General features: G+C 41.4%; 4 protein-coding genes across 14 annotated transcripts; 2 read left to right on the top strand and 2 right to left on the bottom strand.

The window, feature by feature from the left end:
• The first annotated feature begins 15,966 nt into the window (after positions 1 to 15,966).
• Positions 15,967 to 40,795, top strand: MCM6 (minichromosome maintenance complex component 6). The gene is made up of 17 exons (XM_074966802.1): positions 15,967 to 16,988; positions 18,348 to 18,494; positions 19,293 to 19,403; positions 20,099 to 20,348; positions 21,864 to 22,029; positions 22,113 to 22,258; positions 23,769 to 23,919; positions 24,607 to 24,748; positions 26,134 to 26,275; positions 26,442 to 26,549; positions 27,041 to 27,196; positions 28,053 to 28,181; positions 28,762 to 28,923; positions 30,537 to 30,672; positions 30,947 to 31,114; positions 34,393 to 34,532; positions 40,313 to 40,795. Exons 1-17 carry the CDS (start codon positions 16,891 to 16,893, stop codon positions 40,424 to 40,426), a joined length of 2,466 nt encoding a protein of 821 aa, XP_074822903.1. The 5' UTR covers positions 15,967 to 16,890; the 3' UTR covers positions 40,427 to 40,795.
• An 8,668-nt stretch (positions 40,796 to 49,463) lies between these two features.
• On the top strand, positions 49,464 to 79,208 carry LCT (lactase). Its single transcript, XM_074966801.1, has 17 exons — positions 49,464 to 50,186; positions 51,467 to 51,546; positions 52,891 to 52,974; positions 56,098 to 56,200; positions 57,327 to 57,405; positions 58,154 to 58,853; positions 59,637 to 60,282; positions 63,536 to 65,098; positions 66,018 to 66,286; positions 66,485 to 66,775; positions 68,164 to 68,362; positions 69,306 to 69,508; positions 70,005 to 70,114; positions 72,045 to 72,179; positions 75,624 to 75,847; positions 77,849 to 78,085; positions 78,926 to 79,208. The coding sequence occupies exons 1-17, from the start codon at positions 49,526 to 49,528 to the stop codon at positions 79,135 to 79,137; spliced, it is 5,796 nt and encodes a 1,931-aa protein (XP_074822902.1). The 5' UTR covers positions 49,464 to 49,525; the 3' UTR covers positions 79,138 to 79,208.
• A 1,334-nt stretch (positions 79,209 to 80,542) lies between these two features.
• On the bottom strand, positions 80,543 to 107,514 carry UBXN4 (UBX domain protein 4). 3 transcript variants are annotated; one of them, XM_074967283.1, is made up of 13 exons: positions 107,338 to 107,514; positions 96,449 to 96,551; positions 95,107 to 95,135; positions 93,895 to 94,013; positions 92,508 to 92,658; positions 91,931 to 92,039; positions 88,903 to 88,957; positions 88,523 to 88,687; positions 86,620 to 86,747; positions 84,304 to 84,406; positions 83,611 to 83,742; positions 82,484 to 82,692; positions 80,543 to 81,084 (listed from the first exon to the last, which is right to left on the bottom strand). In XM_074967283.1, exons 1-13 carry the CDS (start codon positions 107,417 to 107,419, stop codon positions 80,946 to 80,948), a joined length of 1,524 nt encoding a protein of 507 aa, XP_074823384.1. In that variant the 5' UTR covers positions 107,420 to 107,514; the 3' UTR covers positions 80,543 to 80,945. The 3 variants fall into 3 exon arrangements, with proteins under 3 accessions (XP_074823384.1, XP_074823382.1, XP_074823383.1); XM_074967282.1 differs by having other exon boundaries at positions 80,545 to 81,084; positions 96,502 to 96,551; positions 107,338 to 107,477; XM_074967281.1 differs by lacking the exon at positions 83,611 to 83,742 and having other exon boundaries at positions 107,338 to 107,496.
• A 2,701-nt stretch (positions 107,515 to 110,215) lies between these two features.
• On the bottom strand, positions 110,216 to 214,130 carry R3HDM1 (R3H domain containing 1). 9 transcript variants are annotated; one of them, XM_074967271.1, is made up of 26 exons: positions 213,995 to 214,130; positions 212,818 to 213,028; positions 202,948 to 202,989; positions 202,388 to 202,477; positions 189,955 to 190,069; positions 187,070 to 187,148; positions 183,114 to 183,173; positions 182,894 to 183,034; positions 178,762 to 178,870; positions 178,554 to 178,649; positions 175,057 to 175,094; positions 174,924 to 174,974; positions 174,584 to 174,810; positions 171,880 to 172,134; positions 167,918 to 168,057; positions 166,274 to 166,375; positions 156,311 to 156,574; positions 155,607 to 155,730; positions 137,992 to 138,146; positions 130,199 to 130,347; positions 125,478 to 125,581; positions 118,317 to 118,486; positions 117,937 to 118,087; positions 116,301 to 116,383; positions 115,437 to 115,521; positions 110,216 to 113,236 (listed from the first exon to the last, which is right to left on the bottom strand). In XM_074967271.1, the coding sequence occupies exons 2-26, from the start codon at positions 212,986 to 212,988 to the stop codon at positions 112,872 to 112,874; spliced, it is 3,366 nt and encodes a 1,121-aa protein (XP_074823372.1). In that variant the 5' UTR covers positions 212,989 to 213,028; positions 213,995 to 214,130; the 3' UTR covers positions 110,216 to 112,871. The 9 variants fall into 9 exon arrangements, with proteins under 9 accessions (XP_074823372.1, XP_074823374.1, XP_074823373.1 ...); XM_074967273.1 differs by having other exon boundaries at positions 166,277 to 166,375; XM_074967272.1 differs by having other exon boundaries at positions 202,948 to 202,986.
• Positions 214,131 to 231,121: the final 16,991 nt, after the last annotated feature.

Genomic DNA, 231,121 nt, shown 5'->3' with positions numbered 1-231,121 from the left:
TTTTTTTTTATTCATTTTTTAAACTTGTAAATTATTTCCCCAACACAGTGTTACCGCCTGAAAGCTCTTGTATTAACTAGTCTTTACTTTTAAACAACCCATGTAGATATAGGGAAAAAAATTCAAATTAGGATTGATTATAGCCCACCAGCATCAGTTTGTGGAGCAATTTAGTCATATTCTTCCTTATTTCTAACACTGATCAGTTTAAAAAAAACAAAACCAATTTGCTTGAGATTGGTTTTTTCCATCTCTCAATAGTTTATTGGTTTTTTTAAGCCTACCAAGGTCAGTTGTTCCTTCTCAGAATGATGCATTGCCTTCTATAATGAAATAAATTAAAATTATTAATCTTTGTATATATGAAATGTCTACTCACAAAATCTTCAGAATGAGCATTTTGTTTTGTTAGAAACATAACTCAGTGAGGCTATTATCTGAAGTAGCCTCACTCACAAGGTAAAATGGATGAGGCAGGGGGCAAGAAGCGCGGGGAGGTGGATGGGAGCAGGGGCCGGCCCTCCATACAATTTTGGAAACCCAATATGGCCCTCATGCCAAAAAGTTTGCCCGCCCCTGTTATAAAATGTTGGCCTTAACATTTAACATGTTTAGAGAGCCTTCTATAGGAGGAACTTTAAAATCAAGATGGCAACAACACTTAGCATCTATAAAGTGCCTCGGGAAGCAGATACTGGTTATAATACAAGGATCAAATTATGTGCAGCTGTGGAGCATTTTTCAAAAAGGCTAATCAGTTTTTGCAATTGCCATCTAACAAGGCTTTAACCTTGAATGTTTTGTGATGGAGTTCTCTAATAAAAACATTATCAGTTTAGGATGCCAAAAGCTTTGATAGAAGTCATGCAATTCAGAGAATACACTGCACAGCTTTGCTGTTGTGGTGATTTACTATGGAACTTTCCCAGAATTATTAATTTATGTTTAAAATCTGTTACAGTGTCCCAGTTGTATTTAACAAAGCTACATGGATTATAAATACAGCTGATTATTACAGATTTATTACTAGCTTCAAAAGAATTGTTTATTCAGCTAATCCAATGGGAATTAATCAAATTCAATTAACTTTTCTCATAGAGAGCTGGTAATGTGTCTGGGTGACAGGTTTTTTTGGAAGCCCCATTTGTGATAACAATCACTGCCTCATGTTTTGTGCCAAAAACAAATTGAGGAAAGATTATGTTTCAGAAAGAATTAAATGCAGGTTGCCTTTTTTTCCTTTAGCCATGTGAGTATGCAGCATGTTTGGTGCATACATACCATGTAATCACTGTGGGTACTCTCTGGCAATGTGCTGTATCTGTTTTTCCATAGGAGCTGTCCTAGCTCATGTTTCAGTTCAGTTTATTCACACTTGCTACACTAGGGCCATATTTAGGATGTGAGGCTGGACTCCTCTATATGCATAATCCTTTACGTGCAATTTCCTCTTGGCTGCCTAAAAAATAATTCACAAGAACAAATACTTTCTATATTAAGATTTATATTCTGCTCTGGTGGTGGGGTTTTTTTTTAATGTGGGGGTAAGTTTGGGTGTAAAACACTTTATTATAACATACAGTTAAAACTTTACAAATAGTTCTCCTACAATTGTATGGATGCTGTCTTGATAAATATTTAATCTCCTATAGCAGATTTAGAAAAACTAATTGTGTGTAATCCTTAATTTCCACCAATTTTGGGGAAAGATCCCAAAATGTTAAACATTGATCTGCATGACTGCTTCCTTTATTCCAATCCAGACTTCTATTTTTTGTATTCTTAAATATATATAAGGACATCAAAGTCTCATGTGTAACTAGTCAAACATTCCAGAATCAGAAAGGATATTAGAGAGAAATAGCCACAGAGCCTCTGTAAAACTTGCTTTGCTTCTAAAATATTAATACAAAGTAAACCTAGGGGCTAGTTCTCTTATGAGAACACATCTGTATTCTTCATAAGAAAGTTCTCTGTCACGCTGGGCAGATTCAAAGGCAATTCAAAGCTGACAATCAGCGAGCCCAGGCTCTGCAAATCATCCCCTGGCTGCATAGAAACAGTGTCCTGCCTTTGCCAGCAGGAAGTCAGGCAGAAGCAAACTTTATTAATATTTCCATTCCTTTATTCAACTTTAGCAGTCAGAAGCATGAAGTTATGGGGTGGACCTACAGAGCAGTGGGCTTCCTGATTGACAGCTCTGAATTGCCTTTGAATCTGCCCAGCAGAAGGACAGTCCACTTAGGAGTATTGCCAGGCATACTATCCTGTAGACCAGTGGTCTCCAAAGTTTTTGGATCACGCACCCCCACGGTGGCACTGAAGAAAGCAGAGGGGAAGACCTACTGCAGGCGTGCCGCCGGAGGGGAAGACCTGCTGCAGGCATGCAGAGCTGCCGCCGAAGAAAAACAACAGCGGAGTGCCGTCCGGCAATGCTCCTCCTGCCGCGCACCCCCTGGGATCCTCTGGCGCACCCCACTTTGGAGACCACTGCTGTAGACAATAAATTAGCAGAGAAACCAGTCTCATATTAGGAAGCAAAAACCAGTTCACAGTGCTATTGAAAGTTGCTCTGAACATTAAGAGCAAGAGAAGTTGGTGCATTTTATTAAGAGGGCAGCTGGCTTTGATATCCCTATTCCTTTTTCCCCTCTGGCTGCCCCATTCATGCTTGCACTGGTCCTGCCTAATTACAGCTACCTGGCTTGAGTTTTGTTTTCTTAACCGTTTTACTCAGTCCTATCTCCAGCCAGGTGTCAGATGAGGCAGAGAAATAGAATACTTCGCTCCAAAAATCACAGTTAAAAGAAGAAATGTATTTAGATTAGCTTCCTTTAAATGCACTATTATACACCTGGGAATGTTAGTCCTTTTATTTAACTTCTGTTTTCCTTTCCCATCTAGCCTGTTTTCTGTTCATTTGTAGTCTCTTCATCTGCAAGTATTTGTTCTCCTGCTTGTGAGAATCTCTTGGTCTTAGTGGTCACCTTTTTTTTTCTAAATTAACTTCACAGTGCACTTCTGTTTTTTCTGAACATCTGTCCACTATTAGAATCTGGTCAAGGGTTCAGTTTGTAATGACAGTGCATGGGTGGTGTGAGGAGGGTTTGGGAAGCAGTACACAGCTTCCATTAACTTGCATATGTTTTTTTTTAAAAGACTTAAAGCCCTTCTACATATGAGAACCAAAAGTTGGAGAGTTGGATATTAGTATGAGTAATGTCCACATAACATGAGTATTCACATTATAAAGTTATATGTGGATGACTTTTACAAGAGTAGTAACCATTAACAGGCCAAATAAGTCTCAACTAATTTATGCATTTTCTGCTAATTTCTAATGTCATGGCTTTTCTTTAACTTCACATTGACACACAGGGTCAGTGTTTACATTGCTTACAAAATAAACATCGTCCACGGTGGGGAATGTATATGCTCCTTCTACCAATCTAGTGTATTGAGGTCAGAAGTGGAAACCGATGGAAATTACTCATCTTAAGTGACAATCCCCTTCCTGAATTCTGAAATAAAATATGGTGGAGAAGAGGGGACAGACTAGGTTCCACTAATGTTCCAAATAATGGCAGAGTGCCATGATACCTTTGTTCTGTTGCTGTCTCATGTTACTGAAACATTAACTTCCACAGCATCAAGGGATGGCCTTTAAAGAATGACTGAGATCATACAGAATACAAACATAAACTTTTCAGTGCGAGAGAAATGTACTGCCTAAATTTTATACCAAAGATCAGTGTAGCTGGATAAGGTAGATAATGTTAATGGCATACAGATAAAAAGCAAACAGTTTGCATAGTTGCTTATGTTTTTTGTCAGATCAAAAACTTTTATTTATTACTTATCATGCTAGTGCCTTGAGCAGCAGGCAGTCCCTGCCTTGAACAGCTCACAATCTAATTCAGGCGTGGGAAAACTTTTTGGCCCGAAGGCCACATCTGCGTGGGGAAATTGCATTCAGGGCCATGAATGTAGGGCAAGGGGGTGGGGTGTGGGAGGGGGTGTGGTGTGCAGGAAGGGGCTCAGGGCAAGGGCTTAGGGTGCAGAAGGGATGCGGGGTGCAGCAGAGGGCTCAGGGCAGGGGGTTAGGGTGCAGAAGGAGTGCAGAGTGTTGGAGGGGGTTGGGGTGCAGGGAGCGGTACGGTGTGCAGGAGGGGGCTCAGGGCAGGGGCTTGGGGTGCAGGAGTGGTTTGGGGTGTGGGCTCCAGCCCGCTACCACATACCTTGAGCAGCTCTGGGATGGCAGTGGCACTAAGGCAGGCTCCCTGCCTGCCCTGGCCATATGTTGTTCCTGGAAGTGGCCAGTATGTCTGGCAGTGGTTCCTGGGGGTGGGGCAGGGCAGGCAGCTCTGCTGCAAGCTGCCCTCACCTGTGGGTACTACCCCCAAAGCTCCCGTTGGCCACGGTTCCCCATTCCTAGCCAATGGGAGCTGCGGGGGGTGGTGCCTGCAGGCAAGGGCAGCGCACAGAGTCCTCTGCCCCTCCTCCCCCCCAGGGGCTGCAGGGACATAGTGCTGGCCACTTATGGGAGAGGTGTGGGGTCAGGGCAGACAGGGATCCTGCCTTAGCCCCGCTGCACCATGGTGCTGGCAATCCCGTGGGCCAGACTGAAAGCCCTGACGGTCCGGATCCAGCCCACGGGCCATAGTTTGCCCTCCCCTGATCTAATTAGACACAGCAGACCCAAGATGGGGGAAGGAGTGTAACACACACACACTGAACAATGTGATGGTTTGTTTATTTTGGGGAGAGGTGGGATAGTTATTGCTAACTTTGTAATACTTAAAAACTGGACACTTCCATGGGAGTGCTGAAACCTGCCCTGCCTCACCTCTTTCTGCCCGAGGCCTTGCTGCCCTCCCCCCCCCGCCCACTTTGCTCCTCTTTCCCCCTTCCCCATCACTCAGTGCTCCCCCACCCCTCCAAGGTTTGGTGGGACTCGCCTGCGGAGCTGGAGCTGGGAGCTGCAGCGGTTAGACGCAGGTAGGAGACGGCCCCAGCTGAGAAAGGACTGGTGCAGGTGATGACCTGGCACCTCCCATGCCCTCAGTAACCTGAATTTTGGTGTCCGGCCAGTAGATCTGACCAGATGCTGCCAGGTCCCCTTTTTGACCGGACTTTGCAAACGTGTATGTTACTATAAAAGGCACTCTTAGAACATACAACCTAATATTTCACCAGATGCACTGATTCATATTACTACCTGTTCATATTGGCTGCTTGTGTTAAAGGACCTGGATGTTGGCTTAAGGATGAACTAAACAGCATAGAGTCCAGTCACCCACTCTGAACACACAAGGATTTACTGACAGACTGGCCAGTTTCCATTTTTCTTGGTTACAAGCAACAGCAGCCCCAAAATCCAGCTATCTATTAAAAAAAAAGAAAAAAAAAAAGCTCTAAATACTGTTACTCATGGCAGTTATTGACGAAAAGTGTACAGCCAACTAATTGACTATACTTGCAATTCGATATTAAGAACATTCAAGACACTAAATAACCAAGCTCAGTCAAATGTACTGTCTACAGACAATACAGTATAGAACAGGATAAAGAGTTAATACATTGCCAATCCTTCCCAGGAAGTGAAATCTCACAATGTGTTTAGTTCATCTTACACAGAAGATGTGCATTCTAAATTCCCCCTTAAACTAGCCATTTTTCATAGGATGGTTGTATACAAGTTACAGAATCCTGTTCACATCAATTACAGTTGAACTAGCTAGCTTGTGCCAGCTTTGTCTTTGGTGCTTCCTGTACTTTCCTATTTTTCTACTGAATATTAAATTCCAAACATGAAGGGGCATGTAGATACTCCCCAATACAAAGCATTCATACATCTTACATTATTTCCTTGAAACTCCCTGTACCTTTGTTTCTAGATATTACATTTTAGAACATAATGCTCAACTATTTAGCTTTTGACAGTTTTTGTATTTGCATAAGCCAAGTGCTGAGCTATACTTGTCCTGGAGCATTGTGGGATATATGCCTTAGCATAAGTAGGCAAGAATAAGTATAATATAATGTATCATGATTGCCCAACACACATTAGAGCAATTGCCCATTCAATGTGGAACTGGCATGAAAGGAGTTAAAACATTCCTGTAAAACCTTTAATACCTCCTGTGTTCACCTTACAGGTATTTAATCTTATCAACTCTTTCAAAAACTCCCATGTGCATTTACTGTAACACTTAATTATGTTCATATTTGGTTTATCTCCAGCAAAACTGATAATCCTACAGGTAGCTCTACTGGGGTTTATGATGGGTTAGTGGTGTTTTTTGTTTGTTTGATTTTCCTACTCTGGACTCATGTTCATCGTGGTAACTGATAGGTACATTTTATCTGCTCTTTTGATAAAATTATAAAGTACTGCAATTGTTCACATCACATGGTGTTTGTGTGACTGATTCCCGTTAACTTTGCACTCTGATCCTGTACTTCTCAAACTTTGCTTAGAACTGGTGATAAAAAGTGGGGTTACTTAGGGCTTGTTGAAATGTGCGTGGCAAGGTGAAGTCTAAAACTACAATGCAGTAGCCTGCTGTGCACTAACTCAGAGTGAAACACCAGCAAATCAAAGCACACTACAGAACTTTAATGCATTGTAGCAGGAACCACACATCCAGTTAGCATGTGGCAAGATAGTGCACTATCGATTTACAACCCAGTCTGCTGTGCACTGACTGTCTGTATAGACAAGCCCTAACAAATCTTCCCAGGAACATCCTTGAAGAGAAATCCTTCCTACTTGAAGATGCTAGGCTTTGCTTCATGAGTTTTGGTTTCTGTCAAGGTTCCTTCCCCACTCTGAACTCTAGGGTACAGATGTGGGGACCTGCATGAAAACCTCCTAAACTTACTTTTATCAGCTTAGGTTAAAACTTCCCCAAGGTACAAACTATTTTACCTTTTGCCCTTGGACTTTATCGCTGCCACCACCAAACATCTAACAGGTATATAACTAGGAAAGAGTCCATTTGGAAAGGTCTTTCCCCCCAAAATCCTCCCAAACCTTACACCCCCTTTCCTGGGGAAGGTTTGATAAAAATCCTCACCAATTTACATAGGTGAACACAGACCCAAACCCTTGGATCTTAAGAACAATGAAAAAGCAATCAGATTCTTAAAAGAAGAATTTTAATAGAAGAAAAAGTAAAAAGAATCACCTCTGTAAAATCAGAATGGTAAATACCTTACAGGGTAATTAGATTCAAAACATAGAGAATCCCTCTAGGCAAAACCTTAAGTTACAAAAAGACACAAAAACAGGAATCTACATTCCATTCAGCACAGCTTATTTTATCAGCCATTTAAAGAAATCAGAATCTAACGCATATCTAGCTAGATTATTTACTAAGTTCTAAGACTCCATTCCTGTTCTGTCCCCGGCAAAAAAAATCACCCAGACAGAGAGAGCCTTTGTTTCTCCCCCCATCCAGCTTTTGAAAGTATCTTGTCTCCTCATTGGTCATTTTGGTCAGGTGCCAGCGAGGTTATCCTAGCTTCTTAACCCTTTACAGGTGAAAGGGTTTTTCCTCTGGCCAGGAGGGATTTTAAAGGTGTTTACCCTTCCCTTTATATTTATGACACGCCCCCCAAATCTCAGCTAGGGTGAAACGCTGGCTGGAATTTCTTCCTGGAGCTCTAGGAAAAAACAGAGTTAATAAGACACATGCCCCTCTAAATACACTACCAAGTATATAAAGACTAACAATATTTTCCACATCTCAAGGACAATTTTAACCAGTTGATTCTGGGAAACTTTCACGGGAGAGTGCATCAGCCACTTTGTTAGAAGCTCCTGACGTGTTGGATGTCAAAAATCAAAATCTTGGAGAGCTAAACTCCACCGAATAAGTTTTCTGTTATTTCCCGTGGCGGTATGAAGCCACTGTAGCGCAGCATGGTCGGTTTGCAGGTGAAAATGCGTCCCCAAACATATGGGCGTAGCTTTTCCAGAGCGTAGACAATGGCGTAATATTCTTTTTCACTGACTGACCAGTTGCTTTCCCTCTCAGACAGCTTCTTGCTGAGAAACACTACAGGGTGGGATTCTTGATCCGGTCCTTCCTGCATTAAAACTGCTCCCACACCACGCTCGGACGCATCTGTGGTTACTAGGAACAGTTTGTCAAAGTCTGGGGCCCTTAGTACAGGGTCAGACATGAATCATAGAATCATCGAATATCAGGGTTGGAAGGGACCTCAGGAGGTCATCTAGTCCAACCCCCTGCTCAAAGCAGGACCAATCCCCAACTAAATCATTCCAGTCAGGGCTTTGTCAAGCCTGACCTTAAAAACTGCTAAGGAAGGAGATTCCACCACCTCCCTAGGTAACGCATTCCAATGTTTCACCACCCTCCTAGCGAAAAAGTTTTTCCTAATATCCAACCTAAACCTCCCCCACTGCAACTTGAGACCATTACTCCTTGTTCTGTTATCTGCTACCACTGAGAACAGTCTAGATCTATCCTCTTTGGAACCCCCTTTCAGGTTGTTGAAAGCAGCTATCAAATCCCCCCTCATTCTTCTCTTCCGCAGACTAAACAATCCCAGTTCCCTCAGCCTCTCCTCATAAGTCATGTGTTCCAGTCCCCTAATCATTTTTGTTGCCCTCCGCTGGACTCTTTCCAATTTTTCCACATCCTTCTTGTAGTGTGGGGCCCAAAATTGGACACAGTACTCCAGATGAGGCCTCACAAATGTCGAATAGAGAGGAACCATCATGTCCCTCGATCTGCTGGCAATGCCCCTACTTATATATCCCAAAATGCCACTGGCCTTCTTGGCAACAAGGGCACACTGTTGACTCATATCCAGCTTCTCGTCCACTGTAACCCCTAGGTCCTTTTCTGCAGAACTGCTGCCGAGCCATTCGGTCCTAGTCTGTAGCGGTGCATGGGATTCTTCCGTCCTAAGTGCAGGACTCTGCACTTGTCCTTGTTGAACCTCATCAGATTTCTTTTGGCCCAATCCTCTAATTTGTCTAGGGCCCTCTGTATCCTATCCCTACCCTCCAGTGTATTTACCTCTCCTCCCAGTTTAGTGTCATCTGCAAACTTGCTGAGGGTGCAATCCACACCATCCTCCAGATCATTCATGAAGATATTGAACAAAACCAGCCCGAGAACCGACCCTTGGGGCACTCCACTTGATACCAGCTGCCAACTAGACATGAAGCCACTGATCACTAGCCGTTGAGCCCGACAATCTAGCCAACTTTCTATCCACCTTATAGTCCATTCATCCAGCCCATATTTCTTTAAGTTGCTTGCAAGAATACTGTGGGAGACCATGTCAAAAGCTTTGCTAAAGTCAAGGAACAACACGTCCACTGCTTTCCCCTCATCCACAGAGCCAGTTATCTCGTCATAGAAGCTAATTAGATTAGTCAGGCATGACTTGCCCTTGGTGAATCCATGCCGACTGTTCCTGATCACTTTCCTCTCCTCTTAGTGCTTCAGAATTGATTCCTTGAGGACCTGGCTCCATGATTTTTCCAGGGACTGAGGTGAGGCTGACTGGCCTGTAGTTCCCAGGATCCTCCTTCTTCCCTTTTTTAAAGATGGGAACTACATTAGCCTTTTTCCAGTCGTCCAGGACTTCCCCCCGATCGCCATGAGTTTTCAAAGATAATGGCCAATGGCTCTGCAATCACATCCGCTAACTCCTTTAGCACTCTCGGATGCAGCGCATCCGGCCCCATGGGCTTGTGCTCGTCCAGCTTTTCTAAACAGTCCCGAACCACTTCTTTCTCCACAGAGGGCTGGTCACCTCCTCCCCATGCTGTGCTGCCCAGTGCAGTAGTCTGGGAGCTGACCTTGTTCATGAAGACAGAGGCAAAAAAAGCATTGAGTACATTAGCTTCTTCCACATCCTCTGTCACTAGGTTGTCTCCCTCATTCAGTAAGGGGCCCACACTTTCCTTGACTTTCTTCTTGTTGCTAACATACCTGAAGAAACCCTTCTTGTTACTCTTAACATCTCTTGCTAGCTGCAACTCCAGGTGTGATTTGGCCTTCCTGATTTCACTCCTGCATGCCCGAGCAATATTTTTATACTCTTCCCTGGTCATTTGTCCAATCTTCCACTTCTTGTAAGCTTTTTTGTGTTTAAGATCAGCAAGGATTTCACTGTTAAGCCAAGCTGGTCGCCTACCATATTTACTATTCTTTCTACACATCGGGATGGTTTGTCCCTGTAACCTCAATAAGGATTCTTTAAAATACAGCCAGCTCTCCTGGACTCCTTTACCCCTCATGTTATTCTCCCAGGGGATCCTGCCCATTAGTTCCCTGAGGGAATCAAAGTCTGCCCTTCTGAAGTCCAGGGTCCGTATTCTGCTGCTCTCCTTTCTTCCTTGTGTCAGGATCCTGAATTCGACCATCTCATGGTCACTGCCTCCCAGGTTCCCACCCACTTTTGCTTCCCCTACTAATTCTTCCCGGTTTGTGAGCAGCAGGTCAAGAAGAGCTCTGCCCCTAGTTGGTTCCTCCAGCACTTGCACCAGGAAATTGTCCCCTACACTTTCCAAAAACTTCCTGGATTGTCTGTGCACCGCTGTATTGCTCTCCCAGCAGATATCAGGGTGATGGAAGTCTCCCATGAGAACCAGGGCCTGCGTTCTAATAACTTCCGTGAGTTGCCAGAAGAAAGCCTCGTCCACCTCATCCCCCTGGTCCGGTGGTCTATAGCAGACTCCCACCACGACATCACCCTTGTTGCTCACGCTTCTAAACTTAATCCAGAGACACTCAGGTTTTTCTGCAGTTTCATACTTGAGCTCTCAGCAGTCATACTGCTCCCTTACATAAAATGCAACTCCCCCACCTTTTCTGCCCTGCCTGTCCTTCCTGAACAGTTTATATCCATCCATGACAGTACTCCAGTCATGTGAGTTATCCCACCAAGTCTCTGTTTTTCCAATCACATCATAATTCCTTGACTGTGCCAGGACTTCCAGTTCTCCCTGCTGGTTTCCCAGGCTTCTTGCATTTGTGTATAGGCACTTGAGATAACTCGCTGATCGTCCCTCTTTCTCAGTATGAGGCAGGAGCCCTGCCCTCTCACACGCTCCTGCTCGTGCTTCCTCCCGGTATCCCACTTCCCCACTTACCTCAGGGCTTTGGTCTCCTTCCCCCGGCGAACCTAGTTTAAAGCCCTCCTCACTAGGTTAGCCAGCCTGCTTGAGAAGATGCTCTTCCCTCTCTTCGTTAGGTGGAGCCTGTCTCTGCCTAGCGCTCCTCCTTCTTGGAACACCATCCCATGATCAAAGAATCCAAAGCCTTCTCTCCGACACCACCTGTGTAGCCATTCGTTGACTTCCACGATTCGACGCTCTCTACCCAGGCCTTTTCCTTCCACGGGGAGGATGGACGAGAAGACCACTTGCACCTCAAACTCCTTTATCCTTCTTCCCAGAGCCACGTAGTCTGCAGTGATCTGCTCAAGGTCATTCTTGGCAGTATCATTGGTGCCCATGTGGAGAAGCAGAAAGGGGTAGCGATCCGAGGGCTTGATGAGTCTCGGCAGTCTCTCCATCACATCGTGAATCCTAGCTCCTGGCAAGCAGCAGACTTCTCGGTTTTCCCAGTCAGGGCGGCAGATAGATGACTCAGTCCCCCTGAGAAGAGAGTCCCCGACCACCACCACCCACCTCCAAGTGTCGCTTTAAGCTGGTTAAAGGACTTCTGACACTCTTCGGTCCACTGAATGGCATTTGGCTGTTTCTTTTTGCTTAGGTCTGTCAGTGGGGCGGCGATTTGGCTGTATTGCGGTACAAATCGTCTGTAATAACCGGCAAAGCCTAAGAAGGATTGAACCTGTTTCTTTGACTTTGGGACAGGCCACTTTTGGATAGCATCCACTTTGGCCTGTAGGGGGCTGATAGTTCCTTGACCCACCTGGTGTCCAAGGTAAGTCACTCTGTTTAGGCCTATTTGACACTTTTTAGCCTTCACAGTTTGTCCTGCCTCCCTTATGCGCTCAAAGACTTTTTGTAGATGTTCCAGGTGTTCTGCCCAGGAATCCAAAAATATGGCCACATCGTCAAGGTAGGCGACTGCATATTCTCCTAATCCCGCTAGGAGACCATCTACAAGTCTTTGGAAGGTGGTGGGTGCATTCCGCAGCCCGAAAGGGAGTACATTAAATTCATACAGCCCGAGATGTGTGGTGAAGGCTGACCTTTCCTTGGCGGATTCATCTAGCGGTACCTGCCAGTACCCCTTGGTTAAGTCCAAGGTAGAGATGAACTGGGCCCGTCCCAGTTTCTCTAATAGTTCATCTGTGCGTGGCATTGGATAGTTGTCAGGGCGAGTTACAGCATTTAGCTTGTGGCACCTTAGAGACTAACCAATTTATTTGAGCATAAGCTTTCGTGAGCTACAGCTCAAGCTTATGCTCAAATAAATTGGTTAGTCTCTAAGGTGCCACAAGTACTCCTTTTCTTTTTGCGAATACAGACTAACACGGCTGTTACTCTGAAACCTAGCATTTAGCTTACAGCAGTCCACGGAAAAACGTATCTCCCCATCTGGTTCGGGAACTAGAACCACTGGAGATGCCCATGCACTGCCAGAGGGGCGGATTACACCCATCTATAACATATCCTGGATCTCCTGTTCTATAGCAGTTTTAGCTTGAGGAGACACCCAGTAAGGTTGGACTTTAATTGGTGAGCATTACCTGTGTCAATGGAGTGGTATGCCCATTCAGTCAGTCCTGGGGTGGCTGAGAACGTCGGCGCGTAGCTGGTGCACAGCTCCTGGATCTGCTGTCGCTGCATACGCCCAAGGGTCATGGAGAGGTTCACCTCTTCCACACCACCAGCACTTTTCCCTTTGTAGTAGACACCTTCAGGCCACTCAGCGTCGTCTCCTCCCTGGGCTGTAAACTGACAAAGCTTTTAATTCTCTGGAATAAAAGGGCTTTAGAGAATTAATATGGTATACCTTAGGCTTTCGGTTGGAGGTGGGGAATGCTATGAGATAATTAACAGCTCCCAGGCGCTCCTGGACCGTGAATGGCCCTTCCCATGACACTTCCATTTTATGGGCCTGGAGCGCCTTTAAGACCATGACCTGGTCTCCTACTTTGAAGGAACGCTTTCTGGAATGTTTATCATACCAGGCTTTTTGCTCTTTTTGAGCATCCTGTAGGTTTTCTTTAGCAAGGGCTAGAGAGGTTCGGAGGGTGTTTTGTAGGTTGGTTACAGAATGTTAGTTCCTGGAGAAGGTGTAAATCCCTCCCATTGCTGCTTCACCAACTATAATGGCCCCTTAACCTCGCGACCATATACAAGTTCAAATGGGGAAAACCCTAAACTGGGATGTGGTACAGCTCTGTAGGGAAAAGAGCAACTGCCGCAACACCAGGTCCCAATCATTGGAGTGCTCATTTACGAATTTATGTATCATGTCCCCCAAAGTTCCATTAAACTTCTCCACCATGCCATTTGTTTGATGGTGGTAAGGAGTGGCAATCAAGTAATTTACCCCATGAGCTTCCCAAAGGCTTTCTATAGTTCCTGCCAGGAAATTAGTTTCTGCATCTGTGAGGATGTCGGAGGGCCAACCTACCCTGGCAAAAATGTCTGCTAGTGCCTGGCACACACTTTTAGCCCTGGTGTTGCTTAGAGCTACTGCTTCCGGCCAAAGGGTGGCAAAATCCATGAAAGTCAGTATGTGCTGCTTTCCTCTGGGTGTCTTTTTCTGAAAAGGACCCAGAATATCCACAGCTACTCGCTGAAATGGAACTTCAATGATGGGGAGTGGCTGGAGAGGGGCTTTGACCTGGTCTTGGGGTTTTCCCACTCTTTGGCATACCTCACAAGACCGGACATAGGTAGAAACATCCTTGCCCATTCCCTCCCAGTGGAATGACCTCCCCAAACGGTCTTTGGTCCTGTTCACCCCAGCATGGCCACTAGGATGATCGTGGGCTAAGCTCAAGAGCTTGACCCAGTACTTAGTTGGAACTACCAACTGTCTCTGAGGATGCCAGTCTTCCTGGTGTCCACCAGAAAGAGTTTCCTTGTATAAAAGTCCTCTTTCTACAACAAACCTGGATCGATTAGAAAAGCTGAGAGGCGGTGGTTGCTTTTGAAAGTATCTTGTCCCCTCATTGGTCATTTTGGTCAGGTGCCAGCAAGGTTATCCTAGCTTCTTAACCCTTTACAGGTGAAAGGGTTTTTCCTCTGGCCAGGAGGGATTTTAAAGGTGTTTACCCTTCCCTTTATATTTATGACAGTTTCCTAATACAGCTCTTAGAATATTTTGCTTTGGGTTCTATGTAACTGTTAGCCTTTATGTTCTCTCCCCAACCCACTTCATTTGTCTGTGACTGCAAGAATGGGGAAGCAGGTATCTGGATTCTATTTCTGACTGTGCCACTTAGCCTCTGTGCCTCAGTTTCTACATATGTCATATGGGGTCATGACAACTTCCTGCATTACAGACACGTGTTGAGGCTAAGTTGCTGTTTGTAAAATGTCTTGGGTAGAAGGCACCACAGCAGTTTCTGCAAAAGTACTTTGTATTGATTCAATCTGTAAAACAATAGTATAGAGTAGACCACAGCACAGTGCTAGTTGAATGGGTACATGACTTCTAGCGAAGTTGATCCATGCGCAACGGAATGCAGACAGTAACCTAGACAGAACACTTAAGCAGTGACCACTGGACTTAGGGACAGTGCTTGGAGGAATATTTGAATTACCTGTATTAAGCTCTATCCATGTTGGTACTTGAGCTGAACTTTACCCAGGTATTAATCCTGCTGAAGTGTAAGTTATAGTCTGGTTGTGGTACATGCATGTGGATGTGACAACCCCCTAAAACAGCAGATTTAGCGTAGACAAGACCAAAACCGTAGAGCAGAAGTTTGTTGATGTTGAGGGTGGTTTTAGTGCTGTCAAGTGATTAAAAAATTAATTGAGGTTAATCACAAAATTTAAAAAAAAGTCACCACTAAACAGTTTTAATCACAGTGTTGAACCATGATAGAATACCATTTATTTAAATATTTTTGGATGTTGCTGGAGCACTGTCTTCTTCAGCAAAGCATTCAGGACCCTGAAGGCTTTTTTTCAGCCACCAGCAGCTGCTGACGGGCTCCCTCTATTTCCCAACCCCAGCTCAGCTGCAACAAGGTACACGGGCGGGGGGAGGGGGACACTCGGCCAACCAGCAATGTTGTCAGGGTACAATACCATAAAACAGTTTAGGAGAGAGTTCTACTTAAAATTCGTCTTTAAATAAGTCATACATATGCTGAAATGGCTCCTCACCCAACTCCTATATTCCATATAAGCAGACTGAATACTACATATCTGGGGGGGAGTGAGTAGTTAAGCACGTTGATGTTTGTATATACAAAAGGGGATGTTAAAGGGGATGGGGAAAGTGTGGGGGCCCCTGGTGGGGAGGAGTCACATGGAGAGTCATGTGGGGCAGTCAGGTGCCCCACCCTTGTGTCCCTCCCATGAGTGCAGTACTGGCAAGAAATGATTTCTACCTGCACCATTGGGGGGAAGGAGGTGGTAGCAGCAGCGGGGCAGGAAGGACCACTTGTGCCCTGAAGGCACGCAGCATTGCCCCCCTGAGCACCGTGCCCTGGTATGCAATTCATGTTCGTTTAAAAAAAAAAAAAGGCACGGAAGGGGCTCCTGTCCGGGAGCATGCGAGCCGCTTGCACGCACTAGCCCAGGATGGCCAACCTGTGGCTCTGGAGCCATGTGCAGCTCTTGAGAAGTTAATAAGCGGCTCCTTGGCTAGGCGCAGACTCCCGGGCTGGAGCTACGGGCGCCAACTTTCCAACGTGCCGGGGCAGGGTGGTGCTCGCCGCTCAACCCCCGGCTCTGCCACAGGCCCTGCCCTCACGTCACCGCCCCCGCCCCTCAGCCTGCCGTGCCCCCGCTCCTCTCTCCCGCCCCCGCCCCCCCGGAAACAGCTGATGGGCTGCGGGTGGGCAGGAGGCGCTGATGGGGGGCTGCTGAGGTATCGCTGTGGCTCCCTGACCCAACACGCAGCTCCGCGGACGCTGGTTTACACCCCGGGATATCCCCACTCACGGGTATCCCGGCTGGGCTCGGGCAGGGAAGCTGCATAGCTTCCCCTGGAGGAAGAGCGAGGCCCTTGGCGAGCGGGCTCCGCCGCTCCCCCTAGAGCCTGTTCCAGAGGCGCCGTCCCTGGCAGTGGCGCCCGCAGCCAGGCACACGTTTGCCGCGGGGTTTACGGCTGGCAGGGGCAGGGGAAGCAACGCGAAGATCCAGCGCCACCCACTGAGATTTGGCCCGGCGGCGCCGCCGCCGTCACGACGGAGGGGCAGCTGGGACAAACGTGAGCGGTTCTCGTTTAAGTTGAAGGGAGGGTGGTTCTGCGGGGCACATAGTGTGAAAACTGCTGCCGGCAGGTGCCGCTGGTCGCCGGCTCAGCTCACAAGCCTGGAATCACAGAAACATCAGACTGGAAAGGACCTCGGGTCTGTTCAAACGATTAGCAACCGAAGAAAGGGACCGCCAACACTGCGCATGCGCAGCCGCTGCTGCCTGCGGTGCTGAGACATTTCGCAGCAGAGGCTGAGCTTTTGTTTCACGCTCTCTTCATTTGGCGTCCGCCGACTCGCAACCTTCCCCTTTAATTGCCACCTCCCCTTTTACATGGCCGCCTTCTATCTGTTGGCCCTGTCGGCTTTGGCGCGAAAATTTTGCCGGGGAACATTTGGAAGAGGCGGGGCACGGGGAGAGGCGGCCGCTGATTGGTCCATGGCGCTGCCCGCTGGCCACGTGGGGCTCCATCCGTGGCGCGCGAGTTGCTCCTCTAGCCCTTCTTGGACCGGTGGAGGTGGGAAGGCTGAGCTCGAGCCATGGACCTCGCGGCCGGGGATGCGGGGGCCGCGCACCAGCAGCTCCGCGATGAGGTGGCGGAGAAGTGCCAGAAGCTGTTCCAGGACTTCCTGGAGGAGTAAGTGCCCCCGCGCAACTGCTGCGGTGCCCCCCCGGGCGGAGACGTTCCCTGCAGGAGCCGCGAGGAATTGGCGGGGGACGGGGCGGTGCACAGGCGGCCTTGCGGCTGCTCTGAGGTGCACGACCCGGCTGTGACCCGGCGTCGGGAGAGGCGCCTTCCTCCTCAGCCCTGTCTCCCCACAGCGCGCCCGGAGGCCTCCCCAGCGCCCGTAACTCGGTCTGTTGAAGCCACGGACGCTGCGGGGTGGAACGTCCTGGCTCGTCGGGGTCCGGGCGGACGAGAGCGGGGTCATTGCGACTGCTTGACGGGGGCTGAAGTCTCTCGGCATCTCGCTGCACTGATGCTGCCTCTCCTCGTTAAAACCATACACACCTGAGCTTGTTTTGTAAGCTCTCTTTTCGCAACTGGTTGGTGTCCATTATGTTTGACCTGAGGGGGGAGAGTGTCTTCCCTCTTGGTTGACTTCTGTTTGAGCATTCCCTTGTTAAAGCACAGTATAATCCCAGAGGGTTTACAAATTAATAAATTCTTAGATTCTATATGAGATTTCCTTGTACCTTACTCACTTGTGCTTTGCTCTGTGCGTTTGGATAGCTGTGCACAGACGATGCTAACGCTTGACAGAAGTCAGCCTTTATTTTGTACCCTCTGTTTCCTGTACGATCATGCACATGTGACACACAAAGGTTACTGTTAGCAAGACTGCCAAAATCATTTTGGCCTAGATTTGAGCTGCATTTAAATTTGGTGCTCCATAATATCTCATTGTCCTGAATAGTGAGTCTCTTCTAAGGCTTGTGAGAGAGAATGTGGGTCTCCCTTGGGTTATTTTAAGTTTCCTAGAGACTGCTTTTTTTCCAAGTCATTATCAGGAATATTTGTTCAATAGCTGTTAATGAAGCTTTGTACAGTGTGGTCGAAGATTCCTTCATCTCTTGGTTGCTTAAGTTTCATTTTTCACATTCGAGGTTCAGATTAGTTGTCCAAGGGGTCTTCAATCAAAAACAAAGGCTGTCACATGGTGCTATTCCTCATATAATCTGTAACAATCATAAGGAAAGAAAACACATTTTACCTGTGCAGGTCATTGTTAAACTGTAAATAAAATGCTGTCTGGGGAACCAGGTATGTGAAATACAGATCCAGTTGTATGTATTCATGTTGAAATCCCCATTTGTGGATCAGTGGACAAAGGGGCAGGAGGAAACTTATATTTGGCAGTGACATTTGCAAGTGCTAGTGGTATATGGCCTTTTTCTCCTACCCCCTTTACACAGGGCACTGAAGAACTGTATTCAGTTGCTGTTTGGTATACAGTACTGCAAAACTTTTCTCCTGAAATGCTGTCCCTTTCAGATTCCAGAACAGTGATGGGGAAGTCAAATACTTGCATGATGCTGAAGAGCTAATCCGCCCAGAGAGGAACACGTTAATTGTGAGCTTTGTGGATTTGGAGCAGTTCAATCAGCAGCTCTCTACAACTGTCCAGGAGGAGTTCTACAGGTAAGGTTCACCTGAGAACTGGACAACTATGACCTGGATATTACAGTGAACTCCCCCCCCCCCCCCCCCCATTACATCAGAACTTTCTGCTGACTGGCCCCATTACTAGTTCTGCCCACTTCAGGTGCTGTGTTCAGAACTATCACCAAACATGGGGCAAATAGGCAATTGCGTTTGTGCTGTGGGGAAAACTAGATGTACAATATGGAAATACTAAATGAATCCACCCATCATAGTACTCGCTACTTTGAAAATACTTTATTGAGCTAGTTGCTGGTTTCTGGTCTCAACATTTGATTCAGGCTAAGCTTGACCCTAAGGCTAAGAAGACTTAGGGCTTGTCTACACTGGCATTTTACAGTGCTGCAACTTTCTTGCTCGGGGGTGTGAAAAAACACCCCTCTGAGCACTGCAAGTTCAGCGCTGTAAAGTGCCACTGTAGAGAGTGCATCAGCGCTGGAAGCTATTGCCCTCATGGAGGTGGCTTTTTTAATAGCACTGGGAGAGCTCTCTCCCAGCACTATGCTGCAACTATACAAGCCACGTTAAAGACGTGAAGTGAAGACGTGCCCTTTAGTAGTGAAATAAGCTTTACCCAAACATCTTTTTTAGAATGAAGAGCAAAATTGTGGTGTATCACAATATTTCATATTTGGCATATTTATACTTGCTTACATGTGTCCTGGCATGCTGTAAGCCAAAACTTACACATATATGAGGGAGACATTTGACTGGTTGTAAAGGGGAAAGGAGTTTATGTAATTTCTGTAAAATGTGAAATTCTTTCCTGTATTTCAGAGTTTATCCTTATCTGTGTCGAGCAGTGAAGACTTTTGCCAGAGACCATGGAAATGTTCCTCCAAACAAAGACTTTTATGTTGCATTCCAAGATCTACCTACCAGACATAAGTAGGATATATTTTTTTTCATAGTTGAAACACATCGAGCTGGACTAAGGAGATGTAGTATAAAGAAGGTTTGACAACAATAAACACAGGATGGAGCAATAAAAATTTGAATAAATTAATAGATTCCTAAACCAGAAAGGGACCATTGTGATCATCTAGTCTGACGTCCTGTGTAACACAGGCCAGATAACTTCCCCAAAATAATTCCTAGAGCATATCTTTTAGAAAAACATCCTAGTCTTCCACAGAAATATTTTCCAAGCCGTCCGTCGCTTGTAAATAGACGAGCGTTCTGTGACTTGTCTATTTTTAAATCAGTTTAAAACATGTTTTTTTTCAAAACACAGCTCTCATACATTTGTAATGCTGACTTAAACTTTAGAAATCATCCAGATTATGTTCTTTATCACAGATAATTTTAGAAACACAGAGTAAATGTGCACCGTGCATTAATGCTAAGCATGATATCGGCAGTAACGTGTCTGTTCTAGAATTACATTGGTGTGTTACTGAATGCTCTTAACGACCCCAGTTAAGTAAAGCACTTAAGCATGTGTTTAGATTCCATTGTATTATTTAGAACATAAGCACATATTTATCTTAACCGCTTAAGTACTTTGCTGAAATGGGGTATAAAACTGCGGAATGCCAAGTCACCTAGGAATTGAATGGCTATTAATCTGATATTTTTAACAGAATTCGAGAGTTGACATCAGCCAGAATTGGCTCATTGATGCGTATTAGTGGACAGGTGGTACGTACCCATCCAGTTCATCCAGAGCTTGTAAGTGGAACCTTCCTGTGTCTAGACTGTCAGACAGTGATAAAAGATGTGGAGCAGCAATTTAAATATACACAGCCAAACATCTGCAGAAACCCAGTCTGTGCCAATAGAAGGAGATTCCTGCTGGACACAAACAAATCGAGATTTGTTGACTTTCAAAAGGTATTTCCATGGCTTCCCTAGAACTCTGAGTGTATGAGTTAATGCTTTCTGCATATTTAGAAGGTGCTACTGCCACTAGTCCACATTTAATCTTGATTACATGGAGTAAGATATTTTGCAGTCCTAACATAAGGCACTGGAACTTATAGGTGGCTGCTTTCTATCTTCAGAAGATGTATTTTTAAAAGTGTCTGAAGATACTGGTGGGACTAAAGCAATTTTTGGACTTGAGATGCTTTATTCTTCTATAAATAAAAAACAAATTTTAAGGCAGGAGAGCTTCAGTGTCAGTTTCCCATAATAAGCAAGGTAAAATATACAAATATACTGTTGGCTTTTTTCTATCCAGCTACAACAGAGTTTAACAGTTATTAACTTTGGTTATGATTGAGTTATATTTAATATGGACTGGTTCAGATGAGCAAAGCCAACCCATTTTATCAGGCTTTTAAAAAACAATAGCCTTTGTCTCTTTCTATGCTGAAATACTTATTTTTTAAAACTTGGTTCAATGAGAGTGATATTTTGAACTTAATTTTTTTTTGTTTTGTTCCTAGGGTGCATAAAAATTGGTCATTTTTGGAAAATAAAATGTATTTTTAAAAATTGAAATGATTTTTTTTTAATTTTGTTTAAATTTTTTCTTTTAAAAAGTAAACCTATTTATAATCAGAATTTAATACAAAACATGTTAAGCCCTACACTTGTATAGTCTCTCAAAATATTTTAAATGAAAAATAAATATGCTGTTTTGTGTTTGATTACATTCCAGCTACTGTCCTAATACAGTTTGACACAAATCATGAACAAAAAATTATCTAATAAATAAGCAATATATCATTCACCATTTTCTAACATACTAAAAATGCACATTAATAAGAATCTGAAAATATTAAAGCTATATAATTGCTTAAATCAATGTATATTGTTATAATGTACCCTCCTAGGAAGCAAAAGATGTACTAAATCTAGTGTAAAGGCTCTATTTAGTTGTAAATCAACATGATTTTCTAATGATTATATTAACCAATGTGAATATTTTCTTTCTTTAGAAAATAACTGAAGTACAAATGGAAAAGTTGATTAAAATCTACCTAAATTGAGGCTTTCTACTTGGCGTTTTAAATTGCCTTGATTTTTAAATCAATACACCCTCCTTTTTTACAATGTTTACTGTTTAGATCGGGCCTAAATTAACTTATGCACTCTTTTTGAGGAAGGAAAAGATTGATCTCTCTGTCTGTCACTGCAAGGCATTTTCCCCAGCCCTCAAATAATTTTTGTGACTCTCTTTTGCACCCTATCCAATTTTTCCAGCATCCTTAATCCTCTGTTCCAGTAGGACATTTTTAAATAGTAACCTTTCTTTTAGTTAAAAGGAAGTGGCATGATTTTGTTATGAATGAAGCTTCCAGAGGGCAAATGCCATTTCCCCACATATTAGATCTCGGAAGTTTAGAAATTAAAGTAACTTGTCAGTTTCGGCAGAGCATTTAATATTCTCTTCTTCTTCAGGTTCGCATTCAGGAAACGCAGGCTGAACTGCCGCGAGGAAGCATTCCTCGCAGCGTAGAAGTTATCCTGCGTGCTGAAGCGGTAGAATCAGCCCAGGCTGGTGACAAGTGTGATTTCACAGGATCGCTGATTGTTGTGCCTGATGTAGCTCAGCTATCCACCCCAGGTACACTGCTGACTGTAAATGGTGACTTAAGCTGTCCTGTGTACGTACTTGAAACAAAATTAAGACTCTTGTTCATATGGCAGGTGTGCGTGCAGAAACTGGTTCTCGTGTCAGTGGTACAGAGGGTTATGAAACTGAAGGAATCAGAGGACTTCGTGCTCTGGGCGTCAGAGATTTGTCCTATAAACTAGTCTTCCTAGCATGTTACGTTGCTCCAACAAATCCACGGGTAAGTATTGAAAGAAAATAGACTTAAAGATCTGGCTTGAAGAGAGTTGTGGGTTTTTTGCCTCTCCTAGAGCGTGAGGCTTCAGTTTATATCTGTTTATGATTTTTGCCCTGGATCTGATGTGTTGCAACTGTTCTGTTCCTCTTCCATCTTGGTTTATGTAGCAAAGTCTCTCTTCCCATGTCTTACTTTGACAGGGTCTGTCTGACCTTTTCTGCCCCCTGCTAGAGACATCAATGTCCTGACACTCCCTGCACAAGGAAAATCCACTCAGTTTAAGCAAACCAACAAGATAGTCCTCCAGAGGCCTAGAACAGCCAAAAGGAAATACTGACCATTCAAAAACCAGCAGGCCGTTTAAGAAGGTGTGCCTGATTTTGCTCAGGGGCAGAGCTGGGTGAGACTGGGACAGAGGAGGAACTCCTCAGGGATAACCCAGAACTCAGGTTCACATCAGGACCTTGCCCTAACCACTGCAACTAAGCACATACATTTTAAGGTTGCATTTTTTCCTCTTTGTCTAAAGGTACAGACAGCTGAAACCTGAGTTGCTGTTTTTTTACTTACTGTTTAGAGACTGACACCAAGTTTACAGCACAGACTGCCCTGTTCCAAGCAGGCAGCCAAGCCTTGCAGACTCTGGCAGGGAGCACCTGCAGTACCATACTTGAGCCTGAAGGGGTTACTAGAGAGCAGTCCCGCCTCCTGCACTTATACTTCAGAGGTGTAACTATCTGGCCCACTGTCGAGTTTTAAAATAAGAAGGTAGTAAATGATCCATCTCCTTCTATCCAGTTATACATCTTGGCCCGTCTCTCCCAACATCTCCTCCTGGGTGTCTTAAGGTCATCTTAAATGTGACATGAACAAAACCAAGCTCCTGATCTTGAAATTGTGGATCTTTGGGTGCTCCCACGTACAAATGAACTAAAAACAATTTAAAAAACTATCTGTGGCTAAGTTTTAGCATCACATGAGTTATGATGCATAATTCCACCAGCAACTTGACATCTTCATAGGCACAAAGACCATTTGAATCCTTCCTAAATCTGCTGGAAGCAGAAGTATCCTTCCTCTAGTATTAGTGATATGCTTTCCATTTGTAATTAATTTCAATAGAGAATTAAAAGGACAGTTTTAGCACAGACTCCTAAACCCCTTTCACCACTGAATTCTCTTTTTGCTATGTGCAAAATGCTGCATGTGGCTCCATTGCTTTGGGAGTGAAGGGGTTCGGTGGTATTACTAGAAAAGAAAAGGATGTTCCAAATGTATTTTCTCCATGGAAATAAAAAAACAAAACTTAAATTCCTCAATTTTTGATTTCCCCTGTTAAACAAGCCCCCATGGAACAAAAACCTTGTTTCTCTTCTCGGTGCTAAGCTTGTGTGATTTCAAGCCTATAGTTTTTCTTTTCTTTTCTTTTCTTTTTTTTTTTTCTTCTCCAGTAGCTGCTATACTTTGCATTTGTATCAAGTTACCTCACTATCACTTTCTAATTTGTGTTTAGTTTGGTGGGAAAGAGCTCCGAGATGAGGAACAGACTGCAGAGAGCATTAAAAACCAGATGTCTGTAAAGGAATGGGAAAAGGTGTTTGAAATGAGCCAGGATAAAAACCTTTACCACAATCTCTGTACCAGCCTCTTCCCTACTGTACATGGTAAGAGTCCAGCTGTTATGGCAGGGTGAGCAGATTGTATTCTTGACAGTATCTGCTACTGCTATTCAGTCATGTGTTGGGATAGGTCGAAGACATGTAACTAATATCTCAAATCCTCCTGTCTAGTTTTTATGGTGCTCTGTAAGAGGATGTTTTTTTATTTAATATTTCTGAATGAAATTCAATCAGAACAGTAATCTCCATCACAGGGTGACCTCTTTTTATTTCTAGTTGTTCAGTAAACCCTACAGCCTAGCAGTTGGATACAAACTTTGCCTGATATAGACACTCTTAAGAACATCCAAGGGATAGGACTTCACATATCTCTCTTCTGAATGTAGTGTGTGAAATACTGTTCAGATAATAGCTGCAATTTGATAGTAAGCCATTTTGACACTGGCTCAGAATAATTGCTTGTGAATTCACTTAGGTTCCCCTGTCTTTCCGAAAAAGTTGATCAGCTGAATTTCTGTCCAAAGATTTGGGGCCACTATAGCACCAAGGAAATCATCTTCCTTGTGATTTGCTCTACGGTGAAATTGCATCAAGCATATAAATGCTGTTTCCAGTGCATGTTCAAAGACATGAGATTTTAAAATTCCATTGGGCAGAATTTTTATCTACACAAAGTGTAACATCCCAAAGCTCCATTATGGGCCTTCACTAGAACTTCTCTTTATGAGGCAGGTAATGATGAAGTGAAACGAGGGATTCTACTGATGCTCTTTGGAGGAGTTCCGAAGACAACTGCAGAAGGCACTTCATTGCGTGGGGACATCAACGTTTGCATTGTTGGGGATCCAAGTACAGCCAAGAGTCAGTTTCTCAAGTAAGCATCTCTTTAAAATCCAGCACTTAAATGTTGCCAGTTGTAACCAGAGCTAGGAGTGTATGTTGGGAGAAAGTTGTAAAGCACTTAATGCATATGGGAAGGCAATGCATTTGCCTCCTAAGCTAGTACTTTGATATGTATAGTCAAGAACTTTAAGGAGCACTGGCAAGTAGTTGAGTTAATCTTGTAAGGCTTAAATATTTCTCCTCCTTCAAGTTTTACTGTATCCCAGAGAGTAAAAAAAAATAAATCTTTGAGTCAAGCCATACTTGAGGCATATCTGTGCAGCATATTTGTTCAGCCTTAAGTCAGGTAGAGAGGAATAAGTTATTTGAGCATCTGTTTCCAGAACCATGCAAACATCACTGAATATTTTTGACATACAGAAGTAAACAATAAACTCTGTTGGCTACACCATATGAACAATGTGGTGGTGATGACATTAGATACCAAAAATGAACTGGTGCTTGACAAATCTGGTAACAAGTGTTGCTTTTGAGAGAATTTGAGTAATAAATGCAGTATATTTTTATTTCTCTTTACAGCAGAAATAATAGTTCATACTACCCATTTTTAGAAAATAAACAAGTAAATTTATTGTTTAATATTTGGTAAATTAAAACATCAGATATGCCATGATGCATTATTTTTATGGGGTTTCCACTCACAGCATAGTTTAGAGGAATGAGCATAGATTTTGGAATAGGAAGAATTAAATTCTAATTCCAGCTCTACACTGACTTGCAGTGAGGCCTTTGACAATTGTTAAACACACCTGTGTTTTTTCCTCCACCTGTAAGATTTGTATACTTTACTTCTGAGGTCCAGTAGGTATTTTTAGAGGCATAGCACTCGGAACACGTCGGGGAAAGTAACTATGTGGATTGTGTTTAGTAAGGAACAGCCTGTTGTAAATTCTCAATTACTGAGGGATAATCTACACTCACTGCTGTATTTGTTTTCCGCAAGCTACTCTTAGTATAACATTTGAGAGATGTACCTAAATATTTGGATGCTAATATCTAAACTGTATTGTTAAATTTATTAACCTAAATTTGGGATATTGCAGATTATGTACTATATGCATTTTATGACTTTTAAACCAAACTTTATACTTTGATATATAGACACTCTTTCTTGATCCTGTGTATTAGATAACTTTAACATTAGCTTTAATAAAAACTTTTAGTGAGACTACATTTACTTGGATTTATTAGTTTTATCTTCTTGTTTTTAAAGAACAGAATAGGTACTGTTTTGGCCTGATAGAGAGGTAGAAGGCATCACTGTGTAAAAGTTCTTGTATCTGCACCTCTTGCAACATTTCTAACAAAAGTGGATAGTTAGTGCAGACTAATCACTTATTGGTACCTCTCCAACAGACATGTAGAGGAGTTCAGTCCCCGTGCTGTGTACACCAGCGGGAAAGCCTCCAGTGCTGCTGGTCTAACAGCCGCTGTAGTGAAAGATGAGGAGTCTCATGAATTTGTCATCGAAGCAGGAGCCCTGATGTTGGCAGATAATGTAAGTCCACTAATTAAAATCTGAAGTGGCATTTAAGAATAGTAGGATTCCAGTAATTCCCTGTGTTGTTTTGATTCACTTTTTATACAATTTTGCAAAAGTTTTGTCTTTTCTGGTCTAGCTGCTGTAGAAGTTGGATGATCTTATTTCTATACTCTTGTTTTAGGGGGTTTGTTGCATTGATGAATTTGACAAAATGGATATACGAGATCAAGTTGCCATTCATGAAGCAATGGAGCAACAGACTATATCTATAACAAAAGCAGGAGTTAAGGTAACTTGCACCATTCCTTGCAGAGTGTGCATGCATATTTGTGTATTTGTAACATATATGTTTAATTAAAGGTTACTTAGGGGAAAGTGAGGCTCAGGAAGGCTATCTGTAAAACTAAGAAACCTATCCTGAATGCGTTGAGCCTTATATAATAATTAAAAAGTGCCTGCTGCAATATTTCAGATACTACTATCTTAACTGTTAAAATGATTACCTTTAATGTGAACTATATATCAGGGAAAAGTACTAGTTAGCCAAAACTCTTTTGTGGCATCATTTCCTCTGTTTTTGTTGTGCTTCTGCTGTCAGTAGAGGTTCCCTCTAAATCAATGGGGATATTGCAAAGTATGTGGCTGCATTAGCAGACAGATGGCTAAATTCTATACCTACCAGTTCGAAGAGAAGCCATAACTTGTTGCGTTCCTTTAGCAAGTGACACTGACATGTCACACATTAAAGCTTTGGTAATTTTTTTCTTCTTTCATTGTCAGGCTACTCTGAATGCCAGGACCTCCATTTTGGCTGCAGCAAACCCAGTTGGTGGGCGTTATGACAGATCAAAATCTCTGAAACAGAACATAAATCTGTCAGCTCCCATCATGTCCAGATTTGATCTCTTCTTCATTCTTGTGGATGAATGTAATGAGGTAAGTGCAGGGGCAGTAGCTGTCAGTAGCCTTTTCTTCGGACTCTCTCTCTCTGCATTCTACAGAATTACAAGGCTGGAAATACAAATCTACTGTACAAATTATGCTCATTAAGATGTTGACCTTTAAAATGTCTAGTAGTTTGATTTAACTTGTGCTTTGGCTGGTCACTGAAGCTGTGACTGCTGCCTATAGTCCACATGGTATTTGCCTTGGTGTGGTGACACTACAGCTTACCATATTATCTGTTTCCTTGTACTCCCCTGTCAGTCTGTCTATCCATCTTTTATGTTATCTTAGACAGCCTTATACCCCATAGAATTTGCAGTCTTTTTGCTTTTTGTACCCTGTCTAGCACAATGGTTTTCCTATCAGTGACAGTGGGTCTTAGCCTCTATGATAATACAAATAATAAGAAAATGAGATGTAGAAAGCGATTGCCTTTCTTTGTACCCTTCCCTAAGATTGACACTCTAATCAGAATTGAGTTGATCGAATACACAAAAAGTAGTCTGAGATGAAGGGAAAAGAGAATTTAGAATTCCCACACTGCCAAGTTCCTGAGTCTACCACTGGTTTGGCTAAGACATTATTCATAAAGTAAAGTTCCAAAAAGTCATGGCCAGTCTCATATATGGGTTTTTTACTATCTCTTCCATCTCTTTAAAACTGTTAATGTTTCCAGTGGTGTGCTATGGCATAGAGTTTTGATAGTTTAGCTTCTGGAAAAAGTAGCTGTCATCAAGGGCACGAATGGGGGAGCAGGAACTGAAGGAACCGTGTCCCTGTTGTGTATTAAGTTGGTGATGGCTTCACTGCTATGTGAGAATGATCTAACAAAGCAATGACTTCGTAGGTTACGGATTATGCCATTGCCAGGCGCATAGTGGATCTGCATTCCAGAATAGAAGAATCCGTTGATCGTATCTACTCATTAGATGATATCAGAAGGTACCTGCTATTTGCAAGACAGTTTAAACCGAAGGTAACTTTACTTTTTATATATTATCTTAGAATACAGAAAGGTCTAAGGAACTGAAGTTACTCTACTTAATGCTTTCTTTGTGCAGATAGGGAGTAAATCAATGAACTGATCCCACAGTATAGCAGTTAATTAAGGTGTGGTGTGGAAGCTTGGAATATTTTGGATCCACTTGCTCTCCTTATAAATGCCAGAGCCCCAGACAGCACAGCTGAGATTGGGTTTAAAAACTTGAGATGAGTGTCTGTCAGTACCAAAAGCAAATGAAGAGCTTCATTGTGTTTAATTCATATTTCTGGGTGTGGGAGAATAATCATTGCCTCAACAGTATCTGGTAATTTGGAGTTTAGCAACTCGTTGCTTAAGCAACTGGGTTGAACAACTCTTTTGTTTTGAAAGATTACTGCACATAGAAAAATGTAAATTTGAACATAACTGAAGCAAATTCTTTGTTGTTTATTCAAATTTCAACTTTAAAGTGGCTTCTAGAATTATGCAGTGGAACTTTCGGAAGTTCCACTAATGGAAGCAGTATACTTATGCCAGTTCATTATGAACAAATGTACCATCTTATTTCAATCAGATTTCTAAAGAGTCAGAGGACTTCATAGTTGAGCAGTATAAACGATTACGTCAACGGGATGGCTCTGGAGTTATAAAGTCATCCTGGAGAATCACAGTACGACAACTGGAAAGCATGATTCGACTGTCTGAAGCTATGGCCCGAATGCACTGTTGTGATGAGGTAACACGTAGCTTTAAAAAAAATTTTTAAACAGCTGCATAAAGGCAATTAGCATTTTGGTCTTGAAACTTGACAGTGATACTCTGAATTTACTTTTTCCTGGCCATTTTCTTCCCCAGCTTAAAATAAGGTCTCTGATTCAGCCCAGTACTCAGTTGTATGGCATGTCGGCTCCTCTTTCATGCTGCTGCCTTGTTCTCCCATATATAAAAAAATCTCTAGATGATGTGGGGTATGTGTGTGTAGAGGTACACTGTGGCTCACATTTTCAAAGTTAACTGAGATGTATGTGATCTGCCTGATTGGATATTAATTCATATGCTTGGCAATATTAATATAAATATTCACTGCTCATCAAAACATGTAAGGAAGGAGAAGGACAATGTTGTGAAGATCTACACAATATACTGAGGTACAGCTCCATTGGCTTTGTGATTGAGTGGGCGTGGGAGATGTTGCCACTCTCTTCTACCCCCAATCAAGAAGGAGCCACCCGGCAGTGCATCTAAGCCTCGCTGACGGATTGCCAAGTATAAGGAGCCCAGCAGAGCCTGTGTGTGTATTTGAACTCAGTGAGGGGGAGCCAAGGCTAGGGAACCCAAAGAACATGCATGATAATATTTATGCAATTGTTCAGATCTACTGAATGTGGTTTCTTATATGGATGGGATTTGGAAAACTTCACTACATTTTTTTTTTTTCCATAATCTAATCCCAGTTTAAAAACCCATCTGTTTCAGTGTGAATATAGGATTAACACGATTTTACCGATTACTGTTTGAATTTGATGCATTTTGTTCTAAACTGATATGATATCCAAAACCTGTCTGCTAGTTACGTTCTAAAGATAAATTTAGTTTTTAAAAACAAACCTTGCAGCCTATAGTCGGGCCAATGAAGATGATTCTAGTTAACTTCTTTCTGGTTCCAAGGGGAACACACTTCAATTATAAACATTCTTGAATACCGTTGCCAGTCAAACATCACAGGATTGTGTTGGTTTATTAGAAACCTGAAAGTGAAACAAGCGAGTTTACATTTTTATTTTTCAAGTAGTGTGCAAAAAAACCCACTAGTGAATAGTGAAAGTGTCACTTTCTAAGAAAAGGTTAGGATTATCTGTAATTTAGGTAATGTTGCTTGTCGTGTTAAGGGTCGATGTCCCATCAAAAGTCATTAAGTGACCTTATAAAAATGTCATTGTGGGACTCCATGTCCATTGTCTCGATGTTCTCTATGTGGGCTCAGTTTGAACAAAAACTTTTCTAATTGCCAGCCCTGAAAACTCACCATCAGCAGGCTATTTATTCCTCAGTAATCCTATGCAAATTTTCTGAAAGTCACAAGCTGTCAGAGGCATAGTTTGGCCTTCAGAATCCTTATAGTTTATGGCAATTGCATGAGAGAGAGAGAACCCACCTTGGTTGTCAGCTGAGAGTGAGTTTCTGGGGCTGGCAAAAAAAAACAAAACTCCTTTTGATGTAGGATTAGTGAGATGTGGCTATGGAGACCTCTGCAATGCCATTTTTAGTCACTTCTCAGGGTAGAATCGCAATCTGAAATACAGTTCTTAGGTTCTGAACACGTGAATATGTTTCGCAAATCTCTCCCAGGTTCATCCAAAACATGTGAAGGAAGCATTCAGGTTATTAAACAAATCTATCATCAGAGTTGAGACTCCAGATGTCAATTTAGACCAAGATGACGAACAGCAAATGGAGGATCAGGAGGCTGAAGATGGAGTCAATGGTAAGTCACCTGCTGACAGTTTCTGGCTTTGCTTGTGAATGGGAGGATGGACCTTCCAATGTTTAGTGCTTAATTGTTTGACACAGTGCATCTGTTCTTTTGTTTCCTGCTTCACCCTCTGTCCCTACTTTCTCATGCTCTAGTGGCTTGAGTAGGGGATTGTACTTAATTCTGCCACTGTCTTGCTGTGATCTTGGGAAAGTCACACTGCTTCAGCTTCTAGATCAGCGTAATGATGCTAATTAAACTTTATTCATAAAAATTGTTGATGCAGATGGTGCAGATGCTCCAACAGGTGGCAACGGCCTTGTGAATGGGATCAGTGACCACTCTGAGGATGCAAACAAAGATGCAGCCCCAAAGGCTTCCATGAAACTTGGCTTCTCTGAATACCGCCGAATCTCTAACCTCATTGTGCTGCACCTCAGGAAAGCAGAAGAAGGTAAGAACTAATTTCAAAACTGTAAAGTGAATGGGCTACATCATCACAGATGCTCTTTGGTTATATTGTAGTGCAGGGCTACAACTCTGATCTGGCATTTGTCAGTAACAACATAGCTGGTTCATGTAACAAACTTAGTTTGGGTCCGATTCCACATTCGCAGCATTGGCCCACTGCCATTCAGGTCAATGAAGCCATAATGCCAAATTCAGTATCATTCCAGCATGACTTTAATTTTAAGACAGCAGAATGAAAGGGCTTCCCCAGTGACCTCAACACTCTTTATTAGAAAGATTGAACCAATACTAGAAAATTACAAACAGTTTGTCAATCCAGTATGTATTGTATCGAAGCATACTTCATGAGACTGCAGAACAAATTATTTGCCAGGACTAACATCTGAGTTATCGGACCGGTACACAAAATAAAAGCAGAAGTTCAAAGAAGACCCATTCACTGAGGATATCATTGCAACTGGCAAAGAACTGGTCTCTGCACTAAAAGGAAAAACAGCAGTAAAGGCAGACTCTCACTGAGAGTATGGACATGACCCACGGCAGGAAGAAAGCATAACCACCCAAGGAAGGCAAAGCAACATCTCCTAGAAAATGGTAGGGCACTGAACAAACAACCTAAGATGCAGCTTAAGTGGCAAGAAGAGCAGGAGACTTTTGTATACTGAATTAACCTTTGGAATTAACGCCCTTAATAATGGCAAAGCTGCTGGCCTAGTCAGCGTTCATACTGAACAAATCAAATGCTTTGGACGAGCAATAAAGAACGGGTTAATTAGGTTGCTCAGACACATACAAAGTATCCAAGATCTGGCAACAAGCATGTGTTTGTGGCACTCCTGAAGCTGGGGAAGGGTACTGTGGAGCTGAAGAACTTCGGATCTATATCACTACTATGTCATCTCCGCAAACTGTAAGAGCATCTCATCCTACACCGCCTGTCACAACTTGTTGAAAAGGATCTAATCCTAGAGCAAGCTAGATTCCGCCCAGGCAAGTCATGCACCTGTCAAATGCTGAACATCACTCGATACATTGAAGATGGTTTTGAAAATGGTATGGTAACAGGGTCAACAAACATAGCACCAACCAGCAGCATATGACGCAGTAAATCACTGAAGTCTCCTCACTAAAATATACAACATGATGAAAGGTCACCAACTTGTACAACTGATGATGTTTACTAGAGAACTGATGTTTTTACATCAAACAACACGGCAAGTGGAGCCTATGGTGGCAACAGAAAAACTGCCTACCAAAAGGGAGCATACTCTCCTCAATACTTCTCAGCATCTATGTGAATGATCAACTCAGAGCTGGTGCTAGGCATAAGCAGACCGAGCAGTTGCTTAGGGCCCGAGCAGCTCAAGGGCTATTAGTTTTTTATTATGCATTGTGGGGGGCAAAAATGCATCTGCTTAAGGCTCCCAATAGGCTAGCACTACCTCTGGATCAATTGGCAAGAGCAATTTTTATCTTGCCAACGACCTAGGTGTCTCTGCCCAAGCCATGGCTCTTGCCCAGATCAAAGCTATGCAAACATCAGCACTATCTGGGCTCTGTCTGTTACACCGAGAATCAAGTGCACGCCAGCACAGCCAAAATGTAAGTCCTTCTCTTCAATTTTTGGAATCGTGAGGCCAGTAGACAACTCGGCATCATCAGGAATGGGATATCACTTGCCCACTGTTGGAATCCTGTCTACTGTGGAGTGATGCTAGGCCGCATTTTCTCATTCAAGGCACAGGTGGAGAAGGCAAAATTAGTGCCCAGAAAGATTGCTAATTGTGGGGATGGTTCCCCATTTTGAATCCAAGTGCCACTGCACTTACACCTCACTATTTGAGGGCCAAATACACGAGTCTGATGTGGAAAAGATCGGCTCATGCAAAGCAGCTGGATCCTGTACTGAATGACAGCTGTCGCTACATCACAAGGTGTCTAAAACCAACAAACATGAACAGCCTTTATGTGCTTGCTGGAGTTGCTGCACCGGATATCAGGAGAGTGGTCACAAGCAAAATTGAATGATTATGACAGGTTGAAGATACCAGACATCTGCTACATTTTGATACATGGCCTCCCTAGCAGCAACAGAACTGCTTAAAAAATCAGCAGCTACGTGACTGGAAATGTAGCGCACACAGCTCAAAATACTCAACAAGGATGTCAAAATGCACATTGAGGTTGCCGAACACCTTCCCTCAGATACAGAGAGAGATTGATAGACCAGGATATGTTTAACTAGCTTCCAAACAAGAGCTGGAAGGTCAGAAGTGGGGCTATGCTAATGATCCAGACACATGTGATTCCAGTGAAACACACACCATTTGTTGGTCTGCCAGCTTTTGGAGGAACTGTGCATCATGGAAGATCTCACCAGGGCTACAGACCAAGCCATATTATGTGCCCAACGCTGGAGAAACCTATGATTGTGGTAAAAGGACACAAGAAGAATATCCTGACAGACAGTACAACCTATTCAGAAACCAAGTTCACACAAATCCCATGAGGAAACTTCTCTTAGGTTAGACTTTGGGTTCATTAATACCCAGTCATCTAAACCAAAGAGTGTTGATTTGAAAGTTGGGAGAAAGGCTGCATGGTTTGTCTTAATGAATTGGGTGGGAGGCCCTTTTTCACAGCACTGTGGATCACAATATGTCAGCTGAAATGAGGTCACTGCAGGGGTGAAACATGGCAGCTGTTTGACAATAATATAGCAATCCTACAGAAGAAATTAAGATTGGAAATGAAGACTGCAATATCCAGTTAAAGCTGCAAAAGCACTATAGGTAGACAGAATGTGCAGTTATTACAGTAGACACTAGTTTCTTCCTTTTTGGGCAGAACAGTAATGCTTTCATTTCGTTGGCTTTACTTTGAGGAAACTGGACAGCGCTGCTTGCCACTGCTTCTTACCTTTTGAATCTTCAAGCTGATGTTTTTTGCCAGACAGCTTATTTAGTTTGTGAGCTGCATGGATGGGTAGAAATGAGAGCTTCAATTCTCAGTCTAAATGTGACTCCAATGTGATTCTGACATGTAATGTGTCATCAGACACCTCTCATTTCCTGGAAAATCAAAACTCCTTGATACAAATAATCTGAGAGGTTATTTTGGGTTTCTCTTATCAACATTGTAAATGTTATACTAAGCCTTCTCTTTGACAGTTTGATTAGTATCCTCCTGCTGCTGTATGTTTATGCAATCTGGGGATTGGCATTGTAACTAGAATAATCTAGGTTTCTTTTTTCCTTGCAGAAGAGGATGATTCCTCATTAAAGAAGAGTGATCTTATTAATTGGTACTTAAAGGAAATTGAATCAGAAATAGAGTCTGAAGAAGAGCTTATAAATAGAAAGAAGATCATAGAGAGAATCATTCATCGACTTATACACTATGTATGTATGCAGTTGCATGGATATTTTAAAGGGTTTTTAGCTTATAAATGTTTTTTTTGTTGGTATGTTTGACAAGTTAGGAACGTACAGTATCTCTGTGTGCAGGCACCAATAATTGGTGCTGTATAAATACCTAGATATCTTTGTTAAAACTCCGGTCATGGAAGGAATGTCAGAATTACAGGCTAAGGACCTAGAAAAGGGGTGAGTGGGTGTGAGTAAGCTTCAGGTATTACATTCTTTCCTTTTCCATGTATTAGTAGATTTCCTTTGTCCTGCTGAATTGCAAACAAGAAAGGGTTAATAGCAGGCAGTGATACTCCCTGAAGCTTTTCATGGACTGCAGTTTCTAGGGCCGCTATTTTTCTTGTAGCGTCTTTGAGGCATTCAGTAAATAATGTGAGCCTCCCAAGGAATGGAACTTTCCCCTTCCCTTTGCCCATGTAGCTGAAATATTATTGTGATTTAGGGTTCCAGGGCAGGCCACGCTGAGATTGCTCAGTTAGAGCAAACTGCAAAGAATGGGACAGACAGTTCCCCAGACTGGTGGTTATTCTGATACTTAGATTCACCAGCCAGCAACAAAATAGCTTCACCAATACCTTACTGGTTTACCCAGAAGCCAGAAATACAGTTTTCTTAAAGCAACCTAGCCTTGAGCTCTTACCCAGACAGCCAAGTCAAATACAATGAGGATTACTGAAAATCTTATTCATCATATAACTTATTCATCATATTACCCACCAGGTCAATGAATATTTCAGATCTTACCCAAAGACACGTTTACAGCCAATTCTTGTTAACTAAACTAAAGTTTATTAAAAAAAGGAGAGAGTGAGGATTGGTTAAAAGATCATTACACATACAGACATAAATAGGGTTCTTAGGTTAGTTTCATAGTAAAGATGGTGAGCTTTAGAGATGCAAAGAGTTCTTTTAGAATTAGTTCCATAGGTCAGAGTCCAATGTCCAATATTAGGGTGACCCAGTCTGGAGCTGGGGACCTCAGTCTTGCGACTCAAACTTCCCCTTATGAAGCTTAAGCAAATCTGAGATAACGGGATCAGGGCCCAAGAGCTCTTTTTATAGTTCTCTGGCAGGCCATCAGTAGCCTCTTGACAGCAGGCATTCCTTGGGGGAAGAACAGTGGCTTTAAAGTAACCTATTTCCTATGTATACACAGGTAACTAGTTGCGTTCATCAGCATAAGGTAATTATCGATTAAGCAGTTGAGAAACAGTTTACTACAGACTTCAAAGAGAAATATAGTCAATAATGTTCTTACACCCAAGTTCTATCTAAATGTTAATATTCCCTTTTGATCTCTGAATCAATAGATATAGTAACAGACAGGAACAGTCTCTTTACATGGTTAACATCTAACAAGATATAAGTAAACACAATCAGTTTTACCTCTAATTCTCTAACAACATGGGTTTGCAGTTCAAAGCTCTAATCTATGTGGCTATGTTAGCTATTTATAAGGAATAGCCCTAGTTGCCATTTATATACTTTTCTAATATGTGTTTAAAGATTGAATTTAGGTCATTTAGCTTGCTAGTTGCTTAACCCTATCTGGCTCAGTGTCACAGTCCTCACTCCTGAGTTTCTCTGCCATGGTGGCGTAACTCGCTCTCTGGAAATTAGACTTTCTATATCTCTTTTCTCTCTGTATTAAAACGACAGCTGCCAGAGGGATGCTGAGAAGTCAGTTTTAATCAAAAGCCTAACTAGAAAGTACTGCTTGGTCTATACTTGGCAAGAAATGCTGCTTCTCACTATGGCAATGTTTGGGGCAGGCAAGTCTACTACTTAAAACAGTGTAAAAATGTTGCTAAATTGGCTTGCTATGTAAATTCTACAGGGCCAAGAGTTACTGTTTTTAGGATTTATCTACCTTGGGAGGGCAACGATTCCTGACTAAATAGATTGTTAATTTGGAATAAGGCACTCTTATTCTGAAATAGTCCTCCTCAAGGCAAATCCTAAAGGGACGTAACCTCCTTGCAGATCAAATGCCATCCAGATTGATCTCCAGCAAGAAATGGGTTGGCTGTTCAGTCTCTGTGTCATTGGCAATCTTATTGTGCCGACAGAAGTTTTTGGTGACTATGTGATTGCCAACCATGTATGGGCATTCCATGGTAAATGGACTTTTTAATTCGTTAGTCTTCCATGCTAATAATATATCCATACCAAGAAAGCTGTCAAAACTGAACCAGTGCTGATGAAGGTAGTTGCTGGGTTTGGCTATGAATATCCTCATTGCTGATTTTGTCCTGCCACTTGATATGGAGCAAATGACCAAGACTATGAGAAAAGACCACATTGATCCAGTGCTCTTCAGCCTTCCTTAGTGCCCATTCCTAATTTCACTGTCATACAAAAGAGTTGGTGTAACTGTAGGCCTGTAGATACACAGCTTTGTAGAAACTTTGTTGTCACAATTTCTCCATAGAGGCCGTTTAAGGGCCTGGAATATGGCAGCAACTGCTGCTGATATGAGCATCCGCATCTTGTGAATATCTTCCATGTGGTCTGTAATGCTTCCTGAGTATTTGACAGTTGCCACCTACTCCAATATTGTGACGAGGCAGTTTAATACTGAGCTAGTTGTAGTCAGATGCTGGAGGCTGATAATGGCCAGGGACTTGGTTTTTTCCATATTAATAACGAGGCCAGTGCATGTTGCTTTGTGCCCAACCAGATCAGCCATCATCTGCAGCGATTCACCAAACCGACCCAACAAAGCAGTGTCATCAGCATATTCAGGGTTTTGAAAACAAAATGGTATTTATCTTAATGCCACCAATAGCTGCCACTTCATGAGATGAACATGCCTGGAGCGTGTTTATACAGCAGCTGACCACGTACAACAATCTGGTGTATTATCCTTGTAGCTGAAATGGCTAAGAGCTTGTCCCAGCTGCTGAGGCAAAAGTGACCAATGAAACCTTGTGAAAAGGCAAACCCAGTATTCTGGAATAAGTGTGTCCACAAATGGAGTTAATCAAGAATAGTTAATTTGCTTCATGATTCCAGATTAACAAGATTGGATTTAGATCCCTATAGCTGGTTTCAATGCTGAGACTTGTAGAGGGGTGAAGTAGTGCTGTGTTTATACAGTAAATGGACACTTGTAATGGTGGCAGGTAGTATACAAATTTCAGGCCTGATTTTCACTTACACTACTCTGGTAGTGTAAAAGAGGCCTCTTAAAGTGGATAAATTTGCCCACTTCAAGGCAATTTTACAGTGTCAGAATAGTGTAAAGTGTCTTAGGGCATGTCTGCACTGCAACTGAAAGGGTGATTCGGGTTGGAAGAGCCCTGAGGAGGTCATCTAGTTCAACCCCCTGCTCAAAGCAGGATCAGCCCCAACTAAATCATCCCAGCCAGGGCTTTGTCAAGCTGGGCCTTAACCTCTAAGGATGGAGATTCCACCACCTCCCTAGGTAACCCATTCCAGTGCTTCACCACCCGCCGAGTGAAATAGTTTTTCCTAATATCTTACCTATACCTCCCCCACTGCAACTTGAGACCATTCCTCCTTGTTCATCTGCCACCACTGAGAACAGCCTAGCTCCATCCTCTTTGGAACCCTCCCGTCAGGTAGTTGAAGGCTGCTATCAAATCTCCCCTCAGTCTTCTCTTCTGCAGACTAAATTAGCCCAGTTCCCTCAGCCTCTCCTCATAAGTCGTATGCCCCAGCCCCGTAATCATTTTTGTTGCCCTCAGCTGGACTCCTTCCAATTTGTCCACATCCTTTCTGTAGTGGGGGACCCCAAAACTGGACACACTACTCCAGTTTAGGTAAGCCTATCTATATTGGCTTTAATCTAGATATCGCATCTTAAAAATAGCAGTGAAGATGTGGCTGAACAGGCTTCAATGTCTTATTGACACCCAAGAGGTTCATCAGCAGAGTTGGAACCATTAGTTTTTCCACCCTGACCTCAGCCATTTCAGCTAATGGAATAACTGGTAACAAGAGTAGGTTGTCATCCTCTGTGTGGACCAGCATTAGAGAGGGATGAGATACATGCTTTTCCAGTGGCTTTCTCAGGGATTTCCCAGCATCAAACAAATCGTGAGACTCTGGAATCTTGGGTTCCATTCCAGCCTCTGGAGAGAAGTGAGCTCTAGTCAGCACAGACTCCTGCCCCATCCCCTCCAACTTGTCCAGTATATTCCTCACACCTGACTCCTTGTACCAGTTCTGTTCTCCACATTTACCCAGTCTCAGTCTGTCTCTCTCAGGTCTCTCATTCCAGGCCTAGTCTCTCTTGCCCAACCAGTCCCAGTTCTCCTCTGACTAATCAGATCTGTCTCCCCTAACTCCAGGTTCCCCACGGATACCAGGTCAGTTTTTCTCTCGCCTTACCTGCTAGCCCGCCCCTGGTCCCACTAGGCTCCTTGTCATGATTTGCCCCTTTCCCTGTTCCTGGTCTGGCTCTTGTCTCCTCTGCATTTGAGTCAATTGACTTTCTCCTCCATACTGCCTAAGTACCAGGAAGGGGGGCATTGAATTTACAGGAAAGGCAGGATCCTTGCCCTCAGTTCCACTGCCTGGCTCCACCTCCACTTGGAGCAGCCATTACAGGGAAAGTTCTGTTTTGACCCTGTAGCCCCCGACCGAATGGAGCATGCTCAGTTGCTCTGTGAGGATGGCGCACGTGCAGTCCAGGCACGTGTATGAGCTGTCCTCAGAAGATGAAAAGTTTGGAGATTTTAGCTGCTAAAATCAAAGTCTTTACTGAGCATGTAGGAACTGTGAATTTATCTCTTCCCCCCCGCCCCCCCCCCCCCAAAATGTATAACTTGGTCAAATTTGGGCAGATTTTCCTAGGGATAGCAAAGCACAAATCCCTAGCACCTAAATTTCAAGTCCCTACTCCAAATTATGAGGCACAAGAACTGTTCAAAGAAAAGGTCACCAAAATGTTTTACATGGATAAACCAAAAAATTTTTCCCCCCCAGTCTCATTTTTGGGAGTAGCTGAACCATTTTGGCTGAAATTTTCAAAATAAAAATTCATCTGAGACATACCCGGCATGGAAAATTTCAGCTTAGATGGCTAAGGCTTGGTAATGTTATAAACAATTTAAAACATTCTTATAAAGGAAAGTATTGAGCAACTTTTAATAATAGGTGGTGCTACCTGCCCTGCCTATAAGAAGGGTCAGCTGCTCTAAGAGGCGAAAAACTACCAGAAGAGAGCCTGTGGAATTTGTTTCTCTGCAGGGGAGAATTGAAGCAGACAGTGTGTACAATGGAAGAGTGGGGAGAGAAGGGGACAATGGAGTCTGGGTAGCATGAGGACTAGGTGAAATAAGGAAGGGTATGCAGGATTAAAGGGGTAAAAGTAGTAGTGAACCACTTCCTTGGGAGGAAGGCTGATCCAGTTATTAGAGCACTAGGCTATGGGAGACCTGGATTTAATTCCCTGCTCCACCACAATCATCTTCTGACTGTTGGCAAGTTGCCTAGACCCAGATCCCCAAAAGTATTTAGGCATCAGACTCCTGTTGAAATCTGTGTCTCAGTTACTGCATCTGCACTTGGATATCATAGCAATGGGGGTACCATATAAGTTCTCAAGATAGAAACGTGTAGAAGGGAGGTGAGGGAAAAGATGAAATGAAGTGCAAAAGGGAGTTGACTTTTTCTTTAAAAAAGAACAAACACTTACTGCATTAGAATTATCTTTGAAAAATAACTGTGTTCAATATTAAGGCTTTAAGCCTTTGTGTGAGTAACGATTTTTGTGTCTGTTTCAGGACCACATTCTAATAGAACTCACCCACACTGGGCTAAAAGGCTCCGCAGAAGGAGAGAGCTTTGATGAAGACCCGTACCTGGTAGTTAACCCCAACTATCAGCTGGAAGACTAGGGGTTGTAACATACCATAGTAGGACTTAATTTGTTAATTGAATGTTGGAAATGCATTCTTTGTACATTGTTGCAATACTTGCTGTATAGCTAAATTCTTAAATTTGTATGAACACTTTATTGTGGTGTGGAGCAGTACTCTTAGTAATACATGATTCTTCATAGATATTCAGCATTTCTGAAACGTGGTTTTATATAAGTGACACATTATATAATGTTTCTGTGGGTTGTTTTGTTTTTTTTGTTTTGTTTTTTAATGATCTTCTTCCAAACAAGGCAAGGTAAGGCAACATGAGATCTCTTCGGCATGGAGCTATCCAGATGCTTTTTTAACAGTGGGGAAATTTGCACCATTCTTCTCTAGTATCTGTTAGTGAGATTTTATGATGTAGATTTTTACAATTCTGTTTTTCCTATTAAATAAATAAAAATTTGTTAAATGTCTGTGGGTGTCTTGGGGGATGGCTTTGTTCTGAGACTGGGTGCTGTTTCACTTACGAACTTTCCTCTTACTCTGCTCTGCAAGCTGAAAATAGTATAAACACTTGTATTTCAGACAAGTTTTACCTTCACTGTCTAGCTGATGCTATTTGTAGAAGGTTTTCCAATATCAGGTAATTAGAAAATCTGACTTTCAATTTATTTTAAGATATACTTTGTTGCATGTTTAAAGTAAAACAGTCAAAACAGAGACAGGTCCAAAATATGATGTTGCCTGATTAGGGCAGATAGTCTTGTCTTTGGTATACTCCCTGGTTTGTGAACTGGCAGAAAATTACAGCCACAGGACGAATGTGGATTCTTATGGTGTGGACTTTTGTGAATTAGTAACTAGATTTTTAACCTTCAGTCCTTCAATCAAATCTCATGCTATTTTGCTCAGGTGAAGTTGTGCAATGAGAACCTCCTGACATATGCTAAAAAAGGCAAAGAAAATCGCAAATGTGAGCAACTGGTAATTTTTCTCTTCTTGTTTAGCTTTGTCTTCAAAAGAAGTAAAGACAGTCACAATGAGCCAGGCAGTGTAGGGACCTGAAGATCTCTTGTGGCTGATGGAAAATACTAAACAAATATTTTTTTGAGTGATTGTCCACACAGATTCCACTGTTGGTGTGTGGGGGGCCGACTTGTGAATGGGGCCCACACTGTGTGTGAAATTGTGTTCTTTTGAATAGCAGTGGCCATTGGGGCTGTGCTTATGTCCTAGGCCTATGGTCCTCAACCTTTCCAGACTGCTGTACCTCTTGTAGGAGTCTGATTTGTCTTGCGTACCCCCAAATTCATCTCACTTAAAAACTACTTGCTTCTAAAATCAGACATAAAAATACAAAAGTGTCACAGCACACTATTACTGAAAAAATGCTTATTTTCTCATTTTTTCCATATAATTATAAAATAAATCAATTGGCATATAACTATTGTACTTACATTTCAGTGTCTAGTATATAGAGCAGTATAAACAAATCATTGTATGAAATTTTAGTTTGTACTGACTTCGCTAGTGCTTTTTATGTAGTCTGTTTTTAAAACTAGGCAAATATCTAGATGAGCGGATGTACCCCCTGGAAGACCTCTTAGTACTCCCAGAGGTAAACGAACCACTGTCCTAGACCCTCGCAACCACCAAAGTTGAGGGCATAAGGTTAGGGGGGCCTCAACTGCCTTTCTTGCCACCCCATGGCTGTGAGGCAGAATTCTGCGGTGTCCACGTGTCTTCACCTGCAGAGAGACTTAGTTAGACCTATTGTTGGGGTGATTTTTTTTAGTTATATAGACAAGTTTAATTTACACATTTGTGTAAAAAATAAAAAAGCAAAGTAAAAATAAAACTAAGTTTTAGAGAGATTCAGGGCATTGATTGGATTCTTGCCCCCTGCATTAGGGCCAGACCTCCCGCCTACACCATAGAATCATAGAATCATAGAATATCAGGGTTGGAAGGGACCCCAGAAGGTCATCTAGTCCAACCCCCTGCTCGAAGCAGGACCAATTCCCAGTTAAATCATCCCAGCCAGGGCTTTGTCAAGCCTGACCTTAAAAACCTCTAAGGAAGGAGATTCTACCACCTCCCTAGGTAACGCATTCCAGTGTTTCACCACCCTCTTAGTGAAAAAGTTTTTCCTAATATCCAATCTAAACCTCCCCCATTGCAACTTGAGACCATTACTCCTCGTTCTGTCATCTGCTACCATTGAGAACAGTCTAGAGCCATCCTCTTTGGAACCCCCTTTCAGGTAGTTGAAAGCAGCTATCAAATCCCCCCTCATTCTTCTCTTCTGCAGACTAAACAATCCCAGCTCCCTCAGCCTCTCCTCATAAGTCATGTGCTCTAGACCCCTAATCATTTTTGTTGCCCTTCGCTGGACTCTCTCCAATTTATCCACATCCTTCTTGTAGTGTGGGGCCCAAAACTGGACACAGTACTCCAGATGAGGCCTCACCAGTGTCGAATAGAGGGGAACGATCACATCCCTCGATCTGCTGGCTATGCCCCTACTTATACATCCCAAAATGCCATTGGCCTTCTTGGCAACAAGGGCACACTGTTGACTCATATCCAGCTTCTCGTCCACTGTCACCCCTAAGTCCTTTTCCGCAGAACTGCTGCCTAGCCATTCGGTCCCATACATAGTCCTAAAGTGACTGAAGGCAAATCTCCAGGATTTAAGATCTACCTTTCTTGCGATTCAGTAGGGCCCATCAACGATAGCCACTTGAGGTGCTTCCTGTGCTTAGGAGAGGGGCACATGTCCGAACACTGGTCGGTGCACAAGACATTTTCAAAGCCTACACTAGAGGCTTGAGAAGGCAGATTGAAGCTACATCTTCTGGAGATATCTCTGCAGACATTTACAGATTCTGGCAAGCAACTAGAAAGACCACCTTTTCTTGGACACTCTCACTTCTATAGTACCATTCCGCCTCCAACCCAGGAGAGGGGCCACAGGGAGCACAGCACCAAAGATCAAAGGTGCAGCTCCCCCTCCAGTCCCAAGACAAAAATCATATCCTAAGATTGAGCCTAACCCAAGCACTAAGGTGAAATATGCACAGAGGGTTGCTTCACACAGCACTGCACTGCTACTGGTATTGCTCAGGAAGCAGGACCTTCTCTGGCACTGTGCATTCACCAGATTATTCTGATAGCAGTGATACCAAGGAAAAGTGCTGGGCTAATCAGTACCAACCACTGGGGCCTTGGTGACACACACAGCACCGATGGACTCATCTGTATAGAAAATCTTGCTGGCATAGAGGCAATTCTTGGCAACAACTGACTTGGCCAGGTACCAGATTCCCCGGTCCTGGACAGACTTTAAGAGCTCGTTCCTTTCATCACATGTTCGAACTGGCCACAGGCCTCGCTCGGCTGTGGGATGCTGGACTGGCATGCCCCCTCTAGGGATGAGGAGTTAGCTTTCTCATCCTCTTCAGGGGAATGTAGAAGACTATTCTTGTTGGAATGTGACCCTTCCCCACCATGGATAACCCAGTGGGATGGGAACAGGCAGTCGAGGGAGGAATCCTTTAGAGGCACCCATAAATCTGGATCCAGAAGGGAACCACTGAGCTGGTACCCTCCTGTGTGCCCTCCTTCACTTCAGTAACTTTACCAACCTTGGGCCTGTAGCCTTTATTCTATTTAATGTTAATTGTACTCCTGTGGGTTCTGCTCTGGCAGCTAGTTTCAAGTTCAACAGAATTATCTCTGTTCTGGATCTAGAGCCCATAGGAACACATGAAACCATAGGCAGATAACACATACAGTTACAAGAGCATCTATCTTTTAGTACTTTTATTAAAGTTACCAATAAAGTTATAAATGTCACAGCATATACAATTCCTAAAGATAAGTACAGTGTATCAATTATACCTACAGACATACTCACATCCTCCTAGATGGTGTTAGTCTGTTGGCCCTCTCATGGATTAACCATCAATACAGGAGTTGTTCCTGCTGGAGTTTCCCATAGGAACCTCAATTTGCTTATTCTGGGCACCCTTTTTTATACTGTGAGTCTGTCTATACCTACATTCTACCTATGGACATGAAAGTGTCAACCCTCTCTTTCTTATTGGACTGTGTCCCTTAGAAACACAAGGGACCCCAAATTCTATAGGCTATGTAGGTTCTTGTTGTTGACATACCACCTTTATCTTGTAGTTAAGGCACATGCTGGATACAATATTTGTTGTTACAACATTTTATAATTTAAATTTAATCTTCGCAGCTATACTTTTGTAATATTACCAGTTGGTACCTCTTTTTTTTCCCATAATCTTTTGGGTTATTTCTCGGTGTAGCAGGGTGGTCACCCACTCCAGCCTTAAAGGGTTTAAAACAGCCCAGGAGAGGGCTGTGGCTGGGAGCAAGCAGTTCCCAGGCTGATTGGGGGAAGCAGGCTCAGCTGTGGCCACGCCTCAGTCAGGGCTCAGCTGACCCTTATAAAAGGGCAGTGGGCCAAGAGCAGACAGCGTCTCCTCTAGCTGTGGAGGGAGATGGGCCTGGCTGCTGGTGAGCTTGAAACGGTACCTGGAGTGGAGCAGGGCTGGGGAAAGCCAGAGGAGCTGGGAGGCTCCAGACTGGAAAAGCGCCAGGCTGCAGGCCTGGCAGATGGCCTAAGATAGGTACTGGAGTTGCAGGGGACAGCCCATGGGTAGGCAGAGGCAGCAGGTCCAAACCCCCCTTGCCTGTGATGATTGGCTTATACACTGCAGTCTGCCCAAGTGTGCAGGGGCTTAATGGTGACTGGCAGTAGCCAAGACTGAGACGAGGTGGGGATAGTGGGTGGGGATTCTCCGGGGAGGGGAGACCTAGAGACTGTGGGGGTACTGCCAGGGGGCAGCACCCTGGGTAAAAGGGGCACCGGGGTCTGGGAGGGACCTGGGGGCTAGCAGCAGTGAGACACTGGCCTGTAGAGGGCACTCTGGAGGCTGGAAGAACTAATTCCCTGAGAGACCAGCAGGAGGCGCCGCAGGGGTGAGTCTCACCCTGTGACACTCGGTCATTGACTTATGCCATCATTTTTTGTCTCCAGGGCCTGAAATAGCTAAGCTAAAGTCTTGCAGGCATCAACCCACAGTTTCTTGCATTTCAGCTTGTCCTACTCATGTCCTACTCATAGTTCTTCTAAATACTGATCAGTCTTATACTTTTATAATCCTACAAATCAACTCTGATTAATCAATGCTATATTACATATGTTCATTGTATGTTAATCAAAACATCACACACTGAATGAATACTAAACTAAAATGATTGGCTACTGGCTCTAAGGGGTCTCCTGGGAGTTATCAGTCCATACATTAGGAAAATGGCTTCCTCAGCAGACTGCAAGATAACCTTCCTCAAAGCAACTAAGACAGCTGGCTCCAGTACCAGTTCTGGTAACAAGTGTTGGAGGAGGAACAAGAGCTTGGCAGAGAAGACCTCCAACCACTGGCTATTTCTTCCTTGTCCCCTGACAAGACGATTAAGCTTCCCTCTATAGCCCCATTGGATGAACTAAAAGTTTTTTGGGATCTGATGGGGATGTTTGCAGATGCTCTATATATCCCTCAGAAAAGCAGCATAAATTACTGGACATCCTCTAGCCATAATTGTTGGGTAGAATGGCCTTATCAATCAAGAGGGGATTTTAGAACAGGCAAAGCTTATATGATCTACTCCTGCACGTGTCCCTGTGATCTCCAAGTGTGCAGACAGAAGATACCAGGTTCTGATGGATATAAATACTTTTTTTTTTTTTTTTTCAGCATTCCATCCCAGCGTGTCTGGTTGTCCATGCTATCCAAGAGAGATCAAAGCAACAGACCAGATCTAACTTCTGTGCAAGTGGTTCTTTCTGGTTGAAAGCATCCATGGTGATGCTTCAACTATGAGTTGCCAATCATCAAGCATTTCTTGCAAAGTATGATTCCTGACTCAAAGTTCAGTCAACACCTTCTCCACTCACTATGCCGTGATGCAAGTCTTCAGATCAGATGGAAGGTTCAGTGGGACTGTCCTTCAGCTGGCATTTTAAATAGCACTCCTCTTGTTATGCTTGTAAGAAGCACACAAGATCTTTTTCAGGGGAAAAGGCAATACACTACATTTATTGAAGATACAACAGTTAGCATATGCTCACTCACTCTCCTGCCAGTCGATTGTTATAGTTACCAGTCCACAGTCTAGTGGTCAGCTAGGTTGATCACGGGTAGGTAGGAGCCGGGTTCTGTTGTTCGTAACACGATGCTCTGGGGAAGTCTTGGCAGGACGAACCCTAAGTTTCATGGCAAGGCACCCTGTTTATATAGTGATTTTCCTTCATGAGACCAATGAGTTTTGCACCGTCATGCTGTAATCAATCGTTGTTTGACGAGTGCTTGTTTTCTTAAATTGTCCTTTTCATTCTTTATCTTGTTTGTTTTTTTTTCATTAAGTCTCTCAGGGAGGTACTCCATGCTGGTTTTGATCACAGCTATCTTGTCCCCATTGATAGGTGCCTGTCTCATCTTTAGAGTTGTCAATCTGCCCTCTTCTGACATTTCAATGGGGCGTGTTGTAATCTTCTGGCGCCCTTACATCTGTCCTCAGTTCCTCCCTAGAATATCTGGTCTGGTGATGGCCTTCACACTTATCTTCTAACACACACACTCCTCATTCACACACACAACAGAATATATTTACACAGACCATTTGAACAGGAACATCAAATTGCAATGCAAGAGGAAAAACAATCATTGCATTCTTTTGCTTATTTTAAAATGCTAAACGTACAACAAAGTGGTGACCCTACCAGGTCTGTTACTGCCTTGCAATCAGCCCAGAGACAGATTTGGGCCTATGCACCTCTACCAATGGCCCATTAGGCCATTCCTTTCTGCTATTCAAAAAGGGTGCCTGGCAGGATATGGTCAAATCATACATCAGTACATTTAATACATGCTATATTATTATTCTTTATCCTTCATTCTAAATTATACAAACATAAAATCCTACTACTACACTCCTACCCACCTCCAGGATGGGATATTGCTTGCTAGCCATCAAGAGTGGAATCTTTGTGACAATCGCTCTGAGAGAATGGATACTTACCCCCACACTAAATGTGGTTCTTCAAGATGTATTGTCCACACACATTCCACAATCTACCTTCCATCCCCATTAATTCAGAGTCCTGACACATGGGATTCTTTATTGGCAAAGGAACTGAGAGGTGGTTGAGGTTTCCCCACCCTCTATATCAGGAGTGGCCAAACTTACTGACCCCCTGAGCCGCATACAACAATCTTCAGAATTTCGAGAGCCAGGGCACACCTGCAGAGGCTCGGGGTTTCAGCCCTGCAGGAGCTGCCCAACAGGGCTCAGGGCTTCTACCCTGCTCCTGCTGAAGTCCTGAGTCCCAGCAGGTGTGCCCTGGCTGAAGCCCCAAGACCCCCTTCCCCACTGGGCAGAAGTCCCTACCCCACCACCCTGCTGCAAGGCAAAGGTCCCAAGCTCCCGCCATCCCCCCCCACCCCCAGTATAGTAGGTGGGCAATGTGGGGGGGGGCTCCATGAGCCACACTTTAACGGTAAAAGAACTGCATATGGCTTACGAGCCAATTTGGCCACCCCTGCTCTATATCCTCAGACACAGTGCTCACAAGGCTCCAGGGGCACCGGTGCAGCCCCAACAGATGCTGCTGTTCAAAGGATTCTTATCTAAGCAGCGGAGTCTCCCTCGGTGTGTCGGAGGTTGGTCCTGGCAGAAACCACCAGAGTCGGAGACCTCCTGGTCTACAACAGGGGGGATTGGGTGGAGCCCCGCGCGCTCGGACGACCCATGGGGCTTTCCACCCTTCCGACCCCTAGACGCATACTCCAGGAGGTGAAGGCCGCTTTGTCACCTGATTCTCTTGTTTTCCTGCGGCCAGCCCTGCGAGAGGGCATTCCCTGGCCCTCCGGACATTTTTCTTGGGCCCCTGTTCCGCGAGCCCCTCTGGCCTCCCCGCTCCCACACTCCGAGCCGGTTCCATACCCTGCAGCCGGTCAGGTTTCAAACTGCGCCCAGAAACCATCTGTACATGCTCATGCTCCATACATTGCATTTCCTCACCCTCGTGTCCCGCCCCGATACCAAATGGCGGGACTATCTTCCACCTAGAGAGGGTGAGGAGCCCCGGTGGGCCAGCCTTTATTCCACCTTGGTCCCACAGCCCGCCGGGGACATTAATTGGCGGCTCCTTCATGGAGCCGTGAGCACAGGCGTGCACCTGGAGCGGTTCACCCATACACCTGAGGCCTGCCCCTTTTGCGGCGTGAGGGAGAACCTGGCGCATGCCTATCTTGAATGCGCCAGGTTGCAGCCCCTATTCCGGCTCCTCCAGAACCTCTTGTTGAGGTTCTGGCTTCACTTTTCCCCACACTTCTTCCTTTTTGCACACCCTATCCGTGGCCCCACGAAGTCGCAAGACCTCCTCGTCAACCTCCTCCTGGCTCTGGCCAAAGTCTCCATCTATAATACCAAGAGGAGGATGTTAGACGAGGGGCTCTGTGACTGCGGGCCCTATTTCTGTTCCTCCCTAGTTTCACATATCCGGGCAGAGTTCCACTGGGCAGCATCCGCTGGCTCCCTCGACAGCTTTGAGGAGCAGTGGGCGCTGTCCGGGGTTCTCTGCTCGGTGTCCCCATCCGGTATCCTCATTTTGAACCTCTGACCTTCACTCCGATCCCTGTTTTTCATTAGTTGTCTCCCATAATCAGTTGGTACCTGGGTCCAGTGGTCCCTCCCGCTAGGCTGGGGGAGGGGCCTTTAGCAGTGGGTGGGCTTGCGCCCGCCCACTTCCCGGATTTGTCCAATAAGACCAGGAGTGGCGTGAGGGGTGTTATCCATACAGAAAGAACCACCTTCCTTGCTGTAAGATAAGTAACCATATTTTTGTTTGTATAACCTATGCCCGTCTAAGTGGGGCAACGGTGAAGTGTTTTTAAAAACATCTTTATCATCCTTGTGCTAGCTGCTCATGGGCATGTTATCTGCACAGTAGATAATGCAAGCTAAAGGTTAATTTTATTATCTCTGCTCTACCATAAATAGCATAAAGCAACTGTTCTCTGAAGCAGGTTAGCAAAGATGGATCTAGGTTGTAAGGTAGTCTTAATTTTTCTTTTCTTTTCTCCTTGTTGTGGGGTAGATTGGAAACTAGCTCAGGGTTTTATTGCCATTGCTGGTCCCCTAAACAACGAGTCAGTAAGGAATTTAAATATTCAAAACAAGCTCTTAGGCAAAAAGGCTCTTAATATTGTAGTGGATGAAGGACATAATTGTTTGTGCCACCAGCCTTTTTTGGCTTCTTTGCCACAGTACTTCTCCTACCTTCATGCAAGTGGTGTGACGCATTATAAAATCTTTATGCCATGGATGCACATCCTTCCAGAGGGGAATGCCAAGAATCCGGAAGAAGCTACAGTTCAGTGCTACAGACAACTTCTTAAGTCTCTTACTGCTGCTAACCTTAAGCCAGTGATAATTTTGCATCATAAGCATTTGCCTGGGGTTGTGATCACACAGTCCACATTTGGGAAGCACAGGACCTTTGCTGACCTCTTTGTAGAATATGCTGAGTTTAACTTCCGTTCTTTTGGTGATATGGTTGACATGTGGCTCACCTTTAGCGACTTGCCTGAGATCACTGAGAGTCTGCCGTATGATGATCCACAGACCTCTCTCCAAATTCTAGCTGCTGTGCATGAAAAAGCTTATAAAATCTACCATGAAAAATATTCTTCAAAAGGTAAAGAGAAAATGGGAATGGAATTCTGTTTGACTTTCCTAAACAGTGTGTGAAATGGTTAAACTGTTGATGGCTGGCTCTGTGTGTGTGTGTGTGTGTGTGTGTGTGTGTGTGTGTGTGTTTCAGGACAGTAGAAAAAATGTCTATAGAAACATTTTGAATTATCAGTTTCTCTGAAATCTCTGCATTTTAAAATAAAGAAGTATTGCCCAGTTGAGTTCACGCCATAGAAAAATAGCTAAATTACCTTCTATTTTCTTTACCAGCTTATGAGTATCTTGGAGTTTTTTTAAAGGAGTGAAAATTATGCACTAAAGGCTATGGTTTACATTAGAATGTGCATAACCTAGGGCTTAATTCAAATCTTTGCACTCACCCCTCAAAGACCTGCTGGCTTTTTTCTATTTTCTTATGTTAAGTTAAACTCATAGACACAAAATAAATTAGTAGGAAGCTTCAATGGGAAATCTCCCTGGCTTCCGGCTATCTTCCCTGGCCAAACTCCTTGGTGGTCTGTGTGGTGGATTTAAGGGAAGCCAGGAAGACTTGGGAGTCTGGGCTCCAAGGTTTGTGGATCTAGAGCCACCCACCAGGCAGAGTGCTCTGGAGCTCTGGCTCCCGGAACTGGGTAGAGAATGGTAATTCCCTGTTGTGGAGAACTTTGAAATTTTTGGTTTTCATTCCTAATCAGAATGAAATGAAATTTATAAATTCTCTGTGAAACTGAATTACTGTTCTCCATCCAGTTCTAGCAGCAACCACCACTTGGGAGAGGCTAAACTTTTTTTCTCCTTTAGTCCATATTTTGTGGGCTTTCTTTTTGTTGGCTTTTGTTAAGATTCTTTTAATGCTAGTTCATAGGTTTTGGGTAGAAGCTTGCCGTCCTGAAATTGTTCAACTTTTAGAGACTTTTTAAGTAGATCATTTAGATTCCAAGCCCAGAACAGTTTAAAAATAAAAATGCTTTGTGTAAGAGAACCACCAAGGTCCTGAAAAGTAAAGGTCTTGCTTAATGACCCATCAGACCTAGAACTCTTTCCCTGAACTCCTGCTTTCCACTAGTGCTGTGTGTGATCAGCAGCTGGCGTTGAGCAGTCTAGGTCAGGATACTTGCTGGACTCCTACTCCCCCCTCACCCCCCACTAGGTGGACATCTTTTAAATAATGTAATCTAGAAAAATTGGTTTCTAATATATGTACTGTGAATCTGCATCTTTTGTTCTTTTCCCTCCTTCCCCCAAGTAAATGATATAATAGGCACTTCTTTATGTATTTTTCAGATGGAAGACTGTCCATTGCACTGGAAATTGATCATGTCTTTGGGAGTGCACCTTTGGAATCTTTTTTAGCCTCTCTTAGGGTGATACTTTATTTTCTTGGAACTCTTGTCTATTACCTTGCACTTGATTAGCAATTTTTTTTATTTATCGAAATAAAAATAACTTACTGCAATTGTAATTTGATCTACCGGATTTAGTAATGTCTGTTTATTTCAGTAGTTTAATCATGTGAAGCTGAACTAATTTTAAACAAGGACCAAATTGTCCTTTTTAGTAAGCATTACTTAAAAAGCACAGACACTGTATTCCTTAGTTAAATCTTCATCTGAAAATTTAAGCAAATGAGTAACTTCATTTTCATGAGTAGTCCCACTGAAGTTACACAGGTGCATAATTACTTTTGGGTCAAAGCCTTTGAGAGATTTGATGGTGAATTTCATTCACAATTTGCAGCTGTAATTATGTGCATGTTCTGCATGTATTATAAGGTTACTGCAGAGAGATGCCACACTGTCGCTTTCCATTAATAATAAGAGTTCACATTTTAAATACTGACTAGTAAAAATCCACTTTGCCTATTTTATTTCCTATTTAACTGTTGTCTCTAAGTTTTGTTTTTCTAAAAGCCTTGTAGGAGCTGTGAGGATTCTAGTGGCTCCAACCTGAGCTATTCATGCTCTGGTGACCAGGTACCTGTGGCTGGCACAGTCTGGAGAGAAGCCCTTCAGACTAGTTGTCAAGCTAGGGCTCAGTTGAAGTGGTAGGTTGCAAATTTAGACTTCATCTGACTGGAAATAACAGCTTTTCTGTACTGTGGTGAGTTCTCTGAAAAGATCAAACGCTACCTATTAGTCTGCTGGGTCCAGAAGATGTTAAGATTGAAATCGGTGAACAAATAATTCTTAGACATGGCATTCATCTGCTTTTCAAGTGAAATAATGAGACAATATGTGCGGGTCTGGCACTACCAAAGGCTTTTAAAAATGTACTTTCTGCAGGTGCATATTGGTAAACTGTTCTGAACTCTGCCGCAAAACTCTATCTGCATGGCCAAGACTAATCATTAATTTTCTGAGTCTTGATAGTTTAATAACTAATTGCAGATGATAAATGTTAAATACACAAAGTACTCTGTTTGTATCATTTGATCAGCTTCCATATCGTTGTAGTCCTGAGAAACAACCTTATGGCTATAAACTAAATGACACTTTGATTCAACCTGTTGTCCATTGGGACTGATGAGAATTATACCATTTCCTGGTTCCCCTATTTCTGTAGGACTTCTGAATCCTAAAACTACAGGCACTGGTAATCTTAGCTGCCAGTTCAGGGGAAACATTAAGAAATATGATTTTTTTTTTCTGAGCAATTTTTAATTGCAAAAATTATTTCTGGAGTAGTGATTTGACTTTTCTTCTTTCCAGGACTCTGTAGATTTTCTCTCTTTCAGCCTGCAATACAACTGTAGAAATGATGTAGACTTAAAAAGGAAGTTGAACAAGATACAGGTAATTTTGAGCAATGTTTCAAAGTGAAAACGGTACTATAGAGATTTCTAGACTGCTTTGGACTTTTAGGGATCCAATCTGCTTTCAGTTACGCAAGTGTAAATCCTGTACCAGTGCTATTTTGTGCCTGTATAACTGAGGGAAGAAATATGCTCTTAATGTTTTAAATTACTATGTAGAGATCTTCACCAAAGGGAAAATGTTCTAAATATATTGTGCATGTGGGGAAATGCATTCTTTTTCACAGCTACTTTTCAAGTGTCCTCAAAGGAAATGGAAAGGATTATTATTTGGGTTAACATTAATATTAGATAACATATCAGTGGTAGAGTGGAGTAGATGGGTTTAAGACCATTTCCTGTGTACTGTAATTCTGTTGAACTGCTGAAACCATCTATCATATCACTAGCTGTGGTTATGTGTAATGTCTTTAAAAAGACTAAGCAATTAGAAACAGTTCATTTTACAGCTAATGCCACTTCCATATGAGGAACTCAAAGTAATTTACAGTGTATTTGCACTCTTAAATCCTCTGTGAGCTAGCTGCATGTTGTCACAATTGAGGAAAACTGCATCTATATTTAGTGGTCCGGCAAGGGCACCACTGTCAGGCTTCCGGCCCAGTAGCTGTTGCGTTGCTTGGATGGGGACCGGTGTGTTTCTCTCCCTCCTGACTGGGATGTTTCCAGTCTGCATAGCTCCCTGATTGTACTGTGACTTCACTAGCAAAAGACAAGCTGCTTAAGCAGACCTGCTTTGCTTCTTCCCTCAGAGACGACACACACTGTAATTGCCAACAGTTGTAAGAGGCCTGCATAAGAAGTGCTGCAAATTTTATTCTTAAGGTAAAAGCACTACAAATAAAACATATTAAAGCAGTAAAAGAACCTGCATACATGCTAATAAGACTGCCAGAAATCACTCTGGGCTCTGACAGGTGATAAGTCTTTCAAACCCCTCAAAGGGGTCACAAGTTCATAATAGCCTCAGCTCAAAACTAATGCCCAGTCTTATGGGGCCTCAGTAAACCCAGTCCTTCTAACCCTTCCTGAAGGATTGGAGACCTCCATGGACCTCCTTTCTTTGTCTGTTGGTCCCTGTAGAATCCAATTTGAACCAGCCTATATGTACTTCTCCAGAGGGTGGCTTCAAAGAGCAGATAACTGGAAAAATGTCATTAGCACCCTCCTCCTCCTATCGGAGCTGTATACAATCACCAACACATAAACAAGTGCATTTTTAATATAATGAACTCCAAAGATGTTAAGATAAACATAATTGATTTACGTTTAATTCCACCGAGTTTGTCCAGGATATTGTCAGTCTGTCACACGTTATTCCCGTTTTTTTGCTGTTGTGGGCACAGAAGTTGTGTGTCTTGTTCAAGGTCTCATAACAGGTAAGCAGCAGAGCAAGGGAGACACCTCAAGCCTCCTAGTTCCTCCCAATCCTGTGCTTTAAACACATGACAGTTGTTCTTCACTGAGCACCCAGATGTTACAGTGATGGCTGCTTTAGAAATAGAGAGAGAGAGAGAGGGGAAGCTGCATATGCATCGTCTATGCAAAACACAAAACAGGTTTAAAAGATGCCCATTGTTTTGAGAAATCCACAGACATTGACTGTACAAGCCACACAAAGCTGGGGAAATCCACACTCTCACTGAAGCATAGCTAAATGGTTCTGTTTTGTCACCACAGATCAGACAACAGCCAGGCCAGGAAACAGCTGGTTTTGTGTTGCTCGTTGGCGTGTCGCTACTGCTTTTCTGTCTTACAACAGGTGTCTGAAAGCACTGAAAATGCACAGTTTGGGCAGTGATCACTGAGCAACTGAAATTACATACCTCCCTTTTATCCAATGCTTTTAAAACTCTTCACAAATTTTTGCAGCATCCCTGTTAGGTAGGCAAGGAGTTTTGCCTCAATTTTACATACAGAGGCACTGTTTTATTCTATCTCTGGCCTTACAACTGCCGTAGCAAGCTTTGTATGTGTAATTGTTCACTTGTGATAGCAATGATGGAAACATTAGCAAGGAGAGGTCTCACGATAGGGTTAGATGACACAGTGATAAAAGTACCAAAGGTCTCTCTCTATTAGTGCACCTATCAATTCTGCCGCAAGTAGTGAATTACACCAGTAAATGCGGTAGCTGTATGTGTTTCCAGCAAATGAGTTACAAGAGCCAAGAACAGAAGACAGGATTCCGTAGTCCCCTGGCCACTTGACACTTCCTCCAGTTAACCCTTGCAGCTAGACCGATCAAATGTTGTTGTTGTTGTTTATTGAAACAATTTCTCAGCTAAGAGCTTTTTTTGTTTTTTTTTTTAATGAAAAATCACACCCGCACCCCAAAACTTTAGTGTTTTTGAAAATAAAAGGTTGGTTTTTTTTTCCTTTTCTTTTTTTCAGTTAGCCCTTTTTGACCAGTCCTCCTCAAAAGCAGGGATGGAGACTGCTGCCAAATATCTCACCTCTCAATCCCTTCCCTTGTCCCACATGCCTTCCCTCAATCCCACGAGCCTTTCACCTCCACTCTCCCAGGCCCTAAGAGGTTTCCGCCCCCCAAGCAGGCAAATGAGCCTTATATTCCCTGACTAGTGACCTCTTGAGCACTGAGCCACTTTTGTCTCTGCCAGGTCTGCCTTGGCCCTAGACACTACTGCTGCTCTGAGCATCTTGCTTTACTGCCACCTCTACTGCTTAGCATGAAGCTGAATGCAGAGCCCAGCAGCAACAGGAAACTGGGCAAGTCTCAGTGGTTTGGCAGAAATGCCCTGATCCCCTCATTCCTTTGGCTATATATGTTCTCCCCACAGTACCACCTGGAGACCTTCCAGGAAACAAGCCAGTTCTCAAAGTGAATACCCAAGGGTTAATATTGAATAGGCTGCGTGTGTGTGTGTGTGTACGTACATGTTTTTTGCGGTACAAGCAAAGCAAATTATTTTCACCCCCCTCTTGATTATGTGTTAATCTGCCTTTAAACATTCTTATCCCTGACATGCAATTTTGTAGGAATTCTATCAGGTTTTATATCCCATGTTGAAAATAATAAATGCCAAGCTTGAACCTTTGCTTATCTCCTTCATACAGCTTGATGCCATTTTTTGTTTTACAGACTATCAAGGAGAATACAAACATTTTACTCTTTGGTCTAAAACTTCATGAATGTAACTCCATGAAAGAGAATCCATTTATACCAGTAGCTAGCATTTTCCAGGGTAAGTGACATGTTCAGAAGGAAGGATTCAGTTTCCAACTCTGCCAGAAACTTCCTATAAGATGTAGGGCAAGTTGCTTAATTGTAATGCCTCAGTTCCCCATTTGTCAAATGCAACTTAACATTTCCTTCTTCCCATCTTTTATCTGTTTTGTCTGCCTAAATTGTCTTACTGTTTGTACAACATCTTGTACAATGGGGCCCTGATTTTGGTTGGTTCTTTTAGTCTCCACTAAACAAGAAGTAATAATAATGGCCACATTTTGGTTGAGCATCCGATCTAAACAATAAAGTTAATGTTTCGGGGACTCTGAATATAATCTTCCCAAGCAGGTAGTATTGGGAGATGCAGTTTTTAAAAGACTGGATTTCAAACCATGAGCTTATGTATATCATTTCTCCTGATGAAATGTGTGGTCATTTTCTTTAAATCCCTTTGACACATCCCTCATTCGCTACTTGCACAAATCTCCCAGCACAACACACGCTCCCGCAAGTCATTGGTTTAAGGTTTCTTAGAGCTGCCTGGAAAATGGAGCAGCTTGGTAAGCTGCCTTCCGGTGGAATCTAGAACCTTCCACACACACCACTTCCCTGATTAACTGCCAGCCTGTGTCCCTTCGCAGACAGAGCATTACTCCTCCAGAACGTCTCCCACATACCTGACTAACTGTCAGCCTTGAGGGCTATGCCAACAGTCATTTGGCTGAGTTGCACATACATCATCTCGAGTTTCATTAAAATTGCCAAGGTGCGGGAGGAGGGGGGACTCAGAGGGACTCATGTAACTGCTGTTGTTTTACCAAACTGTACAAAACAAAGATCACTATTCTCACTCTCCCAAAGCAATCCTGAAATTGCCTGCCTGAAAGTGTTCTCCTTACCATAAACTTGAGTGCTTACCATAAAGCCAGAGGTAATCACTAGTTTTATTGTTTAGGTAAAAGGTGAGGATAAAAGACGGTGCAAAAAATGAGAATGGGATAACAATACAAAGTAGCTAGGGGAGAGGCTTTTATTGTAGCTAGTTAGCATTTAGACAAATCTATACGTACACAAGCGTTTATCAGGTACATATCAGAAGTCTCGTTTTCTTGCAACTGAGTTGTGTTTTTCTCGTCTTTCAGCCATTAATCAAGACAAGGCATTGGCAATGGGATATGATGTTAATGAATTCTTAAACTACTCATCAGTTCATAAAATTAGGTACACAGTTTTTGTTCCTTAAGCGAAGTCTTGTAAACTCTCACGTCCTGTAGAAGACAGTGTACTAGACAGATGGTGTCCTAAAGCCTTTAATAAACATAGCCATATCAAATCATTTTTAAATGCAGTTTCTTTTTAACTAGAAATGCTCTGAATTTCTTTCTTCCTCATCCATCAAGATTGCATCAGGACCAACGGAGTATCTTGTAATCCTGTAGAACCTGACCTCATCGCTACATCTTACAATAAAACATCTTCAAAAAGGCATTGCCATTCATGTGAGGCTAGTTGGATTATACACAAGTGTATATAGTAGCTGGCTCTGTACAGGGGGCCTTTGAGAACTGCAGTAGCATCATTCATTACTGTAAGTGCCTCACATTACAAATTTTGCCCTTGTGGGTTTCATGATCTACATAGTTTAGTGAGTGCAGTGCTCATGGAGTTAATATGCGCCACAAGGGTTTTGTCTTCATCTTTGACTCAGGTGTAGTCAGACAAGCCATACACACTCAAAATGCTGGCTTAGAAATGTCTCCTGTACGAGTCTGCAGAGTTAGTCAATTATACACCAGAAGTGGCAGACAATTGACCATTGGATTGATTGGAGCATTAAGATACCACAATGTAGATAGTATGTTTGACCTGAAAAAGAAATGAATGACTATTTATTAGCCTTATAGTCAGTAATAATGCCACCAATCATGACTATTTTAACTTTTTTTTTTTTTTTTTTTTAAATCCCTAGACCCCATGTAGCTATCCAAAAAAGACTACAAGAGGGCCAGGCTGCTGCTGTTGCTCCTCTCTCCTCTTATCAAACAGTTTGGGAAACTTTTGCTAACCAGTCCGAATTGGAGAGAGACACTTTTTTGCATGATGTTTTCCCAAGTGGTTTCCTCTGGGGCACATCCACTGGTTCCTTTAATGTTGAAGGAGGCTGGGCCGAGGATGGAAAAGGAGAGAGTATTTGGGACTGGTTTGGGCACCAAGGTCATGTCCACATGAATCAGACCGCAAATGTGGCATGTGACAGTTACCACAAAACTGACTATGATGTTTATCTGCTCAGGGGTCTTCAGTCGAAGCTGTACAAGTTTTCTATATCCTGGCCTAGGATTTTTCCCACTGGCATTAGAAACAGCTTCAGCCTCCAAGGTGTAAATTACTACAACAAATTGATAAACAGCTTACTGGACTCTAATATTGAGCCCATGGTGACTTTGTTCCACTGGGACCTCCCACAAGCACTGCAAGATCTCGGTGGATGGCAGAATGAGAGCATTATTGATACTTTTGCAGACTATGCAGACTTCTGCTTTGCCACCTTTGGGGATCGGGTTAAATTTTGGGTTACCTTCCATGAACCTTGGGTCATTAGTTACGCTGGCTATGGCACTGGACAGCATCCCCCGGGAATCACTGATCCAGGAGTAGCATCTTATAAGGTACCCACAAAGAGGAGCTTGCATTCTTGGGGCTATTGTCGTTGTGCTTTTTCTTTGATTACATTCTGGTTTGTGTTGATTCTGTGACCTGGTGGTGGGTAAATCTCAAACGATCTGTATGTAAGGCCAGTGCTTGCTCATCAAGACATATCCGTCATGCAACATTTATAAGAAATCCGCTAATTAGCAAGGCTAGATCGATGGGAAAATAAAGGGTTAATACTTAATTGTAGCAAAACTAAGAGAATGAATGTATTTGATTCTATCCCTCTCCTCCCAAAGCCCTTCTTGTCACATCATTTTAGGCTGGGATTTTCAAAGAGGCCAAAGGAAGTTGGATTTCAATGGGAGTCCAATTTGAAAAACCCAACCTTAGATTGCGAGACCTTCAGGACAGGTACTATATCCTGCCATGTGTTTGTGCAATGGCCTATACATACAGAGAAGACTCCACTTGCAACTGAATTGAAGGTGTATCTGGGTTGGAATGTGGCAGCTTCTTAACATTGCTTGTCACACCTATGAAATAGATTGACTGAACTTCTTCAAACCTCAAAGCTTGAATCTGCATTTGGGGCTAAGGTGGCAGGAGAGGTTTCTTTCCTCATTTGATTCAAATTAGTTTTATGTAGCACTTTCTATGAACTTAACTGGGGTTTTGTGTTGGGTAGGAATGTTTAATTTTTATATATATTTAATCTTCATGTTTAAAAGTTCTTAAACTGCTGGCTACAAACCCGTGTGCAGTGCTGTGACACACTTCCCTTCTTCTTTTCTCCCAAGGTGGCTCACTCCATTATTAAGGCGCATGCAAAAGCCTGGCACTTATATGATGACCGATATCGTTCCCAACAGCATGGTAAGGTGGGAATAGTGCTGAATTCAGATTGGGCTGAACCCAAGACCCCAACAAGTTCTGAGGATGTGAAGGCAGCTGAGCGCTACATGCATTTCATGCTAGGCTGGTTTGCTCACCCTATATTTGTTAATGGAGACTACCCAGATATCCTGAAGTCCCAGATCCAACAGAAGAACCAGCAGTGCTCTATCCCAGTTGCCATCCTCCCTTCATTTAGTGAGGAAGAGAAGTCCATAGTGCAAGGAACTGCAGATTTCTTTGGTCTTTCTCATTACACTTCCAGACTGATCAGTACTGCGGCTAATGACACTTGTCTTCCAGACTATGAGAATATTGTGAACTTTTCCCAACATGTTGATCCTTCTTGGCCACAGACTGCTTCATCTTGGATCAGAGTGGTCCCTTGGGGGCTGAGAAGGCTGTTGAAGTTTGTTTCCCAGGAATATACAGGGACTAGGATCCCAATTTACATAGCAGGGAATGGTGTGCCCACAGAAGATGGAGGGGATGTTATTAATGACACAAAGAGAATGGATTATTTCAGGCTGTACATCAACGAGGCTCTGAAAGGTATGCAGTATTTGTTTTTAAATGGTTAAATCAGAGGTGGGCAAACTACGGTGGCCCGTGGGACCCTCCTGCCCGGCCCCTGAGCTTCTGGCCCAGGAGGCTCACCCCAGCCCCTCCCCCACTACCCCGTCCCTCTCCCGCAGCCTCAGTGTGCCGCACTGCTGACACAACACTCTGGGCGGCCGGGCAGCGCAGTTGCAGAGCCACGGCCTGACCCGGTGCTCTGGGCGGCATGGCTGTAGCGCCGCCAGCCACCGGCGCTCCAGGCAGTGCGGTAAGGGGGTAGGGAGCGGGGGGGTTGGATAGAGGGCAGGGGAGTTGGGGGTTGTGGTCAGGGCGCAGGGGTGTGGATGGGGTCGGGGTGGTTAGGGGCAGGGATCCCCGGGGGGGGCAGTCAAGAAGGAGAGATGGGGTTGGATGGGATGGCAGGGGGCAGTTGGGACAGGGAGCAGGGGGTGGTGGAGGGGGTAGGAGTCCTGGGGGGGCTGTCAGGGGACTAGAAGTGTGTGGAGGGGTCAGATAGGAGGCGGGGGCCTGGCTGTTTGGGGAGACCCAGCCTCCCCTAACCAGCCCTCCATACAATTTTGGAAACTTAATGTGGCCTTCAGGCCAAAAAGTTTGCCTGCCTCTGGGTGAAAAGTTCTTTAATTGGGTCAGTGTTTTCACTTTAACTTGTGACAACCTGTGAACATTCCCATTTGTGTGGTACCATTAAAGCTACATCCTCTTTCAACTGCAGCCACTAGATATGACTTGATCCCATAGACCATGTCTGAATAGGTTTCTCAGACCTGAAGAAGAGCTCTGTATAAACTCAAAAACTTCTTTCACCAACAGAAGTTGGTCTAATAATAGATATTACCTCACCCACCTTATCTCTCTATGTGCATACTATGTAAGGTTGAAAACCTTGGGCCCAAACCTGCACTGAGCTCTGTGGGAAAACCCTTGTCCCCATACAAAGCTGTACTGAAGTTAATGTGGTACCAGGCAAGTGTCTGAATCCACCAGACTGGATCTCCTTGCAGGATCAGGGCCTAAGTGCAGAAGACTGGCATATCCCTGCCTAGAGTATGAAAACATCACTCACAGAAGTGTGTGTTTCAGAGTAGCAGCCGTGTTAGTCTGTATTCGCAAAAAGAAAAGGAGTACTTGTGGCACCTTAGAGACTAACCAATTTATTTGAGCATAAGCTTTCGTGAGCTACAGCTCACTTCATCAGATGCATTCAGCGGAAAATACAGTGGGGAGATTGTATTTTCCACTGAATGCATCCGACGAAGTGAGCTGCAGCCCACGAAAGCCCACGCTCAAACAAATCTGCTAGTCTCTAAGGTGCCACAAGTACTCCCTTTCTTTTTGCGAATACAGACTAACATGGCTGCTACTCTGAAACCTGTCATTTACAGAAGGGTTTTCCAGTGTCCGGCTGGGGTTTGGTAGGCTGACATTAGGCTCTTTAATTGACCCCAGGATATTCGAGGTACTGCTTCTCTCTGCCACACTGGCTACTGGGGAGCTGAAGAAGGATTTTCTTTGGTCTAGGGATGAGACTGGCCCAGGCTGCTACTTCCTCCACAAATCTTGGGATTTCCTGCCATATTGGGCAGGTTTTCCTCTCATGAATGACCGTGTCGCTGGGGCAGACTCTCATGGCTAAGGAAGGTGAACTCTTCCATTAGTTATCAGAAGGCTGCATAGAAGCATGGTCTTAAAACCTACTATATGTTAGGAAGGGCAGGGCAGAAATCTTGAAACATAGAGTTTAAGGGGCATGGTGGGCTAATCTGTGTTAGGGCCCAATAGGGAAATAGAAAAGGAGTACTTGCGGCACGTGTGTGTGTAAAGTGCTTTACAAAGCAGCTCAGTATCATTATCCCCAGTTTACAATAATGACTGAAAGTTGTCCTTTGATAACTGTGATGGTGACCTACATAAAATGTTAGTCCAGTTACCAGTATGTAGGTGTCATGATAACCACCTGCATGATTTACAGTATTTAGTGTCCCTGTTGGTAATCTCCATAGAAAGGTTGAGGACTGAATGCACAAGGCAAGTGAACTACCCTCTGATCTGAGCAGAGATTCCCTTCTGGTTGTAGGTGGATGCACCTTGGTAGGGCAAGGTGAGGAAGCTGGCACTGCTGCCCCTACTATACATGTTCTATGGGCTAATTAGAGGACTTCTTTCTCCAGGAAAGTCCAGTCAGCATTGAATTTACATAACAGTTCTGTCTAAATATAGTAGTAGGTCCATGAGAGAGCTGTACACTTGCCATGGTTAGACACCTGACCTTCAAAATATAAGCATGTTGGCTTAGGAAGCAAGAGGCCAGAAGAAGGAATCAAAAGTGAGGGTTTGAAAGGAACAAATAGTCCTCAGGGACTTCTTTCCCATTGACTTGTGAAGGGAGTTAGGCACCAAAGAGCCACTTGTGCCTTTGAAAATTTCCCACATGGTAGCACAGCTCACCGTGACTAGGTTGTTGGGCCAGCTTATAGCTGAGTTTTGAAACTATCTAAATCTATGCACATAGAAAACTAATTTGAATTTTCTCCCTCCCACCTCTTGTGAGTACAACAAATTTTGCCTTACCAATCATCGTTTTCAGTGATAAACAAGTTATAGATTACAGCCCTGGAAACACTCAGCCAGGGAGACTTGAGTTTTTTTTCCTTAAATAAACAAGGAAAAGACCTAGGGGAAACATATTCACAATATTAACATAGTTCCTTTTCTTTGAGCAAGTGCATCTCAAATTAAAAAAAAATCAAAACAAAATATTTTTTTAAACCTTAATATTTTTAATTTCTAAGAACAACTTATGAAAAAATCATCATGCTCTAGGTGTAATAAAAATACAGGATAGTGATACATTTATCACTGCCTGCTAGTGGTTGGTTTATAGAGAAAAGAAGTCCTGTTACTAACAGAATAGAACTGAACTGCCAGGTGGCACATGGGCCAGGTTTTTTAGAGTCAAAAGATCCTAGATTCTGTCCTCCGTGCAATATATGTTGACATAGATGACAACACTGATATATATCTGCACAGTACAGAGATTAATTACAATGTGTTATGGTTACTGGTGGTCTCAGATACATGAGATGTTTTGGTCTTTAGCCTCATGATGCATCCTTGGGTGTGTCACTGTTATCCTTGTTTGTTCCTTTGTGTAATATTGCTCATTGTCCAGAAAAATATTCAAAGTCTAACGTATTTCTCTTATATTATTTTATTTTTATTTTAACAGCTGTAAGGCTAGATGCAGTTGATGTTCAGACATATATCGCCCGATCCCTGATTGATGGCTTTGAAGGCCCAATGGGTTACAGTCAACTATTTGGACTACATCACGTGAATTTTGAAGATGGCAACAGACAAAGGACACCAAAGGAGTCCGCATATTTCTTCTCCAGTGTTACTGAAAAGAATGGTTTCCCCAAAGAAGTCATGGACAGATCTCTTCAGTCACTGAGATGTGATTCACCCCCACCACCAAGGTTACTTAGTTTACCAGCATCTGACGTACCTTCAAAGGCAAAGGTTGTTTGGGAAAAATTCTCACCCCAAATTAAGTTTGAAAGGGACATGTACTTCTATGGAACCTTCCCAGATGACTTTACATGGGGTGTGTCCTCCTCTGCCTACCAGATTGAAGGAGGTTGGGATGAGGATGGCAAAGGGCCTAGCATTTGGGATAACTTCACCCACATCCCAGGGAACATAAAAAATAATGAGACTGGAGATATAGCTTGTGATAGCTACAACAAACTAGCTGCAGATCTTTACATGCTGACAGCTTTAAGGGTAAAGAGCTATAGATTCTCTCTGTCTTGGCCTCGCATTTTTCCTAGTGGAAGAAATGATTCCATAAATAGCCATGGGGTTGATTATTACAACCGACTTATCAATGGTTTGACTGCAAGAAATATCACTCCTCTGGTCACTCTGCACCACTGGGATCTGCCTCAGGCTCTCCAGGACATTGGTGGCTGGGAGAACGATTTATTGATTGAACTTTTTGATAGTTTCGCAGACTTCTGTTTCCAGACTTTTGGAGACAGAGTGAAATTTTGGATGACCTTTAACGAACCCTTCGTCATTGCATGGGCTGGATATGGGTTAGGAGAGCTTCCACCAAATGTGAAGGATAATCCAGGTTACGCTCCCTATAAGATTACACACACATTACTAAAAGCTCATGCCAGGGTTTACCATACATATGACCGTAAATACAGAGTCAGTCAGAAAGGGGTTATTTCTTTGAGCCTCAGTACTGAGTGGGTTGAACCAAAGACACTGGCTGATCCCAGAGATGTGGAAGCAGCAGATCGCTATCTGCAGTTTAATCTAGGGTGGTTTGCACACCCAATTTTCAAAAATGGGGACTACCCAGAGGCCATGAAATGGACAGTAGGGAACAGGAGTGAGCTACAGAACTTGCCATCCTCGCGTCTGCCAGCTTTCACAGCAGAGGAGAGAGAATACATCAGGGGCACAGCTGACGTCTTCTGTTTCAACACCTATACCTCCAAAATTATAAAGCATAAGACCACCAGGCTTGAACCATTCTCTTATGAGGATGACCAGGAGCGATTGGAGGAGGTTGATTCATCCTGGCCTACCTCAGCAACTACAGGAATGAGAGCTGTAGCCTGGGGTCTCAGGAGGCTGCTAAATTGGATTAAAGAGGAGTACGGCAATCCCCCAATTTATATAACTGAAAATGGGGTGGGAATACAGACCAAATCTGACGCTGACGACACTAACCGGATATTTTACTACAAAACCTACATCGATGAAGCTCTGAAAGGTATTGGGGTTATTTACAGTAGTGCTAGCATGATGATGAAAGATTTCCACCATCATGGGTTCCAGGTCTGCTTTTTCTCCCAGTGAGGAGTGTCTTTTGAAAGATAAGCATCCCTTGTCTTCCCTAACACATGAGGAACTGAAGGTGCTTAAAGTGAGATGTGCAGCTTGCCAAGTCTAAATTGGAGGTCACCCTTGAAATAGTTTTACAAAACAAAAATCGAGCTTTCTTAGCTCCTCTATGCTCACCTTCCCTTCTTTTCCTTCTCTTATGCCATGCTGGCTGATGCTTCTTGGATGGATATATTGAGTCAGGCTCGAATAGCTAGCAATTACCATCCAATGGTGGTTCTGAATTAGGAAGCTTTCACTGCTGTTGTCCATTCCATCAGCTGCAAAGATGGCTTAAACAGCATGTTGGGGATTCCCATGGTTTGGGGGAATCTCCAGGTGTGAAAGAGCCAGCCTGTACCTCCGCAGACCCCATGGCGTAAGTGTGTCAGAGGAGAAGGGGAATTGTCTAAAAAATGCTGAACTGCTGCAGCGAGGCATCATTTAGTGCAGCCTTGCGGATCTGGGGCATGGAGCCTTGATTTTTCTACGCACAGGCCTTAATGGGGAAAAGGGGAGTTGATGATGATTTTAACTGAGGTAACTAAACTAGAGATGACCCTGCGCCATGACTCTCAGCTCTGGACTTTGAGAGAAAGTTTAGGGGTGCTCAGATTCAGGGTTTGGTCTTTTTTTCCTCCCATCCCTAAACTAGAACAAACAGAAAAGAGACTGGAACCTTCATTATCTTCTGATAATGCCAATTGGTAAACAGGCTGTAGTGTACTGACTTTGTATATGTGATACTGCCCTCTAGGTACTGGCCCACTCAAATAGTTGTGGGGTTTTTTTTGTTTAAATCTTTTCAGCCTACAAGTTGGACGGCGTTAATCTTCGAGGATACGTTGCTTGGTCTCTCATGGACAACTTTGAATGGTTGCATGGTTACAGTGTCAGGTTTGGACTGCACCAGGTTGATTTTGAAAATCCAAACAGGCCCAGGACCCCCAAACGCTCTGCTGTGTACTATGCTGAAGTCATACGTAACAACGGGATCCCATTACCAAAAGAGGATGAATTTTTATATGGGGAATTTCCAAAGAATTTTTCATGGAGCGTAGCAACTGCAGCATATCAGGTTAGGAGATCATAATGCCATCTGTGTATTATCAGTGAACAATTGATTGTTTTCAGAGGACACTCAAAGCTTTCATAAAATTGGGATATAGTAAAATTGGAGGAGCTTATAATAGCTAATATCAGACGCGGGGAATGCAAAGACACTTAAGAATAAGTATGTCCTAAAGTGGGGATTTAACTTTTTATATAATTATAGATTGAAGGAGCCTGGAGAGCAGATGGGAAAGGACTTAGCATTTGGGACCAGTTTGCTCATACTCCCTTGAAGATTAGCAATGATGAAAATGCAGATGTAGCTTGTGACAGCTACCACAAACTCGAGAAGGACTTGGCTTGTCTGAAAGCTCTCCAAGTGTCTCACTATCGCTTTTCAATCTCCTGGCCCCGTGTTCTCCCAGATGGAACTACAAAGCATGTTAACGAAGCTGGATTAAACTACTATGAGAGGCTTATTAATGCTCTCCTTGCATCTAATATTAAACCTCAGGTAAACATCTATATATAATAAGATTTCAGGATTGTCACTGTGTGTGTCCTTCTGAAGCCTAGAATGTCTGTTGTCAGTGTGAAGCAATGGACACAGCTATGAGCATGGTTGAGAGGTCTTTTTTTTTTTTAGGATATTACCAGGTTCAGTCATCATTGGTATTTGCAGTCTGTTACCATCCAATTTTTCAGTTTTTCAGCCATATTGGGCTTTTTTATGCATATGACTTTACACCTGTATGACGGTACAGACTTTCCAGCCCTACATTTTTATGATTCTATTAGCTGAAGTCACCTCAAGAGGTCATTTTGTCCAGCCCCCCACACTGAGGCAGGATTAAGTACTTAGGCCACCATGACAGCTGTTTGTCTCACCTTTTCTTAAAAACCTGGAGTGTGGGAGATTCCCTAGGTTACCTATTCCAGTTCTTAATTACCCTTTTAGTTAGAAAATTGTACCTAATACCTAACTTCAGTCTTCACTGCAGCAAATAATGATGCTTGGACTGTGAATCCCAAAAAAGCTGTTAATAACAGTTTGATACCAAAAATAAAATTTTTCATTCTCTCAAATTGCCATGAGCAATCGTCCCTGAGTCCCAGTCCTAAGAGTTGCTGAACTCTCTCAATTTTTATGGACTTCAGGGGGAGTTGAGGTTGTTCAGAAGTCTTGCAGGATTGGCCCCATCTTTCTAAATAACAGAATCAAAGTTTATTTTCCCCTTCAAACGTTAAGCACGTGAATGTCTCAGCCTAGCAAAAAACAGGAATTTTCTTTAAAAGGGTAAAGAGAAACCATATATTGTGGTTTTTCCAGCTGCAGTCCTTGTGGTGTGAAAAGTGGGGCTGAGAAGAGATGCTTGATGCTCAGGGAATCTTGGATGTCTTTTTTTAAATCCCTAAATTTTATAGGGCTATCAATTCACTGTCTTGTATTGGGTGGGTGCGGGGAGGGAGGTACCAGATTCTAATCTTAGCTTGTTTTGACAACAATTCCAAAACTGGTGTAGTCATCCACTTGGGTCCATCACTGGGCAATTGTGACTATTAATTACATTAGGGATCAAATCCAAATCTGGCACAAATAAGTGCAGCTCCATGGCTGGATGTTTCCCAGTGTCTGAAAAGACTGTAGAAGAAATGAGTAGTAGTATTTGTTGTATTAGTGACCACTGTGGTGAGCTGCGCACAATACAGGCTTTGGGAGTCTCCCTTTATGATACAAATCAATTAATGTAACTGCCTGTCAGTCAGCGATAGTCATGTGATGATAAATGCAGGCTTTTGTAAGTAAAGGCATGTCCTTTGTCCATTTCTTCATGAATGAGAGTGAATCAGTGATTATCTCAGAAATTAGCTAGTGATGTTTGTAACTCTCTCTCTACATAGGTAACTATTTACCACTGGGACCTCCCACAGGCCCTGCAGAATGTTGGCGGGTGGGAGAATGAAACCATAGTTCAGAGATTTAAAGAATATGCTGAGTTACTTTTCCAGAGGCTGGGAGATAAAGTGAAATTTTGGTTAACCCTCAATGAACCCTATATAATCGCAAATCTTGGCTATGGCTATGGCACATCTGCTCCAGGTATGGCTACTGTCTTTAAGCTGTGTTCTCCGGTGTGAGTGAGAAGGAAGTTCATGGTTATTCAGGAGACAAAGGATGATCTTATGGTTAAGGCACTGGATTGGGACTCAAAAGATCTGAGTTCAATTCCTGGGTCTGCCACAGAATTTCTTTGTGACCTTGGGCAAGTCAGTTTTATGTGTCTCTGCTTCAGTTCCTTAGCTGTAAAATTGAGGTAGTTTATATTGGGAGTTTCCAAAGAACTTTTCATGAAATATTGCTTCTGCAACGTGTCAGGTTGGGAAATGACCATGTGAATTACGAGTGGACAATCACATGTGTATGCAGAAAACACACAGGTTTTATAAAATTGGGGTTTGTAAAGTTTTGCTTAATAGGGGCATTGCAAGGATAAAATCTGTTCTTGTGAGGTGCTGAGTACTAGATAGGGTGATCAGATAGCAAGTGTGAAAAATTGAGATGGAGGTGGGAGGTAACAGGTGCCTATATAAGACACAGCCTTGAATATCAGGACTGTCCCTATAAAATTGGGACATCTGGTCACCCTAATACTAGAGTACTGAGTGCCCATATAATTATCCAGAGAGACAGGACCATACAGTACCTCCTGTGGAGACACCTGCATGTGAGGTATGGAACCTCTGCAGTGCATATGCATCACATCCTTGAAATCATCCCCTCGTGGGAGAGTGAGACCTGCAGCTTCCCCACATCATGGATCTCCAGGAAGGGAAGAGTTTCCCTCAATCCTGTGGAAAGAGATTCTCTGTGTGTGTTGTTCTGGACCCCTCTGCCCTGCAGTTTGGCCCCTGCGGTGCCGGATGAGATGGCGTTTCTTCTTTTACTGGCAGTTCTAGTTGTTCTTTATGTGTTACTCTGCTGGAAATGAAGGCTTGGTTGTGGGAGCAGCCCTGTCTTACCTCATGAATTGCTCTCTCTTCAGGAATCTTTTCTAGACCAGGTAAAGCTCCTTACATAGTTGGGCATAACTTAATAAAGGCGCATGCTGAAGTCTGGCATCTGTACAATGAAACCTACCGTCCTAAACAAGGAGGATTAATCTCCATTACCATTAACTCTGACTGGGCTGAGCCAAGAAACCCTGACAAGCAGGAAGATATTGACGCTGCGAGGCGATATGTGCAGGTACACAGGAGATCTCACCAATACACCCTTTACTCTTTCTCACTCCCATATTCCTAATCCCATAGTTACTATGATACAGAGATGCCTTGACCTGGATCACTGCCTTACCATTTTCTAGCAGATTGTTGCAGTGAACCAAGCCTAACACTGAGGCTCTCAATATCTTTTTCATGTACCAATAGTTTTAATTGTGTAGAACCTCCTTAAGATTTTTTTGTCTCCCAGGGACACCCATCCTCTCCTTGATAACCCTGTAGCAGAGCAGTTATACAGTAAGCAGCAGAGAAGAGCCAAAATAGAAATACAGCACCACAGCCTTGTGAGGCACTTCCCTGCGTCTCTGTTTGCTCATTCATTTTAAGTTGCCGGTAAATGGTATGGCACAAATTTTGCCATTGGCTAATAGAATATTAGTTCATGGCATTCTTGCATGGCATTCAGTTGGCGATGCGTTATTTAACCCTCGCCCATCCTCTTTCTTATTTACTTGGCTTAGTTTTATGGTGGTTGGTTTGCTCATCCCATTTTCAAAAACGGTGATTACAATGAAGTGATGAAAACGAGAATACGGGAGCGCAGCCTGGCCCAAGGCCTGAGCGAATCACGGTAAGCGCCTGGTAATGTATTTACTCATGTCTTGTTAACTTCCACCTTGCAAAATTCCACTGTCCTGGTAAGGATGTGTGGGCTGGTAAATATTCATGATTATTTTAAAGCTGGGTGAAGTAGTTACAGTAAATTTGCAGTGACTCTTACTCCTGAGGTATTATGTTACAGTGGTTAAAACAGTGGCTTCACTGTAACTGATCCTTGAGTTCGATTCTAAACTAGTGACTGGTGCCTCCACCTAAAAACTTCCAAGTGACAAACAATATCTAAGGCAGGTGCAGTGCCAGTAAAACTCAGTAGGCAAACTACCTTCAGAGTGTCATATTTATTATGAAAGGATGGGGAGGATAAAGAATTGGGATTTAGGGTTATGATGATAAATCGTATGAACCATTTTCCCTTTAAAATAAACCTGGCTAAGATAAGGAACATTCGGTAGCCTGCTTAGGTCTACAGTGGTGGGATCCCAGCAGTGCCTTCTAATCTGTAGTGACTCACATCTTCTCTACTATACAGTCTAGCTGTTACCTAGCAGTGGTTTAAAACCTGAACTCTAGCAATAACATTTTCATTTGTTTGCTGTCCAAGATGTGAAGAATGCCCCTAACACTCTGTAACCTCTCTCTTTGTCATATGACTACAGTGGTGTTAACTGGCCACTCCGTCTGGAATGGTCCCTTAGAATATGTGCTAGCTACTTACGCTAAACAATCTGCTCTACCGTGCATTTAGCTGCGGTGCTCCAAATACCTTTCCCAGACCCGAAGAAGAGCTCTTTGTGGCTTGAAAGCTTATGCCTCTCACCAAAAGATATTAATGTACCCATCTTGTCTCCTTTAAGAAGGATAGCTTTGTCAGGGTCAATCCCTTCCCACTTGCACCAATTCATTGGTGTAGCTCAATCCATTATTCAGGAACACCAAATAAACTTGTATAAAAAAGTGCTCACCATCTGTACACAGGATTAAGTCTGACCTGTTTTGTGTTGAGTATTTTACCTACTTGATTTCTGGCCTATGTAAATGCAATCTGTTAATTCTGTAAATGAGCGAATGGAGAAGATATGGGATAAACTAATTTATTATCTTAATTAAATACATCTATAGGAGTTGCTGTATTCCCCTAGAAAGTTCTCTTTTGCTTTTGGCTTTAATGTTAAAACTATTTCCGCACATCTCATTTGCAAATAAAACAAACTTCTGGAAAATCACTTTCTTCAAGAGCTTCTTTGGGGTAACGACACAAACAGGCAGCTCAAAATTGTACATATGATGCCCTGCAGGGGAAGACGTAATGCTCCTATTCAGATGCATTGAGTGTTGCTTTCAACTGCTCTTAAAAATGATATGTTATATTGATCAGCTGTGAAAAATTGAAGCCTGGTGACTCAAGAAACTTAGTTCAAAGGCACCAGTCTGGCCAGATGGTCCATGATTCCATTGTGCTATCACAGCTTTATCCTGAGATGTTGGGAGGAACATCAAACTTCTGTGCTGCAGATCACCTTCCCTTTTCCAGAGTCTGGCTACACCCTGGCCAACATGTGAATCTCTTCACTTTCACAGCATGGTATAGCGAAACTGGCAGAGGTTGCACTTGAGCTGTGCAGTATTTCTGATCATTTACCTCTGAAAAGGTAAAGGAATGTTTGCTGATAAAATCTGGTCTTGAAGAATTGCTTAGCATGCTCTGGAAAAGGTGTGATTTGGTGTCTGTAGTGCGTTAATGCTTGAGTTCTGTTCCCAGCTCGGGAAGGAGTGTGGCCTAGTGGTTGGAGCAGATTCTTGTGTTCAAGTTCCATTTCTGCCACTGTCTCACTTTGGGCAAGTCTCTCAGTATTCCAGTCAATAAAATTGGTATTATGATGCTTACATCAGAGGCTTTTAAGTTGAATTTTAATCTTCCTTGTTTTTCCCTTTTAATGCAGACTCCCAGAATTTACCGAAAGTGAAAAGCAGAGAATTAAAGGCACATTTGATTTCTTTGGTTTCAATCATTATACCACAATATTGGCATACAACTTAAACTATACTTCTACCATCGCATCCTATGATGCTGATAGGTAAGACATAAGCATAAAGTTATAGTCAAATAACACACACACTTCTGGAGCCTGTACCAATATGATCAATGTTAAACATTAAAAATTAACTTGACAAGCTTTTGGACTTTTAGACCCCCAGGACTTGGGCTAGTAAAATATTCACTGGCTCAGAAGTTTGGGTACTGCCCAAAATTCAGGGAATAAATGTGATACTTGCTGCCCTTGCTCCATCGTCACAAGCTTATGACACTGAATTTTTAGCAAACACAGTTAAGAACAGAACCACTAATAAAGGAAAATGTGTTAGTCTACTCACATTTTTATATCAACTTCTGACCATCTTGAAAATGGTATCTTCATAGACTCTGGCTTTTGAGATGGCAGACTATACTGGTTTCTAGATGTCTTTTAAATGTGTAAAAAGAAAAGGAGTACTTGTGGCACCTTAGAGACTAACCAATTTATTTGAGCATGAGCTTTCGTGAGCTACAGCTCACTTAGCTGTAGCTCACGAAAGCTTATGCTCAAATAAATTGGTTAGTCTCTAAGGTGCCACAAGTACTCCTTTTCTTTTTGCGAATACAGACTAACACGGCTGTTGCTCTGAAACCTTTTAAATGTGTGTTTGTCATAATGGAATTCGTGTACCAACTACAGTATGATGCTTTAAGGGTGAAACAACTTAAATACTAAACATATATAAAGCTTCTTCTTTTAATATTAAAATAACCACCTGGCCTAGTTTTATATTTAATAGATTAGCAAATACGGGCTGCTTTTAACAACTTTTTTGCTGTATAGGAGGGGGAAGTACTGATAATTTTCCTCTCCACGTATAGTCCCACATAAATAGCTGCTTTGTTATCAATGTATGGAGAGAGTTTTGGAAATAATTCCCAGAGAGTTGGGTATAAACCCCCCTTGATGACAGAGGGAAACTGAGATCAGAGGACCACATTCTCTGATCAAGGAGGTTTTACACCTAGGGTGACGCAAGAGTAAAATATCAGCACACATGGGTGGGGTGGGGCAGCCACAGGTGCACAGCCCTGACCGGAGCCATGGGGGAGGGAGGCATACAGGCCTAGGAAGCTGCAAGGGGGGTGTATGGCCCCTGCTGCAGCCCTCAAAACAAGCCATGGGGCAGGGGCTCATGGCCCCGGCTCCAGACCCCAGCTGAAGCCACAGGGCAGAGGCGCATGATCCCAGTTCCAACCCCGGCCGTGCTGCTAGATCAGCCCAACTGACAGTCACCTCACCTCCCAGCAGGGCTGGTGAGTGCAGCCATGGGATGGGACAGGGCATAGGCGAGTGAGTGTCAGGGAGGTCTGAGGGGGGGTGCTGGGCTGTGAGGGGGCAGAGGGCACTGGGGGCGGTTTGTGTGTTTTGGAGTCCTGGGTAGTGGGGGAGATCTCTGTGTGTCAGGGCGCTGGGCAGTGTGGGGCACTGTGTAGTTGTGGTGGGGGGGCTGTGGAGAAGGACACTGGGGAGGGGGAAATCTGTGTGTGTGTTGGAGAACTAGGGTGTGTGGGGTGGTTGGCAGTTGTGGGGCACACTGGCAGCACAGGGCCAGGCAGACCAATGTGCATCTGGCCATGCCATGCCATGCATGCCCCATTGCCCCTGGCTGGACCTCCCCTTGCCCACCTCTAGAGGGCTGGGGCAGGGGGAGGAGATGCAGGGGTGGGGTCCGGGTGGTGCTTACCTGGTGCGGCTTCTGGGAAGCGGTCGACAGGTCCCTCTGGCTCCGAGGGGCAGGGGCGACCAGGGGGCTCTATGCACTGCTCGTGCCTGCAGGCCCTGCCCCCGCAGCTCCCATTGGCCGCGGTTCCTGGCCAATGAGAGCTGCGAAGCCGGCGCTCATGGTGGGCGCAGCACACAGAGACTTCCCTGGCCACCCCTCCACCTAGGGGCTGCAGGGTCCTGCCAGCCACTTCCTGGGAACTGCACGGAGCCAGGAAGGGAGCCTTCCCACTAGGTGACCAGTCCAACCCCGTGCCAAATATCTGGACACCTGTAGGGATGTGGGACAAACAGCTAAATATCGGGACAGTCCTGATTTTTATCAGAATGTCTGGTCACCCCAATTCCCATTAGAGTTAGGGGAATTATCTACATATATGGAGAGGAAAATAAATTACCAGTATCACTCCTGCTATCTGTGAAAAGTTAACCACTGCCTTAAACTACATCAAACTGGACTTGGAAAGAGCTCTCAACAAGCAAGCATGACGATGGGAGCACATCGATGGGAGGGATCTTTAGAGCTCACAAGCATCCTCCACCAATGATTTAAAAGACTGCAGAAAAACCCTGTCAAATTTGGTACTCTCTGTATTTTGTCTATTTTTTGCTTTTATGAGTTTTAATCGGTTGTACATAGAAACTCCCCTGAACTCAGTAGCTCTCTGAAGCCTGCCCATATCTTTGAAGCTTGAACGCTTCTGTAATTTTAACCAAAACCTATATACACTATGGATTCAGTCCTGCATTGTTTATGTCCCCAAAATTGCCATTGACGTACAAGGAATGCAGGATTGAACGCACGCTCTCTTGGAGGTTCTAAAGTATTTAGCTATACGTGTTAGAACCTCCAAGAGAACACTAAAACTAGATTGGATTATTTTAGGGTTAGCATTTGACATAGCTTAAGCCAGTGGCTCTCAGTCTCTTTCAAGGTGGACCACATCTTAATAGACTAGTGAGGTTCACCTCCCCACTCCCAATCAGATCACACTTCATTCTCAAGGCCACCCCAGCAACTGCTTACCTGGGGAAAAGTAATGCTAGAGGAAAGTTATTGTGTTACTGTCTTTAATTTGTTCTTTGTCCCACCTTTTGCAAACCAATTCTCTTTTAGGTTTTTATTTCACCCCCCATATCATGGGTCGTGCCCCCCCACCCCCCAAATTAAAATAAAAATCAATTGCTCTGTTCCTCTCTCCCCTCAGGCTCCTTTCCTTCCCTTCCACCTGGTGGTTCTCTCAACCTTCAAATGCTACCCAGTTCCCTGCTTCCCGTCATTTCTGCTGTCTTGCCAATGCTACCTAGGTCTCTTATTGTGCTGCCTGACTTCCCGGCTTCCCTGAACATTCTCCTCTCCCGGGGACAGGTCTTCATCATGACTGCCAGCTTCAGTCCTATTGCTGCTTCTGTTATTTCAGTCCCGAAGACCCAGAAGTTGAAGGATAGAATTTGTCTGACAGCCATTCATGTGATTGTTAATATTTCTTGTTCATAAAGTGCTCATCCCAAGCACTTCTATAGAGCATATACTGTTGAATCTGAGACAGTAAGCTCTTCAGGGCCTGTACAGGGCCTAGCACAAAGCCCTGACTGGAACCTTTAGGTTCTGCTGTAATACAAATAAATAATAATGCACAATTTGATCCTTGGCCTAAGCTGTTGGTGTTGGCAGAATAAGGTGTTTTATTATTGTTACATTCTGATTCTCATCCACAGAGGGGTAGCTTCAGTAACGGACCGGAGCTGGCTGGGCTCTGGTTCCTTCTGGTTAAAGGTGACCCCCTTTGGCTTCAGAAAGATCCTGAGGTGGATAAAGGAAGAGTATGATAACCCTCCAATTTACGTTACTGAGAACGGGATTTCTGAACGTGGAGACCTAGGCCTCAATGACACTTGGCGAATACACTACTACAAGAGCTACATTAATGAAGCGTTAAAAGGTACAGGTTCCTTCACCCCAATCCGATGAGAGCAGTACTTCTGATCAGAACTATGCTTTCACATTTTAACAGGAAACTTATAACGTAGTGCTCGTTCTTAGTTCAAGCAACATTGGCATCATCAAGGTTCTTGGGTCTTGTCTCTCAGCAGTCCCAATCTCCTGTGCCCATTGTTGGCAGAGGCCAAATACTAGGGGCTCTAACCCTCCACAAGCAATTGACTCAATACAGAATTAAGACCAAACACTTGCTACCTAATTCTGGACTTTTGTTCTTTGCCCCTATATATTGCATCATACTTTGTTTGCATATGATGTAACTAATCACAACTGCGGAGAGACAGTTTCTCTTTTCTTCAGGTTTCCCTGATGGAGCACTAAGCATTGCTGTGTATAAGACTGGCACCACCAACTACACCATGTATGTGCATTACTACTGCAGTGTACTTAGCCTCCAGTGGTCCTCAGTGAGCTAGGCCCTTGTTCAGACTCCCATCTATTGTGCCAGTTTGCTTTGCCATTCAGAACTCTTGTTCACAGTAGCTTGTGGTTTAATTGTCTGCCCAAAGGATGGTTTGAAGAGAGTTAAGATCAGTTGTCATGTTGCTATTTAATACCTCATCTGTGTAAACACATACTAGCCTATAGTCAGTACTACCTGCTGTTGTTTAATGTTAATTATAGCCATGGGCAACTGGAATGGTGGTGGTGGTGGTGGAGTGGTATTCTTCCAAGCTGTACCCACTGCAGCATTGCTAACCTCAAGAGATCATAAATCCTGAGATTTTAAAAGACCATATTGTGTTTTTTCATGTTTTGATTTGTTAAACTCCCCCTGCCCCTCCCCGGTATGTGTTTGATAACTAAATCTATTGGGCAAGATGATTTTGGCCCCTGCTTCAGAATTTCTCACCCCAACATCTGCCTGTCCCCTGCCCAGCAATTAATTCTGTCCCCAGTTTTCTTCTTTCGGGGGTTCTTCATTCCCTTCTCTCAGGATTGGGAAGTTGTAGCAGGAAGGAGGGAGAGGGATAGAGGCACTATCCTGTCCAATTGCTCACAGGAGGGAGCAAAACCATGCTAGGCTCTTTGTTCCCTCTTCCCTTCCTGTGAGAACAGCGAGCAGGGGGGGAGGAACTCTGCTGGCTTCCACCAGGGTTAATTGTGCAAGGGGGGCAAGAGCTCATCACTTGTGAAAATAGTGAGAGAGCTGGCACTATTTGACATGCCCAGATGAGAGTTCTGATGGAAGATCATGCAGCTGTTCAAAATACGATCATATCCCCTCTTTATTGGGGGAGGTCACAGCAGCGGTTTATACACTGTTTACAATGTGAAGGCTTTCTTCACAGTCTGAAAGAGCTTCACTTTTTTTTAAATGACAGCTTAGATTCTGGAGCACAAGATACCAGCCATCAAAGAGTACTGGTTCAATCCGTAAATTACACATCAAAGATAAAGTGAATGAAATAAGGATTTCCCTTTAACTGCTAGTTCTGAACTAAAATTAAGGATGGGATGAGGTATGAAATCTGGGGATATAAGGTAACTAATTCCTCCAGTACTATGACTAGACATGGTGATAAAACCCGTGGGAGAAAAAAAAACATAGAAATTGGGCTTGTAGCTTTTTTTTTTTTTTAAATTGGCTCCCAGCAAGCCGGGGCAAAATGGGGAGAGTGTCAGGGGTGCACAGCGGGCCCACCACAGTCCCAGATGGCACACGGGGGGGGATCTAGTCACAGAGTGTTGGGGTTCTTAGGGATTGGCTTATTTTGGCCTTGTTTTGAAATGGGATTAGCTTGATTTTTGTCTTATTGTGAAAGTCAGGGTACTTATTTACCATGTGAAAGTTGGCAACTGTGCTATGCATGTCACTTTGGTAGCATACTGAATTGCCTTCTATATTGACAGATGCCAAGATAAACATATTGGATAAAAAGCCCTAAAATAAGTTAAATACCTACATGATCATGCTTTCACATTTGGTGCATCTCAACAGCTGTTCTACTTGATGGTGTTGATCTCCGAGGCTACACTGCATGGTCTCTGATGGACAACTTAGAATGGGCAACAGGCTTTGCTGAAAAATTTGGTTTGCATTACATCAACTTTACCGATCCCAATCTGCCCAGGATTCCCAGAGAATCTTCAAAATATTATTCATCAATCATACAATGTAATGGCTTCCCAGACCCAGCAAATGGACCACATTTGTGTCTCCAGCCACAGCCTGAAGGTAACTAACTAGAAAGAGAACAGAGGGATTAATATTAATGGCTAAGAGCATCCTAATGATTTCTACATTTATACAATGAAGTAAGTTACTTTGTAGAATTCCCTACAGCCCCAGCATAATCCATATTTGGGATTCAGTTACAGTAGTTGCTAACTGAGCTATTATTGGTGAATACGCTGGGAACTGATTATGTTGAACTACACGGGGCTGCTGTATATACCTTCAAATATTACTTTACATTTTTATGAATGGAGAAACACACTTTTTTGCTGCAGATTGAGAATATTGTCAAAACTAGGAATTTCAGTCCACAGAGGAGTTAGGTCCAAAACACCTAGAACCAGCTGAGCTAATTTATACAGTATGTAATACTTGTACGACACCCTTGGCATACGTGAAGCTGTTCAAAACATAGGGATCTAGCACTCTTTGGAGAATGTGACTCTTTAAATGAAACACTTTCCTATCCCATAGAAAATGATCTCTACCTAAGCATGGCGGAAAATGAAGGTGAGACTGTAACAAAATAACTTTTGAAAATACCAGAAAAAATATTCAGAAGTGGTTTCTGAGTTAGGTAAACAAAGGCTGTATAATCTAAGGATTGGTGCCAGATTAATATTACTTTTTTTTTTGTGAGTGGTAGATCTCCTTTTGAATGGTCTTAAATGTCCAAATTAAAATGACCAATTACTAACCTATCTTCCCCCACCTGTTGTAAGACAGTATATTGATTAGCTGCCCCCAAAGAACCCCAAACAAGTGAGGAGAAATCAAATAGCTGTGTACATGACGTAGTTCGTAAGAGGTGTTGATGCCATTCAATTCTTGTCTTCCCAGGTACTACTACACCGACTGCCAGCACAATGGGGTCTGTGCACAATGCCTCCAGTGGGAAAGTACAATTTCTGGGATTAGGTTTAACTTCACTGAATGCAGAAATAGGACTGTATGTGCTATTTGCTTTTGCTCTGATTGGTGTGTTAGGACTTGCTCTTTTTTCATACAAATATGGCAAGTTATCTAAAAGAGTGAGTAAACCATCAGGATAGAGTTAAGTAAAATGTACACTTTTGAAGTGTGTGCATGCAATGTAAGATGTTCCCTTCTTTAAAGTCTTGAGGGCCGGACACACAATACCACCTGTAGTTGTTAGCTACTGTTAAGAGGTTCTTTCACCTGTTGTCCCTAGCTTATAGTATAACTATTTAATTAAGTTAATGTAAGTGCTAGTTGGTTAGTTTTGATTTTTAAAATGTATACATAAAAAAAGCTAAGCTTTGGCAAGCTCAAATTATTACAAAATTGGAATGCATGCATCAAAATTGTCCTCAAATTTCAAACAAAGCTTTCCAAAAAGTTGATTAGACTGATGTAGTTTACATCTTACTGTGCTTATCTTTCCCATTAATATCAGTAGGAGTCAGGTTAATATTTTAAAACTTCTAATGACAATTGAAAAAATTAATTTTAGATAAAATGAATTGAGGCCTTGCTGAGTTTTTTTGTACTAGCACCTATCACTTGTTGTATTAAGCACTTACACAGATCTAAAAAAATGTGTTTGCTATACTTACATACATTTACCACACCAAACTTCAAGTTTTGTATGTTTGCTTCTGTCACTCACCCTATTCATTCAAAGTTGGTTTCCTCCTTGTTAAACATTCTTTCATTTATAGCTGGAGTCCCTTTGTTTTTATTAGAAAAATTAAGCTGTCTAATAATCTTTCAGCCTGGCTACTAACAGTTCTTGGGCAACAATGTTTTCATCTCTGTCCAAAGTAAAATAGAAGGTAATGCAAATGAACTTGTTTAAGCACAAAAGTTAAATATTAAGAGTTTGTACATAGAAGTTGCTCTAGTTAAACTAAAGGCATTATGATAAACTGATGAAACTTGGGGAGACACTTATCACACCTTTAATTAAACCAGTGCAACCCTGACCTTTAGCAGTTCTTAGGTGTAGACAAAGCTTCTCTTGCATGTAGCTGTTAAGAACTCCCCTTTGTTCTTGGTGAGTTTGAAGGAAAGCTACTCTATGGGAGCTATTGTAAATGCTCTGGGCAAAGGATATCTCTTCATGGTACTAAGCAATAATAATGTAACAGTCCCTTAGATGTTCCACTTTACCTCGGGAAAAACGGTGTGCAGGTAGGTGGTAGACAGATCTAGTATCCCACAGCTTGTTCCCTTGAACCAACTTAGCACTATCCTGGAGTTACTTGCAGTTGCTAGAAGCAGAGTAAGTCTTGAAATTGTAGATGGTTAAAGCAGCTCCACAGCAAGTCATTGGGAAATAAGGGATATACTTCATACAATCCAATGGATTAAGGGTAGTTTTCTTTGTGTTAAGTGTACATAAAAGGAATACTCTATAAAACACTATCCCACAGAGAAATTATATACAAAATTGTTAGTTTTTTGAAAAACAGTTTATTGAGTGCTTGGGGATTAAAAACTACAAGATTTTGCTGGCAGTTGCAGAAGCAAGAGAAAATTAAACATATCTGATCTGCTACCTAATGCTTCTGACACACTCAACTTACTCACTCACTGGCCTACCAAGAACTTCATATTAATGCTGGGTCTTAGACTGCTGTAACAGAATAGTCCTAGATTAAAAAATGCCTTCCAAGATGGCAGTAGGGCTAGTAAATGCTGATAGAAGTTTCAAATGCTTTAAACTTTTACCGTATTAAATAGCATAGCACTTCAGTTTTGTATTTCAGTCATGGGATATGAAATAAAGTATTATATAGTTCAGGCAGTGTAACCCATAAGCCCCACTATCCAGCAGAACTTTTAGTTTCATTAAATCAAATAAGAAAAACAATGATTATTGCCCAGTTACTCAAAATTACATTTGTTGGGTGGAATTTCCATTCCAAGTATTATTTTCGTCTTCTCCATCATCTTGAGTCCTCAATCTGTAAATTTTTCCTTCTTTTTTAAAGTCCTCCCCACGCTTTTCCAGTACTCGTTTCCTGACTGCTTGCCTAGACAAAGAAAATTCAATTTAGGAACAGTTTCCATAAATGCAATTGCATTTATATTATGTTTTTCTATGCCTCTTATTTTGAAGTTTGCTCTGACTGGAACAAAGTTGCAATCTATTGCTTTCCTGCAGACCACAGAGCTCAATTTAGCTGAAAATATTTGTGACTTTAGGAGCCATGCAGATCCTCCATCTGTAATAAATGTCTGCTATGGAAGTGACCAACAAACCAGCCTTAAGTAGTTGATCTGATAGTGATAGAAAGCCTTTGCAGCTGCTGGGGGTAAGGAGCAGGTGAAGCAAATGAGAATTTCTTCAACTTTCACATAAGGTAACTTTCCTGTACAACCACAGTTTGAGAAGAGTTGAGGGCAGTATGGAAAAATGGAGGAGAGAACAGACTAGGAGACAGTGCTGCAGTGCCAGACTATCAGATAACTAACTCTCCCAGCCATTTTATTCTTTAAAGCAGCATTTCTCAAATGCAGCCACCAGGGGCTTTTCTTGTGGCCACAGCCTTCTGGGCTGTGATGGGGGTGGAGGAAAGCAGTTGTCACGCCCTGGTGTTGGTTGCTGGGGCTTCCAGTTGGGCCCTGCTTCCCCGCTCCCCTCTGGAGACACCTGGGGCACAATGCTGGAGGAACAGGCAGCTGGTGAGTTCCCCACCTTCCCAGGGTTGGCATGGAAGACCGGCTCCAGCCCCAGCTGCCTGGCTTTGGGTTCTGGCCCCTGGCCCCTCCCCGATCCAGGGCTGAGTGAGTCTACTGTAAAAGCAATACTTATAGGTTTGTTAATATCACTTTTCATAGCAGACTTACTAGCTAGTAATAAATAAATTACAATGTTTTGGATGTGTATTTGTGCATATTTATTTGTTTTTCCTAAAGGTAATTAAGTATTTTAGGAAAAAGCGTGGAGTAGCCACCAGCAAGAGTTGGTGGCTGCACGCTGAGGCCACCAAATAATTTGGCCTGAGAATCCTTGCTTTAAAGCTACTGATTATGCAATAACTCTCAAACATCCTTAATGCAAGACTAACTAGCTCAACAGGGCACAGGTTCCAAGGTATAATCAAGAGCCTGATAGATGGCTGGGTTTGAGTCATGAATTCCCCTGTTACTTCTAAGACTGCCTGCCGAAAGCTTATGGCCAATTAAATGTTAGTCTTTAAGGTGCCACTGGACTCAAGACAGATTAAGAGACTTGGCTTAGCCACCCATTTCCTATGTGATCTTGGGCAAGAACTGAACCCATGTCTCCAAGTTCCAGTCCAGTAGCTGATGCACTAGACTAGACCATCCTTCCTACCTCACTGTGGGCCAGCAGCAAGGATGTTTAAAAAAAAAAAAAAAGGATATATGCAGTTTTAGCCCTATGGGACACGAGTCAGATCTGCTTACCTGCTTGGCTCCATAGTGGTAGATGGTGAAGGATTTGAATGTTCTTGTTGATGTCCTGCTCTTACTGTAGGTTGCGAGGGGGGAGGGCTGGTAAATAAGAAGTTGCTAATAAATCTCCAGCCAGCTATGAGTGGATACAGTATTATGCCCAAGAATTTCCAAAGATCTCCACCTGATGCCTGTACTACTGAAGTAGCAGGTCTTCCCGCCTATTCAAGAACAAAGGAAGTTAAGACATTTTAAAGAGCAACAGATTTAGACAGTATATTTGACATACCACTGGTTGAAAAGTAGCTAAATGCATATATGTAGTTGCTCAAAATATTTCGGTTTGTCCCACATCTCCAATTTTACCACAATGACATAATATGTGCTGGAAGTGAGTTCTGGGCACTGATTATACAAATGGGCAGCTGTCAGCTTAATAACTTAGAGTTGAATAAACTATTTGTGAATATTTTTCAAAACATTCTGCACCAGGTCTCCCAGATCAGGGCTCCCAGTGACTGAGGAGTGCTACTGTAAAGGGTTGGCTGAGTGACTATGGGAGCACAGCAGGGAAGCAAGAAGGCAGTCTGGTCACTGGAGCCAGTATAGGCAGCAACATGCTCATGCTTTAGCATTTAACTACCAGTGCTGTTTGGTGGTGATTTTGTGAGAGGCATTTTCATTGCTCATCCATGGAGTTTAAGAATAATGCCGATTTATTTTTAAATGCTAGCCTGTGTTTAGGGCTCCATGAACATTAACTTAATTGCATTACAAGATGGCTAAGTGTGCTAGGGGAAGAGAAAGAAAAGGCAAGGGTGCAAGTCTAAATTCTAAACGAGTCTGTTTTAGTTTCTAACTGTTAAACATATTTACTTTCAAGTTTCCTAAATCCTGAGAGATTTAAATCTCCATTACAAGCACAAATCTCTATACAATCTTAACTATGGAGTTGTAACTGATGCCACTAATCAACAGCACACCATGAGGAGAGTCATCTTTCCAAACAGACAAAAAAATCTTGACAAAAATGTATTAAAGAATTACACTAATTGCCTAGGTAAGGTAAAATAGACATTTAAGTCTAAACTGTACCTGTAATGAAAGATACAATATTGTACTTATTTGTGAATACTTGCCGGCAACAATACTATTGAAGCACTTGGTGCAAGCTCTAGCTCCAATAATTTCTTTCCATAATCTTCTTTGGTAAACTCCCTTCTGGGAAACATTGTAGCCAATGAAAAATTACCGTAAGTGTTGCCAACAGTCTATAAGAATGCAACAAGTTAACATTTTTATATGGGTTATAACTTACATTCAAAGTATGAAGAGATTTGCCTCTTCCAATATGCTTTCCTGTAACAACCCCACGGTTCTATTTCAAAATATGGGAAACCTTCACATAGGAAAAGTGCATGAGTTTTACATATTTGATTTCCTCTCTCGTCACTCACATTCTTCATTGGGTAGAATGGGTCTTCTCCCAAAAAAGAATTAATGCTGCTCTATTAAATAGACAGTAGGTGGTACTGAAAAGGTTGCAATCAGAGCCCTCACTGTAAACAGGAAGGGAAAATGGAGTCCCTAGACTGGTGGTCAGACAAGCAGACAACTATGTGCCAGCTGTGAACCTGTTTACATTCAACATTCAGCAGCCTTTAAAGTCCATCTCAGCAGTAAGAGGGAGTATAGTACACAACTTTGAGCTCAATATTAAAAAAATTCAATTTCTAAAAACAGTGGTGAGTGTGTCAGTTGTTATGGATAAATTTAAGTGTTCTGGGATTACCTCTTCTGTAACTTAAAAATAAAGAAGACGTTAAATTTACCTGTGCGGCAAACTGCCTAGCTTCTTCCAAGGGGGCTTCAGAAGGAAACTGATTAGTGAAAGAAGATCCATCTGGGAGGCGGAACTGAATTCTCGCTATAGCACTGTGGGAGACATTTCACTTTTAGTCAGTGCACACAAGAATTTCAGTCAAGTGTCCTTTAGTATTCAAATATAGAAAAGAATGGTTACACTTCCCTAAGTTATTAAAGTCAGTCAGGACAGAGCCACAAATTTGGGGAGCACAGGAATGAAGGCTGGAATGCTCTGGAAAATAGTAGCCAATGTATCACACATACACTCCTCAGAAATGAGCTTTAGGCGCAAGGTTGTACGAAAGGCCAAGCGTTCCAACCCTCCCCCCACTCACTTTCTTCTACTTAAGTCATTTGATTCCAAAATAGGGATGGAGGTTAGATCTGTGTGAACAATCGACTCAAAGAGAAGGGTACTTACAGTGCAGTGTTGTCCACATGCATTCTATTGTTGGTACATGTGCCAGAGATCAGATTCTTTTGGGCAGCGCGTTTGCTGAGGTAGCGCCTGCACCCTAGATGTCTTTGTGCTTCAGACCCAAGGACATGAAGAGCAGGATAGGCCCAACCATCCCTCACCATCCTTTGCCAATACAGAATCCCAGGGGAGCAGGATTCTATCATAGCGGGGAAAGAGGAGGGGTCTTGGAATCCATGTGGACAATACATCTCGAAGAACCTGCAGGGTTCTTTCATTCTTTGAGTGAGTGTCTATGTGGATCGTTGACTAACAAGCAGTTGTCTGTTTGCTTGGAGGTGAATAGTAGAAGTCCTTCTTAAAGCATGACTAAGACGACAACTCTACCAAAGCAGGCATCCAATCTGGAAGCCTCTACCAAAGAATAGATGTGTGAACTGAGCTCCATGTAGCTGCCCTAGATTTGAAAACTAGGGACACTCTTCAAACAGTAACAGAAGCTGCCTGAGCTGTAATGTAGCTAGATGTATCTAACCTGGCCAACTCGTAACACATCTTTATACAGTTAGATACCCATTTAGATAATATGAAAATATTGCCTGACCTCTACAAAGCAATAGATTAAATGTACCTCTAAATGATTTTGTCCTAATCAACATAAAAGGACAACGAGCTTCCCTCAAGGTTGAGTGGGGCTTATGGAAGAAAACTGGGAGATGAATGAACTAGTTTACATGGAACAACTGTGGACAAGAACTTGAGATGAGGTCTGAGAATGACCCTGTCCTTATGAAACACTATGTAGGGGGGACCTGCCCTGAGGGCCTGAATCTGCCATACTCTGTGAGCAGATGAAATGACCACTAAAAAAAAAGGCAGTCTGCATAGATAAGTGATAACAGAACAGGTTGCTAAGGGGAGATCCATCAACACTGCTAATAATTTAATATTAGCAAGTATAATACTGAGGGAGTGGGCTCTGGAAGTGGTGGAAAAACACGAACAAGGTTCCTCCTTAAGGAACATTACTACTGTAAACTGGAGGGAACAAGTGATAGCAGGGTGATGTACTAGATGGCCCTATTATAGAGCTGATTGAAAGTCCAGATTGCTTCAGAGCTAGAAGACAGTCCAATATTGCTGAAATGACTGTTGTCAAGGTAGAGCTTCTATCCCTTCGAGCTAAATCAGCACTACAAAGGTGGAAAATACTAGTGTAGATGCAAAAGATACTGCTGGGCTTCTAATTCATATAAATAAATATAACAGATATTTTACAAAATTCTAGTAAGTCCTCTGCACTTTTACATACTGATGAGAAAGACTGATAGATAAGCACAGTCAAGCTGCATGACAAAATCCTCTCTTTTTAACCTGAATCTATGATCTTACTGCCTATCATAGAGCCTAGGGCCCTAACCAGCACAAACTAGATGTCCACAGAAATAACGCATAAGTGAAAATAGGTGATGTAAGAAAACAAACCTGCTCCTGATAATAAAAGAAAGCCACATATCTGTACGTACATCAAGTTGAAAAAATGAAAAACGGACAATAAGCTTCTCTAACTTAATGCACAGGGGGAGAAAGTTGTTAATTCTGAATAAGATTTCTGTTTATTCCTGATCATATTATTTATCAGTCTGAGAGCCTCCATGAATAATGTGCTTCAAGCAGATAACTAGAAAATACACATATTTCTTGAAAGAATCAAGAAGCTTACCTTACATCAACAATGTTTAATCATTCCAGCATTCTAGTAGATTAGGCTCCGGTAAAGAAGTGTCTACTTTAGAGCTAAGGCTAGTAGTTTGCTCACCTCCCTCCCCAAAAATACACATTTGTATACTGGCACACTGTTCACCTTCTTTCCTTCTGAGAGGCTTCTCTCCTAGCTTCCACTTCAGCCTGCTTAGCTTGTTGAGCTGCAGCTTTTGCAGCTTCTACTTCTTCCTTTGTCTTTGCAAAACGAGCTGCTCTTTCAGCACGATCCTTTAATGCGACAAACACAAATCTGTTAACTTGTGCTGTAAAATGTGTGTTAATACCTGTTCAGACAGAGTAACTGATGCAATCTGCAATTAAAAATTTGCTCTTGACAAGAGCCAAGGAAGGGAGAAAAAGAGGCCAAGCCAGTCATGTTGCAGACACTGCAGGAGAGAAATACCTCCCCTCGCCTAACTGTTCAAGCTGTATTTTGTTATTTGATAAGTTATTCATTCTACTGAATACTGGAATTCAAGCTTGTTCGAATTTTTCTAAAACAAACTTTGGTATAACACTAATGCAAGCCCTAATTTCTAATCACAGGAAGTTATAATGATGAAGTTCTGAGAATCATCTAGAACAGTGGTTTTCAAACTTTTTTTCTGGGGACCCAGTTGAAGAAAATTGTGGACACCCATGACTCAACAGAGCTGGGGATGAGGGGTTTGGAGTGTGGGAGGGGCTCAAGGCTGGGGGTGCATGCTCTGGGGTGGAGCCAGGTATGAGGGCTTTGGAGTGCAGGAAGGGGTTCCAGGTTTGGGGGAGGTTCAGTGCTGGGGCAGGGAGTCAGGGCTCTGGGGTGGGGCTGGGGAGGAGGGGTTTGGGGTGCAGGAATGCGGGGTTGGGGCGCGGACTTACCTCCAGCAGCTCCCGGTCAGCGGTGCAGCCAGGGTGCAGAGGCAGGCCCTGGAAGCGGCCAGCAGCAGGTCTGGAGGCGCGCAAGCGGTTCCGTGCAACTCTTGCCCGCAAGCATCGCCCCTCCCCAGTCCTGGGAACCGGCCAATGGGAGTGCGGAGCTGGTGCTCAGGGCGGCGGCAGCGGGGCAGAGCCCAGTGGCCCCCCACCTAGGAGCTAGTCCCGCTGCTGGCCGCTTCCAGGGCGCAGCACGGTGTCAGAACAGGTAGGCACTAGCCTGCCTTAGCTCAGCAGCACCACCGACGGGACTTTTAATGTCCCTGACCAGAGCGAGGCGACCCAGTAGTGAGTCGCAACCCACAATTTGAAAAACACTGATCTAGAAGGAGGCATTTCTATTGGTTGAGATGTGACTATTCAACAAGAAATGTTTTTAATTTTGAAGGCAACTGCAAAGATGTGGGGTTCAAGGTGATTTCACACCATCTCTGTCTGCATTTCTAAACCACATTTAACAGTATGTAGCCACTCTTGTGCCCAACAATGCCTCTCATGATAGTCTCCATATTGCTCACATGATATTCAGAGCAGCTCTGGTATCATTACATTCGCTCAGAGACAGAATGAGAAGAGACACATCACTAGACTTTTTTTAAACATATAAAGTTATTGTTAGGGAACTAAATGCACAAAGTACTAGTAACCAATTCAAAAAATAGTACATCTCTCTCATGCCCCATTGAACTTGTTCTGGTCTCTGCCATATGCTGAGCTAATTGCTGCTTGGTATGTGAGAAAAAGGAACCTTTTGCTTTTGTTTGTGTGCACAATCCATTTTCAATGGATTTTTGTATAAAGAAAACCAAATTCTTGATTGCAAACTGAAAAATTGGATTCGTGTAAAAATCTATAGCCTACAGAAGCTCTGACAGCAGTAACCATTAACTGAAAGCACAGCTTCCAACAGCAAAAAAAAAAAGGGGGGGGGGGCAGGATGAGATTCAAACACTTTTACAATAGGTGTACAATCTGTTATTTTAGTCTTCCAGTAGTCTGAGAGGGTGGGAGGGAGCGGCCTTGCAATGAGTTACTAAATCCCAAGTAATCTGATCAATTTATCTATATTTAAAAAATAAAAACTTTACCATTGCAATCTGCTGTTTTATACGCTCCCTAGCTGCTTTTTCTTCTGCCTTTTCTCTGCTCCTTTCTTCTAACATTCGCTTCGTCAATTCTTCTTCGTGTCGTCTTCTGTAGTCCAATATTTCTTTCCCCGTTTTTCTTCGATCCATTTCTTTCTTAATTTCCTTCTGAAGGAAGATGACACACATTACAGAATTCAAACAACAAAATATTTCTTTTGAACAAGGGCAAAGCTTGATTTAACTGAACTGGAGCCTGCACTGAAGATTAGATTAGATTTTAAGTCTAGTTTTTATATGAGTGTTATTTAAAGAAAGATCTCAGAGACTGAAAGCAAACCAAATAAGAATACCACTGATAGTAATAAATTGTTACATTTTACCTGTTCCTCCTCTTTCCTCTTCTCTTCTCGTTTTTCTTCAAGTTTTTTTGTTATTCTAAATAAAAACCACCAAGATTAAAAGAGAACTTACAACTGTGGTTTGAAATGTTATCCTTTTAAAAGCCAAAATGAAAATGTTAAGACAAAATTCAATTCTGTCAAAAATTATTAATAAGAGGAAAAACATGAAGATGACTATGAATTTATGAGAGTAATCCTATTTCATGGAGCTATTCTATATTAACCAATAGGGTTTGCCTTATGTGGAAAATTGGGTGCTGATTCACCAACCAGTTTCTAGTCTGCAATAATTTGATGTTAACTGTTTTAATATATGCCTTCTATCATTTATCATTAACTGACTGTGTAAAAATATCACATTTTTATGGTTGAATTTTTCACTCTATAAATGGAAAAAGAAAATGCCATAACCAAGATTTCAAATTCAGTACCAATGGGAAGATCAGGAGCACTGCATGTCCCTTCCCACACATCTATCCATAAGTAGAGTTTAGTAGCTCCAGAAGGTCCTTGCCTCCCCTTGCAACTGAGTAGGTTCCCCAGGGCCACATTGTTTCTTCATCCATTTGAATTCGCCCTCTCAACAATGGTAATAGCTTTAGTCCTTCTGGAACTGAACCAGGAAATGGCTGGAGATTTATCAGATACGTAAGTGATAAATTCTTCAGGCTGGTGTATTTATTCAGCAGGAAGATGATGTATTGAGAGCAAAGAGACTAGACTAAAGCAGTTGTATAGCCTCTCACTCTGCACATGGCTAAGTATCTGGAGAATTACCTCTAAATCATAGGACCTGAGCAGTTCCAAGAATGAGTCATGATCATCAAATTTGAGCACTAACCCATGCACTGAGAATTCAAATCCAAACCAGGGCACATTGCTCCAGTTACACATTGCAAACAAGTCAAACAAAGCACAACCATCATGCCCATTCCAGTGGAAAGGCAACTGAACTGGGACTATTCTTAGCTCTGCCACTGGGTGACTTGGGGCAAGTCACTTCAACCTCTGTGCACCTCAGTTTCCCATCTGTCAAATGGGGATAATAATGTAAGGTTCTTTGAGATCTAAGCACTATATAAAAGTTAGGTGTTGATTATTACCTAGCTCAGTAGCATATCACCTGCAACCCTAGGTGAGGAGTACAGCTGTCTAAATGAACACTAACACATACTTATTCTGTTTAAAACACTAGGAAATTAAATGGCAAAAAAAACTTTGTTAACATAGAGTTACAGTTCCCTGGCGATAGCTTGTGTCCCTCTAAAATGTTGAGTTCACAAAATTTAAACTTCTGAAAACCAGGCAATACAGAATTAAGGTAAATGCCCATACAACCTTAACTCAGTTCTTTGAGTGATGTCCCAATATGCCTATAAAACATTACACACTCCCCCACTCTGCTTTTTCATGGTGATGGACAGATGCTACTCCGTCACTCAAACACTAAGCCTACTTACTCAACAGAATAACACACTTGCAAAAATTAACAACCACTTCATACCCTTTTATAGGCCCTTCACACTTACACACAAGATACCACCTAAATCTATACCTCCCACTACTCATCACTAAATCCACAGACTACTCTCATATCCCACCGCACTAGAGACAATACACGTGTCAGGAAGACCCCAGTGCCCTGCTACAGACACAAGCAACACAAATATGTATTGAAATGATGCAGACTGGAAAGTCAAGGTATATATATACCTCCTTCCTTTGATAACACACATGGGGGAACAGGACTCGGATCCAGATCTCCACATATTGCTATCATAGCTCTTCCAAGCTGCTCCAACTGCTCCTCTATCATTCAATACAGCTACAGCTAACACACTGAATGCTGGAGTGCATGCAGATAATTCCCAATGGCTATTGCCAGCTCCACGGGTGGCAGAGTTAAGGTTGTACAGTTATTTAACTTAACTCTGTATTTCCTGGTTTTCAAAGGTTTGAGTTTTGTGAACTCGACATTCTGGAATGGTCCGGGCTATCCCCAGGCAACCTTAACTCTGTGGGTTTCCCGGCTCCCCGCTCTTCCATTTAAGCCATATTGCAGAGTAAAAGGAATCTTTTTACCCTTATGTTAGCCATATAACCATAGGTCTAATTCACTGAAAGCACAGGCATCTTTAATTGCTTTAGGGAAACCTTTTACTTCACTTAAACACTTCTCAGCCAGGAGTTACGAAGGAGCTAGATCTCAGTTTTAGGTGTTTTTAGGACATTCACTAAACAATCTTTGTTCACTGGCAGTACTCACTCCATTGAGCTATTTAGAGGACTCAACCCACCTCTACCCAAGTTTAATATCAAAATCTTTCTTGGACAGTGAACAGTATCAAGTTCTGCTTTGCATTTCCAAATAGTTTCACTCAAATCTGTAGAAAAATATGAACATGTCTATTCAACAACCCACTCCCAGCCTCTCCATTAATCCCTATTATTAAGATCTAACTTGCTTTGCTTATAGGATATCTTGAAGGAAAATAAGATCTGCTTCCATTTGATAAAAAACATTCCCTGACTGTTTTGAGAGTTCGATTTAACAGCAAAAAGGCTGAATAACTGAGTCCAGATCTACCAAAACGCATGCTTAACATGCCAAACTTATCACAGTCAAAATGAGAGAAAGGAGGCTTTCCATGTTCATCTAGTTACCATGTCAAGCAACAAAGTCAGTTAATGAGGGACAAAGGGCCACTTCAAATTAAGAGAATTAGAATGTTACAGATTTGGCTCCGACTGGTAGATCAGCACCTGGCACTCAGATTGTTACAAGGCGAAATCCATTAGCTCTAGCGTCTGAGAAATTTGATGCTTAAGATTAAAATAGTCACTAGTTTTAGCTATTTTCTAAAGAACATTAAAACTTCATTTAGAACAAGAAATATGTTAATCATGCAGCTTTGGTTCTTACCATTGTTTTCACCTAAGGAAATGTAATAATTAATCACAGTACTTTAGAATAGATAGAAAGTCTACAAAAAAACCAAAGACAAACCTTTCCACTTTGGTCGTAAGGTCATTCACAGGCTGTGGCTCAGTCACTCTCTCATCTGAAGAATTATTTGATTCCTGAAACTGATTTGCCTGGACTGAATTTGCTCTATCTTCAAGTGTTTTAGGAAGTTGTACAGAGGAGGAAAAAAGGCATATTTGTAATTTGTTACTACTTTTGCTAACGATTGCCCTCTTAAAAAACATACTGGGCTGTGGTGTAGAACCACTGTTCACAAAATACTAATTCCTCTGAAAATAGTGCTTTGCTAATAAGGTCAATAACCTAAGGAGGAACAGATATTTAGAACTGAGTTTAATTTTAAGAACACTGTAGTTAATTAGTTTATTACTTACTGTCTTACAAGAGAGCTTAACTTTCTACTCACTACAACAATGTGAGATGACAGGATTTGTGGCTTTTTCAGTGGACTTTCTGCAAGATGTGCTCTGAGAAAATACTGTCATCCCAACAAGGACACAAATGTTTTACCACCATTCATGTTAATTTTAAGAAGATGACAATCATACTGTTAGGATCTGAAGAGCAAACTAGTATATGTAGAGTTGTTGTTAATTACCGTCAGAAGTGCTTATTGTCTCAAGTTGTGTTTCACAAAGCTCAACCGTTCTGGACTGAGCATTTTCGGAAGTGGTCTTAGCCTGGAAGGAGGGACTCGGAGCAGACAACTCACTCCCATTCTCTAATGCTTCATTTTTTACTGCATGCATCTTAGAAAGAAAAAAAGCAGTGATAGACAAGACCACAAACTTTCGATTGTGCTCTCAGGCTTGAAGCTTAAGCCTTATGAACCATTTTTTCTTTGGTGGGTGAAGACAAGCCTTGTAAGCCCTGTCCAAAATACAAAAATAAATATTCAATAAGTTATCAAATATATTGTGTTCCAACTGTATTAAAACTTTTTTCTTAGCCTGTATGCACTGAAAACTTGTGAACACTATATTAAGAAACTTATGCTTCTACCAGGTTTATCTCACAGTTCCCATACATGTTATTGGCCAAAGTTTAGAAAATGTTCATTAGGTGTATCTGGCGCTTACACTCCCTCTCTAAAATCCCTTGCAAAACTCACATGAGCTAGTGAACAGGAGCAGCAACTCTGGTCACTTACAAGCTGGCTTTTAAAACCCCCATTTTCCCTGAGTTAGTCCCGTCCCCCCTTGTCCAGGGATCTAAAGGGATTAGATCGGATCAAAAGATGGTAGGCTAGAGCCTTGTTAGGAAGCACAATAAGAAGTTAAAGTCCACAAACTCACACCAAAGTCATGTAGTTGCTCCTCCTTCACCTGGATAACTCCCTTGCAAAACTCCCATTTGCTACTCCTGTTGCTACCTCTGGATTTAACAGTATTTAGCTTTGATGATGTATTTAGCTGTGATACTCTGAATACCTGTCCTAGACCTGAAGAAGAGCTATGTGATAAGCTATAAAGCATGTCTCTTTCAACAACAGAAGCTGGTCCAATAAAAGATTACCTCACCCACCTTGTCTCTCGAATATCCTGTGACCAACACAGCTATAACACTGCAAACATAAATGTAGATAGTTTTGTTTTGTTTGAGTCAACACTACAGACCATGTTATCGTCACATTATTAAACCACATCCAAGCCCTGCTAGAAGAATAGCTCTGAAAGGAGCAATGATTAAGAATTGTTTAGTACACCTATTCTTTTTGTGTCAGTATAGTGTAGGTGCTCTTAACCTCCTGTGACAATTGGTTTACTTAACATGGACAAACAGTTTTCAAAATTAGTTCAGCTTTGCATAATTGGACAGGGAAGTAACTTTGCTGCCGGTGAGAGCATACCAATCCAGTAGTGCTTGCTTCCTCTGGTCACACACTTGGGCCCAATGATGTTTGCTGTCTTGAAGAGGTGAAGGCCACAAGCCCTTGTGACAGTATTTCATTCTAGTGAAAAAGCTGGTGTGTAAGCATTTGTTACCTGTTTGACTTTGTGGATTCTGGTAATAAGCTCCTCTGCAGAGACACTGCCAGCAATTACTTCCAAGGGGATTCCATTGTCTCCTATAAAGAAGCTGGATGGAATACACACTACAGGATCTGCACAGTAATAGTAAAGGCCAATAAATGGATGTAGTTAAAGCAGCAAGATTAAAAAAAAAACTAACGAGTAAGCTACTAGAAAAGGAAAATGCACCACATAAATCTGAAATCCTCCACTTCAAAAACAGAGCAGAAAGACTAGTTTAAGTTAAAGCACTTCTCTCCAATACAAGGCTTAAAAGAAAATTATGCATGTATCTGAAATCAATATTCTTTGTGAAAGATTTCATAAACATCCCAGAGGACTGTATCATGTATAACGGTATTACGGATAATCCAATTATGCTTTAGAATAAGCATATTATGTTTTAGTGTTAAGCAGAATATGAAATAATAGTAAGAAATCCATTAAAATCAGTGCACATCTGAGTGTCATATCAATGGCACTCACATTCTGGTTGTACTTCAATCAACTCTAGCTATTGAAAGAACAAAATAAAAAGGAAATATTGAAAGTTATCTTCAACATCAAAGGATGTTCTTACAAAGTATGGAATTTGCTCTCTCTTCCTCTTTGTCCCCACCACCACAGAGAATTGTAGGAATTTTAAGTAGAGGGCTATTTATTATGCATAATGGAGTTACTCTTGATTTACATCTGCATAACTGAAAGTGGAATCCAGCCCTTGGAGTCAGACATTTTATTCCTCTTCCTCCATCCCAACTCCAATTAGTAGTATAGTATCTCAATTATTTATTTTTTGTAATTCTAAATATTAACACCAGTACATATCACTAGTTATGGTCTTTCAAGTCTCCAATAACTGGGTTATTCCTATTATGTGGAAAATAGGATTGTCTTCAATTTAGAGGATATTACGTGATCAATTATTGAACTCGCTCTAATTACATATCTTTATCCAAATAACTGAAGAATAGTAGCTGGACATAATGGCTTTTAACTGCATTTTAAATATATGTATTTATATGTACTCCTACATATAATCTTCTACATATACTCCTATGCCTTATGAAACAGTTTCAACAGTGTCTCTTATTGGGAATCTTAATCCTAGGGACAGGGCCTGTAGTTGTAAAGAACAAATATCTCAAACAAAATGCAACATTTGAACTGATTTTAAAAGGATACAGATTTGTGAGAACTGTAGACATGCTTCACTGTATAAAGCAAAAGATATGTTTAGCAGATCATCCTAATCACTTTACATCAATCATAGATTACGAAGAGTTAGTCTCATCACATCACAACCTATAAGTGACACACACTCATTGTACATGGGACTGTTCAAAGACTCGCAAGATTATGGAAAATGAGCTTCTGCAAATTTTCTCATTAATACATTGGAAATAGTCAACATTCGTGGCTATTGCAACAGGCTGTAAAAGTCCACACTAGATTATTTTAGTGAAACTACATGGCAAAATAACACCACCATTTTGGATCACTGGTAGTACAATACCTGATTCTCTGACAACAAGCAGTATAACGAAATTTACAAAAATTCTCCTTTGAGTGCTTCAAGATAATGGGATTCTTGTAAATTTCAACATACTGGCTGCCTATGGAATGGAGAAGATGGGAACAGCCAGGGTTAGTGCTACAATTATGAGTAACTCAGTGAGGGATGTTGGTGTTTTTTTACTGTGTACACAGCAATGACCCCCAAGTCAACCCACTTCCTAGGTTTGTTTCTGTTGGGACATCCAGGCCTGCAAGATTTTTCAATTTTTGTGACTCATGGAAATTTCTGAACTAGCTTAAATCTTAACTTGACAAATTCAAAAGTCCTTTTAGAAAACTCACATTTGTCTGATTTTATAACACTTCATTATTGTGGTTCTTCACTTTCAGAAAGGACAAGGATCAACCAGACCATGATTTGGCTGTTAACTGCAATACTGCAACAAGGATGTAACTAAAATACTTTCAAAGCTGGAGTAAATCATATGCATCATCTGCTAATTTTTTAGCCTCCAGCTGCACCAAGACTATTGAATGTACTTCAGATGCGAGGCCCTAGAGCAGTGGTTCCCAAACTCGTTCTGCCGCTTATGCAGGGCAGGCCCCTGGCGGGCCTGGGCCAGTTTGTTTACCTGCCGCGTCTGCAGGTTCGGCCGATTGCTCCCACTAGCTGCGGTTCGCTGCTCCAGGCCAATGGGAGCTGGGGGAAGCGGCGGCCAGTACGTCCCTCGGCCCGTACCACTTCCAGCAGCTCCCATCGGCCTGGAGCAGCAAACCGCAGCCACTGGGAGCTGCGACTGGCTGAACCTGCGGATGCGGCAGGTAAACAAACCGGCCCGGCCTGCCAGGGGCTTTCCCTGCACAAGCGGCGGAACAAGTTTGGGAACCACTGCCCTAGAGCAAACAGGAGATGTCAGGGAGATGTCTTAAAAAGCTAGGTATTATTATTATTATTAACCCAAACTGAAAAAGGCTGTACAACACGAAAAGTGTTAGAATGTGACCAAACCTTTTGATATCAATTTTAATAGCAACAAAATCATCTGAGGCTGCTTCAGTCACCTTCTGATCCTCCCAACTTGCAGCCATCTGTGTGGATTGTTCATCATCACCTGCAAGAGATATGCCTTCTTATCACTAACATGAAGCTAAACACATCACAAACGGCAAGTTCTGGTCTGATACTGGCCTTACTAAACTTGCAGGAATTTGACTTCAAAAGTGATTGAAAACTTCATAAAATACAGGGTTTTTAAAATGTATTTATTGTTTTTAAGTTATTTTGTTCTCAATTGCAAGTAGTAGTTTTCTTTGAGACTTACTCAAGAAAAGGAGGGTTAAAACAAAATGTAAATGCTTCAAGAACATCCAAGAAAGCCTAGAATTTAAGATAATAAATTAGTTAATGGGGGCAAAGACAAGCCAATTATCCCAAAGGCTGTTATTTTCTTTGAAAATGAACAGAAAACAGTTTTCTGTGATTTGAACAGTGGAACACATTTTACATGTGGTAATCAACATTCACATCAAATAGTTCTTGAACATTTTGAACTAGGAATAGTCTGTATTAATTTGCTAAAGGCTAGTAATGGTATTTGCCAGTGAATTCTAGCAGCTTGCTAAAATGTTCATGAAAACCGGTCTTCACGATTTTTTTTATTTTAAAAATGTGTTTTTTGGGACAGGCCATTTAACAGTTTCTCTCTCGCTACAAAGTAGCTCTGTAAAACGCTTATGATTATTACTGTGTATTTGCTAGTATAAATGTGCCTGAAGCCTTGTGTGTGAAACTACTATAAGACCAAACAAATGAATTGTAGCTAATGTACCAAAATGTCAAGTCTTTCAACAAACATATATGGCAAATAGCGTAATATAGTGAATTAGAAGAAACTTTCATTCTAAACCTCTGTTTACTATAATGTTCCAGTCCCAAAAGTTACATTTTGAAAGTTCTCATGCTTGGCAGACCATTTAACTACTTTTGGAAAATCTAGAGAAAATCCATTCAGGCATCTTTTAGTTATCAATAAATATTGTTCAAACACTTTTTTTCTGGTTTGACTTAGATTTAAAACTTTTATGCAGGCATGAACATAAACCATATATCCTACTATATTTGAAAGATTAAATTGTGAAAGTGCATGCTATTTTCCTTGTAATATGCAGTTTCAGAAAAAAGGTTTGATAGCTAATGGGAGAGCATCAGCCCCTAAGTTCAACGTAATGAACTGAAGTCACTCTCTTACTCAGTGGAGCCCCATCCAGACATCAGGGTAAGCATGGCTCTCTCTTGCTATACTGTTTCAGCAGTCTCCCTATGAATGTGTCCACATTAGGAAAACTGGTGCTTTCTTACCATACAGTTAAATCCTAGTGAACACATGGCCAGTCTGTAGTTTTGTCACATTAGCAGATTAAGGTAAACCCTAGGCTCCCCACTAGTGTTTATCTTTACTTACTAACGTGTGAAAACTACAAACTGTCTAGTTTTCACTAGGATTTTACCACATATTAGTTTCTACATAAACTAACATAGTAGAGAACACAACTTTTTTCCTAGAAAAGACAAGGCCTATAAGCCAGTTTTATTCTGAACAGATGAAACAGAATATTGATGCACAGCTACACATACGATATTGAAAACGTGTCTGGAGAGGATTAAATATTAGTCAATCTTAATCAGATTTATTCACTTGTAATAAGCAGTCATCCAGAAAGAACTAATCCACAGTAATTTGTCTTATTTAGAGCTGTAGAGACTCTTAATTGTTTAGAACCCACTATTTTGTTTTCATTTGTAATAAGGATTGTTTATGCAAGTCTGGCTATTTCATAACACTGTTAGTTGGCTCTCCATTATATAAATATATTATCCAATGACCACAAGAAAACTCTCACATAGTATTCTATTAAGTAGTTATTACTATTTCTTTTTTAATGACAGCGGGGACACCCATTCCTTTAGTCAGGCATTGCACTTCAAGCAGACCATTTGGCCTTCCTGCTTCTTGGAGGAGGGTTGTTTCAAACCAGCTGTGCTGACAAGTGCTTGCCAACCACATGGAGGAGTTCTTCCTTGCATGTTTTGTACTCCAGGAATTTGGGACCATTTGATTACTATATTATTTCTTTCTATTACTATTGGAAAGACCCCTATAATTCCATTTAATAAACTTTGAACAAAAAAAAAAAAACACCTGTAAAATTATTTGATCTGGGAATCCTTTGGATTGACCCATTTGTCTTTTACTCTTCTTTAACATCAGTGGTTCCCAAGGTGCCATCTACAGACCACTGCTGTCTTGGTGCTGGCTGCTCCTCCTTGCTTCCAACTGCTTAGAGGCAGGCAGGTACTTTACTGCATGCTTTTTTCAAAGGATACACTATTATCCTATTAGATAGCTAAAAATACCTAAATCCTTGCTTAATATTAGCTTTTCCATGTAAGCAATTGCTGCAGTTTCCACAACGTTGTTGTGAGATCACAAATGTGAGAAGTTATCCACAGTATAATCTCTATAACATGTGACCCAAAACATGAAAAAGTTGATAACCTATATTACATAAACCATGCCTCACGTCATTTAGTTTAAAACCTATAACCATCAGTGGAGGTGAATTTCTATCTTGTGTCAATTTTTGTTTATGTAATCTGTTCCTCTTTCATGGTTAAAGTTCATCTAATGTTTCCTACTGTTCTGAAATACAAAAGTTAATACAATGATTAAGAATCCAAATGCTTATAATGAGCCGCAGAAGATCTAACACATTAAGTTAAAAGGGAGTTCTGAATGTTGTACGCTATTTAGTAGAATTACCAACTGGCAGAACTATTTTGGGACTAACTCCTCAAGCTGTCAGAGAGCTCATAGGTTTCTAAGATGGGAAAAGTATCACTTTAGTACTTCTAGCAGATGATATACACTGTTTATATAGTCTCAATAGAGAGCACTGACCTTTTCAGCTTGATGGGTAAATACAGTTATCTACAATGAAAAAAGATGGGTGTATTTTTCCCATTATGCAATGACTGTAGAAAACTGAAACATTCCAGACAACAGACAGTGACAGTCTTTATCTTTGTGTCTTGTACAACACCAAACACACAGTTGGCACTAAATAAGCTTTTCCATAATTAGCATCAGCTGTCAAAGGGCTCGGATCTTTTCATTCTCAAATCCTTTATAACCATACACAAAACACGGGGGTTTCAGTGGGTCTTAAGGATTAAGCGGTTAATTGGGTCCTAACACAAAATTTCTGTGTTTTTCTTCTGGTATTCAGCAGGTCTTTGCTAATGAGCATGGCAAAGTCCAGTTCTAAAATGCGTTGAAGATTATGTGTTTGTTGACGTATAAGAAATAAGCTAAGAAATCATATGAAATACCACCTGTAACTAAAGTTGCGATTTTATGAAAATCAAGAAATTCACAGTTTACTGGACACCCTTCCATAATTGAAAGTGCTATTAGTGCATTTTAAGTTATGGAAAAATATGCAATTTAAACAGAGTACACAATTTACTAAGTCTACTTGGTGGAAGTACAGCTTCCAGTCTCAGAACGGTCAACTCCGCCCTTCATCTTTAAGTAAACTGAATTCCATTCCAGTTGCCTCCGTTTGTGTCTTGCTCTCCCTCTACCTTTTGGATGAGAAAAGGTCCTATTGACTTTTTAAGGTTAAAAATTCCATGGCAATTTTATATAATAAGGATTTATTGTGATGTCCAAATTTCCCCTCCCACTACGGTTGTAAAGTGTGCTACTGAACTGTTGGCCTCCATTCCATTAATGGCACTGTACTGTGACAAAGTTCCTGCTCTACCTTGGTGGGTCTTGCACTTATTTGCGGATTTGCTCGCCTTGGAGCTTCACGGCAGCCCTCAGCTTGGCTGTTTTTCTGAATTCACAGTCCAGGTCGACGACTCCTGTGTCTGACCAGGAGTTGGGAGGATTTGGGGGGAACCCGGGCCCGCTCTCTACTCCGGGTTCCAGCCCAGGGCCCTGTGGAATGCAGCTGTCTAGAGTGCCTCCTGGAACAGCTGTGTGACAGCTACAACTCCCTGGGCTACTTCCCCATGGCCTCCTCCCAACATCTTCTTTATCCTCACCATAGGACCTTCCTCCTGGTGTCTGATAATGCTTGTACACCTCAGTCCTCCAACAGTCCGCGTTCTCACTCTCAGCTCCTAGTGCCTCTTGCTCCCAGCTCCTCACACGCTCACCACAAACTGAAGTGACCTCCTTTTTAAAACCCAGGTGCCCTGATTAGCCTGCCTTAATTGATTCTTGCAGCTTCTTGATTGGCTGCAGGTGTTCTAATCAGCCTGTCTTAATTGTCTCCAGAAGGTTCCTGATTGTCCTGTTACCTTACCCAGGGAAATGGGACCTACTTAGCCTGGGGCTAATATATCTGTCTTCTATTACTCTCCTCTAGCCATCTGGCCCGACCTTGTCACAGTACATATATAATTTGAAAAATGCTTTGGAATCCCTTGGAATGAAAGTTATTTGTCAGAGAGCAATTCAGTTATTCGTTATACCTTACTTCAAAACCATGTAATGAAAAAGCCATGCAGAAATGCACACATATGTTAGGGTTAAGGTTATTATAAGAACCTGAATTCCAAATTTCCTGAATTGTTCAATTACAATCTTAACATTGTAATCATATTTTGTTTTTAATTTATTTTTATTTAAAAAAAGAAAAGCAGTTCAGTAGGTATTTTCTAAAAGGCACCTAACATTTATTTTGATGAACAAACCTTACAACCAGCCAAATAGATTTTCTTCAGCTTTCCCCTCCCCTCCTAAAAAAAATCACATCCAAGGCAGGGGAAAAAAAAAAAGTGAAGTTTCAGTTTAAGTGGCATTGTTTCCAAAAAAAACCAGCCTTTAAAAATACAGGCTTTTAAATGAAAGTGCCATCTCAACCATAGACAAATAAGTATAGTCTGGCAAGAACACTGTAAAGCCTAATGTGGACAGTACAGAATACAGAAATTTATCTGAGTGGGTTTTGCATCAAATGAACGATTTGCTTAATTTTTTATTAAGCAAATTAATTCCAGCAAAAAGTGAAACAGAAAGCTTTGTATCTCTGCAAGTTAGCTACCTATGAAATACTGGAGAATCAGCTTTTAGTATTAGTTATACTGCATCTTCTGTACAGCAGCTGTTATTTGAGGCCACTAACTAACCTTTTGGTTCCCCAAAGGTACATGTTCCCTAGGCTGTATTTTGTGTGTGCAAATCTGTATTCCAATTCCCAACTTTATTTAAAGTTTCAAACCAGTTTATATTAGGTGGAGGCATATCAGCACTCCCTGCTCTGTAAAACCAGCAGCCTCTGTCCCTTTTTTTGCAACTTCATGTGAATTCCTCAATTTACTTACATAATACGTCTTTACACTCCTGTCATATTTGAGCTATACCATTAAGCTTTATAAACTGTGAATACAAGTATTATTTAGGGTTATTATGGCAAGAAATTGGTGCTGAGTAAGGCTAACGTTAAATGACTGAAATTCTTATATAAACTTGTTTTATGAGACCAAGATAATCAGTCTGAAAGATACATAAACCCAAACAGCCTCTTTCCAGACCATAAAATATTTTAAAATCACTGGGAAGAATAATCCAGTCCTTTATTTTCTTTTGCCTGTTCAGTTACAATGTTGACCCTAAAATTAAGCAATTCAATTCTTCTTCATTATCTTTCTCCGTCTGGATCTGTTGGATCATATTAAAGAAGTTCTGTATTAAAATCACAAATGAGTTTGATTCCCCATAGTTTAAATTCCAGGGTATTACTAATTAAGAGGTCTCTTGGTCTTTGGTCTCTTGTTTTTATTGTTTCTCTCCCTCTCTGTGTGAAACTTGCAAGCTGCTAAGACAGAGTCTGTTCTCAAAACAATACTTTGTAACAACAATACTCACACAGAGAGAGACTCAAAGCAATACTTTGTAACAACAGAAACAGCAGACAGAGACTCCCTGGCCTTTTGTTGTATTTATCTTGCTTTGTTAACAATTGTGATTAAAATAGAGATAGAGGATGTATGTGGATGGATGCTTGGTGTGGATAATAACGGAATGATCAGGGAGGTGCCAGCCTAAGAATCCAGTGTCCATCGGCCGAAGAAGGCATCAAGTGGAAACAACCAGAGGACCCCCGGAGGGCAGACTGGAATCCACCCAACAGCCTCAAGGATGGGAAACCGAAGAACAACATGGAGCCGTCAGGAATGTGCCATCTGCTGATTGATTCAGCAACAGCATGATGAAGCAATTCCCATAGACTGGCATAGGAATAAATTCCTATAGAAATGGACTCTAGAAACTGAGAACTTTGGGGTCTGATTATGCAAACCAACTTCCAGGAGCATCAGATATGCAGAGCCTGACAAGGCCCTGCTCCCTCCTCGTGTCCAGACCACCTGGCCAGTGGCTTGGCACGAGCAACTCTAAAGCTGGTAACTATGATGATAACCTTGCAGAACCTCTGTGTGTGTGTATGAATGAATGAATGTGTGACACCATCATAGGACCTAATCATATTAGCCACACCATCAGAGGCTCATTCACCTGCACATCTACCAATGTGATATATGCCATCATGTGCCAGCAATGCCCCTCTGCACATTGGCCAAACTGGACAGTTCCTATGGAAAAGAATAAATGGACACAAATCTGACAGCAGGAATCATAACATTCAAAAACCAGTAGGAGAACACTTCAACTTCTCTGGCCACTAAGTAAAAGATTTAAGGGTGGCAATTTTGCAACAGAAAAGCTTCAAAAACAGACTCCAACAAGAAACCTCTGAGCTTGAATACTATATGTTCCATTCTATGCATCCAATGAAGTGGGCTGTAGCCCACGAAAGCTTATGCTCTAATAAATTTGTTAGTCTCTAAGGTGCCACAAGTACTCCTGTTCTTTTTGCAGATACAGACTAACACAGCTTCTACTCTGAAACCTGAATAAATATGAAATTGAATGGAATGTTATAGCTATAACTAACTGCTTACTATGATTCTTTCTGCATTCACAATAAAAGTGGCATTTTGCCTTATTCCCTTTAATAAGATCCTGCTGGTTTTTATTTTACTGGTATAACAGATCCATACAAATTATTGATGAATCTGTGGAAGTAATATGCATGTTTAAAAACGTTTTCTTGCTGATAGCACAGTTCTAGAATGGTTTCACTGACTAGCGTGGACAGATACTTTTATTAGAGAACTGTTCTAGACAAACTACAAGCCTACATCATGGCTCTACTAACAACAGAAAAACTGTCACTTATGGGAGCAATATAAAAACCTATCACTGTAGTATCCAAGGATCTTAAACAACGCTGTTGCAAAGCCGGGGTTCAAGTGTAGTATGAACAAGATGTGGGTGTGTCCCTATGCCTGTCCATCCCCTTTGCCCATAGTGCCAGACTGAAACCGCTTCTTGGTCAACTAAGCTACAAAATAATTGTTCTGTGAATAGACGGCTTCCAGGATGGCTCAGCAGGAATGAGCAGAACTCTATCAGTTGCCCACATGGAGTCAACTGCAGGATGAGGTCCCAAATATGAAAAATTTCATCCCAAAAGACAATGTATAAACAGGACTTTCAACTTGAACAAAAATGTTTCAATTAGGTAAATGTTAAACTACAGACCTAAATTAAGTTAAGCAACCCTCACCCCAAAGTTTATTCATGCACTTTTTTAACGAATTTCACCTATTGTGTAGAATAAACAAATTAATTTCTGTTTATCTGAACTTTACTTTACCTAATCTCAACAAAATTAGCCAATAGGTGGGATTTGGCCTAGTTATGGCCATTATTATTCACATTTGGCTCTTCATTTTAGAATTTAGAACATAAATGGGGAAAGAGACCAAAGAGCAGCAGAACTGAACTGGAAACCTAAATAAGTGGTAAGTGATATCCTGTTACCCTTGACAGGATTACATTAAAAATACAAGTTAATACATTTAATACTATCAAGAAACGCCTTGAAAGGGCTGAAATGTCCATGAAGTTAAATGAAACTTCTTAGCCACTAGCAGGAAAATAAAAATCAGTCTTCATCCAAGTCACAACAGTAGGTCTCACAGGTAAACTGTCAAAAGTTGCAGAATGTGTATGTCAGGAGGTTTCCTGTTGTTTACTAATTATCTTTCCATTTGATCTTACAAAACAGACTCTATGATAACTGCATCCCTAACTATAGATCCAAGGGAGGAATCACTTGCTCTGTATATAAATCTGTAAAACATTTTGGGATCTTTGCAACAAAAGAAACTTCATTAAAAAGATGTCTTGTCAATAGAACACTGAATTCCACAGACAGCTCCCTCACTGCTTAGAAGCAATATCACATCCCACTCTATAACTTGAGGTGTATAAAATAGCTGGACTGAGCCAATCCCACTTTTTAGCCACCACATTCATTATCCATAGCTACCTCCCAGTGGGGAATGCAGAATAAAGAACGCTATGCCAGCCAAGAGCTAAAAATTGTTACTTCCTATTTAAATTGTCTTTTGTGACTTTATTTGTGGAAAGTAGGTGAATCCCATGTTTTGATATTCTTTTTAAAAAAAGTTACTTGACATTAGTAGTAGGATTTGTTCTGGGCAGTGGCGGTTGGTTAGTTAGTTTTTGCTAATTTTTTGTATGAGATGCTCAGAGGCCTTCAAGCCAAGTATCTAAACTGTTAGTCATCAAAATAAAAAGATCATTCATAAACAAACACAATGGAGACAAAGTAAAAAATAAGAACCTAACCACCTCCTCCCATAGGAACAGTATAAAAAGTTATAGATGTGATGAAGAGTGTATGCAGAATTACACAGGGGACTACGGTAGGAGAGAGGGACCGTATAAAGCTTGAAGTACCTATAGGGGAAGCCTGGAAGTGAGCAGAGCATGGAGAACCACCATATACAGGGAATTCTGGCATGACAGCACAGAGAGAATTGTATGTGCTGAGACTGGGGACACTAGCACTCCAAAGGAGGTTATAAAATGGGGCAATAGAGACCGCTGTATAAAGGGGCAAGCAATTGTAAACGAGCTATTGATGGCATTGCAAAAACAGAACCAGGAGACTGCACTGGGGGGTACAGAGAGCTGCAGGCTGGTATAGTTAAATAGTACAGACAGCTGTATAGGGGCCCAGGGACTCCATGAAGCAATACAGGGGTGTAGAGTCCGCACTGTGCACTAGAGAGAATGTAAGGTGACATGTAAAGGAAACCTAGAAACTGCATGAGGCAGCACAGAGGAGTATATAAAAGCAGTATAGGACACTTTATGAACAGGGGGCGGTATAGGCGCCAATAGGATCAGGCTGCAGCGTAGGAGGCTTGGAGCCTGCCTGGGACAGCACAGAGCGTGGTACAGAGGACTAGAGGGTCAGGTGACAGTATGGGGGCTTGGGGCTACCTAGGGCAGCATAGGAGGTGGTATAGGGGACTACAGGATCAAGTGATGGTACAGAGGGCTTGGGACCTACCAGGGGCCACAGAGAGAGTAGTATAGAAGACTGCCAGGTCAGGCAACAATATAGTAGGCATGAGGTCTGCCTGGGTCAGCACAGGAAGCGGTATACGGCAGTGGTTTTCAACCTTTTTTCATTTGCTGACCCCAAAAGCATTTCAAATGGAGATGTCGACTCCTTTCGAAATCTCAGACATAGTTTGTGGACACCCAGGCGTCTGCAGGCCAGAGGTTGAAAACCACTGTTCTATGGTAACGACAGCCTTTTGTGGACCCTTTAAACAGAGTCTGTAGACCCCCAGGGGTCCACGGATCACAGATTGAGAACCACTGGTATAGTGGACTATGGAGTCAGGCAATAGTATAGCGGGGACGGGGCCTGCCTGGGGCTGCACGGAGTGACCCAGGGGACTAGAGGGTCAGGAGACGGTATATGGGGCTTGGGGCCTGCCTGGGGCAGCACGGAGCGGCATGGGACTACAGGGTGAGGAGATGGTATACGGGGCTTGGGGCCTGCCTGGGGCATCATGGAGCGGCACAGGGGACTACAGGGCAGGAGACGGTATATGGGGCTTGGGGCCTGCCTGGGGCTGCACGGAGCGGCACAGGGGACTACAGGATGAGGAAACGGTATATGGGGCTTGGGGCCTGCCTGGGGCTGCATGGAGTGACCCAGGGGACTACAGGAGCAGGAGACGGTATACAGGGTTTGGGGCCTGCCTAGGGCAGCACGGAGTGACCCAGGGGACTACAGGATGAGGAGACGGTATACGGGGCTTGGGGCCTGCCTGGGGCAGCATGGAGTGACCCAGGGGATTACAGGGTGAGGAGACGGTATACGGGGCTTGGGGCCTGCCTGGGGCAGCACGGAGTGACCCAGGGGATTACAGGGTGAGGAGACGGTATACGGGGCTTGGGGCCTGCCTGGGGCAGCACGGAGTGACCCAGGGGATTACAGGGTGAGGAGATGGTATACGGGGCTTGGGGCCTGCCTGGGGCAGCACGGAGTGACCCAGGGGATTACAGGGTGAGGAGATGGTATACGGGGTTTGGGGCCTGCCTGGGGCAGCACGGAGTGACCCAGGGGACTACAGGATGAGAAGACGGTATATGGGGCTTGGGGCCTGCCTGGGGCTGCCCGGAGTGACCCAGAGAACTATAGGGTGAGGAGACGGTATAGGGGGCTTGGGGCCTGCACGGAGCGGCACAGGGGACTGCAGGGGCCGGACACGGTACACGGGGCTTGGGGGCTGCACAGGCGGTTCTTCAGGGGTGCTATAGGGAGCTCTCCGGGACAACAGGTGCTGTCAGCACAGGGCTGCCCCGGGGAGTATATCCGGCGGCCAGGGACGGCACGGCCCCGCTCCCCCAGGCCCGCTGCCGGTCGTACCTGACACGAACACCACGAAGACCGAGCTCTGTTCCTTGGCAGCAGCGATGGCGGCCGGGATAGTGCCGCGGAACCACAGCATGGTACCCCCTAGGACCCCGCGACCTGGACCTGGACCTGGACCTGGACCCCCAGCGGCCCACCCTCGCGATGCGCATGCGCCACAAAACCTGCAGCCTCGTTCTGAAACGGTGACTAACCGCTCCCAACTACGCCAGGGCGCGTGCGCTGCCTGCTGCGCCAGGCGGTGGTAGGGTAAACGTGGCTGTGATTCCCCCCTGCACATTCCTCTATTCTCCTCCCGGTTGCGAGTGCCACATAGCGCAGCGCGGGTAGGCCCGCGGCAGATTCACCACGTTGGGGAAGGAGCCGCCCGGGCGCCGGCGAAAACTCCTGGGAACTTGGGAAGGGGAGGGAGGCGGGAGAGGCCAGCGCGGCTGGAGTGCTGGGCTCGGGGCCCAGCGCGGCGCGAGGGAAGAACGGCGGGCGGGCCAGGGCCTAGCCAGGCTTTGGGTGGGCTCCGCGCTTACAGGGGGCGGAACGGCCCTGTCCGGCCGCGCGGGGGCGACACACACACGGTGCCGGGCCTGGCCTTTCTCTGCAGCCTGCGCCGCCCCCCGCGCCGCCCTCTCCATCGCCCCGTTCAGGGGAGGGGGTTCATTGAGGCTGCTGGCCAGCTCGAGGCGGGGCCGGCTCCAGGGCTCTGCCCCGCGCGCAGCCCTCCCCGGCCTGGCGCAGCGGCCAGGAGAGAAAACGGCAGGTGGCTCCGGCCACAGTCGCGAGGGGCCGGTGTTGGGTCATGAGGAGATCGTCAGCGTCCCAGCCCCCCCACACGCCCCAGCAGTGGCCCCAGCGTGGGGCAAGCTGTCTGTACCGCACAGGGTCACACGGAAAGTTTCACGTCTCCTCTTTGGAACGTTTTCGCTACGAACGGGGCTGGGAGCAAGAGGTGCTGACGCTGTTCACGGGGGTATCTGTGTAATTCAGATTCTAAGTCCCCTGCACTCGGGGAACTTTTACCGTCGGTCTGTAAAATTCTGCATACCCCAACTGCAGACTCTCGGGGGTTTTTCCATCTTTTTTTTCCATTTGCAGACCCCCTAAAATTTTTCAAATAGAGGTACAGACCCCTTTGAAAATCGTAGACAGTCTGCAGCTGCTGAGGGTGAGCGGGCCACAGGTTGAAAACCATTACGCCATACAATTAAAAATAAACTGACATGAAGCATGATATGCACCTTTCTTTGACTGAGAATACTTTTAGACAACTTTAGACCAATTTTAGAGCACATATTACTATCAGCAACCTACAGCTTTTCCTATATAGCTCTCAGGGTTGCAGCACTGGTGTCATCTGACATTCAACCTCTCTTCAGAACTACAGAAATGCTTTGTTACTGTTGCATATGATGCGGGGGGGGGAGGGGGAAACAAGGTTCAAGCGTGGAAGACCGCATTAAGATAACTGCTTTTAAAGGAAGAAATCAACTAAAATGAGTGTCTTCTGGGACCAAACTGAGCACTTCCATGCTTTTTGGATATTTCTTGCAGCAAAACAAGATCAGATCCCCAACCCAAGGAGCTTTAATAATAATCAAATAAGACCAGAAAAATCAAGGAGTTACAAGGAGGATCAAAATAAGCCTTTAATTAATGAGAGACTATCACCCCTCCATAATAAACCACAAATCTACAGAGCTAAGACCTAGAACTCAACTCCTACAGCTCCACACACTTAGCTCTACTGCTTGAACTAAAAGGTGGTCCCTGTTAACTACAGAAGAACCATTATAACCATTCTAGTTTTCACTCAGCTAGCAGAGGGTAAAATTCACACAAACATATAGATCAAAATTTTAAAAACTAACTAGCAATTTTGGGTATCTGAGAACTTAAAACAGCTTGATTTTCAGAAAGTGATGAAAATCAGACCCTTTAAAAAGGCTTCAAGAGCTGGGCAGTCAAAAATCAAGGCCATCAAAAATCACTAGTCACTTTGAAAATCTTGCAAAAAGAAAATCTTGGTGATAATGCCTGATCTTACTCTACTGAAATCAATGGCAAAAACCTCCCATTGATGTCAGAGGAATTGGGCCAATGTTGGAATTACAATTATTTGTGCAGAGTATTACCACAACACTAATCTAACTTTTGTTCAATCCCAGTGCTGAATGGTATGGATACAATTGCTCTAAACATGTCTAAAAAACCTAAATAAGTAATTTACTACATCCAAATAGTAACAAAACTTTTATAAGCATTTTATCAAGATGCTTACAAACTGGCTAAACCCAGGGGAGTTTAGACCCATAGTGTTTGGCTCCAACATGGTCAGGCAGGTATTAGCAATGAATCCTTTAAGAGTTTACATGGTTATACCTCTTAACAAACAAGTGGTGTCATTGCTAATTATCAGACCTTAGGTAAGGCTAAGATGAATCAGTTCCTTATATTTACTGTACCTTGTACCCAATTAACCATGTTTTATTTCTATTACTTCAGCCCGAACTTTAAATAAGATAACACTGGTAATTTGAAGGGTCACTACAATTTAATCAGCTCTTCTCTTTCTCATGATCTCATTTTTATTGGTCACATGCTTTGGGCCTATTGCGCATGCAAAACCATAGTTCATCCAATCTAATGTGGGTCTATAATCCTACAGCCCACAACTGCACTGAAAGCAATGACAGCAGGACTAGGTCCATAACTATCCAGAACAAAAACATTTTTTGCTTAATTGTGAAGGATTTCCTTCAGATATAACCAGCACATCAGCTTTCCAGGAGATTTAACTGTGGAAACGTTGACAAGGTTGGCACAAGAAATGAAGGAGACTTAAGAAATAGACTAAAATGAAAATTTCAGATCAGGGTGATTTTTAATTACATGTAATGGAAAAGTGATTTGACCAATTTCCTTCAAACTTTATGTAAACTCCTCCTTGGTTTTAGGACGAAATGCAACTCTTTCCAGGCCAAACCGATTTTCTAAGCAAATATTATATTACAGCTAGCACTGGACTTTATAATGGAAATTAGTTGCAGTCTTAATTATGAAGAGAGACTATCTCCTGTGCATAAGTCCACAAGACATATGGAGAACAAATCAAGCCTACAATCAAACACGTTCCCACAAGATTAATTATAGCAAACAGCAGAATGCTCAAAACAATTTACATAGTAAATGTGACATTTTAAGGAATAACTGAGTACAGAAACATAAAAGCTAACAATTCATTATTCCAGCTTGGGTACAGATGTTTGGTTTATAGATTGGGTGAATAAGCATCCCATTTTATACCTCAAGCTCAATTAATGCTTCTCTCAGTTTGACAGAATTAACTTCCCATGTGCACACCAATGCCTGATCCATGCTTTGAAACTTAATTTGCAGGCCTCCATGTTGTAGAAGCCAAGTGACACTGCTGAATGTCCTAAAGACCTGCAGAATGCTACATCCTGCAGCATCCGGGAGAGTAGGGTGTTGACCATCCTCATTTGTGGAGCCTAGGCACAAATCACTAAGCAGGTCAGCTGCTCTTCCTATGCCTTACTTCTCTTTTCAATCTCTCTTCACAGTGGAAGTAAGTGGGGTTTGGATATCAAGACCACTTGGGCTCTCTCAGGTAATGTCAAGAAAACACACTTTCAGGGAAACAGGTTAGATACAAGTTAAATTTTATCTGGTCCTATTCTAAAGGCCAATTTTTATTGCAATGTGGGAAAACCTGCATATCCAGTTTGGTAAATACTTGGAGGCCATAAGCAGAATCTTCGAATATGCGGGCATGATCTTCCATCTAAATGAATCTGACCTCTTGTGGATAGTCACAGTATTAGCATGCAAGGGGTGGGATTTAAATTCTATTTGCTATTTTTTGGCGTGTATCTTGACTTGACACTATCAGTTTATGTTTTAATTTCTGATATAAAATCTATGTGGAAATGCTGCGAGGCTTTGTCCGGCACATTTATTCATTAGAAAAATACTGCGGAGAAACGGTAGCTTTTTTTTTTTTTTTTAAATAGACAAGGCTGTAACCAGCTTTTTATTTACTCAGCCACCTCTGTCCCCTGGCACCATCTCCCAGAGTCATAAAAGAAGTTCCTGTCTACATCATATTCATAAACCCATCATCATAGCCTCATTTAAATTCCCACTCAAAGCCTTCCTCTTCTATGATTACTTGTGATAGAAGCACATACCTATATCCAAAGACGAAAAGAACAGTGATTACATATAAAGTATGTGCAATGCTGCAAGATTTGCTTTCTAAAGTATGCACCAAGTCTTAACAATTAAGCATATCATAGACAGGAGAGTAGATCTGGACAAAAGGTAATTTTTTTTGGTCTGGCTCTCATTAGGCAAGTTGTAAGCTAAGTTCTGTTAAACTCTGTTCCCTAAATATGAGGAAAACTTGCAAAATGGCATAATATGGATTCACTTAGGTTTCAAGCAGTCCTATAATTTAAACAAATGCACTGGAAAAAGTTTTTGTAAACATTTATTTTCTTGAACTGAAAAAAGGCTTGCATCAGCACACATTGTACAGCCTTGCAAATTACACAGAAATTGAAAAAAGATTTTGTTTGTATGTGCAATGAAACTTCTGATGTCCAGTGATCCTCTGCAAATGATGAAAACATATTTAAATGACTTAAGAAGGGTCCAGCACTTATTTAACACAATTATCCTAGAGTGCAAAGAAAGAAAAAGATTTATACCAGTGGAAACAAAGTGCAAACATTTTGTCATTTGGGGGAGATACCTTTTAGTGTCTTCACCCTTTTACTACAAACAAATTGGCTTCAATGAACATTCTTTGTAGTTTAGACATATTCATATTCCACTTTAATACTTATGCTAACCTGTTTGATTAGAAATGAGTTCAAGAATATAATTTATTTGTAATTATCTTTCACACTGAGTGAATCTTGAAAGGACTGTGTACGGAGTTTAGAAGTTACTGAAATTGCTTTATTTGAAAAAGAAACGGGAAGAGAAATATGTTAACTGGAGACTTGTGTGTAGTTGGCTAGAAAACAGTGTAAATTTCTTAATTATTCTCCCTTCCCTTACCCCATTCCACCCCAAGCCCTCTGCCCTAAAATGGATAGCTGTGTGCTGGCTGTGAAAAGGGATTACAAAATATAGATCTGAATATGGGTATTCATTATGAACAAAAGTTTGCTGTACAATAGAGATTTGGATCTGATACAAGAATTCAGAAATATAAAACAAAACTATTATAAAAGTAAGGGACATTTTAACAGCATTCCTCATAGAAAGCTGCCTCTCTATATCTTGTCAGAATGGATTCTTACAGTTGTGTGGGATTAACTTTATATCTATTTTTCTTCTTCTTCTTGCTGGATCACTGGGTTATTCTTCCAAGGCTATAATGTCATATGAGAACACATTCCAGGAGTCTCTATGAAGATAAAAGAAACCCTGTAACATCAAGCCAATCAAGTAGAGAAGAGAAGGACATGGAACTACTAAAGGCTGAATGTCCAACAATGTAGCTGCTACTGAGAACTAGCCCTTTCCAGAATATGAAACTCATAGTGCTTCTTGCTTGTTCTCAGCCTAAACTTGTTAGCTGAGTTACTTTGTTTCTTCAGTGCATTTTGGGCTGCTGACATTGTAGGGAACGTAGCTAGAACTGTATATGTGGAGGCCAAGTCACTAGGTTTGGAGGGTTCAGTGTTCACATTACTATCTCCACTGCCACAATAACGATGTTGGTGTTGCTGTTGTGTCTGTAGACACTGGGGATTCCTTAGCCACCGAATCTTGGCACCAACTTTAAAAAGTTCTCCAAATAGTTTTTCAGCTTCCATACGAGTTATTCCTTCTGGCAGTTCAGTAATTTCTAAGACTTTTCCAACAACTGAAACAAGAAATATGTAGAATTAAAACTGGTCATTACATTTAACAAGGATTCAATCTTACATAAAATAGTGAAGTTACAGTAGATGTGAAATTAACTCTGTCAAACAAACATACATTCTGCTTTTACTATTTTTAAAAAGTCTTTATGGCACTGAACATCAAAACTATTAAAGTTCCAAGTGCATTCAACTGGAGTTAAGCATGCAGGCTAAAAGGTAGTACCAGGCGCTAAATAATTAATAGTTTATCTTATATGAACATTTAGTTTGCAGCAAGCTGGGGTGAGAGTCTATTCCACCCTGCTGCCCATAGGGACCCTGCTGATGCATACCTTACCGTTTCATAGTACGGTAGATCAAAGTGCAGTAACTGTGTGCGTCAGCAGGCTCCCTAAGAACAGTTAGTCTTAAATCCTCAGTTCTGACTTAAGGGCTTATCTGCATGAACTTGTAGTTAGCAGCAAGTTGGGGTGTGAATGCATCCTGCACTAACACTTGGATGATCTATTAATGGGATAAAAATACGGTTGCAATAAAAATGTGGGACAGTGAGAACCGTAACTTGCTTCACTCACAGCAATGTAAAACTTACAGGAAAACACAGCTTTGGCTATCTGCTCTCATGGCAGAGACTACCTAAGGAAAGCAGCCCAGCTCCCTTCTGTATTCACTGATCCACAAAGAGAGTTGGTGGTAATACACAAAACAATTCTTTGCCATCACAAAAAAATCATTTATCTGAGGATTTCAAAATGATTTACAAAAATTAAACCTCACAGTACCCATTTCACATATAGATAAACTGAGGAACTTAAATGATTTGTTCAAGGTGTCACAGACAGAACTAAGTTCTATATATGTTGTCAAAGAGCAAATAATGCCAGCTGGGGGCAGGAGGATGTTAGTTTCCCCCTTGTGCACCTGATCTTGTCCAGTCAAAATGAACTCTCCCCCAAATCTCCTTTCAGGGCCTAACTAACAACCCAACAGAGAAATAGATTTTGAACAGTCAATGGAACACAGTCCTAGCATTCTGGCCATGCCCTGCCTCATTTATTGGGTAGCACTTGTTGCCTGTGGTCTGCACAATGGAGAGAGGTTGTACCTTTGTTCCACCCATCATATTTATTGGCAACAAATGCAGTGTTCTGATTTGTCAGGAAAAAAAATATGTAAATCAGGAATTAATTTAGTTGATGTATTACATTCATAGTTCTGGTAAGCTAAGGGCAGTTATGGAAGAATTTTGTATTATATTAAACATGTAACTTACAAATATTTTGGTATTAACTTTTATATTAAATAATTTTACTTACTGTGTCTCCCTTGGTTTTCTTTTCCCTTCTCTTTTCTATGTTTTTCTCTATCTACTGTTTACTCTGCTACTCTCTTCCTCTCTATTTTCTTTTGAACAACAGTTTCTTCTTTCCCTCCATTCCCACCTTTTCCTCTGTTTACTGTCTCCCTCTTTGCCCAGTTACTGTTTATTCTTACCTTCCTTTGATTCACACTTCACCTTCCTTCCCTTTTATACTCTTCATCCCTCCCTCTCCTACTTTATCTCACTCATTAATTGTACCAACTTTCATGCTTTGGAGCTCCGTTTCCCTTTGGCACTTCTGCAGCTGCCCCAGACACTCCCATTCTGCTGCAAGTCTCACATACACACAATGCCATCACACAGACATCCATTTTTCTGCAAACTCTTCAGACAACCCCCTATGCTTCCAAACAGATATCCATTGACATTGCTGTACCCCCTACAAGCACCTTCCATACTGCTACACCTTCAAGAGATCCCATGTAATCAACTCCTACAGACGCTCCCCCTCTCAACATCCATGCACACTATTTTGCTGCACTCTACATGCAGATATTTTCCAGACATTACACCCTTATAGACAGCCTTTGTCACTATTGAAATCCCTATGACCCCAGACTACCTCCTCTCTGCTGGGACTCCCCCGACTTTAACTACACAGATACACAACACCAACATAGGCAACTCCTACTCTCATGCATCCCATTAATATCCAGTCCTCTCTGTCACGTATCCAATTCTGCATCAGATGTCACAGTCCCATTCCCCTACACAGGTTTGAATAATACAATAAATAAATTAGAATAATGCTTTCTCACTGCTTCAGTTTTTGATTCAACATTTCTCTCAGACTGCAGCATCACCCAACAATTACATACCTGGTTCCCCTGCACCAAGATCTGCTGAAGCGGCCTTCTTAGCTGGTTTCCTTCCTCTGCTTCCATGTCTGTGTCCAGGTTGACACTGAGCTCAGATAAACATCATAGTTAGAATGATTACATTTGTAATATTAAAAGTTACATTTGAGTTACAAGTAACAAGGGTTACAAGTTATGAACGATTGTCCCCGAGCGCTGTAGTTAGTGTGCTACACTATGATAGTACAGAAGAGGGCCAGATTTCTGGGTCCAGTGTCATTCCTGTAGCCTAGCACTATTGCACAAAAGCATGTTCAGTCCCTGGTATGAGAGCAAATAGGAGGAAAAGGTGAAAGTAGCATGTTAGCCAATACATATATATTAGGTGTAATATACACCATGATAACAGGTATTATTTGCATGGTTTTAATACAGTATGACGACAGTGGCAGATTAGCCACTGGGCCAATGGGGCCAGGGCTCAGGGGCCCTGAAAATATGGGCACCCCCACGCCCCAACCTGCCTGACCTCCCGGCTGGAGCACCAGGCAGGCGGGCAGAGCAAGCCCCCGCATCCCCACCTCACTCCCCAGCTGGAGCGCGGGGTGGGAGAAGCAAGCCTCCACACCTCCACCTTGCTCCCTGGCTGGAGCGCCGGTCTGGCAGAGCAAGCCCCGGCGCCCTGACCCCATTTCCCCCGCAGCCCACAGGTTGAAAACTACTGTTCTATGGTAATGACAACCTTTTGCGGACCCCTTAGACATAGTCTGTGTATCCCCAGGGTCCACGGACCACAGGTTGAAAACCACTGCACTAGAATTTACAGCCCAAGTGGTACAGACTAACATGGTGTATACATGCCCAGGAGTTGGCACTTGTTCATACCTGTTGGCCTGTTACATGTCCATGTAATAAAGGTGGAGGGTTATATTGCAGTGGCTGGCCGAGCAATGGGTATCTGGCATCTCCTGAACATGAGAAAAATAGTCTTAATGCTTTTTCTTGGTTTAATATAAAACCTCTCTCTAAATGCTCTTAACAGTCTACACCTCACAAATATGGTATACAAAGTAGAATGAATGTATACAAGGAAATAATTGTAATATGATTATTACCAGAAAAAATACAAGAGTTGGCATCTTAAGAAAGAAAAAGCACTTTAAGAATTCACCAGACAATGGTAAACTTGTGGGGAAATAATCGACTGAGCACAAACTATCAAGTTCAGAAGTCGCAGACTCAGGGCTCCTTATATTTAAAAAAAAATGTATTTTTAAAGGTTATAGGAAGCACTTATGTTCCCTGGTTTCTCTGCCATAGTCTCATCTAGATTCAAATCTCCTCAAAGAGTTTTAAGAAGATTAAAACTCGTTGCAGTGTTTCAAATAGCATGTGCACAGCTCCACCCTGGCCCAATGCTACTCACATCTTGAAATTCCCATCCACTTGAGGGGTCTGTAAGGTGACTGAATAGAAATCTTTAAAGATTATGAAAAGGGACTAAGGAAGTTATTCTAGAATTCCAGAGCTGCATCTACCCTTCAGTTTCTGACAGGTAGCAGCAACTAATCAAATAAACTTTTTAGCTACCTAATCAATTGTTATGTGCTATTCGCTGGCTCACTAATCTGGACTTGGTTATTTGAACACTGTGAATCAGCTGTCTTGCCATGAGACAGAAGAATAGTCATGTCTCTAATCAGTGAAAACACCATACTCATTGCTCTTCCATTAAAATGATGGCAGCAGGTTCTGCTCATGGTCTTTTATAAGGAGTTTCTCTGAGAAAATATTAATTGTGTGAGCATGGCAGGACCAAAGGATAGAGATGGCAGGACTCTCTACTTTCTGGTCCATTGATGATAATGATGGGAGGTCACTACCTAACAGCTCTATATCAATTAGTAGTAACATTACTGTGGTCATGTCTAGAGGGTCCTGTCTCACTGTTCTGGGCAGTGTACAAAACATAACTCTTTGATCTAAAAAGTAGTGGCTCAATCAGTGGATTAATCAATGGATTGAGGATAAAGAACGAACAGTCTGGTGAAAAGGCAGTTTATCTTATCCTACATTTCTACTTCTCCTTCCCATGTATCATGTCATGCCCACCTAGTGCAATGGGTAAGCATATAGGACTGACCAATCTTTTCTATCCCTAAAAATAACATCTGTTGTGACAGTATATTAAGGTTTGTGGTTTCAATATAAAACTTTAAGCAAATATATCCCAAATTTACAATTCCTCAGTGCTGAAAGTTATTTATGAAGAAGGAGCTGCATGGTTCTAAACCCCCTCATTACTAGCATGAAGTTCATGGCTTTTTTATTTTATTTGGGACAAAGGAGGATATGGAAGCATAAAGTTATTTTAATATAATTCAAGGAATACATTTTTTGAACACACTGGCAAAAACATTAAAAAATCAATCACAATTCGCCCTCAAAACTGATAAAAATTGAAAAAACCTGGAATATTCATGTATTTTTTACATATATTTCAGTTAGCTAAGAATCTTACCTTGTCCAGGGACAAAAGATCTAGAAAATTGGGACACAATAGAAAGAGGTGTTAACGTGGGACGGAGGTTTTTCATGTTTGATAGTTGAACTGGTGCTGGTGATTGGGCTGGTGAGGTGGCAGGACTATTTAGTTGAGGACTGTGCTGTAACTAGAGTAAACATGACACAAAGATATTGGTCCCTGAGAAGTCCGTGATTTTAAAATTTATTTACTTGACTATATCACATATTTACAATATTAAAATCCTGGACACAACAACATTAATATTACTATTTGACAAGCACTGGATTTATTTTGTTCCTCTCCAGAAATGAATTCTCTTTTTAAATATAAGATTCATAATACAAATGATCTCAGCGAAAAAAACCAAATCATACCTGTGTAGCACCGTCTAAAGTGCTAAACTCTGTGGATTTCTGTCCTCTTTGATGGTCACAATAATATTTATTTTGTTTCCATTGAGGAGGTGAATGGGTTCGAGGCTGAGGATTGCTGGGTATATTCAGCTGCATCATTACTACTCCTCCACCTGGTGGTGGAGCTACCGCTACAAAACAAAAAGTGGGAGGCTATTGTTAGAAATTAGTTCATTATGCAACTCGTGCTTTATTTACTGAAAATTAGGAAAGTGACAAAAACAGCTAGTGAGATAATAGGTTGCTGGTTTTTGAAAATATAGGGATTTGTCTTCTGTAGAATATTTTATTTCCGCTACCAAATAAAATCCTTATAGATCACTTAAAAGGGAGATAGCAGGATTTGTAAAGATGAGTTGAGCTACTGAAACTTTTAATATCATTATTCAAAAACATTTTCTAAGCAAATTGTTCTATCAAGCAGTAGTTGAAAATGCTCTAAATTTACCATGGTTTTATTTTCTGAACAATCATTAGAGCAATCGTTACTTGAAGACAGGTGACTATGTAAATCAAAAAATCAAATTATTAAAAATTAAAGTCTAAGCCAGTGTCAAGGAATGCTGTACATTAGGCAAAAGTAGCTGGATAAAAATAAAAACTGTCCATTATGCTTCATGGCAATTAGCAACAATATGCTCAGCGACTTCTTTTTAAGAAAAGTCACCAGTAAAAAAACAAGCATAATATTTAACTCTTATATAGTGCTTTGCATCAGAGGAAGCTGGATTAATCCCTAACACTCAAGTGAGGCTAACATCCTCATTTACAGATAGGCTGGTGAAAATGAGCGAGTGAGTGAGGGTGGGGGAGAGGAAGCGACAAAGAGGGGGGAATGGAGGGACCTCAGGGAAGGGGCAAGGTGGCCGGTTTTGTGCGATTAGAAAGTTGGCAACCCTAGAATAAGGCAAATGGTTTCATGTAAGAATTTATTTTAATTGTCCATCTTTATAAAGAGCCATAGAGACCACAATCCACAAATTTTACCACAAACTGCTTTTATTTGACTGGTGTTACTGTATATTTTGGAAGATGCATTTTTAAATTGGGAAGCTACTAAAAAAAGTTGCTTATTGTTTCCACTTCACTACGCAACAGAGCAGTTAACTCTCACAAAATGCCGAATGGTTTGGCCACATTTCTAAACAAATAATTAATTGCAGGGTTTTATGGTGAGGTCTCATATTACTACGACTACATTATTTTTACAAAATATACTATGCTATGAAATGTTTACTAGTACTCTACATGAAGTTCTATAAATGATTAACACTAAACATCAAAATAAATGAAGTAAAAATAATATTTTGCACATCTAAATTTTCTTGCTATAGCCCACTTCATCAGATGCATAGAATGGAACATATAGTAAGAAGAGATATATATATACACACATACAGAGAAGGTGGAAGTTGCCATACAAACTGTAAGAGGCTAATTAAGCCTCTAAGGTGCCACAAGTACTCCTGTTCTTTTTGCAGATACAGACTAACATGGTTGCTACTCTGAAACCTATATGATGGGACTGTATAAAGATTTTATTGGACATGGTTGTCATGGAAGCATAATTTTGAAGTGGCAAAGGCATAAATGAAGACTGCATTTCATCCTGAAAGTTTGCCAATTAAACCTCTGAATTACAGATCATGACATATGCAGTGTCTATATGTCACATATTTTACTGGGATTATTTTTGTAACTCTCCATCTGTTCAGACAGACTCCCTTAGCACTAGGAGTCCAACTGCTGAGACTCAGACTGAGAAAAAATATTTTTTTTTATAAAACCTCTAAAAGTTACCTAACACAGCTTCTCTAAACATAAAAGTTTCACTACCTAAAAATGCTTCTCTAACACAAGAAGTGACTCTGTGCTCCCTGTAAGTACTCAGTCCCATTTTCTGACAAAAACAAAATCAAAAGCATTTGTTTCTTTCTACTCCTGTCAATCCTGTAGAGCCTATACAGTCAAGAGAAGAAGAGCTGATTTCTATTACACTAAGCTTAATATTAGAAAGGGGTATAAAAATTATCCAACAAGCTTCTCATATGAAACAGTTTATAGGGCAATGGCTCTCAAAGAGAGGAGTGTGAACAACTGGTCTGTTCATAGGACTGATATTTATATGAGATATTTCTAATCTCAGTTCTAAACTTGTCTACAATAGAACCTCAGAGTTATGAACACTAGAGTTACCAAATGACTGGTCAACCACGCACTCATTTGGAGCTGGAAGTACACAATCAGACAGCAGCAGAACCACCCTACAACTATAATACAGTACTGTGTTAAATGTAAACTACTCAAAAAAAAAATAAAGCAAAACTTTAAAAAAGATTTGATAAGGTAAGGAAACTGTGTTTCATTTAAATTAAGATGGTTTAAAGCAGCATTTTTCTTCTGCACAGTAAAGTTTCAAAGCTATATTAAGTCAACGTTCAATTGTAAACTTTAACTCAAAACAATTATCAAAAAAACCCTATGACAGCTATCCAACGCAAAATCAAGAAGTTAAAGCTTCTACAGCACGCCATAACCCACTGAACACCTTTGGAAGAAACCGGAGTACCAGGACCACCATATGGATACTAAACAACACTCCAATATCATCAATTTATCATCAAGACTACCCCTAACTGGATCTGAATTATCTGTACTCTCCATGGCACTGAACTTCTGCACCTATCACAAAACCTGATACCATACTAACTTATGAAGAACTAGAAAAGACTTCTTTCACTGTCTCTACCTCAACAAATTATTTTGCAACAATCATGACACAACCCACAACTAACAGCCCCTACCAATTCATAGGAAAAATGAATCATCTGACTGGACACCCCAAAACCGACGAAACCACACATTTGATCATTACATCAACAGCTTCAGGAAAAAAATTGTCTGCGAAATCCTTAAACATATCACAATCTCTCCACCGCTAAGAGGACAGCTATACAGTCCTTGAAATCCAACCACCAGATAGTGATCAAACCAACAGAAAAGGTGGTGCCATCATCATCCTCAACTGTGATGACTACGTTAATAAGGCCAACCAAAAACTCTGACACCACTATAAAGATGACTCCACAGCACAATTCACCAAAGAATTTAAGAATAACCTCTAATCCTTCCCCAAACACCTCAAAAAGAAACTCTGCATCCTCATCCCCCATGAACCCACCCCAGAGACCATCTACATGCTTCCCAAGATACACAAACAAGGGAACCCAGGTAGACCTATCCCATCTGGCCATGGCACTCTTACTGAAGGCATATCAGGATTCATCACCACACAAAGGACCAGGTTCCTCCAGGACAAAACCTACTTCCTCCAGAAACTCTGCTACATCAACAATCTCCCTCAGAACACCATCCTTGATGTCACCCCCTCACCCCGATACACCAACAACACTCACATATCTACCCCAAATACACTGCTTCAATACAGAGGAAAAAAAACCTTTCTGACAGCACACCCTTAGTTGTCACACTGGACACCATATGGGGTATCATCAAACAATTACAACTCCATACTTGATGGTGACCACATCCTCAAAGAAATCTTTCCTGAACTCCATCTTCTGGTCTTTGTACCCACCAAGCTCATCAGAAGCAAGCTCTTCACAGACTGAGACACACCAATTCAAAGCTGCACCAGACTCTGCCAGAAAAACAGATGCAAAACCTGCAGACATATCTCCACTACTGTGATCATAAATACCCCCATAACACACCTTTCAAAACTCATGGGTCCCACTAGGCCCACCCCAACATGTGGTGTACCTTATCCAGTGCATTATATACCCAAAAAACTAAGTAGGTGACACCAGGCAATCACACAGAGACATTATAAAAAGACAAACACGCCATATCACCATGAGTAAGGCCTTACTTCAATAGCGGGATGATTGTCAAAAAAAAGTTGTGGCGGAGTTGCAGACAAGCCATGGAAAATCGCAGGGAAGTAATAATCGACATTATTATTCGCAGTAATAAGGTCCATTATTACTTTTCCGTGATTTTCTGCTGTTGGCTGTCCAGGGTGGAGAGCAGGAGCCTGGGGATGACAGCAGGGGCTCCCGCTGTTGGCCACCTGGAGCTGAGAGCAGGAGCCCAGGGCTGACAGCAGACGTCCGGGGCTGACAGTGGGGGTCCCGCTGTTGGCTGCCTGCGTCTAAGAGCAGGGGCTCCTGCTGTCAAAATTGCGGTGGAAGCAGAATATTGCGGGATCTGCAATTTCTGCAACATTGCAAACTAAGCAGGGCCTTACCCATGAGTGAACATGTTTCACAAAACGATCACTCCATACATGATCTCTCACCTTCAAAGGAAATCCGTACAACACCTTCAAAAGACAAGCCAACAGCTTAAAATCATACCTCAAACTAGGCAATAAAAATCATGGACTTAATGAAGACAGTGGATTTATGGCTTATTACAACAATCTGCAACCCACTAGCCCCCCTTTTTTTGTCCTATGACTGGCCACTTAACCTTGAATGGTCTCTTACAACATGTGTTAACTACTTATGCTAAACAATCTGTTCCAACTTGTATTCATCTGTGACACTCTGAGTACCTTTCCCAGACCTGAAGAAGTGCTCTGTATAAGATTAAAAGCCCATCTTTTTCATCAACAAAAATTGGTCTAATAAAAAAAAAAAAAATATCCTCACCCACCTTGTCTCTAATATTCTGGGGACCAACATGGCTACAACAACGCAAACTACGGTTTGTAAAACACTTTGTATGTGAAAAGCTCCATACGACTGCTACTATTATTATTATAATAATCAATCAGATTTATTTATTTATTTCAGTACATGCACAAACACACCATTTTATTCTGAAATGTGGTTTAAGCTAGCTAGGTGATTCTGCCAAATCATGTTCTCATCTGGAGAAACTTGCCCCCAATAAAGCCACTGAAATTAGCCATTGTTTTGTCTGGATTTTCATTTTTTAAAGTTTATAATTATACCAGTGGAGAGAAGGTCAGTGGGGGATAAAGGAAACAATGAGTATACTTCATACAGACACAATTAAAGCAACAGCTGATAACCTGACTAACTATTACAATTTGATAACTTACTATACTTCTTTGGACAGAATGGTTGTTATAAACTAGGAAAGTAAAAACAGTGAATAAGCCTACCATATACAAATCTGGGAGGAGTTAGTTCCCCGTGACCTCTAGTTGAACAAATTACTGTCCCCCTGCCCATAGCTTGAAGAATGCCTACTATTTCCACACCTCTCCCCCAGCATGACTTCTCCATTGTTGTTCCTGGTTCAACTAATGAAATCTAGAATCTGTCTCCTGAGCACAGGAGCTAAGTACACTGCTGCCATGATGTACCCAGCCTCTGCTGGATCAGGTGCAAAATGAATTCTCAAACTTAGATGTCCCAATCCTAGACTATATGGCCAGCTGGAAGGAGATACAATCATCCTTACAGATTGACAACCATCCCTATTGAATAACTCTAAGGAGATCCACCAATAATTTAAATTTTATTCCTTTTTAAAATATACGTGGAACCCCAGCCTATATAAAACCATAGGAATCAACAAGATTTAGGAAAGTGAATTTGAGCAGAAGTCGCACAAAAGTTCCAAGTTTCAGAGTAGCAGCCGTGTTAGTCTGTATCCGTAAAAAGAAAAGGAGTGCTTGTGGCACCTTAGAGACTAACAAATGTATTAGAGCATAAGCTTTCGTGAGCTACAGCTCACTTCATCGGATGTATACAGTGGAAAATATAGTCGGGAGATTTTATATACACAAAGAACATGAAACAATGGGTGTTATCATACAGACTGCAACAAGAGTGATCAGGAAAGGTGAGCTACTACCAGCAGGAGAGCGGGGCGGAGGGGGAGAGCGAGGGGCGGGGGGGGGAGGGGCGGATTATCACTTTTGTAGTGATAATCAAGGTGGGCCATTTCCAGCAGTTTACAAGAATATCTATTCAGGGGACACCATCATAGGGCCTAATCACATCAGCCACACTATCAGAGGCTCCTTCACCTGCACATCTACCAATGTGATATATGCCATCATGTGCCAGCAATGCCCCTGTGCCATGTACATTGGCCAAACTGGACAGTCTCTACGTAAAAGAATAAATGGACACAAATCAGATGTCAAGAATTATAACAGTCAAAAACCAGTCGGAGAACACTTCAATCTCTTTGGTCACTCGATTACAGACCTAAAAGTGGCAATTCTTCAACAAAAAAACTTCAAAAACAGACTCCAACGAGAGACTGCTGAATTGGAATTAATTTGCAAACTGGATACAATTAACTTAGGCTTGAATAAAAACTGGGAGTGGATGTGTCATTACACAAAGTAAAACTATTTCCCCTTGTTTATTTCCCCTCCTACTGTTCTTGTAAACTGCTGGAAATGGCCCACCTTGATTATCACTACAAAAGGTCCCCTCTCCCACCCGCTCTCCTGCTGGTAATAGCTCACCTTTCCTGATCACTCTTGTTACAGTCTGTATGGTAACACCCATTGTTTCATGTTCTCTGTGTATATAAAATCTCCCGACTATATTTTCCACTGTATGCATCCGATGAATTGAGCTGTAGCTCACGAAAGCTTATGCTCTAATACATTTGTTAGTCTCTAAGGTGCCACAAGTACTCCTTTTCTTTAAAGTTCCAAACTGTAACACGTATAATTACTATGATGTATTGCAAGTTATAAATAGTAAGGGAGAAATATTGCAGTAAACTCCCTTGTCTTTCAAAAATGATCTCTTCATTAATAATTTAATTTGTGTTTTCAGTCTTCTCCTGTCAACTCTCAACCACATATACAAGCATGGCATACTGAAATATGTCATTACATTTTAGAGAAAAACTGTTAATAAGCTTTCCATAACATGAGGCAAAGAAAAGTGAGAAATCAGGTTAAATCCCCAGTATAACTTAGTGACATCAGCTGCTGGTTTTAAAATATATCTATAAAGCTAATGCATGGGTTAATTCTAAATTGCCCCCTTTCAGCCGCATTTATCAAAATACACAGCATAATAACTAGAATTTTTTCTTAGTCTTTCAGAAAATGTAGTTCTGTTTACTTCATCAACCACCAAAGTTATATTCCCATACCTGTACACTGTTGTCCTTGAAGCTGCTGTGAGTTGCACGGGGAAGATGTTCTAGGAAACTGCATTGGCTCTGATCCTGGAGGCTGCAAATATCCTACTGATGAACTGCAGTAAAAAATACGAAGGTGACATAAATGAGAATTAAAAAGTATATTGTGTATTATATATACACACACACACACACACACACACACACTATTTCAACCATGGCTTTTGAATTAGTTGACAGCACATGCTACATACAGGTAAATGGAATTTTTATACCAATTCCTGAAAGAAAATAGAATGCTTTTTTTTTTTTTTTTTTTAAATATGCATTATCTGCTTTTCTCTGAAAACAGAGACTAAAAAAGAAATTTCAGGACTCTTCACACCTCATGACTTATGCCTGGTCTACACTAGAAAGTTGTATCACTTTGACTATACTGGTATAGTTAAAGTAGCATAAGCTCCTAGTGGGGATGAAGTGATATTAGTATGAAGATGCTTTATTTTGGTATTCCCTTCCAGGAAAGGGAAGAAACTTTACTGGTGATAAGGTAACTTTACACCAGTGTAACTGTGTCTACACTAGGGGTTGTACTATATAATTATTTCTGTAAAAAGAGAAATTAGATATAATTTAAAAATGTAATTATTTCCTGTAAAAACAGCCACATCCCCAACAGGTTTAGCTGTACAAGAACGGTGTGTGGACCAGGACTTAGAGAACAGCAGTCTACATCTTTTCATGTCTGTGCTCTGAAAGATATTGCTAATTTTAAGAATAATTTTAGAAACTGTTAGTGACACAAAACCTATCTACAAGCAAGAAAGCTCAAATACAAAACTGTGTGCATCAAACAGGTCCTCCAGGAAAGTTTTCAGACTCCTGGGTCCAAAGATTACAATGTCCATTAGTAAATGTCAATGAGAATAAATGTAGAGGACAGGAAGACATAATCCATCAACATTTTAGCCATAAATAATTTGCTGACTTTGATGAGTGCAGAAACAATGAAGATGGTGATAGCTTTTGGCATGAATGATTATTATAAAGTATACAAGTAAAATAGATGGACAGAGGCCCATATAGGACGGACCTTGTGGATCTCTCTCTTCTCCATGTTCATTTTCACTTTAATACCCTGCCTCACAGTCTGACTCTAGGCACCCCCAAATTCTCCTATCAAGGCCTCCACAAGGTGAAAAAGGGCCACCATCTTCGCTGAGGGTACCCTGAAGCTTTAGTCCCATTGACAGTAACGGGGGAATCAGAGATGGACTAAAATTTGAAAGATGGAAGGCTGAAGTCAGAAATCCATGAAATCCCTTTAAAAATATTGAGAGACTTGCAACAAAGTTATATGAGTTGGGAGCACTGAGAGTAAAGAGTCACAGAATTGGGCCTTAAAGTTGCTGACAAATTTAAGAGGCTTTTCTTGTATCCCTTGCATAACCACGCTTTTATTTTGGCTTCAAAAGGAGCATTGGCTGTGCACGGAATGCAAGGTTAGGCTGAAGGCCAAGGAGCAGAACAGGGAATTGCATGCTGGCTCAAAGCGAGACAGCCAGAGCAGGCTGAAGGCAGGAGATCAATGGAGAAGCCTACTCGCTGACTTCTCAGGGCCAGAGAGCTGGACTCACAGGAATCATGAGAGCGCCATTGACTTTGAGGACTCAAATCTTTATTACTGTCCCTTCCCCAAAATCACTTCTGTGACAAATCTAGTGACTAAAGAAATCTCTCCAAAATGTTAAGTGTCATGGCAAAAAGGAATTAATGCATCTCCTGGGGCTTGGCATAAAAACAGTGTTCACTGAACAAGTGGCTCTCAACCTTTCCAGACTATGGTACCCCTTTCCGCAGTCTGATTTGTCTTGCGTACCCCCAACTTTCACCTCACTTAAAATCTACTTGCTTACAAAGTCAGACATAAAAATACAAAAGTGTCACAGCACACTATTACTGAAAAATTTGTTTACTTTCTCATTTTTACTATATAATTATAAAATAAATCAATTGGATATAAATATTGTACTTACATTTCAATGTATAGTATATAGAGCAGTATAAACAAATCACTGTCTGGATGAACTTTTAGTTTATACTGATTTCACTTGAGCTTTTTATGTAGCCTGTTGTAAAACAAGGCAAATATCCTATTGAGTTGATGTACCCCATGGAAGACCTCTGCATACTCCGGTTGAAAACCACTACCCGGAATGATTCAGCAAATACTCAAACTAGAAATTCTGTTACAATAAGCTCCTTCCAGAAGTAACCTGAGAATCTTTTTGTTTTGATTTGTGTTCTACCTACCTTGCATGAATAAGAATTAGTAGCGGAAGCAAAAGTGGATGGACACCTGGGAGGCAGTGACTGTGAGATGGTTGAGTTCCAGATTCTGACATAAGGAAGAAAGGAGAGCAGCAGAATACGGACCCTGGACTTCAGAAAAGCAGACTCTGACTCCCTTGGGGAACTGATGGGCAAGATCCCCTGGAAGAACAACATGAATGGGAAAGGAGTCCAGGACAGCTGGCTGTATTTTAAAGAATCCTTATTGAGAGTGCAGGAACAAACCATCCCGGTGGGTAGAAAGAAGTCAATCTGGTTGTCTGCCATATTTACTATTAATAGTGAAATCCTTGCTGATTTTAAACACAAAAAAGCAGCTTACAAGAAGTGAAAGACTGGAAAAATGACCAAGGAGGAGTATAAAAATATTGCTCCGGCGCACATGAGCGAAATCAGGAAGGCCAAATCACACTTGGAGTTGCAGCTAGCAAGGGATGTTAAGAGTAACAAGAAGGGTTTCTTCAGGTATGTTAGCAACGAGAAGATGGTCAAGGAAAGTGTGGGCCCCTTACTGAATGAGGGAGGCAACCTAGTGACAGAGGATGTGGAAAAAGCTAAGGTACTCAATGCTTTTTTTGCCTCTGTCTTCACGAACAAGATCAGCTCCCAGACTAATGCACTGGGCAGCACAGCATAGGGAGGAGGTGACCAGCCCTCTGTGGAGAACGAAGTGGTTTAGGACTATTTAGAAAATCTGGATGAGCACAAGTCCATGGGCTGATGTGCTGCATCTGAGGGTGCTAAAGGAGTTGGCTGATGTGATTGCAGAGCCATTGGCCATTATCTTTGAAAACTCATGGCGATCGGGAGAGGTCCGGATGACTGGAAAAAGGCTAAATGTAGTGCCCATCTTTTAAAAAGGGAAGGAGGAGGATCCGGGGAACTACAGGCCAGTCAGCCTCACCTGGAAAAATCACGGAGCAGGTCCTCAAGGAATCAATTCTGAAGCACTAAGAGGAGAGGAAAGTGATCAGAACAGGGCAAGTCATGCCTGACTAACCTAATTGCCTTCTATGACGAAATAACTGGCTCTGTGGATGAGGGGAAAGCAGTGGACGTGTTATTCCTGGACTTTAGGCAAAGCTTTTGATACAGTCTCCCACAGTATTCTTGCCAGCAAGTTAAAGAAGTATGGGCTGGATGGACTATAAGGTGGATAGAAAGCTGGCTAGATCATCTGGCTCAACAGGTAGTGATCAATGGCTCCATGTCTAGTTGGCAGCCGGTATCAAACACAGTGCTCCAAGGGTCGGTCCTGGGGCCGGTTTTGTTCAATATCTTCATTAACGATCTGGAGGATGGCGTGGATTGCACCCTCAGCAAGTTTGCAGATGACACTAAACTGGGAGGAGAGGTAGATATGCTGGAGGGTAGGGACAGGATACAGAGGGACCAAGACAAATTAGAGGATTGGGCCAAAAGAAATCTGATGAGTTTCAACAAGGACAAGTGCAGAGTCCTGGCACTTAGGACGGAAGAATCTCATGCACTACTACAGGCTAGGGACTAAGCGGCTAGGCAGCAGTTCTGCAGAAAAGGACCTAGGGATTACCGTGGACGAGAAGCTGGATATGAGTCAATTGTGTGCCCTTGTTGCCAAGAAGGCTAATGGCATTTTGGGCTATATAAGTAGGAGCACTGCCCGCAGATAGAGGGATGTGATCACTCCCGTTTATTCGGCATCGGTGAGGCCTCATCTGGAGTACTGTGTCCAGTTTTAGGCCCCACACTACAAGAAGGATGTGGAAAATTGGAAAGAGTCCAAAGGAGGGCAACAAAAATGATTCGGGGGATGGAACACATGATTTATGAGGAGAGGCTGAAGGAACTGGGATTATTTATTCTGCAGAAGAGAAGAATGAGGGGGGATTTGATAGCTGCTTTCAACTCCCTGAAAGGGGGTTCCAAAGAGGATGGATCCAGACTGTTCTCAGTGGTACCAGAACAAGGAATAATGGTCTCAAGTTGCAGTGGGGGAGGTTTAGGATGGTTATTAGGGAAAAAAATTTTTACTAGGAGGGTAGTGAAGCACTGGAATGGTTTACCTAGGGAGGTGGTGGAATCTCCTTCCTTAGAGGTTTTTAAGGTCAGGCTTGACAAAGCCTTGGCTGGAATGATTTAGTTGGGGATTGGTCCTGCTTTGAGCAGGGGGTTGGACTAGATGACCTCCTGAGATCCCTTCCAACCCTGATATTCTATGATTCTAATAGGAAATAAACGTGACATAAAAATATATATATATTTTTACCTAGTTTTAAGAAGTGGCCACAAAGCCACTCTAAGAACTAATATTGAAAATACTAAGATCCTGAAACAAACTCTGTTAGGGGACTGGAAAGTAATAAGCAGGTTATTGAAGATCAAGTTACTGAATTACTCACCTTAAATTATTCTGTTGACCTGATGGAATGACACTGTAATAAACAGGTATTCCTGTTGTGGGCAGTCCTTGATTTGACTGACTGGGAATTATAACAGGCTGCTGATATGTCTGCTGGGGCATTCCTTGGGAACCTTGAGGCACTGAAACCTAAAGATTGAAAACATGTGAAGACTTATTTTCTTTTGCAAAAAAGTTCCTCCTCTGCCTCCAGACCACTCACACCACACAAAATTTTGTTAAAAATATAGCTAATATTAAACACTAAAATGCATGTTAATTCCATAATTACCCTATCAGAGACATTACCTATCCTAGAAAATTCCCCACCTGATTATCTAACTACATAGTCTAACAATTCAGTTTTTCATTAACCTGTGGAGTCTGATGTATTTAAAATCAGAATTGTAACAGATTTAATATTTATGTAACAAAGACTTAAGTAAAATAATATGCAACTAATTGAATATGTAAAGTTATCAGGCTACATTTATAGTATGAAAGCAGTTAAAATTACGACTGTCAATTAATCGCAGTTAACTCTCACGGTTAATTCAAAAAAATTAATTACAATTAAAAAAATTAATCGCACCATTAAACAATAGAATACCAACTGAAACGTATTAAATATTTTGGATGTTTTTCTGCATTTTCATATATATTGCATTCTGTGTTGTAATTGAAATCAAAGTGTATATTATTTTTCAATACAAATATTTGCACTGTAAAAATGATAAAATAAATCGTATTTTTCAATTCACCTCAAACAAGTATATGGGCTCAACAAGTAGTGATCAATGGCTCCATGTCTAGCTGGCAGCCGGTATCAAGTGGCGTGCCCCAAGGGTCGGTCCTCGGGCCGGTTTTGTTCAATATCTTCATTAATGATCTGGAGGATGGTGTGGATTGCACCTCAGCAAGTTTGCAGAGGACACTAAACTGGGAGGAGAGGTAGATACGTTGGAGGGTAGGGATAGGATACAGAGGGACCTAGACAAATTAGAGGATTGGGCCAAAAGAAATCTGATGGAGGTTCAACAAGGAGAAGTGCAGAGTCCTGCACTTAGGATGGAAGAATCCCATGCACCGCTACAGACAAGGGACCGAATGGCTAGCCAGCAGTTCTGCAGACAAGGACCTAGGGGTTACAGTGGACGAGAAGCTGGATATGAGTCAACAGTGTGCCCTTGTTGCCAAGAAGGCCAATGGCATTTTGGGCTGTATAAGTAGGGGCACTGCCAGCAGATCGAGGGACATGATCGTTCCCCTCTATTCGACATTGGTGAGGCCTCATCTGGAGTACTGTGTCCAGTTTTGGGCCCCACACGACAAGAAGGATGTGGAAAAATTGGAAAGAGTCCAGCGGAGGGCAACAAAAATGATTAGGGGACTGGAACACATGACTTATGAGGAGAGGCTGAGGGAACTGGGATTGTTTAGTCTGCGGAAGAGAAGAATGAGGGAGGATTTGATAGCTGCTTTCAACAACCTGAAAGGGGGTTCCAAAGAGGATGGATCTAGACTGTTCTCAGAGGTAGCAGATGACAGAACGAGGAGTAATGGTCTCAAATTGCAGCGGGGGAGGTTTAGGTTAGATATTAGGAAAAAGTTTTTCACTAGGAGCGTGGTGAAACACTGGAATGTGTTACCTAGGGAGGTGGTGGAATCTGCTTCCTTAGAAGTTTTTAAGGTCAGGCTTGACAAAGCCCTGGCTGGAATGATTTAGTTGGGGATTGGTCCTGCTTTGAAGAGCGAGTTGGACTAGGTGACCTCCTGAGGTCCCTTCCAACCCTGACATTCTATGATTCTAAGTACTGTAGTGGAACCTGTCATCAAAGTGCACTTTACAAATGTAGATTTTTTTGGTTTATTAACTGCACTCAAAAAACAATGTAAAATTTCAGAGACTACAAGTCCACTCAGTCCTACTTCTTGTTCAGCCAGTTGCTAAGACAAACAAGTTTGTTTACATTTACAGGAAATAATGATGCCCTCTTCTTATTTACAATGTCACCAGAAAGCGAGAACAAGCATATGCATGGCACTTTTGTAGACGGCATTGCAAGGTATTCACATGCCAGATATGCTAAGCATTTGTATGCCCCTTCATACTTTGGCCACCATTCCAGAGGACATACTTCCATGCTGATGACGTTCGTAAAAAAAATAACACGTTAATTAAATTTGTGACTGAATTCCTTGGGAAAGAACTGAATGTCCCCTGCTCTGTTTTACCTGCATTATGCCTTATATTTCATGTTATAGCAGTCTCAGATGATGACCCCGCACATGTTGTTCATTTTAAGAACACTTTCACTGCAGATTTCACAAAATGCAAGGAAGGTACCAATGTGAGGTTTCTAAAGATAGCTACAGCACTCGACCTAAGGTTTAAGAATCTGAAGTGCCTTCCAAAATCTGATCGGGACGACGTGTCGAGCATCCTTTCAGAAGTCTTCAAAGATCAACACTCTGATCCGGAAACTACAGAACTCGAACCATCAAAAAAGAAAATCAATCTTCTGCTGGTGGCATCTGACTCAGATAATGAAAATGAACATGCATCGGTCCACACTGCTTTGGACTGTTATCGAGCAGAACCCGTCATCAGCATGGACGCATGTCCCCTGGAATAGTGGCTGAAGCATGAATGGACATATGAATCTTTAGCGCATCTGGCACATAAATTTCTTGTGACGCCAGCTACAACAGTGCCATGCGAACACCTTTTCTCACTTTCAGGTGACGTTGTAAACAAGAAGTGGGCAGCATTATCTCCTACAAATATAAACAGATTTATTTGTCCGAGCGATTGGCTGAACAAGAAGTAGGACTGAGTGGACTTGCAGGCTCTAAAATTTTAGATTGTTTTATTTTAGTTTTTTTGTATATAATTCTACATTTGTAAGTTCAACTTTCATGACAAAGAGATTGCACTACAGTACTTGTATTAGATGAATTGAAAAATACTATTTCTTTTGTTTACAGTGCAAATATTTGTAATCAAAAATAAAGTGAGCACTGTACATTTGGTATTCTGTGTTATAACTGAAATCAATATATTTGAAAATGTAGACAACATCCAAAATATTTAAATAAATAGTATTCTATTATTGTTTAACAGTGAGATTAATAGCGATTCATTTTTTTTAATCGCTTGACAGCCCTAGGTAAAATATCACCTTATTTAGGTGAAGGAAGGCAGTGTCACATGCTTGTGAGTAGCAGTGACTCAAGCAAGCTATCAGGCAGACTGTTTTTTGTGGTTTCCAAAACTCCAATTTCATTTTTTGTTGTGATCTGATGTATTACCTTTTTTGTTTGTTTGTTTTAAATGGGGAGGGCTCTGAAGCTGGACCAAGACAAGGGGAGAAATCCAACTCCACTCACCAATGTGCCCATCAGACTTAAGAGTTGCAAATTTGATGCCATTTTGCTTGGAGGGTAAGGCAGAAAATAAACTGGTAGCCTTAAGAGTGTGGACTGCAGAGTGGCAGTGGTAAACGTGCAGGTGAATGCGTGTAAGATACAGATACAAAAACAAATGGAAAAAATTCTAGGAGATGCACAATCCTCATGGAGAGACGAGCCAAATTCCTCAAAAATGTCAGGATGAAAAACACCCATGTGTTGGTGAATTCCGGGAGCAGTGAAAGAACATTACTGTCATTATTGGAGACATGCTGTCCACATACATGGGAGACTGGATTCTTCTGGCCAGCAGTGTCCATCGTGGCCATACCTGTCACCCTAGATGTATCCCGCCACGTAAGGGGACACAGGGCAGCGTGGGCCCGACTATCCCTTAGTGCCTTCGCCCATACAGAGTCCTACAGGGCTAAAATACTGTAATAGCAAGGAAGGAAGACAGGATGTGGAATCCATTTGGACAACACATCTCGAAGAACCACAGTTACTATGAAGGTAAATAACTGTTACTTCTTTGAGCAATTGTTCATGTGGATTTCACTGTTGGTGACTAACAAGCAGTTGTCTGTTTGCTTGGAGATGGATAGTAGAAGTTTTACTTAAACAATGACCGCAGGCACCCAATGTGGAAACTTTTACAAAAGAGTAGTGTCTTCTGAATGCGTGGACTGCAGTTCATGTAGCTGTCCTACACAGTTCAAAAATAGGAACATTCTTCAAACAGGCAGCAGTAGAGGAAAAGGCAGAGCTGTTGTTGCTGAAACCTCTGCTTCTTTCTTGGCAGTTCTGAGATCCTTTGAGCTGGCAGAGAAATTCTGCTTGAAGAAAATATCTGGTAATACTTGCCTCCATCTAGAACATAACGGCTCAGGGAGCAGAGGCACCCTAGATATTTTAAGGAATGGAAAGCCTCGTCTGTCTTTAAATTAAAAAGTTTGTTGCCTTCAAAGGGTAGGCCCTCAATTGTTGTTTGGACATAGAGGTGTCTCAGAAGATCTCCTTGGCTCCAATCTTCACAGATTTCCACAGTACACACCATTGTGTCAGATGCACCCAGTGTAGCCTGTAAGGAAGTGTAAGACATCAGCTGTCCTTTGGGCATGATGGTCTTTAGTTCCTCTTGGTGTTCTTGAGCTACCCTGCCCACAAATTCAGACACTTGTCCCAATTCAAATAATTGTAATTGGACAGAAGCACTTGGTACTTAGCTATGTGCATCTGCCAGCTGGCAGACAGAGTGTGTATCTGAACAGATCCAGACTACTAGGGTCTTTTTCCCTAGGTTAACATTTGGGAGGCCCCTGCTGCTTCGGCCTCTCTTAGATGGCAGCTACCACAAGTGATGCTGGTAATAGGTGGGAATAAAGAACTTGGGACCGTCTGTCAGCTCACTTGGATGTGGATGGAATGGATATTGGCATGAGTCACAGGTCTTTCACAGGTTCCAACAGTACAGGCATGGCAAAACTGCCAGGCATGGGAGGACACAAGATGTCCAGGAGTTTGTGAGGTTTCTCCTGCACCACTTCCACAGGTATACATAGAGTCTCTACCATGTGCCTGATGAGGTCCTGGAATGCCTTGAAGTCATCAACTTGAGATGACATTGGGTGATTTACTGCCTTGTCGGGAGAGGAAGAGGAGACTGCAATGGGTTTGAGTTGTTCTTCCCCTTATAAATACTACTACTCATCACTTTCCTCCTGCTTTTCCAGAATCTGAGACTAAACAGCTCGGCCAGCTATTGCAGCCTATATTGCTTCTTCGGGGAAGAACGATCAAACGCTGGCAGGGCCAATAATACATTCTAAATAGAATATAGATACACCCCTGTAGGGCATCCAATAGGCTAATACAGCATGGGTGGGGGAGTTAGGGGACACCAGGAGGGATGGTCTCTATAAGCTCTACTGCCCCTTTCAGATTGCTCCCCAGAGTCTCTCCCACTGTGCTACCCAAACAGGGAAGAAGGGTATGCAGGTGAAGAGTCCCTACTATGCCCTGACAGGGATGATGAAGTAGTACACCTCTGTCAAGGAACGGGCATCCTCTTAGAAGTGCCCTGGCTCTGTTGTTCTCTCCTTAACGGAGTAGTGGGTGCAGTTGGTACCAGAAATACCCTCTTTAACTGTCACAGCGACGTCTCAAGATCTGATGACTTAGCTATCACCATCCTCAACCTCTCAGAACAAGACAGCCAGCACCAGACTCTCAGATAAATCACTTGGCACAGTATATGCCCTAGGTACCAACACACTAGCTATTGATGTGCTGAGGACAGAGGAACTTAGTTCCAAGGTTGCCTGTAGAGAAGTGCTGAATACTGAGGTGCCAGGTACTGAACGACTGGTACTGAGAGAGAAGCAGTCAGCAGGGTTAGTGGGTACTTCCTGCTCTAACAGTTAGTTAGGGCACCAGAGGGATCCTTCTCAGGCAGCAGTTGGCTGCTCCTTGAATGCTGAGCTTGAGACAAGTCAGAATTATGAGTCACGTGCCTTGTGTAAGCAGACAGACCGGAGTACTGAGGTCTAGCCGAATCCTTCCTTTTGACGTCCAAGGAGGCTTGCATATAATACTACAGAAGGAACAATCTTAAGTGGGCTTCTCTAGCTTTTTGAGCCTGCTTAGAGGAGGGGGGACATGCCCCTCTCCTAAACAAAACAGGCACCTCAAGTGCCCACCATTAAGTGGCACTAAAGCTTCACAAAAGGGCTGGTTTTAAGCCCCGGGGGTTTCACTTCTGTCGTTTTGCTAGAACTCCTGTAAGGAAGAGGGCAGGGAGGGAGTTCCAGCCTTATAAGATTTTTGCATGTGTTACCAAAAGGCAACAAGTCTAACTAACCACTGACACTAAACTAGCACCATCCACAGAGAAGCAAGTGGACATTGTAGGGGTTCTGTCTCACTGCCACGGGTGGTAAACAACTGAGCGATGGTTGGGCCTGCTCTGCCCTTTATGCCCTCGGGTGGGTGTGGAGGTGGAGGGGCCCAATGGACACTGCTGGCCAAAAGAATCTTATCTTGCATGCCTGGGGTGCATGTGCACCATGAGTGGAATGCATGTGGCTGATTACTTGAAGAAGAATGCTCAATGTATCCCATCTTTATGGAAAAGCTGATTAAGAGCCAAATCCCAAGAAACTTTAAAGACCTAGCCTGTGTTGAATATTTGTACAGGATTTCACAAAGGGGATGAGTAAACAGTTATACATAACTAATTGCAATAATAGCAGACTATAAATATCAAGACAGGATGCTGGAAGCTCTACACTAAAACATTTTAAGGGATTGAAGCATGAGGGTTTTTTTTGTTGTTTTTTTAAACAGATCCAACTCAGGGCAACTGTTGAAAAAAGGCTTTAGTGAAATAGGCTTTTTAAAAAATACAACATAATGGGAGTTGGAAGGCCTTTGCTCTATTCCCAACTCTACCAGTGTCATGCTGTGTGAACTCAGGCAAGTCACCTGTCTGAGTTTCTCCTTCTGCAAAACAGAAATAATACTTAGCGACATTTTGTAGTGTTAAAAAGATCTTTGCATCAAAAGAGCTTTAGAAGTGAAAAGTTATACATTTGAATATTAAATGTTTGCGCCTCTGCTTCATTCAGAATGTTACCTTAACATAAGGGTTATACCAGTGCTTCTTAAAGTGAAACAAGTATTTAAGATGAAACTTAGGAGGATCAGAGAATGGCAATAATGTGATTGGGCAAAATAGAGGGCTGGCGACTGAAAAAGTTTACATGAGGCATAGAATATAATTATTCTACATAGAAAATTCTCTGCTCCCCATTTACCATATATCAATTATTCCATCAAGGGAAGTAGCTCTGCTATAGAAACTAAGTGATAACCTCCATGATAAACTAACTTGATAGGACAGAAAATGGCCTAAATTCTTGAGTTCCACATAATAGCAAGGAAGACTAGCAATGACAATAGCTGCAATAGTGCCAAATAATGCCAAAATGTTCTCTTTCCCCCCTAAAACAATGGAAAAGCTTGGTTCATAGGGATTTCAAAGTTTGAGTCCTAGGAATTCTAAGAATTAATCAGGAGATTTTTCTGTAACAGAAGAAAAAAACAAACAACAAAATGCAGAAGTCGTAGCAGCTCTGGTTTCATGTACTCTGCACCATATTTAATGCTATGCTTTGACTGTGACACTCAGAACCTCCATGAAACTATTTAAAAAGGAAAGCTGTGTATTTGTAGTGCTCCTGCTTCAGACATTTCACATTACCTTTTAAAGATACTCTTAAGCTCCTGCTGGAGCTTTTTTCAGCCTACAAAAGTTGTTCAGATTTTTTAAAATTGCTTTAAAATTCAAACAAATGACAAGGAAGTTCTGAAAAGATAACTTACCTGATAAGATGGCACTGAAGTGTATGGAACAATCACACCCTGTATCTGATTTCCAACATTGTTGTGTTGGGTACTGACTAGATTTTGATTCTGAGACTGCTGAACTCCAACCAACCCCTGGTAGGCTTGCTGCTGGTTAGGCATAACTTGGTAGCCTGTAATTACACAAATATTTAAATCTTGTTTTGAAAACAATTACATTACATCTATAACATGTTTTACACACAGATGCACGTATGGAAAGGTTATGCAGTTTTGTTAAGACACCTAATAGAACTTTCTTATAGGGATGTCAGGCCAGACTTAATCCCAAATTCATGTTTTGGAAGAACAAGCATTTACAAAAACAAAAGAGTAAAGACTCAGACTTTAAGGCCAAAAGGGGCCACCATGATTTAGTCTCACCTCCTACAAGCCACAAAACCTCACACACTCAGTTCTGTCATAGATCTATATCCTCTGACGAGTTACTGAAGTCCTCAAATCTTGATTTTAAGTCTAAATTACAGAGACTCCACCATTTACTCTAGTTCAAACAAGCAAGTGACCCATGCCGCATAGGAAGGCAAATGCCACCCACACCTCCACCCAGCCCCCAGGGTCTCTGACAATCTGGCCTCAGAGAAAATTCCTTCCTTACCCCAAATATGGCAATCAGTTAGACCCTGAGCATGTGGGCAAGACCCACCAGCCAGACACTTGGGAAACAATTTTATGTAGTAATTCAGAGACCTCCTCATCTAGATATTAGACTTTAGAGTAAAACAGTGCAAACATGAAAAATTAAAAACAAAAACAAACAGTCCCCTGCAATCTTTGCAATCCAGACATTGCAGCATTGGGGCATACATGACAACCTCAAAATGAAATACAGTAGAAACAAACTGTACCAAAAAAGGGAAGTTGGTTAGTGTTTATTCTTCAAGCAATCGATAATGCAAAAAATTAAGCTTGATTTTGTAAACTCCATTAATTTTTAAGAGGTTATTCATATCTTTGGTAAGGAAATTTTTTGTTGTTGCTTTAAATATATGAACATTAAACCCAGCTGTGTCCTTTTAAAAACTGGTTATTCCAGCTTTAGAGAAGTCTCAGTTGCCTAATAAGAACAGTTAGGTTTTATAAAAGTACTAGTAGGAGTTCTCCAAAAGGAACAACTAATCGAAGTAAACATAAAAATAAACCATTGGCCCTTCAACTCTGGCAGCTTGGTCAGAGTGGAATTTACAGTGTGTATACAGAGAATTAAGATCGTTTGGATCCATTCGTCTACACCACGAAATACCAAAACACAAATCAGTTAGTCTCCAGTGACGACAGCAATACCCATATGGAGACAATTACCATTTTCCAAGTGCCACTGAACAATGTCGGATGGTTATACAGTAACTGCTTGCACAACACTATAAATGGGCTATTCTATCATTAAGACATGTATGTAACTCCCATTAATACTAATGTGAATTACACATTGTATCAATGACAAAACAATATATCTCATTGATTTGACTTGTAAGCAAGTGAATTTATTTAGTTTTCCCTGTCAGAAGCACTTTTATTTTCAACAAGCCTAAATTTTTAAAAACTAAAAAAACCCTTAAGGAAGTTTCTGCAAAAATACCACAATTTTAACATCAGAATGATTATGAAAACCACAAGAACCTTTGAAGAAAAATGTTGCGTGTTATAACACAACATCAAACTCCATTAGTCTTTACTACTGTGATCAGGTCACATAAATAAAATAATAAAATAGCATTGCTTTGATGGTCCATCCAAAGATATTGATAGATTTTGCTGGTTTTCTAAAGCTCTCTGGGGACAAAACTTTTCTGCCTATGGACAGTCTGGTGTGGCCATTACAGTCATTTGTTGCCCATGATTACAGATGCCACGAGGTCCAGGCACCTCTTCCCCTTTGCATCACCTTCACAGGTTGCCATGGTTTACCAATCACCTGCAACCGACGAAGCGAGAGGTGAAGAAACTGAAGCACAGATGGAAGGATGACTCTTGACAAAGTTTTTAGGTTCTTGTGCCAAGGCTAAGGTGGATGTCAGGAGATTCTTCTCCTCTGCTGTTATGTAGGCAAATCCTGCTCAGTGGAACCATTTCTACTGATAGGTCATCTAATTAACTAAGTCTGCTTCCAACCAGTTTCTAAATCAACTTCACCCGATTCTCTACTGTCTTGTACCTTGTGTAGTCATATACACGTGTGCAAAGTGAACGTGAAATGCTACCAAATCAAAAAGGGGGTGAAAAATATAGAAAATACAAAGGCAGTGAAAATTCAAGGGTAAGTGCTGCTCAGTGGCGGAAGCTCTCATGTCTACATCATGGACAAAACTGTCAAAGCCTCAGGAGCTCCCAAAATAGTAATATGACAGAAGAGTATAAGCACACCATGCTCCCTGGATGAATTTCATCCATGCTCCCAACTGGAAGAGGTTCTATTTGTGGCATGTGAGAGCCATTCAGCCATGAGTCAATTGACAAAAACCAGTAGGGGATACCCAAGCTCATTATTGGCAAGGTTAGAGAGGGCAAGCTGCCAGCAGCCCTCAAACATAGAATAATTCAGCCCTTGTTTGCAAGAAATCACTTTATTTTAAATAACCTTGCCAACTATTATCTGGTCTCTAAGCCTCCCCTTTTCTGGGAAAGGTCATTAAGAAATTGATGGCAGGCCAAATCCAATTGACATACTCCGATTCTTTGGCCATCAGTCAGCCAATTCTTTCCTGGCAGTGAACAGAGATCAAACAACTTTTTACTTCTCTGTTAGAATACAGATTATTAAATATTTGCATACAGTGCCAAAGGTGCACCTGCAGCCCTGTCAGAAAAGGTGACAGCATAGAACCGAAGGGTAACTGATGCTGTAGGTTGATGTCACTGTATCATATTTGTAAGGTTATCTTTACCACCTAAGGGACTAAAGAATCAATTAAAAATTAAAATGGAGCACAATTAAGCACAAAATAAAAAGGGCAACTACATGAAATTTTACACAGCTGTAAAAATCATACCGGGGACTTTGCCTATAACGAAGAATTCAGAAATCTGTCTGCCAGTCCCACTTCCAGTTTCTTTAAAAACCTATGTGCAATACAAAAAGAACAATGAAACTTGCCTGATTTCACAGAGAATTACACCTGGATCATACTGGGATGAACATACAAAACACAATGAAACAGCGTGTAAAGGCCAGATGTACTGCATATGCTGACTCAGTAGTTCATTAAAATCCATATGGACAAAAATGGCAATGACTCAGCTCCAATAAAAGTCTGCTCTTCTATTTGAAGTACTGGTCACTTCTCAAGAAGAATCTAGTGTATTTTCTACCTTTCTGGAAACAGTGTCTCAAATTCACTCAGTAACTTAGAACTCTGCTCCCGTCTCCTTCTATGTTTTGGAGGTAAGTGATGTACCATTAATTTTACAGGGTGCTCAGAAAACATGATGATGATAGCTAGAGAAATACCTATATGTAAACAGCACATTGTTTACACACATTCAAATGACTAGTCATGCAAAACTGTAAGAAACAAAACCTTTTACAAATACATATGTTTACATGGATATCGTAGAATTAGAGGTTGTTCAGAGAAGGGCAATGAACATTTTTAGAGCATGGAAGAACTTGTATGGAAAGAGATTAAAGAGACTGGCATTGTTTACCTTTGCAAAGAGATGAATAAGAAGACATGATAAAAAGTATAAAGAATGGCTAATAGAAGAGAGAGGGCAGCATCAGTTTTCCCCATCTAATAATACAAGGGGATATTAAATGAATTTTAAAAGGTGGCAGATTCAAAATTAATAAAAACTCAGCAACACTCAAAAAGGGACTAGATAATTCATAGATTCATAGATATTTAGGTCAGAAGGGACCATTATGATCATCTAGTCTGACCTCTTGCACAACGCAGGCCACAGAATTTCACCCACCACTCCTGCAAAAAACCTCACACCTATATCTGTACTACTGAAGTCCTCAAATCGTAGTTTAAAGACTTCAAGGAGCAGAGAATCCTCCAGCAAGTGACCAGTGCCCCATGCTACAGAGGAAGGCGAAAAACCTCCAGGGCCTCTTCCAATCTGCCCTGGAGGAAAATTCCTTCCCGACCCCAAATATGGCGATCAGCTAAACCCTGAGCATATGGGCAAGATTCATCAGCCAGATACTACAGAAAATTCTTTCCTGGTTAACTCGGATCCCACCCCATCTAATATCCCATCATAGGTCATTGGGCCTATTCACCATGAATATTTAATTACCAAAACCATGTTATCCCATCATACCATTTCTTCCATAAACTTATCGAGTTTAATCTTAAAGCCCGATAGATCTTTTGCCCCCACTGCTTCCCTTGGAAGGCTATTCCAAAACTTCACTCCTCTGATGGTTAGAAACCTTTGTCTAATTTCTAGTCTAAATTTCCGGGTGGCCAGTTTATATCCATTTGTTCTTGTGTCCACATTGGTACTGAGCTTAAATAATTCCTCTCCCTCTCCAGTATTTATCCCTCTGATATATTTATAAAGAGCAATCATATCTCCCCTCAACCTTCTTTTAGTTAGGCTAAACAAGCCAAGCTCCTTGAGTCTCCTTTCATAAGACAAGTTTTCCATTCCTCGGATCATCCTAGTAGCCCTTCTCTGTACCTGTTCCAGTTTGAATTCATCCATTATATAGGTAACAAAAATATCCAGAGCTACAATACTTAATGCTAACAAATTTTGGAAGAAACCTAATGTGGGAAGAGAGATCATTCCCACACCTGCGTAACTGCAGGGTTTCTTGCACCTACTTCTGAAACATCTGGTGTTGATCACTGTTGGAGACAGGATGCTGGACTAGACAACTACTGAGTGCAAACTAGTATGGCAATTTCCATATTCCAATACATATTTTAAATTAAGAGTACAACAATTTCTAAAGGACAACAACTGAGAACAGATTAATAAAAGCACTCATATTTTTGTTTAAAGTGTCAACAAGATTCCACTGAAACCAATTCAAATCAACATATTTCATGAAATATAGTAACTTCATGATGAATGTGATCAAGCACTGGGGACAGAACTAGTATATTTCTGTCCTGCAAAGAGAACCTTACCCTTATAAATCAAAACACTGCACCTGTGACCACAACTGACCACATAAAATGATGTTCCCCCCCAACTTAGCCCCACAAACAGAAGCAGCAAATTTCAGACAAGGGCTCAAGGTGGATTTGCTTTCTACTAGGTAGAATGATAGCTGTTAAAAGAACTGATTTAAATGAATGTTTACAGGAAAACCATGGTTGTTACTCCTGCCTTGCCTCACCCAAGCTCTAACCATTAGATTCTGACTCTGGCTTTAGACACTAGGCCTGACTGCCCGCATCCTGGTAACTGACAGCTTGTTTGTGAAAAGCAAAGCCAAACACTGCATTGCAATTGGGACATATCACGACTGAGCTATATTGGCATGCATATGTGGGTGAAGTTTCCATAGAACTTGTCTTCATTATGCCACTCAAGTTGGGTTTTGGTATTTTTACTGGCACCAAAATGTTCTCAATCAATACATGAACATAGCACATCAATTTATTCGGACTCTTCCTAGGATAAAAGCAGCATAATGTAGTTCATATATAAACTGCAATTAACACAAACATGTATTCATTTAGAAAGATCACAAAAGGGCATCAGATAAACTCACAAAAATGATTAAGAAATATTCAGAGTATTATCAGCCATTTGAATTAACACTGTAAATTGGTTTTATTCATACCTGTTTGTGAAAAAGAGCAGCACTGAAATCTGAATGTGATAGGACAGTCAGTATATTAGGATATTAGCTTCAGAAAATTATGCAGCTGAATCTTAGTTCCATTATTAAAGAAACAATCAGACAGTATATCTGTGCATTAGATTCGAAATACAAGACAGGCACTACACATAAATATTTTCAACTTGTCACTATCAGTGCCCTTTAATTCATACTCTGAATCAATATTAAAGGGACTTCCCAAAGACAGCACTTACAGTTTTATTTAATATGAAGAAATCTGTGATTCTGAACTATATATAAACTTCCCATGGCTTAACTATCCTTACAGATTTTTTTTAAATAAATGAGATGCCTCAATGTATTTGGTGACTAGATGATGTAAGGCACGCAAAAGGAAGTATACTGGGAGTAACTGTATTAATATTGAAGCTACAGAATATGATGGATGCAATCAATAGTGCTGCAAACTAAAATTCTCGTTTCCAAGCAACTGCAATGTAGCTGTGAATATTTTTCAGTCTCTACTGCACTTCCAGAAAGAGAGAATTAATTTTGCAAGCTTAGGAGAACAACTAGGACAATATAAATTGATTGCTAAGATGGTTCCCCAGAGGGTTAAAAAAGGTTCTCTTTGTAGCTTTACTATTCCACCTTGGCACAGGAAGTGGAATGACAGAAATGCAGCACTCAGCAGAAAAAGGTGGCACCTGCTGGAACAGATGGTTTTATTTTCAGAAATATTCTGAACTAGCAGCTACAATAAAACCGCATGCTTCTTAATATTTGCTCAGCAAAGTAATTAAAAATAATATTTTAATCTATCAGTTAACTTAAATAAAATCTTGTTTATGGCACCTAGATCTCCACTTAATGCAGAAAAACACATTAAAAGAGATAATTTTTTCAATGAAAGTAACATTTAACAAAAACAACTCAGTTAGAAAAGTTCATGCAAATAATAACTAGTGGTAATTTTCAGAGTTAGAGGTTGTACAGCAGATGCTGGTTTTAACTCCCTCTTAGACAAATACAGTTACACCCTCTGACATGAGTCACTTCCTCGATTAGCTGAAGCACCATCTTCCTAAAGGTTTTTTTTTTTTTATGTTGACACATTTTGGACAAGCAGGTTGTAAACTCTTTGATCAAAAGGCAGCATACAAGTTAAACACACACCTGAAACCCCTTGAAAAGGAAGTGAGGAAGCAGCTGAAAAAGAGACCGGTTCACTGTGAGAAATGTAACCCTCTCAGACAGTGTTACGGCCCCGAATCCAACAGCTCATGAAAAAGGCCAAACCATTCCACAACATTAAATAAATATGCTTCAGTTACAATGTTCTCTGAAGTAGTCACAAATGTAAACAACAAATATTTGTACAAAAATAAGAAACAGTTCATTGGAAAGTTGTTTTTAATAACTATAAAACTTCACAATACAAATAAAATTGACAGCTATTAATCAATACAATTAAAAGTAAGATGTGTTAATTCTCAGTTTGGTAGGGTACATGCTATATTATCCAAGTGGCACACTGCTAATGTCGCAGAGGCAGCTGCTGCAAATAAGGACCAATCATTTTAGGTACAACTTTGTATTGACTTAATATAGCAGTCTTCTGAATTTTTACCTAACAAATCTAAAAAGAGGACACCAGAAAAAAAACAGGGGCACATGTCCATGACTTGCTCAGGTGGTTAATACTAGCATGTGGAACCTAGGGTCTATGTGGAGCAAGTTGGTGGACTCAGTCTAAATACTTACTGGACAGATATTGACAAAATAAAATCCATCACCACAATTGGTATTATTGTTTGCAGGCTCAGCAGAGGAGCCAAGAACTAAATGGGATTAGAGACTGGATCACCCTCCTACCTCTAGTGTCGTGGTACCCCAAGTCAGGATTAAGGTACATTGGGATCTGCAGTGCTGCTGCCTTATGTTTTATCTATTTTGGGGATAGAGAACTTTCAACTCCATACTTTATATAAACACTACATTCACTTAAAATGTAAGATGATAAAAATGCACATTCCAGTTATCTTTGTCTGTGCTGCATGAAACTACATGGTGGGATGTGCCACCAGGGGAAGGTGGTCGTTACACCATTCTGTATAGCACGGAGATCCTGTGGGACCAATTTTATACAATCAAGTTTCCAAACAGAAATATAAAACAATTATTTACCTGGACAGTAACTGTGGTTCTTTGAGATGTGTCATCCATATATATTATACAGGTAAGTAACTGATTCTTCTTTTGAAGATTGTCCGTATATATTTCACTGTTGGGGATGCACTAACGGTCACCTCGATCACAGGAGGTGTTCGGAGTTTACAAAACAATGATGATAAGACGGCCCTGCCAAAACACTGATCAGAGCCTGATGCTTCCTCTATGAAGTAATGCTGAGTCAGTGTATACACTGAACCTCAGGTAGATGCCCTAAGTATTTCTAATAGTGGAACATTTTTCAAAGAAGCTACACTCTCAATGGTGGGTCTAAGTTGTCTATTTCATAGCACAACTTAATACATGTATAAATTCAATTATGAAGTCTCTGTGTTGATATGACCTATCCCCATAAACTACAGATAATCTGGGAGACATACCTATATGGATTTAGGGTAAGGACAGCACTGTAAGAATACCTACAATGTGAAATTTAGCATCTGCTGGAACATGGCTCTGGAAAGAAAACAGGCAGATGTATTACTTGGCTGAGATCGAAGTCTGAGACTACCTTTGGCAAGAATTTTGGGTGAGGTCCCAAGATTACTCCACATCTGTATGAAAAACTATGTATGTAGATTCTGCCACAAGAGCTTATATCTTTCCTACCCTTTTGGCAGATATTATTGCTACTACAAAGGCAGTTTTGATGGAGAGATAGAACACAGAACATATAGCAGGTGGCTCAGAGAGTCAACCCATCAACCCACGTCAAACCTGTCAGCCCAATTCTGAGATCTCAAGGAGTGGGAGGCTTTCTAACTGAGGGAAATAGCCGCATGAGGGCTTTGAAGAACCTAGCTACTGTAAGGTGTGAAAATGAGGAATACTCATGAAAGGGAAGGCAGAAAGCAGATATCGCTGTGAGGTGGACCCACAGGGAGCTTACAGATAGCCAAATGTTCTTTAGTAATAGAAGGTAATCCCAGTGTATCTGGTATCTGAGTTTGAAACAGAGACAAGTGGTGGTGTGGCCTCATAATGAATCTCTTCCACTTGACAAAATAAACAAGCCTTGCAGAGTCCTTTCTACTGTGGATGAGAATATTCTGTACTTCACCTGAACAGGTCCTCTCTACTGATGTTAACTGGCCAATATCTATGCCACCAGGTTCAGGGACAATGGATCCAGATGGAGGATCTGGCCATCTCAGATACCACATCTGACTGAAGAAGCAATTGGATCTGAGGCTGAATGCAGAGATTTCCTCAGGTCAGAGAGCCAGAAGCACCTCAGCCATGCTGGTACTATCATGATCATCCTGGCCATACCCTATCTGAATTTCCCAATGACTCTTGGGAAAAATGGAACTGGAGGGTAAGCATGCATTAGGGACAGAGATCAGTAATGTGTTGGAGAGAGAGCCTTGTGTCTGCCCTTCTGTGGAGCAGAACTCGAGACACTTGTTTTCACTGGTGGTCAAGAGGCCTATGGTTAGATGATCTCACCTGATGACTGTCTTGGGTAATGGTACCTTTTATTGACCACACAAGGTCATTTGCAAACTATCTGCTGAGGTGATACCATTTGCAACTGTGGTAAATCTATGGCTAATGGAGTAATCTTGTGACAGATACAGTAATTCCAGAGATTCACCACTCCTTGACATAGATACAGAATCTTGCTTCCCTTGTTTGTTTATATAAACACGGTTGTAGTGTTGTCTGTCGTGACCTGAATTGTCAGATCTTTCAGAGCTGGGAGGACAACTATATACGCTTGACAAATGATCCTTACCTCCAAAACGTTTATGTGAAGCCAGACTTCTTGAGAAGTCCATAGACCCTGTTTAAGAGTATGCCTACAGTACAGAAGCTACACCAGCATAGCTACATCACCATAATGTAGACACAACTACATATCAGAAGGGGTTTTTCTGTTGGTAAGACCACCACTTTCCTGAACAACGGTAGCTCCATCAATGGAGGAAAAGGTTACTCACTTTGTGCAGTAACAGTGGTGCTTCAAGATGTGTGTCCCTAAGGATGCTCCACTTCAGGTGTGCATGCATCTCTCAGGCCCTTGACCGGAGATTTTAATCTTACAGTTGTCCGTTCAGCCAGTTCATGCACCCCATGCTAACTCGTGCCGCACATCGAGACTAAATAGGGATGCCTGGGTGAACCACCATCCATTCCTTCTCCCCCTCAATGCCCCACAGAGAACAGTCTGAAGCAGAGGGGAGAAAAGGTTGGGTAGCAAAGCACCTATAGGGCAACATCTCAAAGAGCCACAGTTACTGCACAAGGTGATTAACCTCCTCTTCAAGGAGTGTTCCCTACGGGTGCGCCACTTCAGGGGACTTCTAAGTAGTATCCCTGATGGAGGGAGCGAACTTCGGGATTGAGTCTAGAACTGAAAATAGTACCACAGTACCAATAGCTGCATTAGATATGGCAGCATCAATCAATGTGTAACGTTTAGAAAACCTATGTACTGAATCCCATGTAGCAGCCCCACGTATCTCGGATAGGACAGGTTCTTGAGAATGCTGTGGATGTTACTTGTGATCTGGTGGAATGTGTTATCAGCCTTTGGGGCAGATGAACACCTGCTGTATCGTAACAAGTGATAATACACTCAGATATCCATCCTGACAGTCCCTGAGAAGAGACCGTGGACCCCCAGAATCTATCTGTGAAGAAGACATACAGTCTCGGTGACTTTCAAAATTGTTTGTTTGTATCTAAGTAGAAAGCCAATGCCCTTCTAACATCAAAGGTATGAAAACATGTCTCCTGCAGAGAGCTATGCGGTTTTGGAAAAAACATTGGTAGATGAAGGGATTGGTTCAACTGGAAAGCCAACAGTACCTTAGGCAAGGATTTAGGGTGTGGGTGTAAAAAGAATTTGCCCTTAAAGGACACCGTAAGGGGGTGGGGTGGGGGAGATCTACCATTAAGGCTCCAATCTCCCCAACCCTATGAGCCAACATGATGGCTACTAAAAAGGCTGATCTTGGAGGAGAGAACTGGTTGCCATTGGTTCAAATGGAGGTTTCATAAGGCATCTAAATATCAGGCTGAGGTCCCAGGTCAGGGCAGGGTCTTTAATCTGGGAGTAGACATTCCCCAGACCCTTAATTAACCTGGACAACAACATGAGGTGAGCAAATACTAAGAACTCGTCCACTGGAGGATGAAAGGCTGATACTGTGGCCAAATGAACCTTAAATCCAGCAAACTGATAACCCCAACTTCTTTAGATCCAACAGGTAATATAGGATGACTGAAAGATGCAAAGATTCAGGCAGAGGGTGGCAGTGGCAACACCAAGGGAAGAATCTCTTCCATTTCTGCAGGTAAGTAGTGCAGGTTGTCTTCTTTCTACTGTTGAATAACACCTGTTGCACTTCAGCAGAGCAGGAGGATTCTAATCCCGTGAACCACAGAGGAACCAACCACAGAGGAACCAAGCTGGGATGAAGCACATGATCCGCAGCCTGAGAGAGCAGACCAAGAGTGGGCCAAAGCTTGAACAGTGGTTGGATGCATGGATGAAGCAGGTAAGGGGGCCAAGGTTGTCTCAGTCAAGTCAGGAATATAAGGATAACTGGCTTTGTCCTGTCTGATTTTGTTCATCACTTTTAGTATCAGAGGTGTTGGAGGAAACACAGAGCAGACCCTTTGTCCAAAATGGACGACAGGCATCCCGCAAAGAGTGGTGGCCCAGTCTCCCTCTTGAACAGAAGGTGGTGAAGAGAGCCACCTCTGGAAGTCCCCATCCTTGGAATATACTGCCTAGCTCCCATTTGTAGCTCTGGGAGAAGCATCTGCTGAGAACATTGGCTGCAGTGTTCTGAATACCCAGGACACAGATCTGATGAGTTATGCACCAGTTCCACAGTTTCCTTACTTCGGTGCACAGGGAGGGAAGGATCTCGCTCATCCTTGCTTGTTGACATAGAATATGCAAGATATGTTGTTTGTCATAACCCTGATGAGGGGTAGGAAATGAAGGCAGGTGCTCCTGACTGCCCTGAGTTCCCACAGACTGATGTGGAGATTGGTTTCCTGAGTTGTCCATCTGTCCTTAGTCATAAGAGCATTGAGGTGAGCTCCAGATCCCAACAGGATTTCTGAGGATTGGAGCCAACAGGATCCCCTCATGGCAACTGATATAGCCATAGATCGGAATGCCTTGATTTCAACACTGAGGGCTGCTTGAAGTGATGAATGTGCAATAAGTAGTCCCTCTGAGATGAAGGACTTAAACTCCTCTCTCTCATCTTGAGGAATTCTGTCACAAAATTTGGAGGAGTCCCAACTAAAATAATTGTACTTCACCAATAAGGCCTAGTAATTGAAGATTCTCACTTGTTGGCTTTACATCAAATAATTTGTGTGACTGTGTCTCAAGGTATTGCTTTCTGCTGACTTTTTCTGGTTGAACCAGTGACTCAGGTGTAGGTTGTGTTGAAAATTGCTCAAAGTCAAGGGAACACACTTGGTATCAGCAATCTGTTCTTTTTGATGCTGGTGCCAAAGAAGTCTGCCAGAATAACTTAGTTGGCTCTAAGAGCCCCTCATTGATGGGAATTGCAAGTCGTCCAGGCACAGAGGTGTGAAGAATGTCTAGGAGCTTGAGAGACTTCTTTTGGACAACTTCCACTGGAATCTTCAGTGCATCAGCCAATTTTCTGGAACATCTTGTAGTCTTCTGAAGGCAGATATAGATATAGCCTCATCAGGAAATGAGGATAAGATGGGCACTAGTATAGGATGGTCCTCTGTCTGTAAATCCTCATCAAAGCCCTAGCCACTCTGTTCCATTGGCATCACTGCAGTTTGGGCTGGTGAAGAAAGATCTAGCCCTGGACCAGGATGCAGGTGCTAGTCTTCTAGGCTGATGAAATCCCCACAGTGCCCAATAAGGCTGAGGGTGTTGATAGGCATAGTGAGCAGGTAGCCATGGGGCGGGATACCCCTATACATTTCACAAAGGTGTCCTTCTGAGAGCTCTTACATTTGGAGTAATAAAAATGAGCTTGACTCCTTCTCTGGTGTATACGGCTCTGGATATCTAGCTCCTAGAGGATGAAATGTTGACACCTCCCTACCATTTTCAGAGCCTGAGGAAGAGAAGGCGTATTCCTCCTGTTCAGTAATGGAATAGGCGAGTTGGTCAGTACCAAAGGAAGTACCTTCACTACTGATAACAGTGGTGAGTCCAGCACTAAAGAGGCCATGATGTTGGAAGCACAAGGACACTCAAGGAAAAGGCAGGCCCTCCAACGGACACAGCTGACCAAAAGCATGCACACAGCAGTAGTGTGTGTATGTATGTGTGTGTATATGTATATATATATATATATATATATATATATATATATATATATATATATATATATATATATATATATATATATATATATATATATGGACAAGCACACAAAAAAGAACCTCCTTCTGTTGTCGAAAAAACAGCAAACTGATTACTTTACTTGATTTTAGGGCCTGGCTAGCAAAAGGTGACTTTGCAAATTACAAAATGCATGATGTTGCAGTGAAACCCAGACCTCCCCCCCACAAATATTTTGCACTTGTATAGTACTTTTGTTGCAATAATCTCCAAGTGCTCTACAGACATTAGTTAAGCCTCATAATACTCCTTGGAAGTGTTGACAGAATACCTGTTTTACAGGTAGGTAAATGGGACACATGACTTGCTCATGGCCACACAGCTTGGCAGCAGCAAACCTAGGAATAAAAAAGATTCCTTGGCCCATGCTCTAGCATCTTAATGACATCTCCTCTCAACCATGCTTATTGGTTCAATATGCACGGATAACATATTTACACAGTCTCATTATAACCTAGACGTGAGGCAGATGAACAAAAGGGGGGGAAAATTGATCTCTCTTATTTTTGTTCATATAACATGCAACTTTGGGCTTAATTTGAGGCTTATGATACTGCAGCAGGTAAATAGAATCTGAGCCCATGATGCATAACTTTAAAAGCAGGAAAAAAGCCCAAAGCCCAAAACCCAGCAGCACGCTGTAAACAATCTGTGAAATGAGAACACCTTGCTCAGAGAAAATACAAACAGAAGTCTTAAGCTGTGCTATTTTACTGGCATCAAATACATACAAGTTTCAGCTTGGATAGCCAGAAAAGCTCACCCAACCTTACAAATCTAAACTAACTCCTTTCCACACTAAGTTGTCATAATTCAATTTCCCCCTGACTCTTAGTTGTTTATCATAACTCAATTTCCCCCTCTAACCAGGGCATGGTTAGGCCTTAGTGAGAATGGGAATTTATTTACTCCCTCAAAAAGTCCAATTTTAAATACATTTTTAAAATGTCATACTTTATAATACCTAATATCATTGTAGTTACATTGTGGCTGTGTTTCTTGATAGCCTTCATATTACACATAAATTAATGGTAATTATAGGTTACTATACAACTGAAGTGCTTACTACTACTACTTCGGTTTCATACTTAATGCCATGTATTTTTAGAATCTAGATAATTAACACACTAATTACCCTCAGTGTAGCTCAACTTCTGGTTACATGAATTAGTGCATATGACAGGCCACAGATAACTGAGCCCTGGGCAGGCCATAAGAAAAGGAGCTGTATGCATCGACAAAGCTTTAGGCTGACAGAACTGAGTACGTATATAGACAGTTTTGTGAGGTAGCAACAGGCAAATCTGCAGATCTAAGGTATCTGGGACAAAGTAGAAAGTTCAGAGTCAGAGGTTACCCCAGTATTATAGATGCTGGATGCAACTGGGAAGTTTAATTCAAGGAAGGAAATAAAGATAATGAAAGTTGTTTGAACAGATACTCCACATGCTCAAAAACAGCACTTCTATCTAAAACTTTTAGCTGAAAGAAGTTTAGTTGGTCAATACAGACATGAAAGGTGGCAGGGGAGAAGTGGTCAAGGTTTTAAAAATATAGTGTATTAAAAGTGGCCAAGATATAGTACGAAACCCATAGATGTGTCACTCTATAAATTATCTGAGGTGGGTAGAATCTATAAGAAACCACTGCATCCCCAGTAACATTAGCAAGCACTTAAGTGAATTTAACCAAAGTCTTTTCTCATTTGCAGTACCTGAAGTACTGCCTCATAAGCAAAGGTACTCTGAAATATAAGGAATTAGAGAAGACATCTTTTTGACTTGGAAAAGCAGGGAAATTGTTATTACACATTTCTGCAGAGCCCATTATTGTTTCATCTGGGTGCTCTGTAGAATAACTTTCTTATACAGATCAAAGGGTGATGTATCAGCACAAGGGGTAGTTTTTGATTTATTGGTAGTATCTAATTAACAGCCTTAACACATGGTGATATACTGTGATAGAGTAGACAATATCCTGGGGCAGTTACAGATTGAAACAGGCTACCTGGATATGGAAATACAGATGTTTTCTGGAGCTGTGAGGGTTTTAACTATACCTACTCATAACCATATTCTACAGCACCTGTATAAACTCTAAATACAAGCAGAATAGGATCAGGTATCCTGGCCTAAATTTTCAAGTGACTAGTAATTTTGGGTGCCTTAGTTTTTAAGTGACCAACTCGAAATACCATATAAAGACCCGATTGCAAAGGGTTTGTGTCTGAAGTTGGGCTCTCAAAACTACTGGTCACTTTTGAAAGTTTAAGCCCTTGTGTCTCAGCCTGCTCATTTCTTTGACCCAAAAGAAAATAATCTACTTCTGGAGTTCAACCTACCTGGCCACACAGAAATTGTGACAAGTTAATTATAAGAGTAAAAGTAATAGCTATGATTAAAAATGACTTAGAAGGACAAGATGAACAAAGAGGAGACGAAGAAATGTAGTCTTGTGGGACTTTGTAGAAGAGAGATCCAATCACAGAAGAAGAATAGCCCATTACCAGAACCAGGAGGAGGAATTTGATAAATATAAAGTGGCCCAAGTCATCAGGATGTGATATTTGTCTGGCACCTGTTACCTTCAATCACAAATGATTATATATAGAAAAATCATCATCATGCTGTCCCTCCTCAGTTATGGTATCTCAAAATCAAAAAGGGACAGCAGAAAAATACAACAGTGTCAATACTTTCTAAATACTCATTTGTAGCCCTTTGTACATCACAATTTCTAAATTAAACATTTTCAGACTTACTTCTCAAATGTCCCTCCACTTGAGGGATGCCATTCATTTTTGTTCCAAAGTTATCAACTCTCACACAAGTTTGTGCCCCCTTACAGTTACAAATCAGTTAAATTAACAAAAAAAAGACAAAATAAAGAATAATGAGACTGTGGTTTACAGGATGAGTTATTTATACTAATGGGTCAAGTGAATATGGTGAATAACTTAGTTGCATTTTTCATTTTGGATCTTGTTATATACCATGTTCCCCATTTAGGGCCTTTGCACCTTGAAAGAAGTAGAGTTGAAAGAATAATTTTAAAAAAAGAGTAAATGCACACAAGGCACAGTGGATAAAAATCCATTTTTTAAAATTTAAATAGGATTTTTATTATTTTGGGATTCAAGTAATAAGTTTTTCTTTTAAAAATAAACTGTTTAAAATCGGAATTTAATACAAAACCTGTTAAGGCCTAAACTTAGTGCAATCTCTTAAAACATTTCAATAAAAACCAAATAGGCTGAATTCATTAGTGTCTACCTAAAACTCAGAGTTAAAAGCTGCTTTTTATATATAGAAAGGATACGGGGAAAATCTTCTAATTTCTGAGGTCAAGCTTTGTAAATATGGCACAATAGGTCATCTACCTTTAACGACTTGATTCTGTGGGAGACCCAGAAGCTGTGCTCCCAGACGCAAGCGACTAGCACAGTAACCGAGGAGAGATTCTCATTTTCAAGAGACTTAGACAAGTAGGAACTTAAGCTCCAACCACTTTCACACAGGCATATCTGAAAAATTTTCCCAGCCTGACCTGAAATAATCATTTTAATTCACTGACTTCAGTTAATTAACTGACTACAGTTAATCCTTCTGGTTAACATATCATTTAGTTGTAAATGTGAAAAATGTTTTGATAAGAAGTTTATGTATCCAACACATTCAAGGTCATTTTGTTCTGTGTGTTTAATTAAATTTCAGTTACAATTCTAATGCAGCTCGACTGAAATCATGAGCAAAAAGTTTATTATGTAGTAAATACAGTGTGTCATTCACCATTTTTAATACACCAAAAATGTACAATTAATAAGTTATATAATTGTTTAAATAAGTGTATACAGTTATAGTGTACCCTCCAAAGTATCAAAAAGATGTAGCAAATTTAGTTGGTGAATGCAACTTTCTTTAGAAAACCACTGAAGTACAAATGGAAAAGTTGATTACAGTTGATGATTTAAATCAAGGCTTTCCACTTGGTGATTTACATGAGTCATCCCTGACACAAAGGAGGGTATAATGATTTCAGCTAATGACCACATGCCACATTTAAAGAACAATCACAGTTCTTCACATTGGGACTGCTACAAAGTTGTACAAATTGAAAGATATTTCTTCACCATTAGCAAATGTTGCTTTACTGAGACTTCAATATCTGACAGTACCTGCAGTTTCCTTTAACACCCATAAGCACGTGAAGTAGTGAAAAAATTCTGCAAACCTGTCTGCTGAGCTGGCTGTGGCAGTGGTGGGTTTTGCTGTGTGTTGTAATGGACAGAAGTAACTGGTCGATATTGTTGATTGGACTGTGGATATTGGCCTGGAGCACAATAACAAGCTGGCATCTAAAAAGGAGCAACATTTTGGAGATTCACATTTTTAGATTTATAAAAGGCAGAGTGCAAAAACACTGAATGCTGAAAGAATTACAAAATAAAGGCAATTCTGTTTTCTTCGGGTCATACCAAAGTAAGTAGCTGCTTTGTTTGAGTTTCTCAGCACCCACATAGGGGAATTTAAGAAAAAGATCATGGTTAGGATTCCTAGGCCAGTCTTCACAGCAAAAATTTTAAAAGTAGACATTAAAAGTAAGCAAAATAAAATATGTGCAGAGTATGAGAATATATAAAATTTATATTTGATTAGGTTAAATTTGGTTATATTTAATTTAAAAATATCACTATTAATGATACTATGTACTTCCTAAACTCTAATTTTCTAAGTCTTTAAGAGTTACCCGTGGATAGGCATGAAGCTTGGACAATTGCTCATTCCCCAAGTAAACGGAAGCCACTGACTTGAAACCACAGAATTAAGAAAATCAAATTTACTAACCAAGTCCATTGAAATATAAAATGTTCACCAATGGTGTCAAGGATATTCTTTTAAATAGTTGTCTGAAAAGAAAATATAAAGCCTTTGTACCTGTGGTAGAGGTTGCTGCATATATCCCTGTTGCTGCAGCACTTGCTGGTTGACAGGATGGCTGGATGCAGAATAGTTGGGAGTAGGGACTGGTTGACCTTGTGGAGGTGGCAGAGTTGGGGCTGTTGCTATGATATAGCCAGACTGTTGTGTGGGTTGAAGGACTACAGTGGACTGGAACATGGTGGGGTGAGGATCAGCACCATCAGCAGATGACTGGCGGGCAAGACTCATATGGCTAAACTGTGATCCAAGGTTGTCTTGCTATAATAAAAAAGGATAATAAACATTACATTCACAAACATTCAAACTGGGAAGAGTATAGTTGCTCAGTAAATTCTTCAGTAAGTGAAAAATTAAAACATGCACCTGTGCAATGACCATATGTTAAAACACTAAAAAAGAATGACAAGGCAAGCTTCAGAACAAAAATAGACAGTGTGCTAAGAACAGTGCAGTAATTATTCAAGGTTAATTGTGGAGAAGTTATACACAAACAGAGAGAAACTAAAAAGGTTTAACATCTTATGCTAGAAACAGATTTTCCGTCATAAAGGACGCTATCTTTCATAAGAGTTAAATATAGAATTGCCATGAATTAGAATCAAACAATTTAAACTATGTCAATAGCTTTTCAGATCTAATTCCAAATGGGGGGTGAAAATGTTTAATCAAAACAGGATGCATATAGCTTTGCCGTATTTAAGAAAAAAATCTGATTTTCTAGAGATTGAGTTAATAATGCTACTAGTCTTGAATAAGAAAGACTGTCCATTAATCTAAGAGTATATAATACTGCTAATATGATACCAAGATCAACTGCTAATCCTCAAAATAGGCACAAATGTTCAGTTCTGCATGAGTCCATGGTGTAGTCTTATTTATTATTTGTATGTATTATGGTAACATCTACAAACCTCAGTCAAGGATTGGGGCCCATTTTGCTAGGCACAGCCAGTGTGAGTCCTTCATTACTGTAATCCCAAGCACTTTTTCTACAGTTTATACTGGGGTCTGGAAATAGTACTCATTGCTAACAGTTGTATTTGGTGTATCATCCAACAGTGATATGGCGATCATCATTTCACAGAATATGGGCAATCACTAATATTACATCTTTTGCTAATCAGTAAGCTTCAATTCACACCTTAAATCTGGACTTTCCAAAAGGCAATAGAACATAGAAGTACTATGCCACAGCTATATTATGGCCACCTGGCCCTCCTCAGTTCGTCCTGAGGAAGATCATATGGCCGATATGTACACTCTTCACGAGCTAAGGAGATAAAGTATTTGGAAAACCATCTGCATTGTATACAAATATTTTCTTTACTTTTTCTGAATTCTGTATTTTGCGGAACTACATCCTGTTTTTCATGATATACTTTTTTCTGAATGCTGAGGGTATGTCTAATGAAACCATTAGCAGTTTTCAATTGCATTTAAGAAAATTACTTGTTATATGTTCACAAGCAAATTTTCAGCTCTTTATTTGCCACGATAAGCCAATTTGGGCTTTTAGTACATTGACTTAGGTCCTGAAGATGGCTTACTGACTCAACTATCCAGCTTAGCCCTTAGTTTTTAGGTATAACATCTCAATGTCTGCTTTTAAAAATAACTAACAGAGGAAAGTTGGTTCATAAGGAGACTGAAACATGAATTCTTATACTTATCCACCAAAAACTCGTACTGGGTAGGCGGAGACAGTGCAAGTTACCTAAACTCTGAGCTGTAGAGTTTACCCTAGAGCCAGGGTCGGCAACCTGCGGCACGCACATCAAAGGTGGCAGATGAGCTGATTTTTACTGGCACGCTGCTGCCAGTTGCGGTCCCGGCCGTCAGTCCCGCTCAGCCCAGTGCCGGCCTGGGTGAACGGAACCCCAGGTTGGCAGCGTGCTGAGCGGGGCCAGTGGCTGGGATCCTGGCTGCCAGGAGCTGTTGGACGGAACCCGAGACCGGCAGCGGGCTGAGCCACTCAGCCTGCCGCCAGTCTGGGGTTCTGTCCACCAGCCCCACTCAGCCCGCTGATGGTCTGGAGTTCCAGCCGCCAGCCCTTTGCCAGCCAGGGTCTCAGCCGCTGGCACCGCTCAGCCTGCGGCCGGCCTGAGTGAACGGAACCCCGTTCAGCAGGGCTGGCGGCCAGGACCTGGGCTGGCAGGAGCCGGCAGAGCCGCTGCCGGTCTGGGGTTCTGTCCACCACCCAGCTCAGCCCACTGACGCTCTGGGGTTTCAACCGCTGGCCCTTTGCCAGCCCAGGTCCCGGCCATCGGCCCCACTCAGCCTACTGCCAGCCTGGGATACCAGCCAGCGGCCCCGCTCACCTCGCGGCTGGTCTGGGGTTCCAGCCACCCTGCCCCCTGCCAGCCAGGGTCTGAGCCTCTGGCCCTGCTCAGCCCTCCTGCTGGCTTGGGGTACCGGCAGCCAGCCCAGGGCTCTGCTCCTGGCCTGGGCCCAGCGCTCTGCAGTCCTTATCAAAAATTACACTACAATTAGCTTAAAAACTTGAAAAGTTAAACTTTAAAACTTTGTATATTGCAGTAATCATTAAAAAATATATAATGTTAATAAACACATATGTTTGATGAAACAAAGTAGTTGTACTTATGTGCCTGTGCTTAATTTGTGTTTTCAATAATTTACCTTCTAAAAAAATCTCGCATGTCTTGCACCCGCAGAAAGGGCATCTTGCACCTCCAGGGGGTGCGTGCACCCCAGGTTAAGAACCACTGCACTACACTGATAAGATCTGCACTTTAATTTTAAATGAAGCTTCTTAAACATTTTAAAAACCTTGTTTACTTTACATACAACAATAGTTTAGTTATATAATATAGACTTAGAGAGACCGTCTAAAATCGTTAAAATGTATTACCGGCACGCGAAACCTTAAATTAGAGTGAATAAATAAAGACTCAGCACACCACTTCTGAAAGGTTGCCGACCCCTGCCCTAGAGAGATGATATAGTAATTGAATCCCCATGGGCCATTTAACCTGCTGTCTTTTTGATGATACTACCAATAAAGAGGCAAACATTACTGTCTTTTTAGGAGTTATCGATATCTATAATCTAGATTCTTGACTGAGACCATCACCCATTTCACGGTGCTGAATGAGTACTAGCCATCAGACAGTACCGAATATAGGATGCTACCAGAACAGCCTGCATTTGAACCAGTGATCCACAGGTGAACTGCTTTGCATCTGTTACTAATCTTCACTGCGTGTCACCAGTCTATGCTTTAATAAAGCCTAAACATAAATCAGACAAACGGATTGAATAACTGATGGAACAATCAAAAAAAATTCAGAGTGCAGTTATTTTCTTCCTTCAAAACTGTACACCCAAATATAGGTAACAGTAATTATTCAAGTGATTTTAATTATACACAGCTTAATGAAATAAGATGAATATCTACATTCTTTATTAGAGAAATGGGCATCTGCGCTATTCCGGCACTATTAATCAAAACATTAGCTATATATAAAACTACAAATAAATTAAAAGTAGGTAGTTACTGAATAATAGAAACATGCATTAGAATGACAAAGCAGAGGTATGGGAGCCAGGAGACCTTCAGTTCTAACCCAGGCTCTGATTCAGATTCCAGTCTTGGACAAGTGACTTATCTCCATCATGTTTTGATTTCCCTATGCTAAACTGGTGAAGTGATACATACTTATCTCATAGGCATATTGTATTACTTAGCCCTGGTCTACACTACGGAGTTTAGGTTGAATTTAGCAGCGTTAGGTCTATTTAACCCTGCACCCGTCCACATGACAAAGCCATTTTTGTCGACTTAAAGGGCTCTTAAAATCAATTTCTGTACTCCTCCCCAACAAGGGGATTAGCGCCAAAATCGACATCGTCAGGTCAAATTTGGGGGTAGTGTGGACACAATTCGACACTACTGGCCTCTGGGAGCTATCCCAGAGTGCTCCATTGTGACCGCTCTGGACAGCGCTTTCAACTCAGATGCACTAGCCAGGTACACAGGAAAAGCACCGGGAACTTTTGAGTTTCATTTCCTGTTTGGCCAGCGTGGCGTGACCATGCAGAGCTCATCAGCAGAGGTGACCATGCAGTCCCAGAATCGAAAAAGAGCTCCAGCATGGACCGAACGGGAGGTACTGGATCTGATCGCTGTATGGGGAGAGGAATCCGTGCTATCAGAACTCTGTTCCAAAAAAATGAAATGCCAAAATATTTGAAAAAAATCTCCAAGGACATGAAGGACAGAGGCTATAACAGGGACCCGCAGCAGTGCCATGTGAAAATTAAGGAGCTCAGGCAAGGCTACCAAAAAACCAAACAGGCAAACGGCTGCTCCAGGTCAGAACCCCAGACATGCCTCTTCTATGATGAGCTGCATGCAATTCTAGGTGGTGCCCCTACCACAACCCCACCCCTGTACGTGGACTCCTGCAATGGGGGAGTCTCATGCAACAGGGATGAGGATTTTGGGGACGAGGAAGATGATGATGAGAAGGATGAAACCGTTCTCCCTGACAGGCTGGAACTGTTTATCACCCTGGATCCAATACCCCCTCAACCCTCCCAAGGCGGGCTCCTGGACCTTGAAGGCGGGAAAGGCACCTCTGGTGAGTGTACCTTTGTAAATATAATACATGGTTTAAAAGCAAGCATGTTTAATGATTAATTTTCCCTGAAGACTTGGGATGCATTCGCGGCCAGTACAGCTACTGGAGAAGTCTGTTAACATGTCTGGGGATGGAGCGGAAATCCTCCAGGGACATCTCATTGAAGCTCTCCTGGATGTACTCCCAAAGCCTTTGCAAAAGGTTTCTGGGGAGGGCAGCCTTATTCTGTCCTCCATGATAGGACACTTTACCACGCCAGGCCAGTAGACCGTAGTCTGCAATCACTGCACAACAAAGCATGGCAGCGTATGGTCCCAGTGTTTGCTGGCATTCAAGCAACATCCGTTCTTTATTTCTCTCTGTTACCCTCAGGAGAGTGATATCATTCATGGTCACCTGGTTGAAATAGGGGAATTTTATTAAGGGGACATTCAAAGGTGGCTTATCCTGCTGGGCTGTTTGCCTGTGGCTGAAAAGAATCATCCCAGCTTTTAGCCATACGGTGTCAGTGTGTGTGCGGGGGGGGGGGGGGGGAGCGCGTTCACGCTGAGCTGTTCGTGTTTGGCTGGCAGGGATCTTCCCTGATACTAGTCACGTGGTGGGAGGAGGGGTGAAGCTATCATCCCAGAGAATTGGGTGTGGGGGGTTTAGTTGGGTTTGTGCTGCACGTTAACCCGAAAACTGCAGCCCCTCCTTTTAAATGGCCAACCCAACGGGTGCTTGGTATGGGAAAGGAGGGCGCTGCTGTTTGAAACCATTCACCATGAAAGAGTCTACCCATTTTTCTCTAAAATGTGTCTTTTTTTCCTCCCACAGCTGCAAATGTTTCAACGCTCCCCCTATCATCTCCATCCCAGAGGCTAGCGCAGATAAGAAGGCGAAAAAAACCGCACTCACAATGAAATGTTCTCTGAGCTCATGCAGTCCTCCCGCACTGAAAGAGCTCAGCAGAATGCATGGAGGCAGACAACTGCAGAGTCCAGGAAAGCAGAAAATGAACACGAGAAGAGGTGGTGGGAACAAGATGATAGGTGGTGGCAGCGTGATGAGAGGAGGCAGGAGGCAATGCTGAGGCTACTGGACGATCAAACGGATATGCTCCGGCGTATGGCTGAGCTGCAGGAAAGGCAGCATGAGCACAGACTGCCGCTGCAGCCGCTGTGTAACTGCCCGCCCTCCTCCCAAGTTCCATAGCCTCCTCACCCAGACGCCCAAGAACGTGGTGGGGGGGCCCCCTCGGGGCACCCAACCACTCCACCCTAAGCAACAGAACGCTGGCATTCAATAAGTTTTGAAGTGCAGTGTGGCCTTGTCCTTCCCTTCTCCCCCACCCCTCCTGGGCTACCTTGGCAGTTATCCCCCCATTTGTGTGACAAATTAATAAAGAATGCATGAATGTGAAGCAACAATGACTTTATTGCCTCTGCAAGCAGTGATCGAAGGGGGGAGGGCGGTTGGCTTACAGGGAAGTAGAGTGAACCAAGGGAGCGGGTTTTCATCAAGGAGAAACAAAAAGAACTGTCACACCATAGCCTAGCCAGTCATGAAACTGGTTTTCAAAGCTTCTCTGATGTGTAGCGCACCCTGCTGTGCTCTTCTAATTGCCCTGGTGTCTGGCTGTGTGTAATCAGTGGCCAGGCGATTTGCCTCAACCTCCTACCCCGCCATAAACGTCTCCCCCTTATTCTCACAGATATTGTGGAGCACACAGCAAGCAGTAATAATGATGGGAATATTGGTTTTTCTGAGGTCTAACGAAGTCAGTAAACTGCGCCAGCGACCCTTTAAACGTCCAAATACACATTCTATCACCATTCTGCACTTGCTCAGCCTATAGTTGAACAGCTCCTTACTACTGTCCAGCGTGCCTGTTTATGGCTTCATGAGCCAGGGAATTAAGGGGTAGGCTGGGTCCCCAAGGATAACTATCGGCATTTCAACATCCTCAACAGTTATTTTCTGGTCTGGGAAGTAAGTCCCTTCCTGCAGCTGTTCAAACAGACCAGAGTTCCTGAAGATGTGAGCATCATGTACCTTTCCCGGCCATCCCACGATGATGTTGGTGAAACGTCCCTTGTGATCCATCAGTGCTTGCAGCACCATTGAAAAGTACCCCTTGCAGTTTATGTACTGGCTGCCAAGGTGGTCCGGTCCCAAGATAGGGACATGCATTCCGTCTATCGCCCCACCACAGTTAGGGAACCCCATTGTAGCAAAGCCATCTACTATGACCTGCACATTTCCCCAGAGTCCCTTGATAGCAGCAGCTCAGTGATTGCGTTGGCTGCTTGGTTCACAGCCACCCCCAGAGTAGAACTGCCCACTCCAAATTGATTCCCGACTGACCGGTAGCTGTCTGGCATTGCAAGCTTCCAGAGGGCTATCGCCACTCGCTTGTGAACTGTGAGGGCTTCTCTCATCTTGGTATTCTTGCACTTCAGAGCAGGGGAAAGCAAGTCAAAGTTCCATGAAATTGCCCTTACGCCTGCAAAAGTTTCGCAGCACCAGGCAATCATCCCAAACCTGCAACACTATGCAGTCCCACCAGTCTGTCCTTGTTTCCTGGGCCCAGAATCAGCATTCCACTCCATGAGCCTGCCCTATTACCACCAGGATGTCCATATTGCCAGGGCCCATATTTTGAGAGAAGTCTGTGTCCATGTCCTCATCAATGTCATCACCGCGCTGCTGTCGCCTCCTCGCCTGGTTTTGCAGGTTCTGGTTCTGAACATACTGCAGGATAATGCATGAGATGTTTACAATGCTCATAACTGCCGCAGTGATCTGAGTGGTCTCCATGCTTGCCGTGGCATGGCGTCTGCAAGAGAGCAGAGTTGCAGCGAAAGCGGTGGATGACAATGGTTAGCAGGCCTACTGCACTGTCTGCTGCCAGCAGCACTAGGACACAACAGCGGCGGTGTCAGTCAGCTGAGCTGAGCGGGCTGCATGCTTGCCATAGTACGGCGTCTGTAGGAGAGCAGGAAAGCAGAGTTGCAGCGGAAGCGGTGGCTGACGACCTGTGAGGTGGATTCAGGAGAGCAGAGTTGCAGCGGAAGCGGAAGCCCATGACAGCCAACATGGAGAAATTTGCTATCGAGCCAAGAGCAGGAGAGCAGAGTTGCAGCAGAAGCGGTGGTTCAATGACGACGGTTAACAGTCCTACTGCGCTGTCTGCTGAAAGCAGTATGGCGTCCACACGGAAAAAAGGCGCGAAACCATTGTCTGCCATTGCTTTCACGGAGGGAAGGGTGACTGATGACATGTACCCAAAACCACCCGCGACAATGTTTTTGCCCCATCAGGCATTGGGAGCTTAACCCAGAATTCCAATGGGTGGCAGAGAGTAGGAAATTGTGGGATAGCTACCCACAGTGCAACGCTCCAAAAGTCTACGCTAGCCACGGTACTGTGGACACACTCCACCGACTTAATGTGCTTAGTGGGGACACACACAATCGAGTGTATAAAATCACTTGCTAAAAAATTGACTTCTATAAATTTGACCTAATATCGTAGTGTAGACATACCCTTAATGTTGGTAAAGCACTTCAAAAGTGTAATACATACATTGCAATATACATGACTGCAAATTCAAAGGCCTGCTCTATGCTCACAAATACATCTGTTGCTAACAATGGTTGTCAGCAAAGGGTCCTCCTGAACCAATGCTGAAAACAGTTTACCTGCTTATATGGATGGGATACATTATTTTAATTCACTATATGCTTCTGCCAAATCTAAAGAGCACTTTTTGCATCAGTGCTGAAAAAGTTTTTGTCCCATTCATACTCTTTACAATGTCAGTGCATGATGACTGATTACGGACACCTCCCACCACCCACAAGCTTTCAGGTACAATAAGGGAGGAGTTTAGTACCTGAAATGCAGCTGAAATCAAAACACTCATCCTCAACAGAAAAAGCACTTGTAATGTTTTGATGAATCTCTCCCTCACTTTAGAGGTGGTAATAATAATAATAATAAATAATAATAATAATAATAATAATAATTTAGACAGTGCTTTACAATTTCAAAGTGCTGTACAAAACAAACCAATTATGATGAGGCTGACCTACAAGACAACAATCAAAAGTCTCCTAACTTGAATGTGTGGTGTGGGGAGTACACCCAGGGAACTGGGGAGAAGAAAAAGACAATGGAAACCTAAGAACTTCAATGCCAATATCAGCAAAGGGCTCCCAATATTGCTACGTAACAGGAAGGGGGTACCCCCCCCCCGAAAAAAATAGAAAAAGACTTTAAAAACAGTGAGTAAGAAGCTACTATTTAAAAGGGAAGGTGAAAAATTAAGGTGGTGAAGGATATTAACCGCTACATCTGAAACTATATTTAGAGATTTAAAATAAAGTATTTTACATCACCTTGCTTTTATTAGCATACTTGAATGAACATTCACTGTTTCAGTCTCATTCTGGTACATTTATAGGAGACTCTCTCCCCCACCAGTGTGCATATATGTCTATGCTTATTAAGTAATAGTATGTAATATAATCTTACATACACTGTATACCACATACCCTATTTATTAGATTACTACTATATATAATTAACACCCCAAGATTTTTTTTTAAACTGAATATACGTTACTAAATGTATTTGGCGCCATTTTAGTGACTTTCCCTTGTTATGACTAACAGACCACATCAGCCATCAAGGTATCCAGAGCAGTCTCCCTGCAAAATATCTGGAATCCCCAGCTCCAGTTCACCTGCTTGCCAGTCAACCTCATCCCTTAACTTTGGCATCAAGAGAAGCATACCTGCTCACCCACCTCCTGTGAAACCTAACACTCTAGGCCTCAATCCCAGGACTGGCATCTGAGGCTGTGCTGATAAGGAGAGCTAGCCACTGCACCTGACGGTACACCTTGAGCTCTCCTTTTCATTGGGCAAGAATGTTGGGGAAATATTAGGCATAGTGGAGCTCTTCCTACTGCTCTGGCAAAGAGGCTAAAACTAGGTGCCATACAAAAACAACAAAAGGGGCTAAGGGAGGGAAAGCAAACAAACAAAGAAAGCAACAGCTGAGAAGGAGGGGAAGGAAAAGAGAAAAATCAAGGGGCATAATAAAATAAATATTGACTGGCTATTGGAGCAACAGTATTGAAAAAATATATACATCTCCATTGTATATACTGCCCTCAAATGTCACATAGCGTGCAAGGATCTCAGGAACTGGTTTCCCCTCTGGGTACTATTTTACTGCAATTGACATGGCAACCAGTCTGTGTGTGTGTTACTTTCACACACACACACACACACACACACACACACACACCCCCACACCCACCCACTTTTCACCCATGCTGAGAAGAGGTGAATAGAAGATATAGTACCACAGTATATTGCTGGGTAGATGAGACTGGCAGGAGCGGGGGTGGATAAGAGACTGCAGAGTATTGAACAGGCTGTGAAGAAGACTGCAGAAACCGGATAGGCTGAAGAAGTAACAGTTTTATATAAACAGTTAATACCAGAGAAGAAGAAAAATGGACAAAAAAAAAAAACCTGAGTAAACTGAGGTATTTTGCAATAGCATGACAATATAATTTAATAGAAAATTTGAAAAACTTCATATAGTAAGAACTAATGTGTTTTTACATATATCTATGTCCTATCAAGAGGGGCATTTTGATTATTAAATACTGTAATAAACTATATGACAAAGCAGCAAACTAAGTATAATTTAAACAGATAATTTTGCTACTTTCAATAGTTACATGTAAACCATTTTTGTTTTAAAGTATGTATATGCAGTTTAAATACATATTTCAGTTTTTAAATCCAGAACTAAGCAAGTATAAAAAACAAATCAAAACATGCCATTTTATGATTGAGCAAAAGGTGCATTTTGAAATACAACTGAATTTACCACTCCTAAAATCTTATATGCATAGTAGGGGCACCAAAAATACCAAAGATTTACCACGACTAACAACATTTGCCATATGTGACTAATATGGTATATAAATGCAAGATTATTGGGTTACAGCAGCAAGCCTGTAGGGGATGGGATAATTATGGAGAAGGCAACAACAGCTCTTGGGAAGAGGAAAGAAAATACATGCATGCTGTATTGCTCTTGTACATCCCATACTAGTAATAGGAAGTACAGATGAGTCTGACCAGTTTCAAGACGACTTAACTCTGTAGGCTGCAGAGCTTAAGCTCTAGTGTAGATGCAGCTTGAGCACACAAAACAGAAGATTTAACACAAGGAAAATAGACCAAGATGACAGTGAAGGTAAAAGGCCCATGAATAACTTTTAAACGAGTTTGAGCAAGGTTGTGCATCACTACCTAAAGCTGGTGAGGCAAGAGCCTGTACTTAGATGCTAGGAATCACTGCTATAAAAGTAGGACTATTTTATGGGTGTTTGGGTTAGGCTTAAAGTGGTCTGTTAGCTTCCTTTAACACAAGAATAGGAGGTTAAAACAGATCCAATTCTTTAGTGTTATTATACATCACTATGAAATGTACTAATTAATCCTTTGAAAGTGTCATGAGGTCATTTCATGACTTAAATTAAGAGATTTGGGACAGGGACTGGAAAAGAAAGGGAATGTAGCTCTCCATGTTAAAATGAAATAATTAGTCTAATATACAGTATAGGGAGAGGGCAGAAAGGATAGAGAGTTTGGCCCTTGTTAAATGTTTACCATTTGAGCCCTGGTTCAGTTACTTTCATCCTGCTAAGCAGTAACAGTGGTGTTAGTAAGGTGGTGATGCTTGCTACATCCTTGATATCAGAACCTTGACAGTTCTTCTTTACGTTTTTTATGTGTTTTAGGAAAACGTGACTGCTCTGTCACATCATCTGGAAGACTGGTAGGTCTGGTGATTAAAAAGAATATCCAGTTACATGTATGTGGCTAGTTAATGCTTCTCTTTCAAAAAATTCCACAACAATTCAGTCTACTATTTTCTTATTATTGGATGGTAAGAAGGCTCAGTCGAGCATCGTGTATTTGACGTGCACCTGTGATAGGATGTGATTAGCTGCTGGTTGCTGCTGAGGTGGTTGCTGTGGAGGTCCAGGCACTTGGGTCCTAACAGGCTGCTGAAGCATAGGAGGATTATACACAACAGGAGTGCCATCTGGGTTAATGAATGGCTGACCTAGAGTATAGAGAAAAAAAATAAAATAAAAGACACGTTATTTAGGTTGACAGACTGCTATAAATATATTTAAATCCAATGATATCAAAAATAAAGTCTGATAATATAACATGAGGTCTGAACTACTGTATTTTATACTAATTTTTTGTTATATTACTAAATACTTGCCATTAGAATTAGAACGGCAATTACCAAAGGCCTCATTTGCAAGATTATTTGTAATTAAAAGCCCATATATTTCTGTGGTAAATAGTGATCATGTCCAGAAAATAGCTAGTCATTTACCAAAGGCAAATTTATGGACTAAAATGGATGACCAATATTTATTTGTGTCAGTCTTGAAAGATCTTTTTCAATTATATGGACTGAAAAAAGTATAAGGAGAAGAAGAAAATTCATAAAACAGTTTTCTTCTCCTCATATCCCTAAGAAGCAATTTAAAAGTGTCTCCCTTATCAGCTAAAATGCCAGTCAAGATGTATGGTATTGTAGAAAGAGAAATTATTTCTCTTTCCATAAAACAGTAGTTATAATTACATTGCCATTTTTGTCATTAAGAACCTTTTAAATAGCCATCTCCCTAAAGTGAATTTATTCAAAACTTTCAGCTGAACTGATATTTAATACTATATTCCCATGAAATATTTGCATCCCCAACATTGAGGCAGCCTGCTAATGTAAGAGAACCAAAAAGTGAAAATGTTTAAAAGCTGACTACAAGTAATAATGAAAATGACTGATTTCAATGTTTGAGCTTAGCAAAGACGCAAAAAGGAAACAGAACAGCAAAAAGCGGAAAAAATAAAACTAGATTTTGAAACTTATCATGATCTAGGGTTTTATTAGTAACAATTATGTTTACAAAAAAAAATTAACCTGAGAATTTCCATTTAAAGATGAGGGACAGAGCCAACTTCCTGTCTCATTTCCCTACATCAGCCTGAGCCTAGCTAGTTTGGTAGTAACAAGAAATTCTCATCATTTCCATATAGTCGAGGCACCCATGTGTTTATATGCTAATGAAATCTTTTCAGTTTTACCTGCGGACTGTCACATTTCTCCAAGGATAGAAATTTAGTTTCCACATGAGGATATTTCAGTGAGGGGCATAAGACAGAAGCTAGATTAAGGAAACCAAACACCACATCTCAAATAGGCTACAGAGGTTTGCATAACAAAGGGATGTGGGAAAGGCCCAATGTCCAGTCTAAGGCTATGTCCAGACTAGGAGCTGAGGGTGTGGTTCCCAGTGTGGGTAGACATACTCACGCTAGCTCTCAGTGAACTACCATGTTAAAAATAGTTGCGGTAGCACAGGCAGCAGTGAGCAGCAGCACCGGTTAGCGGTCCCAAATACGAACCCACGGGATTCAGGTGGGTTTGTACTTAGGGCACCTACCCCATGCTACCACTGCCCGTGCTACTGCTGCCACACTATTTTTAGCATGCTAGCTTGATGAAAGCTAGCGTGAGTATGTCTACTGGAGCTGGGAATCATCATCCCAGCTTCAAGTGGATGTAGCTTAAGACTGGGCCCATTCATTTGATATATTCCAACTGTATTTGATTTGGCTTAACACTTCTCCTTCAATCTCAGGGACTGGGGATCCATGGAGATATTCTTCACAGCCTTAGGGAGTCCAAGATTTTTCATTCCCCTTCCCCCCCACACTTTCTAGGCTGACTAAGATCACTCTTGCTCCCCACTGTGACTAGGAGGGAGAGATGGGGGAAGAGCCTTCTCTTGTTGTCTGGGAAGAGAGAGACAAAGCACATTGACTCTCTCACACTGCTAAGTCTGCAGAAATCACTGTCAGGGAAAGTAAGAACTTAACCTGTGCTCTTTGAACTCTCTCTCATGTGAAAAGGCAGAGCTAGAAGAGCCATCACTTCTTCCCAAACTGCCCATGAATATCGGTTATCATCTGGGAACTCATCTGAACAGAATGTTGCTGATATTCATACTGTTCTGGAAGGGTATTAATATCATTCAACCATTCCTACTGAAGGATCCTTTCCTGTAAACTTATGACATAGGCCTCCAATAGTGAAAGCAAAATTAATGTCTGAGAAAAGTATAAATATGTAATTAATGGGCCACACTATTTGAAATCAAGACAGTTTTATAAAATGAATTAAATTTTAGTTCAGGTAGTTTCAGGTACCTGCTCTTAAGTCGTCCTGCCAACTAGTGGGGTTTTACAATCCTTCCCCCACCCCCACTTTATTTATTTTTTAATAAAAAGATTTCTTGGTCTCCAGTTGCTATGTAGAAGACCCACAAACAAAACATAGGAAAACTGACTAACAATACAAAAGAAAAAAGTGAAACCGACCACACACAAAATGCTGTCAAAAACACTAAGTAAACAAACTGAAAAAAGAGAAAGTATTTTTCTCTTAAAATTAAAATTATTTATACCAGTAAATACAATAAAACAATGCAAATATAATTTTCAAGTTGATGGTGTTCCTTTGAATGTGCAATGTTTGCCCAATTGAGTGATGACTCTGAAAACTTCTACAATCATTAAACCCAGTAAACACGGGAGAGCTAAGCTGACTGGTAAATTTGAGACATTAGATACTAGGAATATAGGCTAACAAAGGGATTATTACACCTTAGTTTGAACTATAGCGTAGCTGTTAGTCAGAACCTGGGCAGGGAAATCGTTATCACCTTGCTAGCAAGAAGTCTGTTTACTTATGGCTCTGGCTAAGACTCTTTCAACTCCAGTATAGATAGAGCCTAAAGTTCTTAATTTTCTGGTGCGAGTGCTTCACCTTGCTATGACAGTGACTGTGGCATAACATAGATAAATGGCCAATAGGAACATGGGACATCCACTTATCAACTATGCAACTGTTGTTTTATGACTAGACTAGGGATGCTGCTACAGCATCCAGCCCTAAGATACTAAATATACCATCTTCAGTTTACAATAAGCACCTGGGGCTGGGAAATGCATGCTATTTCTGGGTACTGGTTTCTCAGTTTATAACATGGCTGGCTTTAGCCATTCTTTCCATAAGGCACATACGGAGAAAGATTTAAGTAACTGATACAAGTACTAACAGAACCATGAACGTAAAATGTTTTCTCTAATATGGCTTACCATATTAGCACATGATTTATTTTAAGGAAACAAATATAGTCAGGGCTGAAAGATAATGGATTTATTTAGTTAAGTACAAAACTACAGTTTCAAAAGTGAAATAATTTAGCTCCCATTTCCTCCCCCCTCAAAAAAAAATATGACTCTAAAGGAAACGAAAAGTACTCTGATGAGACAAAAACAATTTTTTAAAAATGTAACTTGCCATGTATTACAATTAATAAAATAAGGCTGTAGCTTGATAAGGAAGATATCCCCAAAGATTTCATTTTCTAGAATTAAAAAATGATCAAAGAACGCTTTGTTTATACTAACTTCCATTATATAAAAAGCTTCCCCAAATATTAAGACGTGATACAAACAATATATTAAACATGTATAATACAGTATTCCTGAACTTTTTTGGTAGTTCCTCAAGCATACACTTAGCTTTACTATAACCTGTAGGCTAATCCAGTCTGATAACAGCAGGTTTCCTCCCATCCCTACTATTGTGATGTAAGCATAATGGTTACCTATCAGAACATTTATATTAAGTGCACTGAGCAAACACTAAAAACACACAACTCTGAAAAAGTTGGGGGGTTGGGGGGGGGGGAAGGAGGGAAGGAAAAGACAACACTACAATACACTCACAAGTTAAACAGTTTACACGTTATTCCAAAGTTCTAAACCATAATAAAAATGTCCACAACTGGATACCAACCTGTTTGAGGGTTGATCAGAATACTGCCAGGTGGTATGCCTGCCGCTTCCAAGGGAAGCAAAAAGAAGCTAGTGCTAGTAGGTGTCACTTGCCCACTTATGCCACCATCAAAGGAAAGAGATTTACTAGTGCTGACAGTTGGATAGACAGCAGGTGTGCCATGAGAAGGCTGGCTTAGAGCTGTGACTGGAAGAGGCTGCTGGGTGTGAGAAAGAGAACCCGTGGATGACCCTACACTACTAGAAGACTCTGAACCTAGGAAAGGAGTAATGAGAAATTGTTTTTACCTAGAGTCAGAAACATCATGCTCATTTAAATATATAATTTTTAAAAGCTTACCCTTAAATAACAGCATGTAACTACAGTATTAGACTATGGATTTTTCAATAAAGCCTGAACAGAGCACATCTATTACAAGCGTCTTTCTGTAAACTCTGGGACTGATTTTACATTGCCTTGCTCTTTGTTTAGTCTTTTGCAACAGAGCAAAATGAATATGAAATCAAAATGGTACCATATTATACCCACTTTGCACAGGTGCTAATGACTACATAAGGTGCAAGGGACTGGAGAATCAGACAGCCGAAGCATGCAACTAAAAGCTATCTTCTAATAACCCAGCCACCGAAAAGTCCCTAAAATATGTCTCTAGATATTTTTGAACAGCACTTGTCTTTTTCTAAAGTCCTCTTTGAATATACAGTTCATAATATTTTCTATTAGACCTTTGCCATAATAGTTGCATAACATGCAGGTGCAGAAAATTAATGTAAATGTTTAAGCATAAGTAATCTTAATCAGCAGCCACTAAATAACCTAGAGGAGAAAACAAGACTCAGAACAATGCTGTGATGAAAATTATGTCATTTAAAGATCAATGAAACTATTTTAAGATTATTTGAACTGCCTTTGCAGAAAATTATAAATTATTATACTTTATCTTTGTATTGCATTTTTTACCCATACATCTCAAAGCAGTTAAAGGTAAATATTAACAACTTCATTTTACAGATGAGATAACTGAGGTACAAAGAGATTAAGTAAATTGCCCAATCCACAATCACTGTATCCCAGTGCTATGATCAATCTCCACTTGCCCATAGTCCTTTTCTTGATTTCACAGTTTTCTTACATCTGCATCAGCTTCTAGATCATGTAGAGACATTAGACTTATCTTTAACTATGTTGACTTCAATCAAAATTTATACATTTAGGCCCATATTTATTTATTTACTTTAAATCACCACAACCTATGAATGCAGTGAAACAACCACCACCAATATTGACCTTTTCAAGTTAGGGTCCCATCTTTCAGAAATCAAAATAAAAGTTTTCATTTTTAGCAAGGTATTTTCTTCTTCTAATTTGGTGAGAGAAAACCTTTCTATAATGTATCCGATATAGATTATGGTACAACTATAATTGACTTTATCAAAAGTCATCTCAAATAATGCTATTTCATTGCTAAACTAAATAGCCAAAATTTATGCCATAGATTTTGAAATATATACAAAGTACTAAAGAGAAACATTTCTCAACAACATTTTGTCAGATCTTCATTTCATACAGAAATTCTGCTTGTGATGTTAATATCTCCTGTGTTATTGAAATATGCTTTAATGCACTTTATTTCCCTTTTATATTTTGGTGGGGGGTAGTGGGAGTTTAGTGTTTAATGGCAAATGTTTAATGGATCATCACTGAAGACAGGGTTTATAGCACTGACTAAAGCAAAGTATAATACAGACAAGCACTCACATCCTTTTACTTTCCTACACAGCACTACCTATAATCTTAAACTAAACAAGTGAGTGTAGTGGTTAAGCCCTGAAACTCCCCAGTGCAGAGAATGCCAATTGTGTCATATTGGCTGATCACTTTAGAATACGGGTGACCTGTCCAATATGCACTAAACAGGCTACCAAATTTGTTTCACTTTCTATCGCAACAGGATCTGAAGCCAGGTCTTCTGAAGCAGACAAAACACTGTTTATAGATACAGAATAAATTATGAGCTAGCACACCTCTGACTCACAGAATCTCATAGAACAAGTACGTAGTTCAATCTTCTGCAGTAAGACAGTTTACTATGATGAAAATTCATATTACTGGGGTTTATTCTGAATTAAGTGTAAACTTCATTTTTAACACTGCCAGTTAGAAACAATGGAACAAATATGAATAATAATCCACAGGCTTTATTACTGAATTGGTTCTAATTAAAGGGATATCAATGGGATATCAACGTACAGTTTTCTACAAGTTTGCCATGCAGCTTTGACTGAAGAGATGAACTCAGACTGAAACCGTTCTGAACTGTAACTCTGTTCCCTGCCCCCATAAAGTAGTAAATTGTTTTATTCTGACAAGTATTTCTACATACTTTCATGGATATGGAATAAATTCCACTAGCTAGCAAAGGCCTTCTAAAACTTGCTTCTCACTTTACAACTAGAGTTCCAAGATCTTCATTTCATTTCCAATATGAACTCTATTTTTATAGAAAGTTAAACACACAATGGGCCTAATCCTGTAGCCAGTCTTAGTATGCAACACCCATTGCAGTCAAGATGCTTTCTGCGCACAGAGGAGTTACAAGATTGGGCCCTACGCTTATGTATACAAATGCAGTGTGCATTAACTATCAGGCAAACTGGTACTTTGCTGCTACATAAAACTGTTGACTTGTACAGATTTATTATACCTGTCTTAGACAGCTTGCCTGTGCTTTTGCTGCTTCCAGAGCTATCTCCTCTTGTCAGAACTGAAATCCCACTGAAGCTGCTGGCTTTCGTTACAACTGGCTTCAAATTGCGGATGGAATTATCAGAGTCCGTGCTGCTCCAGGGTCGGGGTTCAGAGTACTGCAGCTCATTTTCAGTACTGCTTTGATGGCTGTTGGCTGATCTCCCTGAAGCTTCCTTATTGACTCTGTAATTTATAAACTAATCTTTTAATACATGCATCGTTTGCAAAATAAAGAAAAAAAATTAAGGTGAAATGCATGAAGAATACTTTGAGATTAAAAATAATGCACTGAATACCTAAATATCTGCCGCCTTTGCTGCGTACTATTCGTTTCCTCCTCTTGGATTCTGTTGACATTTTTAACAAGAGAGCTTAGTATTTATTAAGAAAATGTAAATAGGAACCAATTTAAATTGTGAATACTCTTACCTTCTGTCAATAAGATAATTCTCTTGGGAACACAGGGCCTGGAAAAAAAAGTATAAAATACAATTTAATTTTAATTATTTTCCTTAATGATGCATAGAGACTCTAATCAAGATGAGACCCGATGGTGTTATTTTTTTACTCCAATACTCAATGTCGTCCAGCTCTTCCCGTATAGTATTCCGATCCTCTTTTGCATTGACGATGCCTCCCAACTTTGTATCATCAGAAGATTTCATTAGCACACACTTACTTTCTGAGCCAAGATAATAAATGAAAATATTAAATAAGATCAGTCCCAAGACTGTTTCTCGAGGAACTCCACCAGTAAACTCCCTTCAGTCCAAGAGTTCACCTTTCAGTACAATCCATTGTAAACTCTTTAGCCATGTCCTTACCCATTTTGCAATTCTTGTACTAATCCCCATCTTCTCCAGAATTAACTAAAATTTTCCATGTGATACCATATCAAATGCTTCACTGAAGTTCAGTGAGATTAGATCTACTGCATTTCCCTGGACCCAAAAAATTAGTTATCTTCTCAAAGAAAGATATCAGATTAGTTTGGCACAATCCATGTTTGGTAAACTAATGTTGCATTTTATCCCATTTTCCATTTACTTCCATGTCTTTAAACCTTTTTTCCTTCAACATTTATTCTGAAGCCTTGAATACTACTGGAGGTCAGACAAATGGGTCTGTAGTTGCCTGGATCACTCCTCACTTATCTCCCTTCTTAAATATAGGTACTATGTTTTCTATTCTTCCGTTATTTGTTTCCATCCCAATTTAATAGTTTATTACTGTAATTTTATATGCCAGTTTTCAGCATGCTGTAATGGAGATTATCTAGATACCCTGCCTTGAGTGCATTAAGATCTTTGAGGTTTGCTTCCACCTTGGATGTGGCAACATCTATTGGCTACCTTGCCTTTCCCCCCATGTTCTACATTATCATCCTTATTGAAAACTGAGGCAGAGAGCTCATTTAAGTTTGTGGCTCATACCTGGGTCTCTACCCCATCCTCACTGCATACCAGTCCCACTTCTTTTCTTGTTCTATTTTTATTTATATGGCTAAAAATGGTTTGCTATTTGTTTTAATTTCCTTTGCAGGTTTAATTCATCTTGACTTTTGGCAATTTACACTTAATTCCTACAATTTCTGACCTTCAAGATGTAGCTTTCTTTGTTGATCAGTCCTTTCTTCCATTCATTTTAGGCTCTCTGCTTACTCCTATAATACCCTTTTTGAGGTGGTTATTCATCCAGTTATGTCTGGAGCCCTTTCCTTCAATTTTCCCCCCCTTGTTTGGAATGTAAATTCAAGACATTTTTTACACACTTGACACCAAGAAATTCCAAATCTCCTCCACTTTTACATCTCTGAGCTCTTTAGTCTAACTGATTTAACTAACTAGTTCCCTTAATTTCTGAAAATCTGCCCTTTTAAAAATCAAAAAAACTTTCCTTACCAACCTGTTTTTTCATTATTCTTCCATTTAATTTAAACTTAATCAGCTCCTCATCACTTGATCCAATGCTATTTTTTATGACCACTTCTTCTCTGAGGTCTTCACTACTTACCAAAACCAAGCCTAAAACATCATCAACTCTTGCTGGTTATTTGGTGAAGAAATATGTCAGCTATTATATCTAGGAATAATTGGGCCCTACCATTATTAGTAGCATTTGCTCTCCAATCTATAGCCAGGAAATTAAAGTCTCCCATAACAATAATTCCTGGGAGTAGTTATCTTTCTATATTAAAAATAGATTTCTACTCTATCCATATCCAAATCCTACTCTGCGGGATCTATAACAGACCCTTAGCCCTACTGCAATAGGCACTCTTTCACAATCCTTTCCCAAAATGATTTTGGCCCAAACCATTTCTGTTTTATCCATGCTATCTTCTCTTATTCCTTTACAATCTAGCGCATCACTGATGTACAATGCTACCCCCACCACATTTATCTTTATTTCTCTGTCCTGAACAGCTCATATTCTTCAATACCTATATTTTAGTAATGATTGTTATTCTGCCATGTTTCTGTTATCCTTATAAAATCTGTTTTCACATCCTGCACCAATAGTTCTAGTTCTTCCATTTTGTTGCCCAGTCTCCTTACATTAAGGTATAAAAATCTCAGCTGTCTCTCTCTGCCCTCAACCAATTTCCTAGTTCAAATAGGTATAGCCTTTTTGCTCTCCACACTCCTACCCTGACGTGTTCAAATAACTATTTTTGAGCTCTGTGAGTGTAAAAAGCATATTATTACATCAATATAGCTCCCTACAGTCAGATAGATACCATAAAGGAATGTAGTGATCTGAAAGCCAAATTATGATCTCCCAACCTTTTCACTCACCTGCACTAAGCAACCATTATCTACTCACATGACAGTGTGGAATGATTATGGACTATTGAGGAAAATATCACATTTTCAAGATATTTGACATTTATTTTGTCAGTACTTAAATATATTAATGACTATTCAAGTGAATCCAAAGGCAAGGAAACAATATGTAAAAAAATTTAAGCCTAACAATTATCTATCTAAGGCATTCTTATTTACATACAAACAATAGAAAGGGATTGCACAGTGACTGAGAGGCTCTCTGAGAGGCCACTCTCTGCCAAAGTTCCTTGGGCGGTCAGAAGGAACTGAGAGGCAGTTGGAGTGGCCTCGACCTTTATCCTCCCAGGTGGGAGGGAAGAGGACACACTCAGGGTGCAGAGACAGCCCAAATACACTGTTGGCCAAAAGAATCCAAACTTAAGTGCATGGCACAAGCACATCAACTGTAATATATCTGGACAAGCACTTGAAGAATCATTACTTCTGAACATTCTGGGTTGAACGATTGTTTCTTAGTTTAGGTTAATTGCTTTCGAAAGGAATAACAACACAGAGGTCAAGGAAAAAACACAAAATTAAAATAAGAAAAAGTAAATGTTGTGGTAAGTACTGCAGAAGTCCGAATAATTTGTTAACAAAAGTTTGTTCTCTTTTGCTGTTGGACAAAGTGAAAAATGCTTTTCAATATATACGGATGCTGCAAAACTAGTCTACCAAAGGTTATTCTCCTAATTTTAGAATGAGAATCTGTTTTTAGTATTTTTTGTGCAGAGAACGCAAAAAGGCAATTATGTAAAAAGGTACCTTTTAAAATAGATGTCCTTCCTGTATGTTTTTTATTTATGCTTATTTTACTGACAAACAAGGCTGAATTCCAGTTAGCACTGCAGAGTTAATGCTGCTCTGGCACAGTGAGTTGGATATTTTACTTGCTCAGACATCATCATAATGATCATCGAAACCATCAGAACTGTTAAGTAATTTTTTTAAACTGTATATAGATGAAAACCTATATCATTAAGAAGAAAAATCCTTTTAAATATGAACTTTGGGTACATGTACGTATGAAATTGTCAGACAGAAAAAAATTTCCCAAGAGAAAGATGCAGTGAGATTTTCTTTTGATTTAATACCTACATCTTGTGCAAATATTCGTTCTCTAGCTCTCTGGTATTCTTCTTCTCGTTCTTCTATAGATTTGCTTCTTCTGTCATCTTTTAAGCGTATTCGCATCTAAATTAAATTAAATAAGTGATAAGATTAAATACCAATTTCTACAAGAAAAAATAGTATGAATTTATAGTCAAAGCATCAATATGAAAAAAATAAAATTCCATACATTTACCTGGTTATCATCTTTGTCTAAACTAGAATTCTCTCTTTTAAGGATGTACCGTTTCTGAAAATCTTCACATTTCTCATCCTTTATATGCTCACAAAACTTTTGATCAGGTCTAAGGAAAGTGATTAGGAAAAAAAGTTACACTTCAGACAAAATGATGAATGACCTTATAAATATATAAATCCATATATTGTATATCAATATAAGAGACACACTGACACCAAGTGAAATAGTTTGAGAAACATTCTATTAAAATATCACATATAAAATATTACAATTTGACTGGAGTGTTGGGTTTCATAATAAGCTGTCGACCTGCAAACTGAAAAAATATCAAAAACATAACACGTTTCTGTAACCTGACAACTCTTGCTGTCATGATGCATACGAAACCTTTTTCTAAAACAGACCTATTCTTCCTTCAAAGTATGTTTTCAATTCCCAATGAAAGTAGCAAGCAAACAGGTGTCACTGGGGACTCAGAAGTTTCTCATAATCTATAGTTGTAGCAATGCAAGGGAATTTGGGATGTGCATGAGACTGAATGATAAGTGTCTACTCCTTAAACAGCCACAAAACTTATTTCAAGGGAAATTAGAATATAAGGAGATGGGAGTGATGGAAAACAAATTAAACGGTTAAAATAAACAGAAAAAGGCAAGAGGAGGAAGAACGCAGTCATGCATGCAAGCGGAAGTCTAGCAAGAATGCAGGAAGCTAGAGTTCATGACAGTTTTGTTTTGTTTTTTTAAATCCAACTGCCTTATGAATGGATCACGAGACCCCCTCCAAACTACTGTTAGGTACCAAAAACTACTGACAACAATGGCAACTATGCTAAATTATTTACAGTCGCAAGATCAGACAACTGGAAGGAATTTGGCTACTGAAGGGTATAACATATATATGGTCTGTATTTCGGTTTTTTTTAGTTATTACTCAGAGCATTTGTATAAAAGCAGGATTTTTTTTCTTTATAATGTGAACTGCAGTACTTTTAACCAAACCTAACTAAATGGTTGCTGGATGCCCATACATAATTAGCAGGCATTTCAGAGAACCTTTAGACTGTCTTACCTCTTTCTTTTAAAGGTCCCTGAATTTACTGCCCTGCAATCACCAACTTCCCACTCCACTGAGACGTCCCAGTGTGGACTGGGTTGTTGATATCAGTAACACCACTGATCGACGCTGGAGCGGGGAATCTGCCTATGAGGAAAAGGTAAGTTTGGTTTTATTCAATATGGAGCAGCTCTCCAAGATTTTCTTTCTAAATTCTTATTTTATATCCCAAGTGATTTAAAATAAGAATACCGAAACCTTAAAGAATCATCCTAATGTCTACAGGTTAGATGAAATGCCTGCTAATTAGTAACTGCATTTATTAGGGCTTCCAGAGACTATTCACAAGATTGTTGGGTGGTGTTTTGTTTTTAAAAAGTTTGCAATTAAGAGTTTTTCTGCTACTGCTATTTATTCCCCACTTCAAGTAATCATAATCCTCGGTCTGAGACATCAGACTTTGTGGGCATGGAAATGCCTGATTTGAGAAATATGGAAGTATAACTTCAGTTAGGGAATTTATAGCAAAACCAAATGGATTCAAATAGTAAAAGTATTTAATACCTCAAAATTATATATACTTCCATCTTCAAAGTATCCTACAAACATTTATTGGTGCAACCTAATGCCCGTCAGAGTGTTACCAGTCCCATTTTACAGAATACAAAATTGAGGTAAACGGATTAGATTTTGTGGCCCAAAAATCAGATGGAATCCATGTTAGCACTGGGATTAGAACTCAGGCCTTCCCAGCTCCTAGATTTGTGCCCAAACCACTAGAAGATCCTGTTTCATGCAAATATACTGAGTAATAAAAACAACCAAAAAATACAAAAAAAATCTATTAGCAGAATGGTTCAGAGAGAATAGCTTTGTGTTATAAATCTTGGGTTTCCAATGGGCCTAATCTTTCTAGAGCTACAGAGTTTAACATATCAGCAGGGTTAAATCAGACTTCATCTTTCTTAGATAGGTTGTGTGCACACATGCGCGCACGTATGTGTAGAAGACAGACAGGTCTTTTGGATGAAACATATACTGTGTTTGGATATTGAAGATCTCATGATCCCATTGTGACACTATCTCAGGGGAACACCCTGCACCCCCATATTCATCCTTATAATACGATTGTGTGGCATCCAATGCAAAGTTTGTCATGTTGGGTGTCTTCGGAAAGCTCATGATGCACCGAGCATTGTTACAGTAATGTTATAGGTTGTAATTTCATGTGTTTAGTTATGAGGCTGAAAATGTGTCCTCATGGCTTAAAACAAGCCCATGCAAAACTCTCCAGGAACAGAGAGCCAGTTCACACCTTATCAGGGCATGTATGGGACAAATCCAGCCCAGCCTCAGAGGAACGAAGGACAACGGCCTAGGCAGCAACAAAGGATTTGTTGGACTCTCGAGTCATCCCCCTTCTGTTGGTCAGTTTGGGACTACATTGAGGTAATGCTCACCTGACCCTGAAGGGGAGGGGGCAAAGCCAAGAGGGAAGAAAGAACATGATAAAAGGGAGACACATTTGCCATGCTCTTCCTCTCTCTTCCACCTCCATCTACAGACACCAGCGACTGCAGCACTGATCAAAGGTGAAAGCCTGGCTGAAGGACAACCAGCCAGCCTATGGTGAGAAGCATCTAAGTTTGTAAGGGCACTGGAAGTGTTAAGATCAGCTTAGAATGTGTTTTGCTTTTATTTCATTTGACCAAATCTGATTTGTTGTGCTTTGACTTATAATCACTTAAAATCTATCTTTTGTAGTTAATAAATTTGTTTATTCTACCTGAAGCAGTGCGCTTGGTGTGAAGTGTGTCAAGGGACTCCCCTTGGGATAACAAGCCTTGTACATATCAATTTCTTTGTTAAATTGACAAACTCATATAAGCTTGCAGCGTCCAGCAGGCATAACTGGACACTGCAAGACGGAGGTTCCTAGGGTTGTGTCTAGGACCAGAGATATTGACTAGTGTAATTCAGTTGCACAATCCAAGCAGCAGCTGGCCAAAAGGGTTAACTCACGTAACTGGGAGCAGCTTACATGATATAGGTTGTGCACGAACATCCCAGTAGTAGGGATTCTCACAGCAGAGCAGGGTAAGGCTGGCTCCCAGAGTTGAGGATTGGAGTGACCTAGCAGATCACCGGTCCAGATAACACCAGGGGAATGTCACCCATGTCTCCTTATGTGATAGGGGTTTGCCCTGTGTCCTTGGCAAGAATGTTCCAACCCTCACAGTTATATAGCTGTGGTTGTCAATTTGGTTGCTACCTTCCACCCAACTATATCTATTAATTATTTAACAGCGGGATGAAAGTTAATATATACATTTAAGATATTATTACTGAAAGCTGTTTTCAAAGTTGTTCAATTGTTCTTTAAACCTGGCTTCTTAAATTCTGAACACAATCAAAACACTAAAAATGTTAATCAAATTCAAAACCATTTAGAGAGAGAAAACTGACAAGAGAAAGTTATATATACAATTTTTACCTTAAAAGTTATAATTAAAAATGCAAATAGTAACAAAGTAAACAAGGCCAGTTCAAGCAATGCTGGAGACCTTCCCAAACCCCCCCCCCCATCAAGTGGGCCTCCACATGATAGAAACCAAAATTCAGTAAGACCCCTTATCACTTCACTTGCCACCAGCTGTCCTATCATTCTAGTTCAGGGGCCGCTGCTTATTTCCACAGGGAAGCAACAAGGAATGTACCTAGAACTAGTGGGGTGTGTTTCTGAATAGAGTTACAGAATTGATGGAAATTTTTTTTTATATACAGAGACAGAGCCTGTGATGTGACCCATCCAGGGTTGCATTACATACTCTGATCTCACCAAGAGCTCAAAGTCTTCTTAACATGACACCTTTTATATGGACGTTCATATTCCACATCACATAGCTTCGAATCAACAATAAAGATCTCACTGACGCCCGTCCTTGAGAGAATGAGCCCCCAAGTGTTGATTGACTCCTGAGGCTGCAGATTTGGTATCATTGTCTAAATTGGCCTTGAGAGTAAATCCATGCACCAAAATTCGAAGAATTATTTCAAAATTATGACAACTTACATTCTTGTATTGCTAGTTTTGTTTACTATCACTGACTTCCCACTCTGGTCCACATTATGTTCCAATCCAAAGTAAGCAGCTACTCTATGCAACAGCATTCTATGGTAAGAGGTCATGGGGGGAAATTTTTTGCGTGGAATTCTGGAAGAGAAAAGTACTCGTTTTACAAAACAACAAAAATATTTTTGAATAATTTTTTTGTTAAAATTGCATCACTTACTCGTTACCACCAATGAAATCTAAAATTTCCTGTTCTAATTTCAGCAGCATCATTCTGTCCCTGAAAATAAAACACAACACTCATATAGGAAACACTCCAGAATTGAAAATATATGAATTTTAAACATGCATAGGTAACATCCGTTCCCCTAATGAATGGGCAACAATGGCAGTTTACCAGCAGGACCACAAGGAATCTAATTTGCTACTGTGAGTGGATTTTTAGAGTAGAATTGTTCTATCTTGTAAGAAACCAGAATACAACGACCCCTCTCAATCTCTCTCTTCCCATGAGAGTCAGCAGAAAGAACAGTCATTGAGATGATGTGCTCAAGTGAAAAGAATAAAATGGCTTCAAATCTCTACCAAAGGGGTCCCTGCTGGTTGATATGGGTAAGCAGGACTCCCAAATGGGCATGGCGCAAAAGCCAGTTACCTCCTGTGCAGGAGATGGGTTGCTGGCCATGGGGCTGTCCACACTGGTGTCTTGGGCATGGCCAGGAGGGAAAACAGCAGTTGCTGGGTCTCTGCAGCCTCTGAGCAGGCCAAGGAGGCGGCGGGGATGGGGGTGGGAATGGGGGCTGGTCCGCTCTCTCTGCCTCTCCTATGGTCAGTGCAGCTGGCACTCCCTACCCCAAAGTGTGTGGTGAGGAACTCTTTGCTCCTGCAAAAGCAAAGGGTCTCAGCAAACACACTGACCACAGTAGGGCAAACTGCCTGTCTCTTCCCTGAGGTAGGAAGGGGAGGGGAATGCATACCATTAGAAAAATTTCTGGGGGTGTCCTTGCCTTGACGTGTCATTCAAGTTCAAGTAAGAGGTGTGCTATTCGCTTATTTAATTGAACTGTATTACTTCTTAACCCCATTAAGGCCTTAATGGCTAAATCCTAAAAGGGTATCTGATTCTAGAATCTAGAACTATATTTCTGCATGTGGCTCGCCAAGGTGCCCCAAAATTTCCATCCAATCCACAACATTGAAAACACTGACCATCCAAAATTTGCAAGTTCTCCCTGTAACTTAGACACTATGGCATCTTCTATACAGGACCAAAATAAAACAAGGCAATATGTTACAGAATATATATACACACTTGAACTCCTTTGCCCTTTTCATAGCTCCCTATAGATAATAATACATGAAGAGTTTTAAAAACAGGATTATAAAACATTCTTTAATAAAAAGTGACTGCTGCATATTTTCATTATTTTTGTGAATTGCAGATCTTCATTCTCAATTTCTTCTTCAAATTCATAACCACGAACAAAGAACCATGATAAAAGATAAAATACTTAATTTTCATATCATTTTTAAAAATATGGCCCAGGCAGGTAGTGAAAGTAGTTACTATCTGATGGCTGCTTGTAACCTACATAACGTGAATTGCAATACAGTTCTTAATGTCACTATTATCAAAATTATGAATGCAATTGGCATTAATTAGAACTTTTATTTGAAGACTCAGTAAAGGCACCAAGGAATTAATGGGAATGGAAAATTTACTGAACTTTCACCCCTAGAACCATTTCATCCAAGTCAAGAGTGAGACAAATTGATGGAGAAGCAAGGAGAGGCTTGCCCTGCTGCTGCGAGTACTACATTTTCATGTAACCTGGCATCTTTCAGCAGCACTACATTCAACTAATGTTAAACATTTCAGAGGCTTAGATTTTAAGACCAAAAAGAAATAATTACAATCATTTAGTCCAATCCCCTGCAAAATCCAGGACACAAAATTTCACTCTAACTCCTGCATCAAGGCCTTAACTTCTGGTTGGGCCAGCGCATCTTTTTGAAAGATATCCAATCTTGATTTAAAGACTTAAAGTGATGGAGAAGCTATCACATTCCCAGGTAATTTGTTCTAATGGTTAATTACTCTCACTGTTACAAATTTGCACTCTTTTTCCAGTCTTCGTTTGCCTTGATAACAGGCAGCTCACGCACTGAGACTACTGTCTCTCATGCTGATCAATACTATTTCATTGTTTCCTTGTGCTCCCCTCCAGTTTGTTGTATTCACTTCTTGTCCCTTGTCAGATATTTGACTGTAACTTTAAAAAGTTACCTAAACAGGAAAGGACGGTTAAAAAAATTGTTTTTGGTGGAAAGGGAGGAGAAAAAGTCCATCTCAGCAACAGTATCTTAAATGGCTTCTAAAGTCACAACTGCTTCATGATTAACTAAACTTTTTCATTTATAAATATAAAATCAGTCACTCACATAGCAAGTATAGTTTTAAGAGAGAAACAGTACAAAGCAACTGTTTCAGTGAAAACTGTGGCCCTTGTATCGTTTGGATCAGCATTATGATAAAAACAACTACTGAAACATGGCTGTAGAATACAGCTTGGCTCACATGGTTCTCAGGGGGGAAAAACATTATCCACACCAATCAAGCAGGTGTTCTTACTCCAGTAATAACAAGGCCTATGAATTCGGAGCTCACATACCCTGGGGATGGGCTTTGTATAAGTTAGATAAGAAAGAAGTCCACAAAAAGGGAGAATGTTTGACAGTTTGAGAAGAAGGAGTAGAAAAAAAATGAAGCCCTGACATGTAAACCATTTTTTTAAAATGTTTTCAGAAACATTGTATAAATGTATTTTACAATTATATGAAACTGAAGACGTTAAAATGGTGAGTACATTCTGATGCTTTAATATAAAATTTGTCAGACTGCTTCTAGCACCAGGGATCTATTTTGCTTTTAATATTCACATATAATTCCCATTACAGTTGAAGTGCAGTTACGGTCAGGAAATAATGTTAAAAGTGACACCTTGCATTCCACATACCTCTCTCTTCCACAACTGGCATACAAACTTCACTCTGTCCTTGCAGTAAATTTAGATTTTTTTTCCTACTGACTGTAACGCAGGCTCAACCTGGTACCCTAAAACTCAGGTGGTATTTTTTGATTTATTTTTTAAAAAAAATTTTTAAATCACCACCACCAAATAAAACAATTCTGGAATAAGAATCCATTCCTCAGATACCAGACTTAATGTGTTGGTTGTGCATTAGAGTATCCTCCAACAGATTGCAGAGTGATAGCAAAGCTGTTCTTAGAAGGCTGATTTTGCCTAGCATGTTTCTCCTGGGTCCTGAGACCTCTTCTTACTTATGAGGAAGAACCAGAAGATGTGCAGTGGATCCTGTTGCCTCACTCCTCCCCTGGACCTCAAATAGTTTTGCTGGTACCCCTAAATCCTGCTCACCCCTGCACAGTAGAACCATGTCAAATCTGTTGCCAGAGAGACCCTGGAGGACCAAAGAGGTTAGGGAAGGATGTGTTCCTTGATGTGCAAAGCAGGAAAAAAAAAAAAAAAAAAAAAGAGTCGCAGCTGTATTAGGTATGTGGCATTGATAAGAAGAAGAGGTGGTGTTTGTGAACTCAGCACACACATTTTGTAGACACAAAAGGACACATTCCTCCTCTCGGTTCCACAGATAAAGCTCCCTCTGAAGTCATTGGAATTTACACCCATATAACTTGAGGCAGGGTCTGCCCATACTGACACCAATGAGTTAGTCTGAGAGATGCTTTTCTTACTATAACTATATCTGAAGGCGTGTTACATATTGAAAAAAGGAACAAACCTCAGAACCTGCTATTCAACACCAAATTAGTTATTGCAACGAACCACATTTTTGCATAGCCAAGTAAAAATATTACACAAGGATGCTGATCCTGCAAATACTTATTAGTAAATTTGTAAACATGCGTAGTTCTATTGAACTCACAACATGGATAAGTGTAGGGCCCAGGAGGGAGAGCCAGCATTTTAAAATATGTTTCAACACTCCACATTAACTATACAAGATCAAATTTAAGGCCTTTGCAAGCTAAGGTGTTTCTAGTGAAAGCTCTCAACACGCATCAGATTAATTAAAAACAAACAAAAAAAGAGATAGCAAAATTGAGTTAATTCAAAACATTTTAATTTAACTTACCTGGGATTGTTTTTTAGTGTATTTACTAAAAATTCATGTAGATCTATGCCAGTTGAATCTGTGTATTCTTGGCTAGAATCTATAAAAAAATATAACACAATGTTATTGAAAAGATCATATGCTCATTCTTTGAACACATGGTTCTTATTACATTTTTAAGATGCTGTTCATACAAGTGAATGAATAACTAAAACTCGGAATCTGGTAAATCTAAGATTTAGATGCATACACTGCACATTAGCTGCTCAACAGATGCCATTCCTAACTCAGTAAACTCAGCCTCACAATAGCTAAGAAGAGCTCTGTGTAGATCAAAAGCTTGTTTCTTTCACCAACAGAAGTTGGTCCAATAAAAGACCCACCTTGCCTCTATAGTAGCTAAGGAAAAGACATGCAAGCAACAAAGTCTCATTGTGCGGATCCAATGTGGAATCATAGATTTTATTACTACTTTTGTCAGTCTGCAGAGGTAACTGCATATTTTCAAGCATTAGAGATTTGCTTTAGGTGACATGTAATACTTTACAAAGTACAAGTCTAACCTTTGTGATGTATGATTTATCCTGTATTGCTACAAGCTCACGTTTGGTGTACCTTCAAGAGATGCCTTCTTTGACTTCTCTTCAACAACTTCCAAATATCCCCTCACGAGAGCAAACATTTCAGTTGCGTAGTGCCTCTTCTGGTTCCTGCTGTTTTCAACCTATTAGCCTGGGTGCCTATGCTTTGTGCCTCAGAATAGGTGATGCACAAAGAAATTTCATCTACCTTTGGACTATGTATTGGCACCCATCACTGCAATATCCAAGCACCTCCTAATGTTCTTCTTCTTAGGGCTTTCTTCTTAAAAAGATATGTTGAAGCTCCTACCCATTTCCAAGTGAAGAGCAGCATAGACTTGTGCCTAGGTTTCAACTGCCCCGGTGGTCAGTCCTGGATTGCCTTAATCCAGCCTGCTCTCAATTGCTCTTGAAAACAAAGATGCCAAATTTCCAGGAGCATTCCTGGTAAAACATTTATAAAGCTGAAAAATGGTGTGCTCTTTATTTTTGTAAATTTAGTAAATTTGTTTATCAGTTTTTAAGCTATAACAATTTAGTAATCATCAGTGGGAAACCGAACTCTAACATTAGGCAAGTTTCTATTTTCAGCACACTTTACAAGTTAAAGGGCTTAAACTACCGAATGACATGTAACAAGATAGCCTTAAAACAGTTGCCTATCTCCACTATTCTGCTACTCCGCCTTTAATTCCCCATCATCAGTTTGAAGAGAATAATTTCTTTCATGATATGTTTAGGGAACATATTAAAGGATAAACACACTGGTTAGGTTAAAAGAACATGATGGTGTGGCTTTCCCCGACTCTGTCACCACCCAAAACTTGATTTCAAGCTTTGAGGACAAAAAAAAGAAAAAAAAAAAAAACTCAGTTAACTCCTGTACCCCAACTATTTTAATTTGAGTGAACTTCTGATTTCCAACAAGGACAAGAGGCACTGAAATGACATGAGAAAGGCTGCTATAAATTTTAAGTACATGGTAAAAGTAAATATTAGAAATTTCATTTAAAAAATACTGGTTTTATGGCACTGCAGTACAATTTGTTTGAGTCAAGATGTCTGGATAAGTGTTTTGGGGTAATTTATTTGAACAAAAGCTGACCTAAAACCTCAGGCTCACCCATCACCTAATATATATACACTCAAAGTTTTTCCATTTAATAAAGCGTTGTTCACCAGGGACAGGAACAAATTTGTATTATTTTTGCATATCTGCTATTTAAGATATCCTCTAAGTTTTTGGTAAATTGAAAAGAATAGCGCGTCCTTAACAAACCAGTTCACAACACTGTCAGTGTGCAGGATGTTTTTACTCCTGCCATTGACTCACTCCCATCTTCATTTTGAAGACCTTAGAAATCTTTTTCCTTTTAGGGACCTCTCAAAAAGCAATTACAAATTTCAGTAAGAATATTGGCTTCTTGTGAACATGGGGAAGGAGTAGTACAATGGGATGACTCCTCCCCCAGTTACTTCTCCCATACAAAGCCAGGGCATAATCTCAGCCCTCAAACTCCTGGGAGCACAAGGACTGCTCCCTCATACAGCCCCTTTGGAATCAACTATTCCAAAAGGTATGTGGGGATAAGGGCAGGCAACAGCTCCACCATCTTTATGCCAGCCTGCATCAGGGAGGGAAGTATGTCTGCTGTAGCATGTACTCTCTCCGGCAAACTGGGAAGCACCCCAAGAGAGGGTACCTCCTGATATAGATTCCCTCGCCCCAGAGCCAATAAGAGATTTTTTTCCCCCCTTATTTTTAAAAATGAGGTAAGTTTTCAATTACATCTTGAAAGGTTAAAATCAAGTTCTTTTCTCACTGAATTTTCCCTCCACCTATTATGTACACATACTATCCTCTTAATATTGGGATTCTGGAAATGAATGACACTTGTTTCCAGACACACAAAGAATTACACTGTCCACAAACAGATGCACGGAAAGAGTAAGTCACATTTAGACTTATCAGTTTTCTCTTGCTCTCTCTAAATCGAAGAAAGTAAATTCCATCCATTTCTCAACTACCACCATGAAAAATTAAGGAGAGGGGATCTGATGTTCACCCAAGGGCAAATGTTAATGCATCAAAAGTTGTGCAAGTTGTGTTTACACATAGAAACTGCACATGCACAAGTGGACCCTGGAGTGAGGTTCCGAAGAAGAATCAGGCCTGAAGTCTTTGCTGAAAAACTATATGCATTTGACTTTCAGCACAGCAGAATTATTCACAGTAATTATTCCATCAAAGTCACTCAAGATTATTAATGTGGACGTCTAGATAGTTTACTTAAAATATAATTTAAAAGCAGAGTGATAACAAACCTCTTGATAACATTTTTCTGGACAATTTATCACTGGATTTTTCCTTTTCCATTTCATCTTTTGTGGGCTTCTCTTCTTTCTCAAAAGACTGCGTTAACTGGATCTGAATTTTCTCCTGTTGAAAAGTAAGATCAGTCATGATGGAAACTGTTTTAAGTAAGCTATGGCCTGTACCAGAAAATTGCTTTGAAACATGTTCGTTGACAATGGAAAAGTAACTATTATAATAAGTATCTTCAGATCCTCTTAAAATCAGAGAACCCACTTCAAACAAAAACTTATCAAAATGGAGAGAGAAAATATGGAAAGTAGACGCATTTAAATATTTTATAGCGCACATACATCTCAAGGACATATCCCATTTCACGATTATATTAAAGTGTTCTAGATGTTTAAGAAAATAGATAGCATAGGCCAATTTTTTAAAATAGTGAATTGCTCAGTTGATCATTAGGCTCCTCATTGCCAGCTTTTACTCCCTCCACTGAGCAAGTGCAGTGAGAATGCTAAGTAAGCTTTCATAGCACAACACCAATGACAAGAACTTGAACAAGTAGGTTCGAAGGGGGACCAGCTTTCCCAATTTCACCAACAAGTTGTTTACATTTCTTTAATAGTTTAGTGTATTAAGATAATAGCAAATTTGACAAAGGTTATTTATGCCTTGAATTTTTAGTTTAATATAGGTTTGCTAGCAAAGTATATTTCCAGGTAATCCATCTCAAAATCTGAATTGATTTATACAACTGGATACACTATTACAGACTGGATCCCCCCTAAAAGCGAACACAAAAGTTTCCTTTTTAATTTAATCTAATCTAAATTAAAGACTATGCCAACAAGTGACAGGGTAACTTGGCCTTCATACCTATTTAATCTCTGCTGAGGCTGCCTGTAAGGGTGACAGCACCAGTTTTAATTTTTGTGTGTGATGACATTTGCATATGGCATTGCTATGCATTTTCAACATTTGAAAATTAATAGGTCTAACAAATGTTGCTGAATTTCTACATTATCTGACAACCAAAACTATAAATAAATACTGAATTGTTCTACTTACCTATAGTATATGCTATTTTTCTATAGACATCTAAAGTTCTGTATTTGCCACTACTAATCACAAACATTTTGCTCCTCCATATATTCATGTCTTAGACCAAAAGATTCATTTAGCTGAAAACCTGTAGTTTCCACCACAAAATATTCTCTCTCAGCTAACTGTAAACCAGAGTTTAATATGAATAAGCAATCATTTTCTTCCCTTCATCTGAACTAAAAACACTGGTGGCTCTTCAGTTACCTACTTTGTTGTCTTTATGTTAACTAAGAAAAAGGAAACAGTTAATTTCTCACTAGGAAACTGGGTTAGCATGACTTGGATCCACCACTATGATATGCTATTCCACTTCCTTTTATAAATCAGAACAATGTCAGTAGGTAGAAAGAAGTTTCATACCACCACCATTTCCCCTCCTCCCTCATTAATTTTACCAGGTTTCACCTGACAATTGCTTACTCTACACTTATCCCAAATACAAAATGTACAACAACAGTTTAAAGATCTGGGTTAATAAATCAACCTTGTTTAATTTCTTTCCTAATAATGCCCTATAACAATGGATAAGGCTGCGAGTTTGTCACAGAGGTCATGGATTCCGTGACCTCCATGACTTTTGCAGCAGCCTATGTGCCTGGCTCAGGGGCAGCTCAGGCAGCCCTTACGCCAGTTGCACCGGTCACTTATGGGGGAGTCTCAGGCCACCGCATCCCACCCCCCAGCAGCAGAGTTTGGTTGTGGGACAGGGCAGGGAGTTGGGACACGGGACGGGGTGAGGCAGGCTCTGGGCAGCGCTAACTGGAGGGGGCGGGGAGGGGGAAGGAAGGGGACCTCCCTGGAAGCGGCAACATCCCCCTCGCTCACCTCCTAGGCAGAGGCGTGGACTGGCAGCTCTGCAGCGCATGCTGCCTCCACCTTCAGGTTCCTGGCCAATGGGAGCTGCAAAGCCAGCGCTCTGGACAGAAGCAGCATGAAGAGCTGCGTGGCCACGCCTCCACCTAGCAATTGAGGAGGGGGATGTCACCGCTTCTGGGGAGCCCCCCCACACGGTAAGCACTGTCCAGAGCCCGCCTCACCCCATCCTGTGCTCCAACCCCCTGCCCCCTTCCACACCCAAACACTGCTGCTGCTGGGGGCGTGGGACGGTGAGGGTGAGGGAGGGCGTGAAGCCAGGTAGGTAGCCTGCTGGCCCTGCCAACCCTCCTCCCCCCCAGCACCAGCAGGGGTCCTGGGCCACCCACCACCGCCCACCCCTCTCCCCCACACTAGCAGGGGTTCCAGGCCATGTGCCGCTGCCCACCACCCTCTCCCCACCCCAAGTTCCCAGGCTGCCCTCCCCCAGCACCCGTGGCACCCCCGAGCAGCCCCCCCGGCCCCAAGTTTTAGTCAGGGGTATATAGTAAAAGTGACAGACAGGTCACAGGCCATGAATTTTTGTTTACTGCCTGTAACCTGTCTGTGACTTTTTACTAAAAATACCCATGACTAAATCGTTGCCTTAACAATGGAGAATGGTAAAAAGGAATGCCACATCTGAATGGATGCATTTCTTCTACCACCACTGATTCCCCAGGACTGTGATGGAAAGCTTCCTGTGTTTTCTATTTTGTTTGCCGCAAAGGCTGAAGAGTCTAATGAAGTATGACCCACTTGCCTGGAAAGTTATAGAAAAATCTATGTTTAGCTTTTATTCCCTAGGTAAAGCCTTGTGTGCTTTAGTCTGTCAGTGGTGAGGATATTTACTCTAGGCATATTGCCTTAACAGAATCCACACTGAAATGCAAATAGAACTTTCCCATCAGAGCTCTTCATTCGCTTGTCTGTTCACATACGTTGAGATATTGTTCACTTCCACTGTTAATAGTCATCTGAGTTACCCAGCTTGTAAAGTATCCTAAAATTTATCCCCACTTTCCGAGTCCTGAAGAGCTCTAGAATTTGACTTAAAAGGATTCAGGGCCTGGTCTCAGCTTTCACCCACAACCTCTGGAACCAACACGTATAAATGGTGGCCCAGGGAAAAAATCCAGGCCACTGAGTGAACATATAAAATAGTTCTTGACTTTCATATATTCTTCCTTTGGCCTTTCCCCACCTAAGGAAAATATGTCCTTTAAAGGAGAAAAAGCTCAATCCTATTCAGAGACTATGACGGACTCATAGGGAAGTAAATTACTAAGGTAGAAACAGGTTTCAGTAAACAGCTGTGTTAGTCTGTATTCGCAAAAAGAAAAGGAGTACTTGTGGCACCTTAGAGACTAACAAATTTATTAGAGCATAAGCTTTTGTGAGCTTCATGCATCCGATGAAGTGAGCTGTAGCTCACAAAAGCTTATGCTCAAATAAATTGGTTAGTCTCTAAGGTGCCACAAGTACTCCTTTTCTTTTTAAGACAGAAACAGTCTTCCCTTTATGAAACTGATGAGGATCTTATTTACCGGAGGCCACACACAATCCTAAAGCACACAATTTTTGAAGAAAGTAGCTGTTCACTTGCCATTATTTGTCTAGATAAGGTATTATCTCTTTGTAAGCACCCTGTAACGTAAGACCAAACTGAAAAGGTCTAATACTAAAATGTCAGTCTCTGGGATTCACTGTTTCAGTTACAATTTTCATCTTTCAATAGTAAAACTCCAAATTTTATATGTGTATAATGTAATATAGTTTTATAAACTTGCATTTCTGTAACACCTCTCAGCTAGGGATCTCAAAGTACTTTACAAATATTAATAAATAAAGCCTCAACACTCTTATGAGGTACTGTCATCAGTTATTTCTGCAAGAATCTATCAGTCATAAAGGCTAAGTATAACTCAAAGTCTATGAAGTAGACAAAATGACTGTTTCTGGGGCCAAACCTAGAGGCACAACCCAGTAGTCTGGGATTGCCTTTCCAGCGTGATTATTGAGTAGAATATAAAAGTATTTCATAAAATTAAAAAAAAAAAACTTATTGGATAATTCTACAGATAAACCCTGGACATGACAGAGCACTTGTGTAATCTTTATGACCATAGATCATTTCTCCTCTAACTAGGTCTGTCCATAGAAGGAAATGCTCTGGAGGCTTTGCTGCCCAATGCTTATTTAGAGTAGTGCCTTGAATGATGTGATCCCCGTAATAAAAATGTGCTCTTCCAAAACAAACTTTGTTAGTGATCTTTTGAAATGAGTAGTTCAACTCATTTCACCTCTCTCATTCTAACCAGATTTGAAACTCTTGGTTTTAGAGAAGACCTGAAGCTTTCTGGAAAGAGGATTCTCACCCAAAAAGCTTTTTCCTCCTATTGGCAGTAAATATTATGAACCTCAGCTTTGATGGAATATTAACAAGACTGGAATTTCCTGCACACAAGACATAATGCATTAAAATACGAGTCCAAAACTAGCTCACTGCCATCCTCAATCATTTTCTTTTCTAATATCATACGATAGTCTTTCCATTCCACTAGTACATCAGGAGGATGTTAAAGAACAGCTACTAAATTTAAACATTCTCAAATTGGCAGGTCTGGATGACTTGCAACGAAGAGTTTTAAAAGAGCTGTCTGAGCTCCTCACTGGACCATTAATGTTGATTTTCAATAGATCTTGGAATACTAGGAAAGTTCCAGAAGACTGAAAGAAAGCGAATGTTGCACTAGTATTTAAAAAGGGGTGAACAGTAGGATTTGATTTTTTTTGACGCAAGTAGTAGTGCTGATGTATTATACTTGGACTTCTATAAAACATTTGACTTGGTACATGACATTTTAATTAAAAACAGAATATAAAATTAACATGGATTAAAACCTGGCTAACTGATAGGTCTCAAAATATAATTATAACTAGGGAATCATCATTGAACAGGGAGGTTTCTAATAAGGTCCCACCGGGACTGGTTCTTGGCCCTATGCTATTTATCGTTGTCATAAATATAAAGGGAAGACAACCACTTTTAAATCCCTCCTGGCTAGAGGAAAAAACCCTTTCACCTGTAAAGGGTTAAGAAGCTAAAGATAACCTCACTGGCACCTGACCAAAATGACCAATGAGGAGACAAGATACTTTCAAAGCTTGGGGGGGGGGGGGGGACAGGACAAAGGGTTCTCTCTGTGCGTTGTTTTTGCCCAGACCAGAGCAGGAATGCAGGTCAGAACTCCTGTAAAGGGATAATAAGCAATCAAGTTAGATATGTGTTAGATTCTGTTTTGTTTAAATGGCTGATAAAATAAGTTGTGCTGAATATATTCCTGTTTTTGTGTCTTTTTGATACTTAAGGTTTTGCCTAGAGGGATTCTCTATGTTTTGAATCTGATTACCCTGTAAGGTATTTACCATCCTGATTTTACAGAGATGATTCTTTTACTTTTTCTTCTATTAATATTCTTCTTTTAAGAACCTGATTGGTTTTTCATTGTTCTTAAGATCCAAGGGTTTGGGTCTGTGTTCACCTCTGCAAACTGGTGAGGATTTTTATCAAGCCTTCCCCAGGAAAGGGGGTGTAGGGTTTGGGAGGATGGAGGGGGGAACGACGTTTCCAAGTGGGCTCTTTCCCTGTTATATATTTATTAGACGCTTGGTGGTGGCAGCAATAAAATCCAAGGGCAAAAGGTAAAATAGTTTGTACCTTGGGGAAGTTTTAACCTAAGCTGGTAAAAATAAGCTTAGGGGGTTTTTCATGCAGGTCCCCACATCTGTACCCTAGAGTTCAGCGTGGGGAAGGAACCTTGTCAATCATTTTTATCAATGATCTAGAAGAAAACATATCACTGATTAAGTTTGCAGATAACAAAAATTGGGAGAGTAGATGAAGATGACAGGTTACTTACACAGAGTTATATGGATCACTTGGTAAGCTGGGTGCAATCAAACAATGTGTGTTTTAATATGGCTAAACATAAGTATATACATCTAGGAATAAAGTCTCCATACTTACAAGATGGGGGAGACTATCCTGGGAAGCAGTGACTCTGAAAAAGACTTGGGATTGTCATGGATCATCTGCTGAACATGAGCTCCAAGCACAATGCTGTGACTAAAAGGGCTAATGTAATCCTGGGATGCATAAACAGGGGAATCTCCAGTAGAAGTAGAAAGGCTGTTTTGCTCTGTACTTGGCACTGGTGCAACCATTGTTGGAATACTGTGTTGAGTTCTGGTATTGATAATTTAAGAAGAATGAATGTTGATAAATTGAAGAGTCACGAGAATGATTAAAGGATGAGAAAATATGCCTTATAGTGACAGATGTAAGAAGCTCCTTATATTTAAATTTAACAAAAGAGAAAGTTAAGGGGTGACTTAACAGTCTAAGTACCTACATCGGGAACAAATATTTATTTAATAGCAAGCTCTTCAACTCTAGCAGAGAAAAGTAGAACACGATCCAATGGCTGGAAGCTGAAGCTAGATCAATACAGACTGGAAATAATGCATATATTTTTAACAGAGAAATCTAACAACCACTGAAACAATTTACCAAGGGTTGTGGTTGGACTCTGAATAGCATACCTTACGGAAAAGTTACACTTGTGCAATAGAAGAAGCAACATTTTGACCTTAACATCTTCATTATGTAGTACTATAAGCTAATCCATATTGGATATTAATTTTTACCATGAAGTTGCAGTAGTATGTCATCTTTGGCTGCTTCTATGTTAGCCAGATAAGAAAACAAAACATTGTAGACACAGCTTAAGCATATACAGTATATTATTCAGAAATGCTTTCCACACAAAAACTAATTTACATTACACAAGAAGTTAAATTCAACTAACTGGCAAGAGAGTTTAAAGATGAAGCGTATCACATTTGTGCTGTACTGCAAAATTGGACTGCAGCAATTGTTTTAAGGAGTGTGACAGGGTCGGGCCAAATGGCTATAGGAGAGTAACAGAAGGTAGATATTTTAGCCCCAGGTTAAGTAGGTCCCTTTTCCCTGGGTAAGGTAACAGGGAAAGTTCCAGAACAATCAGGAACCTTCTGGAGACAATTAAGACAGACAGGCAGATTAGAACACCTGCAGCCAATCAAGAAGCTGTTAGAATCAATTAAGGCAGGCTAATCAGGGCACCTGGGTTCAAAAGGGAGCTCACTTCAGTTTGTGGTGCGCGTGTGAGGAGCTGGGCGCAAGAGGCACTCGGAGCTGAGAGTGAGAATGCAGACTGTTGGAGGACTGAGGTGTACAAGCATTATCAGACACCAGGAGGAAGGTCCTATGGTGAGAATAAAGGTGGTGTTGGGAGGAGGCCATGGGGAAGTAGCCCAGGGAGTTGTAGCTGGTCACACAGCTGTTCCAGGAGGCACTCTAGACAGCTGCATTCCACAGGGCCCTAGGCTGGAACCCGGAGTAGAGGGCAGGTCTGGGTTCCCCCCAAACCTCCCAACTCCTGGTCAGACACAGGAGTCATCGTCCTGGACTGTGGGGGTTCAGAAAAACAGCCAAGCTGAGGGCTGCCGTGAAGTTCCAAGGCGAGCAAATCCGCAAATAAGCGCAAGACCCACCAAGGCAGAGGAGGAACTTTGTCACAGGAGTAACAAACAGAAGGACAAGTGCCTAAGCTTTATTAGCACTCCTCCACAGCTAATGCCTTCTACAACTAGCAAACTATCAACTGACTAAGACATTGGTCATATCAAAGTCCACATTGTAACATAATTCATTGCATATTAAGATAACAACCTAGACTATCATGGAATAATACCAATCCCACTTCCCTCTTCAGTCTGAAAAGATGGATATTTTCGCCATTCAAGTACTTACAGACTTATCAAAACACCACTTTACCTATTCCTTTGTAAACTAAATAAACCGAGTTTCTTTCATCTCTCTCTGTAAAGCAGGCTCTCCAGACCTCCAATAATTCTTGTAGCTTTTTTCTGAACTTTTTCCAGATTGTCAACCTCAACTTTAATAGTGTGGACACCATGTTCCAGTAGTATTCTCACTGATACCACATATAGTGGTAATACTATCTTCCTGCTTCAACTTGATCTCCTCCTCCTTATACATCCAAGGACTGAATTTGCTCTCTTAGCTGCCAGTTGATTATCCACCATGAGCCCTAAATCCTTTTCTGAATCACTGCTATCTAAAATAATCCCTTATCCTATACGTGTGATATGTATGTCTGTTTACCAGATATATGACTTGGCATTTAGTTATATTAATACACATTATGCTCAAGTGAGCCCAGACTACCATGTGATCCAGACTGCTCTGTATAACTGACCTGTCCTTATAATTATTTATCACTTCACCACTCTGTATCATCTGCAAACTTTACTAGCAGTGATTTTATGTTTTCTTCCAGTTGATTGCTAAAGATATTGAATACCATCAGGTCAAGAACAGACCCCCTGAGGGACAGTTGTAGAAATGGTCCCATTGACTGATGGCTGCCCATTTGCAATTACTTTTTGAGCTCTATCAGTTAGCCAATTTTGAATCCATTGTGTGTTTTATATAGTGCTTTATTTTCATTCTAAAAACAGAATGTCATGTGATACTAAGTCAAAAGCCTCACTGAAGTTTAAATGCATTACATCAATAGTTACTTTTGCCAGTGAAACTTCTGCTCTCATGAAAAAACTGTATCAAGCTTGTTTTGACAAGCCAACTTTCCTTAAATCCATGTTGACTTGCGTAAGTTACACTGCCATGTTTTTATTTCTTGATTTTTTGAATCCTGTGCCACTGTCTCCATGATTTTTCCTGGGATCCATGTCAAGAAAGTTAGTCTATAATTATTAGAATCATCCCATGAGCCCTTTTAAATTATTGCCATAACTTCACTTTCTTCCAGTCCTCTGGAGCTTCCCCAGTATTCCAAGATTTGTTAAATATCAACATCAATGGCTCAGAGAGCGATTTTGCAGATTTTAAAATCTTGGATGGTAATTATCTGGTCCTACAAGTTAAAAGATATTTAAACTTTGGCAGTTTCTGTTTAACATCCTCCCGAGTTACTGCTGGAAGAGATAATATTTCTTTATCACTGTAAACTGTTAATAAACTGTCCAGCTTCTTTCCAAATACAGAACAGAAATATTTATTGGACACTTCTATTTGTGCATCATTATTGACAATTTTAAATGTCCTTATCTGTAACAGACACATACTATTGTTGGTATTTCTTTTGTTCCTCATATTAAAAAAATTCCATCTTACTGTCCCCTTAATCTTAAGGCCATAGTTTTTTTTTAAACTAATGCCTTTAGCTTTCCTTATCAACTGGCTACATTTAACGATGGCTGAAAATAAGAGACGCAAGGGAAAGTCAAGCAAGTGCACTACTTTACCATTGCATCCCACATCACAGTGACAATCTGCACACAACCTGGATCCACAGAAGGAGCAAAGCTTATGAAACTGGAGGAGAGCTGAGTCCTGCACATTGACTTGGAGATAACAAATCCTGCTGCTAGCTGGTGTATAGGCATAGACCATTTCAAGATATTGAACAGGGAGCAGCAGCACCTGTGCCTCCTCCAGAGTGAGCAGTCCTGCTAGAAGAGGAGGATGCAGAGAACGAGGCACTGCAAGGAGAAGCAGCAGTGCTAGAGCTGCTCTCTCCAAGGTAACAAAGCACAGCAGATCCAGCATTATCACAGGCACATCCTAGCAGGCTGATCACACACACTTCACCTTCCCAGGTTGGGATAACTGAACTCAACAACTGGGAGAAGGTGAGGTTACTTATCTTGTATGGTAGCTGGAGTTCTTAGAGATGTTTTGTTGCTATGTTGCTCCATATGAGGATAGTATACACATGCACTTGTGCACTTTTGACTGAAGATGTTTTATTAGCAGTGACCATGCCGTTTGTCTCCCCATGCTCTGCCCAGTCACTCCAGTTCCTTCTCAACCTCAGAGCGTGGAAGAACACCAAAGTTGAGGGGAACGGAGAGTGGGTGATGGGGCATCCATAGAGACAAAATATGTTGCAAAACTGCAGTTATTGTACAAGGTAAGTATCCTCTCCTTTGTCTTTGAATTATCTTCCCTATGGGTGCTCCATATAAGACGACTCCATCAGTGCAGAAGAGGGAGTGGATTCTGTCCTAAGTGTAAAAGTGCTTCACCAGAGGCTCTGGTGTCTGCTCTGGAGGTATGTGTTAAGACATAGGATGGAGGAGTGGGAAGGGGGCATGGTTGTCTAGTCTGGTGTGAAAGGGGATGGTGGTGTCTCCTCCTCTATTCTCGGCTTCTGTTCCTCTGCAAGGACTTCTTGAGGAGGACATGGAGGGACCTGAGGTGTTGGTGGCTAAGAATCTTATGTGAGGTCACCCTGAAGACTGGGACAATGCAAGGGGCACAAGGGTTCCAAAAATCCCACTGAGGAGGGGCATAAGGAGGAGGAGAAGGAGCAGGGCCCCAGGGGTTTTCCTGTTGGCGGATTCCTGGGGTCTTGTCCTCAGGAACACCTCGAAGGAAAGAGGATGGAACGAGTAGACGGTGGAGCCTTAGATGAATATTTCTGAATCAGAGGAATTGTCCTCTTCTGTGTCCAGCGGTGAAGCTGAGGACATCAGTACCTTTGTATGAGGATGAGGATGACTGGGGGTGGGGGTGATGTTGCTGGTTCTAGCTGGCACATGGGTGCAAGCGGGAAAACCCTCCTGGTAGGGGAGGGAGAGTCCTCCTCATAGGGGACTCATGTTCCTCCAAAGTCTGAGGGCTCTTGTGTGAGAGGAACTTGGATAATACTAGTGAGATGGGGGACTGCTTCTCCAGGTGAAAAATCTCCAGCAGTACTGGGGACAGTACAGATGATTAGTCTGCATGCTCTGTGTGAAGGTAGATGGTACCAGGTGAATAGAAGAGGATTTCTTCAGAGTCTTTACTCCTTGAGGAGTCGTTCCACTTGGAAGAGTCTGATGCCCGTACTGACTAATGAGTTGTTCAGGGCTGTTTGGCGGTGGGCTTCTAGGTACAAGAAGCCTTTCTTAGTATGCTGATACCTTGGCACCATGACAGGTAGGAGCCTCAGTGGTATCCGCACAAGAATGCGAGGTTTCTTTGTTCCCAGATGTAAGAAGGGACTTCTCTCTTCTATCAAGGAGACTGGGGTCTCTTATATTTAGATGTCTGAGAGACTGATGCTGTCCCCTGGCCTCAGCCTGCTGGCAATGGAGGGCTGGGAAGAGTCAGGGCCCCCAGACTTAAGAAGGCGCTCCATGAGCAGCTGTTTTAAATCAGTCTTCCCTCAGTTTGAGACCTGCTCTTGAAGCCGGAGCTGATCATGATAGGATGTGAGCCTCTCCAAGGCAGTGGAGGAATCTAGAATGCTTGTCACTGTGGTGAAAGGACCTGTGGCAGATCTGGCAAGGCTTGAGTTCTGGGGTCTTGGGTATAACCCACTGGCTGAGAAGGCCCAAGCAAAAAGGGGGGCCCAACCTTAAAGAAAAAGGGGAACACTCCCTTTCCTCTCCCCTCCACAAAGCACAAACCATGTTAAGTGAAAACAATAATAAAATAAAGGAAAGAAAAAAATCTGTTAATTAGACAGACACTACAGAACTCAGTCTTGAGTTGCAGGCAGTTGAGAAGGAACTGGAGTGGCATGGGTCTGCTCCTCCCTCTATACATTTCAGGCAAGGCCCAGTTTAGTTACTAGCAATTAAGATCAATACCACTGTTAAAGCCAAAATGCAGAACTTCAAGCTAAACTGGAAACATACACCAGTTTGTTTAAAATGGCTCCTAAAAATAAGAAGCTAGCAAATTATTTTACTTTCTAACTATAAAACTGCTCTCTACTTTAGTATCTGAATGATTTCCAATAGTGCCTGAGCAATTTAAAAAGTCTTCAAAAACATGTTAAAGTACTTGGGAATTAAAAATCAAAAACCAAACCAAAAAAATGTAAGCCACAATTCTAGGTCATGATGAAAAACAAACACTACTTTGGCCAAAGAACATTTTGCTCTTATGTTGTGCATTTAAAAAAAGCGGGGAAGAGGGAGGACATAAAGGATGGTCATGATTCTTTGCCAAACATTTGTGAAATAAGTATTTTAAAAATAAATATAAATCATTTTGTTTGCTGTTTGCATGTTAAAACAGATCTAGCTGAAGGCTATTAAGTCTGACAGGGTGGGTGAGGTAGTATCTTTTATTGGACCACCTTCTGTTGATGAAAGCTTTTGAGAATACACAAAGCTGATGAAGAGCTCTGTATAAGCTTGAAAGCTCGTCTCAGTCACCAACAGAAGCTGGTCCAATAAAATATATTACCTCATCCACCTTGTCGCTCTAATATCCTGGGACCAACACGGCTACACCACCACCACCACCAGCATACAACTAGTAAGTCTGTCTTTCCAATATTCTTCGGAGAGCAAATGACTTCAACTAGGTTTCAGAAGCTTCAGTCACATGATTTTTACCTGAATGTCCTGTGATATTTCAGCTGTGGGAGGCGGTGGAGATTCTTCACACACAGCCAGGCTCCGAACTAGCTTTAACTTTGTATTTGACTAAAGAAAAGTATTTTTAATTAAAAACTAGTCAAAAAAACAAATGTACATCAGAACACCTCACACTGATATTATTCACTCAATTTACTGCCAAATGCATAACGAATTGGCTGGAATATGTATGTTTAATATTGTAAAATAAAGTCAATCATTTTTGAAAGGGAAAAAACAGTCACAGCTTTGAGGTCATCAGATCACCACCACAACAGAATAATTTCAATTAATAAAAAAATAAAATCAGCAGCGTTGGAAAGGCATTTCCTCTCTCTAGCAATAAGAAGCCACCAAAAATATAAAGGCAAACCACAAAAGCAGACAACTAGGCAAGACAAAAATCCAAAAGCAAAACAAAAAATTTTATTGCCAAAAATAAAGGCTATAACTAAACTCAAGGCATTTTTCACAAAGTGGCAAGGCTTCATCAAGCATGAAGGACTTCTGTAGCATGCCAGCACACACGTCTACTGTACCTTGGACCTTTTTCCTGTCTGTCCAAAAGACTGGACTGGCTGCTAAATGGTGGGCACAACAAAAAAAGAGTTCATATTAAGCTTCATACTTAGACTGTAGGAGACATTTATTAATGCAAAAATCTGCAGAGTAGAAAGAAAGTAGTTATTTAATAGATTTGATCATCATGTAAGTAAACACAAGTGTTTTTAGCCTGACGGTTGTGAGCTATCCCATTTTCCATGGGAAAAATCCCAGGCTTCTCATCTTCATTCAGCATCTTGCAAAACATGGGTATGGGGGGGAGAAAAACAAAACAAAACACAACTTACCAGTTTTGTACAATTATTTTACTTTATAAAGTCAGGACCAGTTAACAGTCTTCGGCAAGTCCTATGTTTGTAGTTCTCATGGGGCAATTTCTTTGACAACATGACAAGAAAGTAGGTTTTATAATCCTGCTACTGTTCCCTGAAAACTCACCTAAAGAGCTGTTTATAAGAAGCAGTGCTATTTTGACAAGGGAAAGGAGTAGGAAATGGCCCACTAACCAAGCAATGTTTCCTCTCTTCCTTTCCTCCTCCCTGAACCCCAGTCAGAAAACCTGACATTTAAAGGAAGAACAGTAAAAAACTGTCTATTTTTATATATAAAATAAAATTAACTTACTACATGTCTCTAGCTATTGCTATGCCTTCTCTTTCTTTCTGGCTTAACTCCACCTTTTCTTTATTCTTTCCTAGAATATATAGGGGTTACCAAACTTCTTCCACAGTGTGCACTACTTAGGACTTGTCTACAGATAATTTTAGCATCAATTTATCGTAGTGGTTTAGAAACTGATGTAGCTAAATCGGTGCAAGCCCCAATGCGGATGCAGTTATACAGGTATAAAGGTGCTTATATTGGTATAGCTTATTGCTGTTTCTGAACTGATATAGATAAATTGGTACAAAAACTGTGTGCAGGCAAGCCTTTGTACAAATTGTTTTGCAGACTATCTCCCCAACTGCTTATGTGGAAGAGAAATTAATAGACAAGGAGTAACAACATTTTAAAGAAAATACTACAGACCCACTGAAAATTGGAGAATAAAGTATTCAGATTTATTTTATCTCCAACCTACTGTCGTGATGCCATCAACAGAGTACCTAGTGGGGCATCAGTTTGGAATGAGTCTACAAGAGGGTAACTTCACTTCATAGACCTAAAAGAAAGGAGTGAGGGTGAAGGAGGTAATTTAAGATACTAGATTTGCTGAAATGCCTCTAATCACATGTACTTGGACATTCAGCAAAAGTAATGTCTGCTCTTCAATTTTTTTTTTTTTAAAAATCACTTTTGCAGATCTTATCTTAAAAGCATCAATAAACTCCCACCCGAGTTTCGAAAAAAAACTTTCCCCAATGAAGTAGAGTACATCATAACAAAATGAGGACATGTGAAGGCTTAGAATATCTCTGAATAACAAGTGTTATCAAGTGTTGCTGTCTCCCCCTGCCCCCACCAAATTAGGCCTTTGTGTTAAACCTAATAAAGGGCTAGTGCCTTAGTTGGTACAACTTTTGTGACAGTGTTGAACACGGAAAAATACTTAAGTGTATGCTCAATTCCTGTATTATGGAGTCTCTCTTCTGATTCATTAGAGAATGAATCATGTACCAGGTTGAACAAAACAGTATTTCAGCATAACACAGAATGATATTTAAAAGAGCCACAGTGCAACTAGAGACCTTAACCATTCATCTACTGATGAAATTGTATACACTAGAGTAGGGTTGATCATTTGACTGGTCCAAAAATAATTGGTCAATTGATCGGTCAAATGTCGAAAACGGCCAGTTATCTTAAATCACTAATTTATTAGAACACTAACAGAAGACTGAAACTTGGTAGTGTCCAATAGGCTTAGTTGTACATAGAGACTTGTGCCTAATTGCAAAGGACAATTTAACTTAACTTTTTAAACAATTTAACTTTAACTTAATGGAGTTATTTTAACTCAAATATGGGAAACAATGAAATGAAGCTCTAAAATATGAAAACATCCAAAAATATCCATAATAAATTAGTATTCTACTATTATTTAACAGTGCGATTAAAACTGTGATTAATCGCAATTATTTTTTAAAAATCTAGTTATTTTGTTGTGTGTTAATCGCATACATTAACTGTGATTGACAGCCCTAACTAACATCTTTCAGAGTAGCAGCCGTGTTAGTCTGTATTTGCAAAAAGAAAAGGATTACTTGTGGCACCTTAGAGACTAACAAATTTATTAGAGCATAAGCTTTTGTGAGCTTCATGCATCCGATGAAGTGAGCTGTAGCTCACGAAAACTTATGCTCTAATAAATTTGTTAGTCTCTAAAGGTGCCACAAGTACTCCTTTTCTTTCTGTAACATCTTTGGGGCAGGAACAGTGTATTAACCTGTTTAGTGTGCTTTGTAAAACACCACGTACATGGATGGCCGCCCGGTATACAAATAAAGATATACTGTGACACACGGCCGGAAAGGGTTAAGTAGCTTGCAGGCTAAATGACCCAGATTCAACCTTCAGGGACACACTGGTAGATAATGTTTGTGTTTTTGTGTGTTTATATATCTATATCTATAGATAGATATAGATAATTAGAGGTTAATGTAATCAAACAGTTCCTGTCTATGCTGTATTCTGTTAATTCAGAGATCAAAAGGAGATCTTAACATTTAAATGAACTGTAAAAATAGTGGTATCACTGTATTAATCTCTTTGAAATCTATAGCAAATCACCTGCACATGGTGGAAAATGGGCAACTGCCTTATGTTAATCCCTGTAGCTAATTACCAGTGATGCTTAGGAAACAGGTCTACTTCAAAGTCTCCATGATTGCCCATTGTTCGCCTAAGGACTCCAAGCTGTCAAGAGAAAGCCTGGAACTGTATAAAGGTATCTTGGATCCTGATCCTTTTTATTTCCCTGCTTTATATAGGGAGAAGCAGGAGTCATAAGACTGAGATCTTTGGTCCCATCTGGATCACCCTGAATATGAACACTGGACTATAACCTATGGACTAATTCTGAAAGAACTCTTTACAACTACAAAGCTCACCATCTCTTCTATGAATCTGATCTCAGAACTGTACTTATGTCTGTATGTATACTGATCTTTTAGCCAATACTCTTCTTTTTTAAAAAATTTCAGCTTAGTTAATAAGGATTGGCTGTAAGCGTGTATTTGGGTAAGAGATGAAATATTCATTAACTTGGGAGGTAATGTGTCCGATCCTTTGGGAACGGTAGAACTTTCTTATATGATGACTAAGACTTTCAGTAATCATCATTTTAGTCTTAGGTGTCTGAGTGGAGGGCTAAGGCTGGGTTGCTTTAAGGTAACTGTTGTTGGCTTCTTGGTAACCAGTAAAAAGAAAAGTAGGACTTGTGGCACCTTAGAGACTAACAAATTTATTAGAGCTTAAGCTTTCGTGAGCTACAGCTCACTTCATCGGATGCATACAATGGAAAATAACCAGTAAGGTATTATAGAAGCTGTTTTGTTAGGGCTTGGTAAATCGAAGTATTGGCATATCCGTGACTGTCTGCCCCATTTTTTGCAGTTTGCCCTAAGTAAGTAACCCCATTGTGGCTCCCCTGGGACCCCAGTCACATATACATATAATGTTTATTCTAGAAGAGTCCAATCAAGATGCTTAACTTTCTGGTAGTTAATCTCCTCCTCCCTCCGCCCACAAGTGGCATTAGCATATAGTAAACTGAGTTATCAAGACATTTAAGTAAGCACCATGATACTATCAAAAACATAGGCTGCTGTCTGCATCAAGGCATTCTTGTTGGAATATCTAACAATATTTGGCCATAATCAGATAACTGGACAATTGACCGGCTTGCAAGCCTATACAAGAGAGTCAAGTAATCAAACAAATTCACACAAAACTAGAAATGTTTTCCAGCCTCTGACAATAAGCTTTTATTAAATCTGCACATTTACCCATATGTATTCAGGGTTTAAAGGCTCAGCCAAAACAGTTACACATATGAAACTATAAATCAGTGCTGGGAACACAAAACCACGCCCCTTAAAACAAGGAGTTCACTAAATTGCATTTTCAAAGGCGTCGATAATACCAAAGGAATGACATAGTCCAACATGGAAGTTACCCACAAAACCCAATACAATAAATGCACTCCGTATTTCATTAAGCAGAGTTACAGTAACCAATTACAACTAAATTAAATAGCCAGTGTTAGAAAGCACTTTCTTCATCATCCAGTTAAAGCCCCTGTATCAAGCATAATTTTAAAAAGTTAAGCAAGTCTCAAGACACTGTGAAATACAACTGTGCACGGAAGGTAACAATTGCCTTAAGTTTCAGGTGGAAACAGCAAGATTTTGATATCCAAACTCACAAATACAGATACATTGGTCACCAAAAAATAACTTATCTTGAGAGAGTTACAGTCTGTTTCTCTCTGCTTACGTGAGATTTAACTCAATACACATTACTGTGCTGGGGAAGCAATAAGAATGTATAGGATAATTCTCAGACTGTGGATACGGAAAATAGCAGTGCAGATACCACGTTAACGAACAGAACAAATAATAAAAAAGGTGAAGAGATCAGTTTAGGTAACAACAGATGGGATTCTCTTATTTGACTAAATATACACATGAATTCTCCATAATCAAACCACAAGACACTGTGACTAAGGACAGGCCCACACTACAGACTTCTGCAGGCACTGCTGTGTCAGTCAGGGGTATAAAGAAGTGTGCTCTCTGGCTGATCTAGCTGTGCCAGCAGAAGTCTGAAGTGTAGAGATAGCTACACTGGCAAAGCTGTCAGCTTATTTCACTCATGGAGAATGGTTTTACCATACCGGCACAAGCATTTGACTGGCAGAGTATACTAGGACTCCTAAACAAGTAAGGCACTCCTAGTGCAGACACAGGCTAAGACATAACAACACAAGTGACATGCAGTTCACATTACATTCACATATTTTTAGGCACTTTATTCACAGACATTTCTAACGCACTCAGCACTGTGTTACATGAATGTCCTCATGGGATAGATGGGGAGGGAGAGCAAAAATTGGTCACGGAAGTTACACCACACCACACTGAGGAGCGCTGACCAGGTGGCAAGAATGCATAGGTGGCATTTCTGTCTCATTTATTTAAATCACAGACAGCGAAAATGGCTGTGATTTCAGGATTTTATTGATTGATTGATACACGGAGACGCATTTAGCAGCATGAAAGATGGAGCCCTGAGATTAGTCTAGAAGAAAAGGCTTCGCCCCCCCCCCCCACACACACACTAACAAAAGTCAGAGGTAGAAAATGAAGGAAGGATAAACAAGGGGGTATTTAAGGCACCCAGGGATGGAGGTTGTGGAATTTGTGTTGGAGAGAAGGGATGAAGTCCAGGTACAGAAAGAGATATTTGTTTAAAAATTAGATTTCTAAAATTTCATCTAATTCTGTCAAGAAACTGAGAAATCTACATAGTCATTGAAACCCCAAAATGTAATTATAAATCTTTAACACAAAATTTGTCTTGTCTATTTTATATAATGCATGCATAAGTGCCCTAGCTCCATACCTCGCACAAGCTCTCCCTCCACCACTTGCACTGCTTCCTTTCCACTACCTCTCTCACCAGTTTCCCCAATGAGGCTATCCCCTTCCCTAATCTCAGACAGCGAGAGCCTTCCATTCCCATTTTTTCTTTGTTAGTGCCACTGTGGGTTTTTACGTTACTTCTGTGATTGATTATTCACAGGGTAATATCACATTCACTAATTAAGAATTATTTTTAATGCATGGATGACAGTGTATTTATGATTGTAGCCCACGTACAACATAAAAACCTTAAGATACATTAAAACAGGCTGTTTCTTGCAGTAAAAATCTATAAGCCAACATGAATGATTCCTGATAATCATTTTTCAAAAAATGGTTAAAAATGCCATATGCTCTAACCGATAGACTATAAGGTGGATTCAAGCAAAAACCTTGTGATAACTTATGTGCTATTTAGGGCAGAGATAGTCTTCTCTTTTTTGGAAAGCAGAATGCTCTAGTGCTACCACATTTTTAATAAATATTAAAATAATTACTACTATTATTATGGTGCATATTGTAGGATTGCTACAGTGTAACGGAGAACAGAACAATCAAGTTTTCAGGCAACTCATAAAATGTGTTAATAGCATCTTTTGACAAAATATACCATTCCTCAAAATAATTGTGCATACAATATTTTTACGGTATAGACTCATGTCCTTATTAGTTCACTCACTGACCAATAAGAAATTAGCATACCCAAGCACAATATCTTAATGGATTCTTTCTGTAAAACTGCTCTTTCACCTAAGTGCCTCACATTTCAAAGCCTGTTTAAAAACAACTTCAGGGTCATAAGAGAAAAACTGGACAACTTTAAAAGGTGATTGTCCTTGCCAAATTACAAACTTAAGGCTTCACTATGCTAAATCCTTACAATCATGGGTGGGCCCCTTATACAACATATGTAAATGGTTATATATTGGAGCAGCCAATTTGTTATGTGCTCTACTAAACAGAGGAGAACATAATTCCTGCCCTTCAACTAAACAGATGAACTAAACAATGGCTTTATCACAAGCCATGGAATAAATTAATTTTAATTTTTTTTTAAATAAATCATACATACAAGTGTAACGTGATTTTGCTGGCAGATTAATTTTGTAGGCTGAGCAGAGAAGAGGATTTTAAGAATGGATTTGAATGGACTGAGACTACTTGCTCCTCCAGGATAAGGGGCAAATTCTAGGCCAAGAGGCCATTATGATGGAAGGAACAAAGGATATGTCTACACTACCACATAATTTATGTCGCTCAGGGTTGTGAACCAGCCACCCCCGAGCGACAAAAGTTACACTAAAAAGAAAAGGAGTACTTGTGGCACCTTAGAGACTAACCAATTTATCTGAGCATAAGTTTTCGTGAGCTACAGCTCACTTCATCGTATGTATCCGAGGAAGTGAGCTGTAGCTCACGAAAACTTATGCTCAGATAAATTGGTTAGTCTCTAAGGTGCCACAAGTACTCCTTTTCTTTTTGCAAATACAGACTAACACGGCTGTTACTCTGAAATAAGTTACACTGACCTAAGCGCAGGTATGGACAGCGCTATGTTGGGGGGGGGGGGGAAGCTTCTCCCATCTACATAAGTTACTGCTGATCATTGCGGGTGGATTAATTAAAGTCGACAGGAGAACTCTCTCCTGTCAGCTTAGCATGGCTACACTAGAGATCTTACAGCAGTTCAGCTGCATCCAAGCAGCCTGAAAGCTTTGGGAGAGTTGCAGGAGCAGTTGAAGGCAAAGGGTATGAAGGGATAAGGGCAGCAAATGACCAACAGTAAAAACAAACAAACAATGTAGCAATGGATCCAAAACGGTCTTCTCCAGTGATTTTCATTGCATTTGATTAATTTATTCATACACTACTTGAGAAGACAGGCAACACAATTCAGGCACTCTTGAGGAGACTGATGAGTCACTTTTCTTATTCAAATTGTGCTTGAAGTGCAAATAAATTAGTCGTCACACTGCAACTCATATGTTCTGGTATTGGGATCCCTACTGTCATGGATATTTAGTTTCAAAATGTCACCACTGGCTTCTAGAATTGGGAAGAGTCAATTTCACTACATTAGGGAAGGAAGGGAGCAAAGAAAAGTGAGTGTAGAGAGTGCATTAAAGTAATCACTATTCTTCATGCAATAATATTCTGGCTACTTTACCTAATAATGGGTGGTTGATGGGAGTTGTGGAAGAAGTTTTCAGGGGAGCAAGTGTGATGCTGTGAGAGGACTGACTTTCCCCAGCAGTGGTATATTCCTCATGAAGGGTTGCTTTCTGTGCTGTCCAGCACAGGAGCAGTAGCACCAACTAACTGATTGGACATGAAAGCTACACCTTCCAGAGCTTTTCAGGTCTGGAAACCTAGCCAAAGGGATTTAATTTTGTCAAGCTGCTGCTGGAGTGTGTAAAATGAACCTAACTTAGGAGAAAGAAAAGGAGTACTTGTGGCACCTTAGAGACTAACAAATTTATTTGAAAATAAGCTCACGAAAGCTTATGCGCAAATAAATTTGTTAGTCTCTAAGGTGCCACAAGTACTTCTTTTCTTTAGCCAATACAGACTAACATGGCTGCTACTCTGAATCCTAATTTAGGAGAGAAATTCTTTTACAGGTGTTATCTAGAAAAAGCTCTGAAGCTCTGTATTTGCTAAACAAAATACGAGAACTAAAAAGTGAACCTATTTCTAATCAACATTTGACTAAAAACTACTTTGCAAAATTCAGAGTATGTCTCAGTGGACTCTCTCACCAAATAATTTCTCTGGTTAGTCTTCATCTGCACTTGAATGTACAGTAAATATATATATATGTTGCCTCTCACCTCCTATCATTTTAGAACGTAAGCTCTTCAGGACAGTGACCATTTCTTTGAATACAACTGTTCAGTACCTAGCACCACAAAACCCTGATTGTGATTGTCGTCTGTGGCCACTACACTTAATATCAATATTAAACATTAACTAGCAAGGCTGTAATGTTGTATGGAGCAGGACTTTTTGCTGTGCATTTGTATACTACCTAGTAAGACAGGTACTAAGTCTCCAGCCTAAGTCCATGACAAGGCTTCTAGGGACTACAGAAATACAAATAGATTGTCTTTGGCACACGAGGGGACATGTGGCTTTTCATTTGCCTAGACTAGGACCTGAACATGCAGAGCAGCTTGTTTTGAGATATTTTACCTATCATTTGAATTTCAAACACCACTTCTCAAGACTAAAAGTATGCTGTGGTAAGACAGGAATATTTACCATTCACTCTACTGCCTGCGTGTTTAATTTTGTTTATTTTTAAAAGAGATTTTCTTTCAGATCCCCATTGGATATCCGATTAGGCAAACCAGCATAGCAATGATAGCAGCTAGCAATTTGTTTGGCTAGTGCTGGGCCAATTTACTAGTAGTGGCTTATATTACTCATGTTCTACATGGGAGATGAAGGGTATCCAGTTTGTTTGGTTTTTTAAAACGTTATTTTTTCTTGCTACCTCCATGCCCCATCCCTGGATTCAGTCTTGATGAAGCTAAATGGATATTAAACTCAAATTAAAGTGTGTCACAGCATTATTACTATAGTCTTGTACAGGGCCTGTATGAGAGCACCTTGCACAGTTGAACCAGACACCAGAGCTTCCTTCACCCAGAATAATCTTCATGAGAAGATTTTTGTTTTGTTAAATTATGGAGTTTTTAAAAACATGTATTTTCTCAGCCTAAATAAAACTGAATGCCAGGACCTATTCACAACTTTTAGCACTACAACTGTGAATCAAAATACCTGGGAAACAGCTTAAAAAGAAACAAACATCAATGGTAACTTCACTACAAAGTAAATGCTCAACTTAATAATGTCTATACTGACAATGGGGAAATAAAAACAAAATAAAGATGTTGCCTCGTCCCTCTACAACATGGAAAACTCAACTTCCTGCAACAAGTTCAAATGAGCTCAAAAGGAAATTACTACTACAGATAAAAGGCTAGGGTGTTTTTCCTCCAGTGAGAAACTCGCAGTTTGCCTCTAGCCTATTCAAAAATAGCTGACCATTAAGCATGCGTATTGATAGAAATAGGAGGGTGTGGGGGTGGTAGAGGAGATTTTATCCTCCAGATTCACCAAAACTGATGAAGGTTGCTTGGCCTTTACTTATTACATATTTCCTAGTCAATCACAAGACGTAGTGGCAGAGAAAGAGAAATAACTGTGTTTACCATAATATACTGATGAAAAATAAAGAGAGAGACTTCTTACCGGCATATCATTTTTGTTGTCTGTACAACTTTCATCCTTTTCTACTTGAATCTGCTCATGGCTTCTTGATTTTATAAGGTTTTCGACTGGGGTTGTGTCTTTAAATTCTGCCTCTGAACCATTCATTGTATCAGTTTCATCCTTTAGAGTAACAGTATCAGACATCCTCATTAGAGAAGGTTACTTTAAAATTCTACAGGAAATAAGGAACCTTTAAGAGGAGAAAGAAAATGTATGTATATTTACTCTATAGAGCTGAAATTTTATACTAATTCAAAAAGATTTACACACACACACTTTCAACAGACTTTGCCACCAAAAGGACATTTTCCCCACCAATTAATTTTTTTCCCCCACTCACGTCTTGGGTCATCATGAACGAGCATTCATTTTAGTTCTATCACCTTAATCCAGATGCTTATGCTACAGGTGCACATTACAAAAGAAAAAAAGGCATGAACTAAAAGTTTATTCTAGTATATCATGGTAGACCCTTGACTAACTCCCTGTATATATCTTATACATCAGCGTTTTCATATACACCACCAGGTTTCAGTTCTAACATAAGAAACTGAAGTTCCTCTAATTCAAAGGCAGAATGCTGATTTGAAAAAAACTATAGGGAACTGGTCTGGTGGGTCAGTAAGCCCACAAAATGAACTACCGTGCAAGATTCACAAACTGAATGAAAACTTCCATATTGTCTGTTTCCCAGACAACTATAGTCGACAAGAACAATTGTAGATATGACGTTACATGTCAAAGGTAATGAAACTGGTCACTGCAAATTTCTTAATTACCAGAAAGAGAGACAGCATTGATGATTACAATGGTGGAGAAACAGTACATTAGATGATGATGTACAAGAATAATATAAACATTCCATAGTTCAAATAAATATCTTAAGTCACCATCCTGCCCGAGTCACAACTTCTTGCACTGCCAGTTGTCAGGAATGTATGAAAACAATAAATCTATACTTCATCCCAAACAACCAACCCCCCCCCCCCGCCCACAACCCGCCCCCCCAAAAAAACCCAAACACCCTCCCCACACACAATCACCCTAGGTAGAATGAACTTTGATTTTATTTTTACATTTGAGGGATTTTAATTAAAAATAGAAAAATCTAGAGCACAGTTTATGTCAGTCACATCCAATACTTGTTCCTTATTACCTGATGTATCCTACAGATTTGGAATTGTGGTCTCCCACAAAAATAAAATAAAATAATCCAACGGTCCTTTTCACAGTCGTCAACCAAGATGTCAGTTGTAATGAACCATCTGGAATATGGCAGGAGGAGTCCCATGTCCTTGTCACCAGTGTCGAATCCTGGACTGAACTATACTGTCTTGGATCAAGAATACCATCCCTTTTAGATGCCTAAAACAGTAAAAACAGTTCCATTGATAATTTCCATTAATGAAAATCTGGAATATTTCTTGTAAAACTAAAAACCAAACAAAGTTAGCATTTTTCATTTCCATTCAATTTTGTCATTTTTGTTCTACTTATTTAAACTGGAAGAAGCTGTAATGTTTTTTACCAATTTGTAAGCAATTCCCAAAGTACAAATTAATAAGTAGTTACAATAAACATATCAGTATGTCTAGTTACATCAGGACAAAGTAATGTCCCTATGCCACATAGCTATTTTCTGGAATTGGGCTGTAATAAAGAATTCTTTCAAATATAAATATAAAACTTGGAAAAAAATAAATAGTTACTGGCAGTTGAAACTCATACAACTCTTGGCAGGATTATTCCTGTAAAAGCACCATATGCAATTCATATTACAAGGCCACATCATCCCCCACGGATCCACCCCAGGTACCTTCTACATGCTTCCCAAGATACACAAACAAGTGAACGCAGGCAGACATCATATTTCACCATAACACTCTTACTGAAGGAATATCAGGACTCTAAAAGCCATCCTATAACCACTCAAGCCAGTTTCCTCCAGGACACAACTCACTTCCTCCCACAGAATGCCATCTTTGCCCCCATGGACATCATCTCCCTACACATCAGTGTCCCTCACAAAGATGGCATCACTGCCTGCCTCAAACATTTACCACAAATATCTACCATAAAACAAGACAATGGCCAACACTCAAATATCTACCACAAACATATCACCAAACTCATCCATTTCATCCTCACCCTTAACAACTTTACATTCAACCGCAAACACTTTGTCCATACTATGGGAACAGCCATGGGTACTAGTATGGCTCCCTGATTTATCAACCTTTTCATAAGCCACATTTGGAAGAATGTGCCACAAACCAATGATATACCTGACATATATCAATGATACTTGCATCCTCTAGACAGAGGACCAAAAACTCCCTCATCGACCATCAAACTTTCTCTAGAACACTCCCACATAAGCAGCAACTTCCCAGACACCACAATCAGTTTCAACAATAGAACTGTACAGTCAACTACTGTATACACAAGAAACCCACCCCCAGAGTTGATTTGATTTAAATCATTAGTCAGGAAGACTCTATTTAATCATGGTTTTCTACATAAAAGTGCATTCTTATTGGTTGTTATAACCTTAATACATATTCTTCACAACTCCTAGATAGATGTAGGTTTCATTTTTAGAAGGTACAACACTATACATTTTTAAACAGTGATTTATTTTGAAAACTTGTCAGATTAATTTTACAGCTATATCAGAAAATGAATGATTGTTTGGTTATTTAATTTCCAAAAGGTAATTGAAGCAGATATTTATGAAGTCATTGGGAGGTGAACTATCTCCATTTCAACAGATTAATCATTAATATTTTGAGTATTTTCTTGATATGCTGTATTAGGAGGACACCACCACCAGACAGACATTTAAATTTATTTACATTAAAACAACAACGTTAAGTATTCTGGATTTTTTTCTTCAACAGGAAACGTATTTTAACAAAAAACAAGCAAATGTCCCTCACTTCTCACATTTATCTCCAGACTTTATTTAAATCTGATTTTTTTTTTTGATAAAATGCTTTGAGAAAGAAAACCTGATTTTTTATTTTTTTGAAATCATTGATTTTCATCCATCCTGATCACCACACTTTCCTCCACAGATGCATCTATCACCCCCAAAACGCACCAAGAAATTTTAGTCAGGCATTCAGACACCATAGAACATGCTCCGAGGAGAAAATCTGGGATATACGCTTAAAACTGCCTTCACCAAACAAGGACACTCCACCAGAAAAGTAGATCACATTCTGGGTTGGGCCACCCAAATATTCTGAGACAACCTGCTTCAATACAGGAAGAAAAACAAACAAACAAACCAACCCAACATAATCCCAAGTTGTCACTTACCAGCCCACACTGGAACTCAAACAGCTTATCAGACAATTACAACCCATACTTAATGGGGACCATAGCCTCAAAAATCTTTCCCGAACACCTTCTTCTGGCCTTCAAAACACCCCACCACCAGCAGAAGCAAGCTTTCCACAGACCAGGATATATCAACTCAAAGCGGCACCAGACTCTGCCGAACAGATGCAAAACCTGCAGACATATGTCCACTGCTACGATGATCAATACTCCTCCACCATACATCTTTCAGGATCCATGCGTCCTATCCTGCTCATCACAACATGGGGTATACATCAACCAGTGCATTAAATGACCCAACAACCATCTGTGAGTGAAATCAGACAACCACTGAACTCTCGAATGAATTCACACAAACATGATAAAAAACAAAAACACCCTATCACCTGTGGGTGAACTTGTTTCACAAAAAACATTTATTCCATATCTGACCTCAGTCCTCGTCCTCAAAGGAAACCTGCATAACCCCCCTTCAGAGAACGAGCCTGTGAGATTAAATTCATAACTCTACCAGGCACTAAAAATCAGACTCAATAGAGACACCGGTTTTATGTCTCTCTACAACAATCTGTAAACCCACTAAACCCCCTTTTTTGTCTTATGACTGCATAGGTGAATTATGCACTTCATCTTGAATGGTCTCTTGTAACATATGTTAACTCCTTATGCTTAACAATCTGTTCCACCTTTATTTAGCTGCAATACACTGAGCACCTTTCCCAGATCTGAAGAAGAGCTCTGTGGAGCTCAAAAGCTCGTCTCTTTCATCAACAGAAATTAGGTCAATAAAATATATGACCTCACCCACCTTGTATTTTGGCTACAAGAGACGTTTTGTTCAATAGAAAGCAATTGAACTCTGGCCAGGATTTACAAATCCTAGAGAACTGTTGCTCTGTCATCTCTCTTTCTAGAAGTTCTCATCAAGAAAAACAGCAGTTTTTAAATTTGAAATAGTAAGTACAACGAAACCTCCAGCACCAAATCAAAATATAATCCACAAACATGATAGAGAAGGAAGCATTCAAATAATGAGAAGATAATCATCTCAACAATTCAGTTGAATCATCTCAACAATTTAGCTGAACGATTCAACGGTCTGATGCCATAAGCATGTGATAATAAGTGTATTTTAAAAAAAAAATCAGTTATTTAAGAAAATGAGGATATCAGGTTTGTGTTAGATGGAGGTAAATCTGGCTCTGTAATGAGAAACAGTAGACAAGTTTGTTGAATAGTTATAAATACAAATTTATTCAAAAGAATTGAAAAAACGGTTAGAGAATTATCTTTGGAATCATGTGATTTAAGAGTCATTCCATGCTGAGGGCCAAATCCTGCAAGAGACTGAATACATTTAGTTAGACATTGAGCACCCATGGCACAATAGGATGAGGTCGCATTTAGCATCTTGCAACATCAGGGAATTAGACAATGAAACATATTTCAAGATGTACAAAGCAAATGGTGGTGGTTTCATAACCTAATGATGAAAAGTTATGTTATGGTACACTATTATCCGTGTTCTGAAAAACAAAACAAAAAAAACATAAAAAACTGTGTAGATCTAACACCATCACAAAAAAATAAAATGTACCCTAATGCAATGGAAAGGGAGCACCTGAACAATATATTGACTTTTCATAATACTGTGGGGAAAAAATCCACACCATATTTTTAAGGAAGACATAAATAAGAAGATAAGTGGGGTTATAATAAAAGGAAGCAAAGGTTGTGGGCCTAGTAGATTTATCCTGTTAGACAGCTCCTTGGGTCCTTCTAATTCCACATCTTAAATAAATAAATAAATAAATAAATACCTTCTTATACTTATCATATACACTTACATATACTGGACTCTTTTTACCCATTACAAGTGCAGCCAAAATTTGGTCTAGAAGGCAACAGCTCTTAAACAATACATAGCAACACATCATGGTACTTTAGTACAAGAAATGAAAAACACTGTACCAATAGAAACTATGGAGATGGAGATTTATTTCTGAGGCACTGCAATTAACATCCTCTCTCTCACAAAAAGTGCTAACAGATCTTTATTTATCACCAGTGGTCAGGAACTTGTTTTTACATATCATCTGAAAGACAGCACAAGGCTGTCCTTGTGTTACAACTGAAGCATTTCCTCAGAGGGAGGAGCACAATGAATTGAATCAACAGCACAACAAGCTGCAGAACCAAGGATTACACGCAGGCATGACCAAATCTGATCACACTTAGTTTATGAAATTTGATGAGATATGCAGTCCGAGGTGATATGTACATATTAAGCCACTATGATCCATGTACTTTACATTTTAGTCAGGACTCCAAGACATAGTGCCCCATGTTAAGTACTTTTAAAGCAGATCATTGTTTTTGAAAACTAGATAGCCAATCAAGTACCTACCACAGAGAATATATATTTAGAAATGCTCATTAATGCTGCTGCTGTTCTCCCCACCCCAGCTCTTCCATATCCCGTTTTATTTACTCTGTGCAGAAGAGTCAAGCTCTTAGCCTACAGTGGATTCAAAATAGAATCGAGACACAGCTACTAGAGCTTTCCTACATTGTGAATTAAGACAAATTAACTAAACATCCACGTTGACGCAGTCATTCAAAAGTAAAGTGGTCTTAGTTTTCTGTAGCTTAATCTTCCCTCCTTTCATAAATGTGTCTGTTCAGGCAAATCCTCAGAGCCATCCTTCCCAGTGCTTGTAAGAAAATCTCCACCCCCCGCATTTTTTTGTAGGAGGAGGAGGAGGGGATTGGGACGGGAGAGAGGAAAGGGATAGAGATTAGCCAATGCCTGTGGGTTGTTCATAGGTTTACCTCAACTAGTTTGGGTATGTTAAAACAACATCTGAGTAAAGACAAAGCCTCTCAGAGAAAGGACCTTTGAGGATTTCTGTTTAGGACTTGCCACAAGAGCCATTCTAAGTTTTCTCTCTGTCATTCATTCCAGACAAAATTTAAAGATCATATATACATCTAAAAATGTGAGTATCTTTCCTTAGGGTTCTTGAGAACTAGTAGATACATTTTTTTAATGTGAAGGGAAAGCGAAAAGAACTGGCTTAGAGAGGAAATTCCTTAGACACACCTTGTACTAATGGAAGACAGAATGAGCATTAGCAGAGAAGCATTTCACCCAACCCGGACAGACTTGATGGCTGCAAGAAAACAACTTTTAGGATTCAGTCCTTCATAGATAGAGGCTAAAAGGAGAGCACTGCCAGCTTAGGAGGGTAAGACTATGGCCCTGTTTTGATAGTCAAAGCGTGTATTTTTCCCTAGTAATGGGTCAATCGAGTTAACACAGAATGATTGAAAATCCCTGTCAAGATACACACTAGCACTTCTGAAGCAAAGCTGGCTGTATTTTTAGCCTATGGAGGGATCCTAAAGCAGGCAGAATCGATAGGTGCTACTAGGATAGGAAGCACAGGGACCCTGTATTTCAGATGCTTGGACCTCCTTCTGAGCAGCTTTTCTAAGGGCACATCTTCACTGACGAAGTTAAAGCGCTGCCAAAGCAGTGCTTTAACATGGCTTGTGTATTCACCACATAGCGCTGGGAGAGAGCTCTCCCAGCGCTCAAAAAAAACAAAAAACACCTCCACGAGGGCAATAGCTCCCAGCGCTGGTGCACTGTCTACACTTTACAGCACTGAAACTTGCAGTGCTCAGGAGGGTGTTTTTTCATACCTCTGAGCAAGAAAGTTGCAGTGCTGTAAAGTGCCAGTGTAGACAAGCCCTCAGAAACAGGAGGATCCGTGCAAGAGTAGAAGCTGCTGCCATTACCCCATGTGGAACAGCAGAGAAGAAACTAGAGCTGTGGCATGAGTAGTCCAGCAGAGGGCACCAAAACTCTACTGCACCCTGACTAGGATAGCTTTTGCCTGCTGATTTGCAGATCAAGGACAAATCCGTACATTATGAGTCAGTGTCTAGGACACTAACATTTTTTTGTTCTCCCTCTTTTAATTTACTTCCCCATTATTCCTAATATGTGGGTTATTCTACAATTGTTCTGAAATTAACCCCATGATGCAGGATGCAGCCAGTTCTGTTTAGCTCAATATTAGCAGGCCATGTGTTCCAAGTTTCTTTCAATCATCATCCAGCTTGTGTATATAAAATACTTCAACATGATTGTTTGATCTCACCTATACTGCTTCATTTGAAAGCATATGCCACACTGCCCAATGCAGTTAGAAAAAGTTAATACAATATCCCAGCATTATGCAAATTCATCTCCTTCCTTTTCCAAAGTGTTGGCACGCAGAAAGAGCTTTGTGGACATGGACTCTACAGATGTGCTCATATTTCAGATTTTTTGAGGCAAGAATGAGTCTAGCAATTGAGACGAGAGAGCATTAGTCTGGGCCCTATAATGAACTATAACTTTAAGAACATGTATACATTAAAATTAATACAGTCAGCTTAGAGGATTTCTTAGATAAATCCTTTAGTCATGGGCATGTAGATGCAAAAAAAAAAAAAAATTATAAACCTGTAAGAATTTTACATATATCAACTGGAAGGCTTTGTGCAAATTTATCCATGCTGTACCCCAGTGACTTCAAAAGATTTACATCCAGGATGAATTTTGATCTTTTTACCTCTACTACTAATTACACAAATATATTCTTTTCAAAAGTTCAATATAACCCAGGATAGTTTAAATCACTATACACTGCATTAATATTAGAAGCTATTTTTATTTGATAACTACAGTTTAATATTTATTAATATACATTTCAAAGACACATACAGTAGAACCTCAGAGTTATGAGCACCTCAGGAATGGAGGTTGTTCGTAACTCTGAACAAAATGTTCAGAAGTTTACAGCTGAACATTGACTTAATACAGCTTTGGAACTTTACTATGCAGAACAAAAATGCTGCTTTTAACCATCTTAATTTAAATGAAACAAGCCCAGAAACAGTTTCCCTACCTTATCAAACTTCTTTAAACTTTCCCTTTACTATTTTAGTAGTTTATATTTAACACAATACATACTGTATATGCACTTTTTTTTTGGGGGGGGGGGGGGGGGGGTTCCTGATGCTGCCTGATTGTATACTTCCAGTTCCAAGTGCAGTGTGTGGTTGACTGGTCAATTCATAACTCTGGTGTTTGTAACTCTGAGGTTCTACTGGATAATGGTGAATCATAAAATACTGCATTATTACTAATATTTTTCTCAAATGAATTAAGACTAGGATGTATTACACTATGTACATTATAAGTCTTATTGCCTAAGACATCTAGAGAGAATTTTAACAAATCCAGCTGGACAGAAATGGCTTAGTTTACCATAAGGTCTTGGTAGGTCAGAGCCTCCAACCTCTCTTTGGACTGATATGTAAGTTTTCCTTCTCTCTTGGTTGAGGAATTAGAGTCCCAGGACGATGATTCTGGTTAGTCTTAGGTCTTCATGTACTTATGAACGGTACTAGTAAGCAGCACTAATTTTATCTACACCTCACATCAGGGAGAAAACCACCACCAGATAATCGAGTATATTTTTAAAAATCCCCAAAATCCATCAAGGAATGTGATCATCCATCGCTGTCCCATTTCCAGCCAAAAAGTCTTGAATTCATTTATCTTTCCAACAAAGTAGAACAAAAACTCACCATAATTTGATATACTTGGGTCTGAGTCTGAGTGAAAGCAGTAAGCAAGCATGAGCTAGAAGTTATTATCTGGAGCTGTTCAGCCAATCAAGAATTTGCTAATGTGACTGAGGGGCAAAGGTAGTTCAGTCTGGACTCCTTCATGGCTGCAAAGCATATTTGCACAAACTTCTTGCACTACTATTGATTGGATTGAGAAAGAATGTTCACTTACCCTACACAAAGTAAATCTATTTCCCCATGTTTATCCCCCCCTCCCGCCCCCCCTCTCCCCCCACTGTTCCTCAGATGTTCTTGTCAACTGCTGGAAATGGCCCACCTTGATTATCATTACAAAAGGTCCCCCCCCCCCCCAGCCCCTGCTGGTAATAGCTCACCTTAAGTGATCACTCTGGTTACAGTGTGTATGGTAACACCCATTGTTTCATGTTCTCTATGTGTATAAATCTCCCCACTGTATTTTCCACTGAATGCATCCGATGAAGTGAGCTGTAGCTCACGAAAGCTTATGCTCAAATAAATGTTAGTCTCTAAGGTGCCACAAGTACTCCTTTTCTATTTACCCTACAGTAACTGTGGTTTTTCAAGCTGTCTTGTCTGCAGTTACTGCAGGGTAAAGTACCCACTCTTTCTTCAACTTCCACTTCTGATGGCTCAAAAGAAGTAACTCGTGTCCTGGAGATGGGTACAATCAGTCTATTGAAACAAGGACTGCAGGACAGCTCTATCAAACGAGGCAACAGATCTGGAACCCTATAGCAAGGAGTAATGCTGAGCTACAGGGAGGCCAGCCCAAACTTGAACAGCACTGACATGACCATATGCACCACGGGGCAGGTCAAAAAGCCCAGAGCGGGGAGCCAAGCAACAGCCGACCAGCAATATGGCACAGGAGCTGCAGGAGATGCCAATGCAGAGTGAGAGCAGGGTAGGCTTGCTCTACAACTCCCCGCCTCTGGACCTTCACTGCAGGACAGCACCTGACCCACTCCCCTAGGGCAGGACCCAACCCCTTGGCCTCCCATTCCACCAGGGCAGTATCTGACTCATGTTAGCCACTCAAAATGTTAAGACACCTCACCTCTCAAGCCCCTCTGGGTCACAACAGAGGGTAGCCCAAAGGGGGGTACAGCATGAAATAAAGTTTGGGAACCACTGCTCTACGGCAAGCAGATGGTCCAGGATAGCAGCCAGTGGCTCTTCCAAAAGGAGATAGAGAAACCTCTTCCATTTAGCAGCACAAGTAAATTTGGTGGAGTCCTTTCTGCTACAAGCTAGGATGCTTTGAACTGCTAAGGGGCAGGATCTGTCAGTCAGTCAGCCAGCCAGCCAGACAGGCTCCAGGCCATGCAATGGAAGGATACTAGATCTGGAAGTAGGATTTATCCCTTCAACTGCATAATCATATTGGGGCATCAGAAGTTTGATATGGGGCAGTGCTGACAGATTCATGAGGTCAGAATACCAAAACTGCCTGAGACATTCTGGGATCATCATCATTAGGTCTGTGGCCTGTCTGAGGACTCCCAGTATCAAGAGAATTGGAGAGTAGACATACATGAGCCCCCATTACCTTAGGATCAGAAAAGCATCCAAACAGGGAGCAGGGACTTGTTCCCTTTCTGGAGTATGCACTTCTTATTGTGGTTGGAGGCAAACAGGTCTAATCTTGGGAGCACCCCCTATAAAAGATGACTTTTGGAAAACCGTTCATGGTTGTCCAAGTATTGTCGACTCAGACAGACAGTCAATGAAGGTGTTTTGCAGGCCAAGAAGGTGAGAGCAACTGGACTGCGTGGTGACTGATGCACCAGTTCCAAAGTTGGACTGCCTCCTGGGAAAGATGAGGAGTGAACACTTCCCTGCTTGCTGATATAGTACATTACTATGATGTTGTCCATGTGGTGCCATGAAGAACTGAGAAGAAAGCTATGCATGCCAACCAAATGGTTCAATTCCAGAACATTTATGTGAAGATTTGCCTTGAGCAAGGGGGAAAGAGACTCAGAGGCCCTAAATCCAAAGGCAGCCCAGTGAACTCCGCACAATGCATATGTCGCATTGGTGATCTCTATTGCTTAGACCTCTCGAACAAAAACCATGACCAAGGAGCCTGTCAAGGTTCCTCCCCCACTCTGAACTATAGGGTACAGATGTGGGGACCTGCATGAAAACCTCCTAAGCTTACTTTTACCAGCTAGGTTAAAACTTCCCCAAGGTACAAATTAATTTTATCCTTTGTCCTTGGAATATCCACTGCCACCACCAAACTAACTGGGTTTACTGGGAAACGTAGTTTGGACACGTCTTTCCCCCCAAAAATCCTCCCAACCCTTGCACCCCACTTCCTGGGAAAGGTTTGGTAAAAATCCTCACCAATTTGCATAGGTGACCACAGACCCAAACCCTTGGATCTGAGAACAATGAAAAAGCATTCAGTTTTCTTACAAGACAACTTTTAATAGAAATAGAAGTAAATAGAAGTAAAGGAATCACCCCTGTAAAATCAGGATGGTAGATATCTTACAGGGTAATTAGATTCAAAACATAGAGAATCCCTCTGGCAAAACCTTAAGTTACAAAAAAGACACACAGACAGAAATAGTCATTCTATTCAGCACAGTTCTTTTCTCAGCCATTTAAAGAAATCATAATCTAACGCATACCTAGGTAGATTACTTACTAAAAGTTCTAAGACTCCATTCCTGTTCTATCCCCGGCAAAAGCAGCATACCGACAGACACAGACCCTTTGTTTCTCTCCCTCCTCCCAGCTTTTGAAAGTATCTTGTCTCCTCATTGGTCATTTTGGTCAGGTGCCAGCGAGGTTACCTTTAGCTTCTTAACCCTTTACAGGTGAGAGGATTTTTCCTCTGGCCAGGAGGGATTTTAAAGGGGTTTACCCTTCCCTTTATATTTATGACAGAGCCCTTGAAATAGACTTAATAGTGCGTGTCCATTTTCTTGGAGGTAGGCACCATGAATGCATGAGTTGACCAGATGTCCCTGATTCCATGTGAACAGTCTCTGAAACTCCTCTCCAAGGAGCCAGGTTCATAGGTATTCAAGACAGGTAACTCCATTCTCTCCCAGGTTCTCCAAAGCCAAGAAAGAGAAATAATATGCTTCAGCGGAGCTGGTCTCTTAGATGGCCAGGGGGGTCATGAATCTGTAATGGGGCAGGCAATGGCACTGGGACCAACAACTTCTTCACAGAAGGCAGTAATGGAGGCTTGGGTAGATCCAATATCATTAAGACTCCTTGTACTATAAATTGAGTGGTTAAAGCAGAGGCTTGTGGTGAGAGGTCTCTTGCTCTGGAAGTGCAGTCAGTAGTGGAGAGGTTTTAGCTTCTCTGAAGGGATGATGTCTCCCTCTGACTGAAACCCCTGGTGCCTAGGAATTGCAAAATTGGTATGGAAGGGTCTGGAAAATGCTTGTGCTCCTATACTGACAGTGCAGATGCTTCTATCCTTGGTCACCAGTACCAAATGCATTGATAGCATCTGGAGGCTGAGTGGGGTTCTTATGGTGACTGCTTGGTGCCAAGAAGTCAGAAGGAACTATTCTGGACCTTGAACTGCCTCCAATACTGGATATGCTTGGGGCTGGCGATGGGAGTTCTGTGCCTCTGATCACCATGGGAGTGGTACTCCTTATGATCTCTCCAGAACATAGAGAGAAAAGAGGACGCAAGAGAGATTCTGGCCAATTCTGTAGCAGAGGAGTGGGGACTTCCTCCATGCTGAAGGTGCTCTGGAACCCAGACTGGACCATTGGCTTAATGGAGCACTCTGAGGGCTTGTCTATATTAATATTTAGTCTGTGGTAAGCTAGGGTATACATCTTCCCTACACTAGCCTGCTGTGCACTAAGTGTCTGTGTGGACCCTGCTGCCACACACTAAAAGTTTCCTAACGCATTTTGGATCTACCCCACTTTGAACAGGAGTCAAAGCACACTAGAGAACTTCTAGGGCCTGTCAGCAGGGTCCACAGACACTTAGTGAACAGCAGGTAGTAGATTTACACACCTGCTTCCTGTGAACTAAACGTTTGTGCAGACAAGTTCGTCCAAGCTGACCAGTTTTCCTCGCATTCAGCAGCTAATGAAACTTTCCTGGAGTTCTTGAGGAGGACTTTTTGAAAAGTAGCAGCACATAGAGAGCTTACCTAGCATATGCAATTCCTTCAGACAGAAAAGGCACTTAGGCCTGGTCTACACTACAAGTTTAGGTTGAATTTAGCAGCGTTAAACCGAATTAACCCTGCACCCGTCCACACAACAAAGCCATTTTTTCGACATAAAGGGCTCCTAAAACCGATTTCTGTACTCCTCCCCAACAAGGGGATTAACACTGAAATCGACATCGCCCTTTCAAATTAGGGTTAGTGTGGATGCAATTGGCCTCCGGGAGCTATCCCACAGTGCACCACTGTGACGGCTCTGGACAGCACTCTGAACTTGGATGCACTGGCCAGGTGTACAGGAAAAGCTCCGGGAACTTCTGAATCTCATTTCCTGTTTGGCCAGGCGAGCTCATCAGCACAGGTGACCATGCAGTCCCAGAATCGAAAAAGAGCTCCAGCATGGACCGAACGGGAGGTACTGGATCTGATCGCTGTATGGGGAGAAGAATCTGTGCTATCAGAACTACGTTCCAAAAGACGAAATGCCAAAACATTTCAAAAAATCTCAGAGGCCATGAGGGACAGAGGCTACATCAGGGACGCAACATAGTGCCGTGTGGAAACTTAAGGAGCTCAGACAAGCGTACCAGAAAACCAAAGAATCAAACGGACGCTCCGGGACAGAGAGTCCCAGACATGCCGCTTCTACGCTGAGCTGCATGCAATTCTGGGGGGGGGGGGTGGGCGCCACCACTACCCCACCCCTGTCCGTGGACTCCAATGATGGGGTACTCTCAGCTATGGCTGAGGATTTTGCAGATGGGGAAGATGAAGAGGAGGAGGATGAGCTTGGGGAGAGCACACAACACACCGTTCTCCCCGACAGCCAGGATCTTTTTATCACCTTGACTGAAATACCCTCCCAACCTAACGAAGCCAGAGAAGGGACCTCTGGTGAGTGTACCTTTTTAAATATAATACATGTTATAAAACGAAGCGTTTAATGAATAAGTAGCCCTGAGGACTTGGGATGCATTCGTGGCCAGTACTGCTACTGGAAAAGTCTGTTAACGTGTCTGGGGATGGAGCAGAAATCCTCCAGGGACATCTCCATGAAGCTCTCCTGGAGGTACTCTAAAAGCCTTTGCAGAAGGTTTCTGGGGAGAGCAGCCTTATTCCGTCCTCCATGGTAGGACACTTTACCACACCATGCTAGTAGCAAGTAATCTGGTATCATTGCATGACAAAGCCTGGCAGCGTATGGTCCCGGTGTCTGCTGGCATTCAAGCAACATCCGTTCTTTATCTTTCTGTGTTGTCCTCAGGAGAGTGATATCGTTGATGGTAACCTGGTTGAAATAGGGGAATTTGATTAAGGGAACATTCAGAGGTGCCCGTTCCTACTGGGCTGTTTACCTGTGGCTGAAAAGAAATCTTCCCTGCAGTTAGCCACACGGTGGGAGGGGGGGCCATTGGCGCTGAACTGTTTGCGTCTGGCTAGCAGGGATCTTCCCTGATACCAGCGGTGGGGGGAGGGGAAAAGCGATCATCCCAGAAAATTGGATGGGGGAAGGGGGTTACTGTTGCACGTTAACAGGAAAACTGCAGCACTAAATGGCCAACTCAATGGGCTTTGCTTGGTATGGGAAAGGAGGGGGCTGCTGTTATGAAGGTTGCAGAAGCCAAGACTATGGCTTACCGTGGCCGCCTGCAAGCTGAATTCTGTTGCCCGGCCCTGTGTGTGTGATCTCTAACGCCAAAGCTGCAGGCACTCAATATAAGATGCAAAATGCGACCTTGTACCAAAATCACATGTGCTATGTAATGTGAATAGTGTTATTCACCGTGAAAGAGTATAGCCATTGTTCTGTAAAATGTATCTTTTTAAATACTTCACTCCCTTTTTTCCCTCCAGCAGCTGCAAATGTTTCAAGCCTCCCTCCTCCGTCCCAAAGGCTATCTCAGATAAGGAGGCGAAAAAAAACGCACATGCAATGAAATGTTCTCTGAGCTCATGCAGTCATCCGGCACTAACAGAGCTGTGTGGAGGGACACAATAGCAGAGTACAGGACGGTGGCCAATGAACGTGAGGAGAGGTGGCGGCAGGAAGATCAGAGGAGGTATGAGGAAATGCTGGGGCTACTGTGGGATCAAACAGACATGCTCCGGCGTCTGGCGGAGGTTCATGAACAGCAGGAGGATCACAGACTGCCGCTGCAGCCCGTTTAACTGCCCTCCCTTCTCCTCAAGTTCCATAGCCTCCTCACCCAGACGCCCAAGAACGTGGGGTGGGAGCTCTGGGCACCCAACCACTCCACCCCAGTGGACAGCCCAAGCAACAGAAGGCTGGCATTCGACAAGTTTTAAAGTGGCCTTCTCCCTCCCTCCTACCCTTCTCCCACATCCCACCTAGGCTACCTTGTCAGTTATCAATTAATAAAGAATACATGTTTTTTAAACGATAGTGACTTTATTTCCTTTGCAAGCAAGCTGCGATCGAAGGCGGGAGGGCGGGTGGCTTACAGGAAATTAGAGTCATAGAATAACAGAGTTGGAAGGGACCTCTGGAGGCCATCTAGTCCAACCCCCTGCCCAGAGCAGGACCAATCCCAACTAAAATCATCCCAGCCAGGGCTTTGTCAAGCCTGACCTTAAAAACTTTTAAGGAAGGGGATTCCACCACCTCCCTAGGTAACGCATTCCAGTGTTTCACCACCCTCCTAGTGAAAAAGTTTTTCCTAATATCCAACCTAAACCTCTCCCACTGCAACTTGAGACTATTACTCCTTGTCCTGTCATCTGCTATCACTGAGAATAGTCTAGATCCATCCTCTTTGGAACCACCTCAGGTAGTTAAAAGCAGCTATCAAATCCCCCCTCATTCTTCTCTTCTGAAGACTAAACAATCCCAGTTCCCTCAGCCTCTCCTCATAAGTCATGTGTTCTAGTCCCCTAATCATTTTTGTTGCCCTTCGCTGGACTCTCTCCAATTTCTCCACATCCTTCTTGTAGTGTGGGGCCCAAAACTGGACACAGTACTCCAGATGAGGCCTCACCAATGTCGAATAGAGGGGAACGATCATGTCCCTCGATCTGCTGGCAATGCCCCTACTTATACACCCCAAAATGCCATTGGCCTTCTTGGCAACAAGGGCACACTGTCGACTCATATCCAGCTTCTCGTCCACTGTCACCCCTAGGTCCTTCTCTGCAGAACTGCTGCCTAGCCATTCGGTCCCTAGTCTGTAGCGGTGCACTGGAGTCTTCCGTCCTAAGTGCAGGACTCTGCACTTGTCCTTGTTGAACCTCATCAGATTTCTTTTGGCCCAATCCTCTAATTTGTCTCGGTCCCTCTGTATCCTGTCCCTACCCTCCAGCGTATCTACCTCTCCTCCCAGTTTAGTGTCATCTGCAAACTTGCTGAGGGTGCAATCCACACCATCCTCCAGATCATTTATGAAGATATTGAACAAAACCGGCCCCAGGACCGACCCTTGGGGCACTCCGCTAGATACCGACTGCCAACTAGACATGGAGCCATTGATCACTACCCGTTGAGCCCGACAATCTAGCCAACTTTCTACCCACCTTGTAGTGCATCCATCCAGCCCATACTTCTTTAACTTGCTGACAAGAATATTGTGGGAGACCGTGTCAAAAGCTTTGCTAAAGTCGAGGAATAACACGTCCACTGCTTTCCCTTCATCCACAGAACCAGTTATCCCGTCATAGAAGGCAATTAGATTAGTCAGGCATGACTTGCCCTTGGTGAATCCATGCTGACTGCTCCAGATCATTTTCCTCTCCTTAAGTGCTTCAGAATTGATTCCTTGAGGACATGCTCCATGATTTTTCCGGGGACTGAGGTGAGGCTGACCGGCCTGTAGTTCCCAAGATCATCCTCCTTCCCTTTTTTAAAGATGGGCACTACATTAGCCTTTTTCCAATCTTCTGGGACTTTCCCCGATTGCCATGAGTTTTCAAAGATAATGGCCAATGGCTCTGCAATCACATCCGCCAATTCCTTTAGCACTCTCGGATGCAGCGCATCCGGCCCCATGGACTTGTGCACGTCCAGTTTTTCTAAATAGTCCCGAACCACTTCTTCCTTCACAGAGGGCTGGCCACCTCCTCCCCCATGCTGGGCTGCCCAGTGCAGTAATCTGGGAGCTGACCTTGTTCGTGAAGACAGAGGCAAAAAAAGCATTGAGTACGTTAGCTTTCTCCACATCCTCTGTCACTAGGTTGCCTCCCTCATTTAGTAAGGGGCCCACACTTTCCTTGGCTTTCTTCTTATTGCCAACATATCTGAAGAAACCCTTCTTGTTACTCTTAACATCCCTCGCTAGCTGCAACTCCAGGTGTGATTTAGCCTTCCCGATTCCATTCCTACATGCCCGAGCAATATTTATATACTCACCCCTGGTCATTTGTCCAATCTTCCACTTCTTGTAAGCCTCTTTTGGTGAGTCAACCAAGGGGGCGGGTTTTCATCAAGGAGAAACAAACAGAACTGTCACACAGTACCCTGGCCAGTCATGAAACTGGTTTTCAAAGCTTCTCTAATGCGCACTGCTTCCTGCTGTGCTCGTCTAACTGCCCTGGTGTCTGGCTGCGCTTATTCAGCAGCCAGGTGATTTGCATCAACCTCCCACCCCGCCATAAACGTCTCACCTTACTCTCACAGAGATTGTGGAGCACACAGCAAGCAGCAGTAACAATGAGAATACTGGTTTCGTTGAGGTCTGAGCAAGTCAGTAAACTGCGCCAGCGACCCTTTAAACGTCCAAATGCACATTCTATCACCATTCTGCACTTGCTCAGCCTATAGTTGAACAGCTCTTTACTACTGTCCAGGGTGCCTGTGTACGGCTTCATGAGCCAGGGAATTAAGGGGTAGGCTGGGTCCCCAAGGATAACTATAGGCATTTCAACATCCCCAACAGTTATTTTCTGGTCTGGGAAGTAAATCCCTTCCTGCAGCCGTTTAAACGGACCAGAGTTCCTGAAGACACAAGCATCATGAACCTTTCCCGGCCATCCCACGTTGATGTTGGTGAAACATCCCTTATGATCCACCAGTGCTTGCAGCAACATTGAAAAGTACCCCTTGCAGTTTATGTACTGGCTGCCCTGGTGGTCCAGTCCCAAGATAGGGATATG

Source organism: Natator depressus, chromosome 11 (assembly GCF_965152275.1).
Source record: "Natator depressus isolate rNatDep1 chromosome 11, rNatDep2.hap1, whole genome shotgun sequence".
NCBI classification, from domain to species: Eukaryota; Metazoa; Chordata; order Testudines; family Cheloniidae; genus Natator; species Natator depressus.
The sequence above is the reverse complement of the archived record's forward strand: the minus strand, read 5'-3'. Positions and strand labels throughout refer to the sequence as shown.

What these genes read in the sequence shown, in the direction of transcription:
- R3HDM1 (XM_074967271.1), bottom strand. Translation starts at nt 212,988, where the DNA reads ATGAGGATGTCTGATACTGTTACTCTAAAGGATGAAACTGATACAATG. An exon ending in CAGAAAAATGTTATCAAGAG is followed by an intron (nt 187,149 to 189,954) that starts GTTTGTTATCAC and finishes ATTTTTTTATAG; the next exon opens with ATTCTAGCCAAGAATACACA. An exon ending in ACACTAAAAAACAATCCCAG is followed by an intron (nt 183,174 to 187,069) that starts GTAAGTTAAATT and finishes TTTTATTTTCAG; the next exon opens with GGACAGAATGATGCTGCTGA.
- UBXN4 (XM_074967283.1), bottom strand. Translation starts at nt 107,419, where the DNA reads ATGCTGTGGTTCCGCGGCACTATCCCGGCCGCCATCGCTGCTGCCAAG. An exon ending in GACAATAAGCACTTCTGACG is followed by an intron (nt 92,040 to 92,507) that starts GTAATTAACAAC and finishes AAACACTTGAAG; the next exon opens with ATAGAGCAAATTCAGTCCAG. An exon ending in TAAAACAGCAGATTGCAATG is followed by an intron (nt 86,748 to 88,522) that starts GTAAAGTTTTTA and finishes GTCGCATTAAAG; the next exon opens with GATCGTGCTGAAAGAGCAGC.
- MCM6 (XM_074966802.1), top strand. Translation starts at nt 16,891, where the DNA reads ATGGACCTCGCGGCCGGGGATGCGGGGGCCGCGCACCAGCAGCTCCGC. An exon ending in TTCCAGGACTTCCTGGAGGA is followed by an intron (nt 16,989 to 18,347) that starts GTAAGTGCCCCC and finishes TGTCCCTTTCAG; the next exon opens with ATTCCAGAACAGTGATGGGG. An exon ending in GGCTGAAGATGGAGTCAATG is followed by an intron (nt 30,673 to 30,946) that starts GTAAGTCACCTG and finishes TTGTTGATGCAG; the next exon opens with ATGGTGCAGATGCTCCAACA.
- LCT (XM_074966801.1), top strand. Translation starts at nt 49,526, where the DNA reads ATGGATCTAGGTTGTAAGGTAGTCTTAATTTTTCTTTTCTTTTCTCCT. An exon ending in TGAAAAATATTCTTCAAAAG is followed by an intron (nt 50,187 to 51,466) that starts GTAAAGAGAAAA and finishes TGTATTTTTCAG; the next exon opens with ATGGAAGACTGTCCATTGCA. An exon ending in GGAAGTTGAACAAGATACAG is followed by an intron (nt 52,975 to 56,097) that starts GTAATTTTGAGC and finishes TTTGTTTTACAG; the next exon opens with ACTATCAAGGAGAATACAAA.